This window comes from Dermacentor andersoni, chromosome 1, assembly GCF_023375885.2.
Source record: "Dermacentor andersoni chromosome 1, qqDerAnde1_hic_scaffold, whole genome shotgun sequence".
In the NCBI taxonomy this organism is placed as follows: domain Eukaryota; kingdom Metazoa; phylum Arthropoda; class Arachnida; order Ixodida; family Ixodidae; genus Dermacentor; species Dermacentor andersoni.
Window position 1 is genome coordinate 367,677,584 of NC_092814.1, and position 288,358 is coordinate 367,965,941.

A 288,358-nucleotide genomic window follows, 5' to 3' on the forward strand; every position below is an offset into this window, starting at 1 on the left:
GATAATCTAACAAGGGATAGATCGCTTTTTCTGTTCATGTAATAAAACTTCTGCAAAAGTCGACGCCGAGCTAGACGTCTGGCGATACGAAAAAAAAATGTGCGCACTCTCGCTACACTGCAAGAACCCACTGGAGACACGTACGATACACCGACCCATTTGTGATCCATTTGGAGTTCTTGAGCACAAACATTTATTGTCGCTGTGCTTTCAGGAATCGTCGTGCTTTATTCAACAAATTTCGGGTGGCCGCGCATCACTACAACAGCGTGCCGGCGGGGAGGCAGAATTTAATTTCTGACTCCGCGTTAAATTCATTGACTGCGGCCTGAGGTGCCTTCTTCCCAAGGCATGTGAAGCTTCACGGAACCAAAGTTTTGCGACAGCCGGCGCACGGTGCAGAACAGTACGCGCGTAGAACCGGCTTACGTGCGACTATGGAACAACCGTTTGACGTGTTCGCAGGCGTACATTCTGTGGAGCCTTGCTCAATCCCTCAGCGCATCCGCTAAGCTTCACTTCCCTCAACTCGCGCACACAGATACGTCTGCGGCAGGGAGGATCCCTTACGAAATTCTTGCAGACTTGCTGGAGAAATTTTGCTGACGACAAGTCACCCGGGATGCAGAATATCTCGAGACAGGTGACAGACTTTCTGTCACCCCCTGTCACCTCCCAGCGGGCGATTGGTACACCCTTTCTGGGGAAAGTCTGCTGAATCTGTGTAGTTGCAGGATACAGCATTTCTGCAGAAAGTCTGTTGAGATTGTGGTCACAGGATGCAGCATTTAAACAGACATTAGCGAGAATTTGTGTAGCCCGCCTACCGGGAACTGGCATGTACGCATGCAATGAAATAACAGACGCAATAGGGTTCTTTTCACTCTTTATTCGTCTCCGATTTCTTCCTGGCTGCTTGATTGGAACCAAAAATATCTCTTCCAAGGAATGAAGTAGTGGGTAAGGAAGGTAAGCAAAGCTTAAGAAGGCTCTAGTTAGTGTAGCTTCATTGTTGCGTTGTAACTCACAGATTTAGGGGAAACTAAAACACACAAGTGAAGCGCAAACTGTTAGCTGAATTTAATGAATAAGAAGGATTTATACCCATAGCTGCTAGCATCAGCTGGAAGTTACATGCAACCCGCCGTGGTTGCTCAGTGGCTATGGTGTTAGGCTGCTGAGCACGAGGTGGCGGGATCGAATCCCATCCACGGCGGCCGCATTTCGATTGGGGCGAAATGCGAAAACACCCGTGTACTTAGATTTAGGTGCACGTTAAAGAACCCCAGGTGGTCGAAATTTCCGGAGTCCCCACTACGGCGCGCCTCATAATCAGAAAGTGGTTTTGGCACGTAAAACCCCATAATTAAAAAAAGTTACATGCACAAGAAAAGTGTAGGAAAGAAACTCGGAATGAATCAGAACCGCAAAGGCAACTTACTTGATGAGGTAGTGCCATATACGGCTCGCTCGTATAGGCTTCAGCACCACCCACAACCCCACAAAATGCTTCCCATATCTCTCTCGTCACTTTGCAATTTTTGCTGAGCAGGATTTTTGTCCCATCAGAAGACCATGTGCATCCGCATTTCGTGCGGTGCGGAGCCAAGTTGTCTGATGCATTTACTAGGCTGAGTATGTATGTCCCCAGAACCTCTGATTCAAGCACCAGCCCGTTTATCCAACGTAAACATGGTTGCTGGTCAGCAGTATCTTGTAAAAAATGGGGTTTAACGTGCCAAAACCACTTTCAGATTATGAGGCACGCCGTAGTGGAGGACGCCGGAAATTTCGACCACCTGGGGTTCTTTAACGAGCACCTAAATCTAAGCACACGGGTGTTTTCGCATATCGTCAGTATCTTGCAAACGACTGCCTCTTCGTACATGACGAATGTGCGCACATGTAACATAAGAGAGGGAGTCATTTACAAGGTACCGCTCACATGCAACTGCGCTTACGTTGGACAAAAGGGCCAGTGCTGGAAACAGAGGCTCAGGGATGACAGATATGATCTCAGCCTATTAAATGCATTGGGCAACTTGGATGCACACTGCACGAGATGGGGTTGCTCACAATCTTTCGACAGCCCGGAAATCTGGCTCAGAACCAAGTGCAAAGTGATGACAGATATGGCAGCATTCTGCAACATCGCGGCTGGTGCTGAAGCCTGTGTCAGGGACCGTGTGTGTCACAACGCATCATCAAACACAATTTCTAACATATCGCCTCGATATCATTCAAGTTGGTGACCTTCTGAGTTCTGATTCATTCTGATTATCTTTTTCTGCTCTTTTACCGCGTGCAGCTTGCAGCATATGATAGCAGCTACGGGTATACATTCTTCCTTCTTGTTCATAATACTTAGCTGACAGATTGCGCTTCACTTGTCGTGTGTTCTTGTATTCACCAAATTTGTGTGTTACAGTGCCTGTCCCAGCACAACAAACGATTACGCAGTGAATTGGAATCTTCACTCGCCACTTGATTCTTTGGAAGGAGTTGCTCTTGCGCCCCATGTCCTGCAGAATGGAACCTGCGCTCCTTTTCAATATGAGGCCTGCGCACATCTACTTGCTGCCTGCATATTCTGTAAAAGAATGAAAATAAATTTTATTGACATATTTTTGGAAGTACAACCCTGAAACAATATGAAGAACAATGTCTGGAGCAAACATGAATCTACTATCAAAAACTTCACACAAACGCACGTGTGTACTAAGTCAAATGTAAATTCTACAAGCACAAAACTCCTGAACACATGATAAGCGTTCGAAAACCTAATTTATTTATGCGGTGCAACAAAACACTGCCCCAAAGGACGATGCATTGAGAAAGAACAGACTCCCTCTTTTTCAGGTGAGGAAACAATTTTTTTCGATTAAAAAGAAATACTGCTGTTGAAATCTCGGCTTTGTAAAATTGAAAACCTTTCGAAATACACGAAAACACACGACACCCAACACAAGGAATGCAGTCTTTCTGAAGACACTATAAATAAAAGAACTTGCATACAAGTTAAAATCTCGCCATGCGTCAGACACAGCAATCGGGTGCCATCTCGCGCAGCCGTTAGCTGTGATCACGACACCTCCACGTACCTCTATACAAATAGCTATACGATTTCTCGCTGAATATTACGTACACAAATAGTAACTTTCCCTGCTTGAATTTTTGCGCCCATTCAAATCAAACAGTCCCCGGCGCAAGGAAACTTCATAGCAGAAAGCAAATAATCGATAGGTTTTTGCAACATCACTTTCTAGGGCTATTTTCATCAAACTGTTCGCTAAATGTGCTCTGCGACAAGAATGAACATTCGAAAAGCACAGTAATCATTTTTTGTCACTTTACTGATCATCTTGTTATCCGTTCAGAAATGCACACTTCACGGACTACAAGAATGCGCGCAGGCGCCGGACTTACATTTCTAGGTTCTTCGTGACACAGGTGCTGCCGCATCGCACAGGTACCGCGGCGAGGACAGCCGGTGTACGGTGCTTCCGGTGTAAACGGTGTGGAGTTGCAGATGAACTACAGTACGTGATAGCACAACTTTGAACAGATTGTTTCGCGCACTGTGATCCAATGCGAGCGCAGCGAGAGTACCAGGGGCTTTTCATGAGCCGGGAACAAAGAAAGCGCGAACGGGCCATAACTACGATAACTGACATCGGCGCACTGCACGAAAAATACTGAGAGCTACGTTACGCGGTCCCAGGGGTTTTGGATCATTAATGCACACAAAAATCACCGCAGTTCCTGTCGGCACGGCATACACACGATTACACTTCCTCAACGGTCGCCGTCAGTGCTTGCCGTCCACACGGTGTCTGCAGACAATATGCAGACAATCTGTTGACTAGCTCTACATGGAGGTGACTGGTGGGTGACTCATGGGAGACTGCAAGGTCAAATCTATTTAACCGTAATTATAAAATGTGTCATTGTTCAGAATATGTATCTATATATGTGTTTATACATAGATATACATCTACGCACACACACACATACACCGCGCACGCACATTACAGACAACAGTCTACAGAAAGGCCGAGTCTACAGATAGGTGACAGGGGTCACTGATGGGTGACTCGTGTGTGACTGAAAGGTCAAACCCATTTTTGTAATGGATTCGTTCCTTAAGTCAAAGCAGCCGCTTCTTTCCCATCTTCCAGGATGAAGCGTTGGCTGGCTGGCGCGCGGTGCCCAGGGGAACAAAACGCACATATTCTGCGTAACGTTCTATCAGCACGTGCATTGTGGTACACCTGTGCAAGTGTGCATGAGCCTCGCGCGCGCTCTGCTTAAAGGACTTTGCGCTGTCGTGGGCACTGCGAGAAACAAGCAACAGTTAAGCAACATTTGTTTTAATATGCACAAAAGCAAGCTGTTACTGAACACGAATATTCTAAAACCAGGACCATGCATTCTTGCATATTGTAAGTTCTACTTGCCACAAATGCACCATGCGCTGTGAAAAGCAGGAATCACTGACCTGCAAGGCGTGCATTGTAAAGAATCTGAAACGTATTGGTTTCGCCCTGCGATGGCACGCTAGCATGGTTCCGCCGAAGACGGCAAAATTTCCCGCGGATATTCCTTCGTCCGTTGCTGTGGCGCGGTACATTGCATACAGCGTTGCATGTGAGCTCATTTCACGAGTTTCCTTCTGTACTGCCTGGCCACAGAAACATTTGGGAGAGCACGGTCCAGAAAACACAGCGCAACAAAACACGGAGACTTACGCGAACCTGCCCACACGGCGCCTTTGCCACGGTACGAAACCTACGCAGCAACAAGTGTGAGCGCACAGAACCATAACAACGCCGCCATTGTGGCCCGAAAACACGGTCGCTACACCCAAAAAAATAAAAAAAAACAGCAAGAAAAGAACCCACGACGTCATTTCCTCCACACTTCTTTCCTAGCGCGCGGACGGGGTAGGGCCTCTCCTCAGATTTCCTTCCTCCATGCTGTATATGCTCCCTACGGGAGCAGAGTTCCGCGTAGGTCCGCCATCTTGCTCGCCGACTCATCCATGTTAAGTAAGAAAGCCACTCCTCTTGAATGTAGGAAATGGCGCGGCTCAGCGACCGAGTGTGATTGCTGGTTGATTCCGCGTCGTTGGCGGCAAGAAGACTAACATAAAAGAGAAACTTGGAAGAAAGAAAGAACAGAGATAAAACTGAAGCTATAAATTGTTCGTTGCGAGTAAATCTCGGCAGAAGCATTTTTTGCATATAAAAAATCGCGAACCTATTCTACATGGAGTAAGTTCTAAAATCGCTCGTTGCACATCATTTGGACACAGTGCTTTGAAAGATAAAATAGGTTATTTGAGCAAACAACGATTGTGGTTAAGCAGACCCTACAAATTATCTGTGCTTCGTGCTTTGTAAACAAAGCAAGCTAACTCGAATTTTCCGCAGATCGAGGTACCTGTGGCGTAATAGACGCTGGATACGGCTCGAAATTTTGCATTTCGCAGTTTCATGGACTATGACGGACTGCGTGAACTATATTATGCTGCACTGCTACATGTATAAGGTGAATCTTGATGTATGTATATTCACAAGCGCATATTTGTATCTTTTTCCGGTAGAGTTTTTTTTTTCACTGTCTAACGAGCTGTTACATAGCGCGAGAGGTGCCATACATGTCTTGAATGTTATCGCCTATTCTAATCGAAAAATATTGCTAGTCGGATTTATGCTTACTCCATTGATGAGATTTCATTAATGAAGCGAATAAGTTTCTGCACTATCAAACGTGCTGTTAACCTGCATTAGATAAGCGCTCATATCGAATAGCCAACGCATTCAACCCGCACTACAGATTTCGACGTGCCATGATCATTTTGCTATGACTGTCACCTGTTTTATGGGCACATGTTTGACAAGAGAGCCAGTTTATTTTGTGCTTTGAAAATACATGACACATCGGATGAAAGAAAAAGCTAGTTGTTAAAAAGATTGTCAAGCACTCACATTCGTGATTCCTGAATATGGCGCAGCCCTGTTCTTCACTTTCACTAGTAAAACTGGCAATGTAATTACACAGAATGCCCAATTACAAAATTCTGAGAAGCATCGTGTAGAACTGAGAAGCACCGTATAGTAATCTTCACGCTGCGCCGTAGGGCAACAAAAATAATTTCCATCCAAGTTGCACTAAACAACGCACCAGCGCGACACATCCAGCACTGGCGTGGCAGAAGCAGCAGGGGCACAGGCAAAGGCCACAAGGCGGTGGCCCCCCGTGCCCCAAGGCGGTCGCACGGGGGGCGGCCTTGCAGGCGCAGCCGTGAAGTTCGCTTTCCCTCAAATGGATGTCTTTTGCGCATGTGACCAGATTTGGCGAATACGGGCGCTAGCGGCGCGTTCAATGAGACCCGCTACTCTGCTCCCGAAGGGGAGCAGATACTGGATACTGGATGGATGGATGGATGGATGGATGGATGGATGGATGGTTGGATGGATGGATGTTATAAGCGTTCCCTTTGAAACGGAATGGTGGCTTGTGCCACCAAGCTCTTGTTACTACATTGCCTAATGTCCTACCTATGTTAAAAAATAAAAAAAGTAAAAAAAAATTATGATGACTTCCCATAACCGAACTTTCTCAACCCCTATCGTAAAGTTTGTTTTTGCTCGCCTCCATTGTTTTTCGTTTCCCTACATTTCTTCCAGCAATCTTCCTATCGCCGCTTACTAATCTCTACTGCGGACATGTTTACTTTTCGCCCTGCTCTCGCTAAACTTCGTTGTAAAAGCAGCGCCCTCAAACAAGCTCCATAGCAGTCAGGAGAGCTGCCGGTGCTCGTCCTGTAGCCATACCAAGACGTCGCGCTGTCGCGGCCGCGGAGCGACATATCACTTAGTAACTCATGTAGAGCTTGTGTGAGGGCGCTCCTTTTTGAGGCGGGCGGACGGTTAGTCATTTGTTATCTTTGTTATTTCGTGGGATTTATTTATCAGTCGGTAAAAATAAACGTGCAAAGACTACCTGGCTCATAACATGCGAGTTTTAGGTTTCTTGCAATTTTCTACAAATTATTCATTGACAACACGCCATTGAGAGCAGTAATTAAAAATTTGCTACAGTTAAAACTCAACCTAACAATACCCAATTATACGAAGTTCCCGATCTAACGAAGAAATGTCTGTTTCCCGGTAAGTACCCAAACGATTCAGTGTTGTCATCAACCCGAATTAACGAAACTAGCTTGCAGTAAACACGATCTAACGAAGCTTTTCCAGAAATAAATAAGTGAAAAATGCTGTGATTTCTTTCTACTCTTTATGCAGACGGGTTTTTCTTCGAGCATGCGCTCCTGCGCTGTCGCGTTAAAACAACTAGGCACCTTAGTCACTGCCCTAGCTTGTATATTGAAGAGGCTGCACGACGCGCCCCTGCACGCAACAACGGAATCAGCAGTCGCTAGCGTTCTTACATACCAGACGGCACCTAAGCACTTGGCAGTAGCTGGGCCGCCCTCGCGGATGTTTTAGGCGAATAGGCATGGGTTAGCGGCAAGTACAATGCCGCGGTACGTCTTGGGTGTCGCTACAATACACTTTTAGATTTCGAAGGACCGAAAAATCTCTTCTCTGTTTTTCGAACTTCCCGATATAACGAAATAATTCGAGTGTGGTCATCACTAGAGTAAATCGAGGTTCAGCAGTAATTGCAGTTATTTAGTAACGTAAAGGAGTAAAAAAAAGATTACTGGCGGCTGCTTCGCAGTAAATGGCACGTCTTTTTGAAAACGCGATGCACGATAGTTGGGACACGTAGTATTTATACACATTGTGTTTCAGCGACCACTTTCAATTTCTTTTTTTTTCCTGCGGCAGATGGCGCACTTCTAGTCCTTGAGCTCGTCTACTCGAAGAGGCGGACATTACTTGCAAAAAAGAAACTTGAAATGCTTAATGAATTAATCAACAACAATTTACGAATTAAATTTTAAACGAATTACCTTGTGGCACATATTATAATTTGCAAATTCAAGTAGGTGAGACTGAAAGGCATATTCACTTGAAAAGAATTACGTGGCTCACACCATTTACGACAAATGCGCCGTCAAAGTTGCGGTAAATTTGCACTGTCGTTCCACTTCCTATTTCTTAACAAAATCCGAGGACACCTACGCACTTCTTATCATTTGTGAATGCGAATTCATTAATGTCCCATTCAACGCCGCTGTGCGCTGCTTCGACGGATGAACTCCTCCTGGGCAAGTGTTTGCGTTCAGACGCTTTGCCAAGGCCTTCTTGATAGCACAAGGCCGGTGCACTTCGATCCGTAATGTCGTTCCATCTTGCCCGACTGCCGCACAATCTAATGGGGAGGCTGCCGAGTAAGCCGCGGTGATTTTGACGTCACCGCTTTCCTCACGCCAGGCTTGGCAATGGAAATTTTGGTCCAGGTAACATCATGGCATAAAGCAGATGGCCCAAGCCTGCTATCTAAGAGGCGCTGGTTTATCCCAGTAGGTAAGACTCTCGGCTTCTTATCCTGAGGTGGTAGGTTCGGAACATCTTCCCGTCAACGTTTTCCTTTCGCATTTATTGTTTCTCATACATTAGTTTCTTTATGGTGATTGCCAAGGCGAAGTTAGAACGCAGACGAGAGCTTGCGCGGACAAAGAACGTGCAGATAGCATGGGCCTCCGATAGCGAGGGCATCGCGGCGATGCTCTAACACAACGCCTAGCGCGCCAGCGCGGCAGCAGGTGTTCCCTTACGCCCGCTCTGCCCCGCCGAGGCGCGCACGTGAGGTGGCGTCGAAGCCAGTGAGAATTTCGGTGCCATTTCGCTGCTACAGATGCCAGCCTTCTCGCTCATCAGGCCGAAAAGTTCGTTTTGTGCGTTGCAGCACAAAAGTAACTGGAACGGCGATTTAGTTCTCCGCAAAGTTCTGGAATTAGTAACTCAAAACTGGTGTCATTCTGATAACTCCTTCCATGTGGCTGGGCCTAGCGAACTTGCCAGCTAGAATCTGTAAATTGCAAAAGGTGCAATGAGGTAATTAGATAAAACCTAATTAGTGAAATTTTGGTAATTAGTAGATTATGAATTTAAATTTTTTTTCAAGTAATGCCTGCCTTTAGAAGTAGACCAGCTTATGGACTAGAATTGCCCTATCTACCACAGGCGATTTTTGAACATTTTTGAATATGTTCGCTTAAACACACGATATATATGTGCTTGCCAAGAGAACTTTTTTTCGGGTCCTGCGCGCACGTAGTTCAAAAAGAAGGAAGGAACAAACGTAAAAGCATATTTACTTTTTATTTTCATTTCTTTATGTTACACTCAAGGCCCGAGGAAATTACAGAGTACTGATAAAAGTTGTAGAACGGGATGCATAAGAATGAATGCGACAAATAATGTAAACGGCGTAACATATTACTAATTCCTAATGATAGAATGTTTGACAATGACTTGCTTAACAGTGTGCAAGTAGACGCAATTTTACTTGTTTATTTTTCATTTACAATACTGCAAGCCCTTACGGGTTGTTACAGGGTGGAACTATAGTCAGATGCAACAAATAACAGTCGACCATCAGTGAACATACATATACTATCATGAGTAAGACAACAAGGATGAATACAACTCCGGAACAATACAAGTCTGCATTTCCTTCATGACGCATCAAGCTGTCTGCGTCAATGAAAACTTTCGGGTCAAGGTTATTCGGTTCAGTTATGGTGCTACAAAGGGAGTGTTCGCCTAGCAGCACTAGTTCTACGTTTGTAGCGGTAAGCTGACACAGGTCGGTGCTATAGTGAAACGGCGAAGCAAGCGCTTCCCGTCTTCTTTTTCAACAGTGCCATGCCCACTGCCCAGTGCCTCCAGTACATTGTGCACAAGGCATATATTTTTGTACCTGTTCACTCAGCAGCTATATCCTAAACATACATGACAATGATATGGGCGTGGATACCTTCTTCCAAACAGGAACATATATGACGATAGAGTTCAAATTAAGTTTGCCTTTTGACAACTATCTTTTTGCTCACATTAAGCAGTCGTAGGCCTGCCCTTGCAAGCAGGCCGTTTACTGATTGCGTGCGTCTGTAGGAGGACTAAATAAATATTGTTGCTAATCCCTCATCACGTTCAAGTTTGTTAATTTGACATAGCTGATGTGGATCACAGATTACACTGACAGATTATAAGGGTGGGCATAAAAGCGTCTTGCCAGCTATCAGCTTCACGCTTGGCGCAGCTGCTGAAAGTTTCCTTTTGAGAAAGCCATATATTTGTCTACACCAATGTGTTTCTACTCATCGTCATTTGTGAGCCCAACTTGTCGAAACCAATCAGACTGTCAGAGTACGAAGTTATCATGTCTTCAACAAATGGTGCATGCAGCAAAATCATCGTTTTTGTTCGTCGTGAACTTACCTATGTTTTGCATGCGATTGCGCCCCACGACGACAACCAATATATATGCGTCACAGTTAAAAGAACAAACACTTGTTTACTCTCACAGGCGTGTATATATCGCCTTCAAGCAATTTTGATACTAAAAGATTAGCGGATATCTTGAGCGTTTGTCGCGCCCCATGGGTCATCATAGGAGATTTCAATGCAGACCATCCAGCATGGGGAAGTACAAGGACAAATGCAAGAAGACAAAGATTAGCAAGCATCGTCTACAACCATGGCCTTACTCTGCTGAATGATGGTAGCACCGTCTTTCTTCGAGCCGTCACATACGGCAGCTGCCTCGACCTTGCTTTCGTCTTCAACTCTCTCGCCACACGTGTGAAGTGCTTTCCAGATATTGAGGCACATGGGAGTGATCACATTCCCACCTATCTAAACATCAAAGGCTTGTCGTCTAGATCTGGTCCACGGAATGCCATTCGGACGATTCAATGGACCAACTTCAAATCTGATATGGAAGATGCCTGCCGCGAGGGCCTACCCTCTGGGTTAAAGCAAACAATTAAATATCGATGCAAAACGCCACTCGCATGACGACAATCTCTCCCACGCGAAACGACTTCGACATGGCATTAGAGCGACTTCGAGCACTTCGCCGCCGGGTGGAACGCCGATATCGGTGTATAAAATTAATCCATTACCTTAGGGCAACCAGGAGGATGCAAAAGAAGATTCAGCGTCGTATGGTCGGATTAGCGTCGGAACTTTGGGCAACGTTTTGCCAGAAACTAGACCCCCGCAAGCCACTGTCTCACATTTGGAAAACGGTGCAAGGTCTGCGTTGCCTTCCGGAACAGCGTTTTACTTTCAAGGCGCTCGCGCTTTTCCAAGGGCTGCAAGACGTCGATGTCGCAGAAGACTTTTGTGCGCGGATCGCAGGACAAGCGACTCGTCCAGATCCTTCAGCCCGAGGGGCGTCCCCCATTCCCGTGATTGCCGCATGGACCTTCCTTTTACATTGAAGGAGCTCGAGGCGGCACTAGTTCACTGCAGGCGCTCTTCATCTCCGGGTCCAGATGGTATATCATACCGAGCCTTGTGCTATCTCGGAGAATCCGCACGGAGAGAATTGTTGAATCTTTACAACTCCTTATGGCAGGAGGGAAATGTTCCTGACGAGTGCAAAGTAAACAGCCTGGTGCCACTCTTGAAGCAGGGCGAATCCCCAGTAGAGCTCACCTCTTACCGCCCAATAGCGCTGGCCACATGTGTAGAAACGATAATGGAGCGGATGATTCTTGGTCGCCTGGAATGGTACCTTGCACACCACAAGATTTCCCGAATTCCATGGCTGGTTTCCGACGTCACCGCTCTTCTTTCGACAATGTATTTGATCTCGTTTGATCTGTCCAGCATGAAAGGTCCCGTAAGCATTTATCTGCAGCTTTATTCTTATATGTGATAGGCGCATACGATAACGTATTACATTAGGCCATTAACGACGCTCTTGCGATGGTTGGCCTAGGTGGTCGAGTCCTTTTGTAGATTGCAAGTTACTTATCTGCAAGATCGTTCTTTGTGTTAACTGACGATAGCCCAATTACGCGACGCTATACCAGCAGGGGCGTTCCTCAAGGCGGAGCTCTCAGCCTGACACGATACTATTCAACCTCGCTCTTGTTGGACTTGCTGAATACTTGCCAACTACCATCAAGATTTCAATATACGCAGACGACATCTATGTCAGAACTTCGGCAGTTACACGTCGTCAGATACGTGCGCGGCTTCAAAGAGCGGCAACTTTGACAGCGAGCTACTTCTGTAAACAAGGTCTCAGCATATCACCAGAAAAATGCGCACTAGTGGCATTTACTTGCAAACCAATGACGCCTTATGTCATCTCAATCAATGGGTGGACCATTTCCTATGTCGGAACGCACAGATTTATTGGCGTAATTATAGACTGAGACCTCTGTTGGAGCCCGCACGTGGCCTACATGAAACGGCGCCTGAGAGCAACTTCCCAGTTGTTTAAATACTTGACAGGAAAGACGTGGGGGATGTCAGTACACGCAATGCTGAAACTCTACGGAGCTCACTTTCTCGTTTTTTAAAGATATAGTCTACCTGTACTAAACAACACGTGTCAGACAAATATTCGTGTTCTGCAGGCAGCACAAGCTCAAGCACTCAGAGTTTGCCTTGGTTTGCCCAGATGCACGTCAACAGAGGCAACTATTGCTATTACTCGGGACCATCCAAAGCAAACTCACATTAAGGTGGAAGCTCTGAGAACGCACATCAGACATTTTGCACGTGCCCCTATCCCCACCTTGTAACACTACCTTCAGACAGGCACCAAGCATCATTCTCTAAAACTATCGTCAAGTACAACGACGAAGTTCCATCGAGCTTCACCGCTGCATCTAAGCCATCGATACCTCCCTGCTGTCTTATCAGCCGTACAGTACATCTCAGCGTGCCAGGAACCGCGAAAAAGTCTTAGCTGTCATCGCCTGTGCTGAAACAACTCTCTCTGCTTCTTATGCACGAGAGGTATGCAGACAGTGTACATATTTATACTGATGGTTCCACAAACATCCAGTGTTCGTCCGGTGCTGTGGTTGTCCCATCAAGAGCTATTACCATCAGCTTTAGGACTGACCACCCAACGACATCGACATCTGCGGAACTAGCTGCTCTTCGCGCTGCACTTTGTTTCTTCAATCGGGAACCAGCTCGACAATGGTCAATCTTCAGTCACTCAAAGGCAACCCTACAATCTGTGCTATCAGATCTGCTTCGCTGGCCATACGACCAGCTCGTATTTGATAATAGATGACTACTCCATGCATCACATGAGAAAGGACACCACGTGACGTTACCGTGGTTGCCATGTGACTGCGGCATCATAGGAAACGAAGACATCGATAATGCCGCTCGGGCAGCTCTTGAAGGCACACAGGAAGAGGCCTTACCACTTTCACAGTCCAACGTAGCCAGCAGCCTTCGAATGCTTACACAGGAGATCACGCTCTCTCTATGGTGAACACCAAGCAGCCAGACCAACTGGAGCAATCGTCAATACCACTTGCCCTCTTTGATGCATCTCTGTATGCCAACTGGACTCCGCCGAAGAGAGGCCACTCTGCTTTATATCTTATGGCTAGGGGTGGCATTCAGGAAATGTTACTCATTTCGCATGAGAATGGCAGACAACGCTCTCTGAAATGCCTGTCTTTGCGAGGAGGAGACGCTAGAACACATTCTGGTGCGACTGTCCTGAATATAATGTTCAGAGACAGTCCCTGGCGTCCGTCCTAGCGCACCTTGACAATAGACCATTGTCAGTTGAAACGATGTTCACATGTCGCCGACAGAAGACGTCGCAGCTGAAGGCACGAAGGGACTATTTCGGTTTTTGAAAAAGACGGACTTGGACAAGTGGCTGTGACAGTGATGTGACGTACCACGCAAGAGTGACGGACTGTAACTGACAATGTGTGTGCTGTGCTGTGTGCTCTCCCTCTCTCTCCTCCCCATCTTTCATCCCGCCATCCCGCTCCCATGGGTAGGGTAGCAAATCCGGTTAAGCTAAATGGCTTAACCTCCATGCCTTTCCTTCTGCACTTTTTCCTTCCTTCCTTGAGGAAGCCAAGCTTGCGTTGGGCTGCTCCAATGATAAAATCTATATGAACGTTGCAATTTAGTATGTCTATCATTCTTACGGCGAGGTATTTTAGTTGTTTGAACCCGAAATTTTCTCGCCCTTGATTTCGTACCTAAAGTTCAAGAAAATATTCTTATTGGCGAAGGTTATGCAAGTGGACTTACTAAAATTTATCCTTGTCGCATCTGGAGGACGAATCGTATATTAACTACAACGATGTTTTAAGCAACATTTCATCACTGATGCTTTGCACATGGCAAAACAACAGACAGTTGTCAACAAATAGCCGCACCTCGACATGAGAATCCACTATATTTGCAATGTCATTGATGAACAACAAAAACAATACATGCACCAGTATTGCTTCCTTTGGAACCCTCAATGTCACAGGCAATGTGAATGGGCTTTCACCTGTTATTTCAACAAATGTTTTGCTGAAGAAACCTTCAACACGCTTGATGAATTCTACGTTGATGCCTAATCTGTCAACCTTCTCAATATATTATATGTGCGGTACTCTATCAAATGCCTGTGACGAACACAGGCATATAAATTAGTTTGTTATTTGGACTTTATGGCTATAGTAAGGCTGTGCACCATTCAAAATAACCAAGTAATCCTTGACAATCGTTGACGATATTCACGGTCCTTTTTAGCGTAAAATAGGCTATTAATTTCTATATACTCTATTAATTCCTTGAAAATTATATGCTTTAATTTTTCGTACGTTACACCTCATGGCAATAACGTGCTGATTTCAAATTAATAAATTGCACTTTTTCCCGCGTGTCGCGACAGTGAGTCGCCAGGACGGCTGCAGTGCTACTATCCATAAATTTAGTCATGAGAATGATCTGACCATTGTCCGTTTATTAGATGAATGGCAAGGCAGCACCGTGGCATGGCTGTTCACCACAGCCACTTCAGTGAGGCTATTAAAGCCACCGCCTTATCGACTAAAAACGACACTTGCCATACGTCGCAGAGCAACGACTGTCGCTTCAAAATGGTGGACCGGTACGTGTTCTCGGGGCCTAGTGAGCGCAATGAAAATGTACCAGTTTATCTTTGTGCGCGAAGCCTCAGCGATGCACTGCGAATAAGAGCGTGCTGCCCAGCGACAGAATTCATCACTTGTCATCGCTTGCCCAGTGAAGGTGCCTCTGTGCGCTTGTACGCAGTATTTGAGGGTCTTGTGCACTCCAAGGTGCTTGCCGACTGCCTATACTGGAGCTAACAGCGATCGCAGATGGATAGCGTAGCGACACCGCAGCAATCGCATTTTGGCAGTTTAGGGCGCATATGTGCAGTTATGAAATGAAACTTCGAACAGAGGAAGACGTTGCAAGTGTTTAGTGAGCAGTGCTTGTAATGCAGAAATGCCATCACGCTTGGTCTAGAAAACTGTGTTTGTGACACTAAGGCTCCGATGCATCACCGATGACATAGCAGGCATCTGAGAGGACAGCTACGATACGTTGTCATTGGAGAACACTACGCACTCCTCAGGGTCGTCGCCAACCACGGTGCATCGATGCCTTGCAAGCAGCTACAGTAACATGCCGATAATAATTTACTGCGCGCTACGTCGCCACAATGCAGGCAATGAAACCGTGTTGTGGGGCCATCACAGGCCGAGAAATATGTATAGGCTGGTGAGAGTCGACGTTATGTTTTTCATAGTGGCGCTCAGTACATCACCGATGACCGTGCGCTGTGCGTGTTTCATTTCGGTGGTCAAGGTTGTTGCGTCTCAGCTTCCACCGATCAGGAGGGCGAAGGAAGAAATGGCTTTGATTATTTCATATCCTTAACACTTAACATAACATAGCTACGTGATCATTACATAATGCCAAATTGCGAATTAAGCAGAAGGGAGAACCATCTACAACCCTTATCATGTTCCTAAATTGTCTGAGAAGGCCTGACTTATTCCGCCTTTCTTCTAGCCCACTTCCACATTGAGATAATACGACGCAGCATGATGAGAATAAATCGCCAATGGGACAAATAATAAAAACTTAAAAAAATTGTGTGAACTATGCGAAACACATACCGATCAAAATTACAGTGAGTTTTTTTTTTTTTATGTTCAGCCTACGTCTTCCTGTAACTAAAAAAAAAAAAACAAGAGCACTGACGCTTCCCTTTTTTGAGCGTTCAGCTGTCACGTTTTCATTAACGTAATCAAACGAACTAAAAAAAATATCTGCCATACCACGAGCAGAAGAAACCAATGATTCTGTCTATCAAAAGCTCTTAAAACTTAAACGTTCTAAATTAAATATCGTCGAAGAAATAAAAAAGCTCATGAACTCAATCTACAAAACGTGCCTCCGAAAAAAAAAAACCCTCTCCTCCCAAATAAATCACGACTCTTTATGAAATTCCTTAAAAACATAACTTATGATCCTGCGCGTGACTTTCAAAACTGTATGTAACACTGACACTGTTTGCCTTACAATGCTGCATGTGTCGTCACGGAAACTTTCCATTTGAAATTGTGGATCTAACCTCAAAACAACCTAACAAAAAAATTGTGTCATTCCTTACGCTTGTGAAATATTCATCGCGCAACTAATCTCCTACAAATTGAATACAAAAGAACAGAACCATTTTGACAGGTGCAAAAAACGAAACCTTTCAGATGATTTGGACAAGGTCGCGCATGCCGGGTTTCTCGCAAGGTGCGGTCGCGATAAAGGTAAAAGCCGCTAATCTCCCTGACGCACCTCGTAGCTGCAATTTTAGGACAGCAGCCTCCAATTACTGAGGGAGGGGTAAATTAACATACCCGCGTGCGCACTGTCCCCTTATGTGCTAGGCAGTTGTCTTTTTTTGGCTCCGCGAGTGACCGGCACTTGTAGCAGCCTATAGGACGCTTCCCTTGGTCGCTCTGATTACAAATAGATGTGCGTAATGGCGTTAGGCAATGGTTACTACGCCTGAATATTCACGAAACTCTCCTTTTTGCGACGTGCGCCACGCCAATCCCCGATCTCCGCAAACGCCTAACCTTGCGATTTACCGTCCTTCGCCTTCTACAGCCACCGGTTGGATCCTGCCCTTCGCCCATTTGCCTCTGTCGCCTTGTCGCTTCGCACGTTTGATTCTAGAAGCCCCGACCGCGACCGCCTTTCTCATCTTGGGTCTATGCTTTTTCTTCACCATCTGTTAGGACATATTCGAACAGCCATAGGTGACTTTCCCTGGCAGGCTGGCCAAACTTGCCGCCTCCGTGCACATTTCGCCTAACGGGCTCTCCGTACCTGTGCGGGGAAACCACCGCTCTCTTCGGCAGCTGCCTTAGACTCACTTCCGGCTACTAACACGTTTGAGTCGTCACTGCGCGCAGCTGCCTCGGGAATCGTTCCATGGTCCTCTGACCGCTGCTCAATAGGGAATAGGCCTACTAGCATCCGAGTCTCCTCCCGTGTTTTTGCCCTGAAAGTTCCGAGATTGGAGAAGGATTCTCCTCGTTCCGTCAGCGTTTGCTCCAACCTATTCGAAGAGCCATAGCTGACATGTTTTGGCAATCTCGCCGAAACTGCTGTTCCACATACTTATTAATTATTTATTTATTCGGTGTACCTACATCGCCTGTACGCCATTATTGCAGGCGGGTTAAGATACAGGAGGTCATATTGGTAAAAAATGTTCTGTATCAAAAGAATACATCAGTAAATGCAACGTCGGTTAAGCACTGAAATTCGCAATAGCGGAAGACAAATTAACAAAGAGTACAATAATTTCTAGAGCATCAAAAATGAAAAAAACAGCGCAGACAGTAGTATATATTCAGAAAAGAATAAAGGAACATTCAAAGAATATGGCTCTCAATAGGATTTTCGGTACTAGATGCTGCCATCAATTTATTAGGGAGCTCATTCCAATCGTTAAGTGTTTCAGGGAAAAATGAATATTTCAACACATTGGTACGGCACTCATGAGCTCAAGCATACGGCGTCAACAGCTGCAGGTTGTTATCAGAGTTCTGAATTGTGGCAAATACCACTCGCTTCTCACAGCTCCTGGCCATGTGGCCTCTTTCCTCGCAGTTGTAACTCACAACTCGCTTTCGCGCCTCCAACATGAGTACACCGTGGGCGGGAGCCTTCGTTTTTTGCGCTAATCGAGGTGCGTCATCCTCTTTCTTATGATGCGTACCGGGGAAATTTGAAGTCTCCTGCTTAAAATGCCCACGGAAAGACTTGTTTCCCTCTGGCTTCACGGAACCAAATCCCGCTTTGTCGCTTCTTTGTGATTACCGCGGCGTACTGCGAAAACGTCGGTGCGTGCAGGAATCCTCGGCGAGTTCTACCGCTCTCTCTTTATTGCCTATGAAGTCGGCGCGAAATGCTAGACCGAAGTGCTTGAGCAAAGCCTTCTAAGCCCTTTCTTAGTCTCGCACTTTCTCCTCGGACAAGCCGTTCATGAAACACTTAGCGATAATAAACGGGATCAGCGCTTGTCATCTCTCCTTCCACAAGTCCCGGCTGACACCCTCTTTCTCACGCACTCGTACAAAACAGGCGAGGAAATTAACTCCTCAAAGTGCGGAGCTAGCGTCATGCTATCTGCCATCTCAGCATCTTAATTTTCCGCTCAACCTCTTCCATCCTAAGATCGTGCCGTTGCGCAGCCTACTGCTAGCGCCTCTCGTGCTCCTCTGCTTCACGCTTGCGCCTTTCTGCCTCTTCACGCTCTCACCTCACCCGTTTCTCTACTTCTTCATGCTCGCGCCTCTCTCGGATCTCTAATGCTTCCCTTCGCGCCTTTCGCACTGCTCTACCTTTTGCTTTCTATCAACAATGTTTTCCCAAGCCTCGTCAGCTTCCTCGACCGTAACATCTTCTGCCTTCATGACGTCATAAACTACTTCTTTTGTTATTGTGGAGCCGGCGGAAACGCCCAACTCCTCGCAAATCAGAAGGCGGTCCTGCACTTTAAATTTCTCCGCGGTGATCTCGTTTGCCTTCAAAATTAACCATTCGTTAAAATTGAAATTAGCGTAGTTAAACAAGGTGAACTTACAAAACAGTACCCACAACGAAACGCAAATATACTTTCCTAGCATCTGCTTACTTGTACTAGAGGGAGGTCTGGCGACATGAAGAGCAAACATCAGGCACTAGCTAGCCCGTCTGTCCCAGTAAAATCAAGAGATTGCAGAATTTCTCAGCGCTCCTTCCTTACAAAACAGCTTTTCCGATGTTAACGGCCTCTTCCCAATTCCCCTCCTCATTCTGTAAACGCTCTGATTGTCGCCTTTTGCCTTTCGCAAGGCCAACCGAAACGCCCATCTGCTCATGACTTTCGAAGAGTTCTTGAACTTTAGACTTATCCATGCTTACAGTGCACATTGTGCTTCTTCCCCACTAGTAATTGAGCCCCCGAGACACCATATTCTCGGTGTACGAGACAAAATCACTAACACCGAACATGATTACCGACTGCCTGCGCTAATGAGTCGGGCGAAAAGAGAAGCAACAACATAGCACTCACCACATCGATGTAGCCAACGCTGACCTTTCCCATAAGCTGCCAGCCCCTGTTGTGAAAGGCGGGGGTCCATACAGCCACGAAATTTCCATGGATGCTGCCGTGCCAGGTGCCGGGAGGAAAAAAAGGTCCCGAGGTATGTTTAAGAGATAAAAGAAACTTTATATTCAAAGGTACATGACTGATTTTTACAAAACGGCTCCAACTTTCTGAGTACACTACATTCTAGAGTCTCTTCAAGTCCGAGCCTCCTTCAGGCCCGTCCAGATACGCTTTTTGCGCCATTTATTTCCCTCTTCCACTCGTCGAGGGAAATCACTGGCCAATCACAAACACCAAACCGTTCACAATCTATCGCGCCCTCAACATCCCACTTTTTGCAGTACTTCAACATTTTTTGCCGTAGTCCCACTTTTTTTCAGTAGTACCCCTTTTATTTGTTTATTTTTTTTTGCAGTTCTCCCACGGCATTGCCGGCTTTCTTGTCTACAACGCAGCACAATACGAGACAACCACGTGGCAAACGGTGAACCCGCCTTTGACGTCTTTTCCCCGGGATTCCTTCACAATGACAGTGTCATCAATTAGTGATCTCTTTCTTACGGTCAGTTTGTCAGGATCCGGAGACTGGCCTTCCCGGTATTAGGAGGGCCGCGTTGTTGTCTTTAATGAACGATGAGGCGGCATCAGCGCCCGTGCCAGCAACTTGTCTGCCGGTGAAGCATCCTTTGTTCCGAAGGATCACCAGGCACAACAACCCTCATGGAACGCGAAAACATGTCAATAAGGCATTGCGGTTACAGCAAGCGTCACAGGATTTATCTACCAGTGTCCAGTAGCCCGATATTAAGTAACGCTATGTGTATATAGGAATACCGGACACGCTAAAACACTATACGTCTCAAACATGATAGTGACTGCTGTTGTTATCCTGGTATTATTAAAGTAAATTAGTTCAGACCCGCAGTAATTGCTGCAATCGGTTGATATAAAAAATATTATGCATTATTATGAGTTTCTGGCCGCCCGATTAGGCTCATGGTAAGCTTTTCGCCAAAACTGTGTTTATTTTACAGGCGACTGAGAACGAAGGAACTGCTTTGGCGCAAAATTTGTTACAGAATCAAATATGGCAGTTGAGTAATTTCCATCAGTTCTAGCAAATGAGTGAAGTGGTCTAATGCCATAATTTTCAAGAAACATTAGGCATAGCAAACGTTTTATGTATTCCGTGTCCTCGGCTTTTCACTCCCATGTCGACGTCATTCTTGGCTTCTTCGGTCAGGTATTTCCGCAACAATCATGTCCTAAAATTTTATCACCCACATGCCATTTCCTCCTTCTTGCACACTACGCAGACAAGAAAGACGTCAGCACGGCAGCATTGTTCGGAGTACGTACGCGGTGGTTTAAAGTCATTATGGAAATTTTAGGCGCTGCATCCTCATGATGGCAGCCTGCTAGATAAACCTGTTCACGCGCCTCTGCCAGAATCGGATAAGTGCATTTCTACGAGCCCCTCGTGTATTTCAGCGCTGTTGCTCATAAGGCAAAGTTAAAAGTTTGTGTTTTTAACTTGTACACATAAAGCACTAGGCAAAGGGTTAAATTCCTTGCAAACCTCGATACATGTGTTGGACGCAATATAACCCGCCAGCTTGCTCCCACGGCGCCTTTCTGTCATTGACAAATGGCTCATCTGGATATTCCGATACTTGCAAGCTGAATCCTGTGCCAGAGCCTGTCGGTACGGCCGCTGGCTTTCTTCTACGTTGTGTTTGAAACCGTGACTGCAGCTATTCCGCTTCTATTGTTTCCCACACTGTGGATTCACCGGCTCACTGAAATCTTCCGCCGTGTTTCTTGCTGCTAAAATTTGCAGCTCTCCCACTTTGATGTCGCCCCATGAGTCTATGGGAAATAGATGATGTCGCCCCGGTCTATGGGAAATATGTCAGAAGTTTTTTTTTTTTTTTTTCTAGAGATTATTTTCACCATGCTCTCGTGCGCGACATGCTGTTTGTTTACGTGGTGCCTAGTCGATTGCTTACCTCAGCCGGCCTCCACAGCCGCTGTCTACAACTGCAGCGCACCGCACTGCTGACTGCACGAGTGGCACAAAACTTTTACAAAAGGTTGAGAAGGCATATAAATGTCTTTGATTCATGCTTTCTAGCTGCTTACGCCGTGTCCGAATGGCGCGAGGATTGCCGTAGGGGGCCGTAAGTTAGGGCTAGAAATTGTTTTTTCACACACCGGGGTAAGTACATTCCATCGTCGTGTTAAATCAGAATTACTTTCGTTCACTCAAAATTGTTGTGCAATTTGTTGACAGACACACGTTGCGATTTTGATTGGTTCAATAACGTTTTTCAGTGCAATGCCGCTAAATTAGTTATTTTCTACGTAACATTTCGTCAGTGTGTCAATGTGCTAGCTTTTTCATGCCATGCTCCGATCTGAAAACGTCCATGTCTTCACATTTTGTAGCAGCTTAAAGAAAAGACGCAGTATCGTTCGTCTCAAGTTTATGTTGTCGCTTGTGACGAAATGTTCAGCTGTGAACATTCTTGAGTAATATTTTACTGAAACCACTTATTAGTCAGTATAGTCGCTAATACCTTAACTAATATTTCATAGCTGGCTGACAGTATGAGTGAGTTTCAGCGAATGGGGCCGGAAGCTAGTGGAGACCGGGAAAAAACTTATGTAGAAGCGCGAGTGAGCGTCTATTAAAGTTTCGGTGCAATGTGACCATAATAGTTTTCTGAGAACATTCCCTTTGGTCAAAATTACCTCCCAAATTATTTTGCTATAACAATACGCTGGTATGAGTTACATGACAGTTTGGCATTTTATTCATGGGTTCTCGCGCAAACAAAGCAGAAAGCCTGAGACGACAATATGGTTACAATAACGCGGAGTTAAAAAGAACCCCATATCGAGTGGTACATCTTTTTTCGATGCTTCTCCATTGGGAACACAAAACAGCCCGCGCTGATCAGCTTTTAGTAAAGAGATGTATGTCAAAATGCCACAGTTATCAATCCGTTAACTAGAAATCAGTCTTACTCAATTTGTACGTGTAAAGAATATTCCACGGAATTTAATAAATGTTGCGTTTAGAGTCCTCAACTTGCACAGTGGGTCACGTGGAACGCGGTAGTGCTAGGGCTCCAGATTTGAGTCATTCATGTGCTCTTTGTTAACGCGCACATATATTTTTTTCATCCCTCTCGGAACGCGCGCATCGCGAACAGCAAACGAACCACTGCGGAGGCGACGCCGTGAGTGTTGGGACAACAAATGGGTAGGCGCGTTGCTAGCGCAATCACATCTATTGTGAGCGACACTGGCCGGTGAATGCGTTCTACACCAGCGGCCAATTAGCTAGCGCTAAGCTATTACTCAACTTGAACGCTACCACCGATGCATAAACTAGCAATGTCTAATTTACGCCCTCTAGACAATGACTTATTCTATTAAATCGGGGCTAACTCGCGTGTTGCATTTTGTTTCGTCGTTTCATCGTTTCTTGACACCTGTCGAATGAAGGTGTCAAGAATATTTCTTATGTAGAGGATTTTGGATTGTGTCTAGAGTTTGTCCTCAGAAGTGAGTCGCAAAGGCGTCATACGAAGAAATAGCCGAAGAATAAACAAAAGCTCTCCACTAAATTAGTGACCAAGAATAAGAGTGCCCTGAAAAGTAACTAAACACATCCTTTATACTGCAATAATACATTCTATCATTTGCAGGCATAGCGGTATCTCTGCATGTTTATCAACCATCTAGCCCTACTTCCCACTCTGGTATGGCATGCAACTGACGCAAGGCAGGGGAAGAGGAGGTGGCCGGCAGAGGCCTTCGTCCTGCAGTGGACATAAATTGTATCCGTAATAATGATGGCGATGCTGATAAGTAGATTTCTGTAGAATCTCAAGATTTTTTCGCACACCTCTCTCTACAACGCAGGACATCTCTTGCGAAACCCAAGTGCTTCCATGACCACCATGCCAATATTGACGCCAATGTATGCAGACAGCTTTCATAGTTTCCTGAATAGCTAGAGCATTTATTAAAATATGCAACGAATTTCTGATGCTCTAACAATCGCAACTAATTTGGTTTTATGCATTTTCGGCTAACCAGTATTTGTAAATCACCAGTCATATAACCAACTATCTATAAAGCTCCATCATTGCCCCCTTGATAAACACGCATGAATGACCTACCACTGCAATGGTCTTGTGATATCTGCAAATTCGCAAATTACGGCGTCCTTTATGTGACATTTAGTTGTGTTCAAAACAAACCAACTGCTCAGGAAGATTTTGCCGCGTATAACAATGGTGCTATGACTGGTTAGTGACATTCAACTCAACCAAATGAAAGCAAACATTTTTTTATCCGTCAACACGGTGGGCCGTGTTCATGCTAAAGCTTGTGCTGTCACGGTCGAATGAGCAGGTTGTCTAACTAACTTGAAATCACTTTTTATTTATTTATTTATTTATTTATTTATTTATTTATTTATTAGTATACCCTCAAGACCCAGAGGGCGTTACAGATGGGGTGGGTACAATGCAAATACAAAACAAAACAATAAAAGGAATTTACAGGAAAAAAAAACAACAGTTTGCAGCTACACCAGTAAGTGTTGAGTAACTGCAGACTTGAACAACGCTTGGTCCTCAGTGGCAGCGGTTGAGGGGGGAAGGTGATTCCACTCTCTACTTGTCTTCGGAAGAAAAGAATGTAAGGAGAGATTAGCGCGGCACAAAGGGACGGCTACTTTATTTGGGTGGTCAACACGTGATGAAAAGTAAGGAGGTTCTGAGATGAGGTCCTGTCGAAGTACTTGATTATGAAAGAAAATTTTATAAAAAAGCAAGAGGCGTGAAATCGTTCTTCTCATCACCAGGTCTGGAAGGTTAAGAGTGGATTTCATCAAGGTGACACTGGCAGTACGAGCAAAATTATTAAGTATAAACCGGGCTGAACGGTTCTGGACCGATTCTAACGTGTCAATTAGCGTTGATTGAGCTGGATCCCAGACGGCTGAAGCGTACTCGAGCTTTGGACGGATTAATGTTTGATACAGCTGTAGTTTAAGGTGTGCTGGTGCTTGGCGAAAGTTTCGGCGAAGGTAACCAAGCGTACGACAAGCATTGTTAGTAATGTAGTTAATGTGAGAGTGCCATGATAAATCGTTCGATATGTAAACACCAAGATATTTGTAAGTACTAACCTGCTCTAATTTAGCTCCGTTGAAGGTGTACGTAAAAGGTTCAGAAGTGTTAGAACGCGAGATTGCCATACTTTTACATTTATTTACATTAAGGGTCATTAGCCAAGTATTACACCAGTCAGAGACGCGATTAAGATCAGCTTGAAGAAGGTAGTTGTCGTTTTCGTTAGTTATTCTACGGTACATGACACAGTCGTCTGCAAAAAGTTTTGTGGATGACGTGATGTTACGCGGAAGGTCATTGATATATATTAAAAAGAGCAAAGGACCTAAAACTGAGCCTTGCGGAACGCCAGATGTAACTGCGCAGGAATTTGAGGAACAATCATTAGCGGTTACGTACTGCGTGCGGTTGGTCAGAAAGCATTCTATCCATTTGAGAATATTGGGGTCGATGTTCTGCGTGCTGAGCTTCAGTAGTAATAATTGGTGCGAAACTTTATCAAAAGCTTTTGCGAAGTCTAGAAACATACAATCAACCGGAATTCTATTATCTAGTGCTAAGATGACATCATGCGTAAAAGACAGAAGCTGAGTTTCGCACGAGTGGTGCTTACGAAAGCCGTGTTGGAACCTGCTGAAGAATGAGTTGGTTTCAAGAAATATTATAAGGTTAGAATAGATTCCATGCTCAAGCATTTTACAAGGGATACTTGTTAAAGAAATTGGTCGGTAGTTTAAGGCAGAGTGTTGGTTACCGGATTTAAAGACGGGAATCACCTTCCCCACCTTCTAATCAGTCGGCAAAGTAGAGCACTGGAGAGACTGCATGAAAATGTGTGACAATATTATGGAAGAGTACACTTCAGTGTTTTTCAGAAATTTCGCGTTTATCTCATTAGTTCCGCAGGCAGACGACAGCCTAAGATTCCGGATTAAGTTAATGACTCCTTCAAATTCAATCACGAGAAAATCCATTGGAAAAAACCTGCTGTCGCATAGCTGCGGCACTGAGATTGCTCGTGAATCGGAAAAACATTGCGAAAAAACGTCGTTAAGAATGGAACAGCATTCTTCGTTGCGCAGTGCACGCCCATCGGAATCAGTAAGTGTTATTACAGTGTCCTTCATTGGTTTAACGCTTTTCCAAAACTTGGATGGGTCAGTAGACAATAGCGAGGGAAGCGTAATGTTGACATAGTCACTCCTGGCGTTTTTGATGGAAGAGCGATATGCGGAAAGAGCTTTGCGATAAGCGTGCCAACGACAAGCACTGCTGCCGAGCTTTGCAGAACGGAAGAGGCGCTTTTTCTTATTAAGACGCCTTTTGAGGTTTGTCGTAAACCATGGCGCTCGCTGCTTTTTGATATAACTTGTAGTGGTACGTGCCTGTCGATCAATGAAGCGACTTTGTTTCTAAAGAGGCTCCAATTCTGCTCGATTGACCTGTCATAAAAGCCAGGCATATGAACTGTTCCAGTTCCTTATTTATTGCTGTATAGTCTCCTTTCTTGTAGTTTCTTATTGTCTTGGTAATAGTAGTTCGGGGTGTAATGTCGACGTTTAAGTTAAATGCAAGGCAGCAATGGTCGCTAAGACCAGGAAAATAAGTCAGTGAGTGCACTAAGTTTGGTGTCGCGGTCAGGATCAAATCTAACACGTTAGCAGACGTAAGGCCTACTCTTGTTGGTTTGGTGACTAGTTGGGTGAAATTCAAATCTGAACATAAATTAACAAATACTTTATTCTCAACGGTCGTCTCAGTGTTCGTAGGGCTGGTACCTGACCAATGAATCTTAGGAAAGTTAAAGTCTCCTAACAGAAACAAAGGAGCACGCGGGAATTGTAGAACTAACGAGTTCAACACGTCATGCAATAATTCACAAAAATCAGGTGTCGCGTTGGGTGGCCTGTAACACACACAAAAAAGAGCGCTTTGATGACGGAAAGGGATGTTCGCACAAACAAGTTCTAAGGAAGAATTCAGTGGCATCATATGTGACGCTAGGTTATCGGCTACAGCTATAAGAACACCTCCCCCTTTTCCGGTGTCGCGATCACATGGATAGATGGTGTATTTTTTATCGCAGTCAAGTAGTTCACTGCTGTCTACTTCGGGAGAAAGCCACGTTTCTGTAAGCGCCACAACGTCAGCAGAGCACGAGTCAATGATAGCCGATAAAGTGTCTCTCTTATTGGTTATTCTTCGCGCATTTGAAAGCAGTTGTCCTATGCCAAAATATCCTGGAGTGCACACGTGAATAGCATCAGCGCAACTGCAAAGGAACCGTTACCTTTTCTGGAGCGTACAAGCTATGCTAACCCCACAAGACGCAGAGCCACTAGCTTACAGATGACTCCTTGAAAAAAAAATGCTAGGAAAATTGCCAAATTCAATGCAGAAACATGTTCTGCTTTTAATCTGGCGAAAACCACGCCGACAGATTTATTTATTCTTAAGATTTTTTATGACACCGGTCCATGACTGCTGAAGGTCAAGCACAATTGAAAAATGACGCATTATTTATGTCGTTGGGTAGGTTCTATCCCTCGATATCATAAACTTTTATTTTTCATCGACAGCCTCACTCTTCGCACGTCAAGCTGGGCCCCTAACTCACGCCGCCTACGAACTACACCGTACTATTCACGCGCTGCAACGTCATGGCTGAAGTGTCGGAAATAATACTTCTACGTGACTCTTCATTCAAGAGCACCCAAGGTATGGAATGACCTTCGCAACAACATTATTGCCCTGTCCTTCGGTATCGACAGTCGCGCAAATAATTTCTAGTAATCTTTGTCGCTAACCGAAAATGACAATATCCCCATTCATTTATTCGACCCCAACCTTTATGTAACGCCACCTGAGAACCATTGAAGAACCAAAGTAAGGGTAAATTGAAATGACCCAGCCTCGACATGGTTCATGGCAGAGGTGCCATCCACTGAAGATCAACATCAATGCTATATGCCAAATGTCGCCCCTTTTTGCTGGTTCAATCGAGTCTTGCATTCTTAAAGCGTTTTCGACCTTGCTTCGTGTAGAATGGTCGGATTGCCTAATTTTCTATCAGCTGCAATCACCGGTGGAATGTGGGGAACTCAATTAGCCACCGCGATGGCTTACTGGCTAAGGCGTTGCTTTGCTTAGCACGTGGTCGCGGGATCAAATCGCGGCCACGGCGGCCGCATTACTGTGGGTGCGAAATGAAAAAAAAAAAAATGAAAACGCCCGTGCTCTTGCAGTTTGGTGCACGGGAAAGAAACCCACGAGGTCAAAATTATTCCGGTTCCTTCACTACAGCGTGCCTCATAATCAGACCGTGGCTTCAGCACACGATACGCCTTGATTTATTCAAGACATTTGGCACTAATCCACCTAAGTGGTGTAACGGTTTGAAGGTGCTTCAGACCACCAGGAGCTCCATTCATCCCAGCCTCAATGTGGTCAAGACGTTCCACAAGAATTGATGTTCCTTGTATTCAAAGAAATGAACGGAGGCAACCTTGTGGTCCGAAGCAGCTTGCCCTATGCACATCTCTGTTTCTGTAACATAGCACGTGGATTAAATGTGCATGACTCCTAAGATGCAATGTTCAGATTAAGGGCTTGCTTCGATCCGGTCTTTCTCCCATTGGTGGAGGCTTAAAACTAATTCGGCTACACAAATCCCGAATTAATCGTCAGGCCGTCAGCTGAATGAGTTAGCAACAATTTTCGTTTGCTCCGAACATATCTGAACCCTCCCCCGAAACGTGTTATAATAATTTCACGGTTTTTCTCAAAGTCAAGCTTACACCAAAATTACAGCCAATATTTTCAGAAGCGTCTTGTTTCAATTTGAGAAAAATAATTAAGCTGATTGTTAACGCTAATGGTTCTACCCTCCTTCGCCCATGTGGAATGAAAATAAAATCTTCCACGATTTAATCGCAAGACCACAGCGCGTGACGAGATAAACAGGGATCGCCTTTCGCAACGGTAATTTTCGCTCTCATTTAATTTCTTAACATCCGTCCCTGTGAGTCGCTTATACTGGCGATAGCGCGTGCATTGCTTCATGCGAGCCATCCACTAAGGGCAAAGAGAAAGGAAAACGAAAATAACTGTTTGGAAAAAAACAGCCCCAGAGCACAAAAATGGAACTCTTTTTTCTTTCTACGTTTTTGTTTTCTAGTGCTTTCGAGAATCTCCTGCATGAAGCACGCTGGAACAATTCCTTCAGTATGGTTTCGAGCCTTATTCAAACTAAACTGAATTAATGCGCTCTCTGATTTGTCCGTGAACGCAGCAGTGTATAAACGTTTCTATGCGTCCGTCAAGGAGAAATAATTCGGCAGGTTATTAAAAAAATATTAGGGAGCTTTAGCGAAGTGGGCACCTATACCAGAACCATAGAGTCGAGCACCTGCTTATGTGACATCTTGCGACGGTGCATTAATTGGATGCGCACGTAACGTTGCTAGCAACTACGGAATTTATTCCACGTATACGATGTCGAAAACAGCTCGACAGTCGTGTAAGTATTGCGGAGATGTTTCGGTATATCTTGCTTTTCGACGAAAAGTTTTGCGCAAGACAAGAACGTTGCTGCTGAGTAAGAGCCGATAATGGCGTCACAAGATGACGACACCAGCGGACATGCTTACGGATGCGTGCTCCGTTACGCAGGTATATTTCGAAATTCGTACATCTCCGCTACGCTGAACATTTTTACATATTGCCTCCTTATGGAGTACGGTAGCATATAAAGTCATCCGTATGTCATCCACAAAGATCAGTACCAACTTTACATTTCACTGTAGCTTATGAAAACGGCGATGACATTTAAGGAGGACGTGTATTTAAATAAAATGAACTTCATGGACATAGAGCGCACGTGTCAAGGACTCGAAAGTGCGCGTCTTTACATGCGTGTCTGTAGAGATATCGAACTAAATCTAAACAAATATCAGCCATTGATGAGACGGAGTAATCGGAAAAGAGATAGAAGCTTAAAGATAAGCCAAACACCTGATTTTTGTCCATCATCCATGGGCACAATTATCGTTCGTTTCAGAAAAAGCAAGAAACCTGTGCGGCTGCCTCACGGACGTCTTCTTTCCTAGAGTTTGTGACACAAGCGCATGGTCGATAAAATTTAAATAAAAGTTCATACGTGCTAGGACAAGTTGCCAACACACAGCACCAAACTTCTCCATCTTCAAAAATGGCGCGTACTATATCCCGGGCTTAGCGAAACGACACTTCGCAAAAAGCATTGTGTGCTTTCAATTGCCTTAGCATATCGGCTGTCTACAAAAAAAAATGATGTTCTGGTGCGACTGAAAGAAGCAGCAATATTTCTCCGATATAGTCTAAATAGAGTGCTTAATTTTTGCCTAAAGAGTCCATGTTCACAGAACGTGGTTGCATTTGGCCGTAGGTCTACAGGCTGTTGCTGAAGTATGCTCGTCTGGCGCTGCCGGAAAAGGTGGTCTGAAATTGAAGTTATGTATTAGCGGCAACTGGGCGTCTTCACCAGAACACGCAGAGGGAAGCTTTGCCCGTCCATATTATTATTCTCTCGAATCCTCTGTCAGTGCCTGAGAGGTAGTGGGTTTCCCTCCCTGAGAATCCGCGTAAATCCGGCTGAGGACGCGGAGCCTGGAGCATAAGTTCCTGTAGAATGTTCAGCAAGAAGTCGTGAAATAGATAAGTTAATAAACTAACCCAATATTTAATAGAGTAGGCGTTAAAGGCTTCAGGTGCGCTCAGGGGCCTGTATAACATCAAACTATTCCAATATGTTTCTATACCAATCTCCCGACGTCAAATTTGCGTAACCGCAGACGCAAGCATCGGGCGGTCACCCGCAGGGTTGTCTGAACAAACCAATCAAATGGTCCCCTCGTTCAAAGGAGGTCACTTTTGTTTGCTTGAAAAAAGAATAACATATTGCTTGCATTGAGCGGCTTGTCTTATCTGATTGGCTCACAAGAGGCGAAGAGCATGCTCAAGTGGAGAGGGATTCGATGGGAACGAGCTACTGCAATGAATATCGATAACCTAATGAAGAGGGTGGTGCCAGTGTGTGCGATTGGTCCGCTTTCTCTTAGCTTGCGGTGGCTTGTCGACAATCGCGGCGGCATGCAAGGGAAGCTTAAGAATGACGCTAAAACGCATCGTCAGCAAAGAAGAACTGGCAGAACGCGGTCGTAAAGGTTCCGAAAGTTCTCGAAAACGTTACACGGCTACACAAAAAGTTTTATTACACGCAAATAAACGCATGCTCTCCTGCAGGGGCGAGTATCCAGTGCCAGAGCGTTCGGCGGCCGCCATCTTTTATTCTTTTTAAAACGGGGCAGCATGCGGCTATTCAGAAGAAAATTCAGTTTTATTCGGCATATTAATGCATCTTTAAGGCGTACGCGTCACTTTGGCGCGGTAAGTTCTTGCGGTTTTGTGACATCACGTGAGAGGCAGGTGAAGTGGGTGCAGCTCGAAAACTTTTGACCAGTAGCCGAGGGCTAATGGCAAAAAGGTGTCGAATCAGAAATAACTATTTCTCTTTTGCTCGGTCAAATTATGCATAATCAGTGTGTGCACGTCATATTAGATGGGGAGCTATCGCGATTCTCGTGACGTCGCGGGACGGACAGGTGAAGGGGGGGTGGTCGAAAAATGTTTTTGACCAATCGCGGTGGGCTGATTGCAGAATTGGAATAGAAAAGTTTGGAACAGTTTTCATTATAGCGCCCCAGGTGTGTTATATGATTGCATTACGTTAAGGTCCTGAGGCCCTATAACGTAAAACTATTCCAATATGTTTCTATTCCAATCTCCTGACGTCAAATTTGCGTAACCGCCAACGCAAGCACAGGGCGGTCACCCGCAGGGTTGTCTGAACAGACCAATCAAACGCTCTCCTCGTTCATAGGAGGTCACTTTTGCTTGCTTGAAAAACGAATAACATTGCCTACACTGAGCGGTTTGTCGTATCTAATTGGCTGACAAGAGGCGAGGAGAACGCTCAAGTGGAGAGGGATTCGATGGGGCCGAGCCACTGCACTGAAAGTCGATAACCAGATGAAGAGGGTGGTGCCGGCGTCTACGATTGGTCGGCTTTCCCTTACTTAGCTTGCGGTGGCTGGTCGAAAATAGCGGCGGCATGCAACGGAAGTTGAAGAATGACGCTAACGCGGACCCTCAGCAAAGAAGAGTTGGCAGAATGAGGGGGTAAACGTGCCGAAAGCGCTCGAAAACGTTACACGGCCACGCAAGAAGTTTTATTCTACGCAAATACACTCATGCTCTCTGGCAGGTGCGAGTAGCCTGCGTCTGAGCGATCGGCGGCAGCCGTCTTCTATTCCTTTCGGAACGGGGCAGCCTACGGCTCTTCCGAAGAAAATTCAGTTTTGTTCGGCATATTAATGCATCTTTATCGCGTACACATCACTTTGACGCGGTGAGTTCTTGCAGTTTTGTGACGTCGCGTGACAGGCAGGTGAAGTGGGTGCAGCCCGAAACCTTTTTACCAATAGCCGAGGGCTAATGGCGAAAAAGGGTCGAATAAGAAATAACTGTTTTTCTTTTTTCTGTCAAATCATGCATAATCAGTGTGTACACATCATATCAGATGGGGAGGTATCGCGGTTTTCGTGACGTCGCGTGACAGACAGGTGAAGTGGGGGTGGTCGAAAAATGTTTTTGACCAATCGTGGAGGGCTGATAGCATAATTGGAATAGAAAAGTTTGGAATAGTTTTACGTTATAGCGCCTCTGTAGTCGCATTATTGCAATGTTTTGACGAAATATGTACAGTCAGTGGCAAAAAAAAATTAAAGCCAATAGGCGGTTGCTGATAAAGGCTGGCGGCTTCTAGACTTTCCCATACCCTAAGGAAACTGAATAATAGCGACAACTTTGCTTTGCCTGCGAATGTTAAATATGAACGGGTTGGATTGATACCAAGATACTTATCGGCTGATTTATGCTTTCGCATTTCTCCGGTTCTGCTCACTTATTTATTCAGTTATCTAAAATAAACGAAGTGACTAAATCCACGTCGGACGTACTTGTGAGCAATCGAGTTTGAGATCGGATTTGTAAGGAGAAGGCTCTTCCACAACCGAATTCCGTGAAGCTACGCTCCATCTTCACAGCATTGTGCTCAGAACATGTACACAGCTGCTCGTCACACACGCATACCTACTGGTCATCAATTGAGCTAGGTGATACTGTGTAAACAAGCGACAAACTCTGCGTGCCGTGGCACAGTCCTACAGCAATGAGGGCTAAGGCGCCCGAGGGCTCACTAGAGAGGAGTTTAGAAGCGGCCCTAGTCGTTAAATACGTTACCGATAAAAAAAATACAGTAAAATGTACTTAAAGTGCACAACAAGTGGTCTTCGTAATTGCAAACGCAGCAAAAGTAATCTTTTAGAAGCACCGATCAGTGTAGTGGATAATATTACAACTAGAAAAGCAGCTATGTTTGTTCCAGCGGCAGCGTTGCGGTAGCATGTCTGTTTCCTACACTAAGACCTCATGTTCGGTTCCCTATTAGATTTTTATTAATTTTTCGGGTGATCTGTTGTGTTTTTATTGTATGCGGTAAACAAATACAAAAGAAAACGAACGAAAAAATATTCGTGGGCTGGTATCGAATTCATGTAACCAGCAAAGAAATCGGAGACTTTTACCGCAGCGCTAAGAAAACGGCGTACTTGAGATCGTTCCTGTGCTTGTATTATCAAGTACTTACTGCAATCTGTTTAAGTTTCTACAGCATAATTTTTGTTCATTGCGGCCTTTCTGAAATTGACGTGCCAACTACTGTAACGTGTCATCTATAACGTACTGAGGACAAGCAGCCGCTGCATGCTTAAAAGAAAAAAATGAGTTCTCAGCCTCGTCTGCACAGATTGCCATAAAGGTAAGCTACTGCACGAATATTCTGAATCATGTTTGCGCAGAACCCCATTAGGTACCATTAACTACTTGAGGTAGATGAAGTAGCACCAAAGTAGAAGTGCGTATATCCGGACGCAGCCGAAAATGCTTTTGAACGTGCGCAGATCCGCCACGTCTGATACGACGCCGCAATTCATGCTACTGATTTCTAGGTATTTGTTAGTGGTGTGCATAGCGGTATGATTAAAGCAGTCTCGCGAAAAAGCGCCAAGAAAGAACTGCTTTGAGCGACAAAGCAAACGGTACAACAAGGGCCTATTGCACATGTTAGCGAACGACAACGGAAGGAGACTTGAAAAACGGTTAGCAGAGGGAATTCTTCGGAGGAGAGTTGCGCTGCACTGTTTCGGTTAGTTAACGTTTCTTTTAATTTGCGGAACGGAGTTTAGTTTTGGGCATCATCGTAATTGCGAAACGCTTCAACATGGGCGAACTTCCACAAACCACTCAGGTGGATAGGTAGCGGGGCGTAATTGTATCATAGGCCTATTAGCGAGAAGCACACCTTGTCATAGTATCGCGTCGAGGGGAACCGAATGGAATGCGTTTTCAGTGCTCAACGCTGTGGAAGGAGATGGGGCACTTGTTGCAGCAGTGTAGAACACGTCGATCTTCGCGGGCTGCGCCAACACAGGCACGCTGCGCCGCAACAGACGCAGACTAAACATTGACACGAGGAAAGCGTGTATTAAGCTTTTCAGCGAGCTAATGCTAAATGTATCTTAACGTGAAACATGCCAAACCTACGTACATGCGTACGTACAGAAGAAAAAGAAAAAGAAAAAAAAGCCCCTGCCCGATGCGTATCACGTACATGTGAAAAGTTTAATTGAACGTACATTTAGCCACAGCCCTATGTAAATACTGTAAAGGGCAGTGGGGATGAGGAAGGGGCCGTGAGGAATCGCAATTATAGTTAAGGCAATCTGCAGGATTAAAATTGGCACACGTAATTAATAAAACTACAAAAAATGGGAAACGGGGATAGCAAATGTATAGAGTGACTGGCAAAAGTAAGTTAAAAAAATAAAAGGTGAAGCAGTACAAAACATTCAACAGCAATAGATACAGTAGTGAAATAGGGTGCTATAACGCAAAGCTATTCCAAACTTTTCTATTCCAATTCTGCAATCATCCCTCCGTGAATGGTCAAAATATTTTTTTGGACAACCCCCACTTCGCCTGTCTGTCATGCGACGTCACGAAAACCTGGTCTATAGCTCTCATTCTGACACGGCGTGTACAAACTGATCATGCATCATTCGCCCGAATAAAAGAAAAATAATTATTTCTGATTTGGCACTTTTCGCCATTATCCCTCTGCTATTGGTCAAAAGGTTTCATGCTGTACCCACTTCATCTGTCTGTCACGGGACGTCACAAAACGACGAAAACTCACCCCGTCAAAGTAATGTGTACGCGTTAAAGACGCATTAATATGCCGAAAAATGGTCGGTATTTTTCTGAATAGCCGAAAGGTATAGACGGGGGCTGCCCACCGATTGCTCAGGGAATTGTTAGTCGCACCTGCTTGAGAGCACGGATTTATTTGCGCATAATAAAAATTTTGCGTGGCAGCATAACGTTATCCAGCCATTTCGGTACGTATAGGACATCGCTGTGCTACCTCTTCATTGCTGAGGATCCGTTTTAGCGATTCTTAAAATTAAATCATGGGGTTTTACGTGCCAAAACCACTTTATTATTATGAAGGACGTCGTAGTGGAGGACTCCGGAAATTTTGACCGCCTGGGGTTCTTAACCTGCACCTAAATCTAAGCACACGGGTTAGCGATTTTTAACCTTCCGTTGCACACTGCCGCGATTTTTGACGAGCCAGCGCAAGTAAGGGAAAGCGGCCCAATCGCCGACGCCGGCACCCCACTCCTCATCCGGTTCTCTAGCTGCACTGGCTCAGCCCCATCGAACCCCCTCTCCACTTGAGCTCCACTCGCCTACTGTCAGCCAATCAAGCAAACAAAAAAAAACTGCTCAATCGAGGCAGTGTTATTCGTCTTTAAAGCGAACGAACGTGACCTGCTATGCACGAGGAGGGCGTTTGATTGGGCTTTTGAGACAACGCTGCGTGTAAACGCCCATTGCTTGCGTCGGCGGATACGTAAATTTCTGTGACATAGTTACTAGCGCGAACAAAACAAATTAAAAAAAACATTAAAGGATGCTAATAGCGGCAAAGACGCTCTGTCTTGAATACGTAAATTTGACGACAGCAGATTGAAATAAAAACAGGTCGCAATAGACTTACATCATGCGGCACATAGTTGCGCAATACCGCAAGGACAATGTATGTACACAAAAAACGTCGGCTCATCACGATTTTTTTGTCAAAAGGGTATATTCGTTATTGAAAAACGTGCGACACCTTTAGCGGGCTCAATTCGCCAGGTGGTAAGTCCGGTTCTTTTATTGATGCGACAAACGGCAAATTCTGGTATTTCTGGCATACGCACAAATTCGGTTGAAATTTATAAGCACACTTACTGAGTCCTCAAACATCAGGCACGGTAAGAATGCAAGTGAAGACAAAATGAAAGACGGGCAAACTTTCCAGGGGCACGGTAAAAAAAGAACCATCGAAAGATGGTTCTTCTTTTCCAACCATCGAAAAAAAGATGACAATCGGTAACTTTCCTCCTCATTACATTTATTTATTTATTTATTCAGATACCCTAAAGGCCCATTCGGGCATTACATAGGGGGGGGGAGCCACTTACATTTACAAACGTGTAAAAAAAAGAACATTGGTAATATACAGTGACATAATTATATACAGAAAGAATAACATACGCAAGTAAGCACTCAACACAGAAATAATCACACATTTAGAAAAACCTTCAACTTGTTAACAAAAACATCATGGTTAATGACAAATACATTGTCCCTCGGTAGTTTATTCCAATGATATATTGCCAAAAGTAATGGTGAATGACGGTACAGATTAGTGCGAGCAAAAAGGGGTTGCACTTTAAATGGGTGATCAAAACGTTGAAAAATACTATGAGATGCATTGATGTAAGATTCGCGGAACGGGGATCTACTATGATAAAGCGCGTGAAAATGTGATAACAATGTTAGTAGTCGGCGGTTTTGAAGAGAGGGCAATGAAAGTGATTCCTTGATGTCCGTAACACTGTAGTTTCGCGAGTATATTTTTGTGATATATCTTGCTGCTTTATTTTGTATTGCTTCAAGCTGTTGGATCAGATAGGTTTGATGCGGATTCCAAATAATGGATGCGTACTCTACCTTTGAACGAACAAGTGTAGTGTATGCTAATAACTTAGTAGCAGAGTTCGCTAAGTATAAGTTGCGTTTAATGAAGCCGAGTGTTTTGGATGCCTTACTGGTTATGGTATTAATGTGCTCGTTCCAAGATAAATCAGAGGATAAATGAACTCCAAGATATTTAAATGTGGATACTTTCTCAACAGGGATTGCCTGAATCGTGTAGTAGCTCAATTCTGGATTATGTGTTCTCGTGAACGTTATGGCCTTAGTTTTAGAAACGTTAATTTCCATTTGCCACTGGCAACACCAAAATGCGAGTTTGTCGAGGTCTACCTGTAATGAGTGCTTGTCTTCTGCGTTACTAATTTGTCTGTAGATGATACAATCGTCTGCGAATAACCTTATAGTAGAAGATAAAGTGTTTCCTATGTCGTTAATATAGATCAGAAATAATATTGGACCCAGGACCGAACCCTGTGGTACACCGGATTTTACATGCGAAAGTGAAGATGAGTACCCATTCACGTGAACTGATTGACTTCGGTTGGTTAAAAAATTTGCTATCCAATTTGTAATCGTACTGTTTATGTTAAGATTCCTTAGCTTCATTAATAAGCGGATGTGCGGAACTTTGTCAAATGCTTTTGCAAAATCAATAAATATAGCATCTATTTTTAATCCACCATGAACGGCTTCGTGGAGGTCAGTTATGTCCTGTAAATGCCCATTTCTTTTTCTTGATGTCATTGTTGTATTCACATAGGAGTTTGTCACAAAGTACTGCACCAGGGTGGCCAATCCTGCTCTGGTGGGGGAGTGCGTTACCGGTTCTGGTCACCGGGATCAGGCCGCACTCCTGGCCTGTTTATGCAATTTTATCAACACGCGGATTTTTTTTCTCTTTTCACTGGACAGGGAGCTATCATTACCCGCCGTGCTTGCTTAGTGGCTATGGTGCTGGGATGCTAAGCACGAGGTCGCGGGATCGAGTGCCGGCCATGGAGGCTGCATTTAGATGAGGGTGAAATGCAAAAATGCCCGTGTACTGAGATTCAGAAGCACGTTAAGGAACCTCAGGTGGTCGAAATTAATCTGGTGTCCCCCACTACGGCGTGCGTCATAATCAGATCGTGGTTTTGTCACGTAAAACGCCATGAGTAATTTTTTTAAGGAACTCGTCATTAAAAAATCACACATTTACTGGGAAGGTGAAACTCAAGCAACGATATAAAGCCGTCTACAGACAAGCCGCAAGAATTAATAAAAGTAATGCTACCTTTCTTTTCAATGTAATCTTTAATACACGACAGAACTTCCTCGTGAGTTGCAGAATAAAATAAATTGTGACCACCTGAAGACCAAGGCATAACCGATAACGCAGCATCTTTTCAATAAGTAAGTCACCTGAAAAAAATTTTTTGTGGAAAGCGGATCATATTCAGTCGCAAAAAGAGCATATTCAGGTGCGTAAGTAATAAACGACTAACCTGTTGTTTGCAGGTACCGTTCTCAGTTAAAATGGGCCCTGAATTATGGGGTCTTACGGGCCAAAACCACTTTATGGTTATGAGGCACACCGTAGTCGGTGACTACGGGTATTTTCACCAGCTGGGGTTCGTTAACGTCCACCTAAATCTAAGTATACGGGTGTTTTCGCCCCCACCGAAATGCGGCCGCCGTGACCGGGATTCGATCCCGCGACCTCGTGCTTAGCAGCCCAGCACCATCGCCACTAAGTAAGCACGCAGGTTTTGCAATTGGTCTAAAAGGCATCTCTTATCTATGCACCTTCACAGTTGGAAACACTTCTAAATTGACACCATTTTTACTCAAAGACTGCTTTGGAGTCTTTGCAAATTTCTCCAAATTCAACTGTGTGATTAAACCGGACCAAAGCGTTGCTTTCTTTTTTTTTTAACTTTGAAGGCTTGGCAGCAGTAGGGATAGAGCTCGTCTAGATCGCAATCTCTTTAACGCATCCTTTGGATCTGCGTATGCAAGAGTACAATATATGCGCGCATTTTCACGAAATAAAATTAGCTGTAAGTTGGCGCTCGTTCTGCCCGTTTCCTCTTTCATTTGTTTAACATTGCGCCAGAAACACCGACATATTTTGATAAACTCCGCTTGCTCGTCACTGCCGAATTTGGAGTAGGCAGGACTCATGTTTTACAAATAAAACTGTACCTTTAGCCATTTCGTTGTCGGGGTGTCAGACCAGTTAGCCTAGCTCTCAATGCGGCAGTACTGGCAAATCTTTGCTCTGTGGGGCCGGCTGTGTGTACATCTTTTTTTAGAACCGTATGACTGACACGTAATAGAATAATAGAGTACAGTTGTTGCAGTGCCCACAATTCGTTTATCATCTAACTTGAGCCTCGCATTATCGTGCAGCATACCCAACTCCCAGGAGACACATCGACGCTAAGATACATGGATGTGTCTTCTCGAGGATCTATTTCTGTGTTTTGTGGCAAGCCCCGATTAATTCTTTCAGGGGTGAAGGTTTCCATAATGCTCTCCTCTCAGATTATCTTTAGAAGGACATTAAAAAAATATTATTGCTTAAATTTGTACGCATAATTAAGGCTCCTAAATTTGCAGGCTGCATTTTCGAGTAGCACTAGAACGATAAACGCGAAATATGCATTGTTAATAAGCTTCCAAAGAAGCAAAAACATGGTCTGGCTTTGACGATGTTATGCTCGACGACGTTAAACTGTTCCTAAAGATTGATAGAATTTTCAAAAATCCGATTATCACTAAATGATTTTTATCCTATCTCTCCAACAGAGAACAGTACGCTGTGCTTGAAAACTGTCGCTCTGATCCCTCAGGTGTACTATCCGGTGTACCCCAGGGTCGCGTTTTGTGTCCGCTCCTTTTTCTAATTTTCATTATTGATATGCCCAGTAATATCACAGTACCCATTCGGCTGTTCTCAGACGATTGTGTCTTGTATAATAAGGTAGAAAAACCCGATGGCCAGACTCTTCTTGAATTAAACTTGCAAAAGATTAAAATCTGGTGTGACACATGGCAAATGGTATTAAACACAAAAAAAAAACTGTTGTCATGACGGTTACGAGAAAAACGAAACCTCTGTTTTATTGTACAGCTTTATACCCTCTGCACTTATTGTATTGATTGTTGTTCTATTTTCTTTGTTTCTATTTCATTTATGAAATGATCCTGTTATTTTTGGCTCTGCTAAATTGCGAAGAGATTATATGCATACTTGTGTGTGTCTTTCCTTGCTTTGCTGTTGTTGCCCTGTAGAAGGGGGCTGTGGGCCTTTGTCAAGCTGCCGTTTACGAGCAGCTTTTACCCACAACCTCCTCCATCATCCCGATGGAAATAAAGATTATTATTATTATTATTATTATTATTATTATTATTATTATTATACGTACTCCATTGAGAACACTTCCTTAACAAGGGTTTCCGTTCATAAATATCTTGGTGTTACTATTGCGTCCGACTTAAGATGGAATGTTCATATCGATGACGTGTGTACCAAGTCACGCAATGCACTATGGTCCTTAAGAATACGCATTGACAGCGCAACTCCTGAAATAAAAATTCTGGCATACAAAACGTTAATTAGACCAATCTTGGAGTACGCCAAAATAATATGGGACCCTTACACGGTAACGAATAAATCTAAACTTGATAAAATTCAACGCCTCGCTTTAAGGTTTCTTTACAAAAAGTATCAGCGGCATGAATCCCCTTCAGAACTAAACAAAATTGCCAATCTACCATCACTAGAATCTACAACTTCCCTCGAAAGACTAAAATTTCTCTTTCTTGTTATTCATGATCTCGTTAGCATAAATAAAATCGATTACTTTATCATCCAACTAGACACCTATTTTAGGCATAGACACAGTATGTACATTCCCCCTCCCTCTGTCTTTATTGATTCTTTTAAATTTATTTTTTTCCCTAGGGCTATAAATGAACGGAACGCGCTACCAGACACTATAGTTAAACAATCATCAATACGTGAATTTCAGGAAAAGTTGACTCTACATCTTTTACATAATTCGTCCCCTGTGACCTTAATTTGTTCATGAGTATACCTCTATAGTGCGTCTCCTAGAAAGTGTTCCTTTGTTAGAATATTTGCTCAACTATGAAGACAGTATTAGAAGTGCAATGTTCCGATCCATTCGGCATGTTACTTTTGCTAGGGTCTGGACACTCTTTGTATGTATTTCTATGCATCACCTTTGTATGCCACTTTGAGTGCCTTTTTGTACAGCACACTTTCTTGACATTGTATACCCTGCAACTGCTGTTTTCTCTAAGTTGTCATCTGAAAGAATATTCTTGTACCTAGAAAATAAACATTGATGTACGATGTTGCACTACCAGCCAAGGAAGGTAACACTTTGTATGTTCTTTCTGTACTTGTTCCACTCCTGTAATGACCCATTGTGGGTTGACAGTATTAATAAATAAATAATAATAAATAATGATAGAGCTCTATGGGCTGAAAAGTGGTCTGTATCACGATAACAATAATAAGAAATCTTTTATAAGGCACATGAAGCAGCACATGTCTTTTTTTTTCTTCAAATTAGCTCATCCGATAAATAAAACTTGCGCTTTAATGTTAGTTTTTCGGAAATAACCGGATTCAATGGTATCAGCGTAAGAAACCTTAGACAGTCACATGAAAAAAAAAGCGCCATATAAGAAGTTCGCATATATGACATATATGTGGCAAAGGCTTCAAGGCTACGCTTGTTTTGTTTTTAATCTTTTCGCATCGCTACCACTTGCACACTTCTCTAACAACAGCCGTTTGCCCACGAGAATCCCACTAAAAAAGAAAATTGTGCCTCCCTGCGTATCGAAAGACCGACCACACGCGACTTAACGTCGTTCGCTGGGGACTGTAAAAGCCCTCGTGCAAGTAAACAACCCCCTGTTTATGGCGCCTCTCTCTCCCCCATATAACCACGGCGGCGGGTGCTCTACAGATGCGCAAAGCGTTTTGGGATACTGGCGAGAGCAGCGCGGGGCGTGGTCGAGTGTTCCACCTTTCCGGCTTCCATTAGAGGAGCACCGAGCGCTCCAGGAAAAACCAGCCGGACGCGAAAGGGCTGAGGAGACGCGTTCGCTGCGTGGCGGTGCCTCGCGCCTCGACGCTGTCATACGAGTACGCGTCGCCCTGCAGGTCCCTGGCGCTGTCGCCTGCTCCTTCCTCGTGCTCATTTCTTGTTTGTTTTTTCTCTCTTTTCAGACGCCGTCGCAACATCGCGCCGAGACATGACGTACCACGTCACCGATGCGCTGCCTGCCTCGCCGAAGGCACTTTTACGCGCGAGCTCGGCAGCTGTGTCCTCCCGTCGTGAATCGTGGCTGTATTACAGCTTTGGCCGAGTGCAAACAACGTCACAGGGCCCGTTCCACTTGGAGGACATTTCACCGGCGCTGGGCGTTGCAACGCAATCGCGAGGTGTCAAGCGATTGCGCGGCAAGTCTCGCGCCAAGTTGTGCCTACGTGTAGGCCGACGAAACGGTAAACGTCTCGTTCTCCGTCACGCCCTTCGGTAGGACGCCAAGAACGAGACGCAGTGATGTCTTACGCACACGTTTACGTTTCCGGGTGCCATATCACTAAATGTAAGCAAGTTATAGAATTGGCATAAATAAGATAGCGTGCCTTGTTTTATAGTGAACATTTTCACCACGATGGCTTACTGGATATGGCTTTGTGCTGCTTGGCACGGGAACAGGGGTTCGATTTTCGCCCTCAGTGAATGCATTCTGAACTAAGCAGAATGCACGAAACTGTTTTCTTAACGAACTTAAGGAACACGTTAAGCAACCCCATGTGGTTCATAAATGACACGGAGCGTTTTGATACGGCTGTCACGTGCCTTTTTACACGTGCTGCTTTCCTTTCGTGCTAAGTTTTTATTTATTTTTGTTCTTTGTTCACTCTCGTGATGCCGTATATTCCCGCTGTCGCCAGGATTTCCACTTGGTGCAGCCGATCACAAAAAAAAAAAAAAAAAAAAACTTGGTAGGAAGAAGTAAAATAATTTTTCGAAAATACGGCTTCTAAATTCTTTTCTAAGATTGATTGCTTTACTATTAAGCTGCTTGTATATACAGATTCACAGAGGAATTCACCGTATTGGCTTGCGTAACATTATATAAAGAAATAAAATAAAATAAGATACATAACAACAGAAGAATGACATTGTTGGAACATAATATCGGACCAACGCACTGACGATGAAGTCATTTGAGAGTTTACTGCCAAAAACGCTACCATGTATTTCAGAAACAAAATTTTCTGATTATACACAGTGACCTATTGGGAAACGCCATGCTCGATTTCCTTTTTCACAGCATCGAAGAATCTTTCCCGATATATTCTGTATAGGAAAGAGCAGCCAGTAGAATGCATTTATTAATAACTCTCTTTAAGGGAGCTTGACGGCATCAGCGTTGTGAGAAGTCGACCTGGCTTAGCCTGACTTGACCACGTGTCCATGCATCTTGCCAAGCGGGTTGGGAAAGTCAACCTACCCATTGCAGGCGAATGGCTCGAACTCGACACGATGCCCGCTCGGCTCTACCATTTACATGGACACACTGAGCAGAGTTCGGCCCTACAAGCCAACTCAGCCCGTCATTGCCGTTTTCATATAAACGAAGCCAATGAAGCGGCTCATAAGCGGTTTAACGCATCACCATATCCACGCTCCAATGGAAAAGCAATTCTTACAGCTACTGATCTATTTATTACCGAAGGCACCTTCACTTAAACGTTTCTCGTCCCAGTGTTCGAAAGGGAAAAGCGAGAAATTTTAGGGCGATCGCCATCGCGATGCCACCTGCTAAAGCGTGAATATTTAATGCCGTTCGCTATCGCCATGTTTGGAGTGAAAAAGCGAGGAATACTGGGGGACTTGCTGCTTACCTATATCTGAGCCTAAGTCTGCAGTTCCAGGCTCCTTTTCTTTATTACTATTATGCGGTGTTTAGGAGATGTTGTCACCTTTAATTGGGGCCGGCTACTCGTTTTCACGTAGGGAATTAACAAAGAATAAACCACAATAAACACAATGAAATCATAATAACACAAATTCCAGTCACATATGTACACTAATGCTGCACCATAACTGAAAGTCAAATCAGATACACGATAAGAAAGGGGGTTAACCGAGGGGCCCAATTTTTATGAATCATATCATGAAAAGCCAACAAACAAAGACACCAAGGACCACATAGGGGAAATTACTTGTACTTACTAATTGAATTAAAGAAACGATAAATTAATGCCAATGAAAGTGGAAGAGAAAACAACTTGCCGCAGGTGGGGAACGATCCTACGTCTTCATAGCGGCCATGGTGTCGGGGGAAAATGACGGTTTTGTTGTGGTGGTGTGTGCTTATTAGCGTGCTGCCACGTAGGTGTCATATCGTGGCAAAGACGTGGTGCGTGCAGGATTGCGTTTGTCTCCGTGTTTTGTTCAGGTGTGCTATCTAGACCGTGCTCTTCCGGCTGTTGCTGCTGCCAGCTGGGACTGGAAGAAGTAAAAAGCGTGAAAGAGCAAACGTGCATGCATGCAACGCCGTACGTAACGTACCGCGCCACGGACGATGAGCAACCATGGAATAAATTTACCGTCTACGGTGGATTCATGTGAGCGCGTCGTCACACGCTGAAACCGCTGTGCTTCAGAATATGTACCACAAACGCCTTGCGAGGCAGTGACTACTGTGCGGTGTTCCTGCTTCTGACAGCAGACGATGCATTTGTGGCACGTAAAACTGCAATATAGAAGGATTGCAAAGTAGCAGCTGCTGTAATTAGGGACGAACCACGTTTACCGCAGATATGTGTATGCTCAAAGGGCGAAGGGAAGCGGAGGTTCGCAGATGCGGTGCAAGAGTAAACAAGGCTCGACAGAACGTACGCCTGCCCGCACATCTAACCGCGGATGGTCGCACCTAGGCCACCAAGGCGCTAGCCGCACGTATACGCACTTACTTTTGGGCACCGTGCGGAGGATACCATGAAACTTAGCTTACTGTGAGAACACAAAATCCCAGGTCACCTAAGCACTTATAATGAGTTGTGAATGCGAAATCATTATTGTGCAATTGAACGCCGCTGAGCGGTCCCTCGAGTTATGGACTCCTCGCGTGCAAGCGAGGGCGTTGAGACGCATGGCCAATGCCTTCTAGATAGCACAAGGCCGGTGGACTTGGATCGGTGACGTCATGCTACCTTGCCCAACAGCCAGGACGCTCCCGAGTAAGCCACGGTGATGTGGATGTCGCCGCTTTCGTCCCACCAGGCTTGGCAACAGAAATGTCCGTCCATGTAGCATGACGTTACAAAACAGAGGGCCGAAGCCTGCTATCTATAGAAGGCGCTGGTTCAGCCCAGTGGGCAAGACTCTCGGCTTCTGAGCGTGGGGTAGTAGGTTCAAAGCTGACTACAGCCACTGTTTCTCCTGTCGAACTTATTCTGTTTTTTTATATACAATAATTTCCTTACAGAGATTACTGAGGCAAGGTGAGAGCACAAGTGACAGCTTGCGCGTTAAGGAACCAGCGGATAACACAGGCATCGTAGTGAGAGGATGACGCAGCGTCGCGTCGATGCACTCTCCCCTTACGCAACACCTGGCGCGCCAGCACGCGGTAGGGGAAACCTTTTGCCACTCTGTTCCGTCGAGGCGCGTATGCGCCGGGGTGCTGCAACCAATTCGAATTTAGGTGCCGTACAGCAGCCGGCTTTTCCTCACTATAGGTCATTCGATGTTTTCGCATCAATGTACCCCAGGCCGCAGTCAGTGTAATTAAACGCGTAACGACGTTCTCCTCTTCGTCGGCGCGCTGTGGCTCCTCACATCAACGCGGCGCTCGACCTCTAGAAACTAGTTCAATAAATCAAAACAACTCCTACAAAGCCACGACCTGCATACGTGTTTGTTCTCATAAGCTGCAATTGTGCTAGCCATAGGTCGTGATGTGCTTAAGCGGCCTGGCGGTCATTGCTTGTGCATTCTTGCAGCGCAGTGAGAATGCACGGATTTATTTTCAGGAAAGCCGGCAAAAGTAGCGTCGGAGCGGCCTCGCAGTCAAACTTGCGGAGTTCACTGTGAACTGCTGTCAACTTTAGATCGCAATACTCGTACGAAATAGACTTTAGGCAACGGTATAACCGTGGCATACTTTGCCATTGGATCCGTTGATTGGATCACTACGGCACGCACACTTGCGTGCCACCTTGTCTGCTTGCGCGCCAAAGGTGAGAAATGAAAACAGGAGACGAAAATGTGACTCGAAAAGATGGCGGAGTAACACCAACTTCCGGCGTCACTGAGCTTCACAAAAAAGTGATGCCACTGCCTATCTTTAGTTTTGTCTTCCTTCACGCCTGACTAGGCCAAGCTCGACGATGGCCTGGGGAGAAGCTGGATGCATGGCCTCAGGAGAAGCGGAGAAGCAGTGAATTCGCTGATGCGAAAGTTTCGAAAGCTTGTGCTACGACAGCGGTTTTCTTGTACCGTTGTAGCGTGTGCCCACGTGAATGAACCGAACGCACCTCATTGGTCTCTCCGATCGGCGGCGAGCAGCCTGCCGCTCTCCGCCTCATTCGCTCCGTTGCAGGGAAATTGCCGCTAGCCTGTTTTCGTGGCACGCTTTCTACTGCTACTTCAGTGGTGTTGAAACTGAGATGAGCGAAGGTTAGAACGACAGAAAGCTGAGCGAGTTGGTAAGGATTCTTTGTGCGAAAAAGGGGTGAGGCGTGCAGAAATGACACAAGAGAAGTTAGTGAATCGATAGTCGGCGTTCGTGTTGTCCAATTCTCTTCTCTTATGTCCTGTCTGCACGCCTCACGCACTTTTTTTTATAATGAGCGAAGGCGCAGCTGCAGCCTAATGGTAAAGGCAAATCATGCACTCAGCGGTTTAAAACAAACCACCTGAAGTATTTGAGCGTGCTCCTAAGCATTTGTAAAAAGTGATGTGGTACATTTCTGTGTGATTGTAGTTTAAATTAGCTATAAATAGGGAGAGGCAATGACCTGGTCTAGGTGCAGAACAACCAGTAGTTTATTTCCTCGGACTTATCTATCAACTCGCCCATTTTTTTTTTTTTGTGTGTAGATTCTAATTGGGGCTCATTTTGCGACTTTACGAATGCTGTATCAAGTTTTACAGAAGATGAATTGTCTTCGTGAATACGTTTCCAGTGCGCCCATGCTAATTTAAACGTACCTTCAAGGTACGTCCTTCAAGTGCGTTGCGCAAACGTCACCTGAATAGTTCAGGCTAAACCTACCTTAGGAAGCAGGAAACAAGCAAAAAATTTACATCCAATTTGTGGGTGTTTCGAGATAGGGACGACGTTCTTTTGCCCAATTCAATGGAGCCACAAGGCGTACTGTATCCGGTAATATCCCCTCCCCCTTAAATAAATAAAGAAGAAAAAAAGTTACGATTTCTGGTTTCAGTCATGTTACAGAAGCCGCTTGCGCAGCCACCGAGCATGCAGACAGTGAGGTCTAAACCATTAGGAATGCCAACCAATGGTTGAGTAAGCTCGCCAGAAAACGTCGAGCACGGCATTCGCGTCCTCGCAGCATGCCATGCAGAGTCTGCCAGCTGGGGCTCGGAAGCCATATATCGCTATATGCCATATGCGATACTATGAAACTTGTTTTCCTAGTAACTTTACTTTATCAGCGTGGAGTAGCCGGATGAACGCACGTCACTAAGGCTCACCTCTTTACGTTCGTATCACAAAATAACTTCTGTATTAGAAATTTTAAGTAACTTTTCCCTCGTCTACTCAGCTTTACATTTGGCAAGAGGAGCTCATGCCCGCAGAAAGAGTGATTGCATAACACTGAGGCAAGCTCTGTGGCTTCGAATATCGCTGGTCTCTAGCACAATAAGGTATTGCCGACCTGAACCGCTGCAAAGGCGAGTAAATGCGTCGAAGTTCTACGCTTTCAGACCATTTGATTTTTCCTCTTTGAGTTGAATTTCTCGCAATATTGTGAGCTAGCAGCGCTGATAATAGAACGTGTTATTATTGACTGCAGGGTGGCGCGGCAACTAACCTCTGAAATTCCCGTGAAATTCGCCATGCGACGTGTGTTTCTTATGGCAATATATAAGCAAGTCAGAAAAAGAGCCGCTCAAATAAAACAACCCTGAGTACAGAGCGCACCTAAACGTTTCTTTCATGCTCACCAAAACAAAACTATAGGTATAGCCCAGAAAAAGAAACAAGGAATACACAAATGCAGCAGACCCGTTTGCAACCCCTCCTTCCGTGTTTGCTTAGCAGCAGCACAACTACAAATCAGTACGATTGATTGGTAATGCGTATGATGGTGCTTGCAAATGACTCGTTTTATATAATAGGTGCAGTGGCCTTGTATAGCCCTATATATATATATATATATATATATATATATATATATATATATATATATGTTTAGCCACAGCGCTCCGAAAACAATTCGACCGCCTGGCGTTCTTTATGGTGCGGATTTGCCCAGTACACAGTGGCGCATTTGCATTCCGCCCTAGTTGGAAATCACAGCACACCTCTAAGCTCACAAATTTACGCCGAACTACAGCGCAAAGAGGAAAGTGTGAAAAACAAGACTGAAAAGAAGGAGTGAGAAGAATGCGCTTCCTAGGACGAATCTTACCATGGGGTTGTTTCCAGCCTAAATATGAAGCGAAGCAGAGCGAGTGTACAAGACAGAATTACGAAGAAGCAAAACTTGAAAACTGTGAAGCTGGGGAAAGGGTAACTTAAGAGGGTCCAAACTCGATCTGGTTGGTACTGATTCATAGCTAAATGTGTCCGTAGCAGGAAATAGTAATAGTAAGGCGCGAATCAGTGCACGGAATAGCGAAGCTAGGTGACACCGACGGAAGCTCATCGGGGAGGTAGAAATAAGACCTTGAATCTCGAATCATTTAGTCAAGAAGATTAAAACAGGTCACTTTTCAAACAGCAGCGATCTCTTTATATCAAAAACTGATAATGCTGTGCGACAGGTGGTACTTGCTGTTTCGTCAGACATGCAAAGGTGCAAGCGCAGTTGAAAAATACCTAACAAAATCGTTGCAGTAATTTACCTTTGTTGTGGAAGAAATATATGTCTGGTAGTGTTTACAGTAGACAACCAACACTGAAGAGTACACATTTTTGGCCTAGGTCTTCTTGTACAGTTCCTGGCAATGTAACATTTGAGCGGTGCGTACGAGAATAACCGCGCACTGTCCTTGATGTTTTTGTTTTCGGTTTTTCTTTCCAAGCAGACGCGCTTAAACGGCAGGTATTAAAAATAAGGCCGGAAAATCGCTCGAAATGAGCTTGTGAATGGCACTAGGCACTGTATTTGGCGTCAGCAGCAATGTAGCCATTTATTTGCGACGTAAGCACCTTTTTCTCATGATAGGCCTCGTCAAACAAGACACAGAACCAATCATTTAAAAATTTTACATGTGTTGTAAAAATTATGACTGTTGGATAGGGGACTGTGAGTATGACTTAACCAAGAGACCAGAATTAATACTGAAGGGGGCGATTCAGTTTCGATATACGGGGTGAAATGTGTGAAAAAACTTCGAGCCCTTTTGCTGACGTAGCACTCAATGCAAGGCACATATCTTAAGCTGCTGGTGTGATTGCCCCCCTCTAGTGTAGCTATAGTTCCTGCCCGGCCCGCCCCCCTCACATTTTACGCAGGATTTTGCATTTCCCCACCGAGAATTACTCACTCGTTTGGTACTACTAATAACACGTGGCGCCATTTCCGACATCTAGGATGCTAAGGAGCAAACGCTTTATATCTAAAATGTAGTTTTCAGCCCCCCATTGCTAAATGTACCTTTTGGCGATCACGAATGCGGTACGCTAAGACGCCCCGTGACATGATTAAAATAAGTATAGGTAGCTTAGATTTCGCTAATGAAATGGGAAACGTGTCGTTCAATGAAGGTTTAAGTCGTTATAGCTATATTTCCGAGGGCTGCGCTCTGACCAGACTCGTAATGCGTCAAAGCAATCGCGAAGGCGATGTGGCGCACCCTGGCCGCCCTCCCGAACGTGCCGTCCGAACGGACGTTCGGTGCCTAACTCAGGGGGACTTTATTGCTGCAGAGAATTGCGCCACTGGCAGTCTGTGCAGCCGCGAGTCCTTGACCGTTAGCGGCGCAGCCAGGACCTACATTTCTCTCATCTCTTCGGCACAAACACCAAACACGGGACAGCGGTCAAGGCAAAATAAACATTAATGAGAGGGAAGGCGGTGCGGACGCGCAACGCGTGCAAGGTGAAGCGGCGGGGCAGACCTCGGGACCTTCGAAAAATGCAATCGCTTTGTCCATTTCGCAACTTTGGCATCTTCTTTCCTGGAATCATTTGCGAGCGAGACGTACGCGCACGCGGCGCGGGTGGCGTAGGAGAGAATGTGGAAGAACGCGCTCTTTCTAAATCTCTCGGCTTTTGTCGTTATTTATTTTGCTAGCGTGCGCGGGGGGCCGGCGTAACCGGAGACGAGAGATTCTTTTTCTCCCATATTGAGAGAGAAAGCGAAAAGGGACCCGGTGGAGAAAACCGCGAAGCTCCCAGCGCGTAGGAGCGGTAGGTGACGGCTTTTCCTTGACGCCGACGGCCGTCTCGTCAACTTTGGCAGACGCAGGTTGTCCGGCTGATGAGTTGTAGTTATTACTATTGGGGAAATATACATGACTTTCAAGTAACGATTGTTGAATCTTTCGTCACTTCTTGGCATTCCGTGGGGAACTGAGTAGTCAGAATGTCTTAAGAGCCAGTGGCGGCCCTCAAGCGCTGTTTGCCTCCGTGCGATTCCACCAGGTGAGCTCCTCGTATTTCGGTTTTCAATTTTACAGCGCAGAGGTTCATCGACAGGTTCTACGCCAATTCTAACCACGCCATAGCCTTAGTAATGCAAGCATCGATAGACATGGGCGATTTGTTGTAGCGGAGATATTTTACCTTTTATTTTGAACTTCAGGGGCCGCATTCACAAAGCTATTCGCTCGTAAGTGCTGTTTATCTCTGGCTGATCGCCTTCACTAATTATATGTCCCACAGCACTTTGGCTTACACGAACGCTTTTAGCTTAACAACGTTTTTGTCAATACAGGCCATAGGTTAATTTAGTTGCTACTGTGAAGAAATTTTGCTTACTTTCTAGTGACATATGCGACAGGACCAAATAACTCCTAGTCCTGGCGGGCTCGCGCAAATAATCTGTATAGTAGGTTCTGACCGCGCGTTCCTGGACTATATTGATTTCTATTCTACAAATCAGTTCTGGATATTCCTTGGTAGCTTCAATATGAGGTTGCTCCATGACACACACATAAGAAAAAAAATTGAAAGCAAGGCACAGGCAGCGCTCACCCCAAACAATCCATTGCATTTTCAGGAGCGCATCTTATGATTTCGGTTGGTCAAATGAGGTATTGGTTTCAGTCTCATAAATTGGGCTTAGTGTGTTGACGTAGAAGATATGTTTTTAGCTTTTCTCAAGTTAAACATCTTATCTTTCTAGACAGTGCGCAGCGTTTCGTCAGGGGAGGTGTATTCACGCTTTTCCGGCGTACTAAGATCGTGGCACTCTGGCATTTGAATACAGACTGGGCTCACGAAGGCTCTTCGCGATGGCTCAACCACCATGACCCCAATCCTCGTCGAGAGGAGGTGACAGCTCTTGCTCGGGCCGCTAGGGGCATATGACAGTGCCGGTAGCCACTTCGCCATCACTACTTGACGGCTGAGTCAGATGTTCATTGTGTTGCATTCTATGCAGGCACCAAAATGCGGATTGTCCACCTATTCGCATTCCTTGCCGTACTTCTTCTGGCTGACCCTTCTCTGGCCCAGAGGGGAAGAGGTATGACTGTCACGCTAAGATTTGGCGTTTCTCTATTAACCGGAGGTTTAATGTCATCATTCACGCTTATGACAATGAATGAAAGTATTACTCATGTCTCAGTGCAGTGTTTTTTTTAACGATAGTATGGAATGAGCAGCTACGAATAATGAACGCTACGTAGTCACTCGCGTTTCCTCGTCTCCCGTGTTTAATTTTTTTCTAACAACCATAACGAAAATATTGGCATAGTAAGCATCCGGACACACGAGTTTTATTTCGTATAAAGAGCCCTATCCATCCTTAGACCGTCGGTTAACATGTACCCTGTGAATGTGTGATAAGATGGAGAACGATATGTATTCATGGCGGCATTTTTAATAAGAACAATTTTTTTTCTTTCTCGCAAAATAGATATAGTGGAGACACAGAAAATATTACGGATGCATTTTGAGAGTAACCTGACACGGGATTATCATATCGAAGCCGCGCAAAAACTATTGTGACGTTGAGCTTATATTTACAACACTAGTTACATCCGAATTAGAGTCACTTTGTGTTGGGAGCGACTATCTTGACAATCTTACGCAGGCTATGCACTTTAGAAAAAAGGAAAGATCAAGAAAGACTGTTATGCATATAAACTCTTCAATCGTTACAAAGTAATTAGGGGTAATGAATTTTGCGAATGCAATCTAAGCACATTCGTTCTGCTACCAAGCGAAAATTTTTTTTTGTGACCTTTGAGATTTGGAAAAGTAGTCTACTCATTATAGTCCCCATTTTCGAGGCAAATGGCACACAGATGCAATGGCAACACATGCCATAAAGTAATTATTATATACTCTTTGGTACTGTTGTTTTTCTCTTCCCTAAAACGTTTCTAACCAACTAGTTCCAGTAATTCAGTGCTGCATTGAGACCTGTATTGTGGTATTTTCATTTTCTCACACAAGAGCGTTCGCATTTCTAAGAAAGGATGGTTTCTAAGTCGGAATATGTTTGCATAGTTGTCGTAAACATCGTGTTTGTAGTTGCTACCCGGTCGACCTGTTGATGTCAGCTGTTTCTTTTGTGAAAATCCCTTCTTGTACAAGAAAAATAAGTCGATTGAAATCGAGGGAATTCAGTCGCCTAATGATTTGCGCTGCTTCAATGTTCGAGAACAGCAAGTCAGAACGCTGAATCAGCGTTATGGCTTGGCGTTGTAAGCCACTTTGATTGTCCACTGTGCAGTCACTGTTATAAATGCTAAACGTGGTGTTCATATTTCACCCTTTGAGTGGTAAGTGGCATTAAATTTAAGGTATCACCATTATCTATTGAAAACTGACATTACACTTCAACAGTTAGTAAAAAAAAACTAGCCTGTGATAGAGTACACTTGCCAACTGACATAAGAATTCTTTTCCTCCACCATCAAATGTGAATGTTATATTTAGGTTTTACTTGGGCATTGCAGAGACCAGCAATCATTATACACACTGCATTTCTTTGTCGAAAAAGCTTTTGCACAAGCGAAAAAACGGCTGTTACGCTCAGTTGGTCCCATATACGTTATGTTGTTCTAGCATTCCTTATCTAAACGAAAGAACTTTCGTACATCTTAGCCTTAAACTTGGGTGGGAGGCAAATTACCTGAACTAAAAGCTTACTGGGCTTATTACGGACCTCACCGAGCGCGTCAGTGATTACGACTTTCTTGAGCCCTAGATTTGTCTGTCTGTACAACGTGCCGAAATAATTACAATCGTCAGGTCATGGCAGCGATAGAGGAAACCAACGTGAAAAACTGAAAAAAAAAACAAGGCACGACGTCAGCAAATTCTTATGTTGGTGACAAATTAAAAATCGCGCTGCACGGCCCCACCCATATGTTCCACAGTTTCTCGCCTAAACGGGTGCTGGTTGAAGATGTCGGGTCCCCCCCCCCCCCCCCCCTTGTTGTGCTATCCCGTCGGCGGTTTAAAAAGAATGAAGCATCTTTATTGCCGCATTTCACACAATCCGCTTTTTGGGAGTGCAGGAGAAGGCAGAGGCCGCGGTCGAGGACGAGGCCGAGGAGAGTCCCGTGGTCGAGGGCAGTTCCGAGGTCGAGGACGCGGAAGAGGACAAGGTCCTCAGAATGGTGCTGAGAACGACTCTGAGGAACTGCAGAGCTCCGCATGCCAAACAGCCACAGGTCTAACAGGAGTCTGTCAGCCGTTGAGTCGCTGTGTGTACCAGTTCAACGGCGCCGATGAAATCGCTGGGTCCCGCTGCGGAAGGGGCAACAAAGTTTGCTGCCCTGTGGACACGCCTCCCACAGTGGAGCAGAGTAAGTCACTATGAATTAGAGGAGTCTTTGTTCTGTCTCTCCTTCCCGCAATTATGTCACACGCCTTGTGTTGGAAGAGATACAGGTGCTTTGTACTAAAAGATGATGCAAGCTTTATGATGATATTTTAATCACGTCAAATATCTAGAACACAATTGGTGTCATTACTCTGCGCACAACGTAAAATATCCTGTATTCATGCTTTTGACCAATCAACAGCCATTTTTGTCCAGTCCGCTTAAACTGAAGACGTTGCTTCCTACAAGTCTGCTGAGCACAGGCTACGCAGGGCGACACGCGCAGCAATGCACATCATGAGCACAATTTCGGATGACACGAATACCATGCAAAACATTATAGTATGATGCAGACTGTTTTGAAATAACTTCATCCAAGGTGCTTAGAATGACGTCGCCATTGCACTATCAAGACTACAGAGTACAGTGCCACATGGAAAGCATTGTACACTTCAGAGCTCTTTACATAATATAATTTATTACAGACAGTTGTGGGGGTTCTCCTTGTTCCAGGGCGTATACCAATAAGCCTAGTTTCACGCCACACTCTGAAATGAAGAGCTCTTTAGCGCCGCAACACTTAATTTATATCAACACTTAATTTCATCATTTTTTGTACAAATGTTGTACTCTCAATCGCCAAGAAATAGAGCTGCAATATATGTTGTAATTATCCATGAAGTGGGACTGCGTTTGGTCATTACATGTTTAACTGTTTCGAGCAATCAAAGCAACAAGAAGAACACGGTTGTTATAGAGTTAAGAAAAGATCTATTCGTGTGTTTTGTCTGTTTTGTGCGGCCTGTTTATGAAAATAAATGTCATTAAGAAAAGAATGTCATCCACCAGAACGCAGCACGAAGCTACAAAGTTGACCCATACGAGTCTACGTGCCTGAAAAGTTCGCAGTTAAAAAATATTTAGTTTTGCGGTGATCGAACCTAGCAGCGTCATCTTTGCGGGCCACTGGCTCTTGAAACGCGGTTAACCAGGACGCTAGCCGATGTTAGGCGGGAATAGTATTATTCGACAACTCCAAGCGCAGGAACAATCAGTAATTTCTGTAGTGCAGAGCATAATCTTTCACGCACGTGCTAGACAAATGCATTGCGTGTTCGACTGCCCCCCTGAAAAGAAGCATGAGAAGAACGTTAAAGGTTTCACTAGTGGCCATGGTTTCGAAAGTTCAATTTGCCATGCTATGTCAGATTTATTATGTTTATATATTTCATATTTATTTATTTTATTTATTTACATATACTGCAGCCCAGCATAAGGCTATAGCAGGAGTGGGAACATTATGCATTACTATACGTTACACATTAAAAAACACAGGTATACACAAAAAGATGAATGATCAAAACGAAGTGCTTTATATGTTAGCGAAATGCCTACCAGTGGTAGCTAAAAATATTTTAGTGATAGTGAACGAATCTTATCGGGTACAGAATTCCAAAGCTCTATTTTACGTGGAAAAAAAAACTGTGTTAGTACGGGCATAAATAGGTGTTGTCTTCAAGGCTTGGGAACTACGGGTACAACTTGCTTTAGTAAATGAGATATTGTTACAATTAGATGACCAGAGGTGGAGTTATTAATTGCACATAAAGGTTGTAAGACTTCATTATGATAACGTGGAAGTAATAGCTCAGTGTTCAAAGATTGTTGAGCCTGTGTTGGTGAGAAACTGCGGCTGTAATTTTGGCAAATGAAGTGAACAGATTTTCGTTGAACGTTATTGAGCGAGCTTATTTCACATTTTTTGTAGGGGAACCAAAGGACAGATACGTATACTAGAACACGGCGAATTAACGCTTTATATAATAGCAGTTTGATATTTCGGGTGGCCTTAGCTAAGGTGCGGCGCAAAGAACCAAATTTTTGTAGGGCTTTCCCGTTTACATATTCAATATGTCTAGACCATGGAAGGTGTTCTGTTAGAATGACACCTAAGTATTTAGATTAAGACACTCTTTTAAGTTGGATGCCATTCAGACAACAATCGAACGATAGGGGACACTGTCTGTTGGCAAATGACATCACGACTGTTTCACTACAGTTGATGTTCATTTGCCATGTTTTGCACCAAGCGCAGAAAGACATAACGGATTAGGCAAGACGGTGATGATCATCAGTGGAGTTAATAGAGTGGTATAATACGCAGTCATCTGCATAAAGTCTGATTTTAGTTGAGGTGCTACGACGTAAATCATTACTATATATTAGAAATAATAAACGGCCTAATACGAATCCCGGAGGAACACCCGACGTAACGTCGACAGCAGTTGATACCACTGAATTAAAAGAAACAAATTGTGACCGAGAATGAAGAAAACTAGCTATCTAAGAAACCAGACAAGGATGATTGAATATGTCGTTTAGTTTTACCAGTAGTTTAGAATGAATCACATACTCAAAAGCTTTGGAGAGTCAATAAAGATGGCATTCACTTGATTACCTATGTCTAGGCTAGAAGGCTGGATAGGCTAGAAGCCATATCATGAACAAAACCAACTAATTGCGGTACAGTGCTATAACCACGACGGAAACCATGCTGGGCAGACGTTAGAACAGCATTAGAGTTAAGGAATTCAATTATACGCTTGTGAATAATGTGCTCTAACATCTTGTATGACTGGGGTGTGAGAGATATCGGCCTGTAGTTAGGGAGAAGTTGTTTATCACCTGATTTATACAAAGGCAAGACTTTGGCGTTTTCCCATTTAGTTGGTACTTAACCAGCGTCTAAGGATTTCTGCAAAATTACAGTAAGGTACTGAGCTGCCCATAAGGAGTATCTTACAAGCAATGAATTCGAGATGCAATCTGAAGCGGTACACGTTTTAGGGTCGAGATTCCAGATTAGGTTTAAGGCACCATCAGAACTTATTGCGATATATCCTAATTCATTAGGTTGTGCATCATAATTATACTTTGGAACTATATGGTTATTTACGATGAAAACAGAGTGGAAGTATGAGTTAAACGTATTTGAAACTGCGGTGGGGTCGTTAGTAATAGCGTCGTTAATCTTGAAAGAGGTACGGCACGTTCTCTAGGTAAAATTGATGTCCAGAACATTTGAGGATTTTATTTAAGTAGTATAGGGAGTTGGACTGAAAAATAGAAATCTTTAGCATTTTAAGTACGAGCACCAGGTTCCTCCTTGGATTTTCAAAAGTAACGGGAAGTGCAGCATTAGAATGCTTTGATTCACGTAGTCTACCTACACGCCTTGACAGGTGCAAGGTATCCCGGTTAATCCAAGGAAGCTTCTTATTTACCTTTTCTGTTTTTAATGGAACGTAATTATCGATGCAAGATTTCACTAAGAACTCAAAACAAACAACAAGACTGTCAAAATGACATTCGGTACTGAGTGACAAAATATCGTCAAAGTTATCTGCCATAGTATCAGTGATATAGACGCATCGTCAGCCTTGTTGAAATCTTGATATGTGCAATAGCTGAAGCGTTCATGTGTGATAGGACAGTCAATGTGTACGAGAACTGCGTTATGATCCGAGATTCCTTCCAAGATATCATGCCTAAAACATAAATGAGCAAGATTGTCACTGACAAACACTAAGTCAAGTGTGGAGTTCTGCCGCGTATTCTTATCAACTCATTGTATCAGGTTATGGTACAAAGAAAACGTAATTAAGCATCTACAAATAGAGGCACTATTGGCGGAATATGTAAGGGAAGGACAGCGAATGCCGGGAACGTTAAAGTCACCCATAACGATTAAGTTAGAACTGTCGAGACTATGGTCATGTATAAAATGCGAAATATTATTGACCAAGTCCCTAGGGCTACCAGAGGGGCGATAAAGATCACAAATTGTTAAATTCTGCTTAAGCACTAGTAATTGCACCAAACCCATTCTACATTGGGAGGATCTGGTAGTACCTTAAGGTTAAAATCTGAGCGTAAAAGCAAAGCTACACCTTCCCTTTCTAATTCTGACCGTCATACCGGACAGCAATGTGACCAGGAGGCGTGAATTGTGGTTCGTGAATATCTTCCTGAGCCATGTTTCCGTGATACATATAACATGAGGAGAACATGAAAAAACTAGCCAAAGAAACCGAAAATTTGTTAGTTATGCTTCTGGCATTAACATCCAAAAGCGCAAGATTTTGGCAGATTGATGAGATTGTCAACCTAGTGATGAGGATAAATTTGGAAATCTTGCGCTAGAACCAGAACCAGGAGCTATTACAAAATTATTTGAGGGACCGTCCCAGTTGTAACGAACGTTATCTATAAATAAATGACGAAGCCTCATTTTATTAACCGAGCCGTTATTCCGCTGCTCAAGCGAAGCGTCCCAGAGCTTTTCACGTACCGCGCGCACCCTGGGCGAAAAATCTTCGGAAAGTTTCGTGCCGGAGTTTGTCAGCTTATAAACGTCTTTCAGCATCGCTAGCTTATCGCTGAAACAAATTAATTTTAACATGATAGGCCGAGAACGCCCAGGCTGCATACTGCCGAACCTACGGAAGTGTTGAAATACTATAAAGCGTTTAAATACTATAAAGTTTCTCGCAGCTTTACAGTGTTTTTGCTGGGCGAGCTGGCACGTGCGCATTTGAACAGCGGGAAAGTCGGGGAACTGACACAGACTGAAGGCAAAAAATTCACAGCCCTCATTCTACTAAGCTGGCTTCAGTACAGGGGGGAAAACGCAGCATGAGTGTTAAAATAGAGAGTTTTTGAATAGGGGACGCAAGGCGATGGTCCAGCCGTTCACGTCCACTAAATTCATCTTCTGTAGAAGCGTTGCACATAAGAAAACTGGGACTTAGGATAATTCTGGGTCTATGTTCGTTGCCGTTGGACCATCTTCACAGCACTACAAAGGAAAGTTTGTTTAGTGTAAGTAATGAGGAAACGAATAAAGGATACGCAAGAAAGAAAGCAGTCTCCCAAAAGCATATCTTTCCTTGAATGTAGTGATTTACACAAATTAGCTACAACGCGTGGCATGCGTGCTTAAGGACGGCTTAAAACACAGCTTTTGCAGTGGTGCGCCAGCCAGCGATGACGTGCGCTTTCAACACTATGTGCATGTTCCCTGAGATAGTCATTGGTGCGGCTACCCGTCTGACCTATCTACTACTTTCCACACATTAGCGGTATCATGTACACGTTTTTTTTTTTTTTTTTACGGATAATGCCGACGATCTCCACTTTGTGTTTCTTATTACACGCATTTTCGTGCTACCACGGCTTCCGAAACGACAAAGCTTACCAAGCTTACAAGGCGAAGAAAAAGAACTTTAGGTTTAGGTGGCTTGGCTATCTGCTTCAGGCTGTAGAAAGCGTTATGCACATAAACCATAACTGCTACTTCTTATATAGATCAATATCATTTATATTTTATGCATATAAAATCGCAGGTATACAATATTATGTAAAATAAGATACATGTTTATAAAATAACAATGTGTTTATGTTTATAAGTTATATATTATAAACCTCAGATTATGTTTATAAGATATAACTACTGCTTGTCTGAGTGGGGCTGCGCAGAACATACTGAGCAACACATTCTTGTAAGAACTGACTCTGCAGCTGATGTTAGAATATGCACCTCATAACCTGCATCACACAACCTCTAATGCGCATATTCAAAATGTGCGCCTGAATTTGAAGCGACGACTTGACCTACAAACCTGAGATGCCTTGACAAATTGCAACGTTATGACACGTCTTCTTACGATATTCACGAGAAGGCGCACCAGCCTGAGCTGCCCTTTATAGTCATCTTTTCAGGACTGCGTACGCAGCGGTACTTGATTTCCCTCTATTTGCAGAAATATTTGCAGCACGTAGTAGCTGAGGATCCGTTTGTCATCAGAAGTTGGAAGGTTGTTTCAGGTTTCCAAATATCATGTCGGGAAGAAAAGCTTGTGCGCTTTTTCTGCTGATGTTAAAGATCTATATTATTTTATCCCACTCAACCTTTACCTCTGTACTTTAGAAGAATGCATTGAAGAGCATGGCAAGCAGTGTTAATTTTCAAAGCAATACCGGAACTTATGTCCGCAGTGTTGCGGGATATTCTGTCGTTTTATGCAAAATGGACGTTCATTTTACGGAATAGTTCTCTTTAAATTCAGAAGGATGAAATTCGCACGGGTTCACGGATTGCCCCAGAATTCAGGTACACATTTTTAGCAGAGGTCGTCAAAACAGTCTCTGTTCATTTGGTCACCTTGAGTGTTTAAAAAATTTCAGATGCGTTGGCGATTACCTAGTTGCAACTAATAATAACTCCGACGAGGTGCAACCACGTGGTCTTGATATCATGCGTTTCTTCACACTCTTTCTTTCACCTTTAGATAACACGCAGGTTACGTGTAGATGCCGTCAATACGTTTTCAGATATAGCCTCTGCTCTTTCATACTCACAAAAGTTGCTGGCGCTATCAGCCACGCGGCAACAAATCTTTCCTCCCCTTTCCCTCTGGGCAATCTAAGCTCGTTAAGAAGGGTTGTAAGCAGGTGTTTCGGCAAAGCACTTGAAACTTCTTGCACACACAAGGTTGCCACTAGCCTAGAAGACCAGCCTAAGAGGTTGTCTGATGACGGTTATCCTATGCATCTTCAAACAGTCGTTTCAGAGCCAGTGCTTGGGTATAGCGTTCATCAAAAAGTCCTGCACAGCCCCGGTAATACAAGCAGCAGAAAAACATAACAGTTATTCCTTATATACATAAGGTTCCCGGCAATTTGAAGGTAGCTGAGTGATCCAAATCTCAAGTTGCTTCATATTGTGCCTTGCAAACTTGGAAACCTTTCCGATTTTGTCTATGTATTGTCGCGTATATGATACTGCTGTCATGCGCGAGGCCGCACATAGGTCAATGGTTCGCTATATGAAGGACCGTCTCCGACAACATGCAAATAATGTGACAACCGCATGCCATGGCTGGTTGGAGTATCATTGTAAAGGCAGTCGTTGTAAGCCGTAAGTTATTACACGTATACGATTGTATGTAAGGACCATACTAAGATGACACACGATAGTTTTGAAGCCAAGGCGGTTAAAGAAAGACTGCTGGAGTTGAAGTCGACTACACCGGCGTATGGGCTCGGGTGGAGCCGGCAGCGGCCATCTTGCTTGGAGAAAGAAGAGGCCTGCCAAGAGTTTCGCAGCGCTGTTCGCCTACTTGCCCATCGGTTTTTAATTGCTTAACGGTTTTCGAGTTATAATGCAACACTGTGGGCTACGATGCGAGCCATATTGGAGGTTTTCAGATCACAGATATCAGAGCATTGGGGCATTTACCCATTCGATCGGCATCAATATGCAGCTGCCGCAAGCTAGAAAAAAAATTCGCGCAATAATTAGCGTTTCTGCTATGTAGAAATTGATCAACCATGAAAGCTGGTAGAACAAAAAGCAATTAAAAACTGAAAATGTAGCATGATCGAGAAATAGCAGTACGTGCAAAAAACATAATTATTCGTTATTATCTTCATTATTATCAGATGTTGCCGGTGCTTTAGCATCCTCATTGCTTGGAGGGCCTCGGAACTTTGGTGGCGGCCGTTTCTTCTTAACCTCCAATATAAAATTTTCCTTATAGCCGATATTCTGACTGGCATTAAGAGAAATAAATGGAGCTGGGCAGGTCATGTAATGCGTAGGTTAAGTAACCAGTGGACCATTAGAATTACGGAATAGGTGCCAAGGGAAGGGAAGCGCAGTCGAGAATGGCAGAAGACTAGGTGGGGTGATGAAATTAAGAAATTCGCAGGCGCTATCTGGAATCTGTTGGCGCAGGACAGGGGTAATTGGAGATCGCAGAGAGAGGCCTTCGTCCTGGAGTGGACATAAAATAGGATGATGATTATGATGATGATGATAAAAATTTTCCTTTATTCTAGAGAAAGGCAGTTCTAATCTGCAACCTTATTTAAATAACAAGCATAACGCTAGTGTGTCAACTGCTTGTGCGTCAACTTTCCTTAAATACCCGAGTGCGGTAGCACATCTTGGGATCTGCACAGCCCCGCGCACGGCAAGATACGGCGATCCGAAAGTGACCTATGAACGAGGAGAGCGTTTCATTAGGCTGTTCAGACAACGCTATGAGTCACCGCCCGATGCTTGCGTCGGCGGTTACGTAAATTTGACGTCAGGAACTTGGAATAAAAACAGATTGGACTAGTTTTACGTTATAGGGCTCCTATGCAATGTGCAGCGAAATAAATCGCGAATGCGCAATGCATGAACACAACTTCTCAATGCGTATAATACAGCGTGAGGTCTGAAACAGCCCGCATCATCTGTAAGATAATTCTACGTTCTTGGAAGATTAGCTCACCTTTCTCTTTAACACATGGTGACGCCAGCGCTTAGCTACCGTCCATGCAGGGAATATTCACTATCGCAGCAATATCAGCTCCGACAGTCGCAGACAAAATGGCGCCACGCCTTTGCAACGCCAGACTGCTTGTTAGCAGTCAGCTGCCTACACTCATCGAAACTACAGTGTAGAAATTTTAGTTTTCATGCTACTCTCCAGCTGTAAAAAATTGCTCCACGTAGGTGGGTGGAGCTACATTTATCGACACCAAGAAAACAAAATTGTGACTTCCTGAAGTAGCTACACACATTGATTTAACTATTTATAGCGCAGTACATTGTTGAAAATGGCGACGTTACAAATTCACGAAGCCGTTTGAAGCCAGAAGGACGAAGTTTAGGCAAATCCATGCACTATCCATATTTCCCATGCTGGCTGAAGTGCACGAACTGCAGCTTTGGTAAACACTAGTGCCAGAGTTCCCTCTAGTAATTATTGTATCAAACTCCACGCTTTTTGCATTGCATTGATTCGGTTAACGCGTAGCCTACCACTTCTCTCGCGTATTTTGATTACTTGAGCAGAATCTTCACTTCTTCCTGCGGCCTGGTGTTACCGCAAGCGCTTCCAATATTTGCTGCCGAAGTGCAGCTGCTTCTTTCATAGATTAAAGTGTCGATACACTGTTGCAATGTCTATTTATAGGGTTTTACGAGCCAAAACCACAATCTGGTTATGAGGCTGGGCGTAGTAGGGGACCTAAGATTAATTTTGACCACTCAGGGTTCTTTAACGTGCACCTAAATCAAAGTACACGGGCGTTTTCGCATTACGGCCCCATCGAAATGCAGCCACCGTGGCCGGGATTCAATCCTGCGACCTCGTGCATTGCAACGCAGCCCCAAAGCCACTAAGCAAACACTGCAGGTGCACACTGTTGCAATCCTTCTGCGTGACGAAGGACGCCGATTGGAAAAGTGTGCTCGTACCATCATGATCATCATCATCAGCCGCAGCAGCAGCAGCAGCCTGGTTATGCCAACTGCAGGGCAAGGACATCTCCCATACTTCTCCAACTACCCCAGTCAAGTGCAAATTGTGGCCATGCTGTCGCTGCAAACTTCTCAATCACATCCGCCCACCTAACTTTCTGCCGCCCCCTGCTATGCTTCCCTTCTCTTGGAATCCAGTCCGTAACCCTTAATGACCATCGGTCAACTTCCCTCCTCATTACATGTCCTGCCCATGCCCCATTTCTTTTTCTTGATTTCAACTAAGATATCATTAACTGGCGTTTGTTCCATCACCCAATTTGCTCTTTTATTATTCATTAACGTTACACCCACCATTCTTCTTTCCATAGCTCGTTCCGCCGTCCTCAATTTAAGTAGAACCCTTTTCGTAAGCCTCCAGGTTTCTGCCCCGTAGGTGAGTACTCGTAAAGCAGATCTGTTAGGCACTTTTCTTTTGAGGGATAATGGCAACCTGCTGTTCATGATCTGGGAATGCCTGCCAAACGCACCCCAGCCGATTCTCATTCTCCTGATTATTTCAGTCTCATGATGCGGATCCGCGGTCACTGGCTGCCCTAAGTAGATTTATTCCCTTACAACTTCCAGTGCCTCGCTACCAATCGTAAACTGCTGTTCTCTTCCGAGACTGTTAATCATTACTTTAGTTTTCTGCAGATTAATTTTTAGACCCACCCTTCTACTTTGCCTCTCCAGGTCAGTGAGTACGCATTGCAATTGGTCCCCTGAGTAACTAAGCAAGACAATGTCATCAGCGAATCGCAAGTTACTAAGGTATTCTCCATTAACTCTTATCCACAATTCTTCCAAATCCAGGTCTCTGAATACCTCCTGTAAACACGCTGTGGATAGTATTGGAGAGATTGTATCTCCCTGCCTGACGCCCTTCTTTATTGGGATTTTGTTGCTTTCTTTATGGAGGACTACGGTGGCTGTTGAGCCGCTATAGATACCTTTCAGTATTTTTACATACGGCTTGTCTACACCCTGATTCCGTAATGCCTGCATGGCTGCTGAGGTTTCGACTGAATCAAACGTTTTTTCGTAATCATTGAAAGCTATATATAAGGGTCGGTTATGTTCTGAACATTTCTCTATGACCTGCTTGATAGTGTGAATATGGTCTATTGCTGAGTAGCCTTTACAAAATCCTACCTGGTCCTTTGGGTGACAGAAGTCTACGGTGTTCCTGATTCTATTTGTCATAACCTTAGTAAATACTTTGTAGGCAACGGACAGTAATTGATCGGTCTATAATTTTTCAAGTCTTTGGCATCCCCTTTCTTAAGAATTAGGATTATGTTGGCGTTCTTCCAAGATTCCCCTACGCTCGAGGTCATGAGGCATTGCGTATACAGGGTGGCCAGTTGTTCTAGAACAATCTGCCCACCATCCTTCAACAGATCTGCTGTTACCTGATCCTCCCCAGCTGCCTTCCCCCTTTACATACCTCCGAAGGCTTTCTTTACTTCTTCCGGCGTTACTTGTGGGATGTCGAATTCCTCTAGACTATTCTCGCTTGCATTAGCGTCGTGGGTGCCACTGGTACTGTATAAACCTCTATAGAGCTCCTCAGCCACTTGAACTATCTCATCCATATTAGTAATGATATTACCCGCTTTGTCTCTTAATGCATACATCTGATTCTTATCTATTCCTACTTTCATATTCACTGCTTTTAGGCTTCCTCCGTTCCTGAGGGCATGTTAAAGTCTATCCATATTATACTTCCTTATGTCAGCTTTCTTACGCTTGTTGATTAACTTGGAGATTTCTGCCAGTTCTATTCTAGCTGTGGGGTTTTAGGCTTTCATATATTGGCGTTTCTTAACCAGATATTTCGTCTTCTGCGATAGCTTACCGGTATCCTATCTAAGCAAGTTACCACCGGCTTCTATTGCGCACTCCTTAATGATGTCCATAATATTCTCCTTCATAGCTTCAACACTAAGGTCATCTTCCTGATCTAAAGCCGAATACCTGTTCTGTAGCTTGATCCAGAATTCCTGTGTTTTCCCTCTTACCGCTAACTCATTGATCGTCTTCTTATGTACCAGTTTCTTTCGTTCCATCCTCTAGTCTTGGCTAATTAGACATCTTACCATCCTATGGTCACTGCAGCGCACCTTGCCGAGCACGTCCACATCTTGTATGATGCCAGGGTTAGCGCAGAGTATGAGGTCCATTTCATTTTTAGTCTCGCCATTCGGGATCCTCCACGTCCACTTTCGGCTATCCTGCTTGCGGAAGAAGGTATTCATTATCTGCATATTATTCAATTCTGCAAACTCTACTAATAACTCTCCCCTGCTATTCCTAGAACCTATGCCATGTTCCCCCACTGCCTTGTCTCCAGCCTGCTTCTTGCCTACCCTGGAATTGAAGTCGCCCATCAGTATAGTGTATTTTCTTTTGACTTTACCCATCACCAATTACACGTCTTCATAGAAGCTTTCGACTTCCTGGTTATCATGACTGTATGTAGGGGCGTAGACCTGTAGGACCTTCAATTTGTACCTCTTATTAAGTTTCACAGCAAGACCTACCACCCTCTCGTTAATGGTATAAAATTCCTGTATGTTACCATCTATGTCCTTATTAATCAGGAATCCGACTCCTAGTTCTCGTCTCTCCGCTAAGTCCCGGTAGCACAGTACCTGCCCGCTTCTTAGCACTGTGTATGCTTCCTTTGTCCTCCTAACTTCACTGAGCCCTATTGTATTTCATTTACTGCCCGCTAATTCCTCCAATAGCACTGCTAGGCTCTCCTCACTAGATCACGTTCTAGCGTTAAACGTTGCCAAGTTCAGATTCCAATGGCGGCCTGGCCGTACCCAGAGTGCTCGTATGAGCGGCACCAGATATTGGAAGCACTTCTGATAAGGCCGCAGCGCCGCACGGTAAGAAGCAAAGCAATCTGCGTGTGTCATCAACAAGGGCGAGAGGAGGTGGTAGGCTACGCACTAACCGAAAAAATCCGATATGTGATGGACGCGCCAGCCATTGCTCTATATACCGCAGTCACTTAGTGAAGCAGCGATGCAGATGTGCCAGAGGAGAGTGAGTGGCACTGGTGGCTACCCGTTGACCATTTAGTAGCCGAGCAGCGTACCTTTTGAAGAAAAGCAACATGACATGCCGGCAGATATGATTGGACGCGCATGCCTCCAGTGAGTGGTCCGTATGCTTTTTCTCACAGGTGAAACAAGGTACGCATGGCAGCGAAGCTCCTATAGAAGCCCATATGTCGTGAAATGGCGGCTTGCGGTCACACGACAGTGCCACTCACATTTCTCGGGGCCGACTTCTCGGTGGAAAAATATCTACATTTTCCGTTCGAGGCTTGTGAGCACAGTCTAAGCCAGCTCACATCACACTGCATTTGCTACATGCACAGAACAAACAATAGTACAAATGACGCGTAAGTAAGCGGTAATATCCAACACGTCTGACCCATCAGTATTTAGAGCCTTCATTCTATAACGACAGGCACCGATGAGCCTTGAGAGTATTGCATGGATTCAAAGCAATGGGTTGGCTCACATTTTGAACGCAGTATTACAGTCATGTGGCCTTAGTGCCAACACACATCTTTTACTTCGGTGTCCAGATACTATCTACGGTACATTGAAATAATTGACAAAAAACCGCACTTTCTTCTTCACTAACATAACATGCGCGCCACCTGTAGTGTTTGTCAGGTACTGAAGACATAAGTAAAATATATTATTTAAGGAAAAGACAGTAAAAAAACACCTTATAGATCAAATCGTATAAATATTATGTACGAGTATATTGTCATTACATTTTATAGCTACCCATAAGGGAGTTCTGACGGCATTCAAATCTTAAATACGATAATACAATCTCGGCATACCTCAGCACATATCGCCACGAGAAAACTTGAGAAAGCTTGCACAGTGTCGTACTCATAATTATACGTGAACGGAAGCAAACAGCCTGTGACTTCACAGTTCCCTATATTAATCACATTTTATGTACTTTTTTAAATGTTTCCATCGGTAACGTATTGGATGCATACTTTTTATCAACTGGAGTTATGCCGCGCTAGATGTAGCCGCGCTTCAATCGCACACCATAATTGATGTCTCTGCGTATAGGTTTGGAACCTCATTTCAGCCTCACCTTGGCGACCCCGTGAACAGAGCTTGGGTGTACCTCCTGCGTGGTGCTTTTTCCCAGCGTCTAAAAATATCCTGGGAAATCTTTCAAAAGTCGCCGTTTTGGCACAAAGGCTCCGCACCCATTGCGATAGCAAACTAGTAGGTAGCTATACGAAATACGGTTAGTAGTTTTATGAGCCGTATAAACTTTCGAACACTCCCTTACAAACTGAATGAACAATGATAGAATGTGTAAGCGGCAAACTCCCGAACAATTTCGACCACCTGGGGTTCTTCATGCTTCCCCCAACGCACGGGACACGGTGTTATTTGCATTTCTCCCCCATCGAAATAAGGCTGCCACGGCCGGGTTTCGATTCTGCGAACACATGCTTAGCAGCGCAACACTGTAGCCGCTAAGCGGCGGGTGCAATGTATTGTAACTTGATGCGACCAGTATAAAGGACAGCGCTGGGGCGACACAAAATGCTGAGGACGGCGGCGCACGATCAATTGATGATGCAAGCGAACTGGTGCAGGTCGCGGCGCCAGGCGTGCTGATGACGTTCCAATCATTATAGGCCATTATTGCTCTTTATCGGCTTATCCATTCGCATCGAACCATTATAGAGTTATTGCGGAGCTGGTTTACGGGCCAGCGGGCACAGTGGGCGACCGGAGACGGTAGCGGATCGCCACACGAAAGGAAGAATTTAGCGCCACGAGTTGTCTTTTTTCTTTACTAAGACAACCAGTGATCCCTACGGGCTACTGGAAGGTTCAATGATGTCCTTGTCCGTCATCCTGTCTACTTCTTTCTGTATGATGGCCCTTTCTGCTGCGGAGACATGATATGGCCGCCTATGAATGGGGCTGGCGTCACCAGTGTTGATGCGATGCGCGACAACAGATGTCTGGCCAAGTGGACGGTCGTCCAAATCAAAGATGTCCCGAAAATATGACAGGAGGTGACGAAGAGCTGTTGTTTGCTCGGAAGGAAGGTCAAGGGCGATCATCTTAGAAATATCGTCCGCACGAGTCGAGTACGGAGGAGTGGGTGACAAAGGTCCGTTGGTACTGACGAAGGATTCAGAGGTCAGAGAAGAAATCGCAAATTCTTCCAAAGAAGTGATATGCGCTATGGCGATACCGTGAGGCAGCACATGCGACGAAAATCCAAAATTGAGGATGAGCACGCGAGCGCAGTTTTCGCGGATCCGGGTTGAGGTGCTCGGCAGAGCAATGTTGCGCCACAAAACCACGTCAGTAAGCGGCGACACGACGTACTCGCCATCAGGTACGGAAGGACAGGGCGTCAGGAGGACATTTGTAGCCGCCTGTGGAGACAGCTTTGCAAACTCAGCAGAACATAAGCGGTGTGAAGCACAAGTTGTTGCGTCGGCAGGAAGCGGCAGATCCGACTGTACAACACCTGCGGAGCAGTCAATTTGGGCAGAGTGTTTCGAAAGGAAGTCGAGGCCGAGAATTAGGTCGTGTGGACAGTGTTCAAAGACGATAAATAGAACAACGGTATAATGGCCCCCAATGGTCACACGTGCTGTGCACATTCCAAGGACAGGTGGAGTACTTCCATCGGCGACTCGCACAGTGCACGGTACGGCGGGTGTCAGAACCTTTTTGAGCCTTCGGCGGAAGCAGCGCTCATAACTGAAAGCTGCGCTCCTGTGTCAACGAGAGATCTAACAGGAACGCCATCAACTTCAATGTCCAGTAGGTTTCCACATGTAGGCAGGGTCAACAGACGATATGTGGGCCGGGTCGGAGTTGCAGTTTCACCTCTGGGAGCTGCACCGCCTAGTTTCCCGCAGCGAAGCGACCGGTTGCAGAAGGGGACAAAGAGCGGTGAACGAGAGGCGAACGGGACCTACGACCTTGCGGAGACGGGGAGCGGCTGGATCTTGGTGGAGCACTGTCGGCGTTGATGTTCCTAGTCGGTGTATAGGGCGAGAAAGTACGATTGTCTGGTACTTGGCGGTAGTGACTCGGAGGCGACCACCGAGGAGGTGACGACCAATGGTTGCGACAATGACGGGCGATGTGTCCAATACCGGAACAATTAAAACAGATAGGTTTATCATCCGCTGTGCGCCAGTCAGCTGGGTTGCGACGAGGGGGCGGAAAGCTTTGCGTCTGGGAGTGAGCGGCCGGAGAAATCTGGTAGGTGTTTGTATGGCGGACCGAGCAGAGAGGTGGAATGCCCAAACTTGCTACTTCCTCCCGAACGACCGCTTGTATAAGGGAGATAGCGGGCACGCTTTCGCGACAGTCAGAACGAACTGGAGCCGGAGCCATTGCCTCAAGCTCACGGCGAACGATGCGCGTAATTTCTTCCGGTCCTGTGGACTGAACGAAGCGCGGCGGGTCTTCGCGAGAAGATGTCGCGGCGCTATTGGGCAATCGGTCGAAAGTTTGAGCGACGCGGCGGCCCTTCGCTTGTTCGAAGCGCCGGCACTTCTTTATAATTGCATCCACAGTGGCACAATCCTTGCACATCAGGAGATTGAAGGCATCGTCTGCAATACCTTTCAATATGTGACCAATCTTGTCTGCCTCGGTCATGTTGTTATCAGCCTTGCGACAGAGGGCCAGCACATCCTGTATGTATACGATATAGGATTCTGTGGACGTTTGAGCGCGACACGCAAGTTCTTTTTTTGCCGCCAGCTGACGACCGACAGGTCTGCCAAACAGGTCTCGCATTTTTTCTTTGCAGACATCCCAGCTCGTTAGGTCAGCTTCGTGTGTGTCGTACCATTGCCTCGCAGTTCCTCTTAGGTAAAATATCACGTTTGCTAGCATCATTGTTGGATCCCACCTCTTGTTGTCGCACACTCGTTCGTACATCGTAAGCCAGTCCTCGACGTCGGCGTTGTCCGTGCCACAAAATGTCCCTGGGTCACGCAGATGAGTGAGGATGACCGTTGGCACGGGCTGCTGAGGCGTTGTCGCTTGTGTCGGTTGATTTGCCATTGTGGCGGCAAGTAGATGACGTCCGCTGCGAAGTTCCGTGATTGTACCCCGCACCTTCCACCAAAATGTTTCAGGAAGAAAGCAGGCTCACGAGTGTAAAATAATGTATATTTACAACTGAGGTATATGGCGTTCAGGCAACTGCCAGACTACGTCTTTCTCTAGCCCAATTCAACTTCTTCCTTCACTTCACCGTAACAATATGTACGAAACAAAACATTTTGCCATGCGCCAAAATTTGAGAATAAATAGCGCGCGTAGCCGGACTCAAAGGAACACTAAAGCCAAACACGTGTCGACGTGTACTGTGAAAATACATTACAGAAGCCCTGAAGCACTTTGTCGTTTAAAAAAAAAAAAGACAGTTTACGTGAAAATTGCGTCTGAAAAGACCTCATACCTTCAGCGCAATTCCTGTCGCCCACTCCTGATAGGGCACACTGGCGACATTGCATTCGCCATCACCGCCCTTTACTGCTGTCGGTGAGTAAAGCGGCGCCCGACAGGTGGCGTTACGATTCTCTGCACAAACCGAAAATGCGTAGCCATGGGGGAAACTGAGCCACGACAGAGCGTTGGATTTCGCGCTGCAGCTGCTTTCGGTTAAGTGGCGTGCAGCATTCGGGAACCCCGCGACATCGCATGGATGTGGCATTCTTTGCTATTTGCAGTTTGTGTGAACTTCTCGCGCCAGTAAAACGTGCGCAGCGCTCCGCGATAACGAAACTACTGAAACGCGAATGCGCGGGTGGCACAGAGGGGTGAAAACGATAGCTTTCGACTGTCCTGATCGTTGACAAAGGTATACAACGTCAATGAGTTCTTTTTGATAAAAATCAACTAGAACCGGACAGAGAGAATTTTCTTTCGTCTTGCAATGCGATACAATTATCTTTTTATTACGAGCGGTTTAGTACCAGTGACAGAATTATAACAAGGAGTGCTGTCGTTATCGGGCTACTACTTGAATGTCCCGGGGAAGTCTGTAATCGTGCAATATTTTTACCTCATTTTCCCGATTACTTAAGCTCTGTTCACTGCTATACTGACCATTGGACGTTCTCGAGCACTCATCCATCACTTTAGCTTTGCTTAATATTTGCTTTTAGTGTCCCTTTAATGTTTGGGTGTCATTACATAAGCCACTTCATCCGCTGCTTTTTGCAGAACCTGGCAGCGTCATCTTTTCTTGTACATCTGGGCACGAATGTGCATCACCGTCGCACATTCGAGTCTATCAGTTTTAGCGTGATCGACCAATCCTTTCCTTTCAATACAACGACGGATGAATACGTTGCTCCTGTAGTGCTGCTCCAGCACCATAGGGTAAAAAAGCGCTCATGCGAAAAAAGAATTTTAACCAGCGGAATAAAACCAAACTGGACCTGCATATAAAGGGATACCTAGACTATATGCCACTACAGTTCAATTGGTGTAGTGGTTCTTGCTGCACTGCAATCTGCATTTTAAGAATCACCCCATGCATTTTAAACGGGTCTACCAAAGTGTCCCAGGGAAAAAAATGTACCCATCGCAATTAAACTAGACAACACATATAGCTTAAGACCGTTGTCTGGATTAGGTTCCTAAAGCACAATTTGTGAGAAATGAGGCATTGCTGAGCAATCGGTTTTAAAAAAAGATACTTTCCATAGAGCTTTACGTAATAGCCCTGCGGAAAGCCGCAACGTGGAGAGAAGTAAAAAGAGGGAAAATCAGACATCCACCCGTTCGTAGTATTTGCTACAAAGAAAACCCATACGGGTTCCTCGAAAAAAAAAGAAAGCCTCACAGTTGACGAAAAATTCTTCCTGGTCCAGGACAAGGATGAATTTCTCTTCAACTGTGAGGCTTTTCTTTCGAGGAACCCGTCTGGGTTTCCTTTGTAGCAAATGCTACAAAGGGGTGGATGCCTGACTTTCCCTTTATTATTTTCCATAGAACTATGCCTACCGCATCGCCCCAGGGTTAGCTTCGCCGCATACGTCCATGTCCCGGATTCCTGGACTTGACCCATTCACATGGCTGTATTAGTTCGCTCAAACACGCTTTTCCCGTGTAGTAAGTGGATGAAATATAGGCACGAGAAAACACCCCTATGGGTGCAGTTTTCTGTTATACCCCTGCCCGCACGGGAAAACTAAAGTGTACTTTGAACAAGTGCACTTCAGCGCGATGCGTGTCATTTTGGAGGCGCGCTGCAGAACAAGAAAGAACAGTGTTCTTTCAAATTGGTGGTGATGGCGATCGGGAGTCAGAAGGCAAAGCATATATTAGCGAGCAGCGCGAGAGCGAGACTAGTTTATTGCTGCTTTTATTTTTTTATTTTTTTGCAATATGGCACACTTTATAACCTTGTAACGTTGGGAATTTTAAAAAAGTGCTATTAAAATTCCCCCTAACTATGCTTTCAACGTTACTTTACTTTTTTTCTCATAGCTAACGAGGCTGCACCCTTGGGTGCGCCGTACACACTAGCCGGCGAGTGCGCTATGCAGCAAGTGTCACTAAGCGTTCCTGTGTGGCAGCCTGCGAATGGCACTAACGGCGCGAAGTGCACTCGCTCAAAGTGCACGTATGTTTGCCCGTCTGACAGGAGTATTAGTGTGTACACCTAAACCTGAAAATTTATTTTGCCGGCTATATCTGATGGCTGTATTCAATTTACGTGGCTCTGCAATCTAGTGCTACGCGAGTTTCAAATGCTTTACGGGGAGACCGACTTCACAGTGAGGGAACTTTCGCGGGGCAAGTTAGCAGTGCGGGAAAAGCCTGAAATCGCCAAGTTTACTACCCGCGAATATGTGCAATGTCCCCGATACGCGAAGAATTGGGCACAGTAATTCACACAGTAGAGGACGCGCAACAACACAACAAAATCTAGTTGCAAGTGCGACTTAGAGATGGCGTCTTTTTAGACCATATAGCAGACACACAGAAACACGATTCAACTTTAACTTCAGAAGATGTTAAGCGGCGCATTTCAAATGAGAAAAAAAACTAAATATGCATTTGGAACAGCAATAGAAGTGCTCAGAATGCCGCTATATATCAGATTTCCGCGAAAGATGCCTGGATCAATGCATTGTGTCTTTAAACATTGTCAGTGATAATGAAGGCGAAATGACGAAAAGTTATTTCACTACGTGGCTTATGAAGTGAAAGACTAACTACCGCGATGGAATATTTCATTTGAATTAAAGAGAGAGAGAGAGAGAGAAACAACTTTATTCGGTCCACTATAGACGTAAGCAAGCTCCACGTCACCTGGCTAGGCCCACTCGGGGACCATCAGGTGAAACCTGACGGCCCTCTCGCGAGCCCTCTGGACTGCCAGGATTTGAGAGGTGTGATCCTGGGCTTTAATTAACTTCATCATTTCCTCTTGAGTTAAAGGGGGACCGGCAGAGGCGCAGCCCCACAGGACATGTTCGAAGTCCGCATAATCACCACACAGAGGGCAGTCCGGGCTTGGGAACCGTTCGGGGTACATTGTGTGCAGCGCCGCGGGGCTCGGGTAAGTGCTTGTTTGCAGAAGCCTTAGAGTGACTGCCTGGGCCCTGCACAGCGAGGAGTGCGGCGAAGGTAGGAGTCTTCTTGACATATAATTATATTTGCAGATTTCGTTGTACGAGTAGAGAGGCTCGGGTCTCCCAGGAGAGGACGCGTTGCCCAGCGCACGGTCAGTCAAACCTCGTGCAGCCGAGTGCGCCTCCTCGTTGGGGTTGATCGAGGCACCCTCAATGGTTCCAAGGTGCGCAGGGAACCAGGCCAAAGAGTGATGTTTCATGTCTTTGGCACTTTGGATGATACGTAGGGCCTGGGGAGCCACCATTCCCATCTGAAAGGCCCTGACAGCGGCCTTGGAATCAGAATAAATCGTGTCGTGTACACTGTCCGTTAATGCAAGAGCAATAGCAACCTGCTCTGCAACGCTGGAATTAGAAGTGCGGACGGTAGCGCAGCTAAGGATTTTAGAATCACCGTCGATGACCACTGAGGAGAAGGCCTCTTCTTGAACATACGAAGCAGCATCTACGAAGCATGTTCGGTCCTTGTTCAAGCGGGCACTGGCGAGCAGAGCTTTACCCCTGGCTCGTCTTCGTCCTTCGTTGTAGGTGGGATGCATATTTCGTGGCAACCGGTGTATGTAAATCTTGGACCTTACGTCGCTAGGCAGCTTCACAGCGTCGAGACTGACGACCGTGGGGTTACGTCCCAGCTTGCCAAGTATGGCTCGGCCCGCTGGCGTACCGGAAAGTCTGACAAACTGGGAAAATTCTTGGGCTTCAATGATTTCTTCGAACGTGTTGTGAATTCCCAAATTGAGGAGGTCTTTTGTGTGCGTTCGGATGGGAAGGCCGAGGGCAAGCTTGAAGACTCTTCTGATTAGGGCATTGATCTTGTTGCGCTCCGATACGAGCCAGTTGTGCATAGCCCCTGAATAAGCGAGGTGGCATAACACGAAGGCGTGGATAATCCGGATCAGATTGTCTTCCTTGATTCCGCGGTACCTGTTGGCGATTCTTCGGATCAGGCCGAGGGCGCTTTCGGTCTTGGAGCAAATGCGTTTGAGGGCGGCTCCATTGGCCCCGTTCGACTCGATGAACATTCCTAGGACCCTGATAGTGTCTACCCGCGGTACTGGGGAGCCCTTACCGGTGAGTAACGTAATGCGGCTCTCTGTTGCTGGCTTCCAGGACCGGTGTGAACCGCCTCTGCGCCTCTTCTTGTAGAGCAAGAGCTCGGATTTAGCGGGCGAGCACCTTAGCCCGGTGGGGATAAGATACCGCTCGGTCACATCGATGGCCTCTTGCAAAGCACCCTCGACCTGCCCTTCACATCCACTGGAGCACCAGATGGTGATGTCATCCGCGTAGATCGTGTGGTTAATGTTCGGGATTTTGTTCAAGGCCCTCGAAAGGTTGATCAGGGAGATGTTGAACAGCGTCGGAGAGATCACTGCCCCCTGAGGTGTTCCCTTTGGCCCAAGCTGGATTTCGTGGGTCAAAAACTCGTCAATCTTGAGTCTAGTGGACCTTGAGGAAAGGAAGGAGCGCACGAAATTGTACGCCCGTTTGCCAACGTTACACTCTGTCAGGCTCTTGAGAATAAAGGCGTGCGATATGTTGTCAAAAGCCTTTTCCAGATCCAAGCCGAGAATTGCCTTAGTGTCGGCGGAGGTAGAGTCAATGATCTGGTGCTTGATCAGTCTCATGGCGTCCTGAGTCGAAAGCCCCGACCGAAAGCCAATCATGTTGTGTGTATAGCATTCGTTAGACTCGAGATGGTCAGTGAGGCGGTTAAGCATGGCGTGCTCGGCCATCTTTCCAACACACGACGTCAGGGAGATGGGCCTGAGATTGTCGATGCTCGGCGCCTTACCTGGCTTCGGTATGAGTACTGTGTGGGCTGCTTTCCAGCTCTTGGGAATGAGGCCGCTGCACCAGATATCATTCATCTTGTGCGTAAGGAACTCGATTGAGGCGTCGTCGAGATGCTTGAGCATTTTGTTGGTGATCCCGTCGGGCCCAGGGGCAGATCTGCCGTTGAGGGATGCGAGAACTCGCTTGACCTCAGCCACGGTAAAATCCTCGTCCATAGATGGTACGTCACGCCCTTCGCACTCGGGAAACTGGGGGGGCACCGGATCGTCCGTGGCCTCCAGGTACTTGTCTATGAGGTGCTCCGTGACTGCCTCATCTGGAGTCGAGTCGGTCGCCAAATGGACAGCTTTCGCCAAAGCTCTCTTCTGGTTGGACTTGGTGTTGCCATCGTGCAGTAGGTGCCTAAGGAGACCCCAGCTTTTACCGTTCTTGAGCTGGCCCTCCACCGAGTCGCACAGCTCGTCCCATTGCTGCTTGCATAGCACCTTGCAATGAGCCTCTATCATCTTGTTTATATCGGAAATTTTCTTGCGTAGCCTTCTGTTATGGCGCTGAGTCTTCCATCTCGCGAGCAGTGCCTGCTTGGCTTCCAATAGATGCGCCAGCCTACTGTTCATCCTGTCCACCTCCAGATCGGTTGTCACCTCCTTGGTGGCTCTAGCCGCATCCTTCTTTATCTCGTCGCACCAAGAGTCTAAGTCCATATCATCGTTAAGGACGCGCTCGGAGCGGTTGGCTCGGAACAAGTCCCAGTCAGTGAACCTAAAGGTCCTCGTTTTGTTACGGGCAGCCTTTATCACCGCTTCGATGATGCAATGATCGCTACCGAGGTCCATGGCTGTGTTGGTCCACTTGACGTTTTCCAGGTTCTTGACAAAGGTAAGATCCGGAGTCGTATCTCGGCACACCGAGTTCCCTCTCCTGGTTGGAAAGTCTTTATTGGTTATCAGCGTAAGATCTTCCTCCGTTGCCGCGTCCCATATGTCTCTACCCTTCTTGGTATTGGTACAATAGCCCCACGCCTGATGCTGAGCATTAAAATCCCCCATGACGACTAGAGGCTGACAGCCGGCCAAATGCACGGCCTTCTTGAGAATACCACCAGGCCTGGCTCTGTGAACGCTGGGTCTGCAGTAAACATTCAGTATGAAGATACTGTTTCTTCTTAAGCGCTGCGTAGGGGGGTCGACAAGGAGTTCGGCCATGACGTACTCGATCCCATTGTCCGCGGTACCAAGGTCTCGCTGAAGGCACGTGAACTTTTTACAGACCAGGATAGCGACCCCCCTTCCTCCTTCAGTGGAAGCCACCGTAAGGAAACCGGGGAGCTTGATAGGTGATGATGTGAGCGTTTCTTGCAAGGCGATTACTTGGGGTTTCTCTTTTACACTTTTTAGGTATTGTCGCAGGGTCGCCCGTTTGCTGACGAACCCTGCGCGATTCCACTGCCACATTGTTATGACGTTAGTTCTGTTATCCATGTTTGGGCTTGGGAATGGATTGCGAAAGTGCCGCATTCATAATGGCACCCTCCGTGGGTGAGGCAATGACGCTGTGCAACTTTGGGACTTGTGCTGTAGATGTGCTTGGCAAAGATGCGTGGCTGGTCCCCTCCAGCCTAAGTATTCTAGCGCTGAGGGCGACCAGGCCCAGCTGAGGGTGCGCGATCATTTCTTGTACGTGAGAGAGACCTGTCTGTATGTTGGAGATGGCGTTCTTGAGATCAGACAGGAGTTCTACCATTTCGTCTCCCCTTGAGTCATCCAGGGCACGCCGCTTCACTGCAACCGTCTTGGGAGGGGCCTCCACTGTGTCCATGGCCGAAGAGCGTGCGGCAGGCTGAGAAGCTGGCTGTGTGAGCGCCAATCTTCGTATTTCCGCCATCTCGGCGGCTAGCCGACTGATTTCCTGCTTGAACAGAGCGTTTTCCTTCCTGAGACTATCATTGGCACGCCTAAGTTCTTCGAGCTCATTCGTGAGACGCAGGTCGTGCGAGTCTTGAGAGTTGAATGCCTGCGTTTGGTTGCCACGGGCCCTATCGGCCCACGTTAGAGAGGACTTGCCTTTACCGCCGTTGGGGGTCTTCGGACGGGAGCTGTTGGATGAGTCGCTCTCAGTACGGGACTTGGAGCAGCTTCTAGAGCTGGAGCGCGCTGGAGAAGGCGATGTGAGTCGCGATCTCGAGGTAGAGCGACTTCTGGAGCCCCGTCGGCTTGTAGAGCGGCTTCTCGAGCGCAAGCGTCTTCTGCCCCTAAGGTTGGTGCTGGATGAGGCTTGCGGATCGGAGGATTGAACGATCGACGGCGTGGGGAGCTGCTCTTGCTGCCTGGCACGCTCGAAGCGTCGTCGGCGAACAATGTATGGCGTCTTGAATCTATGCGCACACTCTTTGCCGGCTGTAAGGTGCGGGCCGCCGCATATCTTGCATTTTGGTGTGCATTGATGCTGCTGATCTGGATTTGGCAGGCTGCATCCCCGACAGATGACGTCGCTCGGTGTTGGACATACATCGGCGCGATGCCCGAGTCTTCCGCAGACGTGGCATACGTCCACTTGCTTTCGATATAAGGAACATTTCATCAGGAGCGTTCCGTACCTGACAAAATTCGGTACCCGCTGCCCGTCAAAGGCGATGATGATGGTCCCAGTCTGAGCGATTCTCTTGGCTGCTAGTGCAAGAGGATTGTTCTGGTTAACAATCTTGCCATCCACCGTCGCTGGGTCGTCTTGTAACGGTATGCCACGAATGACCCCCTTGCACGTGGAGTGCGGGGCTGTCTCGTACGCGCAGAGTTCGTAGATCTTGCCTGTGATTCGGATTTGCTTGATGCGGGCATATCGATCGGCATTCTCTCGTCTGGGAGTGCTGGCCACCATGATGTTTTGCTGTAAGTTCGGGCACAGAGTGTCTTGCGTGAGCTCGTGCTGGCTGATGCCGGAGGCTGCAAGTATTGCGTCAGCCACCGTGGCCGCTCCAATTTTGGAAATATTCAGCCCACCTCTTGGTCTAATAACGATCTTCGTATCTTCTTTGGGAAGAACAGGCATTCGGCTTGCCCTAATAATCTTGGTCTTCAGCGCTGCGCCGCTAGACTTGTAGCTGTGGGGAGCCAAAGGCGTCGCCATGGCGTTCGGGTTAGCTTCCCGCGATTTGGCGCCAGCTCTTCTAACACCTGCTGTTTGCCATCCCTGCTCTTGAGTGACTTCCTCCGGGAGAATATTTTCTCCCTCTACTTGATATTCCATGATGGTAGCGGACGAGTGGCACTGAGCCGCCCCGGAGGCCAAGGCGTGGTCTCCGAAGTGCTCGTTTGACGCCGCCAACGGATGCACAGGAATGTCCGTAAAATGGTGAAAAGTCACTCACTGTGGCAAAAAGGGTATCCACGTGGTCCTTACAACTTTACGGAAAAGATATGCACAAATAAACATTGGCTCGCGACGATGAAATGCAAGAAAAGCTGGGGAAATGCGGGAACCGAAGAACGCGTCTAGACTCGCCGCCTTCTTCTTCTTCCTCTTGAATTAAAGAGCAAAGAAAACGCCGACCAAAATAATTGCTTTCTCTCTGCAACTAGCGGTGGCGGCTGCTTTTGGAATCGTGACACATTCAAAAGATGTCGGGTGACATTCAACTTTATTCATGGGAACTTTCCGCCATTTGCTCTCAAGGACTTCGAAAGGTGTCCGCGCGCCAGTGAAAGCGTTAGGAAAATGCATATAAGCATTGCTACGCCTCATGCCATCTCACCAGTGAAGAAGCATCCCGCCGAGCTCCGAAACGGTTAGAATTAAAATGAATTTTGATTGGAGTTTTCTTTGCTCTTTAATTCATTTGTTTGCAACAAGGCAGATATCTGGTGAATGTTTATCTTTGATATTTACCTTGCAGTAAGCTTTCTCACATTTGATAATTTCATAACCTGTATATTAAGTACCACATATTGTAGCTAATAACGAATCGGTACGAGAACAGTTTCAGGCTGCTATTAAATAGGTGATCACTAAGGCATTTGTTGAGAGTACTGGAGTAAGTTTACCTAGGCCAATTACTCACAAGGGTCCCTGATCATCAGAACGAAGTTTACGGCCGAATAAAAATGGGTTGCGGTGCATACGGTAGGCATTACCAAATCCTGACTGCGACCGTGGCACTGATATTGAAAAGAAATGTGTACAATGACTGTATTCTACCGGCGCTAACATAAAGGGCAGAAACTTGGAAGTTTACAAATAAGCTCGAGAACAAATTAAGGACCATGCAAACAGCAGTGTGACGAAAAAATATTAGGGGTAACGATAAAAGACAGAAAGAGAGCGGTGTGGATCGGAGAGGAAACGCTGATAGCCCATATTATAGTTGAGAGGAGAAAAATCACCGCCCAAGCAATCCGTACAGATGGTTAACCAGTAAAGCTGAAACGTGTGGCCCTGGTGTTTATCACTTGGTTTTATTCCCGACAGTTCATTAAACGACGGCTTGGTAGGCTTCTGGGTCCTCTGTACGCAGTTGCTGCTTGCGCTCGGCTGCACGAGCTTATTCTTGTGCCCGGGCTGCAGCATTGGCACGGCGTAGACGAGCTCTTTCCCGGTTCTGCTTGCGGCGTTGCTGATCGAAAGCTGCCTGTTCCTCAAGAGTACGTGTGACGCGTGGCCTACCCGTTTCGAAGCAGGAGAAAAACTACTGCGCGCGCGCTCGGCTGCGACGGAGAGCAACGATGTCACTACTGGCGCAGACAATCGTGCGCCTCTCTCTCTCTTTTCGCGCATGCGCGTGGGGTTGCGTCGGAGTTTTTTGACGCACAGGCGACAGACGGTTGGATGAATTGGCTAGCCATATACAGCTTCGCTGTACAAAATGGAGTTTGGCAGACCATGAAATGCGTAGGTTAGATAACCGGTGGACCATTCGAGTTGCACAATGGGTGCCAAAGGAAGGGACGTGTAGTCGAGGACAGCAGAAAACTAGGTGGGGTGATAAAATGAGCAAATGTGCAGGCACAGGTTGGAATCAGCTAGCGCAAGACATGGGTAATTGGAGATCGCAGGGAGAGGCCTTCGTCCTGCAGTGGACCTAAATAATTTGGCTGATGATGATGAAGTCATGTGTTCAGGTGCGTAGAGATGTCTGATCTGACAATGACATCGAATCCAGGTAAGTATGCAGATGTCTTGTGTCTTTTCAAGTGGTCTGACAAGCAAATCGTATTTGTACTGCAATTATCTTGGAAGCGTGAAAGAGTATATACATGAAAAACTAGGTATATGTGATCAGAGTGTGCAAGGGCATGTTATGTAGGCCTTTAAAGTGATGTTTATGCAATCGAGAACACATTAAAAAACATGTGTTCAGTGGAGCTTTAAGGAATTATGTAGCTGAATGCCAGATTTGATTTTCAGCGTATTTATTCAGACGAAAAAAAGAAAAACAGTAAAAAGAAACAAGCCCGATTGCCTTAAGCATTTGAGACATGTGTGGATGCCTCCTACAGGGGCTTTGTTTGTTTGTGTCTTCGTGGGCGGTCCCTATGAAGGCGATAGCCTAGTCCGTCTTTATCACAGACAAATTCGGTGCGCTTCGCCTACAGACAGGAAACATCCCCGTGATTATAGTGTCGAGGCGGGTAATTGTGGCTGGCTCCATTGGGTGTCGAGATCGGACTGCGAAATCACTTGAGGATTGTCAAACACTGTCATTATAGGATTTAACGCAGCAATCAACTGTACATGATGAAGACCTTTGAAGAGCAACTGAACAACCTATTACGTTGAAACCACGTGGTGAAATTCTGCTAGTAAGGATTTAGTCTAGAAATGAGGGCACCTGTAAATGACTAAAAACTATAAGGGGCATATTTGCACATGTAAAAAGCACTGAGTCAAAGAACTAAAGCAATTAGCATGAATGCTGGCGTATACAATAGATAACAAAACCAAGTACGCAAAGATGTAATATATTTTTTTACTTACTTCTGTAGTATACACACACCCGAAATCGCGACTCTTTAAAATTAGTGAAATAACTGTAACTCGCTCATGTGGTTTTATTTATGCTTATTTATTACATTTGTAGTGAATGAATATCATAATTAAGGATTCCAAATGAGTTATTCATTGCGGCAGAAATAAAGACGGTGTAATTCTTTGTATCGATGTTACATTTGCCTAAACACACAACATTTCTCAAAATCCCAGCTGTCAAAACAAAAATTACTGTGAGCTAGGTTGCATAGCCTGCACGGGAGAAACCCTGATGACCAAGGGCTTTCGTAATGTTTTCACTTCGTATGCAGCCAATTGACGAAGGGGCGCCATAAGCTCTTGGCTCGGATAAAAAACATGAGATGCCATCTTTATTTGAAGTTGTGTAATCACGAAGTAATGGATTCCAACATAGAGTCTTCCACATATGCTCCTTTATTGCTTCAGTACAAAACGAAAGCAAAACGCGTCGCATCAAAGTTAAGGAAGCAGTAGCTGTAGCTACGGTCTCGCGATCCATGAACCGCGCAGCAAGTCTGATGCTTGTATAGCGAGTTTTGTACCTTGCTCCCACGATAGACGCCCCAAGCCACTTTCGCAGTACTCTTATCAGCTGTTCATGTCAAACCAAAACAAGGTGCGGCGCGCAGCTGTGGAAGCAGCGCCTGGCTGTGTGAAACAGTGACACAGCAGAAACTAAGCGGGTGTGGTGTTGTCTATCGCCATAGAAGTCATTTATGTAACATTAGGAACGTCATATTGCAAATTTCTTCATTTCTCTTAAAATTTGCGTATTAGTATTGTGTTTGTTAACCCGCTGTAGCTCCTTGGGCACTTCTATGACAGCAATGAGAGGGTTATCATATTTTGAAATGACAATATAATCAATTTCGCTTCGCCACAGTGATGAGATAGACAAAACTTTCATTATCGCTTTCTTTTCCCGATGGTGTCAGGAATGTTTTTCTTTTCCCGTGCAGGTCCCGTCCGCCGACCTGCGAATGTGGCCGGAAGAAGAGTAGTGTCGCTTCCTGAGATCAGCCAAGAAGATCTGGACATCGCCGGACGAGCGAGTCTCAGCATCGTTCGTGGAATAGACGACGCCGAAAGAGCTCTGCTGAATGATGGTACACGGTTTCTTTCACCGTCTAATAACCTTCAGCAGTGCTATTGTCTTCAATAAGACAAAACGCCTCATACATTCTACATCAATAGACTCCATGTCCCGCGTATTGCGTGCTATCTTAGAGTAAATCATCCTAGAGCGATGTTTATTGCTTTCGTACTATCTTCAGATGTGTCATCTCTGGATCATAAAGCACTGCCAGTTTTCGACGGAAGAATTTCAAACTTACGAGGCCCACGAGAGGCTTACGAGAGAATTTGACCACTGCTGATTGGTGAACCACTTGCGGCACGGCATGCCTGCGCTAAGCCATATTGAGTGTGCCGTATGCGTAACCACCATGTAGGTTTTCTGTCTGCAAAGAGAAAATGCTCGTAGAGGCGTGCCGCCCAACCATAGGTGTGGCTAGATTCTGCTACGGATCACACAGAGAGTTGGTTGTCACCTCTCATACCGTACATGAAGCCCCACAGTTTCCCGTTGAATTGTCTGTATCTTTGGCGCTAAAATACGACGCTCCGGGACGCTCGTTAACTGTCTTGTAATAATAATATTTTGGATGATACGAAAACACCACTCAGCTAAATGTTTCTGTCAAAAACGGTACCGATATAGCGCAATCGTTTTTTAACATTGAAGAATTCTGAGTGAAAGATCCCATAAAGGGAAAATGAGACATCCACCCAATCGTTGCAATTGTTCCCTCCATCTTGCGCGTTTCCGCGAAACTATTACCCGAATTCCATGTCTATATACCATTCTGTTGAAGAAGACAACAAACGTTTACAGGCCTTCATGAATTGATAAAGCGTTATATTGGGATTTAAGCAATAGGCAATCTGTTATGTGTTTATTAATGAAGCGGAACCTTTTTATATAGCTTTAATTATATATTGGGTATTCGCTGTAGAGGAAAGAACGTTAAGAAGGAAAGAAATGCAGCAAATCGAAAGCTTTCGTCACCTTTCTGAGCTATAAGGCTACGTGAACAGAGTACTCACAACCAACGACATATTGTTCTTAATCTTTTATGCAGCGAATGTGATTCGTAACTCGTAATTTAACGTTGTTCATTCACAAATTTCAGAAAGGATGGACCACGCTGCTAGAAATTGAGTGCTAGACCCACAGTCAGACGCCATAGCGCATAAAACTATGTTCAGCGCTATGACACAATGAACTGATTCAAGTGCTTTAAACAATATCGATTACACTGAGGCACTAGAGAGCTAATGACAACTAACGAATTCTCAGGGCATGTATTTACGTGCTCAGTTCACGTGCCATTTTCGAATTAAGTCCGAAGGCCTATAGGAAGATTCGTTTTACGATAATTTAGCTGCGTTCAGGGTAGTAGGTGTTTCACACATAGTCTGAAATTTATTACCAACTGCGTCTCTATACCGTATCATATCAAGTCAAATCAACGTGACCTGCAGAATTACACTTCGTCTATGCAGGCATTTTTGCGAAACGGAAGTCAACCGCCTCTCAGCACGCTGCATTCTTCGGTTTCAAGCTCATCGTTCAATCTCTCGGCAGGGACGGCCTCATCGGCCTCGAAGCAACACGAGAACTTGCTCGCCGGTATGTCTGTCACGTACACCTAATGAAATGGGGATGTTCGCTACCGCGAAACTAACCAATCATTTCAGAAGTGGTGACACTACGTATCAACGTTTACAGGACGATAAAGTTAAATTGACAGAGGTTGAAACAGCCGATGCGAAAATTTTTTCAGTGTATACTAAAGCAACACGCTAACGTCGCCAAATCAGTACCTGGCGTGCCTTGACGATCATTAACATGAGTTCAGTTGATGCATTTGGCTGTACCGAAGCTCTCTTTACTGATAAAACAATGTTTCAATAACTTACGTGAAAGAGAGAGAGAGAGAAAAATGTATTCGGATATTTTTATATCATGCACGTAGACTCATGGGAAGCGCTAACACGTGAAACTTTAGCCTTTTGTTAAGGTGCTAATACTAAATGGCACATTGAAAAGAGAAACTCCTGTAAGAAACATAGTAGACAGACCGAAGGTGACCCTTCCTGATGCAATCTGATTGGGGAGAGGAGGTCATTTGAACTGTGCCAAGGAAGACTGCTCTAGCCTTCGGCCAAGACACTTCCAGCCGTTGAAACGTGCATGCTCGACGTAGGGCCTCCTTCTTCATCCTTATTTTGCATGTGAATAAGCACATGGCAAGAAATAGTTTGTTATAGAAGCAAGGTGAACGCTTCAAAGACAATACTTTTGTCCCGTATACTATGTAATTAATCTACAAATCCTATATTTTAACGTATGCAAAAGCGCACCTCTAGCACAACGCGAAATAGAACTTGAAAGCTCTTGGCATGTCGTAAAGCATCGAAATCAATCTCGTTCCCAGGTTCAACCTGGACTCGCTGCAAGGACGGGATGGCCTTCAAAGGTTCAACATTCAGAACACGGTCATCGCCGATGCTTGCCCGAAAATTCCACGCTGCCCTTCAACCAAGTTTCGGTCCGCCGATGGACTGTGCAACAATCTCCAGAACCGAGAGTGGGGGAAGTCGCTGACCGCTTACGAAAGATTCCTGCCGCCAAGCTACGCCGACGGTGAACATTTATGCCTAACTTGAAGCTTAGCATGAAAAAGCACATTCTGCAATTATAAAAATGCTCGCACCACATAGATAATTCAACGCGGAACCCTTGAATTTCTATTACGTAATCAACTATCTGTGTCCTACCGAGGCTTGGAACCATTATTTCCTGCCTTCGCTCTTATTTGGACCTTTCAACTTTCCTGAGCCCTGCCACAATGTTTCCCGCGGCCTTTCTTCTGGTTAACTTTCCTGTCTTTCCTATCCCCTATCTCTCTCCCCCTCCGTTGTTCCTGAAAAAATTCAGACGTCATGGTCATTAACATAAAAAACACATTTATTCACTCAAAGTGCAATTTTCTATAACCACTTCAACTTGCACTCACGGTAACAGTACAACCTAGTAACGAGAAGAGATCGAGAGAGAGAGAGAGCTTTTTGATAACACGCAACAGGGGCAGCTTGCGTGCACCAAACCGCGTAAATGCAAATCTCTGTACTAATTGGGGACACAAAGGACGTGTGAGGAGGGGCACGTAGAGAAAATAATTAGGGGAGAAAAAAAATGTGTCTTTACTACGTGCAGGTACCACAAACATGATGGAAAGGTTGAAGATATACTAGACCCTGTCAATTAGGCCAAGGCTCTGAAGTAATGAGACTGCAAAACGTTTAGCCAGCACCAGTGTCCACTGAAAGCAAATACGCCGATAGCCTTTCTGTCACAAATGTAATTTAGTAATGTGTTGCTGCTTTTACTAGAATGTTAATCTCAGCTCCGTTTCCAGGCAGTCCCCTCTCTGTAAGAGCCTTGCGAAAGCTTAGCTTTCTGTAGCAGTTCTATTACAACTTACGAGGCAGGATTTTTTTGACGAACGTAATAATTGCTAAAGCAGCAATAATTCATCAATAAGTGACAAACTGGTGAACCATTATTTCAAGCTATTAAAATTAACTTCATTGAAGAACAGAGATTATATCTGCTGCAAGGTTTAGCCACATTACCCGTTTTTTTATTATTGATTTGCCCCAGCAACTGAATACCAGGATGTCTATTTGACTCGGTAGATTTCAAAGCTTTGCTCCTATTTGGTACGTTCGAGAGAAAGAAATATTTGAGAAACATGCTGCTTCGAATTTTTTTTATGCAATGTGTTACTTATTTTCTTATAGACTACATGCGACATGCCGCCGTTTGCACTTGCTGTGATTTCCGTTCCTACATGTATCCGCTTTTGCCTGCCTGCTTTTATCAACCTAGCCTATGTAGGCGTGGTCAAAATATGGTGCTTCTCGCGTGGCTGGTGCGGGTATCTTATGGTGGGGTGGGGCTAATCCTCTTTCGGGGCACTGGATCATGACAGCAGAGGTAGTTTTACGAAATAAGTATGTGACATTATGATAGCGCAAATCACGAATGACCAGTTACTGGTCGTCAACATCCTGATTCAAAGGGGATGCCGTAACATCGCTTCTATTGGGAAAGTTCTGCCACGCCAATCCTCCTGTCACGATAGGAGTGTTGTGAAGGAGACGCGTCTCGCGGCACAGCCGCATCGCTACCGCGCGGCTCGGCTCCCGCTGTTGATTGATGGCGTCTTTTTGGACAGTGCTTCGGGCTGTCTCGCCGTTCCCGGTCGCAGTGCCCTTGCATAAGGAGCCGCAAATAAACCTCTTCTCAATTGGTGGAGGTGCTGGGACTCAAACCCCGTCGCTTCAAACTATGGAGCTGCGATCAAGAACGCTACTACCGCCATGACCGACAGCTGATCCCAAACGGCGCCGACGCCACTGTTCGTCACCTGCAGCGGCGTTCCACGAAAACAAGACCCCAAAGTCTTCAGCCGTGCACACGAGGAAGACGTATAAGACTGGTTTGCGTCATATGAACGGGTGAGTGCGCACAACACCTGGGATGATCCAGCGAAGTTAACCAACGTGATCTTTTATCTGGCTGGTGTTGCCTAACTCTGGTTTCACAACCACGAAAGTGACGTACCCACATGGTCAGTCTTCAAGACAACCTTTACGGAAGTGTTCGGCCGATCCGCTGTTCGCAAGCTGCGCGCTGAACAACGCTTGCGTTCCCGAGCACACCAGACGGCAGAAACATTCACGAGCTACATTGAAGACGTCGTGCACCTTTGTAAACGAGTCAACGCCGCCATGCCTGAAGCTGAACCAATTCGCCGTATACTGAAAGGCATCAATGACGGCGCATTCCAGATGCTCCGAGCCAGAAATCCGCGCACCATCAGTGAAGTCGTCAGCGTATGCCAAAGTTACCATGAGTTAAGAAAGCAACGCGCTTCGACTCGGCGTGCTCTGTGAAGCGACGACTCATTGGCGAGCCGTGACAGCATGTACGACCCATCCTCATTATTTCAGCAGGTCAAGGACTTTGCGCGTGAGGAAGTTGCCCGCCGACTTTCTTTAGTCCCCTTCACTCAGGAGCCCACCTCCCGTCTTCCAAACACGCTCCGCACCCTAATTTCCGAAGAGGTCGCTGAAGTTGTCCCTTCCACTCGCCATCAGCCGCCTGCAGCCGCGAATCTCAATCCTGCGCTGGCAGTGCAGCCTGTCGCCCCGCCTCTCACCTACGCGCAGCAAGTCCTGCCTGTGGCCGCGCCTCTTACGTACGCGCAGGCAGTACACAGGCCTCCGCCGGCGCCTTTATCAGTCCGACCCAGTCCCAACCGGTGCCACCGGAAGCCCATGCTGCATCGTGGACCGCACCGAGAGCTAATCCTTGGAGGACGCCTGACAATCGTCCCATCTGTTATTCTTGCTGCACTCCTGGACACGTAGCCCGATATTGCCGCCGTCGTCCGATATTGCCACTGTCGCCCACAAGCGTTCGACGACGCCTCTCGGCCCTTCCAGTACGGCAACCAGCCCTTTTGCCAATACGCCGCTCCTTCCCCCCAACCGTAGACTCGTGCTGACCTCTCAGAATTTCCGTCGCGTCGCTCGCCATCCCCTCGCCGACGCTCACTCTCCCCAATGCGTCGGCGAGCCGCACTACCTGAACAGAAAAACTGAACGTCGCAGTTCAAGAGGCAAGGACTGCGCCCCATTCGAACTGTCTAAGTCCTCGCGCCTGTCCTGCTAACGTGGTCGAAATTTCTGTAGAAGGTGATCCTGCATTCGCTGATGAGGATACCGGCGCAGCCGTTTCTGTGATAGCCACCAAACTATGCCGTTCAGTGCGCAAGGTGACCACGCCGTTTTCTGGACTGTCGCTTCGTACGGCAAGCGCGCAGCACGTCACTCCGCACGCAGCCTGTACGTGTGCTTATTCACAGCATTATTTATATCATCGAGTGTATTGTTCTTCCCACCTGCTCGCATGACCATCCTCGGATGGGACTTCTCCCGTCATAAAGCCGTGATCGACTGCGCACGCGCCGAAGTTGAATTTACCCCTCTGTCTGACGCACCATTGCACGAAGACGGCGATGGCCATTATAAACTTACCGTGCGCGAGGACACAGATATTCCGCCTGGCTCCTTCGCCCTCGTACCCGTCTCTTGCGATGTCATCACTGGTGCAAAGGTCCTCTTCACACCGTCCAACGTCTTCATGAGCCGTAAATCTGTCCCACTACCCTTCGCAACGCATGACATCGCCCGGCATCTGCAGCAATATATACTTCTACAATCCCCTCTGGGCGCCAATTACGTTGCTCGCTCGTGAATGCCTTGGCTTCGTGGAACTCCTCGACTCTTCGTCTCTGGTTGACGTTCCCGGAGACTTGATGTCGACTCCGGCCAACCATCGTCGATTTCCGCGCTTGAGGAGACGTCCAGGGTTGCGTTCTCGAGTGCTATCGCCGATAACCTCACACCTGCCGAACGCGCCACCTTGCTTAATCTCCTGCCCCACTTTAGAAGTTCCTTCGGCGTTTCATAACCTCAACTGGACCGCGCGTCGGAAGTGCAGCACTACATTGACACCGGTTCACTACAGCCGTTACATCAACGACTGTACCGCGTCTCTGCCGAAGAGCGTCGAGTCATTACCACCCAAGTCGAAGATGTTCTGCGCTGTGACGTTATTCAACCTTCGCACAGTCCCTGGGAATCTCCTGTCGTTCTCGTTCGCAAAAAGGATGGGTCCATTCGCTTTTGCGCCGACTACCGTCGGTTAAATAAGGTAACGCGCTAAGACGTCTATGCTTTGCCGCGCATCGACGACGCCCTCGACAGTCTTCAGGGAGCAGAATTCTTCTCGTCCCTCAACTTGCGCTCAGGGTACTGGCAGGTACCGATGGCTGCGGCGGATCGCCAGAAAACCGCATTCATTACGCCTGACGACTTATATGAATTTAACGTGATTCCTTGCGGTCTTTGTAACACCCCTGCCACGCTTGAACGACTCATGGACAACACGCTGCGTGGCCTCAAGTGGTCTATATGTCTGTGTTACCTCGACGATGTCGTGGTTTTCTCTCCTAATTTTCCGACTCACCTGCGGTGCCTCAGACATGTTTTGACCTGTCTAAAGAACGCTGGCCTCCAACTCAACCTCAAGAAGTGCCGTTTCGCCACGCGAGAGCTCACCATATTAGGCCACGTTGTGTGCAAGCACGGCGTTCTACCCAATCCTGCAAAACGTCGAGCAGTCGATGAGTTTCCGAAGCCTAAGACCATCAAAGAACTTCGAAGCTTTGTGGGCCTGTGCTCATATTTCCGGCGCTGCGTTCGGAATTGCGCATCGATCATGGTGCCATTGACTCAACTTCTACGCGGTGACGACACCCTCTCCTCCTGGTGCCCTGTTTGTGACTCCACCTTTGCTATGCTGCGTCATGTTCTCACCTGCCCACCTATTCGCAATTTCGACCCGTCAGCTGCAACTGAGGTACGTCCAGACGCCAGCGGGGTCGGTGTCGGCGCCGTCCTCGCCCATCGAAAGCCTGGCTACCCCGAATATGTAGTCGCCTATGCGAGTCGCACGCTGACGAAGCCTGAATCAATTACAGCGTGACCGAAAAAGAGTGCTTGGCTGTAGTATGGGCACTTGGCAAGTTCCAACCGTACCTATACGGGCGCCCATTCGACTTAGTCAAAGATCGCCACGCACTATGTTGGCTCGCCAACTTGAAATATCCCATTGGCCGCCTAGCCCGTTGGGCACTACGCATCCAGGAGTAAGTAAGTGCTTTATTCCCATATACAGCATACATTTGAATATGGACAGATCTTGAGGAAAAAAGCTGCGTCAGCAGCTTGACTAAGTCCTAAAACCCATTTTATGGCAGCAGCAGGGGGGAAAACAGTGCTTATGGAAATGATAACAATTAAGCAGAAAAGGGCGAATAAATTAACGCAAAAGAAACAAACACAAATTGATAAACACAAACATTGATAAACCAAAACAAGTTACTTTGCTTGCATATTAAAAAATCAGCAGTATGAAAAAAAAGAAAAAAACGACACTAAGATCATCCACGCATACTAAGAGCAGATAGTTGTGCAAAAGTAATATTGTGATCTACAAGTACAAAGTATAAGGCATAAAACCAGCTCTAGCAGCAATAATAATTATACAGACTAGTTAACGAAGACTGTAAAACATCGATATCAACGGCGATCAGTGTCTTAAGCAGGAAAGGCAGCGTATAAGCAATCATTTGCTTTCCATAATTAGTGCGCGGGTGCATTACGTGCCAATATTCTGGAGATCGTGTTTGATAATGGCGTATGTTCTGTTTAAGGTTAGCTATGGAACGGATACAGCAATTATTCGATTTGCACTCTCTAACGTATGCACGGACTAACCTGTAAGTGTACAAATCATGCGCTTTGTGTATTTTCAGTTCTTGGAAAAGAGGTTCACTTCGGGAGTCCCATGGTACATCACATATCACACGGAGAATTTTTTTCTGAATTATGAATAGTCTACCTATATTTGTGACAGATGTGGTACCCCAGACAAGGGAGCAATAATTCAGATGACTGATGAAAAGGGCGTTATATGTTAGCATTTTTACATGTCCTGGAAGGTACCTAAGGGAGAAAACCAGTCCAACTATCTGTGAAAGTTTAGTGACAAGTGATAATATATGGCTATTCCACGACATATCGTGGTCGAAAATGATCCCTAGACTCTTAACTGAGCTCACTAGTTCAATTTTCTCCGAATTTAGTGTAATGTCAGCAGGCAGCGTAGCGTTTTTGTTCTTGGCTTGGAATAATATGGCTTTAGTTTTAGTAGTGTTATTATGAGACCATTTTTAACGGACCACACATGTAGTTTGTCTAGTACTGCATTGGCAGTCCTTAACAAGTCTGAGGTATGATGAGACGAAAACAGTAGTGTAGTGTCATCAGCATAGATGATGTATTTGGTGTCATTGTCAATATTGACAATATCATTAACATAGATATTGAAAAGTAGAGGGCCAAGTAGGCTCCCTTGCGGCACTCCTATCCATGCGTTCCTTAACTGAGATGACAGGTTATTTACGTGTGTAAACTGAACTCTGGAGCTTAGATATGATCTAATTAAGTCAAGAGCGACGCCGCGAATTGCATAGTTAAACAATTTATTGAGTAGAAGTTCATGATTAATGCAGTCGAAAGCTTTTGTAAAATCTATTAACACTGTAAGTGTGAGCAAGCGCTCTTCGATGTTTTTGAGAATAAATTCTTTTTGATCCAACAAGGCAAGTTGTGTTGACCGGTTTTTACGGAAGGCGTACTGACAGTCAGTTAAGAGGTTTTTATTTTCCAGAAATGTAGAAAGACGTTTAAATATAACCTTTTCCAGGCCTTTTGAGAACACTGGCAAAATGGATATGGGCCTGCAATTTGTCATAAGAGTCCTGTCCCCCCGCTTGAATAACGGGATTACTTTAGCGACTTGCATTTTATGCGGGAAGACTCCGGTATCGAGGCATAAATTGTATATGTATACTAGCAATGGGGCAACAATATTCGCGTCGTATACCGTAGCTCGTTCCCCTTTACCAGCAGACTAGGCCTGCTGAACAACTTCCGCACACCCCGTGTCATCTCGCGACATGGACTTCTTTGGCACCGCACAACGTCGTGACCCGCGGATCGCTTCTCTTTTCGACTATCTATCTGGATCATCGGCCATCCCTGTATCCCAAACCCTCCAACACCAAGCAGTTCACTTCGCCGTTCGTGACCAGCTGCTCTACCGACGCAATTACGCTCCTGAACGCCGTAGGTGGCTTCTTGTGATTCCCCGCAGGGTTACGATCACAAATATGTGCCTCTTTCCACAACGATCAGCAGTGTGGCCACGCCGGAGTTTTCAAGACGTATGAACGCATCCGCCACCACTACTACTGGCGCGGCATGTACAATATTGTACAAAAGCTTGTTCGGTGCTGTCTTGACTGCTAACGCCGCAAATGGCCGCCTTTACGTCCGTTTCGTGCCTTGCAGCCGCTCCCGTGCCCTGCCAGACGCTTCGATCGCGTCGGCATCGACCTATACGGCTTGCTTCCTATGACACCAGACGGCAATCGGTGGATCGTAGTTGCTGTTGACCAGTTGATACGCTACGCCGAAACTGCTGCTTCATCAAGTGCTACAGCGCGGGATGTAGCCTCTTTCGTCCTTCGACATAGCGCACCTCGAGAAGTCCCCAGCGATAGAGGTTGCACCTTCCTCTCCGAAGTCGTCGAAGGTTTGCTCTCCGAATGCCACATTATTCATAGGAAAAGCGGGGTATACCATCCCCAGACTAACGGGCTCACAGAGTGATTTAACCGCACTCTTGGTGATATGCTCTCAATGTACGTGGCATCTTATCATGGTAACTAGGACCGCATCTTTCAATTCATCACGTTCGTGTACAACACCGCGATGCAGGACACTACGGGATTTTCACTTTTCTTGATCCTGTATGGCCGCGAGCCTACGTATACCATCGACACGCTTTTTCCTTACCGTTCTGACGCCTCCGAAGAATTCCGCGAGCTCGCGCGCAACTTTACGACACAGCAACAGCAGCGCCATAAAAAAAATCGCACCGACTCGCTTCCAAACACCACCCATGCTCAAGGCTCTCTTGTGTGGCTGTCTGTCCCTTTTCAAACGGCGGGATTTTTCTCGAAACTCGTCCCAAAATACGAAGGGCCTTGCCGAGTCTTGGAGCGAACATCCCCGGTAAGTTTCCTCATTGAGCCACTGTGACCACCTGACGACTTGCGCCGGCGTGGACGTGACATTCTCCACGTCTCGCGTCTGAAACCCTACCACGACCCTCTGCCCCCCGATTCTTAAGGCGCCACGATGGCTCTTTTGTCAAGATTGTGAAGAAGAAGACGCGTTTCGTGGCACAGCCCCATCGCCAACGCGCGGCTCGGCCCGCGCTTTTGATTGCTGGCGTTTTTTTCGACAGTGCTTCGGGCTGTCTCGCCGTTCATGGTCGCAGTGCCCTTGCATAAAGAGCCGCAAATAAACCTCTTCTCAGTGTCTATTTTGCCGCATTGAAGCATTGCAAATAAGTAATGCAGGTGTATTTAAACCTCTTGTTTACTGACCCTTCAATGCTTCGCAAGAGCAGATGACAAATAATACTGCCGCACGTATGTATACCTATTCCGTTATTTTCATCGCAGGCATCACGCTTCCTCGTGTGAGCATCGATGGAGGGCCGCTTCCCAGTGCGAGAACAGTGTCCGTGACGCTGGCGCCAGACGCCGATGTACCGAACCCGCTGCATACCCTCATGTTAATGCAGTTTGGTCAGTTTATTGACCACGACCTCACATTGACTGGAGTTACACGATGTGAGTTGAGTCATGCGCCCTCCTAAAAACGCGATGTGTAGCTCACTGAGCATATACAGGGTGTCCCAGATAACTTTAGCGAGAGTTCAAATATATGCAAATGCCATGTAGCTGGACCAAACAAAGGTAAGGTTGTTTGCCGTCGGTTGGAGATACTAAATTTTTTCATTCCGCATAACTAAATAATTAGCCTTAATTAATTAGCAACTTATCATACATTATAATTAGATGAAACGTGTAAATAAGAAAATTGCCGAGTGACATAAAAATACTCCTGATGCAGCTTTCGGTTGCTCAATACGTGCTACATAAAAGTGTTTTCCGAGCGTGAAAGAAGCCCGCGAATACACGCAAAGTGGCTCGAGCAGCCAGTCGTCTAGCAATTTTGCGTGTTTTCGTGAGCTCTTTTCACGCTCGGAAAAACGCTTTTATGTAGCACGTATTAAGCAACAGAAAGTCGTATCAGGAGTTTTTCATATCGCTGTACAATTTTATCATTGACACGTATCATCTAATTATAATATCTGAGAATTTGATCAATTAAGAATAATTATCTAAGTAGGTGGAATGAAAAAAATAAATTCAGTATGTTCAAGCGACGACAAACAAAGTAACCTTTGTTGTGTCCAGCTACGTGGCACTTGCATATTTTAAACTTGGTCTAAAGTTAGCTGGGACACCCTGTGTAAGTATGTTTCTGTGGCTGTAAGTTGCAATTATCCTAAATTATATCTGACCTACCTTTAACGGACCTAGTGTTTTCCGAATTATATCTACACTTTCATGTATTTTTATCTATGCTTTGCGATTAAAATGCATCCAGACCCTGTAAGCTCAGTAATGTTGCCATCCATTGCAATTTGTAAAAACTTTCGTTGCGCCTTCCGTTCCTGCATTGCAATGGCAATTTCTACTGAAACCTCCAGCGTTAGCAAAGAAGTACAATCAGTAGAGAAACACATACCAGCAGTAAGTCAGCCGGAAAATAATCTCTCGGCGGTAATTTATCTCGCAATTAACGCACTCGGAAAGGTAAACATCCAAAGTAGACTGAATCACCTGAAGACCACAAAACAACGAGAGCAACTTGCAAGCGTAATACCAGCAAATTTCTTTTAATGGTAACGTATAGATGTTGCATGCAGCACTGTTGAAATATAAAAGAACATGGAATGTCTGCTGTGAGGAAGACAATGTTTATACCACTCGCAGCTATGTTTACCAATAGCTGGCATGCATATTAAAAACGAAAGAATCTTAATTATGGTGTTTTACCTGCCAAAACCACTTTCTGATTATGAGGCACGCCGTAGTGGGGGACTCCGGAAATTTCGACTACCTGGAGTCCTTTAACGTGCACCTAAATCTAAGCACACGGTTGTTTTCGCATTTCGCCCCCATCGAAAAAAAAAAAAAGAATTACAGAAGTGTTCATTACTCAGCAACCAGGAAAGAAGCATGGTTGCTTTAAAAAAATTCAACCAGACCTATGTAACACGTGCGTTCAAGGCCGCATTCCTGAATACATATTGCAAAGCAGACTTCCAAGAAGTTTTCCTTTTTTGTAGAGTTGCTGAAACAAAAACAAAAACATAAAAGAATGCGTGAACAACAGCAATTTGCCTAATAGGTTGCTGCCCTTTCTTCCGAAACATCCAGTTAGCAACGGCTCAGCCATCACCTGCTGCGACCCGCAGCTGGTGGCGAATCCGACGAAGCGCCACTTCGCCTGCATGCAGATCGACCTGTCGCCCAACGATCGCTTCTACGGCCAGTTCCAACAGAATTGCCTCGAGTTCGTTCGTTCCGTGGCGGCTCCGAGGCCCAAGTGTGCCTTTGGTGAGAACTACACGGAGACTTGTTGCTACTTGGCCATTTAGAACAAACTCACTAACAGCACAAGAAAGTGTACTTTGCCCAAAGCCAGCGGGTCGCTTGCCTAGCGGTCAAGTTCTGCCGTTGTGTTGGGAGAAGGGGGGGGGGGGGGGGGGGGCGCTGTTTCTCTAGAAAAAAAAAATACGTGGAATGGCACAAATAAAAAACATTCTGGCATGAAAAACGCTTTGCGCAGAAGACCGGTTAGAACAGAGGAGGGGGGCAGAGGGAAATAGGTTCTTTCGTCCTTTCTTTTTCATGTTCAAACATACGTTTGCTCATTGTATTGCTTGTATAGCCACATTGTATTGCTTGCCCCTGTAGCTGGCATGAGTACCGTTTCTGCAGCTACTGAATTTTTCTGCATGTTCCTAGTACTAAAACTAACGCACCCATCATGTACTGGCTTCTCATAAGAGAAAACAAAAGCGATTTCACAAACACTTTTCACGATTTAGGGTTTTTGCCTTCATGAAATATTGTTGTTGGGTTTATAAACCCGATAGCTATGCAGTGCTACAGGTAATAGACCTTACAAGTGAATGGTAGATAAAAGCATGTCCGCGATTGTTCTTTACAGTGCATTGCTGATATGACATCTACATACGGTAAGAATTTCAGTCCCTGGATTATAATAACTACGTGCATAATGCAAGGTGGCGTAAAACCTGAATTATAAAAAGCACGTAATGCCATGTAAACCGAAGGGGGATAAACTGGGTACTACAATAACATAAATTTCTTGCACTGCACAGAAGGCAAAAATGACATATTTTCGTTCCTCCATCTAGTTTTTGCTCATTTACATTCGGTTCTCGAATAACTGCAGTAGTAAATATTTGTAATAGCCACCCGCTACAGAAACACTGACAGTGGATAACAAAATTGGAAAACTGGTTAGGCCGGGAACACGCAATTACCGCCATCTACGAGATCGCCACGACAACCTCACGTGAGCGGCAGTCCGGTCCTTCGCAGACCCCGTTTTTCTGAATGGTTACAAGAGCCTGAATAAATGCGGATTATCTTGCGGCATCTCAGTTGCAACCTCTTTCGCGCTGCCTTATTTACATATTTTATCAAATGTTTTATTTTTATCATGCATCCTATGTTTAAGTCGAACGCTTTCAAAATGTTGTTGCACATACTATGGACAATTGTCGCCCTGCGTGTCTTGTAACTCCTTTTTCTTCTGCTTTAGTCATTTACTAAATTTTTACATTTATATAATAATTTCTATTCGCATCTCGCTGCGTTTATGCGACCTGATGCCGGAAGGACCTCAAAGCCTCTTTAAACTAATTTATATTCCGCATCATTTTTTAAAATTTTTGATTAAGGAGCACAATTAAAAAGCAGAAAGAAACCAAAATAAACGATCTCCAGGTGATGAAAATTATTCCAACTACAGCGTGCTTTAAAATCAAATCGTGGTTTCTGCACATAAAACACCAGAATAACCAATAATTTCTTTGTGTGTTGTGGCCATCTGCTAGTGGCCATCTAAACTGCCGTGATGTATGTTCTAACTTTCTTCTCGGTGCCCATTTCCCTGTGCAACACTAGCTGAATGTTGTGTTTTACTGATGCGCGTTTACTTCTTTGTATTCCGCTTCGCCGTGCAGGACCCCGCGAGCAGCTGAATCAGTTGACGGCGTACCTTGATGGCTCGGCCATCTACGGCTCCACGGAAGAAGAAGCGAAGGCTCTGCGTAGCATGACAGACGGTATGAGAATTGCACTGTGAGAAGAGGCCACAAATTAGGTAGAGGGTACAACAACAATTCTAGAAAAGCAATTCTTACAGGGGTACGACAAATGTGGGAAACATTCGGGAATTTCACCACTCGAAAGAAATACATGACATGTTACCAAGGACGACTGCTTGGACAAAGAGCCGTTGGTGGTTTTTTGTCACCGCATGGTGCTGTAAATGCGGTGGGTAAAGGCAGGAAACACGAAAGGAAGCACTGTAAGATACATGTGGAACCTGTTTACTCCAGCTATAAACATTTTTCGTATGCATTGAAATTGTTAAATTTTGAGGTGCCATTTTCATTAGTTAGAAAACAAAAGAGATGGGAATTATAATATTGTAGGGCACATTGTGAAAAGTCCAAACTTCGGTTGCTAACATTAGCACACAAAGACCAATATCAAAAATATACAATTCAATATTCCAAAATTTCCCACGTTCTAAACCACCCTCACTCTGGTTGCCCGAGAACTGGGCCAATGAAGGCTAGTAAGAAATGCTTAGTTTGTGTGTTTTGTAATTACATCCAAACCTTCCTGGAAAAAGATAATGGAGCTAGTTAAGGCTGCTAAAAAGCAACACATTTAGGACCAAGACACATAGACGTATTAAGCAATCAACCAGTGAATGAAATCATAGAAACACTCCGACATGACGATTTGCATTGAGATTCGTGGCAATTTTTTTTTTTTTTTGATAGAACATCCTATGTACTCGTATATATATATATATGCAGCCGTGCTGAGAAGCCACATGAAGGTCTTCCTCCGTAAGGCAAATAACGCAAGGGCTTCGTTATTCGAGTCCCCGTAGATTCACACATGGCGTGGTATAGCTTTCCCCGTGCTACCACGTCCTGCGTGCTTTACTGGCTCCATTCTTTGCATCGAGTTTCCACACTTAGGATCAGTCAACTCGTACAACTCACCATGCTAATATGATTTCGTGACAACTTGCAGGCCGCCTGGCGTCGACAGTATTCAGCAGTGATGAGATGCTGCCTTTACAACCTGAAGGTGTTCAAGCCTGTATCGGGGACGGCGCTTGCTTCCGAGGAGGTGAGTCCTTCCTGAGTGCTACCGAATGAAAAGCTTTGCTCCTGCCGACTACACACAGGCGGGGACTTGGGTCCTCATGTGAAGTACGCTTGCTTTCATTGTAACCTCACTGACATATGTGCAGTCGCGGTGTGTACGACCTTAAAGATTGCGAGCGCGTGCGCTGCATGACCGCCGGGTTATACGCCATTGCCATAGCTTCGAGCATCCGTACTGATCTGAGAGTGGTTTAAGTATTATGGATTGAAGAAGGTTGGTATCAATCACGATATCCAGTGGGCCACTATCACAAAGAGCAAGAAATGATTACAAAAATGAGTAAATGAATGCAGATAGAATGTATATATATATGGTCATATCATACGAAGCCAACAAACACCGACACCATGGACAACATCAGGGCAATTGCTTTTGAGTCATAAATGAAATAAAGAAACGATAAATTAGTGGAAATGAAAGTGGATGAAAGTATATATATATATGTATATATATATATATATATGACATTTCTTATATGCTGACGTGCTGGCTGGAGAGAAACAGGTCACCTTCGACAAATAAAAATTACCGAGAAAAAAAGTGTTCGCTCAGTTTTGCTTATACCTCACGAAACACACGATACCTCGGCAGAGCCAAATACACTCGCAAACACGAAATCACACACGCCTCTTCTATTGACGGCTACTAGGATCTATTACGCCTCGCGCTGTATTCCTATTTTAGAGGGAGAGAGAGACAAAAAAGGAAACCCCGAGAGGTTAACCCCGTTCCACCTGGTCTGCTCCACCTCTGCTGCTCCACAGCAGCAAAGGTGAAAGGAAAGCAAGAACAAGCGATGAACCCCTTCACTCAACAGCGTTCACTGTGCGATCAAAGGCGATCGCTGAGCTGAGACTATCCAGAGCAGTTCTTTGCCCTGACGAGTGACTACGAGTGGCAAGAAGCTTTTGTTTGGTAAAAAGAGGGACCAATTTCTTCTTCTTTGCCCTGTGCAGGTATTGTGATGTTATAAGAGAGTTGCTTAAAGGGTTTCGCCCAGCGAGATGACTATATAAGGAATAGCAGTGAGTGAACGTCTAGCTAGCATCGCATGTATGATTCACTGTTGGAAGACATGGAATGGTGGCCTTTTTATTGGTGGAGAATGTGTATCCGTAATACTGTTACCTACAGCTACTGTACACGAGACACAGGTGGAAAGAGCAGGATGTTCGTTGGTCGTTTCAGCCGCGTGCTATCAAAATCAATGTGAACGACCCTCGTAGGAAAAAAAACGAAGTCTTTATTATCATTATGCTGCTACCGAGAGCTTTGTGCAAGCAGATCATTAAAACATAATTAAATCCCATAACCCTTAGAATCTCATAGAAAAAGAAATGGGCATGGGCAGGACATGTAATGAGGGGGGAAGATAACCGATGGTCATTGAGGGTTACGGACTGGATTCCAAGGGAAGGGAAGCGTAGCAGGGGGCGGCTGAAAGTTAGGTGGGCGGATGAGATTAAGAAGTTTGCAGGGACCACATGGCCACAATTAGTACATGACCGGGGTTGTTGGAGAAGTATGGGAGAGGCCTTTGCCCTGCAGTGGGCGTAACCAGGCTGATGATGATGATGATGAAATCCCATAACCATAATCCCATTAAACCCCATAATTAAGTTAAATAATCTAAAGACCCTATCTCTTAGTACCATAAGTAAATCTGCCAGGCATTCTTAAGTGGCGCAAGCACTATGCGCTGCATGCACCCTGAAATAAAAATTGTCCAGATGCAATATATTGCGGTGCACATACGTTCTGGCGTCTTCTGACATTCGGAATAAACATTTCCTCCGCTTGTATGGCTATTGGTGCATATAAATTATGCCATCCTAATCTTATTGAAAAACAAAGCAAATTCGCCTACCTGCGCAAGAAATTCTGACTCTGAATACAAAAAGTGGACAGGGCGCAGTAGATAAACCTGTCCGCAAGGCAACACCGCCAAGCTGCTTCGCCATCTGCGCTCTTTGCATGTTATGTACCTGTCGGCTTGCGGAGGCGTTGTAAGCTCGCCCAATTGGTTGAAATTCACTTTGTTTGCCGAGGGAAATGGTACGTAGACACAAGAGGGCAGCATGTGCTTCTTCCTGATGGCTTACCCTTTGTACTGCAAGAAAAAATTTGCCAGCAAGAGCCACTGCCAGTAAAGTCGTTGACGAAGCCTGCGTTGCAGTTACCAGTACTCCACGCGCGAGCTCAAACGCCGACGACCCCGTCAGATGAGCCAAAGTAATCAACTCCTGCTATGCGCCGACTGATAGCGGCCTAATGTCCACTCGAGATACGGTACGCCAAAACGGGAAAGCGAAAAACATTAAAGTCACGGCTATAACTTGTGTGCGCTATCTATTTTAGATACACGGGCGGTCAACCGTCTGGTACCTGATAGGAAACCTCGAGGGACCTGGAAGGTGTAAGGAACGGACGGCTATTTTTTTCGTTCAGCTAAGATTATGGCATAACCGCCATCCCGGCGGCCAAACTTTCCATATTTACCATATCAACAAAAAAACAACAAGAAAAAGGTTCGATAGAGCTTTTCCTCAGCAAGTATTCTTTGCACCCTAATGTCGTAGCGAAGTATTTTTTTCGTTGCAGATATATGTATGACCGATGCAACCTCGTCTCACCAGCCTCGCCTCCATGCGCTCATTTCCACGTTATGCTACTAGCATTTTTATTGGCTCATTACGTAAATTGATCCTTAGTGGAGAAACCGAAAGCAAGAGCCCCAGCCCGAGGGAAACTGAAACGTGAGGCTCGAGCCTTTCAGCGAACACTGTTTACAAGCCCGAAGCTGGCTTGCGTGAAACTTGAATGCTGCGTTCGGGCATCTTATGTAGGCTTGCAATGTCCTGCGGCATCATCACTTCTTTGAAGAGGCACCCCGCGTCTCTTCAATTGCCGCTACTGGAATAAGTTGATGACACATCATGCAGGATCCAAGGCAGCGCGACAGCACCAGTCCGCGCATAAGCGCTTCTTGTGTCAGCAACCACCATGTGTTTTTTTTTTTTTGCAATCGTCACCCCGCTTCGATGCTTCAATATCATTGATAGGGGCGAGCACGGAGTGAGGGGTGTTCTGCACACCAAAGCGTAGCGAACGCCCATTTCACCTAGCTTCACCTAGCTTCGAGCGTGGCTCAGAACGTTATGGTTGTCGAAATTAGAGGGCGGTGTAGTGTACACTCCGTTCCATGCATAGCAGTCAACGCTGTGGAAGCCACAAGTTCGGTCAAGAAAAGTCATCATTCCGCGAGTTCTGCCCATGCTTCTCTGAGCGCCAAGAGCGTTCGCTCGCGCGACCATGCACGTGAGGCTCCTCGCGACGGGTTGGAAACAGGAAACCCGAATAGGAGGACAAAAATAAAAATGTTCTAAACAACGCATTAGGAGCCGTATACCACAGTTTGCTTGTTTCTGAGTGTTGAAACTTGTTTCACTTAGCACTGAGCCTATACAGAAAGGAGTTTCGCAAAAATGCTGTAAAAAAACATCGAACTATGCCCAAGTGCGAACGAAGCCACTGAAAGATGTCTCTCTAGCCTACACAGCGTTGACTGCTATGTATGAAACGGAGTATAGCTAAGACGGCGAGACACAGAGGCGAGAACCCAGAATTGCGTTGACCGATTGTTTTAATTAACCTGTTGCCATGTTGCTCATGCGTGCGTTGTGTCCCACCGAACTTATTCTTCTTCACCTTTAGCCACCGTTGTTGGTAGCTGAACCTCAGTATCAAATCCTATGGCAAGCGTTTGCGTAATTGAACTGTGCGCAAAATGTGCACTAGTCTGCTGGAGTATGAGCGTCGTATGGTGTACAGAAATTGGGCAGTGTGTCTCCCGCGTAGCAAAATAATGGGCAAATCATTATTCCTTCAGCAATGATTCCACCAACGGGGGGCTGCGATCAAGGAGTGTGCTTAGCGCGTGAAATTTGAAGTTATTAAGCAAAACTTTCCACATCAACAAACTAAAATGATGTCAAAACACAACTGAAATTAATATAATTCACGCAAAATGAATGAAATAATATTGCTAAAAGGCACTGTAGTAGCGAACGATGATGAGAGGACTGACGAACACGACGATCGCCGATGGTCGTGCGCACGGGATCCATGTGCATCTTGCATGCCTGTTTTCTGCCCATTGTATATACCTTGTAAATATATTGTCAAGCGTCTTTTCTCCCCATAACAATATCTTTGGGAGGAGAAAACATAACGCAGAGTAGCCTCCAGGGGAACGAGGGAGGAGGGGGGGGGGGGGGCGTTCATCAAAGCCTAGAGAGAACGCGAAAAGGGCAGTGCGCCCCCAACCTCTCTGGATCCACCAGTGATCATGGGATACATTTCAGCACAAAAGAATCTGTAAGAAGGCAAACTTCATATAAAATTCAACTTTTCCGTTCGCAGATTCAGATCCCCAATCTTTAGCGTAATGTTATGTTGACTTCAATATTATATGAATTCTTTGTCAGTTCTTACGCCTACCATGCACTTAGCGGCTAAAGCCGTACAGTTGGCGGGCCCAGGCTGCTGCAGAGTCATCAGCACGCGTCTTTTTCGCAGGTGACACCCGCGTCAACGAGCAGGTAGGCCTGACGGCAATGCACACGTTGTGGATGAGGGAGCACAACCGTGTAGCCGCTGAGCTTAAGCGGCTGAACCCTGGCTGGAAGGACGAGATCTTGTACCAGGAGACCCGACGAATAATAGCCGCAGAATTCCAACACATCACGTACAACGAGTATCTTCCACTCCTACTGGGTGCGTACCACTTATGACTTCACCGGTAGTCGTACCATTATACGCCAGAGGTTTAGCAACGAGAGATTGCTCGAGAGAGGGCGTCTAACTTACGAGGCTCACCGCACTCTGGATGTAACATAAATTTCAGCGTGGACTCACAAGAAAGCAGAAGAGATGTGAGCGCGAAGGAATTACCGTACCATAGGCCACCGACGCTAATATAAAGCTTTTGAGCTGTGCTTAATACATAGAAGTAGCGGCCGTTTAGATGTTTTGAAGCGTACCTTCAGCCTCATTATACTTACAGCAATATTTCATTCTAAAGTACAAGTTGCACTCGTGATAGGACTCTACGAAAACAAAACTCATAATTGGGTTGTCTCAAACTAAATCATCTGGATAATTGTCCTTTATAAAAACAGGGCCGATACATCCACATTTGTGTTCTATACATCTAGGTTGACTGGATAGATCAGCTCTTTATGGAAGAATGCCGATCTTTCTAAACTGCGCAGAACTGCAAAGAAAGAAACGCTGTTGGGGGCATTTTTTGCTGACATCGCAGAAGCTAATTTTTTATAATTATTACAACATATTTTGAATGTTAATGCACTGCGGCATCCAAAGGCATGCCCTGAAACGACTTGATAGTTATCTGTTTCATTGAAAACAGTTTGAAACAATGAACAACCTCGTTTCAGAAGCCTATATTTGCTGCTGTTCCTCAAAGAACCATTCAGGTCCTACTACTTTTTGATTTATATTCATATATACCAAATAGCCCACATTTCCAACAGGTAAGTTACTAATACAGGGTCCTTAAACTAACTATAAGGAATTTTAATACTTAGATCTAAATCTAATATTAAAGTTTATCATATTTAACGGTTAATAATACTTCCATTAGCTACTTGGACATGACGAGATGTATTGAAGTCATGCGCCTCCTCAGGTCATCCACCAGAACAGGCCAAATTTTGTTATAGGTTTCACATAATTTTATTGCGCACTGTTAGGCTAATTCACTCACTTTCCGGGGCCATGTATCTATCAAGGTATATTTGCATCTAATCATTTCCCCGCCTGCCTGGGTCACTGGGTAGTCCGTGATCGAACGGGTAGCGCATCGTGCAGCTGTGCTGAGGAAACAGGGTTCACAACCAGACGCCGGACCGACTTGAGTCACTGAGTATGTGGCAATGTGTACATATGAGCCGCTCTTGCGCCGAGCTGGGTCACTGTAGATGCTGATCTGGGTAGGTACCGCTGTTCAACGAAACTCTTTGACACTGACTAGGAGCAGTGTATGAGTACCACTCGGTCTGTGATGGTCTTCATTGAACATCTTTGAAGAGGCCTTGGCTGTGTAAGCGTGTTCCGCTTTCCATTAAGGTCTTTGACGCCAGTTCGGGTAACTAGGTACGTGCCACTGGGAATGTACCACTCTCAATGGCGGAAAATGTTCCTTAAGTTTTTCCTATGGTGAGCGGAATCGAGCCCACGTTACAAGGGTTCCTCAAGGACAGTAACCCGATGGATTAGCAGGCTGCTCCACAAACGCACCACGCATGTGCAGCTTTTCCATGAACGCCTTGCACACCAACGCTTAAGCGAGCTGAACCAATAACGCGCTAGCTATGTGCCGCTCCTCAATGAACCTCGCGCCAACTTGGGTCACTTAGTACGCGCCACTGAATGTGCGGAAAGCGAGAATCTCAGCGCTGTTGTCTGTGTCCCTCTCCTTGCCCAGTTGTTTAGAGTTGTTTACTGCTCGTAATCATGAACCAACCAGCCCAAATGCGTACTCTTCAACAATTCTCAGCGGTTGCAGGCACTTGCGCCATGATTCTGCGTTCAGATAGCTCCAATACTTGCATTTGGCCTCCATAGTAAAGTGGGCAACGCTTCCACCACCAAGCCATTTTTTTACGCTTTTCATCCTGAGTCCGCTTAGGGCACTAGTGGTGTTGGTTATTTCTGGATGAACCAAGCGAAATCGGCAAACCAAGCGGGGTATAATTGAGAGAAAGAGAGAGAGATAATGGAGATACGCAATGCTAGGAGCTTAATTTTCATATGAAGCAATACATACTGCCAATATTCTACTTTTGTACGTACCGTCAGCGTAACTGCATCAACCGGAAAGTACGTTGTACCTTTCTTCCTTGGCGTATGTGCAGTCGTTCGCAAAAGCTTAAGAAACCCAGCTTTCACAACAAATGTAAATTTCTGATCTAGTTAAGGCTAGCGCTTCTAATTTAGGCAGGCAGGCAGGCAGGCAGGAAATGAACTTTATTCAGGTCTTGAGAAGCGACTCCGAAGCCCCCTTACGACGGACGAGCCGCCGCGCATCGTTCCCACCTGGGGACGGGTAGGCCGTGCCTGACCGCCACGCAAAGGGCCCTCTGGACGGCCCATACCTGAGTGACGAGGTTGGAGCTCTTGAGTGCCTCCTCCCACTCTTCTTCCGTCGTGAGATGATCGTGGTTCCGTAACGAGGGACACCGCCAGAGCATGTGTTCTATGCTGCAACACAACTGCTTGTTGGCCTAGTTGGTGCTTGCTAAAAGATATGTTTTTTTTTTTCGCAAGTTAACGCACACAAAAGGAAGACACATAAGGAAAACACGGGCGGCACTTCTAACATGCATTTTGCTTGGGGATGCCGATGTGTTCTATGTGCAGAAGGCATCTCCGCGATCCGGACAATCGGGCTCGAAAGAGTCCGCGTAGCTGCTAGGCTGGGACAGGACCCGGCGTGCAACATGCGAAGGGTGGAAGACTAAGGCCTGCAGAGCTTGGCGTGGGGCAGCTTCTGCCGAGCTGATAGTACTTTGTAATCTCGTTAAATGTGTGCAGCGAGTCCTTGTGGAGCCCCGCGTCCACGTCAGCGCCCGCGAGCGGTGTTTGCCGGTGCGGCGGGCGAGTTCACGCGCGCGGGCATTGGCCAGCTCGTTGGCGTTGTGAACGGCGGGGCAGACCCGTGGGCCGGGTACGAAGCGATGAGGTGGGGCGCAACATGCCTGCCGCAAAGCAGGGTGGCCACCTCCCTCGAGACCGAACACGGGGCGAAGGCCCTGACCGCCACCCGGCAATCCCTGTAGACCTGCGGTCTGCTCCCATCCCAAAGGGCGAGGGCCACCGCGGCCTGTTCCGCCAGTGCCGGGGACGCGCCCCACACTGACGTGGCGTTAAGGAGGTTGTGCCTGTAACCTACCACGGCTGCCAGGAACCGGTCGGACTAACCGTATTGAGCAGTGTTGACGAACGCGACCGATTATGAATCGCCGGCGACGGATCCGAGAAGTGCGGCCGCTCTGGCTCTGCGTCTGCCTAAATTGTGTTGCGGGTGGACGTTGCGCGTGAACGGCGAAACCATGACGGCCTCCCGCGTCCCCGCGTCAAGGATGCACCGCATTTCCCTGGCGGCAGTGGGGTTGCAGTCCAGCGCTTCCAAGGTCTGCCTCCCCGCAGGCGAGGAAGAGAGCCTGACAACCTGGGCCGCCTGCTGTACCTCGACAACCTTGTCGATGGTCTTGTGGACTCCAAGCTGCATGAGCATCTCCGTGCTGGTGCCCATGGGGATGCCGAGCACCTTTTTGATGCTCTTGCGCATCAGCGCTTCGAGCTTCGCCCTCTCGTATCTATGCCAGCGCTGCGCGATGGCCACGTACGCAATGTGACTCAATAGTAAGGCGTGGTACATCCTAAGGAGGTTGTCCTCCCCCAGCGCTCCGCAACTGTTGGAGACCCTAGTGATGAGCCTGACCATGTTGACCGTTTTTGTGGCGATACGAGCGATCGTTTGTCCGTTACTACCATTTGCTTCGATCAGCATGCCCAGTACGCGGATGACCTCCACCCTGGGAATTACTGCCCAATGGCCGTGCGAATGGAGATGTCGACCTTCCCAAGAGGGACCTGCCCTTTGGGGATGCGCCCCCTCCTAGTCGGTCGATACAAAAGAAGTTCGGACTTGGGCGGGTAAAGCCGCGGAGCCCCGTGCCCACCAAAATTTCCTCCGTGCAGCGCAGGGCCGCCTGTAGCTATACCTCGACTCTGCGCCTTCACTTCCGCCGTCACATCACATTGTGATGTAGTCGGTGTAAAGAGCGGGATTAACGCCGTCCACCTCGGAGACGCGCGGAAAAGCCGGTGTCTGTAACTCAGTGTCTGTAAGGTCATACTCACTGCCAAAAAATTCATAGGCACTGGTAGGCGCATAATTTCTGTAATACCAACTGTCATCGAAAATCTTTCATGTTATGTCGATAGACAATAATGCAATTTTCTCCAAGTTTTCTTCTTACATTGCGGGCACTAACCATTTTCTGAACGACATCCTCGATCTTGGTGTCCTTGTTTCATCAAAGGTCAGTCTAGACGTTTCATCTCTTTACGCTCACATTCCTCACAACAACGGTATAGCGGTGGTTTGTTCATACCTACAATGGGTGTAGCATGGATAGGCAGGTTCACTGACCTAAGTATTTTACTTTCCATTATTCTAGAATCGAAAAACTTTTATATTGACGAGCAGCACTACGTTCATGTCTTCGGCACGTCCATGGAATTGAGAGTCAGACTGAATTACACTAATATTTTTATGGCTTCAATATAAAATGAATTCATGACTAGCCTACACTTCAAGCCATTTTAGTAGAAGCGTTTTATTCAAGATATTCTTACGAGACTAATAAAGGCGAGGAGAAAGCACCGTCGCTTTGCAAAGACGGCGAGGAGGACGCTGTCGTTCTTCGTGCGAGTTGTCCATCACTCTGTTGAGAGCCTTGCATGTCACTGTAAATACACCCTGTACATAGTCAGATCTCTTGTTTTTCTTTTTTAAGTGACCTTATATTCCTAATTTGGTAGCATGGTGAATGAAATCTACATTTTTTAATTACAATTTCAATAACACGCATCCTAATATGACTTTTGCCATTCCCACTCACTGCTCAGCATTAACTTTCTTCATGTCATGATCACGTGGGGTGACGGTAAATTGATGACTAAGCTATTAAGGAAACACACTAATCAGCGCAAAAACCTCAATTTCAATAGTAGTGATATGAAGCACTGCGAAACCATCAACGCCTACAGCCAGCTCGTTCGATTTCAAAGAATATGCCCTTACAAAACAACAATAGAGATGCTGCTAATTCTGTTGACTTCCTCTTGATATCAATTGAATATCGGGCACTGCTTTCACAAAGGCGCTCCGATTTCTACGAGCCAGTAGCCAACCGCGCACTTAATCTGGTTAACCTCTCTGCCTTCCACATCTTGTTATCTCTCATGCGCGAAAGTGTCAATATCTGCATAAAACACTCAGAGAACAGAAATACCCGACAGACATCATTGACGACGCATTGAAGTGTACTGACAGCCTCGCGAGAGATAGTATGCGATGTGTTCGCAAACAAATCTCGCTTGAATACATTCGGCATACATTAAAAACAAAAGCCATATTCTGAAAAAGCACATACCATAGTGGCACAAAGTGAACGGCTGAAAAACATCATATAGCAGCCTCGAGCTCTCTACCGACGATCAGGAACGTTTCGCGACATGCACGTGTCACCAAAAACTAAACCTTTCGTCCAAGCAAGCTGTCACTCATGCAATAAACCATGGTGTAAAGTTTGAATTCATATCACCATATCCTTAAAGGTTACCAAAAGCGCATCTGACTTGTCGAAAACAGTAAACGTTGATTTTATTTCCGATAGCCCTAATGTAGTTTACTTGCTTGAATGTTCAACGTGCACTATGTCATACGTTTTTCAGAGAGAAACTAGCCTTAGATTTTCTTCTAACAAGTGCAGAGCATCCCGAATCTTCCGCTGTCGAAGCACGTTAATATGTCTGATAACTTCTTTCAGAAAACTAGGGCCGCATTCTACAGCCAGGCTTCAAATCCCCTGACGAGAGAGAATTACTAAGAAACAAATTCAGTGCTATTTATTCGTGTGTTAATGAAAGTACGGGAAAACTAGCTCGCCTTTCTCTGCTGTTACAGTGACCAATGTTCGTAATGGTACAAATATCCTTTTTCTTGTTTTCTTTTTTTCATTGTTACTGTTAATGTATTTCATTTTACTGCGTTACACTTTTGAGATCGGTTCTAATCATGCTACCTACGACACTTATTACTCAGTGTTATAGTTTCAGCGCAATGGCCAAAACCAAAATTCCACTCAGCACGTTTTTCGGGTCATTTAGTTCCTTCTGCTGCACTAAAACTGCACCTGGAACAGTTTATTCTCAGGTTATATAAGTGTATATATTGTAACGGTAAGGAAGAGGAAGCGCAAGCAGAAGTACAGAGCAGCCATGGGTCACGGGAATAGTTGGTTTTTGGAACGGCTGCGTTTTGGGTTTGTCGTATACCGCATGGAAATCGTTCAGGGCGCCGGGCTGCCGCTAGAATATATATAGCGTTAAATTAAAGAAAAAAAGAAGGCCTACGTGGAAACAGGTTCTTTAAGGTCCAAAAGTTTCGGCTAGCTTTTGTCACAGTGTCACTCTGACGAAGGCTTGCCCACCAGCCAGAACGTGTGAACAGTAACGAACGCGTTTACCCGTACGTCGTTTTCGTTTTTGACGTTCTACACACACACACACACACACACACACACACACACACACACACACACACACACACACACACACACACACACACACACACACACACACGCACACACGCACACACACACACACACACACACACACACACACACACACACACACACACACACACACACACACACACACGAAAGAAAACGAGAATTCTTGTCGTAGCATTTGGCAAGTACTGAAATCACAAGCACTGCCTTCCTTGAGACAGTGACAGCAATATCATATCTTTATCCGTCAATTGTTTCGACGCCATACTTGTAGAACTATCGCCTAGACCTACAATACATGCTGTCTTTATATATTTTGATGGTCTAGTCGATCTCTGTCCTCGTAAGCATATCCTGCAGTGATAGCTACCGTGGTGACGGTATGCTGTTTTACACCGTGGTTCAGGCTAAGTAACGGACCTGAGCAAACCTCATGGCGATGTCGAAAGCTCGCACATGAGTGCAAAAATTAAGTTACGGGCTTTACCGCCTCGAAACTGTCCAGTGGGTTTTGAGGGGCGCCGTAGTGGAGGACTCCCGGTTAATTTCTGACCACACGAGGTTCTTTACTGTCCACTTGATGCACGGTATCCAGCGTGTTTGCTTTCCACCGCCATGGGAATGTGGATGTCGGGGCTTGAAGCGAACTCGCAACCTCCAACTTAGCAACGCAATGCCATAGCCACTGAGACACCAGCAAAGCGTTCCTTCACAACAGCCGGCCGTGATTTTGTAGTACAGCACGATTACGCCTCCATCGCCGATCAAAGGAATAATAAGGTTTTATTAGCATTATGGTCGTTCAGATTCAGACCCAAATGAAATACCATACTGGAATTTTCTATTCACGTTCCAGGTCGCCAGATCATGAAAGAATTTGACTTGTTGCTGACACCCAGAGGCTACAGCAACAGTTACGACCCGGAGTTGAATGCCGGTATCGGCAATGTATTCGCCGCGGCTTCGTACCGATACGGACACTCCTTGGTGCAGGTGAGTGGTTGGTCGCCCAACTGGATTGACAGAACCCGTGGTAATGTTTTGAACTGTGCGACATAAAAAAAAAAAAAAAACATTTGATAGAACTTTTGGCAAGCATATGCCCACTTTATGAGATACCTACGCTGTATTGTTATTTTTTTTTCACCATGTTCATTTAATTTTTTTGTTGCTTGCTTCAGGCTTTGGTTTCATTGACATCAGTTTTTCTGCGGCCAGTCTGCATGCAAGCTAGAACCGCCAACTAGCCTGTCTTGTTGCCGTGGAAGCAACACAATACAGCCAAGCGCAAAGCATTCAACTCGCTTGAACATTTTTTTCATCGAAGATATAGATAAAGAGAGACAGAAATCATAAAGGAAAATCTGTTTTGTTACCCGCTGCGGAAGCGGGGAGAGATCGACGGCATAGGTCTACTAAGTGCGTACTAACCGTGTTCGCCTTCGAATCGAAGAGGCTGTTGCACATAAAAAGCTGTATCCCAGGAGCTCAATTTAGCCAGCATTGCTTGCTAAAATGTATTGCAAGAATGCACATGCACACCATACAGACACTGCCGGCTTGGACCTTCGTTTTCCCATACGTAGTGGCCGTGGCAGGATGGCTAGGTCAGTGACTGGCAGCGTAGGGTTTCCGCAACGAAACACCGCGACCCTCGCATCGCGCAAACATGCCCCCACGTGTTAGAATGCCGCCTGAGGAGCTCTTGCGAAACGCTAATCGCACTGAAGCGGGGCTGGCCCGCAAAACGCGCCAAGACCAGACCGGCCGTCGGTCCTGTGCGTGTAGCGCAAGCTGCAGCTCAACGCCAGAGACACCCAGACGTGGCGCTGCGGGGACAGGAATGCCGAGGCTAAGCGACAGCATCGACAAAGCCCTGCAGTTAAAGAGCACGAAGCGGATGCACAGATGGTTCCCGCCGTGTGTATGCCGCAATGCGGGAACGCGATGTCGACACAACGCGAAAAACACCGACCATGGACCCTGCAGTTCTAATCGATGAGGCTCGCGGTCATAGTGTTCTCTCTTTTCATGCGTCTGCGTGCGCCACACCATGCTTGTTTACTTAGTCCGCTTGTGTTTACCGCCATTCACACTACCACTGCAGCCACGAGCTTTACGCCTCGTGCATATTCTGGCATGTTGCTATCGCATTCAATGCTTCGCTCTTAATGCGATACTGTGATTTTTCAAATAAATAAATCAATAAAATTGTCCAGTGATCGGATTCGAACGGAGAACCTTTAATGCAACAAAACCCGATAATGTAACCATTGCGCTATTTACTCTCTTTCCCCCAACAGCGTGTTTCAAAAACAAAAACACCATAAACCTCATTTGGCGTGAAAACTCCAGTAAATTATTTAAAGTTAAATTACACGTCATGATAGTGAAATGTTGGCTGATCCCGAAAATACTGCACTCTAAAAATGTAAGTCGGTCCCGAAGATAGCGCAGTCTAATATTGTGCGCCGATCCCGAAGTTCCCGATCCCAACACTCTCCCGGGCGGGGCTGGCGCAAATGAGTGCGGCGCACTGTGACTGCACCCCTATGTCACCCCAAGCTCACTCAGGAAACTTTCTCTTTCATCAACTTCAACTAGAGGGTGAATGGTGTTCGAACTTTTTTATTATTACTTTTGTCACAGAGAAGCTGTTCACGGCTAGGGTTCCATGTCTTTTTCTTCTGCCTATGGAAAAACCGTGTGCCGATCCCGAAGAATGAGCAATACCGCGTCGATCCGCAGCGGAGGTGAAGCAGGCTTCAAGCACTCCGCCACCTTGCAAAAATTGGTTTTAAAATTTGGACGACGCTTAAGCTTCGTCTTTAAGAGTGGAACGCGATAGCAAAAACTCCTTACTTTTCATGCTTCCCGGCGACTACTGCTTGTGTAACTTAACGTTTACCGGGAAACGCTGGCTACGAACGTTATGCACGAAGGCAAGCTTTCTAGTAGAAACGCGGCCTCTTGCGTGGGTCGATCTCCTGTTATTGTTTCGCACTTTTAATTTTCACTCTGAGAAGAGCTAACGTAACGGGAATGCGCTGCCGGCGTTTTCCTTTTTTTTTTTTTTCATTAACATTTGTTTGTGGGCTGCCGTCTCAAAATTCCGAGGAATACTTTGTAAATAATGAAAGACAACGTATGAGCAACTTCGGTGGCAGAGAAGTTAGGTATGCGTGATTCGGAATTTGTTTCGAAGTTCTTTTTGCCGAAGCAACGTCCGGCGCTGCACGCAGGATTTACTGCGACACGGGCTTACTAACGCTGTCGCGTTAATATCTGGGGTACACATAGAGCTCGTAACATATATTAAGCTGATAACAATAGATACCACACTTTGAGCCGTGTCGGCCATGTCTACACTCTTAAAGAAATTTACACCCTTTGGGTCGTATCTTGCCACACAACAATAATCGTCATCTGTCTTGTCCGCATTTCCTTTCTTCAACGCTGCGAGCCCGGCACTTTCAAGACACGAACGGCGTGCGCGTTATCAGCATGAAGGAGCATTCTCAAAAGGAAAGTAGAGAGGGCAGCGTTTTCAACAAAGAAAACGCAATTAAGGCGGAACACTCTAAAAACAGTTTGCACCCTTTGGGGTGTATATTTGTCCCACAACGATAATCGTCATCTGCCTTGGTTGCGTCTCCTTTCTTGAAAACTCGGCGCTCGCTACTTTCCTGTCGAGAATGCTGCGTCACACTGATAACGCGCGTGCCGTTCGTGACTGTGAAGTACCGGGCTCGCAGCGTTAAAGAAAGGAAACGCGGGCAAGACAGATGACGATTATTGTTGTGGGACAAATATACACCCCAAAGGGTGCAACTGTTTTTAGAGTGAACGCGACTATTGTTGTGCGGCAAATATACGCCCCAAAGGGCGTGCATTTGTCTAAGAGTGTACGTTCGCACCGCCCTCTCCTTGTCGGCATTCCAAGCGCTTGCGTATCTACTTTCCTTCCGCTCTCCCGTGGTGGCGGCCCTGTCGAAACGTCACGCGTGTCTAGTTTCCTTCGGCTCCTCAGGGCGGCGTCCCCGTCGTCCACGTCAATGTATACATGATGTAATAGCTAAATTTAGCCAGAGCTTAAAAATATCCGAATGCCACGTAGCTGGACAGAACCAAGGTAATGTTGTTCCCCGTCACTTGGAGATACTCAGATTATTTTTTTTTCATTCTACCCAATTATATATTTTGTCATGATTAATTAAACAACTTCTCAAATATTATAATAGGATAAAAGTGTCAATGATGAAATTGTAGAACAACATGAAAAACTCTCCATACAGCTTTCTGTTGCTCAATACGTTCTATATAAAGGGTTTTTCCGTGCGTGAAAGAAGCTCACGAATACACGCAAAGTGCCTCGAGCGACGAGTCGCGCTGTAATTTTGCATGTGTTTTCATTTTTCACGCTCGGAAAAATACTTTTATGTAGCGCGTATTGAGCAACAGAAAGCTCTATAGGGAGTTTGTCATGACGTTCTACAATTTTCTCATTGACACTTTTCATCTAATTATAATATTTCAGAATTTAAATAAATAATTATGACTAATTCTCTAATTACGCGGAATAACAAAATAATTTGAGTGCCTCCAAGCGACCGCAAACAACATTACGTTGGTTCTGTTTACCTACGTGGCATTCGCATATTTTGAAATTCTGGGTAAAGGTAGCTGGGACACCCTGTATCAAAATAACGGCAAATGAGTTAGCACCTTTGCCCAAATTCTGTGTCATCTCTGTGTCGTGTGCTAAACAGCTTCGCCGGTCATCTACTTCACAGAGTGAAGTGGCTCATGATTTTATTATTATTATTATTATTATTATTATTATTATTATTATTATTATTATTAGTAGTAGTAGTAGTAGTAGTAGTAGTAGTAGTAGTAGTAGTAGTAGTAGTAGTAGTAGTAGTAGTAGTATTACTACTACTAATACTACTACTAAGTGAAAAAAGGTAGCCGTATCTGTCATATCATGACCAAACATTTTTCTTCAACTTTCATTTAAATCAGAACATAATGCTCGGTTTTCTTCAGTTTCCACCAACTAAAGACAATGAGCCAAAGTGACAAGCCGCAATAACAAATGGCTGCCGTCGAAACTGTGACACTGCAGCCGGAAGAGGCATCGCATGTACCGCAAAGAATAATTCGCGCCTTCCATGCAACGAAAACACGTTGACAAAACCTGTTGAAGATGGTGCGACAGCTGCAGGCCCATTGGCGACACAGCTCTGCAATTCAGGCGTACTGAGAATGCGCATTTCGTGTCTGTGAGGCAAGCTACATGTTACTATTACCAACTGCCGGGATAGAACTACTGTTTTGAATTGGTTGCGTATTCATGCTTGCATGCCGTTTTTTTTTTTTTTTTTCTTGCAGCGAAGCTGTCAGCCTCTAGTTGGTCAGGTTTTTTCGTGTCAGCCAGCAAAGAAAAAAAAACTGAAGCAAGACAAGCATATCTCCTCTGCAACCAGGCCATACAACACACAGCTCAGTATTCATTTAAATAAAGAAAACCAGAAAACAAGCGGCAAAACTGCATGAGGGATGACAAGGCGCCTGTGAACAATGCGAGGCACGTTCCTTCTCCCCGCGTGTGTTTTCCGGTGAAGCTGCTCCGGTAGGAAAGGGGCAACAGTAGCACACGAATCAGTGAGTGACGTCAGCAAACTCCATATGTAAAAGGGAGACCTGCCTAGCAACTCATTCAGTTCATGGCAAGACCGCTATGGGGAGACCACGCAAAGTTAGGACTCCCGAATAGCAGCGTGAATTCGATGAGCATCGAAGAGCACAAAGTCGTAATGATCAAGAACGGTGTCGTACTAAGACTAGGCAGAATGATAATGCATTTCATATCCCCATCAACGGCATTTGAGTGGTTTTCTAACAGCCTCACTAGGCATCCACTTTCGCAGGGTGGGGACGGCGAGTCAATTCTTTTTTTTTTTTTTTTTTTTTTTTTTTGCTGCTTGAATATTTCGGATTTACGCTACCGAAACACAGAGTGCGCAGATCGATCATGCGAAAATTTCGCTTACGTAAGCAGAATGACTCTTTCCCGTCATTAGAATGCTAGTGTACGCTCAATGACATTGTATTACGCCGTTCACGGACCAGAAATTGTCACAGCCGTAGCAATCGCTCTTTGAGCAAGCGTCCGCAATTTAGTTTACATAGCGGGAATTAAGAATGCTCAACGACGCTTTCGTGGGTTTGTTTAAAGCCTGAACAGCCATTAGGTGAGCCACAGGGATGGGAGAACGGCCAGAAACAACTAGTACGTACCACTTCGAACGCTATTGAGAATGGGCGTGTAAATATTTGTTTTTTGCTGCGCTACACACACATATTCTTTTATGCCATCTATACATACAACACTATAAAGGTATGAATCTGACATAAATCACACAGCTACGACCACAGAATCGTCCCGATGTTGTTACGCTGTTCTGTGTCGCAGTGTGTGTCATGCAGTTGTAAAAACGCTCAAAGATTGTGTCACTCTAAGCCCGAAAAAAAAAGTGTGTCCTTCTATGTGCTTTGAAGGCGTGAAAGTGAAGTTGTGAGCAAACATAAATGTGACGACACTGCGTCAACCTTTCGCGGACGGGGCGCATATCATTGTATCGGTACAGTCCATACCGAGGGGAGAAATAAGGCTCGTATTGCGCAGGTAAATCAGGAAATGTAAGAACTGAAAGCTCAGTGATGAGCAGTTGTGAGAATTTGTTTCTTTATGGCATGGTTCACTTGACTTGCAGTTTGGCACGGTTGACTAAAATAAAAAGGAATAATGGTATCGGAAAAAGCATTCCCACATGAGGCTACTAAAGCGAACGTTGCTGCCTAATCTGCGAAGTTGGCCCCGTAAGTGCTATGGCAGAAGCTTTGCCGGTTACTGCCTCTGCTGATGACTCCATCTTTTAAACCGATAACTGGGTCTCAGCATACTTACGACTGCATCTTTCAAGTATCTAACCAGCTAACTAGGCATTTGCGGTCGCATGATGCTCGCCAAAATAGAGGGCTTGCGTGCTTGTCATCTTCATCTGCTATATCAGTCTTTCTTTTCAACAACGCAGGTGTTATAGCGTAAGTAAACGCCGCCTACCCCTCGAAATAAAGACTGGAGCAGCTGGAAGGGGGAAGGGGGACGTTGCAGTTTCGAACGCTTTGTTCGAAACTGCAACGCCTCCATTATTTCGCGATCGGCAATGGCAGGAAACACACCGTGAATTAGGGCGAAAACCATTCCAGCGCTGCCTTTTAATCTGCGTCTGCTACAGCGCACAAAACTATTTAACTTGCGTCTAGTCTCAAAGCGCTACCACACTCGCAGTGCGATTATTAAAGAGACCAGCCACATAGTAGCTTTATTTTTCGTAGTCAAGATTTCCAAATTGCCCGAAAACGCCCTTACGTGAAGAACGTTCTCCCACTAAGGTAATAAAAGTATTTTTAGAAACGGGCTCACTAATTTAACGGAAAATATCAAAGAGAGACAAATCATGCGATAATAATGGGGAGTCACTATAAGCCTATTAGAATTAAATGTGTGTAGATCCCGTTGTCGGCAACCTTCAAGTGACTTTGAGCCGAAAGCGAAAGCCATCATCCGGGCACTCAAGCAAGAACACTTGGGAATTCAAATGAGGTCATAGGGGAGGTTGCGAGAACAAAACCAGGTCATCCTGACAACCAGTCAAAACTTAAGACAATGTGCGGTCTCGTGCACCCAACTCTTTGTACACGACCGCGTTACATACGCTAGTTACTGCCGAAAGAAGTTTTTAAAAAAATATTGCTTCCGATTTTTTCCTAACGTTTGCTCACAATATCACTCAAGCTGTAACAAGCGACGTTCAAAAGGCAGATATAGCGACGTTCAAAAGGCAGATGCACGGCACCATAAACTCGGTTGTAATCTTTTGACACTGAGACAGGGTTGCTTCTGTTCTTTTGAACGGCAGTGGTCCGTGAGATCCGCGGCAGGGGTTTTGCGTCGCCTCGAGAGATAATGTCACGTTGCGCGGCGAATTCCTCAGGCGCTTTTCTTCTTCTAGCTGGGCAGTGTGCTCTGTAATCCTGACGGCTTTCGTTGCCTGTCATGCCGCCTTCAGCGGGTTTTTTTCTTGTAGTTGGACAGCGTCCACATAGCGTGCACAGTATGACGTCGAGGGGTGGGGTGCGGTGTGGTGCGGTGGAGTGTGGTGGAGTGTGCCGTAGCGAACATGCACTACAACCATTTTAAGTTTGTGGCTAATATCACCTGCAACGAATCTGCTTGGCCGGTTGCCATTTCATACTTTCATCTACTCTCGATTACGAGAGAAGCAGCAATTTTTTTGTGTGTCCACTGCAGGACGCAGGCCTCTCCAAGCAATCTCCAATTATACGTCTTGAGCTAGCTGATTTCAACTTACGCCTGCAAATTTCCTCATTTCATCACGCCACCTCATTTTCTGCCGTCCTCGAATGCGCTTCCCTTCCGTCAGCCCACATTCTGTAACTGTAATAGCCCACCGATTATCTGCCTTACGCATTTCAGGCGAAAGCTTTCGTAAGAATCTTTGGCATCTCTAATGCGATCCTTCCGTTGTTCCCGTAGCTCCGATATCTTATCTGAACCGCTGGAATACGGATGCAATCTGAGCTGTGTCCTTACTTTGTATATTTTGAGTCGCTGGAGTGCGATCTCATTCGTCATCTATGGATGACGTGTATGTTGTAATTTAAGTTTGTGTGGAACAAAGTTTTTTACACATGTCAATAAAAGATTCTTAAAAAAACCCGCATATATTCAACAGAATATTCTTCATATTCATGTAATGAGGTGTACAAGGAGAGAGAGAGAGAGATAGCAAAGAGAGGAAAGGCAGGGAGGTCAATCAGACGACCGTCCGGTTTGCTACCCTACACTGGGGATGGGAAAGGGGGAACACAAAGAGGAAAGCGGGATAAAGGGAACACTGTGTCTGCACGAAGCAAAGCGCCTTGAAATCAGTCAAGTCCAATCAAGTGCTCCGCCGATACGTTAAAGGGAAGCTGAAACGGTTTTCAATTTCTATGAATTGCTGGGATTGGGAAGAACAGACCTAATAATTTACGGTTCTGAAATTTTTTTTTTCGTTTTGTTAATATAACGGGCGGAAATCGCTTTCTAAATCACCCGCGCGGACACGCCCCCATCGCTTCCGGGAGCGCCGGGTGAGGACGTTGGCAGAGGAGAGAACCGGCGAGAGTGACGTCATGGGCGGAGACCGAGCCAACCGAGCTGCGGACCGGCGTGCTGACATGTGCTGGCATGCGTCTTTCCGTCCTGCGCTTTACTGAACGACGCTACGAGAGATCTGCCGCCGCCGCTCACGTTTGTTTTGCGATTTTCGTAAACTGTTCTTTCCTTCTGTGCTGCGTGAGTGCCTACAGCCAAGGGCGACCAACATGCCCTCGTTCTGTGCAGCATTCGGCTGCGCGAACACAGGCGGTCGAGACGATGTGGTGTTTCACAAATTCCCGAAGGAAAAGAAGCTTGCAGCGCAGTGGGTACGTGCGGTGAGGAGAGATAAGTTCGTGCCGACGAAATCAACTGTGCTGTGCTCGGACCATTTCCGCGACAGTGACTATCATCGGAGCTTGACAACGATGCGGGCAATCGGTATTCCAATTAAATCGGCGCGAGTGAAGCCCGAACAACTTCAAGTACACAGCTTGGCAGAATTCGACGGTTCTTCTTTCCCAACTTTTTCCATACTAGCCAGACAAACTGGCGGTATGCTGCATACCTCAACGGCCTGTAAAAAAAAATTGCTTTTGCATCACTCTTTTTCCATTGGCCATATCATTTTCACACCTGTGTGTAAACTTCTTGCCTTGTCCAGCCGGTTCGACTCCTTTCTGGGCAAGTGCCACTTCCAGTACTGCCCTGCTGAGGCACACAGTCCTGAATTGTCTTGAACTTGTTACGCACTGCGTGCGCTTCTGTTTTTTCCTAATCTCTTGCACCTCCTGGCAGCACAAGCAGTTCTCTTCATCTTCCATCAATACGCACATACGCACATGCAGGTGCACCTAGTTTAATGAAAGCGTGATTAGGCCCACATTAATGCACTGGAGAAATACGAACATTTGCAGCCATTAACGTCTGGTAACACAGTTTTAGCGTAGCCGGATAGCCTTACGACAAATGCGAAAACGCGTTGTTGCTAGCGTTGCTATACTCCGTTTCATACATCAGGTGCAACGCTGTGGAGGCTTGAGATACTTCTTGCAGTGGCTGCGTTCGCACTTAGAAAAAGTTCGGTGTTTCTTGACCCGATTTTTCAGAAAGCTTTCCATATATAAGCTCAGTTCGGAATGAAAAAAAAAAGAATTTACCCATAGAAACCATCCGTGTACTTATACGGCTGCTAACACGTTCTTTAAAAAAAAAATTCTTTTCGGTATTTTTTAATTGCAGCCCGTCGCGGCAGCTTCACGTGCATGCTCGCGCGAGCAAACGCCGCTGGCACGCTGCGAAGCATAGACGGAAACGCGCGCAGTAATAAATTTTGGTGACAGGACTTCGAGCGTAGCTTCCACAGCGATGCACCTGAGGTATCAAATGGAGTGTAAGCTTGCCTAGTGACATTCGACGTACGGTTCAGTTATCGTGTTTACCACACGGCGGTGCTAAAACTGCCTAATATCTTTATGTCAACACTAGCATGGAGCACGCATACCGATTCTTGATCGAGCCACACTCGCAAAGTCGTCGAACCATAGTATGAATATTGCACATATAATACCTCTGGTCATCTCTGGATGTGTATGATAAGCAACTTCCATGACTGTACCTCACAGCACTGCATGTGCGCGCTTTGAAACGCGGCACTTATGTTCGCGATCGTGTATCAACGCTGAAAAAACCACGGGACTTTAGACAAGCAGCGGCAAGGTGCTTGATATCGCGGAATTGCACCCGTGTAAATCTAATGAGAAGTTAGTGCTTCGGCATTCTTCCAGCAGCATGTTCCCAGTGACACTTTAGCGCATTTTTTCTCCCGTCATTGCAACGTGCAGCTACATGAAAAACAAAAACAAAAAACATGCGTACCAGCTAAGATTTCCAGCGTGCGAGAAGGTGCACACATCGCTCTCGCTGTTGGCACACTCAATATCGTCGTTGACTCTGTTGCCGCCATCGTTTTCCGTATCGGCTGTGGGTTCAAACATGTACGGGGACAATACAAGCTGTCGGAGACAGCGAGAACGTTCCATCTTGCAACTCGGCTATGAAGCCAGAACAGCAGAACCGCGTGCTACCAGAGAGAAAGGAATGGTGCTGCGCTCTGAAACGGAGACATGCGGCGGCGCCGACCGGCGGCTACCGCCAACGACGTCACAGCGGCCCCGACCAATCACGGGCAACAGCGGCGTTCGCGCGATGCCCTGAGGCGCTGGTGCGCGTTTTCTTGGAAAAACAGCCGCTTGCGTTTGTTTCCGCCCTTTTTGAACCAGATATTCGTGTTCAGGGGACTCAAAACTGTAGAATGCCGCAGAGAACTCATTTTTTTCGAAAAGTGTTTCAGCTTCCCTTTAAGCTGTCGTCATTATGTTGTATGAAGTTAATCTCGGTGCTTCCCCATAACTGGTGATGCGCGTTGAAGTCGCCAGTGAAGACCAAGGAGTCGGTGGGCGTCAACACTACGTTGCAGTACGTGGCAGTATATTGTTCAGGTAAACACCAGCCTTTTTGACTTCAGTGCGAATAGAATGCTGCGGGTGAGCCGTGATGCCTACTCAAGACTTGCAAGCACTGAATTGAAAGCATCCAACACTTGCATTGCACTGCGCGCTGACGGAGTGTGCAGGTAATCCAAGAGCATTCGAAAAGTATTCATGAGAGACCGGAGTATCATAACCACTCACAGGTCTTCTTCGGGCAATTTGTCAGGAACCCGCGCTGTGGACTTCACAGCGGTGCGCAGCTGTATCACTTGATGTGGCTCGAGCTCCGGCTGTGGCATCGACTGTGGCATCGGCTGTGGCTTCGGTTGTGGCTTCGGTTGGGACTTCGGTTGGGACTTCGGTTGGGACTTCGGTTGGGACTTCTGCTGTTCTGGCTTTGGCTATTACTTTAGCAGTGCGGACCAAGTTGTATTGTTCTCCGCCATGACCTTGTCCGATTTAGATTGAGTTGCGCCAGGCTTAGGGGGCAGAGGAGCAGGTGTTGTCCGGTGGGACCTACTCTTCACAGAGGCATCAGCGTTCTTTAAAGTCCGACGGCGTGGGGAGCGTCGCTTTCTACCCGCCGCAACAGGTTCATGACGAGATGAATTGTCTCTCGCCACCAGCTTCAAGATCGCCTTTTCCTTCTTCATTTTGGGGCAGTCCTTCGAGAAAGCATCATGGCGCCCAAGGCAATTTATGCATTTGAGAACCATGGCCGCACATGAGTCTGCAGCGGGGGGCTCTCTGCAGCGTGAGAAAACTCTCATGTTCTAACGCACGGCACTCACGTGTCCCGGCCTCATACAATTGCGGCATTGGAGTGGTCTTGGGGTGAATGGTCGCACAGGGTGCCTTAGTGGCCCACCTTGACGTGCGAAGGGAGAGTCTCGCCCTTGAAAATTATTTTCACACAGCGGGATGTGCCGAGGCAATACTCATGGGTTATGGCGACGCCATCAACGGCAGGCTTCACTCGAATCGGCAAAACAGCGCGGCAGATGGAGACGTCCATGTTGTAGATGACACCAGTAATGGAACCATTGTTCAAGGGGATGTACGAGCGGAGCTTTACGCCACCTAGTTCTGTAACTCAGCGCAGTCTCATGTGCGACGTCAATAGCCAACACATTTTTTTTTAGTAGACTTTAACGTCTGTGACCTGATTTGGCGCCACCGCTTCAAGTTGCACCGATACAGACTGTCTGTTCAGTCGCCTAATGTTGTCGGTAGCGAGTTCTGGTACAAATAGAATCGCACTGACTGCGGTATTCCGCGTTGGTCCTACCGTTGGCGTGCTCGAAGACATGGATGTCCTGGTGGTGTGTCACCGCTTCGCCTTGCGGCTCCGCTCAAGCCCGAAGGCGTCACCCGAAAAGTCCGCATTGCTGAGCGAGTAAACGCTGGTGTCTTCGCCGTGGGTGTCGCTCTGGAGGCCGGTCCGCTTCCTAGACGCAGCCGACGCTGAAATCGCCATTCGGGGCAGAGGCACAGGGACGGCAACTTGCATCCGCGCCACGAACCGTACCGGTTTTCCAAAGATGCAAGCAGAAATAAGGAGAAAACAACTGAGCTATAGAGATAGCGTCCTGGCTCCCATGTATCCAATATATCCAATATATGCACTAGCACGCGAGAACACAGGAACAATACATTCTTTTTTTGCCAGCCTCGATCCGAATTTTACTTCCAGGTTTAAGCGCAGCAGTTTATGGTCCGAAATTCCTTTGAATATATCAAAGTTCGGGTCGCGCTCAAGTTTCTTTTAAGAAAAAGATTCCAAACTGTCTGGCTGTCATTTTGTATTTGTTGATTTGCTTTTATTAGCTGTGTTAAGCCATGCAACAAAACAATGTCAATAAATTGTTCAGCAGAACTAGAAAGTGGTTCAGAAAAATGACCATCCCAGTTCACTGATGGCATGTTAAAGTGACCAGTTTGCACAAGAATACATGTGCGGTTCTTGTACAAGAATTTGGTGAGCGTTTCGAAAAATTTGCTGTCACTGTTAGGGGGGCGTTAACATCCGACAAGTACCAAATGTAATTCATCAAAGTGAATTTTCGCCAAAACGCATTCTACGTCGCCCATATCCGGTAGTCTTGTAACGCCTAGCGACTGCAAGTACAATATAGTGACGACGACGCGGGAGTCCCTGTCGTTGCGGTAAACAGGATAGCCATGCTGTACGACTTCTGAGTAACTCATATCGCCATGCAGCCATATTTCTGTAATGACCATTACATGGGATTAATGGGCAATAACTACACTTTTCAAATCAGCTATTTTCGTTGTTATCCTTCGGGCGCTTACATTAAGACATCGGAAATTGTTCTGGCGGCCATTGGTTCATTGCGTCCCCCCCTCCCCCCGTATCCGCACGACGCTGACGATGCACCATCTGCTTGCTTCCGCGTTGCTGATTGCTCGGTACTCGTATCTTCCTCGCTCTGTCCCAGTCATATAATTGAGCACCAATTTTTGTTTTATCGTAGACCAGCTTTACCTTTGTTCCGTCTTTCCTCGTGTCAATCGTGCTATCTCAAAGACCCTTCCGAACTTCCCTAGCGGCTCTCGAGAAATCTTCCGGGACAGAGACGCTCTTTTCCCTTTAATTTGTAGCAGTTTCCCAGAACAGCAACCGTCTCAGGATCGTCAAACAGTTTTCAGGTTACGCGCAGTGATTTTTTAGTATGCCGTCGGCCATTTGTATGAATACGCTCTACAGATGATACCTTCACTGCTAGCGTATTTCGAAATAAGCCATCGATCGCGGTATGTGAAAGTAATTCTGGCATTTCTCCAGCTGGCTACAATAAAACTTATTCAATCAAATAAAAGTTATTCGATCAAACAATCTCGCCGGCTGCGAAACGCCGAGCACAAGAAGATTGTTTCGCCTGCTCATATCATCAAGCTCATTCAATTTTTTTTCTCTAACTGTTCCACAGTGCGTTACAATTTCACAATTTTGGCTTAGAGATCTTTAGCAATTGCCACTGATTCTTCAACATTCTTAAGCTTATTCTCTAGCTTCTCTAGTTTTTATGCGTCGTTCTTTGTCCATCAAGAAGTTGACGCAGCATGTTTTCCGCTTCAGGCCCTAGATGGGATTCCGCGTCACCACAGAGCATTAAAAGACACAACGCGACATATTTCACGGAACAGAACAAAGCCAAAAGCGACGGGGGCAAGTCAGCTGGGTCAGGCTTCGGTCGCTAGGTTTTATGGATGAGTGATTGAAAATTAACTTAGTGAATTTTTATGCAATACTGAAAGCAAGCTATTGCGCCTATAATTCTTCATTCTTTAACGTCTGCTTTCGCGTGAATTACCGTAATGTTGACATTTTTGCAGCTTTCTGGTACACTTGAAGTCATGAGGCAATGCATATAAATGGCGAGAGTAATACACGCTATTCATGGTACGATAAACGGATAATGCGGTGCTCTCTACATTGCGGCTTTAAAAGCAGGCATTAAAAGGGAGGGATTTAAAAGGTGACGAAGAGAGTTCTTATAAGTATGGAAAATCTTCAGAGATTCTATGTGCCGCAGTCTAGAAAGAAACTGGAGGTTTCATTCCGCAAGGCAGCTGACGGTGAAAAGTATCGGTCGAAGCCGCGGTAAACGAAGCGAATAGCCTTCCTCTGGACCGATTCAACACAATTAATTTCACAATGTTTATATGGGTTTCATACGGAGATAGCATATTCTAAAATTTGGCGAATCAGTGTTTTGTATGCGACTAAGTTAGTGTCCCTCAGAGCAGCAGACAAAGTGCGGCGGATGTAACCAAGTTTTTTTTTAATGCTTTACTACAGATGTAATCTATATGTTTGGACCAAGACAAGGTGGGTGTAAGAATGATGCCTAAATATTTGTATTGAAAAACTCGTGTTAGTGGTGCACTGTTGCATATATCTTCAAAACATACGGGCATGTATCTGTTAGTAAAAGACTATATAAATGTCTTACCGAATTGATGCTCATTTTCCAGGTAGCACACCAGTCACAATATGAAGCAAAGGCATCTTTAAGGCTCTGTTGATCAGCGAGTGAGTCAAATGGGGTGTACATTACACAATCATCTGCATAGAGGCGTATTTTTGAAGTAGAATGATCTGGAAGGTCGTTAATAAACAATAAGAATAGTAGAGGGCGAAGTACAGATCCCTGTGGGACCCCTGAGGTGACGTCGACTACAGACGAATCCGCAGAATCATAGCATACGACTTGGGAACGCAAAGAAAGGAAACTGGAAATCCAAGACACTAACTGAGGGTTATTTAGAATATTATGGAGTTTCAAAAGCAATTTAGAGTGTAGTACAGTGTCGAAAGTTTTGCTAAAGTCAGTGAAAATGGTGTCAATCTGATTACCTAAATCGATGTAATGGGAAAGGTCATGAGTGAGCTCCATAAGTTGAGTTACAGTACTAAAACCGCGCCTGAAGCCATGCTGAAAGCTGTTCAATAGGTTATTGTTTTCAAGGATCATTATTATATGCTTATTGATTATGTGTTCTAGTATTTTACATGAGCTTGGAGTTAAAGAAATAGGCCTATAGTTGGATAAGAGCTGTCTGTCACCAGATTTATATAAAGGTAGTACTTTAGGTCTTTTCCAGGAAGAAGCCACAACGCCACTATTAAAGTACTTCTGACATGTAATGAACATATATTTAGATATCCATAGCGAGAATCGTACTAAAAAGTAATTCGGAATTCCATCAGAGCCGGCTGGTTTTTTAGTATCTAAGTTGAGTACGAGGTTAAAAACACCTTCTAGGCTACTAATGTTGATATCATCAATTGCATAAGAGTCGTTAGTTGTAAGTGTTGAAAAACTGGAATCATCCGAGGCGAACACTAACTCAAAATCTGTATTAAACGCTTCTGAAATCTCTAATGGATCGTTAACAACACTGTTGTTGATTTTAAAAGATGTGGAAGAAGAGCCAGGAGATATGAAAGACCAGTATTTACGGCGGTTAGACTTGAGCAGTTTGAGCAACTGAACATTTTAGAAGAAATTTTTGGCCGAGGTTGTTTTTTTCTGGAGTTCATTTTTTACCTGAGCGTACAAAACGCATGCCTGAGGATTGTTCGAGCTTTTAGTGCGATGTCTGCTAGCACGTCGCGATAAGTTCTTGGTTCATCCAGGGAAAGTTATCATTTTTTTTCTTAGTTTTCAAAGGAACAAATCGATCTAACATGATCTTACAATGCTTTCAAAACACGCCACGAGCGCATCAACGTCACTAGATAGTCCAAGTGCCGAAAATGCGTAGAAAGTATTGGATAGTTCATCTATAATACGGACGTCATCAGCTCTGGAAAAGTCTCGAAACATGGACAACGTAAAACTTTGGTTATGGATCGGCCGGTTTACAGATCGAAAAACAGCGTTGTAATCCGAGATACCATCAATTATTTCGTACTTGTAACCCGTCTTGGCAGAATCTGTGCTGAGAAAAATCAAATACAGTACTGCGTCACCACGGGTGGGACTGTGAACGACCTGCTTTAAGCCAAGAGATAACGAGAATTCAACAAATTTCCTGTTGAATGCATTACCATGATCAAAACATGAGAGCGACGTCCAGTCGATTCCGGGAGCATTAAAATCACCCAGTAAGACAAAATTTGAGGAAGGTAAATTCTCTTGTAGTAAATTTGGTCCAGGTTGTCAAGAGTGTCCTATGAGCAATTAGGGGGAAGATAGAAAATGCATGTTTAAGAATTTTGTACCGTAGTAAAGTCTACAGCAGACTGAATCTATGTCTAGTGGACAGAAAAGGACTTTGAATTTGAAATCAGAGCGAAAAAGCAATGCAACACCACCTCCTCTTTGATTATGACGATCATTTCGCAACGTGATGTAACCTGGCGGTGTAAACTCTGAGTCATGAATACCCGCATTTAACCAAGTTTCGGTGATACCAATAATGTCAGGTGAATAGGACAAAACAAGGGCAAGAAAAAGAGGAAGTTCATTAGCTATACTTCTAGCGTTGGTGCTCATAATGGTAAGATCTCTTTAGATTGTAGAAGAAGGTCAGCCTATTGCTGACTGTGATGCGGAACCTGGTGTCTAGAAAAGTTGCGACGATTAGAGATTTTTAAAAGAGAGTTGGTGGAATCGCACGAGTTATACCGAATGTTGTGAATGAAAATGTGGTTAAACCTAATCATAACGGAAGACCCATTGTGGCGGTGCTGACTGGACGCCTCCCAAAGTTTTTTGCTACTACCACAAAGTCTACCGGAATACGTAAGCTTAAAAGCATTTGTCAGCAAAGTAAGCTTGTCATTAAAATCAAGCATTTTCAAAATTACCGGCCGTGGATGGTTTTCACGAGCTCTTCCAAAACGATGGAGGCGTTCGATGCGAAGACATTGAATGCCAAGACTCTGTTAAAATATTTCAGATATTTGGGAAAGAAGGGAATCGTGAGTTTCATCAATAGTTTCTAATAAGCCATGCAAAAGAATGTTGTTCCGCCTAGAGCGATTTTCTAGATCATCTATCTTTCCAGTCAACTTAGTGACTGTACGCTTGAGTGCACCTATTTCGTTATGTAACTGACCATTTTCAGGCCGTGAAGCAGGGGTGGCCAATGCTTTTTCAACAGCAGAAATGTGCAATTCAATTGCCTGGAAGCGCATACCAACAGAACTTCTTATCTCTGCAATGTCGCGAGCCATGTCCTTATTGTTAGACAATATTGACAAGTGTTATACAAGTGGTTGCTCAGTGGCTATGGTGTTGGGCTGCTGAGCACGAGGTCGCGGGATCAAATCCCGGCCACTGCGGCCGCATTTCTATGGGGGCGATATGCGAAAACACCCGTGTACTTAGATTTAGGTGCACGTTAAAGAACCCCGGGTGGTCGAAATTTCCGGAGTCCTCCACTACGGCGTGCCTCATAATCAGAAAGTGGTTTTGGCACGTAATACCCCATAATTTTAATTTAGGATAATCGGAGTTCGACAATGTTTCCTGAATCACCAGCTCTCGAGTAGGATTAGAAGCCCTCGGCGAATTAGCAGACCGGCTTAAATGGCCCAAAGAAGCGCGAGCCTTTTTAGCAGATTTAGGTTGTACAGGTCTACGCCCCTACATCCAGTCATGATGACCAGGAAGTCGAAAGCTTCTACGAAGACGTGGAATCGGCGATGGGTAGAGTGAAAACAAAATACACTATACTGATGGGCGATTTCAATGCCAAGGTAGGCAAGAAGCATGCTGGAGACAAGGCAGTGGGGGAATATGGCATAGGCACTAGGAATAGCAGGGGGGAGGTATTAGTAGAGTTTGCAGAACAGAATAATATGAGGATAATGAATACCTTCTTCCGCAAGCGGAATAACCGAAAGTGGACATGGAGGAGCCCGAACGGCGAGACTAGAAATGAAATAGATTTCATACTCTGCGCTAACCCTGGCATCATACAAGATGTGGACGTGCTCGGTAAGGTGCGCTGCAGTGACCACAGGATGGTAAGAACTCGAATTCGCCTAGACCTGAGGAGGGAACGGAGGAAACTGGTACATAAGAAGCCGATCAATGAGTTAGCGCTAAGAGGGAAAATAGAGGAATTCCAGATCAAGCTACAGAACAGGTATTCGGCTTTAAGCCACGAAGAGGATCTTAGTGTTGAAGCAATGAACGACAATCTTGTGGGCATCATTAAGGAGTGTGCAATAGAAGTCGGTGGTAACTCCGTTAGACAGGATACCAGTAAGCTATCGCAGGAGACGAAAGATCTGATCAAGAAACGCCAATGTATGAAAGCCTCTAACCCTACAGCTAGAATAGAACTGGCAGAACTTTCGAAGTTAATCAACAAGCGTAAGACAGCTGACATAAGGAAGTATAACATGGATAGAATTGAACAAGCTCTCAGGAACGGAGGAAGCCTAAAAGCAGTGAAGAAGAAACTAGGAATTGGCAAGAATCAGATGTATGCGCTAAGAGACAAAGCCGGCAATATCATTACTAATATGGATGAGATAGTTCAAGTGGCTGAGGAGTTCTATAGAGATTTATACAGTACGAGCGGCACCCACGATGATAATGGAAGAGAGAATAATCTAGAGGAATTCGATATCCCAGAAGTAACGCCGGAAGAAGTAAAGAAAGCCTTGGGAGCTATGCAAAGGGGGAAGGCAGCTGGGGAGGATCAGGTAACAGCAGATTTGCTGAAGGATGGTGGGCAGATTGTTCTAGAAAAACTGGCCAGCCTCTATACGCAATGCCTCAAGACCTCGAGCGTACCGGAATCTTGGAAGAACGCTAACATAATCCTAATCCATAAGAAAGGCGACGCCAAAGACTTGAAAAATTATAGACCGATCAGCTTACTGTCCGTTGCCTACAAAGTATTTACTAAGGTAATTGCAAATAGAATCCGGAACACCTTAGACTTCCGTCAACCAAAGGACCAGGCAGGATTCCGTAAAGGCTACTCAACAATAGACCATATTCACACTATCAATCAGGTGATAGAGAAATGTGCGGAATATAACCAACCATTATATATAGCTTTCATTGATTACGAGAAAGCGTTTGATTCAGTCGAAACCTCAGCAGTCATGGAGGCATTGCGGAATCAGGGTGTAGACGAGCCGTATGTAAAAATACTGAAAGATATCTATAGCGGCTCCACAGCCACTGTACTCCTCCATAAAGAAAGCAACAAAATCCCAATAAAGAAAGGCGTCAGGCAGGGAGATACGATCTCTCCAATGCTATTCACAGCGTGTTTACAGGAGGTATTCAGAGACCTGGATTGGGAAGAATTGGGGATAAGAGTAAATGGAGAATACCTTAGTAACTTGCGCTTCGCTGATGATATTGCCTTGCTTAGTAACTCAGGGGACCAACTGCAATGCATGCTCACTGATCTGGAGAGGCAGAGCAGAAGGGTGGGACTAAAAATGAATCTGCAGAAAACTAAAGTAATGTTTAACAGTAGCGGAAGGGAACAGCAGTTTACGATAGGTAGCGAGGCACTGGAAGTGGTAAGAGAATACATCTACTTAGGACAGGTAGTGACTGCTGATCCAGATCATGAGAGTGAAATAATCAGAAGAATAAGAATGGGCTGGGGTGCGTTTGGCAGGCATTCGCAGATCATGAACAGCAGGTTGCCATTATCCCTCAAGAGAAAAGTGTATAACAGCTGTGTCTTACCAGTACTCACGTACGGGGCAGAAACCTGGAGGCTTACGAAAAGGGTTCTACTTAAATTGAGGACGACGCAACGAGCTATGGAAAGAAAAATGATAGGTGTAACGTTAAGGGATAAGAAAAGAGCAGATTGGGTGAGGGAACAAACGCGCGTTAATGACATCTTAGTTGAAATCAAGAAAAAGAAATGGGCATGGGCAGGACATGTAATGAGGAGGGAAGATAACCGATGGTCATTAAGGGTTACGGACTGGATTCCGAGGGAAGGGAAGCGTAGCAGGGGGCGACAGAAAGTTAGGTGGGCAGATGAGATTAGGAAGTTTGGAGGGTCAACATGGCCACAATTAGTACATGACCGGGGTAGTTGGAGAAGTATGGGAGAGGCCTTTGCCCTGCAGTGGGCGTAATCAGGCTGATGATGATGATGATGATGAGTCGACCGCGTTCCCTTGATGGGTCCAGGGTTAAGCTCGATATCACCACTCAAGAGAAGGTGGTTGAGAGCCGTCAACACAACAGAGCATACATCATGAAAAAAAAGTGGCTGTAGGCAGCACGGCAACAGCAAAAAACGATCATCGGACTTTAAGCAATGATCATTTTTTGCGGTAATATACCTGCATAAGCAAGAAACAGCATTTAGGCAGCATTCCGTAGCTGTTTCCGAGCTGCCCACTGATGAGGGGAACCATACACAGGGCTTTTAAACCATTGCCTCTTGATGTCGCTGAGCTGGGAGGGTTGCTGATTGGTTCGTCAGGAATGGCAACGTTGAGGGCGGTGTCTAGCGGAAACGATGAGTGTATTGACGGCCCGCAACCATGACACACGTGGGCCATAGTGCGGACCTGTGCAACTTCCTCGATCTCAGCCACGTGCCATTGCACCGGTGATGACGCAGTCAGCCGCGTGAAGGCAGCAGCAGGGACGACGGTTCCGAGGAAAAAACTAGCAGACTGCATAAGCAACAAACAGCATTTAGGCGGCATTCTGTAGCTGTTGCCGAGCTACCCACTCTTCTATATATCTTCTTTTCAGTGTATTTGCCGTGCATCGTTTTTCTCTCGGGTAGTCTGGCCATGACACCGGGCGACATAATCCTGGAGAACGCAGGCGCGCAGCCGCAATTTTTGTATTGCGAGGCAATGTGCGACTGACAGTTTCCCCGGCGTAAACGGCTCGTGCTTTCTTGAACTGATATCTACACAATGCCCGGTCTGTCCGATGTAAGCGACGCCGCAGGAAACAGGGAGATTGTGCGACACCTCCATGACACATCGAATTGCCTCTGACATAGGCTTCACTCCACAGCCTGTTTTCCTTTGTCCATTTTGGCTTTCGTTTTTCTCTTCCACGGGCACTGATACCGCCTAGCTCATTCGGAACAAAAAAAAAAAAACACTTTTAAGCGTAAAGGGCAGCTACGTTTTTGTCCTTGAGTAATTGCGCAAACATGCGACAATCTTGCCACTTTGTCGGTTTTTTCTCACTTGTTTTTCATTCCTCTTCCTGTTTTTTTTTCCTAGCTCGATCCCCCGAATCACCCTTCGCATGCTCTTGTCACGACCTAATCTGGGGAACTCATGCATTTTAATCTACCTACTCGTCTGGAAACAATCTTTCCGTGTTCAGCGGTCCATAACGCATTTCCTGATCGTATGGAAAATCCGCCTAATTGGAAATATTGCAATACAGAAAAGTAATCTTATTACACTATGCACCTAACGCAGGAGAGTATTATCAACCATAAATTGCGCGTTATCTTTTTTTCATGTTTAGAAAGAAAACAAAATGTAAGGTGGAATTTAGCTCTCGTTCCACAGCTGTCGCACCTGATGTAGTGGGTGTATGTGGGATGCGCTGATAAACACCCTGGAACAGCATTCATGCGATGCAGCCCTAAAAAAGTGCTTTTTCTTGACAGAAATGTCATTTTTGGTTGCCTGAATTGAGTATTTAGGGAAGAAATGCAAGAAATGTGTGTAAACCAGCTGAACAAAGAAAAAATAGTCATAGCATAGCAACTGCTTGTCACAATTGTTACTTCCCTGTTAGTAACTGCAAGGATAGTAACTGTTACTACTTTTACCTTGACTAACAGCAGTTATTAAATGTTGCTGCCCTTGCCTTTAATCACTACATTAGTAACTGTTACTCCACTCGCCTTTGCTAAGTTCAGTAACAAAGAGGGTAATAGCATATGTGACAAGTAGTTACTACCCTAAAGGTAGCAAACACTACTACCTTTTTTTTTCTAAGTTACTAACGAAATATTCTTAGGCTAGGAGCCCGGGGTCATTTTGGGCTTCGTTTCCTTGGCCGTTGCTTTTGGTGCCCCAAACGCCCGTACCCCAACCTCGAATTCAATAGGTGACTTTCTATGAATACTCAAACTTCAATACGCTTACCGCCTCCTAATTGTGGGTACAGTCAGCCAGCCTGGGAGTGATGGTTCGTACATATATTTGCCTGAACATCGTCCTCTGGCTTCAAATGGCTTTATAAAGTTATCATTTTAAACAAAATACCATTTTATAAATGATTAAATAGGCACTATCAAAATTGTCCGATGGCAGCATTGGTAAACACGACGTTTAAATTAGAAGCCCAATATTAAAACCATAACTCCACGGACACATACATCGACAAACGGCACAGAAAACCTTAAAGGGACACTAAAGGGAAAAATGATTTCTTCTGCATCAGTAAATTACCGTTCTACAACACCAAAAACACCACTCTTACAACGATAAGACGTTTGGTAATCCAGAAAAAGCGCAAGAACGAAATACGGGTGGCGACGCCTAATTAAGTTCTCGCGCCTGGGGGCTGTGACGTCTTGGATTTTGATGGCATCTTCTAGGGCCTACTAATTATATATAGCGGTATAGATTGACTACATTGTGTTCTAAAGGAACCAAATATTAAACATGGCAAGTTTCGGGAACCTTTGTTCAGACAACGCGGCCCAAATACGAAAACATACTTTGGAATCCCTGACGTCACGCTGACGTACAGGCGCTGGGGTTCCGGCGCGAAATTCAAATACTGATACTTGGACCTTCATTTTCTCATCTAATAATCAAACTATCTTTCTTAAATGACTGCCTGCAGGGTTCTCAAACAATGTTTCATTAGTCTAAACTGATTTATTGTTTTGCTTTAGTGTCCCTTTAATGAATTTCTCCGCAGGGAAGCGAGCACGTTGAGACACGCATAGCCGAGTTTCAATTTGGCCTTACCAGACAGCTTGCGCGAGAAGGAACGCGCGAAAAACGCAAGCAACCAGACAATGGCGTCTGCATCAACAGGTATATATATATATATATATATATATATATATATATATATATATATATATAAAGGAGAAGGAAGGGTATTGCCCGAGGGGTCCGATTTTTTTATTAGTCATATCATAAGAAGCCAACAAACACTGACACCAAGGACAACATAGGGCAAACTACTTGTGCTTAATAATTGAAATACATAAACGATAAATTAATGGAAATGAAAGTGGATTCAGTTTCATCCATTACATCCATCCACAGTTTCATCCAGTTTCATTTCCATCAATTTATCATTTCTTTATTTCATTTATTAAGCACAAGTAATTTCCCCTATGTTGTCCTTGGTGTCAGTGTTTGCTAGCTTCTTATGATGTGACTAATAAAAAAATCGGGCCCCTCGGTTAATCCCCTTCGTTCTCGTTTATTACATAACGAGGGTCTCGAATCCGGCAACATTGATGCCTTCAGGTAGCATGAGTGGGTTTATTGACCAGTCGCCTTCACCCAAAAAGATCACGTTCTCGTGACGCCTGTGACAGAAAGGATGTTCTACGTCCGCCGCCACGGCCTGTGAGTGGTGGCGCTGGCTAACACTTCCAGGGTTCTACTAGGAAATATAAATACCCAAGAAAGTGGATGGGAAAACGGCGCCGCGGTAGCTCAATTGGTAGAGCATCGCACGCGAAATGCGAAGGTGGTTTGGTCCCCACCTGTGGCAAGTTCTTTTTTCTTCCACTTTAATTTCCATGAATTTATCGTTTCTTTATTTCATTTATTAAGCACAAGTAATTTCCTGTATGTTGTCCTCGGTGTCAGCGTTTGTTGGCTTCTTATGAGATATATATATATATATATATATACCTGTTGATGCAGACGCCATTCTCTGGTTGCTTGCGAAAAACGCTAACAACCAGATATTTACATAAAGCGAGAGCGAGAGAGAAAATACGACTATGGGTGCCGCAGTGTGGGTCCTCAGTCCAGGGAGAGAGTGGCCAACACTACGCACCATGCTTGGTCGAGGAGGCTCAATTGAGTCTCCAGGTCGTTCCGGGCAAGGACGGCTGCCCCCAAGGCTCCCTAAAAGTGTGCTCTGTTAATAGGTTTGAATTTGACTTTGGGACCGTTCTTTGCGCTCCCAGGTCCTATGCGGCCAAGGTGCACTCCCCCCACACTAGAGTAACCGATTGGAATATCTTGCTGGCCAAATTGCATGCTACCGCCCCAGATGGGGGTATGCATTCGTTTGGATTTTTCTGTATAGCCGAACCTCTTCCACTGTTCATTGCGGAAGAACCTTCTAAAGAGGACTCAGGCGAGAGTGTCACCGGGCGAATTAGGCAAGAATAAAAAGTAGTAGAACAACATCTCTTTCATTAATGAAGCACGGGATTCGTGGTAAAAAAGAATTTACTGGGGAGTTCCTCATCGTGTGCGTAGTATGCGTCGGAATGGCTTATCTCTTAAGATGCATCAGTCTTTGTTTGAAACTTCGAGCATAAGCGTCATTAGTATGTGATTACAAAGAATGCTACGCACTATACGACAATTCCCCAGTGGAGACTTTCTTCCCTGCTTAGACACTGCAACTGCTTAATTTTCAGAGAAAGTATGGATCTGTACTTGATCAAGTAGACAATTTCCTCCGTCAGGTTCACTAAAAACTAATATTTCGGGATGTTTCCAGTTACCAACTTGGACACACTAGATAGTAACGACAGTTTTCTATTAGGTAGTAAACAGGTAGCAAAAAGTTGTTAACGGCTCAAGAAAGGTAGTAATCGTTGTACTTACTAACTCTTTACATGCAGCTACTAATTGTTTACTAAAAATGTGGGTAGTAAACAGGCCGCAACAAGTTAGTAACGGTCCAAGAAAGTAGCAACCACTGCAGTTACTTTTTTCCGATAGTGAGCGTATTCCTGTGATATTTTCTTTTCCAGGGCAACATTGATCTCATCAACGAGGATGGCTCGGTGCACAAGAGATTACCGCTGGCAACGCAATTCTTCAACCCGGCTGAACTTACGGAACCAGGAAACGTCGACAGATTTTACCGTGGTCTTATAACCCAACCATCTCAGAGCTACGATGGCTTCATGAGCGAGCAGGTATAGAGAATCGCCAGAATCACTGCAGAATCAAGATATTGAAACTATAGAGGTAACATAAAGGCGTGAACTTTTTCCGGATCTGAGATATTTTCGACTCAGCCATGAAAAAAAAAAAAGAGCAAATGGCAATGACTCTTGCTTGGTATTCCGGTTTATTTATAAGCAGGCGAAAAAATATGTTAGTCGCGGCGCACTCAGGAGATAAAGTCGCTAAAACGCTACGGGGGGTTGCAGCTGCTTCAGAACAACGCTGGTGATCTGTATATATATGAGCCCATTCTTCTTGTCGCTGGTCATAAACTCGTTTCTATTTCAGAACCAGTTGTATTTCCTTTGTTGTCTCTATACTTTAAGACAATTTAAATTAAAGTATAAATTATCTGTTTAGTGATGCTGTTACGTTTCTTGCCTGCGCTTTGCAAAAGTGGCCTTTAGAACCCGTCTTCAGACTCTGTATCATATATCCTGTGGGGCCTGCGTAGCTGGATTGCTTGCGTGTCTTGCGCGCTTGCCAGGGTGTTAACGATTTTATGCCTTTATCGTAGTTAACGTGGCAAAAAGCCAGTATCACTTATTCATTTCGGCACTCATTCGAAATACAGGGTGTCCCACCTAATTTTAGCCAGAGCTTAAAAATATGCAGATGCCGCGTATTCGGACAGAACAAAGGTAATGTTGTTCACCATCGCTTGGAGATACTCAAACTATTATTTTTTCATTCCGCCAATTAGACAATTCGTCTTAATTAAGGAATCAACTTCTCAAATATTATAATTAGATAATAAGTGTCAGTGGTAAAGTTGTAGAGCGACATTAAAAACTCCTGATACAGATTTCTGTTGCTCAATAAATGCTACATAAAACTTTTTCCGAGCGTGAAAGAACACGGCAAATGCACGCAAATTTGTCGCGCGTCTGGCCGCTCGAGGCACTTTGCCTGTTTTCGCAAGCTTCTTTCACGCTCGGAAAAATACTTATATGTAGCACGTATTGAGGGACAGAAAGCTGTATCGGGAATTTTTCATGTCACCATACAATTTTCGCATTGACATTTTCATCTAATTGTAATATTTGAGAAGTTGAATAAATGATTAAGACTAATTATCTAGGTCGGCGTAATGAAAAAAAACAGCTTGAGTACCTCCAAGCGACGGAAAACACCATTACCTTTGTTCTGTCTGGCTACGTGACATTTGCATATTTTTAAGCTCTGACAAAGTAAGCTGGAACACCCTGTACGTTAGCCCTCTAATGGAATAGACAACTGTGGGAACGCAATTACGGTGTGTGGGAAGGGTGCGCTCGTCCACTGGGTTTAATATGCAGACTTGCGACTTAACACATTGCAGCTAATTATTTCTCAACCATTTAGCTCTCTGGTTTGTTAGTGCAGGTAGAACACTGCGATTCTGGTTCCACTTGTTGAACTCTGCGATATTTTTGCTCCTCATGTCGCTCTCTCTCGCAGTTGACGAACCATCTTTTCGAGCCTCCTGGTTTCCCCTTCGGAACAGACTTGGCCGCTTTAAACGTCCAGCGTGGGCGGGACCATGGCATACCCAGCTACAATGACTGGCGCGAGTTCTGCGGTCTATCACGAATCGAAGACTTCTCGCAGCTGGCCGACGTCATGTCTCCGCAGGCTGCTCAAGCCTTCGCTCAGGTGTACCGGTAAGATATTCCAAAAGGACTTCTTCTAGGGAAAGTTGGTGCCTAGTCTTCCTAGGTATACGTTGTGGCGCAATATACATTTCTTGAAAAGGGACAGAAGAAAGGAAGACAGTGAAGCGCCAGACAGTTGGCGCTTCAGTGTCTTTCTTTCTTCTGTCCCTTTTCAAGAAATGTATTTTGCGCCACAACGTATACCTAGGAAATGTACAGGTAAGAACACCATAGCTATTTTCCTACGGTGTAGGCGTGCTGAGATGTGGCCTGTATTGCTTGTTATCAAACATAACAGAGTACGTCAATTACACAACATGAAAAATCATGAGCCATTCCACTCTGTGAAGGTGGATGATCAGCGAAGCTGGTTAGCACACTACACAAAGGTGTCACCGAATTTTCAACAGAGGTACGAACTCATTTACCATTTTTTATATACATTCGCGCACACGACTGGACCGCCGCCCCGAGGAGCCGCAGGAAACTAGACACGCATGACGTTTCGACAGGACCGCCGCCACGGGAGAGCGGAAGCAGATACGCCTACTCTTGGAACGCCGACAAGAGAGGACAGTGCGAACGTAGACATGGCCGATGCAGGTTAAAGTGTAATATCTGTTCTTATGAACATAATGTGGAATATGGGTTATATTTGGACACAAGATATTACACTTATTTTTACAAGTTGGCGGAGTGCTTGTAGCCTTGTTTGCTGGGCGCTTGTAGCCTCGGCCATACGGGGGTATGAGCTATTGCTTATGATGATAGATGCTTGCTTTGAGCTTGCTTTTTATCGAAACGTGCGCTGTTCTGTACATTGTATGCGGAATGGCAATGAATGTATGCAATACTCGCTTCACTTTGCTGAGTCCTTGTAGCCTCTCCATTACGAGGGGGATAAATCATTGCATTTTTGCTTGCTTAAGAGGAATTTGAGCCATTGCCGATGATGATATTTTTTGCTGACGCGCAAAAAATTACAAGGAACATTAGCCATATACAGCTTCGCTGTATTAGTCGCCAGTTTTGGCATCCTGTTTACTGGGCGGATCTGTGCTAACAAAAATTCGACACCTATCTCCTCATATCGGGTGGCTTTGTACGATTATACAATTTACCAGTAAATAATTGCGGTTACCAATCTCAATCAGACAAGTAGCCGCACTTTCGCCCGTTATATCCTCGCCTTGAGTGTCCACTCTGCAAGTCACGAAATGCTGAAGCCGACATCCACCACCTGCTGTGGGTTTTGCCCTGCACTGAAACCGACGAGGCTCCGGCACCTCGCAGCAGCGGGACTTTCGCTGCATAATCCTAGCCATTACACTGCTTGGACGCAGGCACCACATTATCGATCCCTCCTGGACCATATTAGATCCGCGAATCTTCTTTCATTCATTTAATCATCCTTATTCGCCCACATCCCATACACTTATATGCCTTGAGGCATTCACCCTTGCATTAAAAAAGAGGTACTCAGGGCTACGTAAAACCAATTAACATAAGAATAAAAATGGTTTGTAGCTCATACGTTAGGCACTGTCATGCCATCAACTGCACTTCACGGGTTTTCTTGAACAAAAAAGTATGCAATCGGTACATTGTGCCAGGACCAGCCTACGAAGCTGAAACAAGGCGGATAACGACGAAAACTTCAACGTAAACTAAGCAACGCGCAGCTGTCGACAGAACACCGAATTATAGCCTTAATGTGATGATACACGAAGACTGTAGTATGCATTATAGACCAAACGCGGGCAGGTCATATTATATTTGATATAGCTGGAAGAAGTTGAATGGCGGCATGATAATGTGTAGAACCTATAACCGGTTGTCTATTATAGTAGCAAATGCTTAAGAAAAAAAGGAGCGAGAAAGGAGAAACTATCCGTTTTGCTCCTTCGTGAAGGTGAGTTCCGCCTTCAGACGCACTTCAGGTGTCGCGGCCATTTGAGGCAATCAAAAGGGCAGGAATGTTTCTCCGTGTGTACCGCTCATCGCTGCCGCCGCTGACCCGAACTTCGACTGCAATAACTTGTTTTCAACGGAAAGTAATGCTAAGTAGCATGAGCTGATGTGTAAATTGTACCTTTCGCGACGAGCGGCCACCACAATCAAACTTCTATCTAAACGGGAGCTCCAATAAGAGAATAGTTCAACTCGAAAACAGCACCCGTCTGCTGACGCACACCGAAACCAGCCCGTACCCAGGGATCTCTGCCTCGACGTCGCATACCAGCATTTCTCGCTTTGATGCGTGAAATTAGGCCGAGAAGAAGATTCAGCTACGTCAAAGGCGTTGACATTGCGGACATTTGTGGTCGTTTCGAAGCGCCATCAGTCGAAGTGGGCGATCGACTACGGCGTAGAGCGACGCCTGCCAATCCCCATTCGGAACCCGAGCCCTGCCGCCAGAGCAAGGAGGCGCTCGTGCGCACCGTGTAGCCACGCACGTGTACAGTGTTATCGGTTTTCTATAGATACACGTCCACCCTGCGTCAAGCGCGTGTCGGTTCGTCTGTGTCTCTGACCGCCAGCGGCGGCTTCTCCGTGATTCATCGCATAGCGCGCACGACACTACAGATGCGCAGAGTCAGGCGGCAATACAAGCATCGAACAACCATGCAAGATGTGTTTCCTAAAAGGCGGGGTAAAGGCAAACGTACAAACAAAAAGTATTCAGAAAATACATTTGTAAAAAATTTAAAACTGTTCACTTCCACGTTGCGGCTTTGCCCATACAGTTGTGGGCGTCTGTGAAGAAAAGGAGATACTCTCGAAGATTAGATATAGTGGGACAATTGAAACCACGAAGTACTAAATGCCTAAAGAAATGCACAAGGGGTCGGGGGGCAAGTGGGTATGCCCCAGAGGGGAACGGAAGATCAGGCTAATGGGCCACAGATAGCTACGGCATTGTTGTGGACAGTGTCGAGTGCCAGGGTGCTAGAAAGCTACAGGGGAGTGTCGAACTCAAACGTCAGTATGAGGTCAAACCACCCTCTTTCTAGCAAAAGCACGGCTGTAACGGCGCTTACACGGTTTCACAATACAGGCGCGCGGAGGGTGTCGCCGCGGCTACGCCTGAGCCACTGTAGTTACGCTGGGCTGTAGTAGCTGTAGCTAACAACTGTATCGCAACTACCTTCGTTGCGACGACTCTCCTGGAGATAGATACAACACAACCGACACCAGCAGTTAGCCTTCCGAAATCGTCATTGATGAGCGGGGCCAGTCACACCAATCGCGGTGAGTAATGTTTGATTCTGGTATGAATATTACTATGTATCATTCGTGACATGCGAAGACCACTTTTAAACATCTATCACGAACAGGAGCGGCGATACAAAGAAAGGTAAACGGCGGTGGATTGTTGGACGAAGTGATGTGATTAGTAAACTCACAGGCATAGGTTGCCTCTCGCTTTCACAATATAGGGGTAGTATATCACTCAGAGATACCCTAGCTCTTGCCGCAGTGTACAAAAAAGAAATCTTGATAACAGCATACCCTCTGATAAGGAACCACAATGCATGTGATGCTTTCCTATATATATATATATATATATATATGCATTGACATTCATGATGCGCGTACTTTGGTAAGGTGACGCTTGTCTCGGCACTGAAACGTTTTTATGCGCTGAAAGAAAACTTTCCGTGCCTGCATGCAATGCTGCCATGATCGCGCGAACCAAATATTGTTTCGCTTCATGCATCTCGGCCAGATTATCGCTCGCTCTCTGCAGCTGCTTTCTAATTGCGCCTTTATTTATTTATTTATTTATTTATTTATTTATTTATTTATTTATTTTGCCCTATATGTGACATCATAGATCACAGTTAAGAGGGCGCGCTGGCAAGATTTCCTCATCACCGTGCTTCATCATAACAGCCGACTACGAGCTGACGTCAAGTTTGGGACCAGGCCAGCTGGTGTTTCACGGTATTGCGAATTATAGTGCGCACAAGGACAAGGAGAGGAAATGATGAACACAAGAGCTAACTTCCGACTGTTTTTCCACAGTAGGAAAATATTGGAAGATCCGCGGCAGTGGCGTAGCAGCTACGGCATTGCGATGCCAAACCCGGGGGTGCGGGAGGAAATCCCGGCCGTGGCGGCCGCGTTTCGATGGGGGCGAAATGCGAGAACGCCCGTGTTCTAGCAAACTCATTCCGGTGCACCTTTAAGAACCCGACGTGGTCGAAATAATGCGGAGTCCTCCACTGCGGTGTGCGCCTCCATATAGTGGTTTCGGCACGTACAACCCTAGAATTTATTTCATGATATATAGAAGATTATTAGATGAGCAGGCATTCAAGTCATCTTTCATGTTCCACACAAGTTGGCGTATATCTGTAGGATATGTCCGCGTGGAAAAAAAAAAAAAGTGGGGTGATTGACGGAAATTGCAATAATAAGTACAGAAACCGGTCAGCAGATTGTAGCAACGAAGCGCTATGGGATATACCCTTGTCACTTGGTAAAAAATACATGGAAATACATAAAAAAACATGGGGAAAGTGACGCGAGAAGGCGAGGAAACACTAGGGTTCCTCCATTCGGGCGCTCCCGAGAATTCCTAGCTGCTCGTATAACGCGACCGCGGTTGCGGACAAACTGGATAAATTTAAGTTCGATGTACGGTACGCTTCTGCTATTTCTGAAAAATAAGTACCATGCAAATTTATCAAGCGGGCAACTCACGCACAGCGTGCAGACTCAAAGCCGCAATAAAGCACCGTAGCCTCTGGCGACATCCTTGCACAGTAGTGCCTAGGCATCGCAATTAAATTCAACACCTCTGTGCCCGCGGTGGTACTTTTGCGGTTGTGGCATTGCTCGATGCCGCGGGTTTGATCCCGACGTCGGCAGGCACATTTGGACTGTAGTAAAATACAAAAACGTTTACGTACTTAAGTTCAGGTGCTCTTTAGAGAACCCCAGCGTATCAAAATTAATCCGTACATCTGTCACTAAGGCGTGCCTAACAATCAGATTTTCGGTTTTGACACGTACAGTGGCATAATTCAAGCAGTGTTTAACACTTCTCCCACGAAGGGATGTGCCGTGTGAGGTATTGACAATACTATCGTTCTCGGAGGTTATGAAAATTGCCGCACAACAATGCCTCATGCTCGCTGTGTGTTCTGTGCACTGCGCAGACAAATAGCAGTGGTGCACCCACGGTAACGCTTGCCATCAACTCACCCCTCTCGCACTGCACTAAACGAAGAAATTAAACATCCGCCGTGAACATCTCCGCTAATTATCGTCATTCAATATAAGCAGCACAGAAAGCTTCGCTTACGAGGGATACGCCATGGTTGCTTAGTGGCTATGGTGTTGGGCTGCTAAGCACGAGGTCACGGTATCAAATCCCGGCCACGGCGGCCGCAATTAGATGGGGGCGAAATGCGAAAACACCAGTGTACTTAGATTTAGGTCCACGTTAAAGAACCCCAGGCGGTAGAAATTTCCGGAGTCCCCCACTACGGCGTGCCTTATAATCAGATCGTGGTTTTGGCACGTAGAGCCCCATAATTTAAATGTTTTTTTCGCTTACATCGATTCACAGAGTGCGTGGAATCCGCATTTTTTCCTTCTTTTTTTATGCGAAACATACTAGCCGCACAACCACGCACTTTCTTGCTGCGCCGCGCGCGGCCGCGTAGCTACCATATGACGTCATAACAGCTGCAAAAGCGGAGGCTCAACTCGTGCGCTCGCTTGCGGCCGCGTAGGGTCTCAGCTCGTGCGCTCGCCAGCGGTCGCACAGCCGGTGCTGCGGCCTAACTCCCGTTCCTCCCGCTAGGGCACTGGCGTCATAACAGCTGTATAAAAGAGCGGCGCGCTCTCGTCGAGGCCAGTTGTATAGCGCGATGGCGGGAAAGGAAAGGGCCGCTCGTCAGACCGCAAAGCACAAGTTACAAAGAGCCACGGAAACGGCCGAAGAACGAGAAGTTCGGCTTGCCAAGCGACGTGCACAGTACGCGGCTAAACAGCAGCGTTCCTCCACAGAGTCCGAGGTAAAGGATGAAGTTGCGAGTGTATCTGGGAGTACTTCTACTCTAGTATGCTTCGCATCCTGGGCTTAACCTTAGCTAAGCCACAGCCATTTTTTTGCCATAGATTACTAATGAGTGCATTCTCACCCCCAGCATGCGCATTCTTTTTCTTGTAGGAAATGGGGAAGTGGTCGCTGCTAATGCTCTGCCCTGTCACTGAACCGCACATTTGCCACTCTCGGGTGCCTCTGTTAGGCGCTCAGAAAGAAAAGAAAATCGAAAGATAGGACAGATATCGATGCCACAACAGCTGAAGGAATCCATTCATTGAGGAGGGGGGGGGGAATAAGAAAAGTATGCATTGCGCCTTCTTATCGCAAAGCCGTATAGGCGACAAACAGAACGCAAAAGCACGCGTAGTGGTGCGCTACTCGCAATTCAAAGACTTCATCAACCCCACACAAGTAAATAGCTCCTTTAAACCATCCTCCATGCGCATAAACCAGACGAAGAATAAACGAGGTGCCGACATAAGTGCTATTTAAGTCCCTTCCAAAAATGGCCTTTCTCCTTACCAGACATTCTTTGTCTGGTCTTGAGTCCATGAGAAATTCATAGCGACTAGCCGAAATTTCAGTTTTTCATCAATATCACACTCTTCATAGGCCCGTTCAATTTAGGTCCTTTCAAAAACTTCAGAAATTTACGTCTTGAAAGGCAGTGCACTTCCTTCTGCCTGCAGCTGATGGGTAAAAAAAAACGTGCTTCAGAACTCTTTTGGAAGCAGCTGCGCTTTATTCTGCGAATGGTTTTCGTTAAAAAACAAGGATCGTGTTTGGTGAACGATGCATTTAAGATCGCATTCCTTTTGCAGCAGTCACGAGTTCGGGCACTGCAGTGCGGCTATCATTACCGGCATTGACCTTTCTGTGCAAGGCACGATAATTTAGGAAAAGTAGGTGAAGGCAATGAATCTTTACTAATCTTTACTAAACAGCTCTCCTTACTTCGACACAATGCACGTCCCTTTCAAGCTCAACCCCCGTCGCTGAACTCGAGGAAAGCGTTTCAATGTGAAATATGTAGAGGGGAGCACCGGCTCGAGTATTGCGATAATCTCACAATGAACTTATCGATCATATGCAAATGTTTCGCTTTCTACGGTGCTGACCAGCTTCAATCGCCTACTATCTGCCTTCTGTCTGCAACTGCACTGCAAACTGTGTCATTCACGTCCTAATTAGTTATCAGCGGAACCCTTGCATCGCCATACGGAAAAAGAGAATAGTAAAATGGGCGAGTCTCGAACTGCGCTTCCTTCACCGCAAATGAGAATTGCGACGTCCTCGTAATGCGTTGCTCCCTGATTTTTTGAGGCAGGAAAACGCTGCGACCAGTCTGTTCTACGCTTGAAGGTGTAAGGTGGTGATGGCATTATGAGAGCGCGCAGGAACACGGTACCACAGGTGCCTCGTGGCAGCTTTACGTTACGGGGTTTCACGTGCCAAAACTACCATCTGAATGTGATACACGCCGTGGTGAGGGACTCCGGAATAATTTTGATCACCTGGGGTTCTTTAACATGCACCTAAATCTAAGTACACGGGTGTTTTCGCATTTCGCCCCCATCGAAATGCGGTCGCCGTGGCCGGGATTCGATCCCGCTACCTCGTGCTTATTAGCCCAGCGCCATAGCCACTAAGCAACCACGACGGGTCCTCCCGTATATTTATGGCAAAGATGGTAAACCACTACTGGGCATGTTGCCGTCTGATTGGGGGCATATGCTTGAGTGTTCTTATTTGCGTTCTTTAAGCCCATGTTTACAAAATTCGGTTATTTCCAATAATTTACTGTATTTAAAGAGTATATATATGTATATATACTTTACAACTTCCAACTACTTTCAGAACGTTACAAACAAAGCATTAATGGTTTAGAATGTAAGCGAATAACTAGAATGAGGGCTACTTTGAAACTATCACTACACTAGGTTTCACACACATAAGAAGGAACTTTTTTTTTATTTGTGCAGTAGAAAGTAAGTGATGAGAACAATTACTTGTGAAGATAGAACATTTAACTGCTCCAAATACACGTTGTGAGGCTAGCAGGCAAGTCATCTGAACCACACAGAACAACAAAAGAGGTTCCAACAAGCTTGTTCAAAGAATGCCTGCCATATACCCTTCATCGGCATGGTGGATGAATGACTGCACAGCAAGCTATCCGTCCGGGTATTTTGGTATGAAACGGTGACATAGGTATAGCACGGAAGTTTTCAACTAACAACCAGTAGCAGCCGTGCAAGCTAACGCGGGACCAGTGCTGCCGCATAAAGGTGACGACCAGTGCGCATTTTATGTGCATAAATAGGCAAACATTCTTGTAAATGATGCAACGAACACAAAACACGTCTCAGTGCGCGAATGAAGTTCCCTTCTGATCAGTCGTTTCTCCTGTGCGCCAATCTCGTTTTGCGATCACCTGTCCCTTCGTGCTCTGTTCTGATATGAAATCTTCGTCGCAGCTAGAGATAATGAAATCGCCCTTTCCTTTTAAAGCTACGGACTGGTGGTTTATATATTTCAGTTTTCAAGCATATCTCTCTGCTACTTTGACTTATTATGGCAGGCTCTGACAGTAGTATGTTCTTGAGAAAGTGTGCTACAAAGCTATCATCCACAGCCTTTTAAAGTGAGCTGCTGCCATGCTAAAAACATGCTCACACTCGCGCCAACAACGCAGGAAGAGAGTGTCAAGGGTACAGCGAAAGGAGTAAGAATGTAGGGAGATCAAGGGAACGGAAATGAGGCACGCTAGGGCCCAGACAACCAGTACGCCTCTCCAGCCATTACGAGCACGGTGCTTCAAAAGCAGAAACTTAATCGTGAACTGCAGAAAAGTTTTACTAGCTTTGCTTATAGAGTATAATGAAACCTCTACTGATGGTGCCTATATAGAGACATACAAAATTTTCGGATTTGCGCTTAAGACGCCACAGGAAACCTCCATTGACAAAGTATTTCCCTGTCCGTCGACAACCCTAAATACGGTTAAAGGCGTGCTTTCTTTGTCCAAATACTTTTTATTTCAAAGATCGTGGCGCAAGACCGCCATTAACACTGTCGCACATAGCAAAGAAGGAAAATAAATCTGCTGCGCATTTCTAAAAAAATTGCTACAGAATAAACGCGGATAGTGAAGTAAGCGGCATTGCCTGACGCTCACTAGGCATAGATAGTTGCAACAGCACTTCTGTTCTACAACTTTGAGCGCACTTCTCGCGGGTATTTTGAGCTTGTAGTAGCGCATCAGTATGCCAGTAGTAAGCGTTGCTACGCAACAATTAACCAACGTGCAAATTTCACTTTGCCAAACGGTTCTTCGAGCACAACAATTGGTCGCTCGTGCAGAGAAGATGAATTATCAGCTTGGTATCTTGTGCAATTCAGCAGGCCTTTTTTCTTTCGGGTAGGCATGCTTGGCTATAGGCTGTTTCGCTTGCATGCGCGCTTACCTACACACCGTACGAATCGTGCTTAGTTACACAGCCGACGACAACCCACTTTATTTTTCCTGTTTTTGCATCATTCGGCCTTTCTCTTTTTTTAAGATTGCAGAGGCTTCTGCATCAATAAGCAGAGCTTATTATTAAAAAAAACTTAGCACGAATTTTCTAAAAATAAGCGCTAGAAGATTCAATCGCCAATTACAGCGTAACCTAACGTTGCAGGATATATAACAAGCTTACTTGAGGCTTTCCTGTTTGCATTGTCAGCAAATAGTCTCTCAGTTACGTAATACTTCACTCGACGCACTCTTCCAGCTTACGAACTGAACTCGCAAGCTCTTTCCCTCAACAACTACATAAGCGCCCATCCTCATGACTCGTGGCTGCGCATATCCTTTATACGCAGGTCAACATCTGCACAATAGGAGACCACGCCGGTAACCTTAGCTCACAGAATGAACTTCAATCTAAGAATATCAAGTTTGGATTGCGTATGCATATTTGTTTTGTAGCATCACCGCCGCAAGAATACTTACTAGGCATTTACTTCTGTGACAAAATTACCATAAGCGAACTCTGAACCCATCAACGGGTTGCTTGCTGTTGACAGGCTGCTCTTTCAAAGAAGTCTTTCTTTCTTGCAAGAAAAAGAAACGCAAAATCATTAATAGACTCTTTTACAGACCACGTGTTGTTTTGTCTGCTTTCTGACTGAGCGCGGTTCTCTACTTCCTAATACACGCCGCTTGATAGCCTCACTGTGTTTGTCCAGCGCATACGCTTCGCTTCTCTTTCTTCTTCACTGGTCACTCTAGTATAGGGAACATAACTACGTAGAGTGGACACTCGAGCCGTTTGGCGGCCGAGCAAGGGAGGGTCTGACCACCCGCCAGGCGGCGCAGCGATTTGCGCTTCCACTTTAGCTCAAAGGTAGACAGCTTATCATACGTCTGCGGGGTTACGCCCACGCATCCCGCTTCCGTAGAGACGTTGATGCTGCGCCGCTCACCGAACCGCGCTTTTCTACGTGCCCCCTCGATCGTGCCATGTGTCCTTTTCTCTGCGAAGATAATTTTGGTGTTTCTTGCGTTAAGAACATTGTTGGCAAGACGTTTGCTATGCTGGGTGAACGTATTTTGCTCGTGTAGCATAGAATCTGATTCGTGGCGCCCGTTTACCGAGCAGCCACCCGTTTATTTTTGCACCCATCTTTTCCGAAACAGCGTTTGCATTACTTCCAACGTGTAATTTTCCAAAAGTCACTCGCAGGACCTTCGGTTTCAAGCACGACCTGTTATATGTGGCTCACCCGTACCATCAAACAAGCGTTTCATTTGGCCCGGCTCGAGCAGCGTAATGCGCATTTGGGATCGTCTCGTGAAGGTTGTTTACCTCACTGAACGCTGCATGCGCCTGGCCCGGTTTGCAAGTGCCACTTTGACTTGACGCGTTGCTTTTCATTGCTAAAACATTCTTCTTGTAGCTTATGTATTTATAAAGTGTGTGATTCCGTATTTTGTTCTGTCTAATTCCCTATGTAAGCAAGAAAAATTTCTTTTGCATGGAACCACTGCTTCCTATTTTGTGCAACTGAGATAAGAGGCTCAGAAACAACAACAATAAAAAGAGCCCTGGTCGCATTACTTTTGCAATCTGCATGAGCTGATTCAGCCTTGCTGGTTCTTCGAGAAGCTTGGCGGCATTTCCAGTAAAATGTTCGCGATCCGCGAGTTTACTACGTCCATTTGTACGGCATGTTTAAAAATCAAATATTAAAGCTCTTGCGCTCCACTAGAGACGACATATTGAACATTTTTGTAGCCAAAAGTAAAGCAGAATCGAAAGAATTGTTATCGAAACCCAAACCAAAACCTAGCTTAAGCACGCGTCCAAAATCTCGGAAGACAAAATTAGCGCTATGACCAGCAGCTCGGGGTGCTGGCGGCAGTGCAGTAGCTCGGCCACAGGGCCCTGCAGGAGTATGTATGCACGAGTGTGTTCGGCCTCTATGCACGACCTTCGCATCCAACCAACAGCGCAAGGACAAACTGATGTTTCGTATAAACCTTTTACACGCAAGGAATCTGCGCACGGCACGCTATAGGAGTCGCCAAGAGCCCACTTCCATTGAATGTCTTCTGAACCGAGAACAAGCATCGGTTAGTCACCATCGGCTGCTCCAGTCACTTTTCGCCAGCAGTCCAAGCCCTTACAAGAATTTTTATAGAAAGTCCATAGACAGTCTATAGACATTTGTCTATGAAGTCTATAGACTTTCTATAGACATTTCTTTAGACTAGTCTTTAGACAGTCTATAGACTTACGGCCATACACTTTTGATAGACTAGTCTACAAAAAGTCTGAGTCTATAGACTCTCTATGCTCTGCCTATAGACAGTCTATAGACTTACGGCCATACTTTTTATAGACTAGTCTATAAAAAGTCTGAGTCTACAGACTGTCTATAGACAGTCTATAGACTTATGGCCATACACTTTTTATAGACTAGTCTATAAAAAGCCTGATTCTATAGACTTATGGCCATACACTCTTTATAGACTAGTCTATAAAAAGTCTGAGTCTATAGACTGTCTATAGAGTGTCTATGGATTAATTAAGATTCATGTTTGCAGACAGTTGTCTGCAGAATGTCTATGGACAAGTGTGTAGGCTTACAGTTCTACTTTTGTAGACTGAAGTCTATAGAATGTCTATAAACAAATGTCTATAAACTATCTATCGACTTTTCCTATAGACCAATCTATAGACAGTCTATAGACTTATGGCAATACACTTTTAATAGACTAGTCTATAAAGAGTCTGAGTCTATAGACTGTTTATAGATTAATGAAAATTTATGTTTGATACAAATGTCTGCAGAATGTTTATAGACAAAAGCATATAGGCTTATACGGTTCTACTTTTGTAGACTAAGTCTATAAAATGTCTATACATAGTCTATAGACTATCTATAGACTTCAGTCTACAAAAACAGAACTATATAATCCTATACACTTTTTTCTGTGATATTCTGCAGACATTTGTCAACAAACATGAATTTTCATTAATCTATAGACACAGACATTTTATAGACAAGTCTACGAAGAGTGTATAAGGCCATAAGTCCATAGCTACCTGCTATCTACAAGTTAGTTTACATTTTTGTTTACATATGGTAGCAATAGAATTTTGAATGTGTTATGCATGTGCACCTGTTGCTTTTAATCTGCACTTATGCAGTAATGTTGGTAGGTTAACAGTGCTCCTGAACCAGCTGTACTCTCATGTATATTGCATAAACAGAAAGAATTGAGGGCTGAATCATGCAGTGCAAGAAAGAAAACAACTGCACCGGTATGAATTAACTGTTTCTATTGCGCGATATAATAGATGCATTTCTTAAAATACATGTCTTATGCTATTATCGAAAGAGACTAAATATTTACACTACTTCCCCTTGGCAAGCATGGTCGCCAGGCTGGCCTTGACCTTTGTGTCATTAGACCCAAAGGTGATGCAGGTGTATGCTGCAAATAAGTAGATGCAGCAATATGAGACAAAAATAACAAGTGTGTAGTCTTTGTATGTTCATTAAGCAGCTTAATATATTTGCTCAAACCATATAAGTCAATACTTCATGCGGTTTAACTATGACTAGTGGCTGCTTGTCAATACAAATCAGTACCATCATACAATGTTTTATTTTACGGTATGGTGAACAATTATACAGTCACAACTGCTGCTCGTGCCAGCAACAGTATGTTCCCTTTTATGACAAGTTCATATATGATGCATTAGTGTACTTATCCCAAATGATCTCTATATTATTCCTGAAACGTTACCCAGTTGGACTGTCTGTACATTTCTTGGCTGGTAGTTAAGTATGCCCGTGCAGAGGGATACGCTCAGAAGACGTGACTACAGTATTCACAGTATCATGCCAAAGAGTGTAATTTATTTTGCTTAGTACACATTTAAATGTCTTTCTCCTACTCTTAAATGAATGGGTCTTTGGCTATAACTTTAACAGAAGGCAGATGGATTGATTGTATTGATATGGTCACTTAGTTTCTTACAGGTAATGAGGCCTCTTGGGCATGCTAACAGGTTTCCAAGTTAGGTATACCACATGAGCACCCGAAATACCATGCGAGCACTTTGTGTCATGGCACGACAGACATGCATCTTCTAGGAAAGAGAACTGATACTATAGTTAGAATGAATTCTATTACAGTAAATTATTTAAGGTGCTTTCAAAGATGAAAAGGTTTTCTAGGGTTTCGAGGTTCAGGACATTTAGTTAACGCAAAAAACGATAAATTCAGTAAGAAATGCCATGTCAGTATGGTTGACTTTCATTTTTTTTTCAATATATGGGCAAATTTCCCTGAACTTTTTATGAGGTGAAACAATTTAAAAATATTATTACGATATTATCGGTAGATACCCGAGAGACGAGCCGCCGCGAGAACGACGACGAAGTGGGTCTGTGCCCTTGGCGCGAGAAAAATGTCGGCCTGGTGCTCTGGCTCCAGTCCAGTGAAAAAAGCTCGTAAATAGCCTCTTCCGTCTGTGTCTTTCTACACGTAACATTCTGGTGGAGGTGAGCGATCCCCGTCCTCGCCACGGAACTCCGGAGTGGTCGGTATATCGAATTTGTCACCATGCCTCCCGGTGACGAGACCACCTCTGCAACGGCTTCGGCTTGTCCTACTGCTCCCGTCGTCATGGTTGGGACAATTTCATTGGGATAACCAGTTGGGACGATTTCAAAGAAAAGCTCAGGGAACTGTTCGGCGACCCCATTGGCCGCAAGGTTGCCGCGAGAAAGGCACTTGCGTCTCGTGTTCAGACATCTACAGAGCCGTACGTTTCATACTTCCTCGACGTCTTGGCTCTATGCCGAAAAGCTGACAATGCTATGTCTGAAGCTGATAAAGTGTCACATGTCCTAAAAGGCATCGCCGACGACGCTTTCAATTTGCTTGTTTTCGGCAACGTCTCGATAATCGACGCCATCATTAAAGAATGCCGTCGCCTTGAACAGGCTAAGAGCCGCTGTATCACACACCACATCACACGGCTACCCAACACTGCTGCTACGTTGACATGTGAGGGTCGACCACGTCATGCTACCACCTGTGACGACGTCACCAGTATCGTTCGCCGCGAGCTCGAGGCCGCCTGTTCGCCAGCTTTCGCCGCGACGCCTTCCGATCCGCCAGCAACCACGATTGCGATGATTCAGGCCGTAGTTAGACAGGAATTTGAGGACATGGGTCTGAACTCCGTGTGTACAACGTCTCAACCCAACGTTCCCAAGTTCTCTACCGGCCCTCTTCGTCCCCGGCACTCCTTTTCTGCCATATCTCGCCGCAACCCGTCCGAATGGCGTACCCCTAATGACAGGCCGATCTGCTTCCACTGCTGTCGCATCGGCCACGTCGCTCGTCACTGCCGCAACCGATGGCCGCCACCTCCTCGGACATACGCCGCCACTTATTCCCGCACTTCTGGACCTTCTGTTCCCTATGCCACCCGCCATGAACCCACTGTTGCTGATGCCCCTGCTCCGAACCTTCGCTACAGCCGCTCCCCTCACCTCGACGCCATCAGTCTCGTTCGCCCCAACCCCGCCGCTTCTCTTCGCCGCCTATCGCCTCCCGGACACAGCCGGAAAACTAGGCACTGCAGCTTCTGGAGGTGAAGCTGCGTTGTCCACCCTGCCCTCAAATCCTCTGCTCACGTTACCAACAAACCAAAACCTTCTTGACGTTGACGGCTATCCTGTCACTGCACTCATCGATTGTACGATTATACGAAGGCAATTGCTGCCTTCCGACGACGACTCAAAAAGCTCCTCACCCCAGCGTCGGCACGCGTCGTCCGCGTTGCGGATGGCGGTACAGTGCCTATCATCGGCATGTGTACGGCACGAGTCAGCATTGCCGGCACAGTCACCAGCAGTCAGCACAGTCGCCACACCCCTGTTCTCTTCACCGTGATTGCTCATTGCCCCCACGACCTAATTCTCGGCCTCGACTTTCTCTCAGCGCATTCTGCCCTTATTGACTGCTCTGCCAGTACCCTTCGCCTTGAGTTGCCCATTCTCGCAGAACCTTCTGACGCACCCCAGTGCCGCTTACGCCCCACCGGCTGTCATCGCCTGCCGCCAAAATCAATCACCTTTATCATCACCGTCTCAATCACCGTCAATCACCGTCTTCCCCACCAAATCAATCACCGTCTTCCCCACCAGTTCCTGATGGAGAGTACCTCGTCACTCCTCTGCCCGACATTCCACTACATTATGACGTTACCGTGCCTCATACTATACTTACTATTACTGCGAACGGCACTCGCATACCTATCTTTAACTTTGGATTGGCAAAGCAAATTCTACCGCAAGGTATTTGCCTTGCCAACGTTGATTGTCTCGGCGACCATCATGCGGCAGCGTTATCAACCGATGGTTCTTGCGAGCTTCGCAGGCCCCTCGCGCCAGCCTCAGGCGCCGATCCCAACATAAGGAAAATGGTTGCGACGGACCTGTTCTCTGCGCAGGCTGAAAACCTTTACCAAGTATTATCGTCCTACAGATATATCTTCGACTTCGACGATCGCCCTTTAGGCCAGACGCTCGCGGCCAAGCATTGGATTCTTACTGGCGATGCTACGCCTATTCACCGACGACCGTATCGAGTTTCAGCGTCGGAACGCCGAGTAATTCAAAGTGAAGTCAACAAAATGCTAGAGAAAAACACCATTGAGCCTTCTTCAAGTCCCTGGGCGTCACCTGTGGTGTTGGTTAAGAAGAAGGACGGCACATGGCGCTTCTGTGTAGACTACCGTCACCTGAACAACATTACTAAGAAGGATGTCTACCCGCTTCCAAGTATAGACGATGCGCTTGACTACCTGCACGGTTCCAGCTATTTCTCGTCTATTGATCTCCGTTCTGGATACTGGCAGATTGCTGTTGACGATATGGACAGAGAAAAAATCGCGTTCATCACACCTGATGGCCTATATCAATTTAAAGTAATGCCGTTTGGATTATGCAACGCCGCTGCCACCTTTGAGCGTATGATGGACTCCTTGGTCCAAGGTTTCAAATGGTCCACATGCCTCTGCTACCTCGACGACGTCATCGTCTTCTCGCCAACGTTCGACACTCACCTTGAGCGTCTAACAGCTATACTTGATGTATTTCGCAAGGCGAAGCTGCAACTTAACTCATCCAAATGTCGTTTTGGTCACCGTCAATTTACTCTTCTGGGCCATCTCGTTGACGCTTCCGGAGTACAGCCTGATCCCGACAAAACTCGCGCTGTCGGAGATTTTCCGGTTCCGAAGACAGCCGCAGACGTCCGAAGTTTTGTAGGACTATGCTCGTACTTTCGTCGTTTTGTGCCAGATTTTGCGACAATTGCTAGACCCCTCCCTAATATTTTGAAGAAAGGCGTACAATTCTCGTGGGGCACTTCAGAAGCCGCCGCTTTCTCTCGTCTCGTCACTCTTCTAATCCCACCACCCATTCTCGCCCACTTCGACCCTGATGCACCTACATGATTTGCGTACAGATGCCAGCGGTCATGGCGTAGGTGCCGTCTTAGCCCAGCGTCAGCGCAGCCAGGATCGCGTTATTGCTTATGCGAGCCGCCTCCTAGCACCATCGGAGCGCAACTATTCCATTACGGAACGAGAGTGCCTTGCTGTTGTCTGGGCGGTTGCGAAGTTCCGTCCTTACCTTTACGGTCGCCCTTTTTCCGTAGTCACTGACCATCACGCTCTCTGCTGGCTCTCATCGCTAAAAGATCCTACAGGCCGGCTTGGTCGATGGGCTTTGAGGCGACAAGAATTTTCATATTCCGTGGTCTACAAGTCTGGCCGCCTGCACCAAGACGCTGTGAGCTTGTCGCGTTACCTTGTTGACGATCCTGACTCCTCCGATATTACCAGTGCTGCTTGCGTATTCTCTGTATCACAGCTGCTTCATTTCGCCGACGAGCAACGTCGTGACGCCTACATCAGAGCACTCATCGACCGTTTTGAACGCTCTCCGACCAATACCACTCTACGCCTCTTCGTCCTCCACGACGGTACTCTGTACCGTCGTAACCTTCATCCGGATGGCTCTGAGTTCCTACTTGTCACACCTAAACACCTCCGCTCAACCGTTCTAGAAGAGCTCCACGACGCACCAACGGCAGGACACCTCGGCGTATCTCGAACCTATGACCGTGTACGTCGCCGTTCTTTCTGGCCGGGCCTTGCCCGTTCCGTACGACGTTACGTCGCCGCTTGTGAACTTTGCCAACGACGCAAGAAGCCTTCCCAGCTCCACTCTGGTTACCTGCAGCCGCTCGACATCCCTGCCGAGCCCTTCCATCGTGTTGGCTTAGACCTTCTCGGCCCATTTCCGGAATCTACATCAGGAAACAAGTGGGTTGCAGTCGCGGCTGACTACGCGACCCGCTACGCCGTAACCCGCGCTCTTCCGACCAGTTGCGCAACTGACGTTGCGGACTTCCTTCTACATGATATCATTTTGATGCATGGTGCTCCGCGTCAATTGCTAACAGACCGTGGCCGTACATTTTTGGCGAAAGTCATTGACGACATCATGCGGGCCTGCTCCATTCAGCATAAATTTACTACCTCCTACCACCCTCAAACGAACGGCCTCACTGAGCGTTTGAACCGCACCCTTACAGACATGCTATCCAAATACGTTTCAGACGACCACCGTGACTCGGACCTGGCTCTACCCTACATTACCTTTGCATACAACTCTTCCCGTCTCGAAACTGCCGGCTTCTCCCCGTTTTACTTCTTGTATGGCTGCGAACTGACGCTACTACTAGACACCGTGCTTCCGTCCACCACAGCTTCAACTAGCGCTTATGCCCGTGATGCAATCGCCCGTGCTGACCATGTTCGTCAACTTGCGCGCGTTCGTCTACAAGTCTCTCAAGACAAACAGAAGCGACACTACGACCTCCGTCACCGTGATGTCCATTTTGCGCCCGGCACCCTCGTGTTGCTTTGGTCACCATCGCGTAAAGTTGGCCTTTGTGAGAAACTGCTTTCCTGTTATACCAGCCCATATCGCGTGCTCCGCCAAGTGACCGATGTCACCTATGAAATTGTTCTAGCCACGCCCAGTACGTCCTCCTCTGTGACAACCAGTGACATTGTCCACGTCAAACGACTCAAGCCCTACAACTCTCCACGTGCCTTGGATATTTAACAGCACCGTGACGGCGCTTTTGCCGCCGGAGGGTAGTATTACGATATTATCGGTAGATACCCGAGAGACGAGCCACCGCGAGAACGACGACGAAGTGTGTCTGTGCCCTTGGCGCGAGAAAAATGTCGGCCTGGTGCTCTGGCTCCAGTCCAGTGTAAATAGCTTGTAAATAGCCTCTTCCGTCTGTGTCTTTCTACACGTAACAATATATTTACCAGAGAGATTCTCTGGAAACTTTGTATGACATATAACAAGACAGCATACCTATGCGGCCATTTTAAAATTTCACGATCTTTTTCCAAGCCTTCCCTGGCTTTTTTCATGAAAATCTTCTGGCAATCTATGACGCCCGCCGCTTAAGTGCAATAAAAAAATATTGTGATTTAATGCTAGCCATGTACTGCCAGTCCATTAGATTTAGTTAATGGAATAACACGTCAGTCCCTTGACATGCAGTATTAGATCCAACTGACTTGAATCCCTTGTTTAATAAAGCTGACAAGGGCTTGTGCAAGTACGTAATTGATGGCCACACGAGTGCAGCACGGAAGACACGTAAAGCTAATGCAACAAGGTGAGGGAAAACTGTTCAATGAGTTATTTTTACGGCTCAATAATAGTTTTTTATATAATTTGCTCTCATCACTTTTGCCTCTTGTTAACTTTGTTTACCTCTGACTAAAGACTACATGTCAATATGAATCAGTACCATTATGACGTTACGTTATCTTACAGCATGATAAGCAGTTAGACGACCGTAATGGTCGCCGGTGCCAGTAACGTACGTTTCGTTTCAAGACAGGTTCATGTGACACACAGCGTACTTATAAAAATAAAAGAAATTCGAGAATCCCAGACGATTCCTATAATAATAATTGTTGAAACAAAGATACCCGGCTGTACTGTGCACTTTTTTCAGGCGTTAATGCAACATGCCCGTGCCTAACGAACATGCTCAGCATAGTGACTGCAGTTGTGAACAATTACGTTAAGAATTGCAATTTATTTCCGGTTAGAACAGTCTGCAATGTCTCTTTTCTCATACTTCGAGATGAATACATTTGTAACACTTTCAGTAGAATGCACATCAATGGGGAAGTATTGATAAGGTTACTCACCAACTAAAACATGTTACAACCTCTTAGGTGTTTTGATAAGGGTAGAACAAGTGCAATGTCCACTAAATTATTTGAATAATCTGTGCGTTATCTACTAAGAAAACACCACCAAATGGATAATCTGGCTATTTTTTCCTTTTGTACAGCGCATATATTATACAGTAAGTCCAAGACGACGGCACTAAATGCAACAGTAATGAAAACCGGAACACTTGTAACGCACGACAAGGGCTTCATACCACGCACGACTGGCACAATGCGTATCTGCGCCAGCAGCTCCCTAGTGATTAACAGCACGTAAACTGCATAACGCCGAAGCATCGAAAGGCGTGTAACGCTTTTCATATAGCCCGAAAGATAACTTCTGCTGCTAAACTGGTTATAAAATTGACAAAAAGAAAACTTCGAACTACCGTCAAACACAATGCCTCCCGTTTAAAGCGTGTAAAGGTGCTTCCCGAAGCGACTAATTTATTTTTCACTAATTTTTTCTCCTAAGTTACGAAGCTGCGAGCAACTGAGCTTATCGCGGGCCTCATGCTCCAAAAGAGTTTGTGGTTGCATATATTTAGTTGGGGTGAATCTAGATTTTTCTTCAAGTCTCGTGTTTTGCTTGTGGTAACTAACCAAAATTATTTAGATTGGTTGCCAGGAAGCTTAAAAATATTGCTACTATTAAACTATACGAGAACGGCAGCGCACACACTGCTGGAGCATACCCCGCAAACACGGCCTTTTATCCGAGTACGCTAGCAGTTACACAACTATACGTCTCTGTTTGAAAATTCATGCTAACACAATTTTGAGATATATACGTAAATCGTATCACGAGAATTTTACTGCACATGCGGCGCAGCATTCATCGCGGCCGGATAAAGCGCCACGAAATGAGATCTACCACACTGGCTGCTCAACACACACAATCCGCTTAGTGGCAGATCAGTATCAAGTTAAACCATGGTGTATTTCCTTTTTTACGCACATCAACTATAACGCTAAAATCAACAAGCCCGAGCGATCGCTCGCTGTAAAACATACCGTATCGTTGAAGCAACAACAAGAGCGCGTTATCAAATCCTGTTAACGACAAACCGACACTATGGACAAGAACGGCACCGAGAGCGGCGCTGCTGCGCCGGCGTTGAGAGCGCCGCATGCGAAGCAAAATTCTATTAGCGGGTGGTACCCCTCTCCCATCTCTCGTTCGCGCCGCCTTGATTGCCTCCTGCACTGCGCGTGTTTGGGCACGTTTCGCGCCGCGCGCGGTGTGTGTACTACGTGTGTGCGCGTGAAGGGCGGTGTACAGTCTGTTTCACATTTAGGGGGAAACTCGGAGCGCATTGCATCGCGATGCGGCGAGCGCTTGAGTCAGGCGGCGGCAGCAGCTCGCGCAGGTGCTCGAGGGGTGGGATCTTGAACGGCGTCGTCTGCTACAGCGGCGCGCGCTGGCCGCATTGTCGGTAAACGTTCTAGTATCAGTTGCAGGGCGCCGATCTCATCGTTACGGCGTGAAATGAGCCGGTATTCTTTACTATGCGTTGTGCGACGCCAACTGATACGCCTCGAAGGTAAGTTCATCGCTGCAGGGCAGTCATAGACGACGTACTGATTCCATACATTCTTGACGGCCCGTTTATGGAAGGCGACTATATATTCTAACGTGATAGGTCGCCGATCCACACTGCTCGTGTGGTGCAACAACTGCTAGAAGAGCGCACAGTCACTCTCTTGGAGTGGCCGCCTCAATCCCCGGGCGCCGACATCATTTAAAATGTCTGGGGCTGGTTGAAAGTATCGCTGGCGCACCATCCCCACTATCAGTCGCCCGAGGATAGGCTTCGATCCACCATCGTCAGCGACTGACACGTGCTGCGAATGAACACATCCCTGATCAAGTCATTCTGCACTTCACTGCCTTCCAGGATGAGCGCTGTCATCGCTGCCGCCGGGGACATGACGAGATACTAACTGAAGTTCCGAGCGTGACGTGTCCAATTCCCCGCCGGCGGGTAGAGTCTGTCTGGTGTAGCGAATGATTGTCGAGAAAAATCATTTCCAACTCATTGTCTGAACCTAAAACATTCATTTAATCCTATCCGTTTGTTTCATCGTGTTCGACTCCCATAGTTATCATTGTTGAGTGCTTTGTTTTCCTTTCGAGTCAAACAAAGACTGAACACGTTGCGCGCACATCTTGGTGCGTCTTGTCGCTGCTTATTACGGTAGCACACACAGTGAAGAAATATACGTGCACTGCCCCCTGACAGTAGCACGCTTCCCGACAATGCGGCCAGCGCGCGCCGCCGTAGCAGACGACGCAGATCACGACTCCGCCCCTCGAGCGTCTGCGCCTGCTCGAGCTGCTGCCACCGCAAGACTCCATTACTTGCCGCATCGCGATGCAATAAGTTCCTAGTTTTCCCCTAAGTGTGAAACAGACTGTACACGCTTCTATTTGCCTTTAAGAAGATCGGTACGCTTGACGATTATTTTTATGGCTGCAATGCAGCGAAATGGCAGCGTCTGCTTAACCATGTAAGTGACGCTGAGCAGCTGATTGGAAACGACATCGTATGTACCGCCGAAAAAAATCGTCAGCACATACGATGCGGCACATACATACGGTACATACGAGCTAAAGTCATTTTTGCAGTTTCTCACAATATGTTTGCTACAAATCCGTGTTGTCTCTGATGGCGACAACGGTCTTCCATCGACACTGTGCGGAAATAAACAAAATATATCGATTACTTAAATGATATTGCGCGACAAAAAACGACACGGACGTGAGAGACGACACACCAAGCGCATGTCGTCGACACACCAAGCGCTTGGTGTGTCGTCTCACGTCCGTGTCGTTTTTTGTCGCGCAATATCATTTAAGTAATGGATTACCGACTTGCCCGGAATGCTGCTCTCAAAAATATATCGCTGCATAGCACAAGTACGACATGCGCACACAACTTTAACTAGTGCGTCCCCTACAATATGGAATAGAAGCAGCAATGTAGACAGCTTGGCCATTTTTTAACAGTGCTCAAGAGACGGAAGTTGAAAGTATTAGTAATCATTCCTGCTTCAGCAATGCCGGCGCGACCAAGACATGCGCGTGTATCCTCCAGCAACTCGATCGATCGGTGCAGTGGGGAAGCGGGAATGAACTCCGGTCATGTTCAATGCATCGTGCACATATTCAATTTCTCGGCACGCGTGAACTTCGGCCACTGCTAGCGCATACAACAGAAGTGGCTTCCATTCTTGGGCAGCGCACACATAAACGAAACACGAGAAAGTAGACAGGACAAGCGCTCGTCGAACAACTTAAAGTTTTTATATGAATAAAAGGATTATGTACCGAGTAATTATTAAATTCATGTGGGTTACATATAAAAACCGTCATACACTCAGGAGTGATCAATGAACTAGCTCGCTTCGTTTGCCAGTTGTTTACTTCGCTCGGCGCACCGCAATATTCCATGTGTGTCGTCTGCTTATTTCGTACCATTTTCTTGTGAATCGGCAGAATTTAACTGGTGGCATCAACCATTTCGTGTTTACATTGCTGTCGTGACAGTTAACAACACAATCATAATTTCCGGTGATCCGAAGAGGCGCCGTCGCAAACAAGAGATGTTTCGCGCGCAGCGCGAACTGAACGCGGGCGCGACCGCGGAAGCGGCGGCGGAAACCTACACCCGTTGGAGATGAAATCGTTCCGCCAGGGGAGAAACGAGCGCTGGCGTCTAGGATGAAACTTGGCGTGCGGTCGTCCATACCCGAGTCGCTTGCGCTACATGGAGCCGGTTCGCGCTACGAAATGCGCTTACCTAATCATGATCTATTGACGCAACACATCTTTGCTAAAGCTTACCGTTCAGTCTAGTTGACGTGTGATGCCACAAAGAAGACACGCGTACACAGACACCAACGTTCAGGCAGACACCGCACACCGCTACAAGCGTTAACGTGCCTGGCGCACTCGTCGAGAATTCAAACTGACGCGGACAGACGGCGCACCACCGCGCATGCGCAGGAGCTCCGCGCGCCGGCCATGCGCGCTCCGAGGAGTGTGAGCTAAGGACTTTAGTGTGAGCGCCTTTCCCTTTTCCTTTTTTTTTTGTCTCTTTCTCTCTCTCTCTCTCTCTCTGCGCGCCATGTGCGCCGGAACGGGTTCCTTTTCTTTTCCATTTTTCATCCTTTTTTCATGAACAGGAAACGCGCTGGCAAGTTGTATTACAAGCGCTGCGGGCTATCGTATGAGACTGGAACGCCCACATGGATAAATGCGCTGTTTGTAAAAGCCGTTACACGGCCCTTCAGGCGCTTGCATTATCGCCAGCGACGATAAGTAATACAGCGCATTTGTAGCATATCTTCCAGCGTACCGCCAAATGTGATGCCCGCTCGTACGTTAGTGCTAATTTTCCGCTCCGATGATAGGTCAAAGCAATCTGTACGGCAATGAGGTACTCATATGCGTGGCCGCGCAGGCATACCGCCTGCGAAATACTGGGTGGGCTCAGAGGATTTGGCACATATTTTAAGTGAATGAGAAACTTTGATGAGTTTATAGTGCAGGATATCAGTCAACGAAAAACCGCGCGATGTTAGTGATGCAGCCGAGATATGAAGACAATGTGAAAAGTATCTCAGAATCGGACGACACACAACGCGCACACCACATGCGCGACATTGATTCATCGCACACTCACAAAGTCCGCGTTGTCAGCTACAAACATTACGAGTCTCTGTGCTGCTTGCTTGATGCCTGTTTGGAATCTGCTTGTAGCTAAAGTTGGCGTTCATACCATCTATTATCACAATTGGATTGGATTGGATCTTTATTCTACTGCCGCAAAGGTCATGCTATGACAAGTGTGAAGACTGTCTTCGGATTGCCAAGAGCGACTACGTAGATCATATGATGTGGTCCACAAATGCGGAGGTATACACTATGTGTATACTAAAGTCTACAAATAGTCTCTACAGCAATCTCAGCAGTATACAACTTCAGTGGTTTATATCAAACGCAGCTCCGTATTATCCACCGGTACCTGCGCTTGGTTACAACGTATGCGGGTTGGGCCCACATTCACAATTTTTTTTCTAGTGTCAATCTATAGACGGCATGTAAACCTGAAGCAATAAGAATTTTACAGTATCGGCTGTTTTCTACTTCCCCTCACGCCTTACCACAATCGGTATACGGGCTGTTCGCACATGTTAACATGGCCTTTGGTGACGTCCCAACCTATGGCCTTCATCGGCGGTGATATAGGAAAGCGTGGAGGATAATTGGAATTGCAAAGAAGTATACGGGATGTTTCACTTAATTTGAGCCAGACTTTAACATATGCAAATGCTACGTAGCTGTAGAGAACCAAGGTAATGTTGTTTGCCATCGCTTGGAGATACTCAGATTATTTTTTTGCATTCCCCTGATTAGATAATTAGTTTTAATTAACGTCTCAATTATGTTAATTATATGAATATTCTCAATGATAAACTTGTAGAGCGACATTGGAAACTCCCGATACAGCTGTCTGTTGCTCAATACGAGCTCCATAGAAGTGTGTGTCCGAGCGTGAAGAAGCCCGCGATTACACGCAATGTGACTCGAGCCGCCGGTTGCGCAGCAATATATATATATATATATATATATATATATATATATATATATATATATATATATATATATATATATATATATATATATATATATATATCGCGGGCTTCTTCACGCTCGGACACACACTTCTATGGAGCTCGTATTGAGCAACAGACAGCTGTATCGGGAGTTTCCAATGTCGCTCTACAAGTTTATCATTGAGAATATTCATATAATTAACATAATTGAGACGTTAATTAAAACTAATTATCTAATCAGGGGAATGCAAAAAAATAATCTGAGTATCTCCAAGCGATGGCAAACAACATTACCTTGGTTCTCTACAGCTACGTAGCATTTGCATATGTTAAAGTCTGGCTCAAATTAAGTGAAACATCCCGTATACTTCTTTGCAATTCCAATTATCCTCCACGCTTTCCTATATCACCGCCGATGAAGGCCATAGGTTGGGACGTCACCAAAGGCCATGTTAACATGTGCGAACAGCCCGTATACCGATTGTGGTAAGGCGTGAGGGGAAGTAGAAAACAGCCGATACTGTAAAATTCTTATTGCTTCAGGTTTACATGCCGTCTATAGATTGACACTAGAAAAAAAATTGTGAATGTGGGCCCAACCCGCATACGTTGTAACCAAGCGCAGGTACCGGTGGATAATACGGAGCTGCGTTTGATATAAACCACTGAAGTTGTATACTGCTGAGATTGCTGTAGAGACTATTTGTAGACTTTAGTATACACATAGTGTATACCTCCGCATTTGTGGACCACATCATATGATCTACGTAGTCGCTCTTGGCAATCCGAAGACAGTCTTCACACTTGTCATAGCATGACCTTTGCGGCAGTAGAATAAAGATCCAATCCAATCCAATTGTGATAATAGATGGTATGAACGCCAACTTTAGCTACAAGCAGATTCCAAACAGGCATCAAGCAAGCAGCACAGAGACTATATATGTATATATATATATACATATATATATATATAGGGGGGGTGCGGTGCACATGATTGTGTGCAGGTGCGTGTTTGTGAAGAACTAGGTCGAGTGGGAATAGACAAGAAATATACAATCTTATCGACCGTCGTCTATAGACAGTCTAAAGACGAAGAATGAACAACAATAGTATGTATCGACTTTTTTTATGGACCGTCTATAGACTGCGAATAGTCAAAAAGAAATAGAAATCTTATCGACTTTCGTCTATAGAAATTCTATAGACAAATAACAAAGAAAAATAAGTAGAGGCTGTATCGACTTTCGCCCATAGGTAGTCTATAGAGAGGAAGTAGACAAAAGAGAAACAAACACCTTATCAACTTTTTTCTATAGACCGTCTATAGACTGCGAATAGACAAAAAGAAATAGAAAATTGATCGACTTTCGTCTTTAGACAGTCTATAGATATGTATCAACAAAAGTTCAAGTCTATAGAAAGGCAAGGTCGTCTATAAAAAGTCTATAGACTTTCTATAGACAGTCTAAAGTCAGTTTTGTAAGGGAGGATCGCTTAGTTTTTTTTTTTATTTAATATGCGTGCTAGCAGAAGGAAGCTGAACTCTGTCGTGAACTGCAAGTACTGCGACAGATACTTGAATGTGTGGGAAGCACCTGTGGGTGAGCTTCATCGGCCTAAGCTAAACAAGGAGTGCCGTATTTATCAGCCTTCGCCCTGCACATCTTCCGGAAAGCCGAGCACTACACCCTCTACCGCCAGCATTGCATAGCCAGTGGCCGGCAATTGCTGCAAGGCTAATATCATCGACAACCACTACACGGCGTTACCGTCATCACTGGTATAAAATATTGTCACTTAGCCGTAACAGTGGAGAACCACTGTGGCGTAATCTGCGGGTCAAACGCGTCCGCTTTTAGGGCGAGCTTATAGTCCGGCGTTTTCGGCACGCGGGCAAGCTTGACGCTAGTCGCGCTATGTCGATTGCGCTGTGCCAGCCGAAATGTCATCATCTCTATACTTGGACGCGCGTGCTGTCGGCTGCTTTCTTCAGAGCACGCGCAGAACGACCCCGCAACCTGCGCGCGGCTTTCAACGGCTGTCTGCGGCCCTCGGCGCAGCGCGTGGGCGTCGTTTTTTCTTCGCGCAATGCATTGTTGGTCGCGAGGAATGTGCGGATGGAGCAAGGGCAATCTCGGCGTCAGGCACGTCGGAGCGCCAGTGCGTCCAACTATAGACGCTGTTGTTATAGCCAACGTGACGTAGCGCGCGCGCACACACGCTAAAGCCCCCTCGATGTGCCCGGCATCGAGATGGCTCTACTTCCATCCGCGTGTCGGTCGCGCCGACTGCGCCGAACCACAGTCCATTGCGCAAAGAAAAAAAAAAAAAATCCCCGACAATTACGACACTCCCTGATTCAAAATTTGAACTCAGCTCTATACGTGTTTTCATTTCGCGATATATTGAGGCATCGCACTGACAACTGGCAGAGCCGCGACGCGCGGCGCACAACAGGATTTTTTTTAGGTGCACCAAATTTTTAAAATTGGAAAAATATAAATCACGATAACGTCATGTTTACCATTCGAGTGTACGGATTGGCAGCCTTTAGATATCGAGCAACTTGCGCAATTACGAGCGTAATTAGCGAAGTTACGGTAATTGACTGTGTAATTACCAACAATAGGTGGCTACAGCAAATGAGTACATTGGGGCCCGTCCTCGACAATACCTATTCCAACGATCAAATTTTGAATAGCGCTGTTCAAGTGCGAGCCACGCGAACAATTAGTTCCCCTTGGAAGGCTCTTTGAAACCGAAACGGGCTGGAAAAAGAGCGTCTGTGTCGTCGATCTCACCGCTCCTCCCGCCTTTCGTCACGTCTCTGAGGTCACCGCCTGTCTGACCCCACGAGCAGCTTGCGTTATCTCCTTGCTGTCTGCGCCATTGGCCTAGCGCTTCTATGCCGTCGGCCCGCCAAATTTACTTCGTCATTTCGTTGGGCGCCACGTGTCCACTTCAACCGACAAAATGCTGTTTCAGGTTTTTGGATGAGAAGGACGCTTATTCGAAATTCACTTTCTCTGGAAAAGCTGTCTCAAACGCGCGCGAGTGAGTTTAAATAATAACGCGTAAACTAAAACAGACGGGAACATAGCTCTCCGAGGGAAGGGGAAAACAAGGGAATACCATATGGTCGGCGCTACAGACTGATATGACGACGTGCCTGCAATATCTAAAAGCCCAAAGGATAGGGTCGACTCTACAGCATAGAGTAATGTAGTAAACGTAAAGAGTGGACACTACGGTAGGCGTCTGCGGCCGACTTTGGCCCTCAGTGCACCTAGCGGAATCCGCGAAATGCACCAGCCTCCAAGATGGTCGCCGCACGCCGCCAAATCTTGGAGGCCATGATTTCAGTTTCTTTTCTTCTCTTTCTTTTCTTTTTTGCGACCCATGGTATTGCTTTAATCGAGGGATATTATGCAGTCGCTTGTGCCGCTGCTTATATGTTGCAACGACGAGGGCACAAAGGTGTTTCACTTTATGTTACTTTCACTTAAATTTATATTTGCTGTTTCAAGGTATAACGTAGCGCAACAATCATGCCAACTGTTGAGGAAGTAGAACTTTATCGCTTGTGATATTGTACGTCTAGTAACTCACGCCAAAAGGTATATCGTAAACAAATGTGGCATGTTCCTTAAATATAAATCGATTGGCTGCACAGCCAACAACAAGAAAATAGCAGACAATTTATTGCAGCAAGATTGTAAGAGGCAGATAAATGAAAACGGGAAGAAACTGCGAAATGCAAAAAAAAATACGGATGTCACATAGCGAAATTTGTATAACAATCAAGCGCGATCCGATTTGAATTTCTCGGTAGAGATTGGTTCTTTCGCGCAAGCTGTGCCAGGGAGCCAATCGCAGTCGAGAATTTAGATCCGGATCGCGCTTGATCGCAATCGAAAGTGGTCGTGCGACACCTGTATAACGGAGCATAGTTGGAAATTAATGGCGTGATGGAAATACCTTTACACAAGCAAAACACATACAAGACGTCTTGCAACTATCCAGATAATAAAAAAAAAAGAACTGCACAGACATGCCAGGAATTAATTTGCTCAAAATGGGATTTAGAAGGAAGAAAATATGACACTTTTTGTTGTACTTCTCCGAAGGAGGGTGAATTAAGGTAGGAAAATTATGTGAATAGTTCCGTGCCAAAATAACATGGCTACAAAAATAATTGGGCGCACACCAACATCCTCATCTTTAATGTGCAAGCCAGTGCGCCCGTCATTGAAGAGCTGCAATTAAGCACTTTGCGTTGGACGTCTTCACCTGCTGACTTCGAAGCCTTGCAATCGTCTTCTGATACTTGGAAATTTTCCCTTGAATATGCGTGATGTCCTTTGGCTGTAGAGTGTATGTTGAGGAGCTAGTGGAGATACCTGCAATACGTAGAATGACAGGCAGAAACTGGAGCTTTTAAAGCTTTAGAATGGAGATGCTGCGTTCTTTCGTGTAATGCATATTTTTCTCATCTGAGGCCAAGGAAGCACTGTTATGAATGCTAAGAAACAAGGAGCTCTCTACAGTAAGGACTCCATACAGAATTAAAACATGAAAACACGTATATTCAGCCCAATGCAAAACAGCTAACCACGGTCGAGCGCACACAGCCTGCTGCAGAGGCAGACAGCGTGCATTATTGTCATACTGCAAATATTGCACGTGTACCATTTTAGAAATAGCTATATTTTCTTTGCAAAACTGGAGCACCATACTTTTTCAGAAGCCGCTACGCGTAACATGAAGCTCTCTGCACCCAACGGCATCTGTTCATAGGCCGCATTCCTTAACGAACCATTTTTTTATTTTCTAACTTCGTCATTGTATTGAACGTGCCTCGCAGCTCGCACGCGGTCGCGTCGCCGTTATCGCTCGCATCACCGCTGATTCCTACGCATTAAAAAAAATAAAAGAGTGCGAAATCAAAGTCACCGTAGCAAATGGGCAGCAGCTGTCCATGGCTGCAAGGGCGCCGTCACTCGTCAATGTGGCTATCAGTGACATAACCAAATACAAAGAGAATAAGTAATTAACAACGTGCAAAACAACGTCCTGTGGCCTTACCATGAAACGGCGACGAAGCAGTAATGCCAGACGCTGGCAGAAGAATCCAACAAGGATCTTCGGCCGCATTTTACAGAAAGAGCCCGGCGACGGGGCCTGACTAGGCTTCGCACGTGTTGGCTCGTGCCGCCTGTCATGCTGCTAGCCGCAGCCACAGCCACATTTTTCTTGATGTGCTCGGCCACCTAGCGGAGTCGGCGAAGCTCCATAGCTCGGCCAAGGTTGGCTCGGCCGCGAAACGTCTCGAAGGTCCACTCTTGTCGTTTACTATGTTACCCTATGTCTACAGCGGCAACGTGGCACCCAGCGGTATGACGAAGTAAATTTGGCGGCCCGATGGCATTGCAGCGCTAGGCCAACACCGCAGACAGCACTGAGATAGCGCAAGCTGCTCGTGGTGCCAGAACGGCGGTGACCCCGGAGACCTGACGAAAGCTAGGGGGAGCGGTGACATCGACGACACAGACGCTCTTTTTCCAGCCCGTTTCGGTTTCAAGGAGCCTTCCAAGGGGAACTAATTGTTCGCGTAGCTCGCACATGAACAGCGCCATTGAAAATTTGATCGGTGGCATAGGTAGTATGTGCGGCGAGCCCCAAAGTACTCATTTGCTGCAGCTATCTATTGTTGATAATGAGAAAGTTAATTACCGTAACATCGCTAATTACGAACGTGCTTGCGGAAAATTCTCCACGTCTAGAGGCTGCCAATTCGTACACTCGGATGGTAGACATAACGCTATCGCGATTTATATTTGTCTAATTTTAATAATTGGGCGCCACTAAAGAAAAAGACCCTGTATATATATATATATATATATATATACATATATATATATATAGATATATATATATATATATATATATATATATATATATATATATATAGAGAGAGAGAGAGAGAGAGAGAGAGAGAGACCGGCCGCACAGTTGAAGTTTCCCGGCAACTGCAGCTTATGCAGCCATAATCCTTACCGGAAAACACTTACGGCGAACGCTATGCGCGAAGGCGAGCTTTCTGGTTCTTTTTCTCCAACACCGCCAGCGGCGTCGCTGCCGCAGATGCTCGGACATGAGCGCCACCTCCTCGTGTTTCATGGTGGCTTCCTCCGCTTTCATTCTTGCGCTGTCTTGGCTCTCGCCGTCTTTCAACTGCCGCTGCGCTCGCGTGCGGTCTTTCATCATTCCCTGTGATAATTCGCTCGGTTACGCTGAGGTAGGACGCCGACGCTCAAGGCAGGAATAGACGTCTAAAAGCTGTGCTCTAAAAACGGCGCCAATGCCGCTTCACCAACGCTCGAAGAAAGCCGTTCAAAGCGGCGCACGGGTTGGGGGTCATTCTGCGCTTTGCTCCTATAAGATAGCAGTTAACGGCGCACGCGTCGCCCACGTAGTGCACCGCCTATACGCGTAGTGCACCGCCTATAGAGGCGCCACTGATTGCCACCTATAGGGCACTTCCAACAGTATGCTCAGGAGCAGCAGCAGACGCAACCATTAGCAGCAAGGATGGCTGAAGTTCGTGGTTGCGATTTCTTCTTTGTTTGGGTGCGAGACTGCTTCTTCTACGGCGACAGCTGCAGAAAAGACGCTGGCTTCTATGGGAGCGGACATTAACATGATGTTACCGGTGTTTTAGACAACACCGTCCACATACGTGCCAAGTGAGTCCCGCAGACAAACGCAATGAATCCAAGTTTCACGAAGTGGAGCTCATGTTAAGTAGCCGCTTGGTTTGTTAAGTAATGTGATGCCTCGATCTCTTTCTTTATTCTTACCCTTGCCGTTACACTGCTTTTGTACCTCAATAATAGGCACACGTCTTCAGTGCAAACTTATATCTCATACGCATCTGTAGGATGCGCTGTCTGCACATGTAGTAGTGACCTTTCTGCCTATGAATACATGTGACATCACCGAATAGGTGCCGTCAAAGTCGCCTTAAGACGAGTAATTTTAAATTTATTGATTGAAATCTTACACTAGTCAATGAATTCACCAAACTCATGGATTAATAAGAGCGCGAGTTAGCGCAGTACCGCCGATGCATTATTGCTGCATACGCTGACGAACTGCTGTTCGTACTGCAGTTTTCACAATTTTAAATTGCCTTAGGGCGCTGCTTGGAAACGTACAAAACTAAAGTTAGTAAGATCTTGATGAGGGCTAGTTGGTTCATACTTAGAACTGAGGTGCAACAGCGCGAAAAAGACGAGAACACAAGGAAACAAATACCAGAGACAAGCGCTGTCTGTGGTATTTGTTTCCTTGTGTCCTCGTCTTTTTCGCGCTGTTTCCCCTCAGTTCTAAAACTTAAGTCTGACAAAACTTTTCAGTAGTTCTTTTTTTCTCGTGTTACTGGCGCTCGGCAGGTCATGTAATGCGCATATTATATAACCGTTGGACCATTAGGGTGCCAGAATGGGCACCAAGAGAAGGGAAGCGCAGTAGAGGACGGCAGATGACTAGGTGGTGCGACGAAATCAGGAAATTTGCGGGTGCTAGTTGGTATCGGTTGGCGCAGGACAGGGGTAATGGGATATCGCAGGGAGAGGCCTTCGTCCTGCAGTGGACGCAAAATAGGCTGATGATGTTGATGGTGATGATGATGATGATACTAGAGAGAGAGAGAGAGAGAGAGAGAGATGCCACATCATATATTTCAAGGCAAAGCAGCGCCAGCCAAAGTATATGGGCCAGGTTTAGTCCTCTGCGGCGTAAGCATAATAAGAAAGAATTGAGTGCACTACAAAATGCACATGCAGAAAGGGACGTACTTTGTGAAAAAAAAAAATCACCCACAGCGTGGTATTTCTGCTTAGACAGCATAGAAGTGTAAAAACTTCCCAAACGTGACGCGAAATTTTCAGCTAAAATGAAACAGAAATACCGTAAGCTACTATTAGCAATTTTCACTCTGAACAACTATATTATTAACATATTTCCCAAGAAACCACAATATCTTACATTGCCTTGGGCGAAAAGAATAAAACTTTTAAAGAAGCACTTACACTTTATCATTCCGATAAGACACAGCGTGATTTACAGACGAGGCAAGGTGAAGACCTCGCACTTAAAAAAAAAATGAACAACAGTTCTGCATCAAGCAACTAGCAATAGTTCAACATAGGCGAAGCCACGCTTAAAATAAGTGCAAAATTATTAAGTGCGTGACAGCTGGTGCGAGGACTTGCCTGGCAGCATAAAACCAACAATATCAGTTCTTGCAAGCTCCAGTAGCTTTAACATAGAACACGATGTACTCGTGCTGTCGTGCTGCCTTGCTAGCGCTACGCGATAAAGAAGCGACAAATAGTAGAAGCGGCAAGCGGCATTCAGAACTTCAGCGAAATGCGTTTAAACCGCATACTGCACTGCGGACGACCGAAATAAAACATGGATAGGCCATGATCAACGTCTTCACTTACCGGTGTAGACCTGAACGAGTGCGAAAAAGAAAACTGACACGACAAAATAAAGCACGAGAACAAGAAATTTCGGCGGCGATCCATTGCTACCATTTCTCCCGCTAAAGGGGCTTTGTCGGGAATTATTAACACCATATCGCCGCACATTTGTGCCGGTATTTGAGCACCTCACCGTGCAACAATTCTTCTTCGATATGCCTTGAAGCTTTGGCCTCCATACACATGCGAACGGTGTTGCTTATTGTGCGTTGAAAACGTGAATCATACAGAGAAGCACGATCAAAGACGCAAAAAACTACGGTGCGCGGCTGTCCCGTTACCCGAGCGCACTTCGCAAGCCGCCCCTAGTGACGCGTCCATCGACGCGCACTAGGCGCACACGCATAGAGTAATAAAGTGAACGTAAAGAGTAGACATGCACGTAGGCCTCTGCGGTCTACTTGGGCTCTCGCCGCACCTAACGGAATCGGCGAAAACCACCAGCCTCCAGTATGGCCGCCGAGTTTTGGAGGCCAGGATTTTATTTTTTATTTTACTTTTTCACCTGTAACGATGCCTACATCATCCAGTGATTTCATCCAGGCGCTTGCACTGCTGTTCATTTGTTGAGACGACCTGAGAACAAAGTTGTTGTTTCACTTTGTGTTAGTTCTATTTAAATTCATGTTCGTTATGTTTCAAGCTGTAAGTTAGTGCAACATTGATGCCAATTGGGAATGACGAAATAGAACGTTATCACTTGTGACATCGTACTTCTAATTTTTTACATCAAAAGGCGCATCGTAAATAAATGTGGCATCTTGCTTCAATATCAATCAGCTTGCTGGAATGCCAAGAACACGAAAATAGCAGACAAGGTTTTATTGCAGCAACGTTGTGAGAAAAGCGGCAGACACATGAAAACGGGAAGAAACTGTGAAATGAAAGTGAAGGAGAATACCCGGAAATGAATGCCGTGATGGCAATAAACTTTACACAAGTAAAACAACATACACAATACGTGTTCCAAGCATTCAGATAATGAAAAAGTGTAGACAAACAAGCCAGCAATTAATTTACTCAAAATGGGATTGCTTTAGAAATAATATATCAGACACTCTCTCTTGTACTTTTGCCACAGCGCGTGAATTAAGGTAGCAAAATTATGTGAATGGTTGCAAGCCAAAATAAGATGGCAGCAAAAACAATTGGGCACGCGCCAACATCATCGTCTCTAATGTGCATTCCAGTGAGTCTTTCATTAAACAGCTGCAAGATACCAGCATCTCAGCCAATTAAGCACTTCTTCTTTGCTGAGGGTCTTCACCTGCTGTGTTCAAAGCTTTGCAATCGTCTTTTGGTACTTGAAAATATGCCCTTGAATATGCATGATGTTCTTGGGCTGTAAAGTGATGTTGTGCAGTAAGGGACCCGTGCGGCAAAGAAGGTTCCATGGATGGTGCCGTGCCCGGTGCCGGGAGAAAGAAAGGTCCCGAGCGACGTTCAAGAAGTGCGAATAAGTTTACATACAAATGTACATGATCGAGTTTCACAGCAATGACTCCATGACTCTCTGAGCACACTACATGCTAAAGTCTTTTGCATGTCCAATACACCTCTCACAGTAGTCCGGAACTTCTTTTTAACCCCTATAGTTGGTCCTTTCACTCGTCGAGGGAATTCACTGTTCTTCACGGCCAATCACAAACCCCGAACCGCCCACAGTATCCCGCCCTCAACGTCCTAACTTTTTGCCGGATTCCCGCCTCAAGCGTTGCACAATCGCCCCCACATACGAGGCAACCACGTGGCAAACTGTGAACCTGATGTCGATGCCGTTTCCACAATGGCCTCTTTCATCAATTAGTGGCCTCTTCGTGAAGGTCCGTCTGTCAGGATCCGGAGACCGGTCTTCACGGTAGTCGGGGGGCGGCTTTGTCATCTTGAAGTGGTATGTCAATGTTTGCGCGTCAAGGTCGGCGCCAGGTTGAGGCTTAGTCTGGACGGGCATTATCCTCGCCAGTCCGCTCTGAGCCGTCGAAGAGCTGATGTTACGGAAGACAAATACTTGTTCCTCAGTCTTAAGGGACGCTAATTTAGTCGGCTTGAGTAAACGACAAAGCGTGAATAGCACTCCAAAGCTGCACGTCTGCCGTTGAAGCATGCTTTGTTCGAGGGATCGGCAGGCGCAAAAGCACCCACGCGACAAGAAGGTGCAGGGGGAGGTCGAGCTGTTCGATACAACTCGGCCGGCTTGATGCCCGTACTGTTCAAAGCCATGGGGCCGCAGCTTCCAAGAATGAAGACCTTCTGGCAAAGGCCTTTTGATAGGTGGGTTCTGACTGGACTGCATAAATGCAAGATGACAAGCTTCAAGAGCGACCTTTGTCAGCTGCACACAATCCCCCAAGCGTCACATGTCAGCCACTGTCATCGCCCCGGTCTGTACAAATTCAAATAATCTGACAACCCCCTGTCTAAAATTAAACCTTGAAACGCAAGGTGCACGTTGATCCGCACAAGTACAGCTGGTCATGTCGCTGTTCCCGAAATGCATATTTATAGCAGGGGGAGGGGAGGTACTTTATTTACCTCGGTATCGAGTGGTCGACATCGTCCTTGGAGGCAAATACCAGCAGATCTGAATGCCTTCATTTGCTACATACCTCGCTGCGACGCATTCACTAGAACCAATAAGTGATCGTAAGGTGGTGCAGGTGCCTTTGCATTGAGACCTGCCAAGCAATGGACGAATTATTGGTTTGTTAGCCTCATTTGCAGCAGACTTTGCAAACACTTTTCAAACCAGAACGGTAAATAAGTAGTGCTTGTTCCACAATATACTTTGAAACCATTGAAGCGATTGAAACTGTTTGTATACCAAAAATAACCATCAGCTTAAGGAAGAAGGATCCTTGGTTTAACCGCGAAGTAAATAAATGAATAAACAAGAAAAAAGGAGCGTTCAGTAAAGCTGCCCGAACAAATTGTCCAGAAGATTGGCAAAATTACAAAACCATAGCGCGTCAAACAAAAACTGCAGTTGACGGTTCGATGGATGGATGGATGTTATGAGCGTCCCTTTTGGAACGGGGCGGTGTGTTGCACCACCAAGTTCCTGATATTTTACCGCCTAATGTCTTATGTTAAAAAGGAAAAAAAAATACGATGAATTCCCATAACCAAACATTCTGAACCTCCATTGTAAACTTTGTTTTTGTACACCTCCCTTGTTTGTCGTTTCCCTACTTTTCTTCCACCTATCTTCCAATCGCCTCCTAGTAATTTCTATTCCGGACATGTTTACTTTCCCCCTGCTCTCGCTGAACCCAAGGGCTTCAAGGACGCCAGTGGTGCCTAAATCGAAGGCTGGGCAGATGTTTTCACATTCTAAAAAAAAACATGCTCCAACGTCTCCCTAGCTTTACCACAGCCCCAAGCACGTGCTTCTTCTTCCTTCTTATCTTCGCTTTATAGGTGCGTCTTCTAAGGCATCCTGATTTCGCTTCGAAAAGTAATGAGCTTCCATTTCAGTTATAAATTGTTTCTTTCCTGATTTCGTTTTTTCCTCTTAAGTAGTTACTCATGGCAGGTTTCTTTTCCATTGCCGCCACCCATGAGATTATTTCAGCCTCTCTGACTTTCCGCTCGACGTTCTTTATTGCTGTGTTGCTCAGTGTATAGGCCGCATGCTTGCTGGTAAGCTTCCTAGTCCTTTTCCTCCACTGTGAATCAATGTTATTCCTGTACAATTAGCTGAACACACTCTCAGCCCATTAGCTTTCTTCCATACTCCTCAGATGTTCTTCATAATCAATTTTACTGGGAGCTTCCCTCACTTCAAAACTTGCCCAGCCCATATCACCCTGCACAGCTTCATTTGTAGTCTTCGCGTGAGCGCCCAATGCGAGGCGACCCACTGACCTTTGGTTGCCGTCCAGTTCTGATTGCATCCCTGATTTCAACCAAACAAACGCATTTCCAAATGTAACTCCTGGAACCATTACAGCTTTCCACATCATACCCCGGAGCACCTCGTGCCTATTGTATCCCCATAGCGCTCGGTGTTTTATTATGGCCGCATTTCTCTTCCCCTTTACTGTTATCGTCCTTTCCTGTGTTTGCATATTTCTGTTGCCCTCGTTTATCCACATACCAAGGTATTTAAGGCGAGGTACTTGTTGGCCCAGTTTTGCCACTTTCTGTTCGCTATTTTCATTGAATACCATAACACCTGATTTTCTAACGCTAAATTTCAGACCTAACTTATTGCCTTCCTATCTACAGACATTGGTCAGATGTTGCATATACTTTGCTGATTAGCTAGCAACACAATGTCGTCTGCATAAAAGAAACCTGGAAGCTGCTGCTCTACTACTGTGTCCGCTTGTCTGTCTGAGAGATTAAACCCGATATTACTTCTTTCTTTTTTTTTCCCTTTCCATCCTCACGATGTACATCATAAACGGCGATCGAGATATAGGCAGCCCTGCCTCAGCCCCTTCTTGATATCAACTTTCTACTCGCTCCTCATCCCTTTCTATTCAACGGAAACGCTATTTTCCAGGTAAATATCTCTTAAAAGCTGTAGCCAATCGTCGCCTAAGCCTTCTTTTCCAGAATATCCCACAAAATATTGCGGTCTACGTTGACATACACTCCTGTAATGTCTGGAAAGGCCACATATAACGCGTTCATTTCTGTTCTTGATATTTCAGTACACTGAGTAAGGACAAATAAGTTATCATCCAAAGGCCTACCTATTCATAAGCCGTTCTGAATTTCTCCCAAAATGCCATTATTCTCTGCCCATCTTTGCAGTTTTAACTTAGTTGCCTGCTTTGCTAACCTATATATTACCGATGTAAGGGTCAATGGTCTACACGAGTGAATTCCATCTTTCTCCCTCTTACCTTTATAAACTAAATTCATTATACTTTGTCGCCAACTGTCTGGTATTCGTCTATCATTTCGACTTTTTTCTACTGCTTTCAACAGAGCTTCCTTACATTTTGGTCCTGGTTAATCAATCAGCCTAACGGGAACCTCGTGTAGCCCTGTATATGTGCGCTTCAGAATTTTTTTTTCGGCTACCTTTCAGTTGAAATTTGCCAGCACGAGCTTCTTTCCCATCTGGTTCTCTTTCGTGCCCATTTTTTTCTCAACTACAGCCTCGTCATTGCCTTCGAAAGATCCGGCTGCTATTTTTCTGATGTAGTTTCATTCCCTTGCTGTTTGTTTCCATCTTCGTCAAGGATATGTTGCTGTATTGATCCAGCCTTCCTGCCTACTAATTTTATGTTGTTCCAAATATTCTATGTGCAATCTTCTTTTTCTCACCTATTTCTGACAACCAATGTTCACTTTCACTTTTTATCATTGCTTGCACCAGTATTTGAACCACAGATTTTTTATCCCTGTATATTTCCCATTTACTGGCTACGTCATCCCGCGGCAACTGCGCCTTCTTTGCCTGCCTGTGCTCTCGCGATGCTTTCTGGCCTTCGGCGATCGCTTCTCGTATTTCCCTGTTCCTTGAGCTTTTCGGTTTCTTTTTTCCTTTCCAACGAACGTGTTGCTTCTCTTTCCGTATATCTGTCGTTATTACACTCAAAAGCTCATTATATTCCCCACTATTTGCTTGGCCATTTCCCAAGTTCTTCCTCGACTCTTGTGACTATGGGCCCCATAAACTAAAGCTATTCTAATATGTTTTTATTTCAATCTCCTGACGTCAAATTTGCGTAACCACCAACGCAACCATCGCAGGGTTGTCTGAAGACACCAATCATACGCTCTCCTCATTTTATAGGAGGTCCCTTCTGTTTGATTAAAAACAGATTACATTGCCTACAGTGAGCGGCTTGTCTTATCTAATTGGCTTACAAGAGGCGAGGAGCACGTTCAAGTGAAGAGGGATTATATGGGGCCGATCCAGTGCACTAAAGATCGATAACCGGATGAAGAGGGTGGTGTCGGCGTCTGCGATCGGTCTGCTTTCCCTTACTTAACTTGCGGTGGCTGGTCGAAAATCGCGGCTGCATGCAATGGAAGGTTCAGGATGCTGCTAAAACGCATCCTCAGGAAAAAGAAAGCAGGCAGAGCGAGGTCGTAAACGTGCCGAAAGTCCTCGAAAACGTTACACGCCACGAAAGAAGTTTTTATTGTACGCAAATAAACCCATGCTCTCCGGCAATTGCGAGTAGTCAGTTCCTGAGCGATCGGCGGCAGCCATCTTTTATTCCTTTTGGAACGGGGTGGTCTGTGGCTATTCAGGAAAAAATACAGTTTTATTCGGCATATTAATGCACCTTTAACGCCTACATGTCACTTTGACGCGGTAAGTTTTCCTGGTTTTGTGATGTCGCATGACAGGCAGGTGAAGTGGGTGCAGCTCTAAAACTTTTGACCAATATCTGAGGTCTAATGGCAAAAAGGCTCCAAATCAGAAATAACTATTTGTCTTTTGTTGAATACAATCATGCATAATAGGTGTGTACACGTCACATCACATTGGGAGCTATCACGGTTTTCATGACATCGCGTGACAAACAAGCGAAGTCGGGTGGTCCAAAAAAAAATTTTGACTAATCTCGAAGGACTGATTGCAGAGGTTGAATAGAAAAAAATTTGAAATAGCCTAACGTTATAGGGCCCTATATTTGTTACTTTTTCAGTGTTCAGATTTGGACTGGCTATTTTTCGCTCCTTGCTCTCTTTGTCAACTGCATATCCCATTTTGAAGATGATGCGTTTATGGTCACTCCCTACGCTGCAATACCCTTCGTTGTCAATGTCCACATCTCTCAACTTATCATCAGCGTGGTGATGATTGTATCAGTGAAGCCTCAGTTTCTCTTTCGACGAAGGAACTGGCGTATCTTGGGAGCGACACTTAGAAGTTATTCTGTATCGTGGCTTCCTTGTGCGATGCAGATGACGGCCCTGTTTCTTCTTGTTGTTTCGATCCTTGACAGCATCTATATCTTCCTATGTCAAGAAATAAAACGCTCAGTTGTTAGTGCGCCTGCGTGGTTGTCTCGTGTCTCCTTCCTTCGTCTGTTGTTTCATTTGGCGCCTTCTTTGTAACTATGCAAGACGTCCTCCTTACATACGGGATCACAGTACCTCATACAGTTTTATCTATTACCGGGAATTGCGTATGCCTGCCAGCGGTCAATTTTGGCTTGACAACACAAGTGCTGCCACGCGGGATGTCGCTGGCCCAGCTTTGCTCATTCGAGGATCACTCAGTAGCATCTATTGCAGTAGACGACAATTCAGCCGATCCTCCTCTACCATCGCAGTCGGCAACTTGTACCATCGCGGACTTACAGAAAGTGATTGCGCGCTACATGCCGTCCGACCACGCTCGTGAGCTTTACCGCATTCTGTTTTCCTACCACGATATTTTTTACTTTAACGATCGTCCTTTGGCCCAAACTACAGCTGTTTAACATCGCATTAATACCGGCGATTCCCCTCCTATTCATCGCCGCCCGTATCGAGTATCACCAGCTGAGCGTCATATTATTCACGCCGAAGCTCGCAAAATGCTTGCCAACAACACCATTGAACCGTCATGTAGTCCATGGGCGTCACTTGTCGTACTGGTAAAAAAGAAGGATGGATCATGGCGCTTTCGTGTGGATTATCGGCACCTTAACAGGGTTACCAAAACGGACGTGTATCCCCTACCTCGGATTGATGACGCCCTTGACTGCCTTCACGGTGCCCGCTATTTTTCCTCTATTGACCTTCGCTCCGGCTACTGGCAGTTTGCCGTGGACGATCTCGATCGCGAGAAGACTGCCTTTGTAACACCCGACGGTCTTTATCAATTCAAAGTGATGTCGTTCGGTTTATGTAACGCTCCTACCACTTATGAACGCAAGATAGAGTCCCTTCGTCACGGTTTCAAGTGATCCACGTGCCTGCTACTTGGGCGACGTTATAGTATTGTCCCCAACTTTCCCTACGCACCTCGAGCACCTCTCAGCAGTCCTGGACGTTTTTCGGTGAGCCGGTCTGCAACTCAACGCATCGAAGTGCCAATTCGGCCGTCGCCAGATTACCGTCCTTGGACATCTCGTTGACGCGAACGGAGTGCAGCCGGACCCAGGCAAGATCCATGCTGTTACGCACTTCCCTGTTGCAAAGTGTGTCAAGGATGTGCGCAGCTTCATCGGCCTTTGCTCGTACTTCCGCCGTTTCATGAAAAATTTCGCGGCCATAGCACGACCACTAACCGAGCTTTTGAAAAAAGACGCCCCTTTCAAGAGGGGCGATAACGAGGCCTCTGCATTCTCGCTTCTAATCGACCTTCTCACAACGCCTCCCCTTCTAGCCCATTTCGATCCTTCTGCACCTACCGAAGTCCGTATTGATGCCAGCGGTCACGGAATTGGCGCAGTACTGGTACAACACCAGCGCGGCCACGACCGTGTTATCGCTTACGCCAGCAGGCTCCTCTCGGCCGCGGAGCGCAACTATTCGATCACTGAGCGTGAGTGTCTGGCCCTAGTTTGGGCGGTTGCGAAGTTCGGCCCATACTTATATGGCCGACCCTTTTCCGTTGTCACAGACCATCACGCGCTTTGCTGGTTATGCTCACTGAAAGATCCTACAGGAAGACTTGGTCGCTGGGCCTTACGCCTCCAAGAATATCCATACTCTGTCACCTACAAATCTGGCGGACTACACAAGGACGCTGGCTACCCGGTTTTCTCTGTGTCTGCCTTCGCTAACATCACCGATGAGCAGTACCGAGACCTATCGCTGCGCGTACTCATCGAGGGTCTGCGCTCTACACCTACCGATGCATGACGCACCCACTGCCGGACATCTTGGGCTAACCCGCACGTACGACCGCGTCCGCCGCCGCTTCTATTGGGATGGTCTCGCTCGCTCCGTCCGACGCTATGTTGCTGCCTGTGATCCCTGCCAGCGTCGGCAAAACACCTCAGGTGCTACCTGCCGGTCCTCTCTAGCCGATCACCGTCCCTGTGGAACCGTTCTTTCGTGTTGGATTAGACCTCCTTGGTCCCTTTCCCACGTCATCCTCTGGGAACAAATGGGTAGCCGTCGCAACTGATTACGCCACCCGATACGCTATCACGCGGGCTCTCCCTACCAGTTGCGCCACTGAGGCCGCGGACTTTCTCTTGCGTGACATTATCTTACTTCATGGCGCCCCGTAACAGCTGCTTACTGACCATGGTCGTAACTTGCTCTCAAAAGTTATCGCCGACATTGTGCGTTCCTGCTCCATTCAACAGAAGCTGACTACCTCATACCATCCTCAAACCAATGGCCTGACAGAGCGGTTAAACCGTACTCTTACCGATATGCTGTCCAAGTACGTTTCCAAGGACCACCATGACGGGGACATTGCCCTTCCTTACGTCGCATTTGCGTACAATTCTTCCCGGCACGACAGCGCCGGATTTTCTCCATTTTATCTATCTTACGGTCGCGAACCGACCTTGCCCCTACATACCGCACTTCCTCCTGCTGCGATCTCAACAAGCGAGTATGCGCGCGACGCCATCGCCCTCGCGGACCATGCACGCCAGCTTGCCCGTACTCGACTGATGGCCGCGCAAACCACTCAGCAGCGTCAGTACAACGCCCGCCACCGTGACGTACAGTTTTCGCCTGGCGCGCTCGTGCTCCTGATGTGGCCCTCTCGTCACGTCGGACTTTCAGAGAAGCTCCTTTCGCGATATACAGGGCCCTACCGCGTGCTGCGCCAGGTGACGTCTGTGACGTACGAAATTGCTCCTGTGCGTTTAACCTCGTCCTCTACTCTGGCATCTAGCGATGTTGTGTACGTCAGTAGGCTCAAGGCCTACTACACTGCTTCCGAGTCCGGCGTTTAGTCGCTCCGCAACGGCGCTTTTGCCGCCGGGGGTAGTGCTACGAAACAGTATTTGCGATGACAAAGAGGAGAGCAGGGTGAAGGCGACGACGACGATTAGACGCTAGCGCGGGCTGTTGCCTCTTGGCCAAGTGCGGCGTATCGCCTTGTATATATACTTGTATATAGCTTTTCGTGAGCGTCTTCCTACGTAACAATATTAAGAGGCTAAAGGAAAATACATCTGGATATCTGTGCACCGCCGGCAGCAAAGGGCAAATCAGGTGAACTGCCTCGCATAGTGCTTGCTGCGCGCTGCCTGTCGGCGCAACCAACTTAAGACCAACGGCCCTCGAATGGTATGTTTCGATCACTTCAGTCATGTAGTGCAGGGCGCTGCTTGTCATATGAGGTGCATTTCCGACATCAAGTTATAAAATTTATTATAATTACATGTCAGCGACAGCTTGTCGCAGAGATTTGGACACCGTCACCGGCAACAGAAGTAGCGTATTGACCACGTCTTCGTATTTAGTATTGGCGTAAGCTTACCAAGTCGGATTTCCATAGATTGTTGGTAGTCATGCACGCAGAGCGAATGCGTTAATATGGACACTTGAGAGAGCTGGTTTTATATGGACATGGTGAACAGCGCAAAAAAATACAAACCGAGTGGCACTACTGCGTCATCGCAAGCTCTGTCCGTCTCGTCTATCTTGAGTTTTCCACATTTCCGGCACAATGCGGCTGCTTTTAAGGGCTTCTCAAAGCTTACAGGTTGAAATAGCCTCAGGGCGCTGGCATTTGACAATTCAGTAGCCGCATGTAGCGCGATGAAAATCGGCTTTGCGAGGAGCAAGGTATAGCGCAAGTTGTGTGCGGTGATGGCAACTCCGACCGTCGCTTATCCATGCTGATGTCCTCGCCTTATAGCTCTTCCCGGACGTAAGCCGACACAAACTCGTGCTCCTTTTTCCAGTGAAGTAGTCTGTTCACCCAAGCGCAAAGGTACCAGCCGGCATTTACACGAACATAGCACGATAAAAACCACCACGAGACGGCTTCTCATGGCATGCTAAGGTTGTGTTGGTTGTTCCTCTGTCTCTCGTATCCAACCATGTAGAGGGCGCTCGTGAGAGCCGTGTTCGCCCATGCACTACAACATTTTTACAAACCGTCAATTGCCGAAGCTAAAGACAAATTTCTTTAATTACACCCTTCCCAATATGATAAACACTGAGCCGAAAAATTTTCGCATACATTTAACCCAAAACCAGATCACACAGCTCCCTTTCCGAAAAGGGAGCGGTGCTTAACTCATGAGATAGCGCGCAGCAATTTAGAAAATGCTTCTCTGCACTTTTCACTAACCCACTGCCGTTTGATAACACGCACATATTTTGAACAAGCATCTGTTCGATTCCCTTTTTTTTCCTCATCATGATCCTCATCAGCCTATTTTGTATCCACTGCAAGACGAAGGCATGCGATCTCCATTTGCGCCTGTGCTGCGCCAACCGGTTGGAACTTGCGCCTGCGAATTTCCTAATTTCATCACCCCATCTAGTCTTCTGCCGTCCTCGACTGCGCTCATCCACACCATCCAGCATGGGGAAGTACACGAACAAATGCAAGAGGACGAAGATTAGCAAGCATCGCCTACAACTATGACCTTACTCTCCTGAACGATGGAAGCCCCACCTTTCTTCGAGGCGTGACATACGGCAGCTGCCTCGACCTTGCTTTCGTCTCCAACTCTCTCGCCAGATGTGTGAAGAGGTGTATAGACATTGAGACACATGGGAGTGATCACATTCCCACCTATCTGAACATCAAAGGCTTGTCGTCTAGATCAGGCCCACGGAATGCCATTCGCACGATTCAATGGGCCAACTTCAAATCTGAGATGGAAGATGCCTGCCGCGAAGGCCTACCCTCTGGGTTGATGACTCGCATGATGACGATCTCTCCCACGCGAAATGACTTCCACATAGAATTAGAGCGACTTTGAGCACTTTGTCGCAGGGCGGAACGTCAATATCGGCGTACAAAATCAATACATGACCTTAGGGCAGACAGGAGGATGCAAAAGATTGAGCGTCGTATGGACAGATTAGCTTCCGAACGTTGGGCGACGTTTTGCCAGACACTCGACCCCCGCAAGCCACTGTCTCACATTTGGAAAACGGTTGAAGGTCTGCGTTGCCTTCCGAAACGACGTTTTCCATTCAAGGCGCTAGCGCTTTTTCAAGGGCGGCAAGACATCGATGTCGCAGAAGACTTTTGTGCGCGGATCGCAGACCAAGCGACTCATCCAGATCCTCCAGCCCGAGCTGACGTCCCCCATTCCCGTGATCGCCACATGGACCTTCCTTTTACAATGGAGGAGCTCGTAGCGGCACTAGCTCTCTGCAGGAACTCATCATCTCCGGGTCCAGATGGTATATCATACCGAGCCTTGTGCTATCTCGGAGAATCCGCACGGATAGAATTGCTGAGTCTTTACAACTCCTCAAGGCAGGAGGTAAATGTTCCTGACGAATGGAAAGTAAGCCGCCTGGTGCCATTCCTAAAGCAGGGCAAATCCCCACTTGAGCTCACCTCTTACCGCCCAATAGCGCTGACCAGCTGTGTAGGAAAGATAATGGAACGGATGATCCTTGGCCGCCTGGAATGGTACCTTGAACACTACAAGATTTATCCGAATTCCATGGCTGGTTTCCGACGTGACCGCTCTTCCATCGACAATGTAGTTGATCTCGTTTCATATGTCCAGCGCGAACGGTCCCGTAAGCGTTTATCTGCAGCTTTATTCTTAGATGTGAAAGGGGCATACGATAACGCATTACATGAGGCCATTTTCGACGCTCTTACGACGGTTGGCCTAGGTGGTCGACTCTTTTTGTGGATTGCAAGTTACCTATCTGCAAGATCATTCTATGTGTTAACTGACGAATGGCCCAACTACGCGGCGCTATACCAGCAGGGGCGTTCCTCAAGGCAGTGCTCTGAGCCCGACGCTATTCAACGTCGCTCTTGTTGGACTTGCTGAATACTTGCCAACTACCATCAAAATTTCAATATACGCTGACGACATCTGTGTCTGGACTTCGGCAGTCACACGTCCTCAGATACGTGCGCGGCTTCAAAGAGCGGCAACGTTGACAGCGAGCTACTTCTGTAAACAAGGTCTCAGCATATCACCAGAAAAATTCGCACTAGTGGCAGTTACTTGCAAACCAATGACGCCTTACGTCATCTCAATCAATGGGCGGACCATTTCCTATGTCAGAACGCACAGATTTCTTGGCGTAATTATTGATCGAGACCTCTGTTGGAGCCCGCACGTGGCCTACATGAAACGGCGCCTGTCAGCAGCTTCCCAATTATTTAAATACTTGACAGGAAAGAAGTGGGGGATGTCAGTCGACGCAATGTTGAAACTGTACACACCTTTCTTTCTCGGTTTTTTAATATATAGTCTACCTGTACTGAACAACACCTGCAAGACAAATATTCGTCTGCTGCAGGCAGCACAAGCTCAAGCACTCAGAGTTTGCCTTGGTTTGCCCAGATGCACGTCAACAGAGGCAACTATTGCAATTGCTCGGGACCATCCAATCCGAACTCACATTACGGTGGAAGCTCTGAGAACGCACACCGGACATTTTGCACGTGCCCCCCATCACCACCTTGACACACTACCTCCAGACAGGCACCAAGCATCATTCTCTAAAGCTATCGTCAAGTACGACGAAAAACTTCCCTCGGGCTTCACCGCTGCATCTAAACCATCAATAAATACCCCTTTGGTGTCTTATCAGCCCCACAGTCCATCTCAGTGTACCAAGAATCGGGAAAAAGTCTGAATTGCCGTCGCATGTGATGAAACAACTGTTTCTGCTTCTGCACGAGAAGTACGCGGACAGTGAACACATTTATACTGATGGTTCCACAAACATCCAGGGCTCGTCCAGTGCTTTGCTTGTCCCAGCAAGAGCTGTAACCATCAGCTTTAGGACTGACCACCCCACAACATCGACATCTGCGGAACTAGCTGCTCTTCGCGCTGCACTTTGTTTCATCAATCGGGAGCCACCTCGACAATGGTCAATCTTCATTGACTCAAAGGCAGCCCTACAATCTGTGCTATCAGCTCTGCGTCGCGGGCCATTCGAACAGCTCGTATTCGATATTAGATGCCTACTCCATACATCACAGGAGAAAGGACACCACGTGACGTTTCAGTGGCTGCCAAGCCACTGCGGCGTTATAAGAAACGAAGACGCCGATAATGCCGCTCGGGCAGCTCTTGAAGACACACAGGAAGAGGTCATACCACTTTCACGGTCCGACGCAGCCAGCAGACTTCCAGTGCTTGCACAGGAGATCACGCTCTCTCTATGGTGCACACCAAACAGCCAGACCAACCGGAGCAACCGTCAATACCTCCTGCCCTCTTTGATGCATCTCTGTATGGCGACTTGACTCCGCCGAAGAGAGGCGACTCTGCTTTATCGCTTATGGCTAGGGGTGGCTTTCACGAAATCTTACTCATTTTGCATTGGAATGTCCGCCAACGCTCTCTGCAATGCCTGTCTTTGCGAGGAGACGCTGGAACACATCCTGTGCGACTGTCCTGAATATAATGTTCATCGACAGTCCCTGGCATCCGTTCGAGCACACCGTGACACTAGACCATTGTCCCTCGAAGCGATTTTCCATGCCGCCGAGAGAAGACATCGCAGCTGAAGGCGACAAAGGAACTGCTTCGGTTTTTGAAAGACTCGATTGGACAAGCGGCTGTGACAGTGATATCACGTACCACGCAAGAATGATAGACTCTAACGGACGATGTGTGTGCTATGCTACGTGCTCTCTCTCTCCTTTCCTCCATCTTTCATCGCCCCATCCCGATCCCATGTGTAGGGTAGCAAACCGGTTAAGCTAAACTGGTTAACCTCCCTGTCTTTCCTTCTCCACTTTTTCCTTCCTTTGACTGCGCTTGCCTTCTCTTGGCACCCATTCTGTAACCCTAATGGTCCACCGGTTATCTAAACTACGCATTACATGACGTGCCCAGCTCCATTTCTTTATCTTAATGTCAATTAGAATATCGGCTATCCCCGTTTGCTGTCGGATCTACACCGCTCTCTTTCTGTCTCTTAACGTTACGTCTAACATTCTTCGTTCCATTGCTCTTTGTGCGGTCGTTAACTTGTTTTCGAGCTTCTTTGTCAGTCTCCACATTTCTGCCCTATATGTTAGCACCGTTATAATGCTCTGATTGTACGCCTTTCTTTTTAAGGATAATGGAAAGCTTCCAGTCAAGATCTGAAAATGCGTGCTGTATGTGCTCCAAGCCATTTTTATTCTTCTGTAAATTTCTTTCTCATGATCAGGGTCCACTGTGAGTAAACTGACCTAGGTAAACGTACTCACTCAGACTCTAGGAGCTGACTGGTGATCCTGAACTCTTGTTTCCTTGCCCGGCTATGGATAATTATGTTTGTCCTCTGCATAATAATCTTCAACCCCAATATTACACTCTCTCTGTTAACGTCCTCAATCATATGTTGTAACAGTGTTGCTGAACAGGACAATATCATCTGCAAATAAAAAGTTGCTGAGATAGATATTCGCTGTTGATACTCACTCCTAAGTCTTCCAAGTTTAATAGCTTGAATACTTCTTCCAAGCATGTGGTGAATAGCATTGGAGAGATTGTGTCTCCTTGTGTGGCCCCTTTCTTTATAGGTATCTTCCTACTTTTCTTGTATAGAATTAAGGTAGCTGTGGAATCTCTGCAGATATTTTCCAAGATATTTACGCAAGCGTCCTGTACTCCTTAATTACGTAATGTATCTATGACTGCTGAATCAAATGCTTTTTTCAAATCTATGAAAGCCATATAGAGAGGCTGATTGTAGTGTGCAGACATTTCGATTGCCTAATTGATGGCATGAACGTGATCGATTGTAGAGTATTATTGGTTAATATTTTATATAATACTGGAAGTACGCTGATGGGTCTATAATTTCTCAATTCTTTAATGCGTCCCTTTTTGTGGATGAGTTTAATGTTGGCATTCATCCACTTCTCTGGAACGCTTGAAGTTGATTCCCTTTTTCATCCATCATCACATCACAACATGATGTCACTCTTGCAATTGACATTGTCCTGAGACATCCAGCTCCAGACGGCATAAATGCTAAACGTTTAAAATTGACCTAGTACTACTCCTCTTTTTTGTTATTCCTAATGTTTCGGCTACCCATAGATACGGGATGGCTGCCGGAAAGTTGAAAATAAGCATTAGTAATACCTGCATTTAAATCTGGCGACATTGTAGACGCTAATAAATACCAACATCATTGACATCTATCTATTACAAATTACTGTACCGCATTCTGTACACTCACATTATAGCCTATCTGAACGAAAATAGCCTGCTCCTCAATAACCAACATGACTTTGGTCAAAATCGCTAGTGCCAGACGCTACTATAGTACCTTCTAACCGACATTCACATTTCCTTGCACAAATTGCTTTGCACTGACGCCATTTTCATTGACTTTTCTAAAGCGTTCGACCAGGCACCTCATAATTGACTGAAACGGTTCACTGCTATATTTAATTTACAGCAATGACATCGTAACTAATGTCACTTCACATGTACAGTCGCGGACAGAATAAAATGGACCAGGGGATCTCCGAAAACGTTCAATCCCCGAGCAGCCTGTAGCAGTAACCAGTAAAACTGCCCACGACAACGTTGTTAGCATATTCTAGTCGAGGTCCAAAATGCAAATACCAGATTGCGTTGTGAGGTTGCGGAGATATTCAGCTTTTTCTTAGATTTCATGGTCCATAATATTCTGTCCGCGACTGTACGTCTCTTCGCTGTGGACTGCGTTTTGTACATTGAAATAACGTGCCCTGCCAACCTCACTGCGTTGCAGTCTGATTTAACAAAACTAACTGGATAGTGTGACACATGGCAGATGGAAATTAGCATAGCCAAAACTAAACACGTAAAGTTCGCTTATATTACTCTACTTTCCTCTCTTAAGTATAACATACGCGGTTTTACTATCGACTCAGCATCTTATATGAAGTGCCTGGGCGTTCTTTTCACCTCCGATTTAAGCTCGAATGCTCACAATAAACATATTGCCACAAAAGCACGTAAAAACCTTGTTTACGTCAAACGGCGCTTATACCTTGGGACCACAGATGCGAGACTTCACGAATACACTTCTCATTTGAGACCTCCTTAGAATATGCGTCCATAATTTGGCACCCCCGCCACTCTAATCTCTCGAATCTACTCGAATCAGACCAAATTAAAGCTGCGTGGTTGATCTTCATACTCTCGCTGTCAAAGTGTGCGTGCCCTAAGAAATTGAATCAATATTTTTTTCTCTTGGTACGCGCAGGAAATAACAGAGTTGTCGTTCTTCCATAGTCATTGCCATACCAACATTCCATTCGCTCGAACCTATATTCTTCCCCCGCCTCATATCTCCACCCGCGCAGACCACGTTCATAAAGTGAAACCTATATTTACCAGGACTAACAGTTATCAAAATTCACCTCCATTTTTATATATGGCCAAATGAAACTCTCTACTTTTAAACATTGTCTTGCTTACGGAATCATCATTTCACGCAGCATTGCTAACCTTCTTAGAGTGTATTAAAATGTGATTACCGACGTATGTTTCAATATTTACTTTAGCAGTGTTTTCACGTACTTAGTATTATATATAGTAGTTTTTCCGTTTCATCTAATTCGTATTTCTCTAGGATGTTTACCTCTTGCATTCGACTGTGTTTTGAAGCTCATGCTCTGATGGGGACTGGTCGCCTCCACCGGGTTTTGAAGTTCGCTTTAATTTTTTACGCTACCAGATATTGTATAAACTTCGTTTTCTCGTTCTTTTTTTCTGTTTGTTTCTGTTGGTGGTGTAGATCAATCTTTTTTTTAATCTAATGTCTTCCCATATAATTTACATTGTACATATTGAACTTACGCTTGATCGTTTCCATCCGTAATACCCTGCGAAGGCTACTCACATAAATAAAATAAATAAATAAAAAAAAACTGCCAACAGCAGAAATGAGCGAGGCACCGGACGCACTTGGAGAGGCTCTCGCCAGCCCACGCGACAGCAGCGCCGCCGCCTAACTCCACGATCGTTCTTCGCTTGCCGCTTCACAGCAATGCACGGCGGGCGCCGCTCCAAACACACTGGCGCTTGTGTAGGTGCGTTTCTTTATCAAGTGTTCTCCCTGCCTTTCACGTCGCAAGGAGCATATCAAGCAGATCATCCTGAAATACGCGCACATCGCCTGTGAAAGGAGACGAAAAAGCAATACCGGCAGCTCTACGTGGGGTTGTACGTGTGTATCGTCAAGGTCGCGACTCTAGCTCGCTGCCCTCGTGGCGTGCCACGAGTCGGACGGTGATTGGGTCGGACGGCGATTTGTCTTCCTGCAGATTAATTTCGCCTTATGCTGCCCGATGTGAGAGCGCTCACGTCGCTGGCGCCATGCGATGACATCAAGAATAGGAACAAGTCGGAAAATGATATGTGGGAGTGTGACAAACTTTAGCGATAATAACGACAAAATAATAAAAAAAAAACCTCCGAGACAAAGGATCTGCTGCCACCTAGGACGCTTTCTGAAGCTGAGAGTGCTAAGAAAGTGAAAAAGTCCGTTATGCTTACGTTTAGTTGCTCGATACCGGGTGTTCAGAATTAATCCAGAAGCCTCCACTACGGTGTTTCTCGGAGCCACAGTGTTGATCTGGTAAGCTTAAACCCCCTGAATAAAACAAAACGAAAAATTGGCAGTGGCTTAGCTCGGCTGTGCCAGGATATACGTAGTGAAAGCTAAGGCATAGCATGGTTAGCCTTGGTTAATCTTGATTGCAAGTCCAGGTTGCTCTGGTTGTCTAGCTATGTTGCGGCGTTTAGCCAGTCGTTCGGGGCGCTGTTCGTCTGTTTCCTGGGCTATTCGTTTCCTCTTCATCTCGTTCCGATGTCGATTCCAGGCCTCCACTTGCTTATCAGAATTGTCGCCGTCCATACTGCCGCCTCAAGTGTGGTTGCTGCGCACGCGAGCTCTCCTTTTCAATCCTCCGACAAGTTATCAGGCATGCTGCGCAGCTGGCGAAGTGAGCGGAGGCTAGCGCAACGACGAGGAACGCGATGTGACGTCATACCAAACGGCAGCGGTAGAGAGGCGCGGCGCTGCGCAGCGCCGGAACACCTGTGGCTCGGTGCTACTTACTAGTGGCGCATGCGCAGTATTGACTAGGGAGCGAGAGAGAGAGAGAAATATCCGTGGCGAGGTGCACGTTGTGACTTCATGTGCCTCCTCGGAGCACCGCCACGGCGAAATTGCAAGTTCGCGGCCAGTAAAGCTATAACACAACGCGCCCCCCGATTACAACCGAGGCAGATGAAAGGCAAGAGCCGTGGCTCGGCTCCGTTCACTCGGCAGGGAGAGAGACGCGCTCTTTGTCGACGCAGCGGAATATCCTAATAGCCATAAATACACCGCTGTAGTCATAGACACAGACTCCAAAATCAGAATCGCATGCAACGCGTGCACCAAACACTCGGAAATAGCGGAGGAAGTAGCGATCGCGCTGGCCCTCACAGAACAGGAATGCGAAGTCGTACTAAGCGTCTTCCAAACGGCCGTAAAGAACTACGTAAAAGGTAGAATTTCCAAGGAAACCCTGTACATTCTGGCCAAAGCGGGCAGATCCGAAACCACGAGCTCGAGGATCGTATGGTTATCAGCGCACGTCACCACGAAAGGCGACGCGCTCCTGAACCTAAACGAGACGGCGCACCGGACGGCGTCACATGACCCGCCACGCCGACCAGGGCAACGCTTCTCGCACGATAGCGAACACTGCTCGCGCAGAACGGGACAGGTTCACTAGATGCAATGACATAACCAGTGGATATCTAAACACAAGAAGGATATACCCACCGCCAAATCCCAAATTGAACAGGAGGCAGGCCGTCGCCTGGAGACAGCTCCAGACGAACACGTTCCCTAACCCATTCCATCTGAAACGTATCTTCCCAGATAAGCATCAGGACGACACGTGGAAATTGTGCCAGGAAGGACTAGCAACGCTCAAAGACATGCTGTGGGAGTGCGATGTAGTTATAGGAAGGATGACAGTTGCTCCAGAGACCCTGTCGTCGAGATGGGCCACCGCTTTGCGCAGCTCAGACCTCGACATCCAGATGTGGGCGGTCCAGCAAGCCCGTGAGGCAGCGTTGAAGCAGGGCCGTGACGTTGCCCCCTGGGAGACCTAAGCCCACGTCGCGTTAAACCTTGCCGGACGTTCGCTAAGGTTGTATCCATTCATCCATACATGAGGTTTCACAGACAGAAACACATATATATGTACATAGCAAACTCATGTGCAAAACCACTTAAAGGTAAGCAGCCACACAGTGTTATCTATGTGCCTTCACAAAACCTTCTTACGTGAAGCAAGGGCTTCCATTTGCATTCTTTACAATGAAGGAATAAATTGTAAGACCGCTGCCCTTTCAACGAAGCTTTGTGATCCACTAAACGGTTATTCATACACCGATGTATACCACGTTTCACAAGACACGAGAACGTGACACATACACCGGCGTCACGCTGTTTGCATAAGCCATGCGCAGCGGCTCAGGGCAATGATAAGAAATACAACTGAACCAAAGCAAAAAAAAAAAAAACACGAGGAAAATCCTGCCGCAGCTGCTTGCAAGTAGTAGCATCCAACAGCGACGCCATCGCCTTGTGTAATTTTTTTCGTGGTCACCAACTCCACCAATGAGTAGCGTTGATTTTTTAAACCCCTGACGAGAGCGCTGCTGTCGAGTGTGTGAAACCACACGGGCCCCGCCTACAGTTCGCGTTCTTTTTCGGGGTTTGCGTCCCAACTTTGAAACGTGCACAATATGGTAAAACTTAGCGAGGGCGAAACTGATGATTGTTATGTGTTTGAATGCGATGCACAATTTCACATTCGAGGTTAGACAATTTTGCAAGTAATTATGAATTTAGGCAAATATTTGGCTCACAGCCTAATCAATGACAACTGAAAAAATTCACCAGTGTGCTCATGGGGACTGCTAACAAAGCGCCGTTCGTACCATCGTCTTATCTCGTAGCCCTTCCCTTAACCAGCTTGGCCCGCGTTAACTAGGACCCAGGGTATAGCTTAAAAATTGATTACGTGGTTATTTATATTTAAACGTTTTGGACACATGTGTGTGCCACGTATTCGTATGGTATTGTTTCGGTGAATATATCCCGCTTTAGAACAGTGGCTAGCCGGGCTTGTTGGTACGAATACATTCTTTCGCAAACAGCGGGAATAACGGGACACAGAAAAGAAGGACACGACGCAAGTGCTTGTTAGTCTACGCTTGTGGCCTCGATCTTACTTGGTCCATTGTGTGTCACGCTATTTTTCACCAGTATGCAATACTATCTCGCGCAGCATTCCTTACTTCCGGGATGTTCAAATTACGTGAGCGCTTTCAGTCAATTCAACTGCCTGCTAATTGGGCTAGTTGGAATGTTGGATTGACGGTTACGAAAACTCAACGCAGACACAAGGGTCAATGTGTCCCTCGTGTTTTTGCTGAATTTTCGTAACCATAAATCTTAATTGTCACAACGCCGCCTTAAAGTACGTCACCTTGATTTCGCCTTTTTTTTGTTCAATTCATCTTGTCTGGATTCCTTCTTTCAACTGTACCATCAGGTACATTTTTGAGCTAACTTACTTACCTTTCCACTTTTCAACATAAGAGCGAAGGTATCTCACATACCATAGTACGCAGCTATCTTCCTCACGTTTTTTTCTGGTTTGCTACTCTCACCCTGTTATTTTATTTGCCTTGCGCTGTTCTTGTTTGCATTTCTTTACCCTCGTTCTACAGTATTGTATGAATATTTCGTTGGAAGATATATATATCTTCCCACGTTTCACTCACAAGCTAACAAAACTAAGCCATTATTCCTTTCAACCTCACTTCCTGATATGCTACGTAAAGAGCCTCGTCAATTCTGGATGGTTGTCAATCCATGCCCAAAGAAATCGATAAAAATACTAGACCAAGATGGCGTCCCTATCCCTGATACTGAACTTACAACAACACTTAATTCAACATTCTGTTCAGTTTTTACAAAAGAATCTGAAGGCAATCTTCCTTATTTCTCTAATCCTCAATATCTTCTCATGCCAGCCATCACGTTTGAACCTCATGACATTTGCAGTCTAATAGAATCTTTGAAGCTAACTTCATCGGCTGGAATTGACGAAATTAACGCGAAAGTGCTTAAAAATACAAAGGATATCACTAGTGTCATCTTATCACACATTTTTCATCAGTCACTCTCGTCTGGAGTGATGCCGCAGGACTGGAAGACAGGTAAGATCATTCCAGTCCCCAAGAAAGCTTCTTCAACATCATGTCTTGACTACCGGCCAATATCCATTACCAGCGTTTGTTCCAAACTGATCTTTTCCCACATCATAGGATTTCTAATTTCTAGCAACATTTTTCATCATAGTCAGCACGGATTTCTTAAGAATTTATCTTGCGATACTCAACTTGCACTCTTTATAAATGACATCAGTTCCGAATTAGACATTAATGTACCCGTAGACTCATTGTTTTTAGACTTCGAGAAAACTTTTGATAAGCTACCACACAACCGTCTTTTCTTGAAACTTTCAGTCCTGAATCTTAATACCCTAATTTATAATTGCTTGCGCAGCTTTCTGACCGGCCGGCAACAATTCGTTATTGCAAATAACTTTTCCTCCCCTCTGTCTCCTGTGCTTTCTGGGGTTCCTCAAGGTTCTGTTCTTGGCCCCCTCCTCTGCTTAATCTACATTAATGATCTTGCTAATGACATATCTTCTAACATACGCCTATTTGCGGACGACTCTGTTATTTACCGACCCATTAACAATGGCTCAGATATCCCTGTCCTGCAGCGTGACTTACAAACAGTTGAAAAATGGTGTAAGACATGGTTAATGTCATTAAATGTAAATAAAACCTCATTAATCTCTTTCAATCATCGGCATTTTTATGTAGCACCCTCATATCTCTTAGGTAATTCAATAATATCATCTGTGACCTGTTATAAATACTTAGGGCCTATTTTAACGCACGATCTTTCATGGTCCTCTCACATCGTTAAAATAACTAACGAGGCTAACCGCACCATAGGCTTTCTCCGGCGACATCTGAAATTTGCCCCTCCTTCGGTTAAAACTCTTGCCAACGTCAGTTTGGTAAGGCCCAAACTTGAATACGCATGCTCAATTTGGGACCCTAATCATACTAATATTTCTAACATGCTTCAATCTGTCCAAAACCGCGCAGACCGATTTATCTTCCATGACTATTCTTCATATACTAGGGTCACAGCGCTAAAACCAAATGCGAATCTTCCTAGACTAGAAGCGAGACATCAAGTGTCCAGGCTCATTCTATATCACAAGTTCTATCATGCCCTGATTGGTAACAGCGGCATATCGCCAGCTCACCGCCATTCATCCCGGACCAATCATTCAAAGTCAGTGTACCCCCCGCATGCACGCACATCATCCCATCTTCATTCGTTTTTTCCACGTACAGCGAGAGACAGGAATGATCTGCCTGAAGAAGCCGCGGACCGCTCCAATGCGACTGCGTTCAGGACTGCCGTGGAACACAGTTTTCTTTGAAGCAGCCCATCGCTCATGTAAAACCCCTCTCTAGGGGCATTTGAGGAATATATATATATATATATATATATATATATATATAACCAATTCTAAATCTATCACCATTTCCATTTTGGAGCGACTATAATGATTTTTTTTAAAATCAGTGCATAGTGTGATTGCCTAAAAATTCGCCATTTAAACTACTGCCTCTAAGGCACTCATAAAAAAGTGCGTAAATTCTTTGATATTAGTCTTGTGAAGCTCGCGTTATTAGCGGAAAATCATGTCTACCATGCCTAGTAACTGCTCTGCAAGAACGTCACGCTGCAGTTTCTTTTTCATGAAAAGTTCTGTATGGTCTAAAAGGAGAGCCTGCATATACCGGTTATCCGCAATAAAACCTTTTATTGTAAGAGGCGCCGTGTCCCCGTGTTTCTGCCGTCTTGTGAAATGCGTTTGCGCTGCATTGTAAATGAAGCCATGCCAACTATCCCATCAGTCTATCCTTTCGAAATTGGCGCTCCTTTTTCTGCGCGGTTATTATCGTAAATATATTCCAACTCATCCAATTTACAATCCTTTTGTGAGCCTGGTAGGGCTTAGAATTGCGAAGTGGTGCCAGTGTAGCAGAACACCACACCTCGCGGTAAACTGCGAAAGGATAGTCAAGGGCATTTGATATGGGGTAGTGATTGCACGTTTACGCAGGTTTCCGGATGACATCGACCTTTTCATTGCTGGCATAAACGAACGCCCGGTGACCGGAGCAGCGTTGGGTCCCACGTTCGCTTGCACAATAGCCGAGCAGTTCCGGAGGATGAAGAATGGCGACCGCTTCTGGTACGAAAACGGAGGCCTCGAGTCATCGCTCAATGAGGGTAGGTGAATGCGAAGCGCAATGCTCTTTTTTTATTGCGTTGGCGTTTATATGGACACTTCAAGCGCATTACAGGCGTCGCCGTGAGGTTCCGTATAAAGTCCGAGGGTGATAAAATTGTCGCCGCGTGCCGCATGCTGTATGCGCGAGGGAAAGCGTGCGAAAGTGAGGCGGTGATGGTGGCCCAACCTCTCACAAGAAAGGGAGGAAAGTGGGGAGGAAGCAAGCCAAGACAGGGAGGGAAGGGGGGGGGGGGGTTTACACCGGGCCGCTGAATCTCGAAAGCTATCTTCGACGGGGACAAGGCCCGCCGTGGGTAGAGAGAGAGGGGGGGGGGGGGGTCAGCACTCTACTCTGGGCGGCGTGGGCGGCTGCGCACACCCGGGCTGCTGTATCCTGAAAGTCACCTGCGACGGAGTTAGTCCACCTAGCGCTGTATTTTCGCGTCACAGTTCGAGTTGATGCGAGACACAGCGCGAAGGTCAGTTTGCTCGCTGCTGCAGCCGCGCCTCCCCACTCCAGCGTTTCGACAGCGAGTTTGGACGGTCATCGAGTGAGATGTATTCATATTTGTTTGTTGCGCGCGTGACACCGTGTTTGTTTATTTAGTGAGTATGCCTATGTTTACAAGTGTATACTGGCGATAAAACTACTAGCCTTACTTTTATAGCTGTCCACTAATTTGCTATCGCAATCGATGCTTTGCCTTTCGGGAGAAACTGCGACTTTTACGTTTCACTTGCCGTCATAGTTATGATGTCTTTGTTATTATTATTATATATTATGCAAACACATTCAAGAGCACACATACCCAGAAATAGAAGTGGGCCTAGCGATTGTTTACTGGAAGGAACACCATGCCCACCAGCTTGAAAAGAGGATAAAAGAAATGGAAAGAAAGAGAAGAACAAAAGAAAAAAAAAGGGAAGCTCGTCGCAACGCGTCACACCGCACACAGAGCACTACAGAAGATAGCCGAGTCCCATAGTTCCCAAAAATGCAAACACAGCTTTGTGAGCTTTGCAAAGTGTTGAAGCTGGAATTTCCGCAAGTACAAAATCACTATTGAACACAGTTTCAGAAGGATCAAGCTGCCGGAACTTGCTAAGCAGTGCAAAGCAAAAAGTGCTGAAAGTTTGGCGCTCGAGAAAGAACGGCTCGAGCTTTCGCTCTTGTGTTCACAAGCCAGGTATAAAAGGCTGGGCGCACGCTGTAAACATGCATAAGCTCAGTGGACGTATCCACATGCAGCATGGGAACCTTGTTCTTTCATGCAATCAGCGTGTTTAGAGATTTTCAGGTGTTTCCGTTTCTCGGCGCTGCCTTCATTTTCCTTGCATTCATATTGTGCACGATATCGTGTACGTGTTCTCTACTTTCGTAACAGTTTGTCCTACGTCAATTAAAACAAATTTTCTTGCCGTAATTTGTTATACGTAAACGCGATCACATAGTCAGGGAGAGATATGAATAACAATTATGCCTAATATGAACGATGCTAAAATGGTAACCTTTCAGCATTACAAGTTTATGCGACTATAATCACTCAAGATGAAGCGGGAAACAAAAACGCATTACATTTTACATACTCACAGTGATAAGATTGCGACTGCATGCTTTCCCTTTTAATCATATCGAAGAGAATGTGCAACTCATATTAGTAGAATATTTTTGTACACAGGAGGATGCATTTTTGGTCCCGTAGCAACGTATGTAAAGCCGCACTTCTGCAGGGCATACGGCGACAGACGGGAAACACAAGATGTCGTGCTCGCTTTCGCCAGTGTTTGATGCATTCTGCTGCGACTGTATTTGCGAGAGCTCAGAAACTATATCTACTGGAAGTTCAGAGAAGTTATTAGATAATGATTTTATTCATCCTAAACTAGCACTAGAGATTTTTCACCTTTAATTCCTTTTTCCGTTTGTACCGAACTTCCACTCAAAAATGACACTGCCCCTCAACCATGCATCGTCACATTGCCCACCACGTGCGGTCTCGTGCTCTTTATTACATACCTGACACCTCACAGCATACGTTTTGCGTGCGCTTTTTTCCTCCCTTCCGCAGTTCTCTTAAGGAATACCGTTTGCCATTTTGTATCCTGATGTGTTTTCGGTATTTTCTGAATGCTTGTCTCCTTGGTGCCTCAACTAAAATTGTGTTGCTAGCTATGTACGTATATATGTCCGACAGTATACAAACAACCAGGTCTATACATTCAACTATAAGGGTCCTAAAATTGCCTGTGACAAGTTGCAGACGTTTTTCAGACAATGCCAAGAAAATAGATTATTTTCCTTATTGCACAGTTCTACTACATTCCAGTTCAAGTACTGTGGCACGTTATCACTATCGTTCTCAGTGCCCATAGGCTTACGCTGAGGGAGCGCGCATATCTAAAACGTTCTCTTTAAAGAAATTGCACGCGTTTCTCAAAAGAAAATGAAAAAAAAAATAAACTACAGAATGCGTATGAATAGACGCGGTATTTAAATAATCTTCGACGGTCTCTTTAAGATGCAGCTAAAGCGCTTTCAAATGCATCCTTAGCAATCACGAACACACCTTGTTTATGTCCACGTAGTATGGCGAATTCAGACAAGTTTCGGTAGGCTTGTTTTTGGACGTCTTGCTACAATCGTCTTAAAATATTGTGCGTTGGGGTAAACGCTTGCAACGCGCTCGTTACAGAGTTACGATGGGCTCTGCAACCTTCGGGAAGCCACCCCATGCCAAAAACGTGCTACTGATTGCTTCATGCTTCATTTTTGCGGGGTTCACTCGCAGAGTAAACGAAAAGTTTGCTTTCAACGACTGCCATAAACTGAATGCTTTTCGTGAAAAGAAATCATGTCGCCTTAAACGACAACTTTGGCTTGGCAGTAGCTCACGTGTGGTCTCGTCCGACAGAGTAGTGCTAACGCCCACCCCGACGTGAGCGGTAACCTGCTCCCTCAAGCGAACGTTGACGCAAATATAGGACCGATAGGCTAGGTCTGGATATAGACACAACGCTTCATAGTGCCAGCTTGAGAGGCGCATCAAAGCCTTTTCAAATAGTATGTTGGCGACTCCTACAGACAATAGTGCCTTGCATAGCGTGCGGATCGTTTTGCACATCGCTTTCAATATGTCTTCCTTGTGGAGAGGCTAGTTACCATTATATCTTCGGCTCTTCTTGCTGCGTTGTCGCAACACTGAGTGAGTGCCTGCTTTAATTTTTTTTTTATTTGGGTCATATTTAGCACATAGTACGCTACCTAGTGTAAGCCTACGAACATAATAATTATTGAATAAGATAATTTTGCGGATTACAGGCTGATGAGGTGTAGTGCCGTTTAACAAGCTGCTCAATTTTATGTACCATAGTGTGAGAGCGCATAATTTGTTGCCTAACTCTGTCAATGTGCTGTGTTTCTTGTGTTACAGTGCAAATCGAAGAAATCCGCAAAACAAGCCTGGCACGGATTATCTGTGATAATTCTAACGTCAGGTTCGTCCAGCCGCTCGTGATGATCCGGGAAAGCAGCTGGTGAGTCAACAATGCCCTCAATGAGCGGCCAGCATGCACTATTGCGTGCGGAGTCAAGCGGTCGAGATTTGTTGTAATTAGTAGTTGCTCTAACGAGTACGCAAAACTGCGCAGGAATCCCAAGGTTGACTGTAACAGCGAGGACATTCCACGGGTCGACTTCGACAACTGGCAGAACGAGCCAGTGTGGACCTAATGTGTTGCCACGGACACCCGGTGCCGCCTTTGACTTGTCGATTCTTCGGCGCATCGTTGGCTGTGCGCGTCACAGAGAAAGAATTCAAATGTACATACGTTTTTTTTTGCTGGACTATGGCGAATAAAGTTTCGCAGATACACAAGCGTTAATATGACACATCTCTTTTTTCTAAGCGTATTCGTAAATACAGACCGCGAGACAACGCGGCTGGTGTTTTTCTCTTCAGGCTGGAGCCTTATTACCGCAACAGAGAATACTGAATGTTACCTTTTTACCGCGGTATAAAAACAATATGCTTACCCACTGTGGCAGCTTAGTGGCTGCGGCATTGCGCTGCTAAGCGCGAGGTCCCTGATTTCATTCGCAGCCGTGGCGGTAGCATTTAGATGGGGCCAGAAAACGCTCGTGCGCTGATATTTAGTTGCAGTGGAAAGGAACCCAGATGGTCAAAATTAATCAGGAGTCCCTCCCTACAGCGTGCCTACTTGTCAGATCATGGTTCTGGCTCGTAGAAACCGGGAGTTCATTATTATTTAGAAGCCATGCGAATTATGGATCACTTCCTCGTTGGCTCATGTTATAAATCTCGAATATGGCTGCGTCCTCGTGTTTTGCGTAAAACAACAACCATAATCAACGATGGCTGAAGTGTGTCATCTTCCGCATCGATCCTGCTCTTGTTAATTTTTCAACACTGCAGCCTGATCGGCTATGGTGTGCTTGCTTGCTGCAGCGATGCTTTACATTAACTTTGAAAAAGATCACGACAAACATGTCAGTTTCATAGAAGCGAGCGCAGAGCATAGCGTGTGCCGTTAAACGCCACCGGGAAAACGACAGTTGGTTAGTGTATGGGCGATGCGTGCTAGGAAAGAGCAAAAGTATTTAACAACATATTTATTTATTTATTTATTTATTTCGTGTACCCTCAGGGCCAGAGGCATTAAAGAGGGGAGCGGTTACATCAAATACAGAGAAAAAAAAGTACAGTGCAGCAATATGGTTAATAGTACAGAAATAGATGGTTCTCGGTTATACAACGTTATCTGAGTGTTCATGGAGTGCTGATCAATAAAATTAAATACGGTGCATGCAGTGCAGTAATACAGTGTTCCGGTAATACAAAAACAGTGATACAATTGGTAGTACAAAAACACGAATGAAATGCTCCTGTTTATACAATGTTATCTAATACTGCCGTGAAGTGCTGATGGTCAACAATAGTAGCGGTTGAGGCTGGTAGGCGATTCCACTCGGCAGATGTACGCGGAAGGAATGAATGAGACATGACATTGGTTTGGCATAATGAAATCCCAACTTTGTTATTGTGATCTAACCTTGATGAAATGTATTGAGCAGGGGAGATAAGTTCATCGCGAAGTGAAGGATGATGAAATATCTTATGAAAAAGTGAAAGTCTAAGGCCTTTACGGCAAGAGGCTAAAGATGGCAAATCAAGGTTTAATTTCACTACAGAAGTGCTGGCAGTTCGGTTATAATTAGAAAAAACGAAACGAGCAGAGTTATTTTGTACCATTTCTAAAGAGTGAATTAGGTTTTTCTGAAAGGGATCCCAAACTGCTCCGCCGTACTCAAGTTTTGAGCGGACTAGTGACTTGTATAACATTAAATTTAGGGAAGACGGTGCCTTAGTGAAATTACGTTTTAGGTATCCCAGCATGCGGTTAGCATTTTTAATTACGTAAGAAGCGTGCATGGACCACGAGAGGTTTCTAGTAATATGGACACCAAGATATTTGTAGGAGGAAACAGGGTCTAAGGGGAGATCATTAACGCAGTAAGAAGGAAGCTGGTTAGAAGTTCTGGACACGCGCATAAATTAACATTTTTCTATATTTAATTCCATTGACCATGATTGGCACCAAGTAGAAATTGCGTTAAGGTCGGATTGAAGAGAAGATATATCAGTGTCACATATTATTTCCCTGAAGATTACGCAATCATCGGTGAATAAGTGAATGTTAGAGGAAACACAAGAGCGTAGATCATTTATGTAAATTAAAAAAAAGGAGGTGTCGGTGAAAAGTGCACATTTTCGTCACCTGCAGCCTGGAGTGAACGACCTATGTTAAAATTAGCACGCACGTGCTTCGCCACTGGTAAACATTCTCAAAAGAGCGAATGGTGTGTTTGCTTTAAATGTTTGTCGAAGACGCTCACCCCTCCATGGACAGTCACAAGGACAACTTTCATTTTATTAGAACGGCTTGGGGATATTTGTCCGTTGTTCATCCACGTGGATATGGCTCCCAGCCGCACACACAAATCTCAATTTTTGTACAAATAACTCCTCTTGTGAAGCACCGCCAGTGCAGAAACATAACTCTGACCCAAACAGATTCAACAGTTTCGAGTTTTGTACCTCTTTGTGACTGTCTATGCGTGTGTTTTTCATTAGCGCGCATGTGTTACATATGACTCCTTTTTTTTCTTTTTTTTTTAAAGCTACCCGCCGTGGTTGCTCAGTGGCTATGCTGTTGGGCTGCTGAGCACGAGGTCGCGGGATCGAATCCCGGCCACGGCGGCCGCATTTCGATGGGGGCGAAATGCGAAAACACCCGTGTACTTAGATTAAGGTGCAGGTTAAAGAACCCCAGGTGGTCGAAATTTCCGGAGTCCTCCACTACGGCGTGCCTCATAATCAGAAAGTGGTTTTGGCACGTAAAACCCCATAATTTATTTTTTTCTAAAGCTCCTTTACACCATAACCATAACACCATAAATATAGCGCGCTAGGCTTCCTACGATAAGTATAAAGGCTTATCCTGACTTTGTATTTATCTATACACTGATGTAAATAATTTTTGCAAATGTGTGTGTGTAAAGTGCACGAGCGTATAAGGCGGCACATTGACTGGTTAAGTCTTACGATGTGCACTCTACAATTCGGCCGATGTATCGCAAACAGATCCATTTGCTTTTCGCAAAACGAAAGTATAATCGCTTTTTTTAGTAGAAACGCACTTTAACAATTGTGCCAAATAGCGCTGTAATTCCCCATCAGAGGAAATAAATTGCTTGAAACGGCAGCCATAATGTGTACGACAAATCAGAGTTTGATGTGAAATTTAAGAGTTTAAGCAATAAATATAGTCGTAATTCCTTGTAGGGCCCGCGCTTTCCAATTGCAGAATATAACTATAAACTAAATAAATAAATAGATATACAGGGTTTCCCAACTATCATGCACCAAGACCTAAAAATATACAATGCCACGCAACTCGACAGACAAAAATCGGAGGACGCTTAAGCTTCGCCTTCAAGAGTGGAAAACGCGACAGCATTCCCGTCGACCCGCCAAGGGGTGTAAGACAATGCGCTACGGCGCAGCGATCACTTACGAGGCACCCCGCATCGGACTTTGCACCCACCAATCACGCGGTGAGCGTCGAGCAACGCAGCGTTCCACGCGGCAACGAAACGTGCGCGTGAGCACGCGGAACGAGCCAAAGAACTCGGTGTCTCGGAGGGGGAAACGATATACGCCAGCCAAACGTCGTGATCGGCAGGGGCAGAGAGATAGGCAGATAGTGATCTAAAGAAAGGAAGGACGCTTGATTCTGGAACCCGTGAGGGAGCACGGCGAAGCGTCGTCGGGGGAGAGGGAGTCCGGGCCGCGACGCGCCTCGCACCGGTCCCCGCACAGCCCCAATGCGCGCGTGGCGCGCCATCTGTCGGGACAGCGCCGTACATTGAGAGGAGGGGATATTCTGTGTTTGCCGCAAGATGGCTCTGCGTGTGCGGAAAGCGCAGAAGAAATTAAGCGGAAACGCACTTCGCTACTCGTGTAACGGCGACTTCTGTAAGTTACATGTTCATAATTACCGATATAAACCACAGTATACCTTTCTACGGCTCGTTTCTAAGGCAACACCGCATTCACTAGAGGCGCTTTTGTGCCGCTTTGAGCCATCGAACTCGTGGCTGGGTGGTAGCGTCTCCGTCTCACACTCCGGAGACCGTGGTTCGATTCCCACCCAGCTCATCTTGCAAGTTTTGTTTTATTGATGAAGTGCCTCCCTGGATTTATCGCTCACGGCCAACGCCACCGACGCCGACGAAAGCGGCTTTTCTGCGACACGAGCTCCTTAACGCTGTCGCGTTAAAAGGTAATGTTAGCCGTCGCTTGGAAGCATCCAGACACTTGGAGATACGCAAAGTGCCTCGAGCGGTCAGTCGCGTGGCAATCTTGCGTGTATTCAGGGGCTTCTTTCACGCCCAAAAAAGCACTTTTACGTGGCATATATTGATCAACAGAAAGCTACATCGTGAGTTCTTCACGTTGATCTACAATTTTCTAATTAACATTTTTAATCTAATTATATTTGAAAAGTTGATTAAATAATGAAGACTAAAAATCGAATTAGGCGGAATGCAAAAAATTATCTGACTCCCTCCAAGTGACCGCAAACAACAGTACCTTGGTGCATGACAGTTGGGACACCTTGTGGAAGACACCCCTCAGTTTCCTCAGTAAGGAAACTGAGGGGCCCGGTTTTTCATGGCATATATATATATATATATATATATATATATATATATATATATATATATATATAAGTGTGCGTGTGTCCGTGTTTCAGATACTTATTGGGGGTGCGTTCCTTCACGGACGCTACGAGTAGGAACGGCGAGATAGCTTTATGCACCATCTCAAAGTTACCAGCGCGAGCAAGCAAGCCGAGCGTCTGCGATTATTCACAATCGCCCCCACCGAAAAAAAAAAGAAAGCCGCCCTGGCTACCTAAGAGTTTGGAGTCAGAGGGCTATGCAGTGCTTTATACGCGCCAGGTGGACGAGCTCACGTCCGCGCCGGGGCATTTTATCAGATGGAAAATGTGGCTCGATGAGAAAGTTCACCGGGAAGGTTCGCTTCAAGACGCGGTAAAGCCCGTCCATCTTTGGGACAAGTTTCGAGGAAAACCGGCGAGTTTGGGAAGGAACAGCTAGCCATACAAGAGGTCCTGGCGCATAGGAAGTGAGTCGGCACGGCTTTCCTTCTGGCGCTATTCATCTGAGATACAGCTTCGCGCGAGCTGGCGGCACTGTTCGGCTTGTCGGGCTGCTTCGTACACAGATGGGCACTCGGAAGCGTTCGGACGGTATGGAAGGAGATAGTCGGTGGTATGCGAAGGCTCGCGTGCATACAGGAGAAAGAAAGGTAAAAATCACTTAGGAGCTTGTATCGCCGTCTTGTATGCGAACGTTACAAAATGAATAACGCGGTCTCGGTTGCCATGATCGGATGCCCCGTACATCGCGAGCATATCACCGAGTGCGGTTAAACCACTGTGTGAGCCCGTTAGTCCGCGGGTGGTATGCCGTGCTCGTTCAATGAATAATGTGGCATTCCAAAAGCAGAGCTTCGATGTCTTCGAAGAGCAAGGCGCGACCTCTATCGCTGAGGAGTTCTCGAGGTGAGCCATGTCGAAGGATCAAGCGATGTAGGATGAAATAGGGTATACATCCCGCGCTGTAGCATTTGGCAAAGCAGCACTTTCGGCGGGACGTGTTATATGGTCTGCAGCAACTATCATCCCCCGATTTCCATCCGGTGTCTTTGGAAGCGGGCCGTATAGGTCAACGCCGACGCGATTGGAGGGTTTGGCACGGCGCGGAAGCAGCTGCAAGGCACCAAACGCGCGTAAAGGTGGTGATTTGCGACCTTGGCAGCACTGTTGCTGAATCGGTGACCCCATTTCCTTCCATTTCCATTCGGGGGAATTAGAACTTGCTGCAATTCTATTCCTTTGAATTCCTCGGACTGAAACAAGCTTAGCCCCTTACCACTCCGAGAATGGCCAGGCAGTTGAATTCCGTTCATGTAATTCCTCAACGTGGGAAAGGCATCGTGGTAGTTTTATCGAGTTACCAATGAACAGACAATAAAGCTGATGTAATCAGATACATCAGATGGGTTAAGGACTGCAAGAATACGCAAAACAGGTTACCAATGTCGAGGGATAGTAACTTGGGGACATGTTTCGTGCAGTACCATCAGCCTACTAATTACAATAGGGGCAGTTATCCCGCTACCTATATTCTTTGCATGGTCAGCGGGTTTTAACGGCTTGTGATGTTTTAATTGTGTTTAAGATTAAATCTGTTAATGCTGAAATGACGACATAGCCTATTTTACTTAGGTGTTCTCGTGATGTTTAAATGCTACAATAAAGGTCGCAAGCAGTGCAAGGTGCAAAAAGAAGTTTTATTTTGGTTTCCTTCATCTAAATTTTGCAACAAAATGTCGTGAGCTCAATGGGCCCTTCACTGTTTAGTTTTGAAAACGCGAAGTGTAAATGATGGCTGCATCAGCGGTTAGTTCTAAAAACAAAAAAAAAGTGAGATAGAACAATTGCCTTATGTCTAACTATGTTTTGTGCTTCCCAAACATTAGCTGCTCGAAAGAGGTGCTTGACACCCGATTTCGCTTCGGTGCCATTATCAAGGATGCTGTAGAAAAGACGCGTTCCACGTCAGCTGACATTGCATTCACAGTGAAAACTGCCCTTGTGAGCCTTGAAAGCAAGGGAAAGCGGCTAGCGTTCGCTTTCCCTTGTCAGGGTCAGGGTTCCAACCGTGTCTGCGCAAGTTCCCTCTGTAAGCTACAGAGAAATTTCCCCAGCAAATGATCCAGGGATATTGTCTTGGTGGGCATTTTTAATTTTGCCCGATATTTTTAATCATCAGTCTGCTTGGTCCTGCTTCAGAGTCTGCATTCTCGACGGTGCAAGCTCTTTCCTGCCCTAACAAAAGAGGTTCGCTCCCTAGCACAGCACAACGCATCTGCTCGGCTGTTGCAGCTGAACACCAAGAAGTCTTAAACTTGTGGGTCTAGGAGGGCACCAATCAAATAAAGAGACTAAGTCCACGTGCTTGTGAACCGCTTCCCCAGGCTACGTTGTAGGCCTTTAGCCGCTTTTTGCAAAGAAATGCACCTTTGTTTAAGATTTTGGTAAGGGAAACTTCGATATTTCGCAACGCGGGTAGAAAAAGCCCGGCGGTCTCGTGCTTTCTCTACAGGGGAGAGAAGCTCAATCAAGTCTGTCACCAGCCTCAGTTGACATTTAGGCAGTTTAGTCTTCCTGCACGCGTGCATAGTTTCTGTCAGGTCTGGATGACTCGAAAAAGTGGTACCGAGCTTTCTCATCATTCGCAGCTGCGAGTTCTACCTCGTCACGTTGTGAGATTCCAAATGCAGACCGGCCACATTCAACACTTCCGGGTCGGCGGTGCTCTTTCGTATAGATGTGACGATGGCGCCGCATTGTTGTATCACTTCCTCGGCATTTAGGCCCTAAAATAAAGCGAGGACGACAATAAGTAAATATTGCGACTGCAAGTACAGGTAGCGCACACGGCAAACATGTAATATGACTTTTAGACAGAGAATGATGACATATGTGATCGTACTGCATTGCACTCGACGGCACACTGACACGCTTCAAGACTGCATTAGACGAAATAAAGCCCTACGATATATTGAGTGCACATTAATTCATAGGCTGCACGTTCCTGTGCTCTAGGAATAAATGTGGTGCACGCAGTGCCATGGCTACGGCACTACGGCTGATATTATATTAATGAGTGGGTATTAATGAATGAATGAGTATTAATATTAGAGTGGGCACGGTGGCACTACTAGCATGCGGTGCACTAATCCTCTCATCTTCGTTGTGCAGCTCGCCCTTGGTCTGGGTTTTCATGGCACCAAGAGTAGCATCGACCATCCCGGGATAACCTTTGTCACCCCACCGGTGAATGAAGCGCTCGTCCACGTGCGTTATACGCTGACGTCATCAGACCTTCATCAGCCAAGTCACCTTGTGACGGCAACCTGCGCAGACTGTTCGGCGCATAAGCCGCTGCGAGCGCCACCACAAGAGTGGACCATATATATCCCGCACGGGCACTACATCGGCAGTGGGCATGGCGGCACTACTAGCATGCGGTGCACTAATCCTCTCATCTTCGTTGTGCAGCTCGCCCTTGGTCTGGGTTTTCATGGCACCAAGAGCAGCATCGACCATCCCGGGATAACCTTTGTCACCAAGCGCTCGTCCACGTGTCGGATACGCTGACGTCGTCAGACCTTCATCGGCCAAGTCACCTTGAGACGGCAACGTGCGCAGAGTGTTCGGCGCATAAGCCGCTGCGAGCGCCACCACAAGAGTGGACCATATATATCCCGCACGGGCACTACATCGGCAGTGGGCACGGCGGCACTACTAGCACGCGGTGCACTAATCCTCTCATCTTCGTTGTGCAGGTGAGAGGGCCTTTTGGAAAATGCTTCCGCGCTAGCGACCGTTTTTTGGTGGTGCTGCCGTGCCCGCAGCTATGTCATGGGGTGTTTGACATGGCTGTATTTCTGTGGAAGTTGCTACTGTTATCAGGAGACGTCTAAACAAACCCCGGCCCTGAACTAAAGGACATCGTTAAGTAACTGAAGGAAATTGCTGCTGATACCAAAGAAATAAAGGAAGAACGTCTTGCAGATATAGAGACCAAATTAGATGTCATAGCACTTCTAGAAAACAAAGTACAATCTTGTCAGACCGAGATTTGCCGAGTGAGTCGCGTAATAGAAACAATGGAACAAAAAATCGATGACCTTGAGAACAGAAGCAGGAGAGCTAACTTAATAGTTTATGGCACATCGGAATCGGAAGAAGAAACGTGCGACAGTCTTGAGCAGATAGTTAGCAGAGATATCATACAAGATATCCTAGAGCTGGACCCAGTTACGATAGAACGCATACACCGGTTAGGCAGACCGCAAGCGAAAAAGACTAGGCCTGTAATTTTTAAACTTCTAAATTCCCGCGACAAATCGGCAATATTGAAAAAATATTTTAAACTTAAAGGCTCAAAATTCGCCATTGGGGAAGAACTGTCTCCTAAAATACGGGACATTAGAAAAAAAACTGTGGAACAGTGCCAAAGAAAATCGCGACAAAGTCTCCCTCGCGTTCGACAAACTGTACACTCTAAAAACTAAGGGAGTGCCGGGCACTCTCTTTGAGGGAGTAGCTGCTTGTCCCATATTTCACTCTCTTTTCGAGAGTAGATCGACCCTCTTTGAGAAAGAGTAGGTCAACTCCTCCTGACAGAGTTTTGTTACTCCACCGCAAGGGATTGCTAGTACTCTTCCGCAGAGTGCTAATACTCTCCCCGCAGGGTTAATAGTACACCGCCAGACCGAGTACTTCTACTCCCCCAAACAGAGTGCTTGTACTCCTTCAGAACAGAGTGCTAGTACTCTTCCCAATACCCTCTTAGCCAAATCCTGGTCACGCATGCAGGCAGGAAATCAGATCAAATTAGGGCCGCTGATATACTGTTCCCTAGGCGGCTCCTCAGAGACACTGGCCCGATTCCAAGCGGCCTTCAGAATAGGCGTGAGCAAAGTTATGCAGGATTTTAGTCATTTTTTCCTGGCTATTTGCTGCCTACCGTGAGGCGTGACTGCTCTGAAGCGGCCTAAGCGTATGCGTCACGAACGCCACTGAGGAGAAAAAAAAAAGCGAATTAACACTTAATCTGCAAATATCTTCGCAAATTTCACAATCAGGAGTAACACAATCTAATTAGAATACAATTGTCAAGGGGATCACATGCTTACCAAGAATCACAATGCTCTATACATCATGTGGATTCGAACCCGCGTACACTCGCATTTGTACAACTCAAAACACACATCATAACCATTACACCACAGCGCCGTCACGCCCAGTTGTGTTCTTTTAAACGTTATATATATACCAAACGTATTTGATGAATCTGCTGTGGTGGGTGGGGTTTCTCTGCAGTGTGCTGTGCTGTTGTGTACTGGAATACGTGTGCGTTTGCATCATTTCCATTCCTTGCTACGACTAACGAAGGAAGACAACGTAGACGACAACGTAGACGACAACGTGAGAACTATTCACGGCTTGTCGTCACCGCAGGAAAATAACAAATGTGCCGTTCAGCTCGTGATCGAGTGCTTCTCCAGTCCATCCAAAATACGCGGATAAAAAGTATTGCGCCAACCATCCACGTATGCGAATTTATTTCGCGCGTATACTGGTGAGCAACTGCGACGCCAGTACCAGGCATTTCGACGTGCCTCACGCTGCCGTGTAGGCGTTCTTTTCAAGTGCATTAGTTTAGAGTTTGGTTCAGTCCGCTGTGAGCTGTTGTCCTGCATTAGCAGCGGATCGTTAGCGTTTTGAAGCGCATACATTCCAGCATTTGGAGACTGCTTATGCCGATAGCCGCGTCAAATGCATTGGCACGCATGTTTAAATGACTAATGTGTCCACTTGTTACGCGTGCACTGCTCGTATCCTGTGGCAGTGCTCGTTCTAAAAGCTTCGAAGACCATCTACACTCATGCGTGTGTTCAATTTATATATGCACAGGATGGACTTGCCGGCTAGTTGGTTGAGCATTTTAGAAGAAACAGCGCAACACAAGGACGACGCAAAAACATGCCACACCACGAAGCGCTGGTGTGGTTGATGCTTTTTTTCGTCCTTGTGTTTGCGCTGTTTCTTCTTCCACGATACACGCACACCACAGGTACGCGAAAGTTTAGGAGCATAAGTGGTTAACTCTGTTTTCCCCGTTTTCTCTCAGTGTCAATGGCACAGTGCGTTGCCCGGAATTGTGCACGCTTACCCCCATATGCAGAAATGCATCATAACTTGAAGCCCATGCTTGACTTGATCTAAACGACGCAAGTCGTGAACGCACCAAAAGAAAGGCAGTGAGCGTCTTGGGGGACGTTCGCACCAGGCGTCGTTTATATCAAGTCAAGCATGAGCTTTGTATTAAGATACATTTCTGAATACGGGGGCTAGACATCTGCTTCTTCCAGAAAATGTCGAAGAAACGCCCGCCAAAACCAGGCACATTCGTAAACTTAACTAGGCAATACGAAGCTCCATAGAAAAAAAGAAGAGTGGTATTAAAAGCTTTCAGTATTTTTCTTTACTCCAAAATAGTTGCGCTCTCGTGGCTTCACTGTACAGAGATAGTGCAGCGTTAGCTAGAAAGCATGAATTTCCTAACTCCATGCCAAAATAAGCTTGTAAAATTATTTAGGTGGTAGAATCCAGGGTTTGTAGCGATCCTTGAAAATCCTTTATTTCTAGAATGCCATTTTCAAGGCATTGAAAACCCTTGAATTTTTAGAAGTACTGGAAAGTCCTTAAACTTGTACACTTGGCTAGACTTAGCAGACATTGCCAAGCGCTTTTTTTCCCTTCTGTGACACTCTTTCGCATGTCACAGAAAATTGTCTCTGGAGGTCATAGAAGGAAAGCGACATCCTTAAAGTTGAAATTACAAAGGAGCTGCAGATATTAGTTTTATGCACATGGAACCGGCGACAAATGTGCTTGGAGGAGCAGAAGCAGGAAGCTCAACAGTTGAGGCATTCGAAGAGAAGCCGTGAAGAGTAAATTGAGAGCGACAGACACAATAAAAAGAAATTAGAAATGACTATTGCTTATTTGATGGTGAAAAAAGCTGAGGCAACAGATGACATCACATACACTGTCAAACCAAACAGTATTCAAAAACTGCAAATGTTGCAGGTCCAAGTAGTTAATTGTGCTATTGCAGAAAAACTTTGAGCACTTTCTTGAAATGCTTCCTTGTGTGCGTTTAGTGGTGGGCGGTGAAAGGCAAATTAGCAGTCTTTCAAATGTTTGAAATCACTGAAATGCAATTTGTTTTGTTTTCTTTAGTTTGCATTAAAGTTAATGGTGTTCTTGAACAAGTTATTGCCTGTCGAAACTACTACACACATTGCACGAGGTCCTTGAAGTTACTGTGTCGGGGCCTCGAAAGTCCTTGAAAACCATTCAATTTTTTTCTTCAATATTGCTACGAATCCAGTAGAACAACTGTCATGGAGTAAAAACCTTTGCTGAACAGGGGCTTATACGCAGAGCACAGGAAGACTAGAAATGCAGTAGTAGGCATGGAGGGCCCTGAAAAAAATGTGCCACATCCGCTCGTCTGCCTTATGTTTCTGCAACGACTGTCGCATTTTTAATAGAAGTGCACTTTCTGTTCTACTCCAATAAATGCAACATTACGAACTCCAGTGTGGGGCAGTCCTTCAGCCAATGCAGAACTTTTTCTGTACATCCGAGTCAGCTCTGTCATTTTTCCAGCATTGTAGTACAAATTTGTTAAACTGGTTTAGCAGAATATGAGCAGTATACTCTTAAATTAGCTGTTTATTTGTATGCACAAGTTCAGGTCCTCAGTTTGGTTGCATGACAAATTTCCATACCTCAATAGATACAAGAAACAATTTTATTACAGTTTAATAAAATCCAAACCGTAATAATCACAACAATATAATGACATACATTTCTTTTGGTACGTATACAGCCCATGTCTTGGCAGTGTATAAATTCAACTATACACCGCAAGTACTGTGTCCTGACCACTATTATTCACATGTGTAAAACCATCACAGCAATTCAACAAATATCACAGTAATTAGTGACATATACTTTGTAACTGCTTTACATGAGCATAATGTATACAAATGCTCCCTGTGTACCTACACATGACTAGTGCCACCCGAGTACTATTACTCACAGGTGTAAAACCAACAAAGCAGTTCTTTAAAAAATATCACAGTGCTTAGTGACGTACATGCTGTAACTCCCTTGTAGAAACTTAATACAAACACGTGAGGACACAGAAAGCTAGCAGTGGGCATACATGGGAATACCACCACCTCAATACTAATTCACAAGTGTAAAACCAACCAAGCAGTTTTTTAAAGAATATCACAATGCTTAGTCACATACATTTTCTAACTAGCTTATATAAGCTTTATACAAACATGAGAACATACACAAAGCTAGCAGTGCACCCGCATAGAAGTACGGCCATCTGAACACGATTATTTGCAAATGTAAGCTCAACAGAACAGTTCGTTATAGTGACGCACATTTTGTAACTGCCTTATACAAGCTTAGTGCAAGCACAAGAATGCAGAAAAATATAAATTAAAAACTTGCTCTATGCATACACAAACAGATCAACACAAATGGTAAACACCGCTTTGAAGACAAATGTGACTGTGGCAGAGCGCAGTGCTGTGCCGGTTGAAATTGCCACCCACAAAAGTATTGAGCAATGCTTAAACCACAGGCAATAAAGTGCTGAAAGACTGCGTCTGTAACGTAACTATTTGAATTCAAATTTCTTGAATATAGGGCTCGCTTGCAGATAAGGCATCTGATCCAACTGACCTGATTTTACACCTGCTACATGCATACAATGCACTCAGATATAACTGGTGATAATAATTATAAAAGGCATTTAAAAACTTGATAGTATGATGAAGATGCATGACTAGAAAAGTTCTGTCCCCCTCGTACTTGTTAAAAAGGTGTAAGTACGACACATGTTCTTTTTTTCCTCAATTTTTGCATTAATGGACAGCCGGGAACCTCGAACCGACACAAAAAAAAAAGATACTGCTATGTTAATAGTGTTATGAATAATTTTTTGTGAAAGCTTTTTTACAGACAAGTTGCAGTCTCGTTTCTGGAGGTTGAGCTGTATCTTGCAAAATAACTTGAAAAGTGGTCACATGGGAGCATGACACTGTATCATAATGTTAGTTTCAGTTGACTCTCTTGCCCTACAAGTCGCTGCTCACTGTGGCCAGTGATGCAACAGCAGTGTCTGTGTGATTTTCATCACACTTCTGTCCTATGCCATTCTTACCAGAGTTGGCGGCACATAGATACCCAAATTTCGATAGTGTTGCTTTCTCAGGTGGTTGCTTTTGATTTGCTCAATATCAGTTGGCACTTCAGCTGCATCAAACTTCTTTTTTACCTCTTCAACAACAACATCAACAACAATCTTATGACACCTGTGTTGTCCTTCTAGTTGCCTACAAAGACCAGTCAATCTAGCAACAACACTGACAGTCTCTATCTTGTAATGGGGGAGAGGTGTGTCCCAACATGTGTTCCACATTGTTGTCACTATGTGGGCTGGCTGGGGAGGCAACAACTGTAATATGTTTGCATTTGCATATATTAAAGTGATGCTTGTACTGTGTTATAACACCTAACTTAGTCTTGCACTTGCTGCACAATAACACTGGCTCACAGTCGTGGTGAAAAGCTTTTGTATGTTGAGCAAATGAGTTGTATCCACTACAAAAAAAGTCAGTGATAGCTCACATGTTGCTCTACCAGGCCTGGTGTGGTTCCTTCTGACACTGCTGCTGATGCTGACGCGCTGCTGCTTGCCTCGTACACTGTTGCAGCTGCAGTAGACATGGCAGTCTCTGTATCTATTGCTGCCGTGTCATCTGTCATGGTAACTTCCAAGTGGTATCGGGCTCAGTTCTGCAACAGAGATGTTGTTTGCCCCTTGAGGGCTCTCATGATCAGGGCCAATAATTTCGTAGGCATTGTCTCCTGCATCGAAGAACCAATAAGAACAGCATGAATTAATAAACATAGCTCTAAAAAGTACGGACATCAAGACTTAACCACAAGCTTTGCACATAAGTGACCAGGCTTAATGAATAATACTTGCAGGAGGAGTTGCACAATTGTTTGTGTATATTACAGTAAAGCCTCATCAGAAGATATTCAAGAGGCACGGGAAACATGTCTCTCGAAACCAAAAATTTTGAGACACTGAGGCGCCAGACTAGATCACTTTATTATGCATCATCACTAAAGTATGTTTTGATATATCTGAAGGAATAAATGCTCAGGGTGGCTTAAAGGGCCCCTAAACCACTTCTCGACATTTTTTGAACATTTCAAGTAAACACACGTTTCGAAATCAGAATGGAGTCACGATCAACGAAGCCAAATGCCAGAGTGTGTAGCACTGCCGGAGCACCACAATATGAAGAAAATGACCCCGTGCGCCTCTCTGGACCTATCCTGCACCCCCCAGTTTGTCCTGACGTCACCAGGCTGTCTCTGATGATGTCACCAGTTTCCGGTGCTGTCGATTGGTCGAACGAAAGTGTACGACTGCCAGCAAGGCCTGCAAGCAAATACACACACTCCTTCCTCGTCGCGTTGCGCGCGATGCCATTGTGGGCAGCCAATGGGGGCAAAGAACAGAAACGCCAACAGAAGGGTCTCCCTATGAGGCTCTTCAACACGAGTCACCATACAGTTCCGTTGTATTAGCGCCACCCCTCGCAGGACGACGGGCCAGCGCGGCAGCAACAGAGCTCGTTGATGTTGGCCTGTCCCGTAACATTTGGAGGTGTACTAGGCAAGGAAAAGACGATACTGTCCATATGGCGTGTACCAGATGAAAGAGTAAAATGAGTGGGGACTACTTTTCGATAATCAAACACACGTAGCTCCACTATTACTGCACCGTTTCGAAAAATTCTCGTGGCTACCTGTTCATTGCCTTATTGTGTAGAACTGCAACACCGCAACTAAATTTCAACCTCGGTGGTTTAGGGGCCCTTTAAAGAAGACATTCACAGCTTTTTAGTGACTGTAGATTGTGTTAGCTTCCTTCCCAACTTCTGGAATTTAAACACTTCACTTTGCAAGCCTTGTTGCTCGCAGTACCTTTGAGGTGCTCTTAGACGCTCGTCAGCTTCAACTGCCGACACTTTCTGCCGTGCACTGTCCTCGTTGCCCTCCTTTTCTGGTTCATGCTAAAAGAGACATGCGCGATTGACTTGTGTAAGGATTGCGTGATGTTTACGCCCTTCGGAGCACACAAGGTGCACAAAGTGAATGTGTCTGGGTTGTGTCCCTTCGAAGTAGTGAATACTTAAAAAGTCATCCTTAGTCACAAAGGTGTCTCTTGTATACAGTATTGTTAACGTGGCAAACATCGGAAAACCAACCAAACCATTTTCAGATGTCTCTTACAACCAAGTGCATCTTGTAATGAGATTCTACTGTACTGAATATTTTTCAACTATGGATCATCTGCATGTACATATAGTCACAAAGACATGTTGTGTGGAATGGCGAATCGGGAAACAGTTCGTACTCTTACTTTTTGTCCCTAACATAAGCAGCTGATAACAATATGATAAAAAAGCAGGCAATGAGGCTAGAATGGAACATAATCCTTCAGCTCTAAACAGTTTTTTGGGCCCACATCATTCCCTCATATGACATAAGGAAACAACTTGATTGCAGTAATGGCTGCGTGTGATATGAGTTGATTGAAACAAACTATACGTAAGGTTGTCCTGTATGTAATTTTATCAGAGTGCTTTTTAGATGTCCTGCTGGTGATCCTAGCTGCGCGATGCTTCTCATGCTTTTTGGCACGATTCCTTTTTTTCCACTCCACTTTTTTTTCAGATTTTCTCCCCTTTCCCTTCCCCCTTGTGTAAAATAGCACACTTGAAGTATCAAATCTGTTGAACTAACGTGTGTATCAAACCTGTTAACATGTGTGCTTCTCTGTGGTCTGTGTTGTATTTTTGCGCTGCACAATTCAATTCAAGATGAAAGATGGAACGTCCCTGCCTTTAGTTTAATTGTGTGTGTGTGTGTGTGTGTGTGTATGTCTCTCTCATGTTTTGAAATATATGTACATTCAGGAGTGCCTGCATGCCCTTCTCTCCTGCTCCAGTGACGAAAAGGAGAGCCTGTTTATGCACCATAGTAAAAAATTCAAAGGTTTTCGCTGTGCCCATTACATCCCTTATCATATGGATCTGTCACAATACAGAGTAGCAGTGGTCCATAATACTAGCCCATCCCAACATAATTATAAATTAACACATACCGACATGCTGCAAAACAGCTGTTGCAAAGCCGCTGGTGAAGGCAATTTCCGCAGCACTGCAGTGGTACAGCCGAGTTCCACCTGTATAGTGACAAATCCATATGCGTGTTAGCAACTCAGTAGTTGCTGATGGTTTCATAAGTTTTACACTACACAATAAAGTAATCTAGACAACTTTGTTGGAACAAATGCACATAATTAGGACACCACTTAAACACTAACACGATTAATTGCCCCCAATCTCTCACTCACTAAGGGATAATACTACTGAAACATTGGTGGAGAGCTCAGATTAACACAGCCCATTAAGGACAAGCGTTCTTTGAGGAAAACAGCTATAACAGCGGTTAGTTTTCTTGATCATTTTATGTGGTAGCTTTGATTTAAATGTCATGCAGTACTATAAAATACAAAGTGCCGCATTTCTAGCAGCAGAAGGCGTCGTCAGGCTCATGGTACAACGGATTTTTGCACTGTTTGTCAGTGAGCCGACACATACAAAGAAAACCGAATTCACACATACATATACAGCGTCAAGTGCACTTCTCCTTCTGAAAACGCAGCCACCAGTTCCAATGTTGCTGAAAGGAAAGGTTATATAAAGTGCGAGACTGCATGGAACTGCCACTTATGACTGTAAATGTATGGTCTGCTGAGTGCAGAGGTAGTCACATGCTATTCCTAGTCTCGTTTAGAAGCATTACTAAAGAATAAATTAAAATCTATTCATAAGTCACGAATTTCATGCATCCACAGTTTGGCTAAATAACCTGTGAGAAAAAGACATGTTTACCTGGAATAGCAACCTTTTTTCCTGCTGCAAAACTTTCCTTTGAATTAATGAAATAACTTTACAGCGTCATAATGCATTTCTCGCAACTACTTGCCGGCAGTGGCGAGTTAGTGTTTATATCCGACTCATTTGGCGACAATACTGCCAAACACAAATGCTTCACGGACACGAGAACACGTCCCACGCAGAGAATAGCAACCATATATGCCTCTGTGAGACATGATCGCACCTTTGTGGTCAAAATGTACATTAGAACGACATCACCATCTCATTAAAAAAAAAGCCTCCGTACAAGGCAGCCGCCAACTGCATAATGTGAAATTGCAACTGATGTCCACTTACTGGTGGCCGGTGTTTGAGTCACTTTTGGCAGTTGACTGGGTGCTGAGAAATGCACGTCCTGGGTTGTCCCTGCAAAACATACAGGGTTATGTCAAATGTTGAAAATATATATATATGCCGGCATTTCATCAGTCGCAAAACAAACGAGTAAACTAATAAACAACTGTAATGTAAACAGAGTACACATCATAAGATAGGCTGTCAACTGTTAATGCATTACGCAAAAACCTAATGCATAGGAAAGACTATATGTATACACACGAAGCTGACACACAATTTAATTCGCTCTAGGTTTTTCCGTGCCGTATATTGAAATTATTATGTCTCGTAGTTAGAGCAAAATTAGTGTAAATTACGAAGTAAATTATCTACCCTGGAAACTTTTCTTCAATATGCACCTGTGCGCGCTTCGAACGAGTAGCATTGTAAAATTTATGTACATGGCATTTCACTTAGTTGCTGAACACGGATTTCCTTTGCCCTGTGTCGTGTACAGTGAGCTACATATATCTGCCCCCCCCCCCCCCCCCGTTTTTTGTACTAGCCATACTGCGTGCCACTGCACCTATACGCACGTCAATAAACCTCACGACACAGAAATAAAAAAAGCGCCAATCACCCATGCCTGCATGTTGTAGTGGGCCTAACCTAACCAAGCATGGGCTGTTGCTTTTTATAGTAAACACAGACACCGTGCTCATTGCAAGTATGTATCATGTCGCTAAGCAAATATGCAATTTCATTGTACCACTATTTTTTTATCACATGGATATATCTGTTGAGAGGCAAGACAAAAAGCAGTCACTTCTCAGAACTAATCAGCTTTCTTAAAACGCATTTTTAACTTTTCAATGACACTTGCTGCTATGTGTTTGTCTCCAGAGAGCATACTTGATTTGACTTTCCAATCAGAGACATTACATAAATATACCATGTTAAGATGACTGCCTGGAGCACGTGAGAATTTTCATCTTCGTGTAACATACTGTATCTTGATTTTGTTGACATTTGGTCAAATGGTACACCCAATATACCCACATACTAGTTTTCTTGTCCAAATAACATGCCAATGTATTTTGATTTTTTGGCATTGGCTCCTCTGCACTACGTGAAGTCGCGCTGCACTGGCTCTTTCACATCCTCGTGTCCTTGCAGCTGCCTTCTTGCGTTATATAAAGCGGGTGCCTGAAAAATATCGTATGCAAAAGTCAACACAAGGGCATGGTGCAAAACAACATCAAGACAGTCAAGGCCATGGCAATAAAAAAGTCTTAGCTCTTAAGTCTTCCTAGTGAAATGCATGCAAAACATCCAAATGACTGCAACAGTCAACTGCTAAACTAACTTCAATTTTTAGATTTAAGCAAAAAAACAAATAAAACACAGTTCATCCTTGTTTTTCATGAATGTTAGAATACTCCTGCTAATGAATAGAATATTGGTCATTTTCAGACGTCATAGATCTGTCGTGAGTCTGGTGTATCGCAAACACCACTTGTGACACATCCTAAGCACGTGCCCAGTGTGCCCCCCCCACCCCCCCCGCACCATCCCTGGTTGTGCCACTGCTGAAGCCATAATTTGAGGATTATAGCTGCAAACATGATGCTCAGTAGGGATGAAAATATTGTCCTTCAGCTCAATGGATATATGGATTTGCCTATAAAAAAGGGCAACAAGGCTTGTTATGGCAAGCTTACCCACATTTCAATACTAACAAGTTCACTGCGGCCTGCATCTAAGCTTACTAAAAGGCATGAACTTATTTTCATGCATGAGGTGCGCAGTGGAGTTCATTTTTGACAGACCCGACTACTGCTGCAGTTTGAAATCTAGCATTTTAGATTCTTGTAGGCATGTAAAAGTTGCAGTTAAACCGCAGTTATTAGTTTATTACACCAACCTATTGTTCTGTGTACGACAGACTGGTAACACGGAATTAAAGCACCATTTTATTTTGATATTTTTTCTCTACTATAAATATTCAAGCGATAAACACATCTTGATCTGCCATGCTATAGCAAAATGCACACATTACGCTTGTAACCCCCAGAGGAAGGCTGATTTAGCTGTTCATATGACGTAACTCTGACACGCCAACTCATATTAGCAAATGCACAGGCATGTCCAAAACAATAAGCGTATGCAAAGCGCCCCCGCAATTGTAATTCCACACAGCAGCCGTTATATTCGATGCCGATGCGTAACTAGCTGCTCGACAATTCACCGAGTTCGTAGACATAAGCATCCTTTCAGTTTCGCACCGTGCACGAAAACCTCAACAGGAGACAAAACCAGACCTATAATCACACCATTTCAACATGAGCAAAAACAGTTCAGTCTTAGGGATAAACACTGTGAGAGCGATTTAGTGCGCGACGGCGACGAGCGACGGCTTCGAGCGACAAAACGGGCCGTCGCTTGAACAGATGGCTCGGTTCTGGAAATCTAGAAATCGTCGCTCTTCGCCCAGAAGTGCTATGAGCGACTAGCCAATAGCGCCAAGCCGGAACTGGATGTACATACATCGCTCAAATACTACCGATTGTCGCGCGGAACGAGCAAATGATTCAATTTTTATACGTGCAAGGATAAGAACGTACTGCAAGACCTCCGGAAATATTTTATGCTACTTTTTATAGTAAAATACATCAACGTAAATTACTGAAGCACGCGTCACGCGTGACTGCAGCCCTCATGCCGGCAACACCGGGGAGGCGTCGCTCAAAATCGTCGCTCGCACGGAGTACGACTTGTAGGCGACGAGCGAACGCGACAGCCATCTCCGTCGCGTCGCTTGTAGCTGCCGCGCGCAAGATCGCTTATATGGGGTTTATACTTTTTTCAGCATAAAACATGGATTCCTCATGCGTTTTCAGTAAGTTCAAGATAACGCGCCCAACTGACCTCTTGCAGCATGCAGCTGAATGCCTGCGGCAAAGTTTCTAACTAGCACTGGTGCTGCACGTAACTTCAGTGGTCGTCGATTCCCCCTGCGCGAGACACCGTCAAGCGCGCGGTTTATTTATAAAAAAAAAGCATGCTGCCAGCAAAATGACGCCTTCTATTATGTGATTCCTTAGTTCAACAGCGTTCCGTACACAGTAGACTGCCAAACTGAATAAATTCAAACACACAAAACGCACGCTAATCACGCTCCGCATAGGCTCGGAATCACGGGCTGGTGAACTAACCATTTTAAGCGTCCTCTCGCCTGGCGTCTTATTGAACATACCATAGTTCTGGCAGCGTTTGCGATTTTTAAAGCTCTTACGGACAACGGCAAAGTGATAAAATCACATGCAGTTATCGCGACGACTGGCTTTTTCGATTGACATCGAGAGACACAGCGCGTATGCCTAGTCCTTTGTCAATCGCGTCGGCTAAGCGCAGCGAAGACTTCCTGGCGATAGCATGACATATACGGACAATGTGCACCTAAGTTAGAATTCACTTACCGTGGAGGATTTGCTGTTATATCCAAGGCATGACGAACGACTGTCGTGTTTTCGTGGCGACGCGAGATGGCTGATATACGATCTCCCTTGGCTGGCCTTTGCTGCTGCTGCGCTGCTCGGCGGACGGATCTACTTTCTCCGTTGATGTGTTGTTCCGCGATCTTGAGCGCGCGCGGGCGCGGCGGAGACACTCCGAGTGAAAAAGTAGAGCGCTCGCTACGCGTTCCTTTGAACTGCGGCGGCCTGTTCTCTTAGAAGCAAAACGATGTGTTCTTTGCTCAGCGTGCATGAATGATACATTGCCATGTTTGGGGCCAGCCACCTACAGTTGAAGCAGAAGATTACGCTACGTTTTGTTTTCTATTGCCGCAAGAGTCTCTCTTTTCTATTGTCGCAAGAGTCTTTTCACTCTCTCTCTCTGAAGGGGAGAGTGAAAAGCACATTTCACTCTCTCCTTGGTGACAGAGTGAACAATGCATTTCACTCTCCTCGACATTTTGCGAGAGTAAAACGACGCTTTGAAGAGTGAACCGGCAGCTTCACTCCTGCGATACCCTTCCTAGTTTTTAGAGTGTACATTAACGGTCGCGCCTGTGTTTGCGACGACGAAACCAATGACAAAGTACCCCTTTAAAAAAACGAAGCGGAACCAAGCAAAACAAACGGCCCGCTAATGACGCGGAGAAGAGCTCGATAAGACGACTAACAATCATAAATGTGAATGCAAGAAGCTTACTAAACAAAATAGAATCTTTCGAAAACCTGTTAACTGATCGCGAACCTGATAAAGTCGCCGTCACGGAAACGTGCTTTCACCGGATGTTTCTAACAATGAAATCATTCCACCGAACTATTCAGTCATTCGAAAAGATCGGTGTTCCCGTGGAAGTGGCGTGGCTCTTGTGATAAAGAAAAACCTTCCATTTGTTTTACAGCGAGATGTATCAGGTGCTGAAAGCGTGTTTTGCAGGATTCTTTGTAACAATACTACTATTTGTGTGGGCTGCTTCTATAGAAGCCCCTCTTCGGGTGATGACAGCATTTCTGCCATTCATGAGTTTCTACACCGATATGCTAACAACTCTAGAATTATCCTTATGGCAGACTTTAACCTTCCAGACGTAGAGTGGGTAACTATTCATCACACATCATCTTCTTCAGAAATTCTGTTCGACCTAATGTTATCATTTAACCTTCACCAAAGAATCCTAGAACCGACGCATAAGCAAGGTTCAGCAAACAATATCCTCGACCTTATACTAATCAGTGATCATTTTTCAGGGCACCAAGCACACGCAGAAATTATTGAAATCATTTCAGATCACAACATACCGCCATGCTTGTTGCCTCTGGACTGCTCGATAAGAACGCGTTGTAGTACGTCTATAGTACCCAACTTCGATAAGGCGGATGACGCCAGCATACTAACCCACCTTGCGCACGAATTTCAAGCCTTTACTGAAATAACCTCCGACCCGTCAGTCGATGTGAACACAGCCTGGCTTCATTTTAAGAATATGGTTTGCTACTGTGTAACTAACTATGTTCCGTTAAAAAACAAGCGATCACTAAGAACAAGCCCATGGATAACTCGGGAAGTCATCCACGCGAAACGTCATGTAAAAAAGATACGTAACTCTATTGAAAATTATGGATCATGCCCATCCAAAACTAACAAACTAGCAAGCGCAGTAGCACATTTTCGACAGACAGCCAAAGAAGCTAAAAAACATTATTTTCATGTAACGCTGCCTAACTTTCTGACAAACAGCCCTCAGCGATTCTGGAACTACTTCCGCCCTACTAAAGACACGTTATCGGACTTGTCTCCTGAGGAAGAAACTAATAACGCTAATGCGTCCCATAACTATTTCAACTCGAACTTCACAAAAGATGACTGTAACCTGTCAGACTTGAGTAGCAGTTCAACATCGCTCATCGATTCTTTAATTATATCTGACGCGGGTATCCTTAACATGTTGCTCACCCTTAACCCTAAAAAATCATGCGGACCAGATGACATTCCAAACCACTTTCTAAAGAGATACGCAGAGTGGTGCAGCCGATACTTGGGCCTCATATTTCGAAAATCCTTATCACAATCATCCTAACCCGACGACTGGAAAAATGCGAAAATCATCCCAATACACAAAACAGGAGACACCTCATTGCCCCATGATTATCGACCAATATCTCTTACTAGCACCGCTTGCAAGATGCTCGAGCATATCATCCTTAAACACCTAACAAACTTTCTTGACACTCACAACTTATTAACGTCACACCAGCACGGATTCCGCCATGGATTGTCAACCGTCACGCAGCTTACTGAAGTTGTGCATGACTTCGCATTTAACATCAATAACTGTAGCCAGACTGATATAATATTATTAGACCTTTCCAAAGCATTTGACGGCGTATGTCACAGTAAATTATTAACAAAATTGCGAGGTTTTACTGGGGATGGGAAAATTTTAGACTGGGTAACAGGTTTCTTAACAAACCGGACACAATTCGTACTATTTCAGCATGTGGAATCTGCGACAGTGCCTGTCACATCAGGCGTCTACCAAGGATCCGTGTTAGGGCCACTGGTATTTTTAGTTTTCATTAACGACATAGCCACAAATATTGGCTGTAACATCAAACTGTTTGCTGATGACTGCATCCTGTACCAAACAATTAACACCTACAAAGATCATGTTTCACTTAGCAACTCACTAGACCAGCTTAATGAATGGTGCAAAAAATGGCAAATGACGATAAACACAACTAAATCAGTTTGCGTGACGGTAACAAGAAAAAAAACAACCTTACGACTTTCTGTACTTTATTAACGGCACAATGCTAACGAAAGTTCACCAGCATAAATACTTAGGCATCACTCTAACTTCTGACCTGAGATGGGACGCGCACATTGCCAACGTGACCTCGAAGGCATTACGCAAGCCATTTTATCTCCGAAGATGTCTCCGCCTCGCACCAACGTCGACTAAGCTGCTCGCGTATACTACTTTCGTTAGACCGGTTTTGGAGTACGCTAACACAGTTTGGTTTCCCACTCAGTAACTAACAAAACGAAACTGGAAAAAGTACAGCGAAAAGCGCTGCGGTTTATTCACAACAAGTATAAGTGCACAGATTCACCCACTAACATTGCGGCTATATCGGTTTTAGCGACGCTCTCATCAAGGGCGAAGCAAGTACGGCTCAAATTTTTATTTAACTTGATTCACAACTATTATAAGATTGACCTAACAAAATACATGTTTTTCGCAGTCACGATCATCGAGACATAAACATGCACATGTTTTAACAGAATATTCATGCCATAATGACACATTCATGTACTCTTATTTCCCCCTCGTGCTAAGGGAATGGAATCGCCTCGATCCGTCAGTCATTTCTGCAGACTCATTATCTCAGTTCACATCACGGTTCGAATCCACATCTAGTAATCAGTAACGCAGTCCTATTCACATAATATGCTTTGCAACTCTTGTAAGCGATGCTGATTATCGTGAAGGTGTTTACTGTTATTTTTGTTCCCGTTTGCTGTCCTTTTCATGATGTATTCTCTGTATTGCTGCTCATGTCTCCTAGAAATGTGATATCTATATTTGTTTTGTTATGTATTCTTACCTTGTTCCTTTACGTTCCTTGTTTGGCTAATCGACACGCAATTTGTATGTGCACGTTTATTACCATGTCTTTCAGTTCTGTATGTCCACCTGCTATGGTCCCTGATGGGACTGGCAGTTTGAAAATAAATAATAAATAAATAATAAAATGGGTTGCGTAATTCAAATAGACATACTAGCAGTAGACTTCCGCCTCCCTAACTGGTCTTATATGTCAGGCAAATGTGTTTATAGGTCGATCGATATGTAGTAGGAAGATTTCCTTTTCTCGGCGGTCGTGGGGGGGGGGGGGGGGGGTAATCCAAAAAGGAGAGGGAGATCACAAAGAGAGAAAAATATCAAGGAGCACAAAATAGAATTAGACAAAAGTAGCTTGCACAAGGAGTCAAAGAAATCCAAGTCTTGTAATCTGTAAATTTGGGACACCGTGGGCGTTCGTTACATGATGTGCCAGTTTTCTTTTTGTTTGTCTTTAGAGGTATTTCAGAATGGTTGATTGACGTGGTGAGAGGAGACCTCGAAGTCGCGTAAGCTTGATGCCTGGCCTGAGGCAGAAAAATGATCCGCAGCCACTATGGTCCTATGATCCACTATGGTTCTATGAGCCACTATCATCCACGGCCTCGGTCATGGCAGCAAATGCACCACGAATCGCCGAGATGAAAAAGCGAAGCACGTTCGAGCTTCGGTAAACATGAGGCGGGAGTAGTTGCATAATAAAAGTTTAAAGGGACACGAAAGGTTAATATTAGGTCAACGTAGACTGTTGAAATACCATCCCAGAAACCTCGAAACGCTTGTTTCATGCGAAGGAGAGGCTTATATTAAGAGAAAATGCGCTCTGAAGCGTCCGCGTACCTCTAGCGCAGTTCAAATCGCCCGCCCTCCCATCGAGGAGTGGTGACGTCATGGTCTCATACTGACGTTGCGCCGTTGGTGAGTAAAACGGCGCCCGCAGATGGCGCTACGGATATTCTGCGCAAAACGCAAACGCGCGGCCAGAAACAGAGCCACAGTAGAGCCGACAACAGCGCGAAAGCGGAACTATGGTGGCTAGCGGAAGGGAAAGCGCGCGACGATAAGCTGGTTCTTTATTTTATGATGCCAACTTTGACGCTCGTTGCAATGGACGACTGTTGCGTGTGCCGTGGTATGCGTGGCCGGCAGGAGGTCTGGACCCCACTTCACGCAGAGTCAGAGACGAGGAGAGCTTTCTCGGTGAAGAATTCTTTATACAATGTTTACAAGTTGGCGTGGTTATCAGGAGAGACCAACAAAGCAGCTGCAAGCTGCTTAAATAACACCCCTCAGTCCCCAGATTCCCCAGACAGTCCCTAAGGACGAACAAGTTCGAGAAAGAGCGAGTGTCCGGGACGCCTCCGTGGTCCCAACGCCGCTTTCAGTGGCCGGCGCCTGCGGGCACCGCGCTGCGTCATCAGGCCAATCTAGCGGTCGGTCGGAATGGTGCGCCGGGCAAGTTCTATGGCCCGGCATAGGACAAAGGGAACCAAATGCAAGGCATGGGGTTGAAACATAGCCCTCCTTGGGTGGTCGGCCGAAGGGGTGTCCCGGGCGCCGCCGCACAAAGGAGGGGGGGGGGGGGCTGCATTGCTGCCGGCACGAGGAGGGGCCGAATAGCAGTCTTTGAGCCGGCGGCCGTTTCCGTCGTAGACTCCGTGCAGCCGCGAGGCAACCCGAGCCGTGCACATAGTCGTCTTGTGCCCGAAGCAGGCACCATGCGGGGATGAATGCTGCCTCCACGGTCGACACACAACAGCACTGGCCTCCCGTCAGGCAAATCCCAGGGCACAAACATACCAACGACACATTGGCTCGCGATCCTGGGCTCGACTTCAGTGATTTAAGCACTGATAAACGTGACCCGCTGCTGAGGGCTCGCGCTGCCGGCGTTGCTGCGTACTACTACGATGGCGACTATATGTCATGGCTGTGCATATTCGCACATTTGACACTTTTCCTTCGTGAAAACCAAATGCCGCACTCACCGCCCAGTCTTCGACCTGCAGTTATTCTTGCGCTAAGGAGAATGCAGGTAAGACCGACGGAACAGCGCTACTGGAAAGCATTGCTTTGAAAGGCACTCCACACGACTTAAGTAAGTCGGCATTGAACTCGTAATCCTCTGAACGAAAGTGCACCGAGCACACTAAGAGATTTTTCCGCTATTTTCCAACGCGCTGTGGCAGAGGTACGGCACTTAACCACTTCGAACGGAGAGGTTCACTCGTTGTCACACAGTGATAAGTAACGTTGGATTCGCCGCTGCGAATGGCCCTTGGATGCCCTTGGCCAAGTTCCGCGGACTGTTCGCGCATCCCACGACATCACATGGACGTGACATTCTCGCTGCTTGTTCCAAATGCAAGTTTCACCAGCCAGCAGAACCAGCGCAGCACGACGCGATAACGAAACAAGTGAAACTCCAAAACGCCTGCGGCGCAGAGTCGAGCGAAAATGAAACCTTAAGGAACGAATCCTCCCTACCGCAGGCGTATCCTATCTGTGCGCGCGAGAAGTGCAGGGAACTGAAGGTTACCAGATGCGCTGCAAGAGTCCACAAGGCTCCACAGAACGTACGCCTGCGAACACATCAAACGGCTGTTCCATGGTCGCATGTAGGCCGGTTCTACGCGCTTACTGTTCTGCACTGTGCGCCGGCTATCGCAAAACTTTGGTTCCGTGATGCTTCACTTGCTGTGGTAAGAAGGCACCTCAGGCCGCAGTCAATGAATCTAAACGAGGAGCCAGAAATGACATTCTGCCTCCTCGCCGGCGTGCTGTCGTAGTGATGCGCGGCCACCCGAAGTTTGTTCAATAAAGAACGACGATTCCTCAAGCGAGAATGTGTTTGTGCTCATAAACTCCAGATGGATCGCAAATGGGTTGGTGTGTCGTACGTGTCTTCGGTGCGTTATTGCAGTGCAGTGAGAATGCGTACATTTTTTTCGTATCGCCAGACGTCTAGCTCGCAAGACCGTCTGAGAGCACCAGGAAGCCCCAGCAGAGGAAAGCAAGTAGAAGGCAGCGGTGAAGGTGACCTTTCTTTAAAAACACGCAAGAACTGCGCAGAGAACAGTTCAGTTGGCTGGCCTTATAAGGCATGTTTATTTTCATAAAAGTCGGTAAAAGCAGCCGATTTGGCCTCACGGCCCACTTCGCGAAGTCCATTTAACATGAATAAGGCAACAGTAATGCAATGAGACATCGCAATTGTTTAGTGTTGCATGCGGATCGCGCGCGTCCGAGCAGGCCATGGAGCAGGCCGATTGCGCGCAGTGTGGCGTGGTTTCGCGAGAGATGCAAACAAGAGAGGAGAGCTGGCCCGATAGGCGGAGCGACGCCATGAGCGACGCCAACTTCCGCCTTCACTTTAGCTTCACAAAGAGTGACGTCAGGGCCTCTCCTGAGTTTCCTCCGTCCATGGTAGTTACTTTTAAAACTGCAGTTATTACATTCATACATTCTTTCTGCATACATTCGCGGCAAATTATTTAACAAAGCTTCGTCCAAACAATTGTTCATGAAAATAGTAATAAATGAAAAACTTATCAATGCACATAAAATTAAAATCAGTATGTTATTTAATATCGCATACCTGCCGAATGGCGTCTTTTATGGCAAGCTACGTGCCGTGGGCGGTGCTGCCAAATCGAAATTGCTCCAAATGATGGAACTCGCTTACAAAGCTCCTTGGTTAAGCGTTGCGGGCTGTCGTCGAAAGAAATTTCTCAACATCACCGTTCTCACCAGTCTACCACCCGGTAAATGCAGATGCCTTTATCATTGATGAAGCACCATCTGGCACCGCGGGAAGGACCTGGAAAATGAAATAAAGACAGTTAACGGAAGCCAAATTGGGGGGTACCAGAATACATATTTCACCTTGTCAGCGGTGCTCCGCCGCAGCAAAGCTGCGTCATACTCGCAAAGGATCCGAGCAGCTGTGTGGCTCCCCGTCAGGCGAGTGAAACTAAGGAGGTACGTGTGAGCCGTTAAGTCGCTGTCCACGAATGTTTTTTTGACAGACAGAAAGCCCTCCGTAAACCGCGACGTCCACACGTCTACTGCGATACAGACGTACTCCGCTGCCGCCAAAGTTAATGATATTGCCACGTGGTAGTGACTATGACGAACACAGTAGAAAAACTGTAAATGGCGAAAATAAATCTTTATTGGGCGAACTTATGCCCCCAAAAGCAAGTTACACTTAAAGCACAACGATAGTGGTGAACACAGTCGGCGATCGTCGAAAATCTGATCAGCGGGTCAAGCGTGTCGGCTTTTATACATCAGTCGTCGAATGTTCCAGAGTAATCACTGGGACCCGCGTGTCTTCCGCAAACTTCTATAGTATTCGCGTCACGCATACACGCAATTAGATTTCACAAGCTAAGGTGACAGACAGGGGATGGAACCATCGATAACATTCCAAATCTTCCGATACATGCAGGTGCGTCCTGCGCTGTGCGATAACATTTCTTAGGTGGTGAAACGGCGTCACCCGATAATGATAAACAAGTACAGGTGTCAGTACCCCCCTCTAAAAAAAAAATCATTGACCCGATGCTGCAAACAAACGAAATAACAAACAAATACACCCGTAGCAAGCAAAAAATAAGGAATTTCGTCAGCGTGCGTAAAAGGGCTTAAGACACACCACGTGGACAACTTCCGATCATGTGCGGCGCCGCTGTGAATGCGAAATACCGTCGGGCACGACCTCATAGTCCAGTTCGCCAATACGTCCGATGATCTTGTATGGCCCGAAATAGTGTCTCAATAGTTTCTCATTGAGTCCTTGCCGGCGTACCGCAGTCGAAACCCAAACACGGTCTCTGGGCCAGTACTCGACGTAGCGTCGTCGGAGGTTGTAGTGTCGGCTGTACGTACGCTGCTGGTTCTTGATTCGTAAGCGGGCGAGCGGTCGGGCTTCTTCGGCGTGCTGGAGATAGATGGTGACGTCAAGATTCTCTTCGTCGGTGACGTGCGGCAGAATGGCGTCGAGAGTTGTCGCCGGGTTCTTGCTGTAAATCAGCTTAAACGGCGTGATCTGTGCTGTCTCTTGCACCGCCGTGTTGTAAGCGAAGGTTACGTACGACAGGACGGCATCCCAGGTCTTGTGTTCGACGTCTAGCATGTCGGCGAGGATCTTGTTCAGGCGCTCCGTAAGACCATTGTTCTGTGAGTCGTAGGCAGTTCTCCTCCTGTGGCTTGTCTGACTGTACCGCAGAATGGCTTGGGTGAGGTCCGCTGTAAAGGCTTTCCCTCTGTCGGCGATGAGGACTTCTGGGGCGCGATGTCGCAGCAGGATCTTCTCGAATCAAATCAAATCTTTATTTTCCACCATGCACATTAGAGATGGAGGACAACAGAAAAAAAGCTGCCAGTAGGCGACTTTTTTCCGAAGTAGGCGACGAAGAATTTCGTCACTTCGGCTGCGCTACCTTTCGGCAGAGCTTTCGTGTCAGCGAAGCGGGTGAGGTAGTCCGTCGCCACGACGATCCACTTAAATTCCTGTTGTTGGCGTCGAAAATTGCTACGACTGCTAGCGGGCAGGAACGCCATCCGGCCGGATGGCCAGGGACATAATAGCGCTCAGACAAGAACGGGAACATTGCACCCGTTGATTCAGTGACAACCCTTTTCCCAGACGTTCCGGAGCAACTCTGCACGTGTGCATGTGCGCCCGGAAAACGCGGTTGTGCTGTCTTTGTTGTCGTTTTCCCTTTGCAGCAGAAATGGTCCCAACATGTCCATTCCGATCTGCTGAAATGATCGGCAAGGAGGCTCGATCGACTGTAGTAATCCCGCTGGCCTTGTCAGTGGTGTCTTGCGTCGCTGACAGTCTCGGCATGTGTTGACATAACGGGCGACGTCGGTGGTGTGGCGCGGTCAGTAATACTTTTCCTAATATCCTCGATAGTGTCCGGTACAATCCGAGGCGTTCAGCGGTCGGATCGTAATGTAGGGCGCGTAGTACTTCTGGGCGCAAAGCTGAGGGAACAATACGAAGGTAGTTGGCGCTGACTGGTGAGAAGTTCTTTACGTGTAGGCTGTTTTCAAGCGAGAACGAAGACAATCTTCGCTTGACTGCCCTAGGGCCAACGTCAGTGTGCCCTTCCAAATACTCGACGAGGCTTCTCAGCTCCGGGTCTGCTCGTTGCTGATCAGCGAATTCTTCCGCGCTTAATATTCCAAGGAAGGCGTCGTCATCCTCGTCATCTTGCGGCGGAGAGTCAATGAGGGTGCGTGATAGGCAATCCACGTCAGAGTGTTCTTGTCCGGACTTGTAGGTTATAGTGTTATCATATTCTTGCAGTCTTAGGCTCCACCGCACCAGCTATCTGGAAGGGTCCTTTAAATTGGCTAGCCAACACAACGCGGGATGGTCGCTGACGACTTTGAATGGCATACTATTAGGTAAGGGCGAAAGTTTGCTATCGCCCAAGCGATGACTAGGCATTCCTTTTCGGTGTTAGAATAATTGCATTGGCTTTTGACAACGACCGGCTAGCATAAGCTATCACGCATTCAAGTCCGTCTTTTCTCTGAACTAGGACGGCACCGAGGCCTAGGCTACAGTCGTCATTTTGTATTTCTGTATTGGCGTCCAGATGGAAGTGCGCAAGTACCGGTGGTGACTGCATGTGTCGTTTGACTTCTTGAAATGCATCAGCCTGCGGCGTTTCTCACTTGAACTCGACATAACATTTCGTTTGATGTGTCAGCGGCTCAGCCATGCGTGAAAAGTCCTTGACAAAGCGCACACATGCCAAGGAATCTACGCACTGCCTTCTTGTCGATGGGCTGCTGAAACATTGTGATGGCGGCTTCTTCTGTGGGTGGGGATGGACAGAAGATTTGCCGATGGCGTGGTCTATAGGAACAGAAGTTCATCGTACGCGAAGCGGCACTTTTCCGGCTTCAGAGTGAGCCCTGATGACTTGATGGCCTCTAGTACTGTCGCAAGCCGCCTAAGATGATCGTCGAAATTTCCGTCGAAGACGACGACGTCATCCAAATAAACAAGACAGGTCTGCCACTTGAGTCCTGCAAATACCGTGTCCATGCCGCGCTGGAACGTTGCAGGCGCTGAGCGTAGTCCGAATGGCATGACCTTGAACTCGTAGGGGCCGTCAGGCGTGATGAAGGTGGCCTTTTCGCGATTTCTCTCGTCCCCTTTTATTTGCCAGTAGCGAGACTTGAGATCCATTGACGAGAAGTATTTAGCGTTGCAGAGCCTATCCAATGCGCCGTCTATCCATGGAGGAGGTATACGTCCTTTTTCGTGATCTTGTTCAGACGACGATAATCGAAGCAGAAACGTAGGGTTCCGTCCTTTTTCTTCACGAGGACAACAGGGGATGCCCATGGGCTTTTCAACAGCTGGATGATGTCGTCACGCAGCATTTCGTCAACTTGTTCTCTTATAGCTTCACATTCTCGCAGCGAAACTCGGTATGGGTTCTGGCGGAGTGGTCGAGTGCACTCCTCGGTGATTATGCGATGCTTTGCATCTGGTGTTTGTCGGATCCTCGATGACGTCGAAAAGCAGTGTTTCCATCGTCGGAGAAGACTTCTGAGCTGTTGCTGCTTAATCATGGGGATACTTGGATTTATGTCGAAGTCTGGTTCGGGATCTACGGTTGTCGGGGTAGATGCGGCAGAATCCGAGAGGACCTACGCATTGCTGGTTTCCAGAATTTCCTCGATGTATGCGATCGTCGTGCCCTTCTTGATGGGCTTGAACTCCTGGCTGAAGTTTGTCAGTCACTTTCGATTTTCCTCCGTGCAGTCGAGCGATGCCTCATGCGACGCAAATTTCATGGTCGAGCAACAGAACAGACGTTGGTCACCCTCGATGACGCCTTCTACGTGGGCAGGTGTTTTGGTGCCGACGGAAATGACAATGCTGGAGCGGGGCGGCAAGCTGATTTTATTTTAGAGAGCGAGAGCTCCCCGGCCCTATCGCTTCGTCTTCGGATAGCGTTACCGACTTCGACTTCAGGTCGATAATTGCGCCGTGTTGGTTCAGAAAGTCCATGCCGAAAATTACGTCTCGTGAGCACGGTTGAAGGTTAACGGTGGTGGCTGGGTAGGTGCGGTCATTAACGGTAATTCTGGCCGTGCAGATTCAAGTTGGTGTTACCAGGTGCCCCCCAGCTGTCCGGATTTGAGGGCCTTCCCATGCGATCTTTCTTCAACGGGGATGTATGGGTCCTCTCACGACGGAGTAATCGGCTGCTGTGTCCATTAAGGCGGTGATTGCGTGGCCATCGAGAAGCACGTCGACGTTGGTGGTTCTTTGTCTTGCGTTGCAGTTAGGCCTTGGCGTCGGATGACGGCCTTCTTGATCTGAAGCTGGAACGTCGCGTCGGCAGGTCGTCTTTCGACGGCGTATGCTTTGCTTCCAGACTTCGTTGGAACGGCGGCGTGTCGTTGTTATGTCGTCGAGGTAGTCTCTTCTGCCTTTTCGTCGGCAGCGGAGGAGCTTCGTCAGTTCGACGAACAGCAACCGCACCTCCATTGGTTGCTGATTTTAGTTTTCCGCATATGGGCTCGCATACCGGCCCCGGGCTGGGCCAGTGTATGGTCACCGCTGCAGCGACAGGTAGCGGCCTGGTGACGGCGAGCAGGACGGCCGTTGAGGGCTCCACTGATTGGCGGCGTGGTAGTCGGCGATATCGCGAGGTCGTTCGCCAAGCTGTTGTCGCGGCGCGTTAACGGCTAACCCTCGCAGCCCCATCTCCCGGTATGCGCATCGGCGGTAGACTTGACCCGCTTCTCCGCAGTGGTAACAGAGTGGACGGTGGTCAGGAGCGCCAGACGTCTGTCTTCCTTGGGTAGTTTCGCTGGACGACGGGTGGGCGTGATGGCGGCGGCGGTGGTGGATGGCAGAACTGCGTCGTTACAGTGCTCTGACGCGGGCGCGGAGTGTTACTTTGACGGCAGGCGACGGCAGCGTAGGTGATTGCTTGAGGCTGGGCCTGCGGCAATTTCGGCTCGCCTTCTGGAAGTTCCAGTGACCGCTGGATTTCTTCTCTCACGATGTCAGCGATTGTGGCAACCTGACGCTCGGGTTTTGGGAACATCCTCTCAAGTTCCTCTCGCACGACCACTTTGATGGTCTCGCGTAGATCGCCGGTGCACAATGATTGAACTTCAGCGTAGCTTGCTGGGCTTGCGCGGCGGTTGCATTGCCGACTCCGCATTTCCAGAGTTTTCTCGATGCTTGTGGCCTCGTGAAGAAACTCTTCGACGGTTTTCGGTGGATTTTGCATCATTCCGGCGAAATGTTTTTGCTTGATGCCACGCATGAGTAGGCGAAGCTTTTTCTCCTCGGACATTTCGGGGTCGGCGTGGCGGAACAGGCGCGTGATCTACTCGGTGAAGATTGTTATGTTTTCGTTGGGTAGTTGTACTCGGGCTTCTAGCATAGCTTCGGCCCTTTCCTTGCGCACGACGCTCGTAAAGGTGCGCAAGAAGCCGCTACGGAACAGCTCCGACGTTGTCAAGGTCGACTCCCGTTTTCAAACCACGTTCTGGTGGCGTGTTCTATGGCGAAGTATACATGCCGCAGCTTGTCTTCGGGGTCCCAGTTGTTGAAAGTTGTGATTCGTTCATACGTGTCCAGCCAGGTTTGTCGGTCTTCAGACGATGATCCATGGAAGGTTGGTGGGTCCCGACGTTGTTGCAGCAGAATGGGGGACGCTGGGGCAGCCATTGGGGTTGCTGACTTGGGCTTGATTTCTCTGGTGTTCTCGGGAAATGGTCCGTATTCAGGCAGACGTCCTTGCTGCCTACAGCTAGCTCGCTGGTCCCTGGCGACGTTGGTGTTGTCATCAGGTTGCGAGCTTGTATCGCGGCTTTGCGGGAGCATTCGGTACATGAACGCACTAGCACCTCCATCAGATGTCACCTGGTAGTGACTGTGACGAACGCAGTAGCAAAACTGTAAATGCCGAAACTAAATCTTTATTGGGCGAACTTGTGCCCTCAAAAGCGAATTACACCTAAGGCATAACGATAGCGGCGAACACAGTCGGCGATCGCCGAAAATCTGATGAGCGGGTCAAGCGCGTCGGCTTTTATGCATCAGTCGTCGAATGTTCCAGAAGACATGCTTGGTCCCGCGTTTCTTCCACAAAGATATACGGTATTCGCGTCGCGCATGCAAGCAATCAGACTACGCAAGGTTCGGTAACAGACAGCGAATGGAACCACCGATAACATTCCAGAAACTTCCGATACATGCAGACGCGTTCTGCACTGTGTGATAACATTTGTTAGACGGTGAAACGTGGTCGCCCGATAAAGATAAACAAGTACACGTGTCAATATTGTGGTCTACAGCGTTTTAATTTCCCGGGCAGGAACTCCTCTTTGAGGTAATCTCGCGATGGCCACTTGTAGCCCGAGACAGCGACCTGAATCTGAAAGTTACATTGAAGAAAGGCGGGTTATAATATTGTCAAACTTACCGTTACTAATTGTTTGAATCCCTCCCTCTCGACAACCCGAAAGGGCTGCATGTCAGAGCAAATCATGTTGATTATGGCATCGTCAGGAGCAGCCTTTCGATGAACAGGCGCAGAGCTGCTCCCAGCGGTGAAGGCCGACGTTATCTTCGGCTGGCTTGTAATCCCTTACTCTTGTTGCGTCTACTCACGTTCGTGCTTTCTTTTTAGGTGCCGAAACAAATTAGATGAAACTCTGACTACAGCATGCAAAGTTTCGGAGCAAAGCTTGCAGCGTAGAGCTTGTTTCTCTGCGGGTAATTTAAAAAAAAATGTTTCCAATGTGTCGTGTTGGCGGACTTTCGTGCTTTCGCCGCTGGAAGCAGGAGCCAGTGTGGCAGTGCGTTATGTAAGCGCTTTTTATTTGCATTAGAAGGCTGAAAAGAAGGGTGGGCGTGGTAGCACAGAAAGCCGAGGGGGATGCTTCGAAGCATTGTCTAGCATTCACAGTATGATTGATTTGTTATCGTCGTTTCCTGTGCCCGATGGTCATTACGTCGGCACATCTGTTCCTGACATCCTTTTGATGCGCAATATCACTGTGCCCGACTCCGTCGTCCCCGTCGCCTATAACTGGACATGCCTTCCCGTCGTCAATTTCGGCCCGACAAAGGAAGTTCTACCCCAAGGCATATCGCTTGCAACGCTGCGTGCTAGAGGAGATGACCCCGTCACGACGTTTGCAGTAGACGTCTACTCAGATTCTTCACCATGTCCACAGGATTCTATTTGCCCTGCGCAACATTTCGTGGCATGATTGCTGCGGACCTACATCTTCGACCTCAACAATCACCACTTGGGCCAGACTTCAATTTTTAAGCATAACATAAATAGTGGTGATGCCAGTCCTATTCATTGCCGGCCATATCGAGTTTCTGCTCCAGAGCGTAAGGTTATTCAAGATGAAGTGAACAAGATACTTGCCAAAGGCATTGTTGAACCTTCGTCGAGCCCTAGGCCGTCGCCCGTGGTGCTTGTTAAAAAGAAAGGTTACACATACCGTTTCTGGGTAGATTATCGTCATCTAAACCGCATTACCAAGATAGACGTCTAGCCTTTGCGTCGCATTGATGACGCCCTCGATTGTCACCATGGTGCCAACTACTTTTCAACAATAGACCTTCGGTCTTGTTGGCAAATTTCTGTGGATGAAAACGACCAAGGGAAGACCGCGTTCGTCACTCCTGATGGCCTATATGAATTCAAAGTTATGCCATTCTGTCTATGCAATGCCCCAGCAACGTTTGAACGTGTGATGGATTCTTTGCTTCAAGGGTTGAAATAGTCAACACGCCTCTGCTACCTGGACGACGTTCTCGTATTTTCGCCTACATTTGAAAGACACCTTGAGCGCTTATCAGCTGCTCTTCAAGTCTTCCGCGAGGCTGGGCTCCAACTAAATTCATCGAAGTGTCACTTCTGCCGCCGGCAGATTACAGAGCTGGGCCACTTCGTCGACGCTTCCGGCATTCAATCAGACCCGGAGAAAATTCGTCACGACTTTTCCTGTACCTCAGTCTTTCAAAGACGTCCGAAGTTTTGTATGACTCTGCTCCTAATTCCATCATCATCATCATCATCATCATCAGACTGGTTACGCCCACTGCAGAGCAAAGGCCTCTTCCATACTTCACCAATTACCCAGCTCATGTGCCAATTGTGGCCATGTTGTCCCCGCAAACTTCTTAATCTCATCCGCCCACCTAACCTTCTGCCGCCCCCTGCTACGCTTCCCTTCCCTTGGAATCCAGTCCGTAACCCTTAATAACCATCGGTTATCTTCCCTCCTCATTACATGTCCTGCCCATGCCCATTTCTTTTTCTTGATTTCAACTGAGATGTCATTAACTCGTATTTGTTCCCTCACCCAATCTGCTCTTTTCTTATCCCTTAACGTTACGCCCATCAATCTTCTTTCCATAGCTCGTTGCGTCGTCCCCAATTTAAGTAGAACCCTTTTCGTAAGCCTCCAGGTTTCTCCCCCGTACGTGAGTACTGGCAAGACACAGCTGTTATACACTTTTCTCTTGAGGGATAATGGCAATATGCTGTTCATGATCTGAGAATGCCTGCCAAAGGCACCCCAGTCCATTCTTATTCTTCTGGTTATTTCTGTCTCATTATCAGGATTCGCGGTCACTACCTGTCCTGAGTAGATGTATTCCCTTGCCACTTCCAATGCCTCGCTACCTATCGCAGACTGTTCTCTTCCGAGACTGTTAACCATTACTTTAGTTTTCTGCAGAATAATTTTTAGACCCACCCTTCTGCTTTGCCTCTCCAGGTCAGTGAGCATGCATTGCAGTTGGTCCCCTGAGTTACTAAGCAAGGCAATATCATCAGCGAATCGGAAGTTACTGCGGTATTCTCCATTAACTCTTATCCCCGATTCTTCCCAATCCAGGTCTCTGAATACGACCTGTAAACAAGCTCTGAATAGCAATGGAGAGATCGTATCTCCCTGCATAACGCCTTTCTTTATTGGTATTTTGTTGCTTTCTTTATGTAGAACTACGGTGGCTGTGGGGCCGCTATAGATATTGCCACGGAATAGTCTTTGTGATGACAAAGAGGCCAGTAGGGTGAAGACGACGACGACGACTAGAGGCTAGCGCGGGGTTGTGCCTCTTGGCCAAGTGCGGCGTATTGCCTTGTAAATATGCTTGTACATAGCTTTGCGTCGGCGTCTTCCTACGTAACATATCTGGTGGAGGTGCGGGGTATCGATCCCAGTACCTCGGCACGGAGGTTCACAGTGAACGGTACGTCGAGCCTTCCTTCATGGCTCCCGGTGACGACAACTCGACTCCGCCGGCTCCGACACCTGCTGCCACTCCGACGACCTACATCACTCTCACCGCTCCCCGTGATCCTGGCGTATTCTCGGGCAAAGATGGGGAAGACGTCGAGGTCTGAATCAGCCTGTGCGAACACGTTAGCCGCAATAAGCGGTGGGACCCTACTATCGTGCTCGACAACGTAGTCTTTTACCTCGGTGGCACACCTCGAGTTTGGTTTTGGACGCACGAAGATGAGCTCATTAGTTGGGATTCGCTTAAGCAAAAGTTCCGAGACTTGTTCGATAACCCCCTACGGTCACCAACTTGCCCCGCAGAAGGCGCTTTTCGGCCCTGTGCAGATGTCAACAGAGCCCCACATCACGTACATTCAGGACGTCTTGGCTCTGTGCCGCAAAGTTGATGCACACATGACTGAGTCCGACAAGGACTCCCACATCCTCAAAGTCATTACCGATGACGCCTTCAAATTACTCGTTTTTAACAACGTGGCGATGGTGGATGCCGGTTATAAAACGGCGGTTATAAAAGAGTGCCGCCGCCTGGAACTCGCTAAAAGCCGACGTATCGACCAGCAGTTTGCCCGTCTGCCCAACACCCCAGCGACATCTTCCTGTGCTGAAGCTACTCGTCTCAACAACACTGGCGATGTTACCAGAATCGTTCGGCGTGAGATCGAGGCCGCCTATCCGGCTGCCTTCGACTGCAGCTTCTCCAACGCACCTGCAGTCACGGTTTGCCTGATCCAGGCAGTTGTACGCCCGGAAATCGCAAACATGGGTCTCCACACCATCTGCTTGGCCCATCGCTCCTATACCTACCCGGCTTCTTCGATTCCGCCCCGTCCCGCATCTTCTTACCCACTACGTTTCCGCAACCCGTCTGAATGGCGCACTGCAGACGACAAACCCATTAGTTTTCACTGCCATGGATTCGGGTACATTTCTCGGCACTCTCGCAGTCGCTGTAGTTCCCCGAACCGGTCTGCTTATACTACCTACTCTCGCCCCTCAGTTGGCCCTTCTCGTCCCAATGCTGCCCGCTCCGATAATGCCGCCACAGATTCTCCTGCGCCAAACCGCACCTATCCTCGTTCACCTTCACCCCAACGACGACAATCTCGTTCCCCCCAGCCCCGTCGCTCCTATTCGCCGACTCCCATCGGACGCCACTCCCAGCCGGAAAACTAGACGATGCAGCGCCTCGAGGTGACGCTGCATTGCTCCCTACGTCGCCAAATCCTCTGCTGACGTTTCCTACTCATCTGAACCTTCTTGACGTGCAATTCGACGGTGCTTCTTTATCTGCTCTCAGAGTCACTGGGGCGCATTTGTCGGTAATGAGCGCTGACCTTCGTAACCGGTTGAGGAAAATAATCACGCCCGCCACGACGCCTGTTGTCCGTGTCACCGATGGCGGAACAGCCCCTGTAATTTGTATGTGTGCCGCCCGCGTCGCCTCCGATCGCTCCACTATCGTGCTATTCACAGTAATCGCCCACTGTCCCCACGACATCATCCTCGGCTTAGACTTCCTCTCCGCACGTTCTGCTCTCATCGATTGTTCCGCCAGTACTCTCCGCCTTGACCTGCCGGTTCTGGATCCCTCTGAACTACAACCCAGTCGCCTCAGTTCCGTCGACTTCGTTCGCTTGCCACCTTCGGCACTGACTTACGTTGACTTCGTGTCATCCTCACCTCTCCCCGATGGTCACTACATCGCGGCTCCTATGCAAGACGTCCTCCTTACACACGGGATCACAGTACCTCATACAGTTTTATCTATTACGGCGAATTGCGTCTTCCTGCAAAGGATCAATTTTGGCTTGACAACACAAGTGCTGCCATGTGGGATGTCCCTGGCCCAGCTTTGCTCATTCAAGGATCACTCAGTAGCATCTATTGCAGTAGACGACAATTCAGCCGATCCTCCTCTACCATCGCAGTCGGCAACTTGTACCATCGCCGACTTACAGAAAATGATTGCGCCCGACATGCCGCTCGAGCACGCTCGTGAGCTCTACCGCGTTCTGTTTTGCTACCACGATATTTTTGACTTTAACGATCGTCCTTTGGCCCAAACTACAGCTGTTAAGCATCGCATTAATACCGGCGATGCCCGTCCTATTCATCCCCGCCCGTATCGAGTATCACCGGCTGAGCGTCAAGTTATTCACGCCGAAGTTCGCAAAATGCTTGCCGAGAACATTATTGAACCATCATGTTATCGATGGGCGTCCCCTGTTGTACTGGTAAAAAAGAAGGATGGATCATGGCGCTTTTTCGTGGATTATCGGCACCTTAACAGGGTTACCAAAACGGACGTGTATCCCCTACCTCGGATTGATGACGCCCTTGACTGCCTCCACGGTGCTCGTATTTCTCCTCTATTGACCTTCGCTCCAGCTACTGGCAGATTGCCGTGGACGATCTCGACCGCGAGAAGACTGCCTTTTAAGAACCGACGTCTTAATCAATTCAAAGTGATGCCGTTCGCTTTATGTAATGGTCCTGCCACTTTTGACCGCATGATGGACTCCCTTCGCGGTTTCAAGCGGTCCACGTGCCTGTGGTACTTGGACGACGTTATAGTATTCTCCCCAACGTTCGCTACGCACCTCGAGCGCCTCTCAGCAGTCCTGGACGTTTTTTCGGCGAGCCGGTCTGCAACTGAACGCATCGAACTGCCAATTCGGCCGTCGCAAGATTAGCGTCCTTGGACATCTCGTTGACGCGAACGGAGTGCAACCGGACCCAGACAAGATCCATGCTGTTACGCACTTCCCTGTTCCAAAGTGTGTCAAGGATGTGCGCAGCTTCATCGGCCTTTGCTCGTACTTCCGCCGTTTCGTGAAAAATTTCGCGGCCATAGCACGACCACTAACCGAGCTTTTGAAAAAAGACGCCCCTTTCCAGGGGGGCGATAACGAGGCCTCTGCATTCTCGCTTCTAATCGACCTTCTTACAACGCCTCCCGTTCTGGCCCATTTCGATCCTTCTGCGCCTACCAAAGTACGTACTGATGCCAGCGGTCACGGAATTGGCGCCGTACTGGCCCAACGCCAGCTCGGCCACGACTGTGTTATCGCTTATGCCAGCAGGCTCCTCTCGCCCGTGGAGCGCAAATATTCCATTACTGAGCGTGAGTGTCTGGCCCTAGTTTGGGCGGTTGCGAAGTTCCGCCCATACTTATAGGCCGACCCTTTTCCGTCGTCACAGGCCATCCCACGCTTTGCTGGTTATGCTCACTGAAAGATCCTACAGGAAGAAATGGTCGGTGGGCCTTGCGCCTCCAAGAATATTCGTACTCTGTCACCTACAAATCTGGCGGACTACACGAGGACTCTGACTGCCTGTCTCGCTACCCGGTAGACGATCCTGACGACGCCGACAGTAGTACCGCCAACGGCCATTTCGCTGCGAATACTCATCGAGCGTCTGCGCTCTACACCTACCGACGCATCCGTTCGCCGATATGTCCTCCAGGGCGGCATTTTGTACCGAAAGAACTTCCTCACTGACTGCTCTGACCTTCTTCTTGTCGTGCCAAAACATCTACGACAGACTGTGCTCTTTGAGATGCATGACGCACCTACTGCAGGACATCTTGGGGTAACCCACACGTACGACTGCGTCCACCGCCGCTTCTATCGGCCTGGTCTCGCTCGCTCCGTCCGATGCTATGTTGCTGCCTGTGATCCCTGCCAGCGTGGGAAAACACCACAGGTGGTACCTGCCGGTCATCTCCAGCCGATCGCCATCCCTGTGGAACCGTTCTTTCGTGTTGGATTAGACCTCCTTGCCCCCTTTCCCACGTCATCCTCTGGGAACGAATGGGTAGCCGTCGCTACTGATTACGCCACCCGATACGCTATCACGCGGGCTCGCCCTACAAGTTGCGCCACTGACGTCGCGGACTTTCTCTTCCGTGACATTATCTTACTTCATGGCACCCCGCGACAGCTGCTTACTGACCGTGGTCACAACTTCCTCTCGAAAGTTATCGCCGACATCGTGCGTTCCTGCTCCATTCAACACAAGCTCACTACCTCATACCATCCTCAAACCAATGGCCTGACAGAGCGGTTAAACCGTACTCTTACCGATATGCTGTCCAAGTACGTTTCCAAGGGCCACCACGACTGGGACATTGCCCTTCCTTACGTAACATTTGTGTACAATTCTTCCCGGCACGACGCCGCCGGATTTTTTCCATTTTATCTATTGTACGGTCGCGAACCTACCTTGCCCCTACACACCGCACTTCCTCCTGCTGCGATCTCAAAAAGCGAGTATGCGCGCGACGCCATCGCCCTCGCGGACCATGCACGCCAGCTTGCCCGTACTCGACTGATGGCCTCGCAAACCACTCAGCAGCGTCAGTACAACACCAGCCACCGAGACGTACACTTTTCGCTTGGTGCACTCGTGCTCCTGTGGTCGCCCTCTCGTCACGTCGGACTTTCAGAGAAGCTCCTTTCCCGATATACAGGGCCCTACCACGTGCTGCGCCAGGTGACGCCTGTGACGTACGAAATTGCTCCTGTGCGTTCAACCTCGTCCTCTACTCTTGCATCTATTGATGCTGTGCACGTCAGTAGGCTCAAGGCCTAGTACACTGTTTCCGACTCCGGCGTTTAGTCGCTCCGGGACGGCGCTTTCGCCGCCGGGGGTAGTGCTACGGAACAGTATTCGCGATGACAAAGGGGCGAGCAGGGTGAAGACGACGATTACAATTAGAGGCTAGCGCGCGCTGTTGCCTCTTGGCCAAGTGCGGCATATTGCCTTGTAAATATACTTGTATATAGCTTTTCGGCGGCGTCTTCGTACGTAATAATATCTTTCAGTATTTTTACATCCCTCCCACTACTTACTACTTCCAACGCTTCGTTAAAGACTTCGCAGCGATTGCCCGACCACTTACTGCTCTTGTGAAGAAGGCCGTGCCGTTTACGTGGGGCCCAGCTCAAACTGCCGCGTTTGTCCACCTCAGCAACATTCTTACCACGCACCTGTACTGGCCCACTTTGACACGTCTTCTCCTACAGAGGTGCGTACCGATGCCAGTGGTCACGGCATCGAAGCTGTCTTAGCCCAGCGCCAACAGGGTCAAGATCGTGTTATCGCCCACACTAGCTGCCTCCTCACAGCAGTGGAGGGCAACTATTCGATTCCAGATCGTGAATGCCTGGCTCACGTCTGGGGGGGTTCGCTAATTCCGCCCATCCTTTTATGGCACCCACTTCTCTGTAATCACGGAGCACCACCCACTCCGCTGGCTTTCCTCACTCAAGGATCCTACCGGCCGGCTTGGTCGCTGGGCTGTGTGGCTGCAATATTCCTATGGAGCAGAGTACAAGTCCGGCTGATTACATCAAGACGCAGACTGTTTATCACGTTATCCAGCGGACGAGCCACCTGCCGACCCTGACCCCGATACCGACGCTTGCGCTTCCTCCGTTTCTCAACTGCTACACGTTGCCGACGAGCAACGCCGTGATGCCACCTTCAGCGCCATCATTGATGGCTTGGACTCTGTCTTTTCATTCGTTCCTTCACCTGTTTGTTCTCGGGGATGGCGTATTTATACCGCCAAAATTTGCGCCCCGACGGTCCTTCCCTAGTCCTCGTCATTCCCAAGCACCTCCAGACCGCTCTTCTCCAATAATATCACGATTTACCAACGGCAGGTTACCTTGGCGTCTCCCGCACCTACGACCAGATTCGCCGACGCTTCCTTTGGCCAGGCCTTGCCCGCTCCATCTGGAAATACGTTGCGGCGTGGGAGAAATGCCAGCGCCGAAAAACACCATAGACGCTCCTTGCCGAGTGCCTTGAACCGCTCCACATTCCTTCGGAACCGTTCTTTCGCGTTGGCTTGGACTTACTTGGCCCTTTCCCTCTATCCAAGTCTGGCAAGAAGTGGGTCGCTGTGGGGACAGATTACGCCACATGTTACTCTATCACCAGAGTGCTTACAACAAGCTGCGCCACACATGTCACCGATTTCTTCTTTTTACGCGACGTGATTCTGCAGCACGGTGCTCCACACCAACTGCTCACTGACCGTGGTCGGACATTTCTTTCTAAAGTCATCGCCAACATCCTGCAGTCCTGCTCAACCAAGCACAAACTGACTACGTCTTACCATCCCCAGAATAATGGTCTCACGGAGCGTCTTAATCGCACCCTTACAGACATCCTTGCAAAGTATTCTCGTCCGACCACACTGATTGGGACCTTGCCCTACCCTATGTCACTTTTGCATATAATTCCTTACGTCAAGACACTGCCGGTTATTCCCCGTTCTTCCTGTTCGCCCGAGAACCCACATTGCCAATGGACGCATCCCTTCCATCCACCGCAACTGAGACCAGTGAGTATGCACTTGACGCCATCACCAGGGCTGCCCAAGCACGTGAAATTGCCCGCGCTCGCCTCCTGACCTCCCAAGAGAAGCAACGGCGTTTGTACGATCGCCAACACGTCCACTTTCCGCCTGGATCTCTGGTTCCCCTCTAGTCCCCGACTCATCACGTTGACCTGTCAGAAAAACTCCTGCCTCGGTGCACAGGCCCATATCGAGTGCTGCGTGCCGTGACTCCGGTCACGTAAATCGCCCCAGTCGGTACCAGTGCCTCATCTACCCCGAATTCCACTGACGTTGTGCATGTCGCACGCCTCAAACCATATTACTTTCCTGTAAACACCGATATTTAGACGCACCGGGATGGTGCTTCTGACGCCGGAAATAATTATACATGCATATTGCGTGTTTCTTGTGGACGATGCACACAGGCTCGCCTACGAAGACGACGAACGCTCTCTGGCTCTCGAGCTGTCGGCTGAACTGGCCAGCGCCGCAGTTATCCTTTGTAAATATACTCTGTAAATAGTCTCCAGTCCTTAATCCTTCATTCGCGTAACAATATTATGAATAGCATAGACGACGATGCCTTCCATGTGCGCGTGGCCAAGAACCCTACGACGGTTGCTCAAGTGATTCAGCTTTGTCAAAGCTTCGACGAGCTGCACAAATAGCGCCTTTTCACCCGTCGTGCCAGTTTGCAAGCCGCGGACTTCTCGGCCTAGGAGCCTGGATTTGTTGGTGCTGATCATCCTGGCCTGATGTTGCAGATTTAGCAATACATTAAGGAAAATTGGCTCGCCAGCCATCTCCTGTGGCGTGTGTTACCGTACCTGCTGCCACACTAGACCCGTCCCTCCGTCGTGTGATCCAGGCGCAAGTTCCTGAGGCGCTCCCACCTATATATATATATATATATATATATATATATATATATATATATATATATATATATATATATATATATATATGTGTGTGTGTGTGTGTGTGTGTGTGTGCGTGCGTGTGTGAAAAAGGAGTGTTAACCGAGGGGCCCGATATCTATTATTGCTATCATAAGCCAACCAACAAAGACACCAAGGACAACACAGGGGAAATTAATTGCACGTAGTGATTTCAATACAGAAGTTATAAATTAATGTAACTGAAAGAGGATGAAAAAACAACTTGCCGCCGCTGGGGAACGACTCCAGAAACACTCCTGCCTCGGTACACAGGCCCATATCGAGGGCTGCGTGCCATGACTCCAGTTACGTTAATCGCCCCAGTCGGTACCAGTGCCTCATCTACCCCGAATTTCACTGACGTTGTGCATGTCGCACGCCTCAAACCATATTACTCTCCTGTTATCACAGATACTTAGACGCACGTCTTCGCATTATGCGTGCGGAGACGTGGGTTCTGAAACACTATTTGTTAATTTAGTTCTCACCTTCATATACGTTTTTATTCAAAGCCACGAATAACCCTTATATGAGTGTGGTGTGCCTGTCAATGTATTTCCATAGTGCAGTGACGACAAAACGCAATGAACGCTACTAGAAAGAGGTACGAAAAAACTGAAATCTATATCGGGCTAACTTACCCGAAAAAGTGAATTGGCACATCAGTGTCAACGGCAGCGGCACGCATGTACGGTTGGCGGCTGTAGGCTCGAATCAAACACTTTTCGCTATTTAGCAAACGATATCACACATTCAAGATCAATAGAAAAATGTATAATGATCGCATAGGATTGAGACCGTGCAATTTTACTTGTCTAGGAAGTGTAATTATAGTAGACACGGCATGTCTCCTCACCTACCAGGTGACAAGATTCACGTTTGCGATACAGCCACCACGTCTTCAGCGAAAGGGATAAAATATGACATAAATAACTAAGTCAAAACATTGGCTGACAAAAAGTAAAACGAAGCAAGTGCAGTTATATTTGCGCAGAAAACGCCAGAAACGTCAAGCGTCCAGCAGAAGCCTGAAATCGGCAGCCTTCTTTTTAATGTTACGCCATTGACTTCGTTTTTTTAGGCATGGCATTCGCCATTTCTTCGGCGTATATATTCGTGGACAGAGATGGGAAACTTATATGTGCACCGAGCACAAATGCCAGCAAACGCGCTTTTAGAAAATTTATATGCTGATGACCTCAGAACTTTAAATGTATTAACGAGTATGTGTCAGTGTGATATAAAAGATACAGAAGTTATGATCTTCGCGTTCCTTAAACATAACCCTTGCATGTAATTATAAGTTTGCATAGGATGAAAGTAAACACTATTGTATGTGTCGCAGTTAGCTGTGTAGCATTTACTTATCCGCTACCTTAAAGCTTCGTTTAACGTAGACTATAACATGTGTGTTGGGTCTGCATAATTTTCATAATTTTTTATCTCTCTTCGTTTCATGGCCTGGGTTATCTGTTAGGCTGGGAACGCTAGGCCCATATGCATATGAATCAGGACGTCCGAGTATAAAGCGCAAAAGAATGTTGCTTTATACTAAAGCCCACTGGCGAGGAAGCAGTATAGAGAACAAAGAGGTGGAAAAGCTCCTTGAACCATCGATGCCGCAAAACGGTGGTCAGAGCTTCGTGTGTAAGCTCGTTCATTAGCTCCGTGACGGTAGTTCCTTTTGACCACCGGCGTAACGTCGCTGGCATTAGAGCTGTTCAAGCTATCCTGCGAACGAAGTATTTCAATGTTAAGTAGACAGCAGTCATTTATAGCACTTATAGGTAAGGGTCCTTTGTCCACTGGGGTGTTGCCCCATTGCTAGAGTATGTAGGCGATTCCTGCTTAGTCCGGAAAGGGCACCGCACTTTATTTCCCCTCAGAGATGACGTGAACAGCAACTTGAGTGCGTCTGGTCAAGCGTCTAATAACATCTGTCATCCTTGATACGCTGCCGCATCTTCCGTTCTTGGTGCGCAGGCCACTGCCAGTGTCGCATTTGCACCCTCATTGTTTCATGGAAATCTCCTTGTTCTCATTTATGCTGGTTATTGTGCGCTGCACGTGGAACCCGTGACGTCTTATGTGAGAGGCGTGACGTCACCTTTACTGGCGAAACTACTGGCTGTTTTTGTATTAACAGCGCAAGAGCACTTGTTTGAATTTTCAGTAGTTTTCGCGGAGTACGTTTCAGGGGTGTAGCCAGGAATTTTTGTTGGGAGAGGGGGCTCGCACTTGACCGAGGGAGGGCCCCCATAGGAAGGGGAAGGCGGGCGTTCCGCATCATTTTATGCATTGTAACCATGGTATCTTTGCATTCTACCGGTGCTAAGATAAGGGGAAGAAACTTGGAGGTTAACAAAGAAGCTCGAGAACAAATAAAGGACCGCACAAGGAGCGATGGAATGAACAATGTCAGGGGTAACGTTAAGATACAGGGAGAGAGCGGTGTTCATCAGAGAGCAAACGGAGATAGCCGATATTCTAATTGACATTAAGAGGGAAAAATGGAGCTGGGCAGGCCATGTATTCCGTAGGGTAGGTAACTGGTGGACCATTAGGGTTACAAAATGGGTGCCAAGAAAAGGGAAGCGCAGTCGAGGATGGCAGAAACCTAGGTGAGGTGATGAAATTTGCATATAAATATTGGAATCAGCTAGCGCAAGACAAGACTAGGCAGGGAGACGCCTTCGTCCTGGCAGTGGACATAAAGATAAGCTGATGATGATCCATGGGGGAAGAAGCACACTGTCGCCATCTCGCGGCTATTGTCCTGGTATAAACGTCAGCAAAAGTATACGGACCACGCGAGTGCGTGCCAGACCGCCGTCGACGCGCCACCTGCCAGCGCGGCGCCTTCTGTCGAGAATGGCGTTTTAGCGCCGCTGTGCATGCGCATCCCATCGTATCTAACTGTGCGCCATATTGCATTCTTTGACGGCGCACGCTGCTCCTCGATTACACGTTCAACGGACAGCCATCTGTGCCGCTTCCTCTGCTCCGTAATATCTGCGCTGTCGTTTGTCTGAGTGGGTGCCGCAGAGGTGGCTCTGTCGCTCGTCGTGCATTGCAATTTCTTCGATTATTGCACGGCCTACTGCCCACTATTGCCCCTTTTGCTGACGCGGCGAGAAAGTCTTCTTTTTATTGCGGTAGCAATTATATGGACTCTCCAGGCACATTTTTGCCGTGGCCGTGATGTTGCGTATGTCTGTGTGCTTTCAGGGTTTCAAGATGCAAGTAAACCAACTAACACAGTTGCCGATTCTGTTACACACTGTTTCGTATAAAGTCCAAGGGTGATAACACGGTCGCCGGGCGTCGTATGCTGTATGTGCGAGTAAAAGCACCCGAGGCAAGCCGACGATTGTGGCTCAATCTGGCGTGCGCGAACGAAGAAAGCGGAGACCTTACGCGCCGTCTTCAGTCGCGCGAAAGGCCGTGGGGGGACGGAGGGAATGGAGGGAGGGGCGCCGCGGCAGCCCATGTGCATTTCGCGAGTGGGAGCAAGGGGAACCATGGAGAACTGACGATAGCGGCTCATGTCGCGCGTCATATATGGGGGAAAGTAGTTAGGCAGCGCTGGAGGGAGAGGGGGTAGGTGGGGGCAGCTTCGAGTCCGCCAAGTGGGTTCTTTGCACGGCTGCTCGCGGTCGAAAGGGATCTATTTTGAAAGGGATCGCCAGACGGCTCACGCCTTTGTGCGCGCTGTGTTCTCGCTGCTCTTATGTTGACCCGATAGATCGCACGAAGGTGACTTCGCTCGCTGCTGCTGCTGCGCTTGCTCACACCAGCGTTCTGACAGAGAGTGTCCGCGCTCATCGAGTGTGATGTGTTCACCTTTGCTTGTGCGAGCTGACACCATGCTTGTTAATTCAGTTAGTAAGTGAATGTTTCCAAGTTCATAAGGTCGATAAAACTACCATCCTTACTTCGTATAGCTGTCTGCTAATTTGCTATCGCAATCGATGCTGCGCCTTTCGGGCAAAACTGCGACTTTTTTACGGCGACTTTATACTATCTGGAGCACTCCGAACATTTGCTCCTGATGTGCAACTGCTATTTTCAAAGAATAACGTGTGGATAAAATATTTCAATTTCTTTTGCGCGACAAAGGAGACCGATTGGAAAACCATGCTTTAATCAGCGAAGGAAATATTCGAAGAACTTCCGATAACATGAGGTGGCTGTAAGCAGCAAACTATTCTGCTCGAGTCGTCAAAAGGTGGTATAGTAGGCAGTAGCCCACCCGATAACCGGTGAAACTAGATGTGTAACCCACGTGCAAGCCAGCTTCGCCATAGTGAAACAGCGGCGCAGTTGTGGCGTAGCAGAGGAAGCGGCACAGATGGCTGCCCGTTAAGCATTTAGTCGACGAGCAGCGTACCTCGTTAAGAAAGGAAACATGACATGCCGGCAGATAGGATGGGACGCACACTGTCGCATGCACACGGACGCATGCACACTGTCGCTCGGGTGCTACTCTCGACAGCAAGTCCCGCGCCAGAAGGTGGCGCGCCAACGCAGTTTGGCACCCACTCCGGTGGTCAGTATACTTGTGCTGACAGGTGTACATCGTCGTTTTATTTTACAAGCAGGATGGACAATACGTGATTTACGCAGCACTTTTATTTTTTGGTAATGGTCAAATTTGGTGAGAGGCCCTGAAGAATGTGGTTCCTAGCCTAATTATGTAACGTGGCTTTCACCGAAGACTTCGTGCCCGCTATACCCTTCACGATTTTGCAATGCACCAATAATGACCCATTCACAAAAAACCTGCAAGTCAGAACCCGGAAGGCTGTGTTTCAAGGAAGCATTATGATCTAGAACAAATTTCTCATTTTACGGTCATCCATTCACATTCAACTTCACACTACCATTTATTACATTACGCTAAGTTTCTGCAATAGGAGCAAATTATCTTGAAACTGCCTTCAAACTTCTACAGCCTCCAGAGGAGCGTTGAGTAGGAGGGAGGTCGGTTATCATACAATTATAACGATGGTGGGAGAAAACATAAAAACAATAATAGAAGTGCACAATTGTTTACATTAGGTAACAAAAAATATATGTGTAAGAGGAAAAGGAACAGAGCACGCAAATGCAAAAACAAACAAAGCGGAATGGGTGTCACTTTGCAAAATCAAGTTCGCATATGAAGTTACAATTGTTCGCGATATTTCTCAGGTTGACTTGCGGACCCTATATCACTTGTAAGATTATTCCATAGTTTCATGAGCACGCGTCAATGCTGAATGGATTGTTCAAAGACCTTCTGTGGTCAAAATTTTAATGGTGGAGTTCTACGTGCCAAAACCACGATCTGATTATAAGGCACACTGTGGTGAAAGACTCCGACCATCTGAGCTTCATTCACATGAACCTAAGTCTTACACCACGCCAACGCTTTTGTATTTAGTCCTCACAGAAATGCGGTCGCCGCTCCCAGAATTTAACCTAACTGTCGTCCTATATGTATCTTACCTTCAATTTGTAAAGTTGTTGAAAAGTTAATGCTGTGTCGTATTAACAGCTACCTTAACAAATTCAGCTTGCTGAAACCTTGTCAGTTCGGTTTTCGTTCAGGAAGCTCGACTAATTTGGCTTTGCTAACATTAACTGATCTAACAGTCTACTGGAATTTCTGGTCGAGCTCTTAATATATTAAAAAGTTATCTAATTAATCGTAAATTAACAGTGTACGCAGGCGAGGCTTTCTCTGAAAGTAAAATTATTAACCAAGGAGTGCCTCAGGGCTCGATTTTATGTACACTGTTATTTTGCATTTATATGAATGATTTACCGGAGCCCTTAATTATACACTACCTATATTATAAGAAGACAATAAGAGTGTTGCCTTCTCGGATAATTCATTACTTTCTTTAACTTTGAAACCAAACAGTGATCTGTCTAAAATTACTGATTGGTGTAACGCCAATTTTCGGCCCTACGAAAACGCAATTCATGTTATTTAAGTCATCGCAGAGACATTCACCTTGCTCTCCAACCATGACTCTCAATGGGCATGACATTCCTGCCTCCACTTGTGTTTCTTTCCTTGGCATCAAATTAGATTCTCACCTTAAGTTTACCAACCACATTGCACACATCAAACAAAAAACAGCATTTGGCATTAGAGAACTACTCAAATCACGTGCATTTTTTCCAAAGAAGCAATTTTATCGTTATACTTCGCTTTCATTCATAGCCATATCATTTATGGTATTGTTTCTTGCGGTAATACTTATCATTGCCATCTTTCCTCTATTCAGCACATTCAAAATCAGGTAGCCCCATTATAACGCGAAGCCCTTTTTTCTCTAACGCCTGTTGACAATTACGTACAAACCGCATTTTTCAAGTTACTGATTTATTTAACGATCATTTAGCGATATTATTTTTCAAATTACTGACTCAACAAGTTCCTTACAACTTCGTTAGATCTGAGCTCCTTTTCAATCCTAATAACACAACGTTTGCAGCACAACGAAATTTCCTGTTGCCTTTATGTGATACTAACTACGGAAAGACGGCTTCCTCTTTTTGCGTGCTTAAACTTTGGAACAGTCTACCATATTCTATTAAGTTGTCATCTACCTTGTACTCTTTTAAATACGAACTCAAGAATTATTTGCTGTCTGATTAATTTCCCATAATGTTATTTTGCTAATTTGTAGCTGTGTATTTAGAAATGATTGTGCATTTTTTTCTGGTCATTTTGTTTTTTATGTGTGTCCTCACTCAGTTTCTTGTTTATAGCTTGCTTATTTCGTACTTTGTTTCTCTGCTCAGTATTCCGCTTTATTTTTTCATATAACTTCTAATCCAAGGGTCCCGGTGGAGTCTCTGACTTGGGGACCCTTGTCTGTGTACCATATCTTGTAACCAATTGTTATGGACGAGTAATAAACTGAAAGTGAATTGAACCCTGTACCTTGAGCTGAGCAGTGCAACGCCATGCCCACCGGGCTACCGCGCCGAGTAGGTCAAAAATGCGCTTGATACCCATGTGATTACGAAGTCTACCACATCTGCAAGACGGCATTTTAAAGAAAATGACCAGATGTAAAAGCAATCATGGAAAATGCGTAGTATAGCAACAGAGTGGGGGGGCGGGGGTAATTAAAATTCACAAGTATAATATTGCGTTTAATTTCCGTACTGCAGATTGACGGTTGCACTTGTATAGACCTTTTTCATGCTTACAAACAGAGTTCCCGGAAGACTTCCGGTTAAGCCTTCAGGAGCAACAGAAGTTACATTGGCCTATAAACTTACAGGACCCTCCAGCTGGCACCAGCTTTGTTGGGGAGTTGGAGTATTTGACAATGAATTGTATTGTTAAGTGCAACAAAAAAAAAAGCCCGCACCTGAGTTCGACGCATTGCGCACTTTCCTTTATCTGAAAACATCAAGAATATGAGCCTGGAGTGTAGTATGCGGCAAAATACTTCTTTTTGTTTTTGGCTAACATGACTCTCGTAAATGGCTGACCGGAAGTTCTCTGGGGTCATGAACGCAGTGCTGCCACATCGCGGATGAAAAAGGTCTATATAAAAACGATCTGCTCGAGTTCGGCTAGTTCGGTATTGATCGTATAAATACTTTTGCCGATGAGACTCGAACAATCTTGTATGTACACAGGAGCTTACGCAGAAACAGCCATTTCCATATTTTAAAAGTTGTTTCCGGGAAATAAACGGAGCTCCACATATCATAGAGAGGCGTTTCAATGCTGAGTACTTTTCAAGGAACTCAAATTCTAAAGACTGCGGTGGACAGGAATAATTTTCACCTTTTCATCACGTTGTGAAGGCCTATGTTTTACCTTCCGCCAAAAATTATTTCGCGCATCCATCGAGGACACACTCCACAATGCGGATTGGCGAATTTCCTGCACTTTTTGATATTGCGGCTTTCAGGAGCGCAAAAGGGTAGGCTACTCACGTGGCATGCTATTTAGTAGTATGAGTGCAGGGAAGCACTGAAAGTGCATCATGGGAGCGTATTGGGCGATATAAGAAAGTCGAGAGTTTTAGCAGAGCGTTTACGGTCAGCTCCGCTCAGACCGGCCTATCACAACAATTGGCAGGCAGCCGCTCAGCAAAACGCTACTGGGAACACTGACGCGCGTGCGCACAGCACACATAGCGGCAGCGGAACGTGAGACGCTGACCAGGTTCCGCTAGGAACCTGATTTAGCGGTGCGTCAGGGAGCGTGTAGTTGCTTTCGTAATCGTTTTACCGCCAAGCTGAGAGCACGTCAGTGGCATCTCTGGAAGGCGCTCTTGTTAGATTAGCGAAATCAATGCATTCTGTGCAGCCACCGGCGCGCGTGAAACGTGTGCGGAGCGGAGCACAAGCAAACGCTCTGCTAAAACTGTCTGGTATTGGAGGGCAGTCATTCTGACAGTGAACACGCTTCACATTGGATTAAGACGTTGAAAATATTTGGAGCGCTAGCAAAACGACCCTGTGATACGATGCGAAAGAAGGAAGGAAGAATGAAAGGTGGCGGATAACACACATAATTTCGGTATACGCGATAATGAAAGATTACTTGAGAAATTTCTGTAGGCTACGCTTTACCTTTTCTTGACTTCTCCCAGTTACATTATTTCGCTCCCCCTCACTAGCTTCGAAAACTGCTTGGTAGCAGGACTATCAATCGTACCGGCCTTCCCTAAGCACAAGAATCTTCTAAGCTTTTTCAGGATTGCCTACAAGGCTGCAGCCAGAAGTAACACGCAATGCAGATACTGCCTCCAGTGATGCAGCCTCGAATTAATCATACATTAATTTCTTTAGGAGAGCTCCAGACAGTGTTATAGGCAGCCGTAGTCGGCTCTGTGTCAAAGGCCCAGTTTTTAGCTTGGTATGTTTGGAAACCTTCGTCTACTTCCCCTAGGTTATATTTTAGCATTTTCAGCCTAGTACGAAACTTCATGGACATTCGAAAGGACGTGTAGTTGATACTGAAGCACTGTAAAAATAGTAATCTAACTTCAACAGCCGAAGGGGTTAAAACGTGAGCCAGGGGTATTTAAAGAAAGTTATTCATGCTCCTTTGCTGCATGTGATTGACTCTAAATAATGGCTACGAGACTCAGTGACTGGCATTCGCTCCCGGCTGTGAGTTAAAGCCAGTATCTTGGATATTTTTATTAAGCAACGCACAAAATTACCACAGCTAATATTATTGACAACGTGTAGTGAGTACGGGGCTACATCAGCACTAAAGGGGCTCGTGTGGTATCAATCACACTAAAAGACCAGTGTTGGTTTTGCAAACGTATTTCTTGAACTTAATGCATGCTTCCTCCTTCAATGAATTCTCAGGCGTTATCGTATGCGAACAGTCTACAGCACCCTCCTATGAAATGTCAGGAAGAACACATATCAGCCGGCGATAAAAGTCGCGGAAAGTTTTCAGCCAGCAAGCGGAGCTAGCTCACCCTCAAAATCAATCCAGCAGGCAGTCTTCATGCTCATGCAAGTGAGGTTCAGTAAGGCAGCGCGAGAGATCAGTCTTCATCGCATCGCTATACCACCAGTTCTCATCCCTGCCTTCGGAGGTTGTTCATAGTGGATCGATGCCATGGTGGAGCCGTTAGACGACACACCATATCAGTGCGCGAAGAGAAACTTATTCTGAATCGCATGATGGCGTCCGAGCACGTGCGCATCCAGGAGCCGCTCAAGAATGAAAAGCTAGGGGACGGCAGCAGCCACAATAACTGCTTTACTGCTCAAGTCTTCGACACACGCAACACCGACTCGCATGGTACATTGCTGATGGAGTCCTTCCTTTAGTGTCTGCCCCAGTCCATCCGTCTCGTCCTGGCTCTTCTGGGAGACATTGCCCTAGACCATCTTGTTTTCTGACTCACAGGGTTGATGAGGCGGCCTTCTCCGTCGATGACTGCTGTCGCCACATTATCAAATCCCTCCATTGTTCTGAGGTTAGAAGAACACATTACGAATTGCACGCCATGTCAATCGGTGTTATCGAGATGCCCTGGACAGTGAGGATCAGTTATGGGTTTTCGCGGATAACATCGAGCATCGATGCCTGCAGAAGCAAAGATGCGGGTAGTCTAGCCGGAGTTTTATTCAATACTTATTCTAGCTTTGGAGTTTCGCAGGACCGGAAGTCCTATAATGCGTCTTCAGCGACCACTTCAAATTAGTTTATTCTTTCAGTAGACATCTGAACACATGCTTGATGTCGCTTGGTGAATGCTCAGCAAAGGTACTTCAATCCCTCCTTCTTGGTCATGAAACTCCCGCGTAACGCGATGAAGCATTCATATAGCAGCTGCAGTGAACGCCCCCCGGCACTGACGCAGACAGAAAGGCATTGGATCGGACACCGGATTGACGCCATAGGCGTTCTGTGACTACGCCACCTACTTCGCAAGGGTCGACTGCCATTATCAGCATGTGAACATTGCCGACACATTGTACGATATGCCACTCCGTTTGTGTAGAGTGCTAAGCAATTGAACGCGACCAAATTCGGAACTTCTGCGATGGGTTGTTCTCTTTCCAGGCTCACTTGCTTTGTAACATGAGCTTGATTTAGGCTCTAAAACGTATAATTGGCACTACTCTGTCCTTATAAACCGGCTGCAAATCAAGTTCGTTTACCTGAAATAGAGTTGATTACATGAAATCATAACTTTCATGTTTTGTACTGTGTTTATACTAATTTATTATCCATAAAACTTAATTGAATTGAAAGAAGTTGAATTGAAGAAGAAGCGCACTGATTGCGGTTCGCGTTGTGGCAGCGACGTTTCGTGACAGCCACAGTATTACAGCGAGTCCGCCCAGTTGGAACAGATTCATCTTAAAAACTTTTTGTGCGCAAACAAACAGGGAAAAAGAATAAGGGCAACACAAGGACGAGCGCCTATTCTTTGTCTCTGCTTGTTTGCGCACAAAAAGTTTTCAGATGAAGCCGCAGTATTGTTGTGAAGTCGGGAGTCCGTGCTGCCACAAAGGTTCCGTGGTTTGGTGCCCTACTAGGTGACGTCCAAGCGATCAGAAAAAGGGTTGATGTTCAAATTTGCATTGTGATGTTTAGGAGGACGGCTCCCCTATTCTAGAAGCACACTACATTCTTTAGTGAAGTTATTGCATGTCTGAGCACCCTCCTCAACCTGGCAGCTTCCCTTTTTAAGCAGCTCATTTCCCCCTTTCACTCGTCGAGAGAATTCACAGTACTTCTCGGCCAATCGGAGCAGTCGTACAGTCTGCAAAGTCGCGTCCGGCTCCGGTGTCCAACCTTGGAGCACCCCTCTATGCAACGAAGATGCAATTTCAAATGAATCCGGGGTCGACGCTGTTCCCACGAAGTCACTAGCGTAGGCTCTTTGCTGGTTGCATATGACCGATGACTTAGAGTTTGGTGCCCTAGAACTCGTCTCGTTCATCAGCTATGGGTCGTCGAACAGGCAACGCCATGACACATAAACACCGTAAATTAGCTTCAGGGGACGCTGGTTTCGTCGCCAGTTCTTTAGTGTCAAAAGACGATGAGGCGTGAATGGCATTCCATAGCTGCTCGCTCGCTGGTGTGCATCCTTTGTCCATATAGACGGCCAGATTTCACATCACTCAGCACAGGATGGACACTCGGCCAACCTCACTTTGCACAGAGCAACAGACGGCCTCCGACGCGTCCCATGCCAAGATGCGAAATCACGCGCAAGTGATTGTGTCCCCGAAAACGATCGCTCGATGATGCCTGCTCGCAGCGATCATGTCGTCCACCGCGCAACATTCATAAGTGAGCGTTTTGTCATCAGTAGACAAGCCATGAAAAAGCAGGGCATCGGGTGCGTCTTACACGCACAAAATTTCATGCCAACCTGCCTGGCCTTCGATTTCAGAAAGTTTGTTTCGGCTCTGGGAATGCCACTCGCACATGAAAAATGCACGCCACCTCTGACCATCGAAAGGTTTCACACGAAAAATAATAGTGGTCGTGATCAAATTAGCAATAAGCTAATGTACGTGTACCTATCACTCAATCAGTGAATTCTTAACATTTAATGCCTAGTTAGGAAAGATAGCTTTCGAATTGCTACCCAAACATTCGAGGAAGTGACGGAGCGAACACTGGTTATCTTCAACGCCTTCGCTAACTGCCGAGGAAATGAGATATCACCGTATATATACTCCAGATATGATAAAAGGATCACCGCCAGGCAAATATGAACCAAAAAATGCACTGCAATGTGTGTAAATGAGCGTTTGAAACTTGCGCGGAACACGATGCAGATAACATGCACGCATGAGAGCGCGGTGCGTTGTTCCCGGCCTGGAAGATGCCTTCACAAGACACACACACACATAAAAAAGGTGCAAATGGTTCACCGTCGCTCGTATCACACCGCCTCGCAATGCGGAACGGTTTGCTTGAACCTCAGGCGATAAAGCTAGAAATATGGAAATCCGAAGATGACCGTAGCCAGTTGGCTGAGCGAGGTAAAGTCCTCAAGCGCCCGCTTTGCACTTCGTCAAGACCCGACAAAGATGGCGGCGAGCGCTCATCGCCTCTTTTAGTCGCCTGCTAGCCAGAGAAGTTCCAGAGGGCAGCTAGATCAAAATCGTCCTGGCTGCGGGTAGCCCGCGGGTAGCCCGCGGGTAGCCATAATTGTACAGCCTGAGCAAAACGAACGACCGGCAGAAGTGCATGGCGCCGTGGGCGGGGCAACCCGAGAAATACGAAGGCGCTCTCGCTGGCTCTGGCAGCCCGCGGGTAGCTAGAAGTTGAAAATCGAAGAGGCCCACTGCCTCCCCGCTTTCTTCCCTATCGCGCGTCAGATCAGGGATCAACCCCGTATTCTTAAACACGCCTTCTCTCAACGCTCCTCCTTGACTCAGCAAAGTTGAGGCGAAGAGCCTTCATTTGCTCAAGGCGAAGTTACACTTCATGAAGATTATTGCACTTTTCGTGCGCCGAGCAATGCCTTGAAATTGCGCCCTCGACTCGAATGAAGTGCACCGACTGATAAAAGCGTCAGTTAACGAGATTATTCTTAAATATGCGTAGCAAAAGTCCCATTCTTTAAGACAGGTACATGTTTCCCTTGTCTTCCTTATCAAACAACAGCATGGCGAAACGCACAATAGCTCGGCAACGCTGCCCCTGTGAGCGTTCGACTGATAGATCAAGCGGGAGCTGTGTTTGATGTCTGGCAACAATCACACCCCAACAGCTGAAAGCATGGCCCATGGCTCAGAAAGAGCAGCAAAATTTGCGCCCGCATTTGTCCTCTGCTCTTTGTTTCCATATGCTTAATTTGTGGTTCAGGTTGCGCTTGGTAATTGTGGTTATAATGGGTGATAGTGTCCTTGTGTGCGTTGTGACCGAGGTGGTTGACTTCGAATGAGTCAGCGGATGCAACGGCCGATGGGTAGCTTTGTTTACCTTCAAGACCGAGTGCGGGTGAAAGCTTTCTGAAGGCTACGTGAAATATTGCCGAAATCAAGAAAATGACAGAAAATATTCATGAGTGAGCCATTTTTGCGTGGAAGCACATTACGTTGATGAGGTTTTTGTGAAGTTACCGCCCCGCTGTCGACAAACTTTTCCGATATGTCCAAGCATGACCGGCTCCAGTTAAATTGCTCATGAAGCAGCCATTATCCCCTGAAGGATATTATTCGAGTCAGCATAAGCCTGCATGCAACTTTCTTTTTTTGCGAATAGGAGCTTGTATGAGGTTATGTTATCTGTTACCGGTTGCTTTTCTTTAAGCAAATGCAGATCTCGCTCCGTGCCTGTGTCCGATGACAATTCCAGTATCGGGTAAAAAATCTCAGTAAAGCATGCATATTGTAGAGTGCTTAGCCCTAGAAGGTTGAAGACCAGCGTTCTTGTTCTTCTGTTCTTTCTTTTAGAAGCCGTGGTTTTTAGCCGGTCTGATGAAATCGTAGGACATATATGGTGAATGAACCAGCACTGATTCCTGCATTTCCAGTGCTTCCTCACTTCACATATATGCTAAGCACTGTGTTACTCTTCCGAAAATTCACTTGTTAGAAATTCATTACCAGCATTAGTGTATTTTCTCCTTACCTTTTGCAATGTGCTATGCGGCAGCATCTGATCCACGTTTCGTAAAACTTTGTTCTCAAGTTCACGCAAGAGCGCAGTTTTTCTTTTTTGTGTTGTGTCTTTCCGTTTCATTTGCATGGCTACAGTGAACTTAATTAGCGTACGAACTCCCGTGTACGTAATTTTTTTTTTGTATTCTGCTACAGGAGGTGGTCCATGGAAGGACCAGCTGATGAAAGAAATTAAAGTCTATGCTGCACACTGAGGATGTGGCACACCTTAAAACATCGATGGATAAGGTGCATGTCTGTTGGAATTTAACCATCTCGCTTCCCTTAAAAAAAGATTAAGTGATTCAACTGTACTTGTCTAGTCTGCCCGGTATTTACTCTGTGCTTATTTTATTAAACTCTTTATTATTGCAGATGTTATGCCTCGCCACATTGACGAAACAACTAAATGGACACAGTGTTGTTTGGAACAACAAACATGAAACTTCTATGCCATTATGAAATATAATTCATATTTCGTTCCTCCTAAACAGTCATTTATTCTTGTTTTGAAGAGCATAGTCATGATTATGATGTGCGAAGTCATCAGTTGCCCATAAGGTGTTACGGTTGAGACGTGAGCTTCTTACGGTCATTTCTTAGGCAGCCATTTTGTAGCATTTGTAGCCAGCACTTTAGCCTTTACTGGCATGCTACCTACTTTTTAGTATGAGCAAAAGTACGTCGAGATATATATTTTAGTTTTGATGGTTGATCTCGGGTTTTCTGAACTAAAGATAGTAATGTGATATCTCGAGATAGCACAGCAAAGATAGTAGTGACAATAATAACCACCATTTGACCTCTTGTGGGGTCCCACAAGACACGCAGCTACCCTGCGTTTTGTTCCGCCGCCAATTGCTGAACTTCTGCAAGCGCCATTGAGGCCAACTGTCATCCGCATCCAATGGAAGACCCGCCGAAGTGGTTTAGAGCCTGTGTTACTGTGCTGTTAAGCACGAGGTCGCGGGATCAAATCTCGGTCACAACGGCCGTATTTCGATTGGGGCGAAACGGAAAAATGCCAGTGTTCCGTGAATTGGGGGCATGTTAAAAATCCCCTGGTGATCAAAATTATACCGGATTCACTCACTACAGCGCGCCTCATAATCAAATCGTGGTTTTGGCACATAAAACCTCAGAAAGCATTCATTCAAAGGAATAACTTTACTGTTAGAGCCTTCATAATTAAACTGAAGCTAAAACAAGAGCACACGCAGCATATTTTCTACAAGGGTATACTACTGCATACCTTCAGGTGCCTCACCAGACAGGCGACTCTCTAGAATACGGATTCTGTTCTAATCTAGAATGTCTTTTTCAATAGTACAACTGTTTTTTGTAAAGCCCAAGTGCACGCTGTTCTTGCAATCCATTCAGAAAACAAAAAGACGAGCATAATGATAATTTATTGTTTTAGAGATTGGCACTTGCAGTGACTAGAAATTATTAAGGGTTGCGTACTGTTTTATTGAATATGAATGAAGAGACCTGGACGACAAATACAAATACATCAGTTACAAAGGGTGTATTAAGGCAAATGCACCCAATTAAAATGCTTTTACTGGTGATGTTTTAACTGATAGCATGTCGGAAAGGAGTTAGACGTCCAAATCAGAATAGTGCCACAGCGACTGCAGTGCCGCAGGAAATATTAACTAATTAGTTCTCCAATTTTAAGGAACATCAAAACTAGCTTAGGTGCTGTATTCGTTTTTTTAGTTTACTTTTCGTACTAAATACATTCGTTTAGGATTTCTTTGAGTTCCGGAACACGATTTATTTTTCATTAACCAGCTTAGACTGTTCTCATTTATATTTGGAAATAAACATATGTTTATTTCCTCAGCTTAACAATATTGTTAAGCTGATCTGGATCTTGCCCAGCCAGAGATACGTTCAGCGACCTTACACTTACTAGCCAGCCAGGCTATGGAACAAAACAAGTTTTGCGAAGTTTTCTGTAAAGTGAAGATCCAAGTGACAATAAAAAAAACAATAAAAAAAACATGATGCACCCACTAATGGCTGGAATGTTCGCAACAAAGTTGTACGACATATTTGCTACCACTTGCTAGCACTGTCTGTCCTAGAAGCTATGTCACTGCCACAACTTCCTTTATCACAATAAAAAATAATGTGATGTTAAGAAACTACACTCTGTTGTATTTTTATTCTCTGCTTTGCTTTGAAATAAAACCTTCCATTCACCTGTCTGTACATGCAGGTACAAATCTGAAAGCCATTTATTGGTTGGTCACCTTCTTGCTGAGCTTCGATGTTCATAGGCATGACAAGATAATCAATCTGAGTACATTGAAGCAAGGCTCACGTAATCATTGCTTGTGACTTCAAATACCACCGACTGCACACTTCCCACATAAAATTACAGTAGACTTTTCGCTTTCTTTGGAGCAACTAGCTGCACGAAATGAAGAAAGATTGCAAAAATTGAAGTGAACGCCAACTGCTTGTTCATAAACTTGCCTTGCTGCGGTGTGCTTCGCCATCCTTCGATTAATGTAGCTTGTGACGATCTACCCGAGCACAAACCGCTCAGGCGGGGCGAATGATGGCTTTCGCGCAGGCCGATCCGCAACTAGCAATCGAATACGCAGGCAGTATACGCACTAATGGCAAGAGTCTTCATAGTTTTCTTTTTATAGGTTCGAAGTCCGCCGCAGTTATGTACCGCACCGAGTTTGAACTGATGCGGCTTTGTACGATCAACCGCGAGAAACACGTGAATTCACTGGCACCGATAGTAGTTTTGCAGCGCTCGCACGAAGCACACCCGTATGCAGGTCATTAACTAGCTCATGCACGGAATGAGACGACAGTCACTGCACTAGCTCGCAGTCTTCTTGACAGGACGGCCGATCTGCCTCAGCGCCGCTGTAGAATTACCCTGTTGTCGAAGCGCTCCGGAGTATTGCATCGGTCCGTAAAACAACTGCCTAGTAAATGCACAGCATCGTTAACGAAAGAAAATCTACGGAGTCAACTGCAGTTCATCAGAACTAGCCGACGAGGCGAGCGCAGAATCACAAAGCAGCCATTCTTACGCACTAACTGCACTCGAGGAGCGACTCAAGGTAGCTGCGGGGCTATTTTCCCGGGGCTCTCTTCAAGGTAGCTGCGGGCCGTTTCATGTGGAGGGCGATTTGTGAAATGAAAAACCACCCTCCCGAAGCATTTCGACTTGAAGTTGCGAATCGGGGTGCGCTTGTGATAAAGGGCGATAAGCCGCGATCTTCGGTTCCACTTGCGCCCGGTCGCGAAATAAGCAGGAGACGCCGGATGCAGTAGAACGCTGTGGTTGCATGATGCATCGGCTCCGTCTTTTTTCGTGTGCTGTGTCCAAATTCTTGCCTCGACTCTTGTGATTTTTGGATCACTGGTGCTGTAAGTGACCCGCTGTCGAACGACACCTCTTTAGCGGAAATCGGACCTGTCATCTTCAGTTCATCGCCGTTTATTCGAAACATCCGAACCCCCGCGCCCCTGCCGCGCAACGCCGGCAGCGTGCGTCGGCGGTAGCAGCTGCAGAAGCCATGAGTCAGGACGGCGTCGTCGACAGCGTCGACATGACTCCGGAAGAGATCCTCGATTGGCGCGAGAAATTTATTTACTCCGACACCAAGAAGCCTTCGCCAACCTCACCCAGCACCCTCAAAACTCCACCGCAAGTAAGCCACATTCTGCCTCGTCCTCCTCCACTTCCAGCCGCAGAATACAAAATAATTCTTCGTGTACATGGTGGAGTCAACTGCGCCAACATACATCCAGTCTCTCTCCGCGACATCGTCATCAAGTCCACTGGTCTCTCCACGGCTGCAGCATCGCTAGATCGACTCCGGGCCAACGAGATTAACAACACAATCATCATAAGCACTCCCTGCATGGACAGGGCTGATCGCTATTTGAAGATCGTCACCCTCACCATCATGGGCAAGAGCTACGAAGTCTCCACGCACGTGGCAGACCCTAAAAATTCGTGTAGGGGTATTATCCAGCTGCCGGCCTCCCTGGTAGAAGGGAACGTGTTGGCTAACCTTCGAGAGTCCAATCCAGCAATCAACATCCTAGCTGCTCGAAGAATGGGCTCTACAGACTCCATCCTGGTCACTTTCGAAGGCTCAAAGGTCCCCTTCTACATTGACTACCTCCGCACAGACCTCCGCTGCCGACCATATCGACAAAAAGTGGAGGCGTGTACTAAGTGCCGGCAGCTTGGCCATCGCCAAGACGTCTGCCCCAATGTGACCATATGTCTCTGCCCAAAATGCGGCACGCCAGATCCTCCTCAGGACCACAGCTGTACTCCCACATGCATCATCTGCACCGGAACACACGAGCCTGGTTCCTCAGAGTGCAAACTTCGTTACAAACCAAGGATACCGCCCCCGGCACCTCCAGAGTCTAAACTGACACTTCCGGCCAGGAACGCTGTACAGGCCCCCAATCAACGCACTGGACAAGAGACGCCGCAGAGAAACTCTGGCCGCAAGAACACTGCAGCATCGGCGCAGCTCCCATCATCGAAGCAAGCTTGGCCTCCGCTGACCCCACGCAACGAGGAGACACCGCCCATCAACCATAAAAAGGTGAGCTGGGCAGGAGTAGTCTCCCACAATAGCAGCTCCTCACAATATGCTGATAGCTCTCTCATCAAATACTTGCTAAATCAGAACGAAATGCTTAAAAACGAAATCAAGCAGCTCAAAGCAATGCTCCACCCCCCCATCGATATCACTGACACTCCTGTTGCTACTTCCAAACCACTCCCACAAACGCTTGCACCCACACTCACACGTCCTCCGACAGAACACATGGACACACTTGCATCCACTGCTACGACGGAAACCGCAACTCCAATGCTGCCTTCATCACACACGCAGCCCCCACCCGCAAAAAGGAAGAATGCCGAAATAACAGACACCGAGAACACCGTTGAAAACGCCATATTTGTCCTCACTGACCGCATGGACATTCTGGAAAACAAACTTGTTGCCCTTGAAAATCGACTAGAGAGCAAGCTCGATGCATTTATTTGTGAGGCATCTGCACACTTTTGCCGGTTTCAAGAGCTAATCGACAGCTGGGGAAGACGCTCCGCGACGTCACAAATTCCCGTCCTTCAAAATGACAATAATGATGAAGCCAGCCCGTAGTCTAGTCATATGGCAGTGGAACTGCAGGGGGTTCCGCAACAAGCGCGCATCTCTAACACTATTTCTACAGAGTCTTAACGAGCTCCCTGACATTATAGCCTTGCAGGAAACACACGGGAAAGTCACGCTACCTGGATACGATACGTTTCAAGATCCTCACATAGACAAGCCCAACACTGCCATACTTGCAAGGCGACATCTTTCTGTTAAACGGGAAACATTCAGCAGTACTGAAATCCCCCACGATTTCATCAGAATTCTACCTCAAAGCCACACACAACCCACCCTATGCGTGTTGAATGTTTATAGCCCTCCCAATGCTCGACACCACCGCTTTGAGAACATGCTTGCCCAGGCCAAAGCTAACGCCAATAAACAGCCGCTAGTCGTAACGGGCGACTTCAATGCCCCCCATCAAATGTGGGGCCACTCCGCATCCACTCCTAAGGGAAGAGCTCTATGGCAGCACATACAAAATCAAGGTTTCACCATCTACAATGACTTCACTCTTCCTACCCGGCTAGGAAATAGCGTCAGTAGGGATACATCCCCCGACCTCACCCTAACTCACCGCATCACTCAGGCGACGTGGCAAAACCTCCAAAACAACTTGGGAAGCGACCATTACATCCTCGAACTCCGTGTAGATTTTAAGCACAGACCGCTAGCCACGAAACCACTAAGGCTTACGAATTGGACGGAATTCAGAAAATCTCGCTGCAACACTAACGAAGAAACCATTACCGACATTGAGCAATGGGCGAACGCCTTGCAAGCAGACGTAGATGCCCATACCACCACTCTCCCGCTAGACACACCCTTGGCCACAATTGACTCCAAGCTATTACACATGTGGGAAGCGAAGCAAGCTTTACTTAGGAAATGGCTAACAGCACGTTACAATCGTAACCTCCGAATCCGAATAGCCAAATTAGACTCTCAGATCCAACAATATGCTATCAAATTGGCGACGCAGCAATGGACTCAGGTTTGCGAAGGAGCGCATGGTACTCTCAGCACTAAAAAGACCTGGCAATTGCTCCGGCACCTGCTCGACCCCACCACGTCTAGGACGCACAACAACCACCAGATGAATAAACTGCTGCATGAACATGCAGCCGACCTGCCGACCATGTTCAGCAACCTGGCTTCCAAACATATGCCCCCTCCTACGCAAATACCCATGCCTGACTATGCTGGTGAACCCAATGAGGAGCTTTGCAGCCCCATCACAGAAGCGGAGGTTCGACATGCCCTCAACCAAGTGCGAACCACCACGGCACCAGGCCCAGACTCTGTGACTAATAAAACGCTTCGCAACCTCGATGAGCAATCCATAAGCAAACTCACCGAGTATTACAACCACTGTCTCGAAGAGGGAGAGATACCCCAACAATGGAAAGCAGCCAAAGTGATATTCATTCCAAAGCCGAATAAGCCAATTCACATTGATAACTTCCGTCCAATTTCTCTGACTTCATGCATAGGGAAGATCTTGGAGCACGTAATCCACCTACGCCTCTCCAAATACATCGAACATAATCACTTGTTCCCTTCGGAAATGACTGGCTTTCGCAAATCTCTTTCTTGTCAAGATGTCATGTTAAGGCTCAAAGAAGACATTATCGAACCGAGCGACGCACGTGACACACAAGCGTTGCTCGGCCTCGACCTCAAGGGCGCCTTCAACAACGTGTCCCACTTGGCCATACTACGCGAACTTAGCAGTATAAACTGCGGGGAGCGAATCTACCGCTATATACGCAGCTTCCTCACGAAGCGTACTGCGACGCTACAATTAGGCAGCGAACAATCTGGCCAAATAAGTTTAGGAAGCACTGGCACGCCCCAAGGGGCAGTACTTTCCCCCCTCCTCTTCAATTTGGCTATGCGACCTTTAGCTTTCACTCTCAAGAAGATTCCTGACCTCCGATTCACACTGTACGCGGACGATATTACGCTGTGGATGAGCGGAGGTTCTGACGGGCACATCCAAGACACCCTACAAGCAGCAATTGATCAGGTCGAACAAGTAGGTCACGAGTTGAATCTCAGGTGCTCCCCCACCAAATCACAGCTTCTCCTTCTACGCCCCACAAGACGCTTCAGGACTTCACCCCCGAATATCCAACTCACGATTGAAGGGCACCCTATACCCCAAGTAGACAGGATAAGGGTCCTAGGATTACACCTCCAATGCAACCGAGCAAATCAGCACACCTTGCAAACACTACAAACAACGGTAGATAATACGCTCCGCCTGATAGGGAGGATCTCCAACAAACACGGAGGGCTTCGAGAGAAGGAGCTAATTCAGCTAATCAAGGCTTTTGTCTTAAGCAAAATCACCTTCGCACTGCCGTATCTCTCACTCTCTAGGCAGGAAGAGGATACTGTGAATTGCTTGATTCGCAAGATACACAAAGTCGCTCTTGGTGTTCCAATTAGAGCATCCACACAAAGGGTGATGGCCACCGCCACACTAAATACCCTTCAAGAATTAACCGAAGCCCATCTATCATCACAATACCATAGACTCACCACCACTGAAGCTGGGCGTGAGATCCTGAGACAACTTCATCGTGCTCCACCATTCAACGAGAGTAGGCGACATCAACTTCCTCCGAACATACACGGCCAATACCACATCCAGCCCCTACCCAGAAACATGCACCCCGAATTTCACGTCAAACGCCGCAAACATCGAGCCAAGGCGCTACAACGCAGCTATGGACAGGCTGAAGGAGTGTACTATGTGGACGCTGCAGCCTACACCCCTAAACATCGTTATGCTATAGCGGTCGTAGACAACCAGGGCAACACTGTTTGTTCAGCATCAGTCAAGACCACCTCGGCGGGTGACGCGGAAGAGGCCGCCATTGCACTTGCATCGGGGCTACCCGATTGCGACGTCATTATTAGTGACTCTAAAACTGCTATCCGGAACTTCAGTAACGGCTACATTAACAACCTCGCGCACTCTCTGCTTGTAGCTCACCCACCAGAAAAAGACATCGCTCTCGTATGGGCTCCAGCACATCAAGGACTCCATGGCAACGAAATGGCTCATGCCGCTGCTCGAGGATTCACGGACCGAGTGGCCGCAAATATGGGCCTAACTCTAACACCCAATGACTCCCAACAACACAACAATAAAGACACACTCGTCACATTCCATGAAATTTGCACACATTACAGAAACCAACGCCTATTGTATCCACCTCTCTGTGTGTCTAGAACGCGCCAGAGAGAAATACTGTGGCGACAACTACAAACTCGCACCTTTCTTACCCCGCGCACTTTGCACTTATTCTTTCCCGCCACATACCCGACACCCAAGTGTCGCTTTTGCCCTGTCCCCATAGCAGATCTCTCCCATATCATGTGGCAATGCCCCTTCAAAACTCCCCCCCGCAAGCTCAAACCATTAATTAGTAGCGAGGAGCTGTGGGAGACTGCCCTGCGCAGCTCCGATCCCACTCTACAGGACCGAGTCCTGAGGTGGGCTGAGGAGGTAGCGGAGGCCTACCACGACTGGTAGACGGACTTCTAGCCACATAATGTGGTGATGGACGCCTGCTGGGACTGGAGTACTTAGACCTCCCTCTCTCCCCCCCGGCTCCTCCCCTTTCTTAAAAGGGGAATAAAGTTCATTCATTCATTCATTCAAATAAGCAGCTGCTGCTGGAGCACACGCTACTCCCGCTCCTTCCCTCCCTCCTGTCTCCCACAGCATTTCGCAAAGACGGCGTGTTTGCTCTCTGCCTTCGCGTGCTTTCGCTCGCACATACAGCCTACGATGCGTGGCGGCGGCAAAAATGGGCCTGGAGTGTCCATATACTTGCTGTCGCAAAAAAACTACTATGTTTACCTCATGCACTGGAATTTCAACTCTTTCATTGATAGTGACTAGAACATTTTGGTAATACAGGCATCGTCGAACTCTCCAATGTGAGCACTTTCAATGATAAGCGGCATTAATTGTCATTTGCATCTCCCGATAATAACTGCATCTTCAAAGCGGGGAACGAATCCGCACTTGTGGCAATGGATAGCGAGAAATCCAACCGGGGAAGGCTTGTTAATCTTGATGGAGTGCTCCGTGAGCCTCTCATTAATGTGTCTGCCGGTTCATCCGATATTACTCTTCCACAGGGAAACGGACTCCCGTATATTCCACAGGTCCTACAGTTGACGCACTCCTTTCTGTGCTTCTTTTCACAGGCCTCCTTTATTTCACCATATGCCCTTGTTTTTTTTAACCTTAAGTAGATAAGCTTGTTTCGAGCTCACAATACTATGTCCACCTTTCCCTGTAGTCCTTTCTTCTTCAGGTTAGGCGATACCTGGTGGATGCATGGAGTTACGGCGAAATCTTTCTTTTTAACCGACTCAGCGCTATCTGACGGCATGCCTCATAATCAGATCGTAGTTTTGGACCGTAAAACGACATAGAAAAGAAAATGAAATAGGAATCTCATTGACATAATCAATTACAGATTGTGCGAAAGTGTTATGCCGTTTCTTGCACTCTTGTCTTTCATGAGCACTTGCATAATGTGGAAATGGTTACCTTGATGTCCGGAATGTGGTGTATATTAACACAATTATTCGTTTTCCTCATCATGCGAGGCTTTCTTGTCAGAATAGGAATTGAAGTTCTTTAACAATAAATACTCAACTGGTACTTGCATGCGAACAAGCGTATGTCCCAAATGCAAGCACGTTGACGAAAGTATGTTTGAGGCATACTGGCAACAAAAATTTACCATAGGTTTTTTTTTTTTCTCGAAAGCCAACTACACATCTCTTGATCTAGCATATTTATCTTTTATGCTACAAGTCTGTGCTATTTTTCTTGCTACGAGTTCTCTGAGATGTGTCTTTGATACGTACGTCCTTCGTGAGCTTGTTTTTCTTTTTTTCGACAGCTTTGATGTTTTTTCGGCAATGATTTATTGCACATATTTGAAAGGTGTTCCTACAGCAGCCATTATTTCTTGGACAACTTCATTCCAACCAGGCTCTAAAGTTGTTTAGACTATTCATGTAGTTATTTTGTGTAACAATTAGTAGTCTTGCATTTAAAAATTATCCTTTGTCCCCAATAGTTAGCTCTTCTTGCACTAGTGAGTTAAGGTGTAATACCTAAATATATGAAAGTAAACATTGTTACAAGTATGTACGTCGGTGTAAAACTATTAGATATTTGATGCTTAAAATTTTATTCAATTCATATTTGCAAAAATATGCATTCGCCTACCTCTGCTTCTTATACAATGCACAAAGATGTACCCAAGTCATCGTTTTGCTTTATGAAGTCTCACTTTGCTGCATAAAATAGGGCCAAAAAGCAACTTTCCAGAGGGAACTTGATGGTGATGTCTTTAGTATTCTGTTCTTCTGCATATGTGTTGTAAATTAATAATTATACTGGAAACTGTGGAACACAGATTTATTTAATACGCAAGCCCTCGCCCCCTGTTCAGCTCACTTTCATAGTTATGCTGATTGTGGCTAGCCTATAGTATCTAAAGAGGCACGTCTATGATGTGGTATGAGGGTTCGTGTGCAGGGCTACTGTGAAGCTAGTTATTGTTCTCACTTCAACGCATTGAGCAAGTTTAGTGCTTAATTATTATAAAAAAGGACACCATCAGCCAAGGTTGCAAGGGTGAGAAAAATGCTTTGGGCAAATCACCAAACATACAAACAGCATATGACTAGACACCATGTGCTAGTTTGTATTTCTAGTGATTGAGAGAATGATATATGGGCTGTTGGGTTAATCTGGTATATTTGTCGTGTTAAAACACCGGCTGTGAAGCTAACTTGAACATGTCTAATTATTTACGAAATTGTGCAGGTGGCCGTGACCTCGAGGAGCAACACCTCAGTCATACTAATGGTATGGCTTGACCATATAATTTCATAATTCCTTGTTTAGAAATGTCATGGTGGGTTACAACCTATGAAATGCCACATCAGCACGCCTGAACATACATTCTTACTTTTCAGACGCTTAGAGAATGATAAACAGTTGCGCTTTAAAGCACATTTTGGTAACAAATATACACCACCTTCATTTCATAGGAATGGAAAAAGGTGATTGTGAGCAGCCATGCTATTGTGCCATGCGTGCAGGAATATAGGAGAGCCTGGAGGCTAACAGATGTTAATAGAGTGGACAAGAAGCTCTGATTTGTAAGGTTGTGTTTCTCCAAAGAGAATGCTGTAGTAAGGATTTTGCAACTGTGAGCAACACAAGAACGAATGGAACCTTGCATGTGATATATACAGGGTGTCCCAGCTAACTTTAGCCAGGCTTTAAATATATGCAAATACCACGTATCTGGACAGAACAAACGTAATGTTTTTTTGCAGTCGCTTGGAGATACTTAAAATTTGTGTTTTCATTCCGCCTAATTAGGTAATTATTCTTAAATAATTAATCAACTTCTTATATATTACAATCAGATCAAAAGTGTCAATGAAAAAATTGTAGAGCGACATGGAGAGATTCCAGATACAGCTTTCTGTTGCTCAATACTTGCTACATAAAAGTGTTTTTCGGAGCTTTAAAGAAGCCCATTAATGCACGCAAAATTGCCGCGCGACTGGCCGTCTGAGGCACTTTGCTTGCAGGCATAGTAAATTTCTCTCCTACTTGTGTTTAGTGCAGCATATGAGCCAGAATTTAATTTCGTTGTCGTGTACCTGTTTAAAGAGTCATTAATTGAGAAAGGCAAATATAAAACCACTTATCACGTCAAGCAATTCGCATGCGAGGTCACTGCACTCGTCACAAAGCTTAGTCATTTGATAATCTTGGTTTGTTTTGAGATGAAACACAGGTACTCTGCGCCTGTTTAGGTTAGCCTATGCACTTTTCATTGTTTTAGATGTGGCTGTGCATTAGTTAGCAAGTTTGTCACTAAATTAATTACATTTGGCCCATGCCGAACTCAATCCAATACCTTAAGTAGTTTGCTTAAGTCACTGACTTCATGCACCATGTGGAAGCTTCTTTCTTATCTAGGGATAAAATAAAAAAGAGAGCACGCGCATGGATGGTGTTGACAGCAGCAAAAGGTCTCAAGGCAATCATCCTTGATTGTCACCGTTGCTGAGACAGGAAGCATGTCTGCATACACTTTGATCACAGGCTGTACATTGTTTAAATGCTGAATGCGGCATGACTATAGGCAGTGAAAAGGCAGCAGATTGAGCACCCCGGCCTTTTTGCATGGGAATTGCTACCTTGTGTGCCCCCATAAACCTCTGTCATCTCTTAAGGCATGAATGAGATAATACTACTTCTTTTGCGGGGACGTTCTTTAGCACGAACAAGAAATATACACGTGACGGTATCTTGTCAGCAATATGAAATAACATTTGTTTTCATACAAACATTCTGCGCTTGAAAACATGTCGGATAAGCGTCTATGCATAAGGTAACTATCACACTTTAGAATAAAAACAGGAACAGCACAACACAGAACGAGCGAGTAAACAGCGCAGAATAGAGCGCTGACTAGCAACCAATAGCTTTATTTGCAGATGCAGCATATAAAGACCATCATTCAATATGACATAATATCACATCCAATGATGTCTTTATATGCTGCTTCCGCAAATAAAGCATTTGCTTGCTAGTCAGCGCTCTGTCCTGCGCTCTTTGCTCACGCATCCTATGTTGCGCTGTTCCTATTTTTATTCTAAAAATGAACCAACCAGCCCCATTGAACACACTGCTAACTATCACACATACATATAACTTTTATTACTGTCATAACCAATTTTAATCAATTGCTTAGGGCATATACCGGCGGGATAGTTGATTATTCATTATGGAATATGGTAGCGCACTTCTAAACAACGACGTAACACAAAATGAACAAACACGAGTGTAGTGTGTGTCACCCAGCGCTGGATCGTGCTTTTTTATTGTGTGCTACGTCACTGTTTCGAAACACGCTGCCATATTCCATCATGTAGTCGATTGTAGTCTCAATTTTTAACTTGGCAGCTAATAAAAAGAAACCCTGAGCAGCACAGTGCAAGCAAATTAACAAGCCTTAGCTGAAGGCTCCCACGCCTGCTCGTTGATAAAGAGAAGTGACTTGTCGGTCTACACAGCTGCATTCCGCAATGTTCGGTAGATTCCTCGTTGGCGTTTCATGCTCGCACGGGCGCGGTAGCGCTGCAGAAGTCGCGAGATGCCTTTTTCCATGCCGGGTGCTTTTCTCGTCGCGCCGATAGATTTCATTTGTGCCAGTACTGCTCCAGAAGGGCACATGTAACTGGAAAACAAAGGCCCCAGGACAGTACCAGCGATTGGCGTAATAGTTCTGCAGAAACCCGCAAGGTGGAAAGAAGTAATTAATAAAGGTAAAATGAGACATCCACCCGTTCGTAGCAATTGCTACAACGCAAACCTATACGGGTTCCTCAAACCAGGACGAATTTTTCTTCATTGCGAGGCTTTTCTTTCGAGGAACCCGTGCGGGTTTCCATTGTACCAATTGCTAGTAGCGGGTGGATGTCTCATTGTTCCTTTATTAAGCCCCTGAGATTATAATAAAGCAGGCGGCGCAGCATCTTCAGGGCACCCACGGCGCAGCACACGGGGGCGTCCAAGCAGGAAGCAATGCCGTCCGTGGGTTCAGGCCGCTGAGGCCGGAGAGTGTTCGCATACGAGATTAGCTCTCCGCGTTAGGGCACAGCCGTTCTCACAGCCCCCCTCGCTGGCGCAGGCGAGCCCAAGGAACAGTCCGGGTTCTAGCTTTGGTGTTTCCGTGGTGGCTTTGGTGTCCTGGAGGCGCCGCCGATAATAGGAAACAAATACACGCTGTTAGAACAAGTAAATAAAAACTGTTAAAGAAATATAGTAATGCCTAGGCACCAACTTGTGGCTCTACGTGGCACCGCGCTGCTTGCACCGCGCTGGTGAGAGGAGAATTATGGAACGCCAACGAGGACTCTACCAATATAGAACCATCTGTAGGTGTACGGTAATGGATAACGCTATGGTGTTGCAGCGTGCAAAGCTGCTGCTACGACAGATCCCTTGTTAATTGGCTGGAAAACGTTGTGGGCGTGTGCACGCGCGTTCTTGCAAGCTGTCGCGAGCACACCTACAAAAAGTGCGCCATCGCGCCGGACACAACTGAGTACATAGCTACATCTGCTGCTGGAATGTGATGCGGTAGCAGTGAATAAATTTGAAAAGCGGTGTGGGTAAGAACTGCGCAGTGTTCCAAAAGCTGGTCACCGCGCAGAAGCAACACACGCAGTCGCAGAACTGAATGTGACAGGGCAAGAGTCGCGTTCTTGCCCTGAAGCGGAAACTTGAACCCCCATCGACAAGAACATGACAGTGTCGTCTGGTGTTGGCGATAGCGCCCGCTTCGGAAACCTTTACTCCGCAGAACTGTTGCCAGCCCTGAACAACTCACGCTCCCAAATCGCAGTGCGGATGCCGGCGCACGCGAACCGCTCGTGCGGTCACAGCGTGAACCAAATTTCGGCCCCGGTTACGCCGCCCACCCGCTCCGCATAAGCGGAACGTGTGCGGTGCGCCTTGCGGCGATGGACGGCTCGAGCATAATAAGGCCTTGCGGGAGCTGCAGTCATGGTGGTTCAGCCAGCATGGTAAATATGGGAAGTACATTTATTTGCTTAAACTTCGTCCTTCTGGCTTCAAACGTCTCTTCGAGTTTGGAAGTTCGTCATTTTCAACAAAGTACTTTGTAATAAACGTTTAAAGAAACATTATTTGAATCATTGGCTGGCAGGATTCGAACACACGCCTTCTATAGTACAGAAGCCCACATGCAACCATTACGCCACGCAGGCATGCATCGACAAGCGGCGTAGAACGACCTCATGAAGTTTTCGTGGGAAAGCCAGCTTCGCGAAACGTTGGACGTGCTTTAATTTGGGCACTTCGAGAGGTTGAGCCGTTATTAGTAGCGATTGTGCAAGTTCGCAGAGTATTTTACATACGCTTAAGGGAAAAGTGGCTCCGCATAGTATTCTACAGACACGGAAGGGAAAAGCCCCAAAATACGTAAAGTTTTACACTCAGTGATGTGCTTTGTCTGTTTTAGAGCTCCGCTGGTTGCAATTGCCCTTACAAAAATTTCTAGTAACTTTCAATAAACTTTCTTTAGACAAATGTTAGTAGAACCTACCAACAGTCTATTGAATTTCTTTAGACCATTTTCAAACTTGTATACTTCATAGCAACATCCTATCGACTATTGGCCACCGATATTGAATTGAAACCCTTTTTACAAACTTTCTTTAGACAATCAATGAACATCCTTTAGACACTAAAGGAAGGATTTCTCGACCATTTTCCTACTTCTTAGAAACATTTTAGTAACATTCTGCTTTCTATTGTTCGATCTAGAAACATTGTAGTAACGTTCTGCTAACTTTCTGTTGCTCGGTCTAGAAACATTTTAGTAACTTTGTATTGTTCGATCTAGAAACATTTTAGTAACTTTCTGCTAACTTTCTGTTGCACGATCTAAAAACTTTTTAGTAACATTCTGCTAACTTTCTGTTGCTTGATCTAGAAATATCCTAGCAACTTTCTATGACTCGACGTAGAAACGGCCTAGTAACATTCTACCAACTTTCTGTTGCTCACCCTAGAAACATTCTAGCAGCTACTTTAGTATGCTTTAAATGTGCTGGTGACATTTAAGCAAATTTCTCTGGCATTTTTAATATATTCTGGTGCTTTACCAATGTAACCTTCAACATGGGTAGTATATATAAATGTATTTGCTATGAACAAAACACTCCAATATTTTTTAAAAGCAACATTTATTTAGCACATTTCAAAGCCTGCGCGCAAGCATCGATGACATGTTTTCCATCTCCGCAGTGTCGAAGTGCCTTGCTGTGTAGCCAAAGGGAAGAGAAAAGGTAAAAAATTAGTTCAACCTTATGTCTCTGTTAGTGTATCTGGCCAGGACTGCACAAAGGAGTGATCCACAAGATTTTAACTTCAAATTACGAATTAAAGCAGACATTTTAGTTGTCTGCGCTGTCACACATACTCGGAATGGCGTTCACACGCTTTGGGTCCGAAGCCACTTCTTGGGCGACATCCTTGTGGGCATTGGAACGCCGCCCAAATAGAGACTTGTGCTCTAACTCTTCTGGGCTGAAAAGAACCTTCAGGACGCCCCGTGCACATCTTGAGCCTGAGTTTTTGCGTTTCGCTGCAGTCGTGCCAGCGTGGCCTCATCAAGCAGGATTCCTTCCCCAAGGTCCACCTGAAAACGAAAGGATACATTAGTTCTGGTTTTTATGCTTTGTAACTAAAACATTTGTCTTTCCTTTGCTATAATATTCGGATAATGATAATTTCTTACTTAGATGGTCTGTTGTAGGGAGTCATGCTATGATACAGTAACATAGGTGACTTTGCAACAAAAGCTGTGGTTTATATCTATAGGTCTCTCAAACACTTCCAGTGAGTCAGGATGCAATAGAAATGTGATGGCTTCATTCGGAATTGCTGCATATAGACTTTCCAGTTCACGTTAAACTTGCAACAATTGCTGCCCTATTTCACTCTTCCGAAGTGAAGGGTGTTTCAGGTTTTGACTTTATTTTATGTCACCTCAGCAGCGAATTCCAGCAATTATGTAAGCTTTGCCACGAACTCATCTTTCGTCCTAATTCCAGTTTTTCATTTGGGCCATTTCAACTCTTTCAGCCACGCACATTAAAATAAGAACTCCTGCTTCTGGCTCCAGCCCATTTGTTCGTACGTATTCTGCTCTCCCAATCATGCACTGCTGCAGCAGATTGCACGTTGGTCCTTACAGCACAACATCAATGGCAGCTCACCATGCTAGTGGCTTGGATGAGTAAGGTGTCGGAAGGGTGTGCCATATGGAATGTCAGGCTGAAACTATCTTACAGCCTTTAAAATAATGGTGCTGAACTTGACTAAGTGAACATCATTCAGGACTATACAAGATCTCTGCAACAACATATTGCACCGCACTGGTTAGTGCCAACAGCGTTTTATCCGCATATCGTTGTACTTTCTGCATGTGCAGCATCTACTTACAATCACGTCACAAATGTTCTAGGTTCATGCAGACTAGCTAGTTCACACTCAGGTGTTTGGCAACAGCCAAACTTGCATCTGTGTGTGCAGTACTGCTATGGGCAGATTAGCCTGCAAGTTGGCGAGTGGCATGCAATAGAGCACATGCCATTTTCAGACGAGAATGCCTACATACATAATAGGCCTCTGCGTTGGGTTGTTGAAGCCCAATTTGACAAGTGCTTTGAACACAATGACTTTCGGCATATACCTTGACATACTAAAGAGACACACTAAATTATGACAGAACATTATGTTTGTCTCTCCATATATGAAATAAGCAATTTGTACCATACGATGAAGCTTGTGAAACAAAGGGGAATGTAAAGTGTGTGGCGATGCCACCAACATTGATTGCGGTTAGCCACATGCAATGAGCTGTTGATCACTATAGGAGGGTTACATTGTCTTCAAAGAACAGTAGTCGACGTAGAAAAAACAGAACCCTTTGTTTGCAGAATAAGCAACAAAAACATGCGAAAATGAAGCAGAGCCTGGTATATTACATGCTCTCTTTACCATGGCCATAATGAGGTGTGGAGTTCAGAACAAAGAAGTTTGGTTTCATTTTCTTTACCCATAGTTTTACTACCAAATAAATGAAGAAAAGAGTTTTGAAGGAATAACTTATATGACTATAATATTTTAATGTTCCATTTAGTGTCTGTTTTGTGAGGTGGGCTAGGAGCTTCTGAAAGTCGTGCTGCTTGGTTCAGAAATGAAGTAGCTCCATTTTTTTATAGAAGCTGAATTAGCTGCACCTGCAATCAATGTAATGGAATTGTTGAAGTAGTACTGCTGCACAGAATATGAACTGTTATATGTAGGAACTGTACAGTTGTGAGAACTAACCTAAAAGAAGCAAAGTAGTCATAAATCAGTTGCAGTAGAGATATTCGAAGGTTAGGACAACCAGAGCTACACTAACTGTCAATAAATGTGGTAACATCACTTAAGCTTTAAGCCCACCTTTAAAGGCAAACATGAAAGATCCCTCAAATAGCTTTTGTTAAAATGATTTTATATTTAACAAAATTGAAGTGATTCGCACTAGACCTAGCTGCGCGGGCTGCTAGGCTATAGAATATCCATCTTAACAGTGTCTTACAAATAGTATACTGCACTTTATTTTACCGATAACTTCTAAACACGTCCTTGGAACAAGTTCTTCCTATTGAATAAAGTCATTGACAAATTTCAAGAAAATTTGCCAGATTCTATACTTTCTGGCTAGTGCACTGGAGAGAAAAATGAGATGCGAAAGGCAGCGAGGTTAACTGGAAGACAGATATTCAGTTTGCTACCCTACACTGGGGAAGGAATAAAGGCAGACAGGAATTCAATGCGCATGGTGCATTACAAATGAAGGCTATGTGTATTTTACAGGAATGTTCTACATCAACACTTGCACTACACTTAAGAGTACAACATGTGAGAGTTTGCGGTAGCTGCTCCATGCAGAAGGCTTTCCTAATAAATGAAAACAAGGTTTTGTGCATTTTCTACTAAATATGAATAGTTCTGATAAGATAAATTGACAGAAGACAGCTAATATACGCTGTGCTTGACTGTAGAAAAAAGAAATAGATTGACCTGTTAAGCTTTTGCTATATCGTAATTTCCACGGGTCAATTACCTCCCCACAAGTCTGCCCCAAGAAATCACATCAGCTTCTTACTTTTGGTGCTGACACGACTGCGACGGGCTCGGCACCACCGGCACCACTTGTTTTATCAAAGATGTGTTTCAGCCTCCTTACCATCCTTGAGGAGTCTGCAAAAAAGAAAACGACACTGTGAACAAATGAATTGTACCTTGGTTGAAGGTGCACACGTTGATCTGACTACGCCAGCCAATTCTTAACGCGATGCACTTGCTGGTGATGCTGTTATTAGTGATTACTGCTGCAATGCCCCATTCTACCTCAACAATTTCTGACATTGATTGTTTACGCAGTAGCGCAGAAGCACATGGACGAAAGAAAGAAACGGGACACAGTGCTAACTATCAACTGAGTGTTTGCTGCACGAGAGCAGATATAATATCACTGCACAAAAAAGGAAGTGAGAAGAAAGACACAAACAAATCAACCCAGTAAGATGAACTCACACAGGCAGCTAATGTGACAAAAAAATTTCTTTCTCCAATAAGGAGACTGATGGGCAACTAATAAAATTTCTATTCCTAATCTCTGCAGCTTCTACTATTTCTCTGGTGAACTGGTCAAGGTGCCTGGCCAGCGATTGAATGCGATAAAACAGAGGCTTCCATCTGCAGCGTGCGCAATGTCCGGCAAGGTCGCCAGATAGGGCTAGTTTCTCAACGTTGTTTGTGTGCTCACGTAATCGCTTGTTGATGCATCTACTTGTCTGTCCCACATACTCTTTGCCGCAGTCCAACGGGACGCAGTAAACCACCCCTTCAACACAAGAAACAAATGGTTTTCGGTGGGTCTTGTTGCACCCACGTGGCTTGCGCGTATCCACGTTTACCCTGGTGCACAAACTAGACAGCTTTGAAGGAGCAGGGAAACCGATATCTACACCAACACATTTCCCGAGCTTTTTCAGATTGTCACTAATCTCATGTAGGTAGGGCAAGACGATTACTCTCTTTACTTGTGTCACCTGGTCAGTGGCATTGCGAATGCTGCCTGCCACGGTGGTCAATAGATGCAACGGTTTACCTGCATCTAACAGATGTGAGACTTTGTACGGAAAACTTCTCTGAACCAAGTGCGGGCTGGACTTAAAAAGGGTGTTTTTGAAGCCCAAATTGACAATACCTCACTTCACTAGCTTTGAATGGGGTGAGTATGCAAGAATGAGTTTTTTGCCTCTAAGCTCGTAAAACCAACATGAGGCAAGAAACCCATCCTTGCATACTTATCAGCTCATGAATGCCCATAACCATAGCGTCTTACAATGAGTATTCTACGTTCTATTTGATAGATTGCTGTTCAACAAGTATTTAGAAGAAATGCTCCATATTAAATAGAGTTATGAACAAATTTCAAGAACAATAATTGCCAAATTCTATATCTTCTTGCTTGTAGATCGAAAAAATTGAATGCACAGAATGCAGAATGAAAGAAATCTATAGACATTTACAGCAAGGCTCCACAATTACTTGTTCTATACTCAAAAGTATAATGTACATGTAAATTTGTATTTTCTCGGCTAGATTGAACTTTGGCAGACATGCAACTGGAAAGCACTTTGCTTGAATCAAATGGCAACTCGTGGCATCGAATGCTTTGGCAGAGCACGCAGTAATGATTAAGCACAACAGTGACTGCATGAAGTCTAGTGCAATTGGCCAGGAAAGAAACTCGAAGCCACACCTGTACCTGTGGGGTCTCTAGAGATACAATCAACAGGACACACACTTATCGAAACGAAGGAACCTTCTCCGTGTTATGCACGATGCATGCGTCACATGCTAAAACCTACTAAGTAGGCACTTCTACATTTTTGCCCCATTGAGAATAAGGCTTTCGAATAGACGCCAAACTGTCTAGCTTTCAAAGGTTTATTTGATTAGTCTATGTCATTCTTTGTCATGTTCGATCGCGACCAGACAAGCTTCCATCAAACTGTCAATGATAGAACTTTTGTGCGAAAGCATTAAGGCATTTTTGCCTAAACCATGCATGTGGGTAGCAGAACACATTTTTCTAGATGCTCTAGAGTGCATTATTCGCAGTATGAGACCTCAATTTGACAAGAAATGCAACAAATATTTGCACTGTATCAAAAAGTAAATAGTTCAAAAATCAAGTCCAGGCAGCTTGAGCTTGAAGAAAGCCTCCTTGCGACATCTTGGTAAATCCGAAGGGAAGTAAAATCAATTCTTCGCAGTACACATAAATAATTGCAAAGAACAAGCTTCATCCCATGCCAGCTGAAAAAGGGCAAAGAAATGGAGAAAAAGTATGGCAATGTAACAGTGAATTGTCAGCATTGAGCTGTGCTGGTTGCTATATGATTCAGCAGTTTCCTATACCATGTTACCAACTCAAATTTCTGCAATGTATAAAGGAGACCAGCTTCCAGCCTGAAACGAACCTACACTTGGGACTCATTGCGAGCTTCTAACATTAAAAGGTTAATGATTTGTTATAAGTTTGAGGAAGTGAACACTCATACTGACTAGGAATTCAGCAGCTACCTAATAAAGCAAGAAAACATATCGTTTTATGCAAATGTATTTAGGAGGTCAAGTATGGCATGCAATACATAAGTGTGACCGATTGGGGGGAAGAATATGGCCACACAGGCAATAGTGTGAGAATTTAACTCCATAAGACTGCATAATGAAAAGATCAAAAATTATACATGTCTCGACACCTCATGCATCTCAACGAGGTTCTTATAAAGGCAATTTGGCTAGATAATTATAGAGCCTGTGTGTAGTATATCATGCATAATTACTTAAGCCCCCCCCCACCAATTATATGCAACTCAGAGGAGGCTACTTTGGTAAGTTGATTAAACTCAGGGCTCTCCAGATCACCAAAAGATAAAATTTAAGTGATCTGCCACTAGAAATCCCGAAAATGGCACATACAGTACAATGATTGCATATTGCACAAACGTATCCTACAACTCACAAGGTAGCGACAGTTTTGTACGCACCTTTGTGAAAGCATGCAGATCAGGTGCTTTATCGTTGTGCTTCCCAGCTTCCAGCAGTGGAGAAGGTTCCTGCGGGGTGTAGGGATGCCTCCAGAATCCGCATAGCCTTCAACAGTAAGAAATGAAAGAGGAAATTTGTAAGTGAAAGTAAGTAAGTAAGTAAGTAAGTAAGTGAAAGAGGAAATTTGTTATTTACCAGTGTCATGTGGAATTGCAAAGAGTGCCTCACATAGCCAGCTGCATCAATCAGTGTCTGGTTGTACAAATCTCTCTTCGTTATATCTCAGGAGGTTTACACTGCTATTTTGTAACAAGTGAAATTTCAGGAAGGAACGAAATCAGCAACAACAACAGACTAATAGGACGATCATCAACAAAACACAAATATATAGTAAAACACAGAGCATTTGATTAAGAAAAAAAATATTGAGCACATGAGAAGCATTCTGAAAGCTAGGCCGCGATTTCGTAGCGATGCTATTGTTTTCGCTATTCGTTAGTGGTCTGACCGACGCCTCGGCCCGTTAGCCAGCCGTTAGCGGTGGGCGACAAGAGTGGCACAGAATCGAGCGATTAGCATCGCTACAAAATCGCAGTCCTTACTTTATTACGCACTAGCCCTAACCTACAATTGCCAAGAGCTGGCATCCCGTTCTTTATACATACATACATTATATATATATATATATATATATATATATATATATATATATATATATATATATATATATATATATATATATATATATATATATATATATATATATAATGAAGGCCAGCGTCTCCCCGAAATGTCTCGATTAAGAAGAAACCTTGTTATTGTACTATCGGCCGATATCTGCTCTGGACCACAGACACATTGGCGAAGACACTCAAGAACATAAACGATACAGGCAGGTTCTCGCGACGCAGACCTTCAAACCCAACTGCATACGTACAAAAATCTTCATACAAGGCTATATCCGCTCAATCGTCAAACTTAGCTACCGTGTGCCAAAGCGCGAAGCCCATCACACATCGACGTATACATTACACATGTACTATAATTGCGGGAATGCCGACATAACGAAGAATTTCTTGCCAGGAAACTACCGAGAAAACAGCAACTTTCAGGGTTTTCTTAATTGTGTGCTTATTCAGTCATTGCAATCAAGGCGGGTAGCATATACTTCCCAAAATAGTACTAGTACGCTGCAACATCAGATGAAGCTTTCGTGAAATTGCTTGCTAAATGAACACAGCCACATGGGCAACCTGCGATCAGAAAGCGCTCTGCTCTGGCTAGTTACAGGACTCTTATTACATGAACCATAAGCTTCAAGAATGCGCGCAAGCGCCAAACTTGCTCACCTTTCAAGACGTCGTCAGCAAACGCTCCTTCGTCTCACACGTACCGTAGCACCGACGTTTTTCTGGCACAAGCACTGTAGAACTTCCTATGAACTCCACCTCCGCAAGATCACCCCCTTCAACAAAGTCTACCCTATATTATGATTCGACGCCCCAGTACCAGACTTCTCACTAGAGCTCGGGCGGGCAGCTCGGCACAACAAAGGAAGCTCGGACGGGCGCTGCAGTAGGACACTCACTGTCGACACTGGTGGATCGCACGAAATACACGGCGAACTAATGTCGTTACACGAGTCCGGAAGGTTTTGCGATGGTTAATGCATACAAGGTGCACATTTTGTCTAGACACTTCTAAAACATGATTCCACTACCGCCTTAAAGCAACGAGCACTTTGACAACCAGCGTGGTCTGTGAACCAAACAAATTCTGCGGTAGCGCCACACTGCGGTTATTAGAAAAATGTACCGTAAATTAGAAAATTGCGTGTTTTTCCTAATAAGAATTAGTAGAGTCCTTTTAACGAATTTGGTGGGTTTAAAAAGTGTGTAATTTGTAAAAGTATGCACTTTGTGATACAAAGTTTAAGGAAATGTATATAAGAAAAAAATAACGAAGTGGATATTGCCTCCAAGATTCCCATCCGCTTTAGGCGCATGCAGTTTTCAAAAGCACCGCCTTCGAGATCGGATTTTGTTACTCAAGGGAAGCCGCACCTGGGAGGAGGGCAGGCATTTAGGCCCCCTTTGGTGGACTTACAATATCTGGGTAAGCTTACTTATCTATAAAGCATATACAGGGACTTAAGCCGAACCATGAGCGAGCTATAGTTGGCGAACACAAGCCTATGAGCGCGCCGTCCGTGCAGGTGCGTTTGCTTGCAATGGTGGACGGCCTACTGGCTTCTTTGACACTGTGGGGGTTCCACTCTGCGTGCGGCTAGGGCTGAAGGCGAGCTCCGGATCTAGCCCCACGCAGTCGCTTCGTGGCACTCCCAACCCGTAGCGCGGGAATTGCCGCTACGCCGGGTTCGAACGAATAAGGCAACCAGCGGTGTCAACGGTAATAACGTTTACTGCTATTAGCAATAGCGAGAAACCGCAGAGGGACGTCCTCTCAGTAATAGTAGTAAATAGGCTTGCCTCGTTGTCTGGGTGGGTCAGACAAACGAGATCACTCACGGGATGCGGCAGGTGCTTTCGTCCAAGCGGTCCAGGTGTCGGCGTCCCAAGAGAGAGAGTCTCCCGGTGGTGCGCTTTTATGCCTTTTTACCTTTTTGCGAGGGGAAGTCCTTCTCGCCCGCCGGATACGTTCCCCTTTCTCGTGAGCCGCGTGGGGGGAGAAGGGTACGCGCGTCACAAGAGCGACGGAGAAAGGGAGGGCGCGTAGTGACTCTCTCCCTTGTCTACGCCGGCACGACCCGTCCGCCACGTGCCAACGGGACGACGCGGGTACGCGGGAGGAAATGGAGGCGGGTGCTCCCCACATCCTCCTCCCCTTAAGAAGGCCCTCGGACGCAAAGAGTCGGACGCCGCTTTATTCGTCAAGAATGGCCCAGAAGCCGGTCTCCATCTCCTGGGGCTCCTCCACCGCCTCCCTGTTGTCGCTGTCGGCCACCGCCGCATCTTCGCTCGCTGTGCCAGCCGTCGCTTCGCGGCTGGCTGCTCCGCTGCTGGTGGCTCCGCAGCTGGCTGATTTGCCGTCCCAGCAGCGGTGCCTGGGTGTCCGGTCGCCACGTGGAGCAGCCATTCCGCGAACTCGTTCTCCCGGGCCGCTCGGGCCAGCATGGACTGGACCGCTCCGTTTGGTGGGCGTGGCTGCGGCGGTGGCGTACTGGTTCCCGTCGTCCGGAGCCTGTGCAGGGCCCCTCGGTCGTGGCTCTTGTGGATGCGGACCGCGCCACAGCCGCACAGTCTTGTACCCGCCGGCAGGGGCAGGCAGGCGCCCTCCGCCCTCCGGTCCGCATCGCGTAGAGTCCGGCCCTGGAAGAGCCGGAACAGCCGTTCCGGAGGCGTTCCGATTCGGGCCCTCTCCTGCCGGCGCCAGGGTCGGTCGGATACGTATGCGGCTGGCGGGTCAACGCCATCCTGTGACGTCCAGGTAGCCACGTCCCGGGTGGCGCGGCTTGGTTGCCTGGGGTTCGTTGCCCCGGGTTCCCTTGGTGGCCCTGACTGGGCCTCGGACGGAGAAGTCAGGCGGCGAGGTGATGGGTCCCCGAGGAAACGGTGACGTCGTCCGCGATGGGCTGGCCCTGCGGGCGTCCGCGGTGAGGCCTGGCGACGCCCCTGGTGGGTCGAGGGTCCTCGAGGGGACACCTCAAATGGTGGGCGTCCCGCCGCCGAGTCGTCTCGGCGGCGCTTTGAGTTGGCGTCGTGGTCCATCTGCGCGGTGGAAGTCGGCACAGACAAGGTTTACACTCGCATTGCGCGTAACGCCTTGTACTCCGCCGGAAACATCAAATGGGCCCGGCAGTGCCGGAGGGTTTCCTCTTGCTACGCAAGTTGTAGCGCGGCGGCGGGCTCGTCGTTCGGTTCTGGTTGCTCTCTCTCACCGACCGTCGTTGAAGCAGGGTCTGGTTTTCATCCCACTGCTCATCACGCGGCACGTAGCGTTTCAGGTCGCATACATGTACCGGCCCGCAAATCGGCTTTCCTTTCATGTTCTCCAGCCGGTACACGAGCGAGGAAACCTTCTCTCGCACTTGATACGGCCCAGTCAACTTCGGCGCCAGCGAGGCAGCAAACGGTTTGCTAGAATCGCTGAGAACGTGCTGGCGTCGAAGCACCAGATCGCCCACTTCGTAGCGGACGTTCCGATGCGAGCGGTCGTACTGCGCCTTCTGTTGCGCCCTAGCGGTGCGAAGATTACGGCGTGCTTTGTGTAAAGCTTCTGTCATCTTGGCATGTAGGTGCGTCGCGTATTCAGCTCGTGCTGCCGGCGCGACCGATATTTCGCTGCGATCCGCGAGAACTCTATCCATCGGATTCGGCAGCTCTCTCCCCAGGTTGAGAGAAGAAGGCGCATACCCAGTCGAGCGGTTCACTGTCGACCGTAATGCAAACCCGATCTCTGGAAGGTAGGTATCCCAGTCCTTATGTCTTTCAGAGAACGCGACAAGCATGTGCTTAATGTTGCGATTGACCCGTTCAGTGGTGTTCGACTGAGCATGGTAAGTTGTCGTTTTCTTGTGCTTAATGCCAAGTGCAGCGCATGAGTCGACGAAAACCTTCGCGGTGACGTAGGACGCATTGTCCGTTATCAACTGCTCCGGAAAGCCAAATCTAGTGAAAACCTCTATCAACTTATCCATGATCACTCGTGCCGTCAGTTTTCGCAAGGGGAAAAGTTCGACCTATTTACTGAAGTGATCTGTGACTACAAGCAAGAATTTGTTCCTGCTCGGTGTTGTGGCATACGGTCCCATGACGTCACACGCCGCGATTTGCCAGGGAGACTGGCTGTCGATAGGCTGCATGAGGCCGGGTGGTCGTCCACCTCCGGGCTTCACGCTTTGGCACACATGACATGAGGGGGCGTAGCGCATCACGTCCCGTTTCATGCCTGGCCAGGTAGCGAGACGACACAACTTAACGCAAGTCTTGGGGCCGCTCGCGTGCCCAGCGATGCACGAGTCGTGAAAGTAGCGTAGCAGTGCTCCTCGCAACGCGCGCGGTATCACCACCTTAAACGCCTCACTTGTGTCGTCCTCGGTGCGAATATACCTCAGCAGGACGCCGTCGGAATTCAGCTGATAAGAATCCAGCGCGCTCACAGCATTACCAACTGTTCCCGAGCGCTTAGCACCGACAGCAATACCAGCTGCCTCCATGTGTGCGGCGGCCGCGCCACCCTGCTCCCGGAGCTCGTCGAGCACTTTTCGACAAAACGGGTCCTACTGCTGAGCCTAGAACAGCTCCTCTCTGCTGAAGACGACTCCTGCGGAACCGACAACATCTACGTGGTTCACGCTCTCGCCCAGGATCGACGGTTGTTCCGCGTCCCTTACTTGGGCTACTCCATCGCCTCGGACTGGCGCTCGCGAAAGTGCGTCAGCTGCGGCATTGCTTTTTCCTTTGCGGTAGCGCACGGTGAAGTCGTAACGCTGCAGCAGCAGTGCCCAACGCGCCAGGCGGCCACTCGGCTCGCTTAAGCGCCTCAACCAAGTGAGAGCCATGTGGTCAGTCTCAATCTTGAATGCCACTCCATCGATGTAATAGTCGAACTTTCGCAGAGCGAAAACTATCGCGAGGCACTCCTTCTCTGTCACCGAGTAGTTCCTTTCGGCCGGCGTCAACGAACGACTCGCGAACGCAGCCGGTCGGCGAGTGCCTTCGTGCTCCTG

General features: G+C 46.2%; 1 protein-coding gene and 2 long non-coding RNA genes across 4 annotated transcripts; 1 reads left to right on the plus strand and 2 right to left on the minus strand.

Moving 5' to 3' along the window:
* The first annotated feature begins 50,576 nt into the window (after positions 1–50,576).
* LOC126516867 (salivary peroxidase/catechol oxidase-like) lies at positions 50,577–201,066 on the plus strand. 2 transcript variants are annotated; one of them, XM_055063972.2, is made up of 17 exons: positions 50,577–50,633; positions 51,829–51,912; positions 53,918–54,208; positions 83,045–83,191; positions 84,651–84,777; positions 85,586–85,794; positions 94,385–94,555; positions 96,215–96,394; positions 98,056–98,157; positions 99,146–99,244; positions 103,862–104,059; positions 111,527–111,663; positions 136,822–136,989; positions 138,461–138,663; positions 197,014–197,183; positions 200,616–200,718; positions 200,833–201,066. In XM_055063972.2, the coding sequence occupies exons 2-17, from the start codon at positions 51,837–51,839 to the stop codon at positions 200,912–200,914; spliced, it is 2,463 nt and encodes an 820-aa protein (XP_054919947.1). In that variant the 5' UTR covers positions 50,577–50,633; positions 51,829–51,836; the 3' UTR covers positions 200,915–201,066. The 2 variants fall into 2 exon arrangements, with proteins under 2 accessions (XP_054919947.1, XP_050022911.1); XM_050166954.3 differs by lacking the exon at positions 50,577–50,633 and adding an exon at positions 50,640–50,867.
* Positions 201,067–213,239: 12,173 nt separating this feature from the next.
* LOC140215160 (uncharacterized) lies at positions 213,240–222,421 on the minus strand. Its single transcript, XR_011892078.1, has 4 exons — positions 222,305–222,421; positions 218,847–220,031; positions 217,712–217,792; positions 213,240–215,394 (listed from the first exon to the last, which is right to left on the minus strand). It is a non-coding gene; the product is annotated as an uncharacterized lncRNA (long non-coding RNA).
* Positions 222,422–276,741: 54,320 nt separating this feature from the next.
* LOC126516410 (uncharacterized) lies at positions 276,742–283,263 on the minus strand. The gene is made up of 4 exons (XR_011892346.1): positions 282,865–283,263; positions 282,669–282,774; positions 279,710–279,804; positions 276,742–277,186 (listed from the first exon to the last, which is right to left on the minus strand). It is a non-coding gene; the product is annotated as an uncharacterized lncRNA (long non-coding RNA).
* Positions 283,264–288,358: the final 5,095 nt, after the last annotated feature.

Coding starts and splice junctions, on each gene's coding strand:
- LOC126516867 (XM_055063972.2), top strand. CDS start 51,837: ATGCGGATTGTCCACCTATTCGCATTCCTTGCCGTACTTCTTCTGGCT. Junction 197,184..200,615: donor CGAGTCATCGCTCAATGAGG/GTAGGTGAATGC, acceptor CTTGTGTTACAG/TGCAAATCGAAGAAATCCGC. Junction 200,719..200,832: donor ATGATCCGGGAAAGCAGCTG/GTGAGTCAACAA, acceptor AAAACTGCGCAG/GAATCCCAAGGTTGACTGTA.